We start from the raw sequence: 288,358 nt of genomic DNA on the forward strand, positions 1-288,358 counted from the left end.
CTAGTTGGTACATGTTTTTAAAGAAGGAATAAACAGCACAGATGCGAACTGAAGGTTTATTGAAAGGAACCAGAATATATACATGAAAACACGAAAAGGCATGAACAAAGATTCTGCAGTTTCAGCGCAGGCCTGGCGTTTTTTGCTAATTACATAGGCCTCAAGTATCTTTCTAGCACGCCTGTCACGATAGCGTTTAAGGAGGGTGACGTCAGACAGGCTTGGGGTGCATCCGTGCTTGGTGCAATGTACGGAAAGATTGCTTCCAATATTATTGGAAATTTTCACGCTGATGAAAACAAAGTTTTAGGGGCAAAGCACGTTAGGGTCTCGGCGTGTCTGCGGGCATCGTTGTGTCCTGTCGCTGCGTCCGTCGTGTACTGTCCATTTGCTTGAGTGCAAGAGAGAGCGAACGGGGCGCGTTGACTATGGAAACGCTCTTTCTGTAACGAATGCTGAACTACCAGCTCGCAAGGAACAAGAATGCACCCTCGCCCGCGAGAGAGAACACCAACGCAGGAAGCATCTGCTAGCGAGTTTCTTGAAAAAGCCAACTGCTCGCACTGCACAACCGTTCACCGACCACCCCGTATATCAGTAAGACAGATAACTGGGCAAGTTGGTATGTATCCATATTTAAACTTTTTTAGCATGCACAAAAGACAAGGACAAGAAAGAGCGCTCGTGTGTCTCTTTCTTGTCCTTGTCTTTTGTGCGTGCTAAAAAAGTTTAAATATGCGCCCCGTATATATAGGCACTGGATCTTGACCTGCAATGTAGTGCCGGTGAGAGATTTCTCTTGTGTGTAGTTGAACAATAAAGATTCGCAGTGTGCACATTAACTAAAAGCGGACTGCAGGTCTCTGTGTCTAATCTTTCTTCTGTCTCTCATTGCCCATTAGCAGTGATTTTGCTGTGGGAAACAGTGGCACACACTGCATGCTTCGCCCCTCCACAGGCTTCACGTTAGTGGAGCTGTTTCATTATAGCGCCAACGGTCCGGAATGATTTTTTGCACATGCTGTCAAGTAGGGCATTGAATTTGAAGCGCAATACAAGACATTCAGAAAAAATGAGCAAGGTGCATGTTTCAAAGTGCAGTGAGGATTTTGTTTGCACTTCACAATGATGGCTTTGCTTTGATGAGCTTCACCCATGTAGTGCAGTGAACTGTACAACCTCAGCCGGTGACGATTTTTTTTACAGGAATGAGGACGACCATGCTGTTTCGATAACTTGCAGGGCCTTCTGGTGTGTGCTTTACGCGAGAAGGTGTTGATGAAAAATATTAAGTAAACTTTCATGCGTCCATACACAACCTAGAAAGATCGGTAAAATGTTGCTTCTCATGATCTCAAGGGGCTGTCTGAGACATGCAGAATTTTCAAGCAAGCTTCAGATAGGCATATTTTATATTTCTAATTATTGATATATTGTACCGTTGCATGATTCCGATTGAGTTATAAATATATCTGGTTTTGACTGTGCGTCCCCATGTGCAGTCTATGAAAAAGTGTGAAGGCTGGCGCACACTTTGTGAGAACATAAACCAACTCTTGTATTTCAGAAATATGTGAGCCAGATTTTGTTGCAGAAAAGTTTCAGGCCAATTTTACTCTGTGTGTGCACCAGAGTCCAGCACCAACACAATTTAGTTTTAATAATTTGTTATCCCAGACAAGTGGCTTTTACACTTACGTAACCAGCTGTACATTGTGCAGTATGTGGGTATGTGGTGTAATGTATGTAGCGTAATAGAGAAACGATAACATGAAACAGTCCATGTTGCTTTCTACTGATAAGCTATGGCTGAAAGAAAAAGAGAACTTGGAAAAAAAAAACGGTTAATTTCATTTCTGATGATGTCCAATTTTTTTTGTCGCTTGTGATAGTATATATATATATATATATATATATATATATATATGTATGTATATATATATATATATATATATATGTATGTATGTATATATATATATATATATATATATATATATATATATATATATATATATATATATATATATATATATATATGTTGAAAGAAGAACGTAATTGAAGCTTCCAGGAGGCAGTTAATTAAATGCTGTAAGCCTCTTCATTCTATGTACAGTGCTTGCAGATCGAAGCGTGACAGCAGAACTTTTAATATAACGACTGGTATATGCAATTGCTCTGGATACCCACATCGTGTTCCTACAACTTTGGTCGATAAAGGTAATGTTGGCTTAGTGTACGAGTCAAAACAATGCCGATATGACACAATCTGAAGACAGTCAAAACGAAAGTTTTGACTGTCTTCTGACTGGCACCAAATTGTTGCACTAAACTTGGCGAGCACTGTACAGCCACATTTTGCAGCACAGTGATAGAATGCCCTTCTCGTGGAGACCCCCATGCAGCTGTGAATTACACTGGAATCAACCCACGTTCCTGCTGCATCGTTTTCAGTGTTGCCAGAGTGGGAAACCAGCCATTCAGATGTGCCAAATGCAGGGGAAGAAGGAATTGGGCAGTTGATGTATGTTGCCCTAAGGGTTACAATGTACTGGGAGCATGTTGAACGTAGTACATACCAACAGACACGCACAGAGGAATGGACACACACAAGTGCACAAGTGCATCTATCTATGTATAGCACCGCCTCTCTGTCGTAATTCTGTACCATTTGCTGCTTCACTATTAGATAAAAATATAGTTTTATACTTAGCCAAATAGATTAAAACGACATTCTTTCAGGAACAATACATTTTTTGTCAAGTTGTTTGACTATAATTATTCTCTATTATAGCATCTTCCACAGATCGCACCCTTGGGCCACAGGGGTGCCATTTTGTCCCATCATTGTAGCACCTGGGCACCCCAGTGTGCACTGGTGCGATTTGTCGAAGACGCCATTACCTACAGTGCACAAAGCAAGTGCATTGAATGGCTTTGCATCTGCAATGTGTGTTGATTGCCACAGTGTTCCACGAAGTATTATTTCAGGTTCTCTTCTTTTCAACATTTACGTCAACTATGTACTGCTTCATTCTCTCCCTCACGAGTTATGTTTAGTATCAGTACAGGTGACATGATTGCATGTTTTTTAACTAGTAGCAACATTGACCATTTAATTGAAGTACTAAACTGGGCATTTGAAACACTAGTATTGTCGATCCAAAGTAATGCTCCAAGTAGTATTACTGCCATTAAAGTAAGAGCAGGGTCTAAAAACAAACTAGTGAATATCTTTAAAATTTCAATTTCTTTCTGCATTTAAGACATAAGGTGCGATATTCCATCAGAGTTTAATCAGCATTTATCATGTGTCTAATTGTTTCCTCACATGTTGTATGTTTCTTGAGCTCCCTAACTATGTCAAACTTTAGAAAAAACGTAGATGCCTTAGCACGACCAGCAGAAAAAAGATGCACAAGAAAAGAGCGTATTCTTTCTGCTGCTGGTGGTGCTTATGCATCTAGGTTTTTTCTCGAAGTTGTGTACCAACTAGCCCGGCAACAAGTTCTGCTATGTCAAATTTAATCGGGATGATCACATAAGTCACAAGTCATTAAGCCTCATGCGATTACCAAAAATCAGATCCCTCAGTTCAACTTCCTTTGATGCACCACAATGTTTTGGTGTATCAGGCGATTTTAATCACTCACCACGTGTTGTGTCATTCATGTCTAAGCTATTGTGACCTGATGTGACATGCGATTGACGTTATTATAATGTAAATAAATTACATCTTTCATAAAATGTCCTTTTTTGAATTGTTTAAACCTTTTGTTTTTGCATCACATTTAATCATTCTTTTCAACATACAGAGTATCTGAAGGGCTTATGATATATACTTATTGCCTTTGTTGCATTTCTAGCTTGGCTAAGATGTTTCAGTGGATGAGTGCAGAAAGGTTAAGCTTCGTTCTAGACACTGCAACACTAGAAAAAGGAATTCCACAATCGTATTGGAGATATACAGGTGAATGTAAAGTATCTATGTTTTGCACCATGTACAGACTACATACATTAACTATAACATGCTGCCTAGAATAGTGAACAGCCTTATGGAAAGTGGACTTCTGTTACAGTGCACATGTTGTCAAGTACTGAACTACTAGTACTATATAAATACTTTCAAAACCATACCTTTCTTATCAATGGGAATGGAGTAACTTTTTTTTTCTTTTTGTAGTTTTATTCGGTGTTCTTTAATTGTGTGTGCATGTGTGTTTTAATGTTATGTTGTTGGCTTTTCTTTCTTGAGAAAGATTTTTACTTTTGCTCTAATTAAGTTTTCACTGCAGGATCTGTACTCCATATACGCTCGTGTCAGTAGCATATGGCAATGGCAATCGTGAGCTGTTTTGTTTCTCGTCAAACATTTCGTGCATGATTGGAAGAACATTTTATGTTCGCTACCTGAACAGGTGGCCGATCCGTCCTTTCTGTCTTCCACGAAGGACTCGCTACATTAATTGTCAAGCTGTCATTGTGACAGCATTTACTCCAGGCCCCATCAGTCATGTATGACACAGTGGAACTAATTGGTTATTTATTATCATCCAGACAGCGCCGGCCATTGGCATACACGTAGGGGTAGTGCAGATGGGGGCATCACACGAGCACTGCATAGGTCGGCAAAATAAATGGAGTGCACTCAAGCTTACTCAATGAATATGTTTTTCGCTTAGGACTCGCTTGGACTCAGATTCGCCAAAATTTTCCTCAAGCGGACTCACTCGGACTCCAGACACTTGAATATTTTCGACAACCAGACTCACTCGGACTGAGACTCACGAAAATATAACTCAGACTCACCAAAATTTTCCTGAAGCAGACTCACTCTGGACTCATCAGACTCACCAAACGTTTTCTCATACATTACATATCAAAGGAGTGTCATAAAAACTTATCTAGAACAACACATGTAAAGGGTTTGCAAGCGCCAGGCGACTTTGAAAAATATATATTATAGCTTTCAACGTACAAAAAAAAAGTTATTTTCCGTGCATCTCAATGTTTATAGTAAAGAGAAATTCAACATTACACGCAATATTGAGAAGGTTTCCTATAAGCATAAGATTAGGTCAGCAGAACGTCTAGGAAAATTAGGTTTTCATTCGTATTAACTTGTTCATGCGCAATGGCGCACACGCCATTTGTTTTCAGTGGGCGAATGCATGCGTGTGTTTTTGGCAGAACAAATAAAATGAAGTCCTTTCTTATGCTTTGCTGTTCGAAGGACTGATCACGCTGCTACTTGTGAATGAAGAAAGGTTCATGTTACGCTATGCCCGAATGACCGCATTACGTTATACCCAAATGACCGCTATGTGCTTGTCAACGATGCACTTACAGGAGGGCGCAGTGTTCTAGAAGGAGCTCTGATTGGACGCTATATAACCGCTTTGATGCAGCCATTCGGCAGCACACAAAACAACTTCGTCGAAGGAGCTGGGCCGCATTGTGTAGCTCGCTGCATACGGCGAACGGTTCTGGAAGTGTATGGCGCATACTCAAGGCCCTCTGAACTCCTGAGGTATGCAAGAGTCCAATGGCAGCATGTGCATAATGGCTAAACGGTCTCCGCAAATTCTTGCGGAAGAATTTGCCGATCTTTTTGTCTCTCCTATGTCAAGAGACAATGAAAATGGCGTCCTTAATTCGTTGACAAGTGATAGTTCGATAACAATTTTCTATGGTCCTCCCTGTGAGATGGATGAAGCAGACTTTACTTTCGTCAAGCTGTGCCATGCACTCAGCCTCTCGCATCGTCGCACTGCCTCAGGCGAAGATGGTGTCATGTAACATCGATGAGGCCTTTCATCAGGGTATCCTGGACGAATACAACAAGGTGTGGCTAACGTGTCTGATTCCTAGTGAATGGAAATCATCTGTGGTGATTTTAAAACCTGGGTGCCCTGCACAACACCTGAAAGCACTCGTTAATTGGCTGATTCGGCACCTGCACTGTCACATGGGGAAAATGCCGGCTTTGTTTATTGGCATTACTGGCAATTTAGACAAAACCATCTCAGTGACAACATCGAAAGAGCGCAGCAAATGCATTTTCCTAATTCATCTGTCAATTCCAAAAATTCGCCCCGCCATGGTGGTCTAGTGGTTATGGCGCTCGACTGCTGATCCGAAGGTCGCGGGATCGAATCCCAGCTGCGGCGGCTGCATTTTCGATGGAGGCGGAAATGTTTGAGGCCCGTGTACTTAGATTTAGGTGCACGTTAAAGAAGCCCAGGTGGTCGAAATTTCCGGAGCCCTCCACTACGGCGTCTCTCATAATCATATCGTGGTTTTTGGGACGTTAAACCCCAGATATTATTATTAATTCCAAAAATACGCAAAAAGCGTGGCCAACCTGTTTCGGCACTATTCCAATTAGACCAGTCGCACTTATTTGATGAATTTGGAGATTATGTTAAAGTATTTACGGACACATCTGTAAGCAGCGACGGCCTAGGTGCTTCTGCAGCTTTCTTTTGTCATTCGACAGACATCAGACGGGTGCTTAAAATACCTCACCCATCATCATCGATGACTGCGGAACTAGCAACGATTGATGTTGCTCTTAAGTACGTGCAAGAAGGATTACCTACATCGAAGGTCGTCATCCTTACTGACTCTCGTGGTGCCCTAACAGACTCACTGGAAAAGAGGCCGACAGTCCTATTCTATGCAGTATCATAGAATCCTGGAATGACGAGACAAGCCACGAACATGGGGAGGGAACGATCCGTTCGCGACATGCTGGTCTGGGGGCTGCTTTAGGAGGTGGTGGTGCATAAGCAGACGAGCATTGTCCATCGTAGATGAAATTTCCAGGCAGTCACAGTCACCATGATTACAAGATGAAGCGAGACGATCAGCCACCAGATCAAGCTCGCTCATAAGATGCTTTGCATCTCAAAAAAATTTTGCGGTGGTCGTTTCGTGATCGGGAGGCAATAAGCTCCTTTAATGAAGTCAATCGATGGTTACTTGGAAAAGTGTTGCAGGGCCCCTTTAAGACAGAAATGACAGAACAAGGCGCTGAACTGACCACTGAAAGGTTTACCTGCAAACCAGGAGCAAGCTTGCTCCTGGTTATGGTACAATATTTCTAAAATACTGTACCATAAGTAATCTTAAGTATTGTTGCATAATAACTAATTTATACTTTGTATTGTCTTTTACTTCGATGTAACTGTTGATCTCTTACGTATTCTCAGATGTACCATTCCCCTCTGTAACGCCTTCGGGATTTCAGGGTACTAATAAATAAATAAAAAATTCAGCAACCTTTGCTCGATCGCGCTAATGGGGGCAACCGGAGCTTGGAGTGGTCGTGCATGGCGCACTGCCTTTCTTTGCAGAATAACAGAGAAGTGGGCAAGTCAATTGGTTGACGTTCACAATGATATATAGTTATTTATGAAAGACAAGAGAAAAGCGCTAATTTGTCTCCCATAAAAGGACACGGGGGCATTGCCGATTCGATAAGAGCTTTCAACAAAGTGGTCTACACGGCTAGATGTAGGCGCGTAGGCCTGTGCCACCTTCAATTTGTGCCTCTTATTAAGCGTAATTACGGCACCTGCCACCCTGTTATGTTAACGGCACCAAAACATATTCTAGTACAGTGGTGCAGCACAACGCGATTGTGAGCTGCCGACTGCGCCGGCCTTACTTTTGTCCGCTTTATGTACGCCGTCCACGTAAATTTGAGAGGCGCGAACGCACCACACGTTGAACAGAAGCAGAAAATGCTGGTGCATCGCTTGTGGGGTTCCAACGACGCCTGTTGATGATGCGCTTGTCCGGCGTCCGCTCGCTGTGGCCCTGTGTGGCTCCAACCAACGCCACCAACGCCTCCAACTTTCCGTTCGTACTCTGCGCGCGGCAGTGAAACTTCCGGTCGCTGTCACGTGATCAGAGACGGAAGTCGCATGACCTAGACAAAACCGTCACTCATGACGTCACGTTACCGCCAAAATTTGAACCAAAGATCATGCTGTGCCTGGCGTAAGTATCGCTATTTTGCCAGTGTCGGTGGGTCTGCCCGTCTCACCGGGGGGGCCAGTAACCTATAGGTCGTGCCGCTCTACCAACGGTGGAATAAACGTGTGTGAACTGGCCTCCAAACGCTGTGGTCATCGCAACGTCACGTGGTTTTGTGTGAAATTAAGGTACAGATCACCACGAGTCGTTCGTGAAATCGATGCGCCCAGTGACGCAATTCTGATACCTCGTCTGCTGCAGTGCGCCTTGCTGTCATCAGAGCCTTGACAAACCGCGCAAATCAACATTCCTGACACAGATGCCGGAGAAATTTCCGATGCAGCCATCTGCATCGTTTTTGCTTACGGCCCCGGAATTTTCGCGTGTCCTCGTACATCTCGCTAAGAAAGTGCGTTGATTCTTGAAACAGCGTGTAATAGTAAAGAGAAGCAGTTCAGCGAGGATAAACAAACATTCAAAATTAAGGAGGAAGATCACGCCAATAAAACACGATACCGTTATCAAACGTTTTAAAGACGTTTATAGAGGTTTTTGTTTCATGGGTATGTGCCCTAGGAGAAACTTGTCCAACTTGTGTCGCAGGCAGCACATTATTTGATCACCTTATATGAAAAAGTGGCCCTTACCAGGCCAACGATCCGGTATACCCTTCTGTGAGTAAGAAAGAAAAAAAAAACCCTCTTGGATTAAACTTATTTGTTCAAGTGCAGCAATATTCGACATCATACATTCGAGTTCAATATTTTTTTTCTTTCACTGTGAAGAATCGTACAGCCAGAAACACTGGTCGCATTTCCAGTTAGAACATAACTGGGACCACTTGCTTCCACTTTAACTGGTTATGGTTTCCAAGTGGGACCATGCATGCTGCTTCCATTTCAACTGGTCATGGTTCCCATTGGTGGCCAGTTGAGATGTAACACAGTACCAGCTGCTAACTCAGCCACTTGTTTCTACTTGTAACTGGAACCAACTGTTCCCAGTTGGTTCCAGTTCACATATTCACCTGAGGGCTAAGCGCTTAATAATGATGGAAAGGCAGCACTAGAACGAATACGATAGGACGAGATGAAGACAGGACGTGGTTTTCTTTCTTGCTTGCTTCAAAGACTGCATCCTTGAAAGATGCGGGGGGGTGAGAGCAGTGTTCAAGTCTCCTTGGTATGTGAGACTGCTCCCTATCCTCATGCCAGCGCATACACCCCCCCTTATCATGAAGTCTAGCGCCTGATCGATTCCCCCCCCCCCCCTAAGAGCTATGAGCGTCCAGGAAGAGGGGGTGCCATCCCGTCGCAATCTTCGGGGGACGTGGAGGTAACGTATGGCTGGAAGTGGAGATCGTGGTAAAGGTTGCCGCAATGGAATCAGCTACACTTCGTTGGGCAAAGGACAGTTTTCTTTATCTTGCTATATCTCCGTGCCTTCTCGTGACCTTTGGCTAAGCTTTCTTTGTGCTTGCCAGCTGTGGTGACAAGGGTTTTAGGCTTCTAGCGAACCTCACCAGCTTCCCAATTTGATTACTGCAAGCTTGGCTCGAAAAACAACCACGTACGTGCATATCCATTGCCATTCCCACGTGCAGAAACGTTCGAGATCACCTTTCTCACACAAGAATGCAGATATTTGTGAGACAGATATTTGCGAATTATGGAACTGGAAAACTGTACTCACCTGCCTTTGATTAGGTACATAATTGTAGGTCACTTTGAATACTGATCACGTTGGCTGTGTAAAAAGCGGCCTGGTATTGCACATGTGTCATGACATGCTGCACAGCAATCTTCCATGCCTTCGTACAACCAATACTTGTTTACTTCGCATTATTGTGAATTAGACTAGAGACACATTAATGGAACAGCCGAGAATTGAATACATCTCGGGCGTTCCATTAATGCTGTTCCAAGTGTAATCTCGGCTGTTCCATTCTCTCCTATGGAGAAAGATCACGCTTGTATTTCGTCACACCATTATGCCGTCGTTTTGTAGCATGCATTAGCATATATTGCTGTTTCCACTTTGCCATAGTCCTGTGAATGGTGTACTCTATAAGCTCATCACCTAGCTAACATTATAGTTTGCAACCAGCACGATGCATAAAAATCACTATTACGTTGTCAATAATTATGCGTTTCATGGGAAGAAACTTTTAATGTCTCATTGCACATTCAAACTTAAAATTTTGAAATTGCGGTGCCACGAACGGGATTAACTCCGTGACTTAATGCACTGAAAAAATGCTACGAATAGCTTCGGGCTTTGGAAAGTGTGCAATAAAGATTGCATGAGAGTTTAGGTTGTGGTGCTGCCATATTTCAGATTACTTTGTGTTAGCGTGGGAATTAGCATTTCAGTCATGTTGCTGGCATATTTAATGTTGATATCTCACATAATCGGTGGCATTTTGCCGGCAGCATTTCATTTCGTACCTTCAAATAAGAGTTATCAATTGTCCAACGACCTCCCGTGGAAGAGTCCCAGGGTTGGGGCACTGGACAGTTTTACAATTTCAAAAAGAAATTCTGGAGCTTTACAGGCCGAAACATGTATATGATTACAAGGCACGCGATAGTATAGACTAGACATTATTTATACCATACGTCGACAAAATAAGTTGTGCTCACTCAGACTCTTTCAATAAATAGGTTTTTTGCTTAGAGCCTCACTCAGACTTAGACCTAAGCAAATATTTACTGGAGCGGACGCACTCGGACTCAGACTCGTGAAACTTTTCCTCAACTCGACTCACCAAAACTTCCTCGGATTCAAACTAAACAACATTTTTCTTCAACCAGACTCACTCAAGCTCAGACTCCTGAATAGTATTTTCATCAACCGGACTCACTCGGACTGACACTCACGAAATATAACTCAGCCATACTCACTCGGCCTCAGACTCACAAAATTATAACTAAGTTGGACTGACTCGGACTGAAACTCACGAAAATATAACTCAGCCGGACTCACCATCGGACTGAGACTCACGAAAATAATACTCATCCGGACTCAGACTCACCAAAATTTCCTGAAGCAGACTCCACTCGGGACTCATCAGACTCACCAAACATTTCTCGTACATTAAATATCAAAAAGAGTGTCGTAAAAACTTGTCTAGAGCAACACATGTAAAGGGTTTGCAAGCGCCAGGCAACTTTGAAAAATATATATGATAGCTTTCAACATATAAAAAAAGGTTATATTTCGTGCAGCTCAATGTTTATAGTAAGGAGAGATTCAACATTACACACAATTTTTGCAATATTGAGAATGTTTCCTTTAAAGATACACTCTAAGAATTGTGACTCTTTTTATACATGTGAGAGTCACATGTGTTGCACTCCCTTTAGAGATGCACGTTGACTCTCTTTAGGAGAGTCGTGGAACACACGACTTTCCCAAAGAGAGTCAATGCACGACTCTCCTAAAGAGCGTCAACTTTCCTCTCTAAAGGAGGTGCACACATGTGACTCTTACATGTATAAAAAGAGAGTCAAATGACACCTTTTTTCTTAGAGTGGTAATATTGGTCGCAGAACTTATAAAAAATTAGGTTGCATTCGTGTTACCTTGTTCGGCGCACGCGCCATAACCAGTCGGTGTGGTCGTATCTGCTTTATGTCGTGGATAGATGATGGAGAGATCGTATGATTCCACGACGGTTGAACATGAACACAAGCAAAAAGGAACGCACATAGTGTGTGCCGATGAGAGCCAGCCAGTAGATCCAAAGCTATGGTTGAAGCTGGTACAGACCACATTAAAATGAGGGTGGCAATATGCTGCTTTCAAAAGAACCCCAAGTGCTCAAATTGAAGCCAAATGCAATAATGCCGTGTTGAAAGGTGGGGCTCAGGCGTGGCTTTAGCCTGATCGTACTAGTGCCCAAAAAGGACAGGAATATCATTTTTAAAGGGGCCCTGCACAATTTTTAAGCATGGTCAGAAAACGCTGCTGATTGGTAATCGAGGCTCCTGAGAACCTCATAGTGCTGCATGCGGCCAGATCATTTTCAAAGTCAGCTAGAAATCATTCACTCTTTTTTCTACAAATGATGCGTTATACCCAAATGACCGCTACGTGCTTGTCGACGATTGCACTTACAGGAGGGCGCAGTGTTTCTAAAAGGAGCTCTGATTGGACGCTATATATATAACCGCTTTGATGCAGCCATACGGCAGCACATAAAACAACTTCGTCGAAGGAGCTGGGCCGCATTGTGTAGCTCGCTGCATACGGCGAACGGTTCTGGAAGTGTATGACGCATACTCAAGGGCCCTCTGAACTCCTGAGGTCTGCAAGAATCCAATGGCAGCCTCGTGAATAATGACTGGACGGTCTTTGCCAAATTCTTGTGGAGAATTTGCCGATCTTTTCGCCTCTCCTATGTCAAGAGACAATGCAAATGGCGTCCTTAATTCGTTGACGAGTGATAGTTCGATAACAATTTTCTATGGTCCTCCCTGTGAGATGGATGAAGCAGACTTTACTTTCGTCGAGCTGTGCCATGCACTCAGCCTCTCACATCGTCGCGCTGCCCCAGGTGAAGATGGTGTCACGTACCAGCTTTCCGAAACATCGATGAGGCCTATCGACCTATCTATCTATATCTATCTATCTGTCTATCTATATAGCAGCCTACGTGCTCTCGTGATCACCTCCTTAACTTGGTGTAGACCAAAATTGGCATGAGAAGGTAAGAGGATTTGACGAATATGACTGTCGGATCACGATATGAATAGCGTGAAAATCCTGTCACGTACATCATCAAACCCTTTCCTCCAGACATGGGCCGCGGTGTACAGGTTTATGCCCCAGAGGTGATTGACAGTTTATATCTACCCAGGAACGGCGAGAACAGACATTGGTAATTAAAATGCAAGAGCGTTAAGAAAAACCGACATCGGCAGCGTTGACCCGACAAATGAAAGAGTAATAACTAGGATCCCAGGGGGAATCGAACCCAAGCATTCTGCATGGCAATCGGGTATTCTACTACAGAGCAATGCCATGTCTATAAACTGGTTTGCATAAACAGCCTATGCAGGCGTAATGTCGGTGAAATGCGTAATGTCGGTGAAATGTCCATTTGTGGTTGTTGTATACTGGCTATCTAATTTTACAAGAAAGCAATAAACACTACATATGTACTCCTACGATACAGGCGTCATATCAGATTAACGCCTGGTGGTTCCAGTGTTGGCTCCGCTTTATAGCAGTCTAAAACATTGCATTTGTATTCCTATGACTCAGCAAGCTATATTGAAGCATTGCTCGACTCCGGAGGAATACATTAACGAAAGTTACGTATGATATTCACACGATTGCACCATAAAGTGCACTTTATTTCGATAATACTGGCATATATGTACCCTAACGTGAGGGCTGACGTTACGTACGTCGCACAAGTCACCCTTTAAACGCCAGTGTTGTCGACGTGCCTGGAAAGCCCACGATGTGCTACTGCAGTTACAAATAAAACACGTCGATCCACCTCGTAACGCTTGGCTCAAAGCCATAAAATACAGCATAGAAGTACTCGCTGACTGCTTCGCATGAAACCGATTCACACAGCGCGTGGGATCTGCCGAATTTTTTTTTGTCTAGTCCTTAACTGGAACCAGTTGCAACTTGAATGGACTGGGACCAGTTGAGTTGTAATTGGGACCAGCTGCTAACTGGAACCAGTTGCAACTGGAATCAACTGGGACCACTTGTTTCCCAAATGGGACCATTTGATCCCAGTTGGATTCCCAGTTGCACATTTTCACCTCTTTGTCAATTTTTTCTTTACTTTTCTATGTTCTTTCTCTCCTCGTATCTTCCTCTTTCCTCCTCCCGAAAGAGCAGGTAGGCGTTGTGCCCCTCTAGGTGGCAGTTGCCAGCTTGCTCTCTCCCTCTTTCCTCTGTGTCCTTGTGCTTGTATGTATACAAATCAAATAAATAAATAAAATATGCCCAAATTCACGGCCATTGGCTGATTCGAGCATCGTGAGCTGCGTAGCTAGCGAGACCGCCGCGGGTGGCCGGCACGTGCCCGTGCGCGATTACACTGAAAGTAAGCCGCGCGGTCGAAGAAAAAAGAAAGAAAGAAAAAGAGGTCATGAAGCGCACGTGACGTAATTTCTTTCCCCGAACCATCCCTCCCTGCTTAGCTTCAGCGTGCTCGTCGCGACGAGAGAAAGCAATTACGTACAGCGTGTACAAATCTCTGTAACTCCGTTGTACTTCACCGTTTCTAAAAATTGCACCATCTCCCACTAAAGGGAACCATGAGGGGATGCGAAGCAGCATTGGGGGTGCCCACCAAGTTTCCGTTTACGTTCACTCGGCGTTTCCGTTAGTGTGTGCGGTTTGTATTTAGTGTTTGTGTTATCATTACGTAGCGAGCCCTGCGCTGCTGCTGCTCCGCGACGATCTCGGCAGAGGTTGGAGTGCTGCTGCAACAGGGCCCGTTGACATTACAATTCATCTGAACGGGAGCAAAGTGAGAATGACACCGACGTTGACCGCAACTCATCTGAACGGGAGCGAAGCGAGAATGACGGAGGCCGACCGAGCAAACGCGCTTATATGAAATGGGGGAGGGAGAGGAGAGAGTGGGTTTACAGGCTGCAGCGCGGGGGGAGGAGAGGAGAGACGGCAACCGAACACCTGCGTAAAGGAGGAGAGTGGGAGAGAGAGTAGGCGCATGCGCAGTGGAGCGCGGACGCCACCGGATCAAGCTTGCTCATAAGATGCTTCGCATCTCAAAAAAATTTTGCGGTGGTCGTTTCGTGATCGGGAGGCAATAAGGTCCTTTAATGAAGCCATTGGATGGTATACTTGGATAAGTGTGCAGGGCCGCTTCAAGACAGAAAATGACCGAACAAGGCGCTGAACTGACCACTGAAAAGTTGACTTGCAAACCAGGAGCAAGAAATACACAATACTGTGCCATAAGTAATCTTAAGTATTATTGCATAATAACTTATTTATACTGTGTATTGTCTTTTACTTCGATCCTTTACTCGATCGCGTAAATAGGGGCAACCGGGGAGCTTGGAGTGGTCGTTCCTGGCGCACTGATTTTCTTTGCAGAATAACAGAGAGGTGGGCAAGTTGGTTGACGTTCACATTGATGACTCACTTGCTGAAAGCCTTGACTACTTGAGAAAAACGCCTATTTTCATGATTTATTTTCGATTAAACACCATGTGTCATCAAGATTTCGGGGGGGGGGGTGGGGGGCGTGCCCCTGGGACCCCCTGGCTACGGGCCTGTATATGTGATTTATGAAAGACAAGAGAAAAGCGCTAATTTGTCTCCCATAAGAGCTAGGACAAGGGCGCATTGCCGATTCGACTACTTCCTAAGAGCTTTCAACAAAGTGGTCTACATGGCTCGATGTAGGCGCGTAGGCCTGTGCCACCTTCAATTTGTGCCTCTTATTAAGCGTAATTACGGCACCTGCCACCCTGTTATGTTAACGGCACCAAAACATATTCTAGTACAGTGGTGCAGCACAACGCGATTGTGAGCTGCCGACTGCGCCGGCCTTACTTTTGTCCGCTTTATGTACGCCGTCCACGTAAATTTGAGAGGCGCGAACGCACCACACGTTGAACAGAAGCAGAAAATGCTGGTGCATCGCTTGTGGGGTTCCAACGACGCCTGTTGATGATGCGCTTGTCCGGCGTCCGCTCGCTGTGGCCCTGTGTGGCTCCAACCAACGCCACCAACGCCTCCAACTTTCCGTTCGTACTCTGCGCGCGGCAGTGAAACTTCCGGTCGCTGTCACGTGATCACAGACGGAAGTCGCGTGACCTAGACAAAACCGTCACTCATGACGTCACGTTACCGCCAAATTTGAACCAAAGATCATGCTGTGCCTGGCGTAAGTATCGCTATTTTGCCAGTGTCGGTGGGTCTGCCCGTCTCACCGGGGGGGCCAGTAACCTATAGGTCGTGCCGCTCTACCAACGGTGGAATAAACGTGTGTGAACTGGCCTCCAAACGCTGTGGTCATCGCAACGTCACGTGGTTTTGTGTGAAATTAAGGTACAGATCACCACGAGTCGTTCGTGAAATCGATGCGCCCAGTGACGCAATTCTGATACCTCGTCTGCTGCAGTGCGCCTTGCTGTCATCAGAGCCTTGACAAACCGCGCAAATCAACATTCCTGACACAGATGCCGGAGAAATTTCCGATGCAGCCATCTGCATCGTTTTTGCTTACGGCCCCGGAATTTTCGCGTGTCCTCGTACATCTCGCTAAGAAAGTGCGTTGATTCTTGAAACAGCGTGTAATAGTAAAGAGAAGCAGTTCAGCGAGGATAAACAAACATTCAAAATTAAGGAGGAAGATCACGCCAATAAAACACGATACCGTTATCAAACGTTTTAAAGACGTTTATAGAGGTTTTTGTTTCATGGGTATGTGCCCTAGGAGAAACTTGTCCAACTTGTGTCGCAGGCAGCACATTATTTGATCACCTTATATGAAAAAGTGGCCCTTACCAGGCCAACGATCCGGTATACCCTTCTGTGAGTAAGAAAGAAAAAAAAAAAACCCTCTTGGATTAAACTTATTTGTTCAAGTGCAGCAATATTCGACATCATACATTCGAGTTCAATATTTTTTTCTTTCACTGTGAAGAATCGTACAGCCAGAAACACTGGTCGCATTTCCAGTTAGAACATAACTGGGACCACTTGCTTCCACTTTAACTGGTTATGGTTTCCAAGTGGGACCATGCATGCTGCTTCCATTTCAACTGGTCATGGTTCCCATTGGTGGCCAGTTGAGATGTAACACAGTACCAGCTGCTAACTCAAGCCACTTGTTTCTACTTGTAACTGGAACCAACTGTTCCCAGTTGGTTCCAGTTCACATATTCACCTGAGGGCTAAGCGCTTAATAATGATGGAAAGCAGCACTAGAACGAATACGATAGGAACGAGATGAAGACAGGACGTGGTTTTCTTTCTTGCTTGCTTCAAAGACTGCATCCTTGAAAGATGCGGGGGGGTGAGAGCAGTGTTCAAGTCTCCTTGGTATGTGAGACTGCTCCCTATCCTCATGCCAGCGCATACACCCCCCCTTATCATGAAGTCTAGCGCCTGATCGATTCCCCCCCCCCCCTAAGAGCTATGAGCGTCCAGGAAGAGGGGGTGCCATCCCGTCGCAATCTTCGGGGGACGGGGAGGTAACGTATGGCTGGAAGTGGAGATCGTGGTAAAGGTTGCCGCAATGGAATCAGCTACACTTCGTTGGGCAAAGGACAGTTTTCTTTATCTTGCTATATCTCCGTGCCTTCTCGTGACCTTTGGCTAAGCTTTCTTTGTGCTTGCCAGCTGTGGGTGACAAGGGTTTTAGGCTTCTAGCGAACCTCACCAGCTTCCCAATTTGATTACTGCAAGCTTGGCTCGAAAAACAACCACGTACGTGCATATCCATTGCCATTCCCACGTGCAAAACGTTCGAGATCACCTTTCTCACACAAGAATGCAGATATTTGTGAGACAGATATTTGCGAATTATGGAACTGGAAAACTGTACTCACCTGCCGTTGATTAGGTACATAATTGTAGGTCACTTTGAATACTGATCACGTTGCTGTGTAAAAAAGCGGCCTGGTATTGCACATGTGTCATGACATGCTGCACAGCAATCTTCCATGCCTTCGTACAACAATACTTGTTTACTTCGCATTATTGTGAATTAGACTAGAGACACATTAATGGAACAGCCGAGAATTGAATACATCTCGGGCGTTCCATTAATGGCTGTTCCAAGTGTAAATCTCGGCTGTTCCATTCTCTCCTATGGAGAAAGATCACGCTTGTATTCGTCACACCATTATGCCGTCGTTTTGTAGCATGCATTAGCATATATTGCTGTTTCCACTTTGCCATAGTCTGTGAATGGTGTACTCTATAAGCTCATCACCTAGCTAACATTATAGTTGCAACCAGCACGATGCATAAAAATCACTATTACGTTGTCAATAATTATGCGTTTCATGGGAAGAAACTTTTAATGTCTCATTGCACATTCAAACTTAAAATTTTGAAATTGCGGTGCCACGAACGGGATTAACTCCGTGACTTAATGCACTGAAAAAATACTACGAATAGCTTCGGGCTTTGGAAGTGTGCAATAAAGATTGCATGAGAGTTTAGGTGTGGTGCTGCCAATATTTCAGATTACATTGTGTTAGCGTGGAATTAGCATTTCAGTCATGTTGCTGGCATATTTTAATGTTGATATCTCACATAATCGGTGCATTTTGTGGCAGCATTTCATTTCGTACCTTCAAATAAGAGTTATCAATTGTCAACGACCTCCCGTGGAAGAGTCCCAGGGTTGGGGGCACTGGACAGTTTTACAATTTCAAAAAGAAATTCTGGAGCTTTACAGGCCGAAACATGTATATGATTACAAGGCACGCGATAGTATAGACTAGACATTATTTATAACCATACGTCGACAAAATAAGTTGTGCTCACTCAGACTCTTTCAATAAATATGTTTTTGCTTAGAGCTCACTCAGACTTAGACTAAGCAATATTTTACTGGAGCGGACGCACTCGGACTCAGACTCGTGAAACTTTTCCTCAACTCGACTCACCAAAACTTTCCTCGGATTCAAACTAACAACATTTTTCTTCAACCAGACTCACTCAAGCTCAGACTCCTGAATAGTATTTTCATCAACCGGACTCACTCGGACTGACACTCACGAAAATATAACTCAGCCATACTCACTCGGCCTCAGACTCACAAAAATATAACTAAGTTGGACTGACTCGGACTTAAACTCACGAAAATATAACTCAGCCGGACTCACTCGGACTGAGACTCACGAAAATATAACTCATCCGGACTCAGACTCACCAAAATTTTCCTGAAGCAGACTCACTCGGGACTCATCAGACTCACCAAACATTTTCTCGTACATTAAATATCAAAAGAGTGTCGTAAAAACTTGTCTAGAGCAACACATGTAAAGGGTTTGCAAGCGCCAGGCAACTTTGAAAAATATATATGATAGCTTTCAACATATAAAAAAAAGTTATATTTCGTGCATCTCAATGTTTATAGTAAAGAGAGATTCAACATTACACACAATTTTTGCAATATTGAGAATGTTTCCTTTAAAGATACACTCTAAGAATTGTGACTCTTTTTATACATGTGAGAGTCACATGTGTTGCACTCCCTTTAGAGATGCACGTTGACTCTCTTTAGGAGAGTCGTGGAACACACGACTTTCCCAAAGAGAGTCAATGCACGACTCTCCTAAAGAGCGTCAACTTTCCTCTCTAAAGGGAGTGCAACACATGTGACTCTTACATGTATAAAAAGAGAGTCAAATGACACCTTTTTTCTTAGAGTGTAATATTAGGTCGCAGAACTTATAAGAAAATTAGGTTGCCATTCGTGTTACCTTGTTCGGCGCACGCGCCATAACCAGTCGGTGTGGTCAGTATCTGCTTTATGTCGTGGATAATGATGGAGAGTCGTATGAGTACCACGGTGAACATGAACACAAAGCAAAAAGGAACGCACATAAGTGTGTGCCGATGAGAGCCAGCCAGTATGTCCAAAGCTATGGTTGAAGCTTGGTACAGACCACTTAAAATGAGGTGGCAATATGCTGCTTTCAAAGAACCCCAAGTGCTCAAATTGAAGCCAAATGCAATAATGCCGTGTTGAAAGGTGGGGGCTCAGGCGTGGCTTTAGCCTGATCGTACTAGTGCCCAAAAAAGGACAGGAATATTCATTTTTAAAGGGGCCCTGCAACAATTTTTAAGCATGGTCAGAAAACGCTGCTGATTGGTAATCGAGGCTCCTGAGAACCTCATAGTGCTGCATGCGGCCAGATTCATTTTCAAAGTCAGCTAGAAATCATTCACTCTTTTTTCTACAAATGATGCGTTATACCCAAATGACCGCTACGTGCTTGTCGACGATGCACTTACAGGAGGGCGCAGTGTTCTAAAAGGAGCTCTGATTGGACGCTATATATATAACCGCTTTGATGCAGCCATACGGCAGCACATAAAACAACTTCGTCGAAGGAGCTGGGCCGCATTGTGTAGCTCGCTGCATACGGCGAACGGTTCTGGAAGTGTATGACGCATACTCAAGGCCCTCTGAACTCCTGAGGTCTGCAAGAATCCAATGGCAGCCTCGTGAATAATGACTGGACGGTCTTTGCAAATTCTTGTGGAAGAATTTGCCGATCTTTTCGCCTCTCCTATGTCAAGAGACAATGCAAATGGCGTCCTTAATTCGTTGACGAGTGATAGTTCGATAACAATTTTCTATGGTACTCCCTGTGAGATGGATGAAGCAGACTTTACTTTCGTCGAGCTGTGCCATGCACTCAGCCTCTCACATCGTCGCGCTGCCCCAGGTGAAGATGGTGTCACGTACCAAGCTTTCCGAAACATCGATGAGGCCTATCGACCTATCTATCTATATCTATCTATCTGTCTATCTATATAGCAGCCTACGTGCTCTCGTGATCACCTCCTTAACTTGGTGTAGACCAAAATTGGCATGAGAAGGTAAGAGGATTTGACGAATATGACTGTCGGATCACGATATGAATAGCGTGAAAATCCTGTCACGTACATCATCAAACCCTTTCCTCCAGACATGGGCCGCGGTGTACAGGTTATGCCCCAGAGGTGATTGACAGTTTATATCTACCCAGGAACGGCGAGAACAGACATTGGTAATTAAAATGCAAGAGCGTTAAGAAAAACCGACATCGGCAGCGTTGACCCGACAAATGGAAAGAGTAATAACTAGGATCCCAGGGGGAATCGAACCCAAGCATTCTGCATGGCAATCGGGTATTCTACTACAGAGCAATGCCATGTCTATAAACTGGTTTGCATAAACAGCCTATGCAGGCGTAATGTCGGTGAAATGCGTAATGTCGGTGAAATGTCCATTTGTGGTTGTTGTATACTGGCTATCTAATTTTACAAGAAAGCAATAAACACTACATATGTACTCCTACGATACAGGCGTCATATCAGATTAACGCCTGGTGGTTCCAGTGTTGGCTCCGCTTTATAGCAGTCTAAAACATTGCATTTGTATTCCTATGACTCAGCAAGCTATATTGAAGCATTGCTCGACTCCGGAGGAATACATTAACGAAAGTTACGTATGATATTCACACGATTGCACCATAAAGTGCACTTTATTTCGATAATACTGGCATATATGTACCCTAACGTGAGGGCTGACGTTACGTACGTCGCACAAGTCACCCTTTAAACGCCAGTGTTGTCGACGTGCCTGGAAAGCCCACGATGTGCTACTGCAGTTACAAATAAAACACGTCGATCCACCTCGTAACGCTTGGCTCAAAGCCATAAAATACAGCATAGAAGTACTCGCTGACTGCTTCGCATGAAACCGATTCACACAGCGCGTGGGATCTGCCGAATTTTTTTTGTCTAGTCCTTAACTGGAACCAGTTGCAACTTGAATGGACTGGGACCAGTTGAGTTGTAATTGGGACCAGCTGCTAACTGGAACCAGTTGCAACTGGAATCAACTGGGACCACTTGTTTCCCAAATGGGACCATTTGATCCCAGTTGGATTCCCAGTTGCACATTTTCACCTCTTTGTCAATTTTTTCTTTACTTTTCTATGTTCTTTCTCTCCTCGTATCTTCCTCTTTCCTCCTCCCGAAAGAGCAGGTAGGCGTTGTGCCCCTCTAGGTGGCAGTTGCCAGCTTGCTCTCTCCCTCTTTCCTCTGTGTCCTTGTGCTTGTATGTATACAAATCAAATAAATAAATAAAATATGCCCAAATTCACGGCCATTGGCTGATTCGAGCATCGTGAGCTGCGTAGCTAGCGAGACCGCCGCGGGTGGCCGGCACGTGCCCGTGCGCGATTACACTGAAAGTAAGCCGCGCGGTCGAAGAAAAAAGAAAGAAAGAAAAAGAGGTCATGAAGCGCACGTGACGTAATTTCTTTCCCCGAACCATCCCTCCCTGCTTAGCTTCCAGCGTGCTCGTCGCGACGAGAGAAAGCAATTACGTACAGCGTGTACAAATCTCTGTAACTCCGTTGTACTTCACCGTTTCTAAAAATTGCACCATCTCCCACTAAAGGGAACCATGAGGGGATGCGAAGCAGCATTGGGGGTGCCCACCAAGTTTCCGTTTACGTTCACTCGGCGTTTCCGTTAGTGTGTGCGGTTTGTATTTAGTGTTTGTGTTATCATTACGTAGCGAGCCCTGCGCTGCTGCTGCTCCGCGACGATCTCGGCAGAGGTTGGAGTGCTGCTGCAACAGGGCCCGTTGACATTACAATTCATCTGAACGGGAGCAAAGTGAGAATGACACCGACGTTGACGCAACTCATCTGAACGGGAGCGAAGCGAGAATGACGGAGGCCGACCGAGCAAACGCGCTTATATGAAATGGGGGAGGGAGAGGAGAGAGTGGGTTTACAGGCTGCAGCGCGGGGGGAGGAGAGGAGAGACGGCAACCGAACACCTGCGTAAAGGAGGAGAGTGGGAGAGAGAGTAGGCGCATGCGCAGTGGAGCGCGGACGCCACCGGATCAAGCTTGCTCATAAGATGCTTCGCATCTCAAAAAAATTTTGCGGTGGTCGTTTCGTGATCGGGAGGCAATAAGGTCCTTTAATGAAGCCATTGGATGGTATACTTGGATAAGTGTTGCAGGGCCGCTTCAAGACAGAAATGACCGAACAAGGCGCTGAACTGACCACTGAAAAGTTGACTTGCAAACCAGGAGCAAGAAATACACAATACTGTGCCATAAGTAATCTTAAGTATTATTGCATAATAACTTATTTATACTGTGTATTGTCTTTTACTTCGATCCTTTACTCGATCGCGTAAATAGGGGCAACCGGGGAGCTTGGAGTGGTCGTTCCTGGCGCACTGATTTTCTTTGCAGAATAACAGAGAGGTGGGCAAGTTGGTTGACGTTCACATTGATGACTCACTTGCTGAAAGCCTTGACTACTTGAGAAAACGCCTATTTCATGATTTATTTTCGATTAAACACCATGTGTCATCAAGATTTCGGGGGGGGGGGGGGCGTGCCCCCTGGGACCCCCTGGCTACGGGCCTGTATATGTGATTTATGAAAGACAAGAGAAAAGCGCTAATTTGTCTCCCATAAGAGCTAGGACAAGGGCGCATTGCCGATTCGACTACTTCCTAAGAGCTTTCACAAAGTGGTCTACATGGCTCGATGTAGGCGCGTAGGCCTGTGCCACCTTCAATTTGTGCCTCTTATTAAGCGTAATTACGGCACCTGCCACCCTGTTATGTTAACGGCACCAAAACATATTCTAGTACAGTGGTGCAGCACAACGCGATTGTGAGCTGCCGACTGCGCCGGCCTTACTTTTGTCCGCTTTATGTACGCCGTCCACGTAAATTTGAGAGGCGCGAACGCACCACACGTTGAACAGAAGCAGAAAATGCTGGTGCATCGCTTGTGGGGTTCCAACGACGCCTGTTGATGATGCGCTTGTCCGGCGTCCGCTCGCTGTGGCCCTGTGTGGCTCCAACCAACGCCACCAACGCCTCCAACTTTCCGTTCGTACTCTGCGCGCGGCAGTGAAACTTCCGGTCGCTGTCACGTGATCACAGACGGAAGTCGCGTGACCTAGACAAAACCGTCACTCATGACGTCACGTTACCGCCAAAATTTGAACCAAAGATCATGCTGTGCCTGGCGTAAGTATCGCTATTTTGCCAGTGTCGGTGGGTCTGCCCGTCTCACCGGGGGGGCCAGTAACCTATAGGTCGTGCCGCTCTACCAACGGTGGAATAAACGTGTGTGAACTGGCCTCCAAACGCTGTGGTCATCGCAACGTCACGTGGTTTTGTGTGAAATTAAGGTACAGATCACCACGAGTCGTTCGTGAAATCGATGCGCCCAGTGACGCAATTCTGATACCTCGTCTGCTGCAGTGCGCCTTGCTGTCATCAGAGCCTTGACAAACCGCGCAAATCAACATTCCTGACACAGATGCCGGAGAAATTTCCGATGCAGCCATCTGCATCGTTTTTGCTTACGGCCCCGGAATTTTCGCGTGTCCCTCGTACATCTCGCTAAGAAAGTGCGTTGATTCTTGAAACAGCGTGTAATAGTAAAGAGAAGCAGTTCAGCGAGGATAAACAAACATTCAAATTAAGGAGGAAGATCACGCCAATAAAACACGATACCGTTATCAAACGTTTTAAAGACGTTTATAGAGGTTTTTGTTTCATGGGTATGTGCCCTAGGAGAAACTTGTCCAACTTGTGTCGCAGGCAGCACATTATTTGATCACCTTATATGAAAAAGTGGCCCTTACCAGGCCAACGATCCGGTATACCCTTCTGTGAGTAAGAAAGAAAAAAAAAAACCCTCTTGGATTAAACTTATTTGTTCAAGTGCAGCAATATTCGACATCATACATTCGAGTTCAATATTTTTTTTCTTTCACTGTGAAGAATCGTACAGCCAGAAACACTGGTCGCATTTCCAGTTAGAACATAACTGGGACCACTTGCTTCCACTTTAACTGGTTATGGTTTCCAAGTGGGACCATGCATGCTGCTTCCATTTCAACTGGTCATGGTTCCCATTGGTGGCCAGTTGAGATGTAACACAGTACCAGCTGCTAACTCAAGCCACTTGTTTCTACTTGTAACTGGAACCAACTGTTCCCAGTTGGTTCCAGTTCACTATTCACCTGAGGGCTAAGCGCTTAATATGATGGAAAGGCAGCACTAGAACGAATACGATAGGAACGAGATGAAGACAGGACGTGGTTTTCTTTCTTGCTTGCTTCAAAGACTGCATCCTTGAAAGATGCGGGGGGGTGAGAGCAGTGTTCAAGTCTCCTTGGTATGTGAGACTGCTCCCTATCCTCATGCCAGCGCATACACCCCCCCTTATCATGAAGTCTAGCGCCTGATCGATTCCCCCCCCCCCCTAAGAGCTATGAGCGTCCAGGAAGAGGGGGTGCCATCCCGTCGCAATCTTCGGGGGACGGGGAGGTAAACGTATGGCTGGAAGTGGAGATCGTGGTAAAGGTTGCCGCAATGGAATCAGCTACACTTCGTTGGGCAAAGGACAGTTTTCTTTATCTTGCTATATCTCCGTGCCTTCTCGTGACCTTTGGCTAAGCTTTCTTTGTGCTTGCCAGCTGTGGGTGACCAGGGTTTTAGGCTTCTAGCGAACCTCACCAGCTTCCCAATTTGATTACTGCAAGCTTGGCTCGAAAAACAACCACGTACGTGCATATCCATTGCCATTCCCACGTGCAAAAAACGTTCGAGATACACCTTTCTCACACAAGAATGCAGATATTTGTGAGACAGATATTTGCGAATTATGGAACTGGAAAACTGTACTCACCTGCCGTTGATTAGGTACATAATTGTAGGTCACTTTGAATACTGATCACGTTGCTGTGTAAAAAAGCGGCCTGGTATTGCACATGTGTCATGACATGCTGCACAGCAATCTTCCATGCCTTCGTACAACAATACTTGTTTACTTCGCATTATTGTGAATTAGACTAGAGGACACATTAATGGAACAGCCGAGAATTGAATACATCTCGGGCGTTCCATTAATGGCTGTTCCAAGTGTAAATCTCGGCTGTTCCATTCTCTCCTATGGAGAAAGATCACGCTTGTATTCGTCACACCATTATGCCGTCGTTTTGTAGCATGCATTAGCATATATTGCTGTTTCCACTTTGCCATAGTCCTGTGAATGGTGTACTCTATAAGCTCATCACCTAGCTAACATTATAGTTGCAACCAGCACGATGCATAAAAATCACTATTACGTTGTCAATAATTATGCGTTTCATGGGAAGAAACTTTTAATGTCTCATTGCACATTCAAACTTAAAATTTTGAAATTGCGGTGCCACGAACGGGATTAACTCCGTGACTTAATGCACTGAAAAAATACTACGAATAGCTTCGGGCTTTGGAAGTGTGCAATAAAGATTGCATGAGAGTTTAGGTGTGTGCTGCCAATATTTCAGATTACATTGTGTTAGCGTGGAATTAGCATTTCAGTCATGTTGCTGGCATATTTTAATGTTGATATCTCACATAATCGGTGCATTTTGTGGCAGCATTTCATTTCGTACCTTCAAATAAGATTATCAATTGTCAACGACCTCCCGTGGAAGAGTCCAGGGTTGGGGGCACTGGACAGTTTTACAATTTCAAAAAGAAATTCTGGAGCTTTACAGGCCGAAACATGTATATGATTACAAGGCACGCGATAGTATAGACTAGACATTATTTATAACCATACGTCGACAAAATAAGTTGTGCTCACTCAGACTCTTTCAATAAATATGTTTTTTGCTTAGAGCTCACTCAGACTTAGACTAAGCAATATTTTACTGGAGCGGACGCACTCGGACTCAGACTCGTGAAACTTTTCCTCAACTCGACTCACCAAAACTTTCCTCGGATTCAAACTAACAACATTTTTCTTCAACCAGACTCACTCAAGCTCAGACTCCTGAATAGTATTTTCATCAACCGGACTCACTCGGACTGACACTCAACGAAAATATAACTCAGCCATACTCACTATCGGCCTCAGACTCACAAAAATATAACTAAGTTGGACTGACTCGACTTAAACTCACGAAAATATAACTCAGCCGGACTCACTCGGACTGAGACTCACGAAAATATAACTCATCCTACTCAGACTCACCAAAAATTTTCCTGAAGCAGACTCACTCGGGACTCATCAGACTCACCAAACATTTTCTCGTACATTAAATATCAAAAGAGTGTCGTAAAAAACTTGTCTAGAGCAACACATGTAAAGGTTTGCAAGCGCCAGGCAACTTTGAAAAATATATATGATAGCTTTCAACATATAAAAAAAGTTTATTTCGTGCATCTCAATGTTTATAGTAAAGAGAGATTCAACATTACACACAATTTTTGCAATATTGGAGAATGTTTCCTTTAAAGATACACTCTAAGAATTGTGACTCTTTTTATACATGTGAGAGTCACATGTGTTGCACTCCCTTTAGAGATGCAGCGTTGACTCTCTTTAGGAGAGTCGTGGAAACACGACGACTTTCCCAAAGAGAGTCAAATGCACGACTCTCCTAAAGAGCGTCAACTTTCCTCTCTAAAGGGAGTGCAAACACATGTGAACTCTTACATGTATAAAAAGAGAGTCAAATGACAACCTTTTTTCTTAGAGTGTATATTAGGTCGCAGAACTTATAAGAAAATTAGGTTGCCATTCGTGTTACCTTGTTCGGCGCACGCGCCATAACCAGTCGGTGTGTCAGTATCTGCTTTATGTCGTGGATAATGATGGAGAGTCGTATGAGTACCACGGTGAACATGAACACAAAGCAAAAGGAACGCACATAAGTGTGTGCCGATGAGAGCCAGCCAGTATGTCCAAAGCTATGGTTGAAGCTTGGTACAGACCACTTAAAATGAGGTGGCAATATGCTGCTTTCAAAGAACCCCAAGTGCTCAAATTGAAGCCAAATGCAATAATGCCGTGTTGAAAAGGTGGGGGCTCAGGCGTGGCTTTAGCCTGATCGTACTATGCCCAAAAAAGGACAGGAATATTCATTTGTTAAAGGGGCCCTGCAACAATTTTTAAGCATGGTCAGAAAACGCTGCTGATTGGTAATCGAGCTCCTGAGAACCTCATAGTGCTGCATGCGGCCAGATTCTTTTCAAAGTCACTAGAAATCAGTCACTCTTTTTTCTACAAATGATGCGTTATAACCCCAAATGACCGCTACGTGCTTGTCGACGATGCACTTACAGGAGGGGCGCAGTTTCTAAAAGGAGCTCTGATTGGACGCTATATATATACAACGCTTTGATGCAGCCATACGGCAGCACATAAAACACTTCGTCGAAGGAGCTGGGCCGCATTGTGTAGCTCGCTGCATACTGCGAAACGGTTTCTGGAAGTGTATTACGCATACTCAAGGCCCTCTGAACTCCTGAGGTCTGCAAGAATCCAATGGCAGCCTCGTGAATAATGACTGGACGGTCTTTGCAAATTCTTGTGGAAGAATTTGCCGATCTTTTCGCCTCTCCTATGTCAAGAGACAATGCAAATGGCGTCCTTAATTCGTTGACGAGTGATAGTTCGATAACAATTTTCTATGGTCCTCCCTGTGAGATGGATGAAGCAGACTTTACTTTCGTCGAGCTGTGCCATGCACTCAGCCTCTCACATCGTCGCGCTGCCCCAGGTGAAGATGGTGTCACGTACCAAGCTTTCCGAAACATCGATGAGGCCTATCGACCTATCTATCTATATCTATCTATCTGTCTATCTATATAGCAGCCTACGTGCTCTCGTGATCACCTCCTTAACTTGGTGTAGACCAAAATTGGCATGAGAAGGTAAGAGGATTTGACGAATATGACTGTCGGATCACGATATGAATAGCGTGAAAAATCCTGTCACGTACATCATCAAACCCTTTCCTCCAGACATGGGCCGCGGTGTACAGGTTATGCCCCAGAGGTGATTGACAGTTTATATCTACACCAGGAACGGCGAGAACAGACATTGGTAATTAAAATGCAAGAGCGTTAAGAAAAACCGACATCGGCAGCGTTGACCCGACAAATGGAAAGAGTAATAACTAGGATCCCAGGGGGAATCGAACCCAGCATTCTGCATGGCAATCGGGTATTCTACTACAGAGCAATGCCATGTCTATAAACTGGTTTGCATAAACAGCCTATGCAGGCGTAATGTCGGTGAAATGCGTAATGTCGGTGAAATGTCCATTGTGGTTGTTGTATACTGGCTATCTAATTTTACAAGAAGCAATAAACACTACATATGTACTCCCTACGATACAGGCGTCATATCAGATTAACGCCTGGTGGTTCCAGTGTTGGCTCCGCTTTATAGCAGTCTAAAACATTGCATTTGTATTGCCTATGACTCAGCAAGCTATATTGAAGCATTGCTCGACTCCGGAGGAATACATTAACGAAAGTTACGTATGATATTCCCACGATTGCACCATAAAGTGCACTTTATTTCGATAATACGGCATATATGTACCCTAACGTGAGGGCTGACGTACGTACGTCGCACAAGTCACCCTTTAAAAAAACGCCAGTGTTGTCGACGTGCCTGGAAAGCCCACGATGTGCTACTGCAGTACAAATAAACCACGTCGATCCACCTCGTAACGCTTGGCTCAAAGCCATAAAATACAGCATAGAATGACTCGCTGACTGCTTCGCATGAAACCGATTCACACAGCGCGTGGGATCTGCCGAATTTTTTTTGTCTAGTCCTTAACTGGAACCAGTTTGCAACTTGAATGGACTGGGACCAGTTGGAGTTTTAATTGGGACCAGCTGCTAACTGGAACCAGTTGCAACTGGAATCAACTGGGACCACTTGTTTCCCAAATGGGACCATTTGATCCCAGTTGGATTCCCAGTTGCAACATTTTCAACCTCTTTGTCAATTTTTCTTTACTTTTCTATGTTCTTTCTTCCTCGTATCTTCCCTCTTTCCCCTCCCGAAAGAGCAGGTAGGCGTTGTGCCCCTCTAGGTGGCAGTTGCCAGCTTGCTCTCTCCCTCTTCCTCTGTGTCCTTGTGCTTGTATGTATACAAATCAAATAAATAAATAAAATATGCCCAAATTCAACGGCCATTGGCTGATTCGAGCATCGTGAGCTGCGTAGCTAGCGAGACCGCCGCTGGTGGCCCGGCACGTGCCCGTGCGCGATTACACTGAAAGTAAGCCGCGCGGTCGAAGAAAAAAGAAAGAAAGAAAAAGAGGTCATGAAGCGCACGTGCGTAATTTCTTTCCCCGAACCATCCCTCCCTGCTTAGCTTCCAGCGTGCTCGTCGCGACGAGAGAAAGCAATTACGTACAGCGTGTACAAATCTCTGTAACTCCGTTGTACTTCACCGTTCTAAAAATTGCACCATCTCCCCCTAAAGGGAACCATGAGGGGATGCGAAGCAGCATTGGGGGTGCCCACCAAGTTTCCGTTTACGTTCACTCGGCGTTTCCGTTAGTGTGTGCGGTTTGTATTTAGTGTTTGTGTTATCATTACGTAGCGAGCCCTGCGCTGCTGCTGCTCGCGACGATCTCGGCAGAGGTTGGAGTGCTGCTGCAACAGGGCCCGTTGACATTACAATTCATCTGAACGGGAGCAAAGTGAGAATGACACCGACGTTGACGCAACTCATCTGAACGGGAGCGAAGCGAGAATGACGGAGGCCGACCGAGCAAACGCGCTTATATGAAATGGGGGAGGGAGAGGAGAGAGTGGGTTTACAGGCTGCAGCGCGGGGGGAGGAGAGGAGAGACGGCAACCGAACACCTGCGTAAGGAGGAGAGTGGGAGAGAGAGTAGGCGCATGCGCAGTGGAGCGCGGACGCCCGGATCAAGCTTGCTCATAAGATGCTTCGCATCTCAAAAAAATTTTGCGGTGGTCGTTTCGTGATCGGGAGGCAATAAGGTCCTTTAATGAAGCCATTGGATGGTATACTTGGATAAGTGTTGCAGGGCCGCTTCAAGACAGAATGACCGAACAAGGCGCTGAACTGACCACTGAAAAGTTGACTTGCAAACCAGGAGCAAGAAATACACAATACTGTGCCATAAGTAATCTTAAGTATTATTGCATAATATTATTTATACTGTTTTGTCTTTTACTTCGATCCTTTACTCGATCGCGTAAATAGGGGCAACCGGGGAGCTTGGAGTGGTCGTTCCTGGCGCACTGATTTTCTTTGCAGAATAACAGAGAGGTGGGCAAGTTGGTTGACGTTCACATTGATGACTCACTTGCTGAAAGCCTTGACTACTTGAGAAAAACGCCTATTTTCATGATTTATTTTCGATTAAACACCATGTGTCATCAAGATTTCGGGGGGGGGGGGGGGGGGGGGGGGGGGGGGGGGGGGGGGGGGGGGGGGGTGGGGGGTGGGGGGGGCGTGCCCCCTGGGACCCCCTGGCTACGGGCCTGTATAGTGATTTTGAAGACAAGAGAAAAGCGCTAATTTGTCTCCCATAAGAGCTAGGACAAGGGCGCATTGCCGATTCGACTACTTCCTAAGAGCTTTCAACAAGTGGTCTACATGGCTCGATGTAGGCGCGTAGGCCTGTGCCACCTTCAATTTGTGCCTCTTATTAAGCGTAATTACGGCACCTGCCACCCTGTTATGTTAACGGCACCAAAACATATTCTAGTACAGTGGTGCAGCACAACGCGATTGTGAGCTGCCGACTGCGCCGGCCTTACTTTTGTCCGCTTTATGTACGCCGTCCACGTAAATTTGAGAGGCGCGAACGCACCACACGTTGAACAGAAGCAGAAAATGCTGGTGCATCGCTTGTGGGGTTCCAACGACGCCTGTTGATGATGCGCTTGTCCGGCGTCCGCTCGCTGTGGCCCTGTGTGGCTCCAACCAACGCCACCAACGCCTCCAACTTTCCGTTCGTACTCTGCGCGCGGCAGTGAAACTTCCGGTCGCTGTCACGTGATCACAGACGGAAGTCGCGTGACCTAGACAAAACCGTCACTCATGACGTCACGTTACCGCCAAAATTTGAACCAAAGATCATGCTGTGCCTGGCGTAAGTATCGCTATTTTGCCAGTGTCGGTGGGTCTGCCCGTCTCACCGGGGGGGCCAGTAACCTATAGGTCGTGCCGCTCTACCAACGGTGGAATAAACGTGTGTGAACTGGCCTCCAAACGCTGTGGTCATCGCAACGTCACGTGGTTTTGTGTGAAATTAAGGTACAGATCACCACGAGTCGTTCGTGAAATCGATGCGCCCAGTGACGCAATTCTGATACCTCGTCTGCTGCAGTGCGCCTTGCTGTCATCAGAGCCTTGACAAACCGCGCAAATCAACATTCCTGACACAGATGCCGGAGAAATTTCCGATGCAGCCATCTGCATCGTTTTTGCTTACGGCCCCGGAATTTTCGCGTGTCCTCGTACATCTCGCTAAGAAAGTGCGTTGATTCTTGAAACAGCGTGTAATAGTAAAGAGCAGTTCAGCGAGGATAAACAAACATTCAAAATTAAGGAGGAAGATCACGCCAATAAAACACGATACCGTTATCAAACGTTTTAAAGACGTTTATAGAGGTTTTTGTTTCATGGGTATGTGCCCTAGGAGAAACTTGTCCAACTTGTGTCGCAGGCAGCACATTATTTGATCACCTTATATGAAAAAGTGGCCCTTTACCAGGCCAACGATCCGGTATACCCTTCTGTGAGTAAGAAAGAAAAAAAAAACCCTCTTGGATTAACTTATTTGTTCAGTGCAGCAGATATTCGACATCATACATTCGAGTTCAATAGTTGTTTTCTTTCACTGTGAAGAATCGTACAGCCAGAAACACTGGTCGCATTTCCAGTTAGACATAACTGGGACCACTTGCTTCCACTTTAACTGGTTATGGTTTCCAAGTGGGACATGCATGCTGCTTCCATTTCAACTGTCATGGTTCCCATTGTGCCAGTTGAGATGTAACACAGTACCACTGCTAACTCAGCCACTTGTTTCTACTTGTAACTGAACCAACTGTTCCCAGTTGTTTTCCAGTTCACATATTCACCTGAGGGCTAAGCGCTTAATGATGGAAAGGCAGCACTAGAACGAATACGATAGGAACGAGATGAAGACAGCGGTGTTTTCTTCTTGCTTGCTCAAAGACGCATCCTTGAAAGATGCGGGGGTGAGAGCAGTGTTCAAGTCTCTTGGTATGTGAGACTGCTCCCTACCTCATGCCAGCGCATACACCCCCCCTTATCTGAAGTCTAGCGCCTGATCGATTCCCCCCCCCCCTAAGAGCTATGAGCGTCCAGGAAGAGGGGGTGCCATCCCTCGCAATCTTCGGGGGACGGGAGGTAACGTATGGCTGGAAGTGGAGATCGTGGTAAAGGTTGCCGCAATGGAATCACTACACTTCGTTGGGCAAGGACAGTTTTCTTTATCTTGCTATATCTCCGTGCCTTCTCGACCTTTGGCTAACTTTCTTTGTGCTTGCCAGCTGTGGGTGACAGGGTTTTTAGGCTTCTACGAACCTCACCAGCTTCCCAATGTTGATTCTGCAATCCTTGGCTCGAAAACACCACTACGTGCATATCCATTGCCATTCCACGTGCAGAAACGTTCGAGATCACCTTCTCACACAAGAATGCAGATATTGTGAGACATATTTGCGAATTATGAACTGGAAAACTGTACTCACCTGCCGTTGATTAGGTACATAATTGTAGGTCACTTTGAATACTGACACGTTGCTGTGTAAAAAAGCGGCCTGGTATTGCAATGTGTCATGACATGCTGCACAGCAATCTCCATGCCTTCGTACAACCACTTGTTTACTTCGCATTATTGTGAATTAGACTAGAGACACATTAATGGAACAGCCGAGAATTGAATACTCGGGCGTTCCATTAATGGCTGTTCCAAGTGTAAATCTCGGCTGTTCCATTCTCTCCTATGGAGAAAGATCACGCTTGTATTCGTCCACCCATATGCCGTCGTTTTGTAGCATGCATTAGCATATATGCTGTTTCCACTTTGCCATAGTCTGTGAATGGTGTACTCTATAAGCTCATCACCTAGCTAACTTATAGTGCAACCAGCACGATGCATAAAAATCACTATACGTTGTCAATAATTATGCGTTTCATGGGAAGAAACTTTTAATGTCTCATTGCACATTCAAACTTAAAATTTTGAAATTGCGGTGCCACGAACGGGATTAACTCCGTGACTTAATGCACTGAAAAAATGCTACGAATAGCTTCGGCTTTGGAAGTGTGCAATAAAGATTGCATGAGAGTTTAGGTGTGGTGCTGCCAATATTTCAGATTACATTGTGTTAGCGTGGATTAGCATTTCAGTCATGTTGCTGGCATATTTAATGTTGATATCTCACATTCGGTGCATTTTGCGGCAGCATTTCATTTCGTACCTTCAAATAAGAGTTATCAATTGTCAACGACCTCCGTGGAAGAGTCCCAGGGTTGGGGGCACTGGACAGTTTTACAATTTCAAAAAGAAATTCTGGAGCTTTACAGGCCGAAACATGTATATGATTACAAGGCACGCGATAGTATAGACTAGACATTATTTTAACCATACGTCGACAAAATAAGTTGTGCTCACTCAGACTCTTCAATAAATATGTTTTTTGCTTAGAGCTCACTCAGACTTAGACTAAGCATATTTTACTGGAGACGGCGCTCACTCGGACTCAGCCGTGAAACTTTCCTCAACTCGACTCACCAAAACTTTCCTCGGATTCAAACTAACAACATTTTTCTTCAACCAGACTCACTCAAGCTCAGACTCCTGAATAGTATTTTCATCAACCGGACTCACTCGGACTGACACTCACGAAAATATAACTCAGCCATACTCCTCGGCCTCAGACTCACAAAAATATAACTAAGTTGGACTGACTCGGACTGAAACTCACGAAAATATAACTCAGCCGGACCTCACTCGGACTGAGACTCACGAAAATATAACTCATTCCGGACTCAGACTCACCAAAATTTCCTGAAGCAGACTCACTCGGGACTCATCAGACTCACCAAACATTTTCTCGTACATTAAATATCAAAAGAGTGTCGTAAAACTTGTCTAGAGCAACACATGTAAAGGGTTTGCAAGCGCCAGGCAACTTTGAAAATATATATGATAGCTTTCAACATATAAAAAAAGTTATATTTCGTGCATCTCAATGTTTATAGTAAAGAGAGATTCAACATTACACACAATTTTTGCAATATTGAGAATGTTTCCTTTAAAGATACACTCTAAGAATTGTGACTCTTTTTATACATGTGAGAGTCACATGTGTTGCACTCCCTTTAGAGATGCACGTTGACTCTCTTTAGGAGAGTCGTGGAACACACGACTTTCCCAAAGAGAGTCAATGCACGACTCTCCTAAAGAGCGTCAACTTTCCTCTCTAAAGGGAGTGCAACACATGTGACTCTTACATGTATAAAAAGAGAGTCAAATGACACCTTTTTTCTTAGAGTGTAATATTAGGTCGCAGAACTTATAAGAAAATTAGGTTGCCATTCGTGTTACCTTGTTCGGCGCACGCGCCATAACCAGTCGGTGTGGTCAGTATCTGCTTTATGTCGTGGATAATGATGGAGAGTCGTATGAGTACCACGGTGAACATGAACACAAAGCAAAAAGGAACGCACATAAGTGTGTGCCGATGAGAGCCAGCCAGTATGTCCAAAGCTATGGTTGAAGCTTGGTACAGACCACTTAAAATGAGGTGGCAATATGCTGCTTTCAAAGAACCCCAAGTGCTCAAATTGAAGCCAAATGCAATAATGCCGTGTTGAAAGGTGGGGGCTCAGGCGTGGCTTTAGCCTGATCGTACTAGTGCCCAAAAAAGGACAGGAATATTCATTTTTAAAGGGGCCCTGCAACAATTTTTAAGCATGGTCAGAAAACGCTGCTGATTGGTAATCGAGGCTCCTGAGAACCTCATAGTGCTGCATGCGGCCAGATTCATTTTCAAAGTCAGCTAGAAATCATTCACTCTTTTTCTACAAATGATGCGTTATACCCAAATGACCGCTACGTGCTTGTCGACGATGCACTTACAGGAGGGCGCAGTGTTCTAAAAGGAGCTCTGATTGGACGCTATATATATAACCGCTTTGATGCAGCCATACGGCAGCACATAAAACAACTTCGTCGAAGGAGCTGGGCCGCATTGTGTAGCTCGCTGCATACGGCGAACGGTTCTGGAAGTGTATGACGCATACTCAAGGCCCTCTGACTCCTGAGGTCTGCAAGAATCCAATGGCAGCCTCGTGAATAATGACTGGACGGTCTTTGCAAATTCTTGTGGAAGAATTTGCCGATCTTTTCGCCTCTCCTATGTCAAGAGACAATGCAAATGGCGTCCTTAATTCGTTGACGAGTGATAGTTCGATAACAATTTTCTATGGTACTCCCTGTGAGATGGATGAAGCAGACTTTACTTTCGTCGAGCTGTGCCATGCACTCAGCCTCTCACATCGTCGCGCTGCCCCAGGTGAAGATGGTGTCACGTACCAAGCTTTCCGAAACATCGATGAGGCCTATCGACCTATCTATCTATATCTATCTATCTGTCTATCTATATAGCAGCCTACGTGCTCTCGTGATCACCTCCTTAACTTGGTGTAGACCAAAATTGGCATGAGAAGGTAAGAGGATTTGACGAATATGACTGTCGGATCACGATATGAATAGCGTGAAAATCCTGTCACGTACATCATCAAACCCTTTCCTCCAGACATGGGCCGCGGTGTACAGGTTATGCCCCAGAGGTGATTGACAGTTTATATCTACCCAGGAACGGCGAGAACAGACATTGGTAATTAAAATGCAAGAGCGTTAAGAAAAACCGACATCGGCAGCGTTGACCCGACAAATGGAAAGAGTAATAACTAGGATCCCAGGGGGAATCGAACCCAAGCATTCTGCATGGCAATCGGGTATTCTACTACAGAGCAATGCCATGTCTATAAACTGGTTTGCATAAACAGCCTATGCAGGCGTAATGTCGGTGAAATGCGTAATGTCGGTGAAATGTCCATTTGTGGTTGTTGTATACTGGCTATCTAATTTTACAAGAAAGCAATAAACACTACATATGTACTCCTACGATACAGGCGTCATATCAGATTAACGCCTGGTGGTTCCAGTGTTGGCTCCGCTTTATAGCAGTCTAAAACATTGCATTTGTATTCCTATGACTCAGCAAGCTATATTGAAGCATTGCTCGACTCCGGAGGAATACATTAACGAAAGTTACGTATGATATTCACACGATTGCACCATAAAGTGCACTTTATTTCGATAATACTGGCATATATGTACCCTAACGTGAGGGCTGACGTTACGTACGTCGCACAAGTCACCCTTTAAACGCCAGTGTTGTCGACGTGCCTGGAAAGCCCACGATGTGCTACTGCAGTTACAAATAAAACACGTCGATCCACCTCGTAACGCTTGGCTCAAAGCCATAAAATACAGCATAGAAGTACTCGCTGACTGCTTCGCATGAAACCGATTCACACAGCGCGTGGGATCTGCCGAATTTTTTTTTGTCTAGTCCTTAACTGGAACCAGTTGCAACTTGAATGGACTGGGACCAGTTGAGTTGTAATTGGGACCAGCTGCTAACTGGAACCAGTTGCAACTGGAATCAACTGGACCACTTGTTTCCCAAATGGGACCATTTGATCCCAGTTGGATTCCCAGTTGCACATTTTCACCTCTTTGTCAATTTTTTCTTTACTTTTCTATGTTCTTTCTCTCCTCGTATCTTCCTCTTTCCTCCTCCCGAAAGAGCAGGTAGGCGTTGTGCCCCTCTAGGTGGCAGTTGCCAGCTTGCTCTCTCCCTCTTTCCTCTGTGTCCTTGTGCTTGTATGTATACAAATCAAATAAATAAATAAAATATGCCCAAATTCACGGCCATTGGCTGATTCGAGCATCGTGAGCTGCGTAGCTAGCGAGACCGCCGCGGGTGGCCGGCACGTGCCCGTGCGCGATTACACTGAAAGTAAGCCGCGCGGTCGAAGAAAAAAGAAAGAAAGAAAAAGAGGTCATGAAGCGCACGTGACGTAATTTCTTTCCCCGAACCATCCCTCCCTGCTTAGCTTCCAGCGTGCTCGTCGCGACGAGAGAAAGCAATTACGTACAGCGTGTACAAATCTCTGTAACTCCGTTGTACTTCACCGTTTCTAAAAATTGCACCATCTCCCACTAAAGGGAACCATGAGGGGATGCGAAGCAGCATTGGGGGTGCCCACCAAGTTTCCGTTTACGTTCACTCGGCGTTTCCGTTAGTGTGTGCGGTTTGTATTTAGTGTTTGTGTTATCATTACGTAGCGAGCCCTGCGCTGCTGCTGCTCCGCGACGATCTCGGCAGAGGTTGGAGTGCTGCTGCAACAGGGCCCGTTGACATTACAATTCATCTGAACGGGAGCAAAGTGAGAATGACACCGACGTTGACGCAACTCATCTGAACGGGAGCGAAGCGAGAATGACGGAGGCCGACCGAGCAAACGCGCTTATATGAAATGGGGGAGGGAGAGGAGAGAGTGGTTTACAGGCTGCAGCGCGGGGGGAGGAGAGGAGAGACGGCAACCGAACACCTGCGTAAAGGAGGAGAGTGGGAGAGAGAGTAGGCGCATGCGCAGTGGAGCGCGGACGCCACCGGATCAAGCTTGCTCATAAGATGCTTCGCATCTCAAAAAAATTTTGCGGTGGTCGTTTCGTGATCGGGAGGCAATAAGGTCCTTTAATGAAGCCATTGGATGGTATACTTGGATAAGTGTTGCAGGGCCGCTTCAAGACAGAAATGACCGAACAAGGCGCTGAACTGACCACTGAAAAGTTGACTTGCAAACCAGGAGCAAGAAATACACAATACTGTGCCATAAGTAATCTTAAGTATTATTGCATAATAACTTATTTATACTGTGTATTGTCTTTTACTTCGATCCTTTACTCGATCGCGTAAATAGGGGCAACCGGGGAGCTTGGAGTGGTCGTTCCTGGCGCACTGATTTTCTTTGCAGAATAACAGAGAGGTGGGCAAGTTGGTTGACGTTCACATTGATGACTCACTTGCTGAAAGCCTTGACTACTTGAGAAAAACGCCTATTTTCATGATTTATTTTCGATTAAACACCATGTGTCATCAAGATTTCGGGGGGGGGGGCGTGCCCCCTGGGACCCCCTGGCTACGGGCCTGTATATGTGATTTATGAAAGACAAGAGAAAAGCGCTAATTTGTCTCCCATAAGAGCTAGGACAAGGGCGCATTGCCGATTCGACTACTTCCTAAGAGCTTTCAACAAGTGGTCTACATGGCTCGATGTAGGCGCGTAGGCCTGTGCCACCTTCAATTTGTGCCTCTTATTAAGCGTAATTACGGCACCTGCCACCCTGTTATGTTAACGGCACCAAAACATATTCTAGTACAGTGGTGCAGCACAACGCGATTGTGAGCTGCCGACTGCGCCGGCCTTACTTTTGTCCGCTTTATGTACGCCGTCCACGTAAATTTGAGAGGCGCGAACGCACCACACGTTGAACAGAAGCAGAAAATGCTGGTGCATCGCTTGTGGGGTTCCAACGACGCCTGTTGATGATGCGCTTGTCCGGCGTCCGCTCGCTGTGGCCCTGTGTGGCTCCAACCAACGCCACCAACGCCTCCAACTTTCCGTTCGTACTCTGCGCGCGGCAGTGAAACTTCCGGTCGCTGTCACGTGATCACAGACGGAAGTCGCGTGACCTAGACAAAACCGTCACTCATGACGTCACGTTACCGCCAAAATTTGAACCAAAGATCATGCTGTGCCTGGCGTAAGTATCGCTATTTTGCCAGTGTCGGTGGGTCTGCCCGTCTCACCGGGGGGGCCAGTAACCTATAGGTCGTGCCGCTCTACCAACGGTGGAATAAACGTGTGTGAACTGGCCTCCAAACGCTGTGGTCATCGCAACGTCACGTGGTTTTGTGTGAAATTAAGGTACAGATCACCACGAGTCGTTCGTGAAATCGATGCGCCCAGTGACGCAATTCTGATACCTCGTCTGCTGCAGTGCGCCTTGCTGTCATCAGAGCCTTGACAAACCGCGCAAATCAACATTCCTGACACAGATGCCGGAGAAATTTCCGATGCAGCCATCTGCATCGTTTTTGCTTACGGCCCCGGAATTTTCGCGTGTCCTCGTACATCTCGCTAAGAAAGTGCGTTGATTCTTGAAACAGCGTGTAATAGTAAAGAGAAGCAGTTCAGCGAGGATAAACAAACATTCAAAATTAAGGAGGAAGATCACGCCAATAAAACACGATACCGTTATCAAACGTTTTAAAGACGTTTATAGAGGTTTTTGTTTCATGGGTATGTGCCCTAGGAGAAACTTGTCCAACTTGTGTCGCAGGCAGCACATTATTTGATCACCTTATATGAAAAAGTGGCCCTTACCAGGCCAACGATCCGGTATACCCTTCTGTGAGTAAGAAAGAAAAAAAAAAAACCCTCTTGGATTAAACTTATTTGTTCAAGTGCAGCAATATTCGACATCATACATTCGAGTTCAATATTTTTTTTCTTTCACTGTGAAGAATCGTACAGCCAGAAACACTGGTCGCATTTCCAGTTAGAACATAACTGGGACCACTTGCTTCCACTTTAACTGGTTATGGTTTCCAAGTGGGACCATGCATGCTGCTTCCATTTCAACTGGTCATGGTTCCCATTGGTGGCCAGTTGAGATGTAACACAGTACCAGCTGCTAACTCAAGCCACTTGTTTCTACTTGTAACTGGAACCAACTGTTCCCAGTTGGTTCCAGTTCACATATTCACCTGAGGGCTAAGCGCTTAATAATGATGGAAAGCAGCACTAGAACGAATACGATAGGAACGAGATGAAGACAGGACGTGGTTTTCTTTCTTGCTTGCTTCAAAGACTGCATCCTTGAAAGATGCGGGGGGGTGAGAGCAGTGTTCAAGTCTCCTTGGTATGTGAGACTGCTCCCTATCCTCATGCCAGCGCATACACCCCCCCTTATCATGAAGTCTAGCGCCTGATCGATTCCCCCCCCCCCTAAGAGCTATGAGCGTCCAGGAAGAGGGGGTGCCATCCCGTCGCAATCTTCGGGGGACGGGGAGGTAACGTATGGCTGGAAGTGGAGATCGTGGTAAAGGTTGCCGCAATGGAATCAGCTACACTTCGTTGGGCAAAGGACAGTTTTCTTTATCTTGCTATATCTCCGTGCCTTCTCGTGACCTTTGGCTAAGCTTTCTTTGTGCTTGCCAGCTGTGGGTGACAAGGGTTTTAGGCTTCTAGCGAACCTCACCAGCTTCCCAATTTGATTACTGCAAGCTTGGCTCGAAAAACAACCACGTACGTGCATATCCATTGCCATTCCCACGTGCAAAACGTTCGAGATCACCTTTCTCACACAAGAATGCAGATATTTGTGAGACAGATATTTGCGAATTATGGAACTGGAAAACTGTACTCACCTGCCGTTGATTAGGTACATAATTGTAGGTCACTTTGAATACTGATCACGTTGCTGTGTAAAAAAGCGGCCTGGTATTGCACATGTGTCATGACATGCTGCACAGCAATCTTCCATGCCTTCGTACAACAATACTTGTTTACTTCGCATTATTGTGAATTAGACTAGAGACACATTAATGGAACAGCCGAGAATTGAATACATCTCGGGCGTTCCATTAATGGCTGTTCCAAGTGTAAATCTCGGCTGTTCCATTCTCTCCTATGGAGAAAGATCACGCTTGTATTCGTCACACCATTATGCCGTCGTTTTGTAGCATGCATTAGCATATATTGCTGTTTCCACTTTGCCATAGTCTGTGAATGGTGTACTCTATAAGCTCATCACCTAGCTAACATTATAGTTGCAACCAGCACGATGCATAAAAATCACTATTACGTTGTCAATAATTATGCGTTTCATGGGAAGAAACTTTTAATGTCTCATTGCACATTCAACTTAAAATTTTGAAATTGCGGTGCCACGAACGGGATTAACTCCGTGACTTAATGCACTGAAAAAATACTACGAATAGCTTCGGGCTTTGGAAGTGTGCAATAAAGATTGCATGAGAGTTTAGGTGTGGTGCTGCCAATATTTCAGATTACATTGTGTTAGCGTGGAATTAGCATTTCAGTCATGTTGCTGGCATATTTTAATGTTGATATCTCACATAATCGGTGCATTTTGTGGCAGCATTTCATTTCGTACCTTCAAATAAGAGTTATCAATTGTCAACGACCTCCCGTGGAAGAGTCCCAGGGTTGGGGGCACTGGACAGTTTTACAATTTCAAAAAGAAATTCTGGAGCTTTACAGGCCGAAACATGTATATGATTACAAGGCACGCGATAGTATAGACTAGACATTATTTATAACCATACGTCGACAAAATAAGTTGTGCTCACTCAGACTCTTTCAATAAATATGTTTTTTGCTTAGAGCTCACTCAGACTTAGACTAAGCAATATTTTACTGGAGCGGACGCACTCGGACTCAGACTCGTGAAACTTTTCCTCAACTCGACTCACCAAAACTTTCCTCGGATTCAAACTAACAACATTTTTCTTCAACCAGACTCACTCAAGCTCAGACTCCTGAATAGTATTTTCATCAACCGGACTCACTCGGACTGACACTCACGAAAATATAACTCAGCCATACTCACTCGGCCTCAGACTCACAAAAATATAACTAAGTTGGACTGACTCGGACTTAAACTCACGAAAATATAACTCAGCCGGACTCACTCGGACTGAGACTCACGAAAATATAACTCATCCGGACTCAGACTCACCAAAATTTTCCTGAAGCAGACTCACTCGGGACTCATCAGACTCACCAAACATTTTCTCGTACATTAAATATCAAAAGAGTGTCGTAAAAACTTGTCTAGAGCAACACATGTAAAGGGTTTGCAAGCGCCAGGCAACTTTGAAAAATATATATGATAGCTTTCAACATATAAAAAAAAGTTATATTTCGTGCATCTCAATGTTTATAGTAAAGAGAGATTCAACATTACACACAATTTTTGCAATATTGAGAATGTTTCCTTTAAAGATACACTCTAAGAATTGTGACTCTTTTTATACATGTGAGAGTCACATGTGTTGCACTCCCTTTAGAGATGCACGTTGACTCTCTTTAGGAGAGTCGTGGAACACACGACTTTCCCAAAGAGAGTCAATGCACGACTCTCCTAAAGAGCGTCAACTTTCCTCTCTAAAGGGAGTGCAACACATGTGACTCTTACATGTATAAAAAGAGAGTCAAATGACACCTTTTTTCTTAGAGTGTAATATTAGGTCGCAGAACTTATAAGAAAATTAGGTTGCCATTCGTGTTACCTTGTTCGGCGCACGCGCCATAACCAGTCGGTGTGGTCAGTATCTGCTTTATGTCGTGGATAATGATGGAGAGTCGTATGAGTACCACGGTGAACATGAACACAAAGCAAAAAGGAACGCACATAAGTGTGTGCCGATGAGAGCCAGCCAGTATGTCCAAAGCTATGGTTGAAGCTTGGTACAGACCACTTAAAATGAGGTGGCAATATGCTGCTTTCAAAGAACCCCAAGTGCTCAAATTGAAGCCAAATGCAATAATGCCGTGTTGAAAGGTGGGGGCTCAGGCGTGGCTTTAGCCTGATCGTACTAGTGCCCAAAAAAGGACAGGAATATTCATTTTTAAAGGGGCCCTGCAACAATTTTTAAGCATGGTCAGAAAACGCTGCTGATTGGTAATCGAGGCTCCTGAGAACCTCATAGTGCTGCATGCGGCCAGATTCATTTTCAAAGTCAGCTAGAAATCATTCACTCTTTTTTCTACAAATGATGCGTTATACCCAAATGACCGCTACGTGCTTGTCGACGATGCACTTACAGGAGGGCGCAGTGTTCTAAAAGGAGCTCTGATTGGACGCTATATATATAACCGCTTTGATGCAGCCATACGGCAGCACATAAAACAACTTCGTCGAAGGAGCTGGGCCGCATTGTGTAGCTCGCTGCATACGGCGAACGGTTCTGGAAGTGTATGACGCATACTCAAGGCCCTCTGAACTCCTGAGGTCTGCAAGAATCCAATGGCAGCCTCGTGAATAATGACTGGACGGTCTTTGCAAATTCTTGTGGAAGAATTTGCCGATCTTTTCGCCTCTCCTATGTCAAGAGACAATGCAAATGGCGTCCTTAATTCGTTGACGAGTGATAGTTCGATAACAATTTTCTATGGTACTCCCTGTGAGATGGATGAAGCAGACTTTACTTTCGTCGAGCTGTGCCATGCACTCAGCCTCTCACATCGTCGCGCTGCCCCAGGTGAAGATGGTGTCACGTACCAAGCTTTCCGAAACATCGATGAGGCCTATCGACCTATCTATCTATATCTATCTATCTGTCTATCTATATAGCAGCCTACGTGCTCTCGTGATCACCTCCTTAACTTGGTGTAGACCAAAATTGGCATGAGAAGGTAAGAGGATTTGACGAATATGACTGTCGGATCACGATATGAATAGCGTGAAAATCCTGTCACGTACATCATCAAACCCTTTCCTCCAGACATGGGCCGCGGTGTACAGGTTATGCCCCAGAGGTGATTGACAGTTTATATCTACCCAGGAACGGCGAGAACAGACATTGGTAATTAAAATGCAAGAGCGTTAAGAAAAACCGACATCGGCAGCGTTGACCCGACAAATGGAAAGAGTAATAACTAGGATCCCAGGGGGAATCGAACCCAAGCATTCTGCATGGCAATCGGGTATTCTACTACAGAGCAATGCCATGTCTATAAACTGGTTTGCATAAACAGCCTATGCAGGCGTAATGTCGGTGAAATGCGTAATGTCGGTGAAATGTCCATTTGTGGTTGTTGTATACTGGCTATCTAATTTTACAAGAAAGCAATAAACACTACATATGTACTCCTACGATACAGGCGTCATATCAGATTAACGCCTGGTGGTTCCAGTGTTGGCTCCGCTTTATAGCAGTCTAAAACATTGCATTTGTATTCCTATGACTCAGCAAGCTATATTGAAGCATTGCTCGACTCCGGAGGAATACATTAACGAAAGTTACGTATGATATTCACACGATTGCACCATAAAGTGCACTTTATTTCGATAATACTGGCATATATGTACCCTAACGTGAGGGCTGACGTTACGTACGTCGCACAAGTCACCCTTTAAACGCCAGTGTTGTCGACGTGCCTGGAAAGCCCACGATGTGCTACTGCAGTTACAAATAAAACACGTCGATCCACCTCGTAACGCTTGGCTCAAAGCCATAAAATACAGCATAGAAGTACTCGCTGACTGCTTCGCATGAAACCGATTCACACAGCGCGTGGGATCTGCCGAATTTTTTTTTGTCTAGTCCTTAACTGGAACCAGTTGCAACTTGAATGGACTGGGACCAGTTGAGTTGTAATTGGGACCAGCTGCTAACTGGAACCAGTTGCAACTGGAATCAACTGGGACCACTTGTTTCCCAAATGGGACCATTTGATCCCAGTTGGATTCCCAGTTGCACATTTTCACCTCTTTGTCAATTTTTTCTTTACTTTTCTATGTTCTTTCTCTCCTCGTATCTTCCTCTTTCCTCCTCCCGAAAGAGCAGGTAGGCGTTGTGCCCCTCTAGGTGGCAGTTGCCAGCTTGCTCTCTCCCTCTTTCCTCTGTGTCCTTGTGCTTGTATGTATACAAATCAAATAAATAAATAAAATATGCCCAAATTCACGGCCATTGGCTGATTCGAGCATCGTGAGCTGCGTAGCTAGCGAGACCGCCGCGGGTGGCCGGCACGTGCCCGTGCGCGATTACACTGAAAGTAAGCCGCGCGGTCGAAGAAAAAAGAAAGAAAGAAAAAGAGGTCATGAAGCGCACGTGACGTAATTTCTTTCCCCGAACCATCCCTCCCTGCTTAGCTTCCAGCGTGCTCGTCGCGACGAGAGAAAGCAATTACGTACAGCGTGTACAAATCTCTGTAACTCCGTTGTACTTCACCGTTTCTAAAAATTGCACCATCTCCCACTAAAGGGAACCATGAGGGGATGCGAAGCAGCATTGGGGGTGCCCACCAAGTTTCCGTTTACGTTCACTCGGCGTTTCCGTTAGTGTGTGCGGTTTGTATTTAGTGTTTGTGTTATCATTACGTAGCGAGCCCTGCGCTGCTGCTGCTCCGCGACGATCTCGGCAGAGGTTGGAGTGCTGCTGCAACAGGGCCCGTTGACATTACAATTCATCTGAACGGGAGCAAAGTGAGAATGACACCGACGTTGACGCAACTCATCTGAACGGGAGCGAAGCGAGAATGACGGAGGCCGACCGAGCAAACGCGCTTATATGAAATGGGGGAGGGAGAGGAGAGAGTGGGTTTACAGGCTGCAGCGCGGGGGGAGGAGAGGAGAGACGGCAACCGAACACCTGCGTAAAGGAGGAGAGTGGGAGAGAGAGTAGGCGCATGCGCAGTGGAGCGCGGACGCCACCGGATCAAGCTTGCTCATAAGATGCTTCGCATCTCAAAAAAATTTGCGGTGGTCGTTTCGTGATCGGGAGGCAATAAGGTCCTTTAATGAAGCCATTGGATGGTATACTTGGATAAGTGTTGCAGGGCCGCTTCAAGACAGAAATGACCGAACAAGGCGCTGAACTGACCACTGAAAAGTTGACTTGCAAACCAGGAGCAAGAAATACACAATACTGTGCCATAAGTAATCTTAAGTATTATTGCATAATAACTTATTTATACTGTGTATTGTCTTTTACTTCGATCCTTTACTCGATCGCGTAAATAGGGGCAACCGGGGAGCTTGGAGTGGTCGTTCCTGGCGCACTGATTTTCTTTGCAGAATAACAGAGAGGTGGGCAAGTTGGTTGACGTTCACATTGATGACTCACTTGCTGAAAGCCTTGACTACTTGAGAAAAACGCCTATTTTCATGATTTATTTTCGATTAAACACCATGTGTCATCAAGATTTCGGGGGGGGGGGGGGGGGGGCGTGCCCCCTGGGACCCCCTGGCTACGGGCCTGTATATGTGATTTATGAAAGACAAGAGAAAAGCGCTAATTTGTCTCCCATAAGAGCTAGGACAAGGGCGCATTGCCGATTCGACTACTTCCTAAGAGCTTTCAACAAAGTGGTCTACATGGCTCGATGTAGGCGCGTAGGCCTGTGCCACCTTCAATTTGTGCCTCTTATTAAGCGTAATTACGGCACCTGCCACCCTGTTATGTTAACGGCACCAAAACATATTCTAGTACAGTGGTGCAGCACAACGCGATTGTGAGCTGCCGACTGCGCCGGCCTTACTTTTGTCCGCTTTATGTACGCCGTCCACGTAAATTTGAGAGGCGCGAACGCACCACACGTTGAACAGAAGCAGAAAATGCTGGTGCATCGCTTGTGGGGTTCCAACGACGCCTGTTGATGATGCGCTTGTCCGGCGTCCGCTCGCTGTGGCCCTGTGTGGCTCCAACCAACGCCACCAACGCCTCCAACTTTCCGTTCGTACTCTGCGCGCGGCAGTGAAACTTCCGGTCGCTGTCACGTGATCACAGACGGAAGTCGCGTGACCTAGACAAAACCGTCACTCATGACGTCACGTTACCGCCAAAATTTGAACCAAAGATCATGCTGTGCCTGGCGTAAGTATCGCTATTTTGCCAGTGTCGGTGGGTCTGCCCGTCTCACCGGGGGGGCCAGTAACCTATAGGTCGTGCCGCTCTACCAACGGTGGAATAAACGTGTGTGAACTGGCCTCCAAACGCTGTGGTCATCGCAACGTCACGTGGTTTTGTGTGAAATTAAGGTACAGATCACCACGAGTCGTTCGTGAAATCGATGCGCCCAGTGACGCAATTCTGATACCTCGTCTGCTGCAGTGCGCCTTGCTGTCATCAGAGCCTTGACAAACCGCGCAAATCAACATTCCTGACACAGATGCCGGAGAAATTTCCGATGCAGCCATCTGCATCGTTTTTGCTTACGGCCCCGGAATTTTCGCGTGTCCTCGTACATCTCGCTAAGAAAGTGCGTTGATTCTTGAAACAGCGTGTAATAGTAAAGAGAAGCAGTTCAGCGAGGATAAACAAACATTCAAAATTAAGGAGGAAGATCACGCCAATAAAACACGATACCGTTATCAAACGTTTTAAAGACGTTTATAGAGGTTTTTGTTTCATGGGTATGTGCCCTAGGAGAAACTTGTCCAACTTGTGTCGCAGGCAGCACATTATTTGATCACCTTATATGAAAAAGTGGCCCTTACCAGGCCAACGATCCGGTATACCCTTCTGTGAGTAAGAAAGAAAAAAAAAAAACCCTCTTGGATTAAACTTATTTGTTCAAGTGCAGCAATATTCGACATCATACATTCGAGTTCAATATTTTTTTTCTTTCACTGTGAAGAATCGTACAGCCAGAAACACTGGTCGCATTTCCAGTTAGAACATAACTGGGACCACTTGCTTCCACTTTAACTGGTTATGGTTTCCAAGTGGGACCATGCATGCTGCTTCCATTTCAACTGGTCATGGTTCCCATTGGTGGCCAGTTGAGATGTAACACAGTACCAGCTGCTAACTCAAGCCACTTGTTTCTACTTGTAACTGGAACCAACTGTTCCCAGTTGGTTCCAGTTCACATATTCACCTGAGGGCTAAGCGCTTAATAATGATGGAAAGGCAGCACTAGAACGAATACGATAGGAACGAGATGAAGACAGGACGTGGTTTTCTTTCTTGCTTGCTTCAAAGACTGCATCCTTGAAAGATGCGGGGGGGTGAGAGCAGTGTTCAAGTCTCCTTGGTATGTGAGACTGCTCCCTATCCTCATGCCAGCGCATACACCCCCCCTTATCATGAAGTCTAGCGCCTGATCGATTCCCCCCCCCCCCTAAGAGCTATGAGCGTCCAGGAAGAGGGGGTGCCATCCCGTCGCAATCTTCGGGGGACGGGGAGGTAACGTATGGCTGGAAGTGGAGATCGTGGTAAAGGTTGCCGCAATGGAATCAGCTACACTTCGTTGGGCAAAGGACAGTTTTCTTTATCTTGCTATATCTCCGTGCCTTCTCGTGACCTTTGGCTAAGCTTTCTTTGTGCTTGCCAGCTGTGGGTGACAAGGGTTTTAGGCTTCTAGCGAACCTCACCAGCTTCCCAATTTGATTACTGCAAGCTTGGCTCGAAAAACAACCACGTACGTGCATATCCATTGCCATTCCCACGTGCAGAAACGTTCGAGATCACCTTTCTCACACAAGAATGCAGATATTTGTGAGACAGATATTTGCGAATTATGGAACTGGAAAACTGTACTCACCTGCCGTTGATTAGGTACATAATTGTAGGTCACTTTGAATACTGATCACGTTGCTGTGTAAAAAAGCGGCCTGGTATTGCACATGTGTCATGACATGCTGCACAGCAATCTTCCATGCCTTCGTACAACAATACTTGTTTACTTCGCATTATTGTGAATTAGACTAGAGACACATTAATGGAACAGCCGAGAATTGAATACATCTCGGGCGTTCCATTAATGGCTGTTCCAAGTGTAAATCTCGGCTGTTCCATTCTCTCCTATGGAGAAAGATCACGCTTGTATTCGTCACACCATTATGCCGTCGTTTTGTAGCATGCATTAGCATATATTGCTGTTTCCACTTTGCCATAGTCTGTGAATGGTGTACTCTATAAGCTCATCACCTAGCTAACATTATAGTTGCAACCAGCACGATGCATAAAAATCACTATTACGTTGTCAATAATTATGCGTTTCATGGGAAGAAACTTTTAATGTCTCATTGCACATTCAAACTTAAAATTTTGAAATTGCGGTGCCACGAACGGGATTAACTCCGTGACTTAATGCACTGAAAAAATGCTACGAATAGCTTCGGGCTTTGGAAGTGTGCAATAAAGATTGCATGAGAGTTTAGGTGTGGTGCTGCCAATATTTCAGATTACATTGTGTTAGCGTGGAATTAGCATTTCAGTCATGTTGCTGGCATATTTTAATGTTGATATCTCACATAATCGGTGCATTTTGCGGCAGCATTTCATTTCGTACCTTCAAATAAGAGTTATCAATTGTCAACGACCTCCCGTGGAAGAGTCCCAGGGTTGGGGGCACTGGACAGTTTTACAATTTCAAAAAGAAATTCTGGAGCTTTACAGGCCGAAACATGTATATGATTACAAGGCACGCGATAGTATAGACTAGACATTATTTATAACCATACGTCGACAAAATAAGTTGTGCTCACTCAGACTCTTTCAATAAATATGTTTTTTGCTTAGAGCTCACTCAGACTTAGACTAAGCAATATTTTACTGGAGCGGACGCACTCGGACTCAGACTCGTGAAACTTTTCCTCAACTCGACTCACCAAAACTTTCCTCGGATTCAAACTAACAACATTTTTCTTCAACCAGACTCACTCAAGCTCAGACTCCTGAATAGTATTTTCATCAACCGGACTCACTCGGACTGACACTCACGAAAATATAACTCAGCCATACTCACTCGGCCTCAGACTCACAAAAATATAACTAAGTTGGACTGACTCGGACTGAAACTCACGAAAATATAACTCAGCCGGACTCACTCGGACTGAGACTCACGAAAATATAACTCATCCGGACTCAGACTCACCAAAATTTTCCTGAAGCAGACTCACTCGGGACTCATCAGACTCACCAAACATTTTCTCGTACATTAAATATCAAAAGAGTGTCGTAAAAACTTGTCTAGAGCAACACATGTAAAGGGTTTGCAAGCGCCAGGCAACTTTGAAAAATATATATGATAGCTTTCAACATATAAAAAAAAGGTTATATTTCGTGCAGCTCAATGTTTATAGTAAAGAGAGATTCAACATTACACACAATTTTTGCAATATTGAGAATGTTTCCTTTAAAGATACACTCTAAGAATTGTGACTCTTTTTATACATGTGAGAGTCACATGTGTTGCACTCCCTTTAGAGATGCACGTTGACTCTCTTTAGGAGAGTCGTGGAACACACGACTTTCCCAAAGAGAGTCAATGCACGACTCTCCTAAAGAGCGTCAACTTTCCTCTCTAAAGGGAGTGCAACACATGTGACTCTTACATGTATAAAAAGAGAGTCAAATGACACCTTTTTTCTTAGAGTGTAATATTAGGTCGCAGAACTTATAAGAAAATTAGGTTGCCATTCGTGTTACCTTGTTCGGCGCACGCGCCATAACCAGTCGGTGTGGTCAGTATCTGCTTTATGTCGTGGATAATGATGGAGAGTCGTATGAGTACCACGGTGAACATGAACACAAAGCAAAAAGGAACGCACATAAGTGTGTGCCGATGAGAGCCAGCCAGTATGTCCAAAGCTATGGTTGAAGCTTGGTACAGACCACTTAAAATGAGGTGGCAATATGCTGCTTTCAAAGAACCCCAAGTGCTCAAATTGAAGCCAAATGCAATAATGCCGTGTTGAAAGGTGGGGGCTCAGGCGTGGCTTTAGCCTGATCGTACTAGTGCCCAAAAAAGGACAGGAATATTCATTTTTAAAGGGGCCCTGCAACAATTTTTAAGCATGGTCAGAAAACGCTGCTGATTGGTAATCGAGGCTCCTGAGAACCTCATAGTGCTGCATGCGGCCAGATTCATTTTCAAAGTCAGCTAGAAATCATTCACTCTTTTTTCTACAAATGATGCGTTATACCCAAATGACCGCTACGTGCTTGTCGACGATGCACTTACAGGAGGGCGCAGTGTTCTAAAAGGAGCTCTGATTGGACGCTATATATATAACCGCTTTGATGCAGCCATACGGCAGCACATAAAACAACTTCGTCGAAGGAGCTGGGCCGCATTGTGTAGCTCGCTGCATACGGCGAACGGTTCTGGAAGTGTATGACGCATACTCAAGGCCCTCTGAACTCCTGAGGTCTGCAAGAATCCAATGGCAGCCTCGTGAATAATGACTGGACGGTCTTTGCAAATTCTTGTGGAAGAATTTGCCGATCTTTTCGCCTCTCCTATGTCAAGAGACAATGCAAATGGCGTCCTTAATTCGTTGACGAGTGATAGTTCGATAACAATTTTCTATGGTCCTCCCTGTGAGATGGATGAAGCAGACTTTACTTTCGTCGAGCTGTGCCATGCACTCAGCCTCTCACATCGTCGCGCTGCCCCAGGTGAAGATGGTGTCACGTACCAAGCTTTCCGAAACATCGATGAGGCCTATCGACCTATCTATCTATATCTATCTATCTGTCTATCTATATAGCAGCCTACGTGCTCTCGTGATCACCTCCTTAACTTGGTGTAGACCAAAATTGGCATGAGAAGGTAAGAGGATTTGACGAATATGACTGTCGGATCACGATATGAATAGCGTGAAAATCCTGTCACGTACATCATCAAACCCTTTCCTCCAGACATGGGCCGCGGTGTACAGGTTATGCCCCAGAGGTGATTGACAGTTTATATCTACCCAGGAACGGCGAGAACAGACATTGGTAATTAAAATGCAAGAGCGTTAAGAAAAACCGACATCGGCAGCGTTGACCCGACAAATGGAAAGAGTAATAACTAGGATCCCAGGGGGAATCGAACCCAAGCATTCTGCATGGCAATCGGGTATTCTACTACAGAGCAATGCCATGTCTATAAACTGGTTTGCATAAACAGCCTATGCAGGCGTAATGTCGGTGAAATGCGTAATGTCGGTGAAATGTCCATTTGTGGTTGTTGTATACTGGCTATCTAATTTTACAAGAAAGCAATAAACACTACATATGTACTCCTACGATACAGGCGTCATATCAGATTAACGCCTGGTGGTTCCAGTGTTGGCTCCGCTTTATAGCAGTCTAAAACATTGCATTTGTATTCCTATGACTCAGCAAGCTATATTGAAGCATTGCTCGACTCCGGAGGAATACATTAACGAAAGTTACGTATGATATTCACACGATTGCACCATAAAGTGCACTTTATTTCGATAATACTGGCATATATGTACCCTAACGTGAGGGCTGACGTTACGTACGTCGCACAAGTCACCCTTTAAACGCCAGTGTTGTCGACGTGCCTGGAAAGCCCACGATGTGCTACTGCAGTTACAAATAAAACACGTCGATCCACCTCGTAACGCTTGGCTCAAAGCCATAAAATACAGCATAGAAGTACTCGCTGACTGCTTCGCATGAAACCGATTCACACAGCGCGTGGGATCTGCCGAATTTTTTTTGTCTAGTCCTTAACTGGAACCAGTTGCAACTTGAATGGACTGGGACCAGTTGAGTTGTAATTGGGACCAGCTGCTAACTGGAACCAGTTGCAACTGGAATCAACTGGGACCACTTGTTTCCCAAATGGGACCATTTGATCCCAGTTGGATTCCCAGTTGCACATTTTCACCTCTTTGTCAATTTTTTCTTTACTTTTCTATGTTCTTTCTCTCCTCGTATCTTCCTCTTTCCTCCTCCCGAAAGAGCAGGTAGGCGTTGTGCCCCTCTAGGTGGCAGTTGCCAGCTTGCTCTCTCCCTCTTTCCTCTGTGTCCTTGTGCTTGTATGTATACAAATCAAATAAATAAATAAAATATGCCCAAATTCACGGCCATTGGCTGATTCGAGCATCGTGAGCTGCGTAGCTAGCGAGACCGCCGCGGGTGGCCGGCACGTGCCCGTGCGCGATTACACTGAAAGTAAGCCGCGCGTTCGAAGAAAAAAAAAGGAAGAAAAAGTGCTCAAGGTCATGAAGCGCGCGTGATGTACCTAATTTCTTTCCCTCGTGCCATCCCTCCCTGCTTAGCTTCCAGCGTGCTCGTCGCGACGAGAGAAAGCAATTACGTACAGCGTGTACAAATCTCTGTAACTCCGTTGTACTTCACCGTTTCTAAAAATTGCACCATCTCCCACTAAAGGGAACCATGAGGGGATGCGAAGCAGCATTGGGGGTGCCCACCAAGTTTCCGTTTACGTTCACTCGGCGTTTCCGTTAGTGTGTGCGGTTTGTATTTAGTGTTTGTGTTATCATTACGTAGCGAGCCCTGCGCTGCTGCTGCTCCGCGACGATCTCGGCAGAGGTTGGAGTGCTGCTGCAACAGGGCCCGTTGACATTACAATTCATCTGAACGGGAGCAAAGTGAGAATGACACCGACGTTGACGCAACTCATCTGAACGGGAGCGAAGCGAGAATGACGGAGGCCGACCGAGCAAACGCGCTTATATGAAATGGGGGAGGGAGAGGAGAGAGTGGGTTTACAGGCTGCAGCGCGGGGGGAGGAGAGGAGAGACGGCAACCGAACACCTGCGTAAAGGAGGAGAGTGGGAGAGAGAGTAGGCGCATGCGCAGTGGAGCGCGGACGCCACCGGATCAAGCTTGCTCATAAGATGCTTCGCATCTCAAAAAAATTTTGCGGTGGTCGTTTCGTGATCGGGAGGCAATAAGGTCCTTTAATGAAGCCATTGGATGGTATACTTGGATAAGTGTTGCAGGGCCGCTTCAAGACAGAAATGACCGAACAAGGCGCTGAACTGACCACTGAAAAGTTGACTTGCAAACCAGGAGCAAGAAATACACAATACTGTGCCATAAGTAATCTTAAGTATTATTGCATAATAACTTATTTATACTGTGTATTGTCTTTTACTTCGATCCTTTACTCGATCGCGTAAATAGGGGCAACCGGGGAGCTTGGAGTGGTCGTTCCTGGCGCACTGATTTTCTTTGCAGAATAACAGAGAGGTGGGCAAGTTGGTTGACGTTCACATTGATGACTCACTTGCTGAAAGCCTTGACTACTTGAGAAAAACGCCTATTTTCATGATTTATTTTCGATTAAACACCATGTGTCATCAAGATTTCGGGGGGGGGGGGGGGGGGCGTGCCCCCTGGGACCCCCTGGCTACGGGCCTGTATATGTGATTTATGAAAGACAAGAGAAAAGCGCTAATTTGTCTCCCATAAGAGCTAGGACAAGGGCGCATTGCCGATTCGACTACTTCCTAAGAGCTTTCAACAAAGTGGTCTACATGGCTCGATGTAGGCGCGTAGGCCTGTGCCACCTTCAATTTGTGCCTCTTATTAAGCGTAATTACGGCACCTGCCACCCTGTTATGTTAACGGCACCAAAACATATTCTAGTACAGTGGTGCAGCACAACGCGATTGTGAGCTGCCGACTGCGCCGGCCTTACTTTTGTCCGCTTTATGTACGCCGTCCACGTAAATTTGAGAGGCGCGAACGCACCACACGTTGAACAGAAGCAGAAAATGCTGGTGCATCGCTTGTGGGGTTCCAACGACGCCTGTTGATGATGCGCTTGTCCGGCGTCCGCTCGCTGTGGCCCTGTGTGGCTCCAACCAACGCCACCAACGCCTCCAACTTTCCGTTCGTACTCTGCGCGCGGCAGTGAAACTTCCGGTCGCTGTCACGTGATCAGAGACGGAAGTCGCGTGACCTAGACAAAACCGTCACTCATGACGTCACGTTACCGCCAAAATTTGAACCAAAGATCATGCTGTGCCTGGCGTAAGTATCGCTATTTTGCCAGTGTCGGTGGGTCTGCCCGTCTCACCGGGGGGGCCAGTAACCTATAGGTCGTGCCGCTCTACCAACGGTGGAATAAACGTGTGTGAACTGGCCTCCAAACGCTGTGGTCATCGCAACGTCACGTGGTTTTGTGTGAAATTAAGGTACAGATCACCACGAGTCGTTCGTGAAATCGATGCGCCCAGTGACGCAATTCTGATACCTCGTCTGCTGCAGTGCGCCTTGCTGTCATCAGAGCCTTGACAAACCGCGCAAATCAACATTCCTGACACAGATGCCGGAGAAATTTCCGATGCAGCCATCTGCATCGTTTTTGCTTACGGCCCCGGAATTTTCGCGTGTCCTCGTACATCTCGCTAAGAAAGTGCGTTGATTCTTGAAACAGCGTGTAATAGTAAAGAGAAGCAGTTCAGCGAGGATAAACAAACATTCAAAATTAAGGAGGAAGATCACGCCAATAAAACACGATACCGTTATCAAACGTTTTAAAGACGTTTATAGAGGTTTTTGTTTCATGGGTATGTGCCCTAGGAGAAACTTGTCCAACTTGTGTCGCAGGCAGCACATTATTTGATCACCTTATATGAAAAAGTGGCCCTTACCAGGCCAACGATCCGGTATACCCTTCTGTGAGTAAGAAAGAAAAAAAAAAACCCTCTTGGATTAAACTTATTTGTTCAAGTGCAGCAATATTCGACATCATACATTCGAGTTCAATATTTTTTTTCTTTCACTGTGAAGAATCGTACAGCCAGAAACACTGGTCGCATTTCCAGTTAGAACATAACTGGGACCACTTGCTTCCACTTTAACTGGTTATGGTTTCCAAGTGGGACCATGCATGCTGCTTCCATTTCAACTGGTCATGGTTCCCATTGGTGGCCAGTTGAGATGTAACACAGTACCAGCTGCTAACTCAAGCCACTTGTTTCTACTTGTAACTGGAACCAACTGTTCCCAGTTGGTTCCAGTTCACATATTCACCTGAGGGCTAAGCGCTTAATAATGATGGAAAGGCAGCACTAGAACGAATACGATAGGAACGAGATGAAGACAGGACGTGGTTTTCTTTCTTGCTTGCTTCAAAGACTGCATCCTTGAAAGATGCGGGGGGGTGAGAGCAGTGTTCAAGTCTCCTTGGTATGTGAGACTGCTCCCTATCCTCATGCCAGCGCATACACCCCCCCTTATCATGAAGTCTAGCGCCTGATCGATTCCCCCCCCCTAAGAGCTATGAGCGTCCAGGAAGAGGGGGTGCCATCCCGTCGCAATCTTCGGGGGACGGGGAGGTAACGTATGGCTGGAAGTGGAGATCGTGGTAAAGGTTGCCGCAATGGAATCAGCTACACTTCGTTGGGCAAAGGACAGTTTTCTTTATCTTGCTATATCTCCGTGCCTTCTCGTGACCTTTGGCTAAGCTTTCTTTGTGCTTGCCAGCTGTGGGTGACAAGGATTTTAGGCTTCTAGCGAACCTCACCAGCTTCCCAATTTGATTACTGCAAGCTTGGCTCGAAAAACAACCACGTACGTGCATATCCATTGCCATTCCCACGTGCAAAAACGTTCGAGATCACCTTTCTCACACAAGAATGCAGATATTTGTGAGACAGATATTTGCGAATTATGGAACTGGAAAACTGTACTCACCTGCCGTTGATTAGGTACATAATTGTAGGTCACTTTGAATACTGATCACGTTGCTGTGTAAAAAAGCGGCCTGGTATTGCACATGTGTCATGACATGCTGCACAGCAATCTTCCATGCCTTCGTACAACAATACTTGTTTACTTCGCATTATTGTGAATTAGACTAGAGACACATTAATGGAACAGCCGAGAATTGAATACATCTCGGGCGTTCCATTAATGGCTGTTCCAAGTGTAAATCTCGGCTGTTCCATTCTCTCCTATGGAGAAAGATCACGCTTCTATTCGTCACACCATTATGCCGTCGTTTTGTAGCATATATATTGCTGTTTCCACTTTGCCATAGTCTCTGAAAAATTCGTTGAATTTTTTTTCATTGCAACTCCTACTGGCACATCCCTCTTTTTGTACACTACACACAGGGGCGTAGCCAAGGGGGGTGTTGGGGGGGTTCAAACCCCCCCCCGAAATTTTTCAGTTTTGCTTGCGTATATATACACGCACACATACAAACGCACGCACGAACATACATAAAGTATGGTTGAACCCCCTCCCGAAAAAAATTTCTGGCTACGCCCCTGACTACACATATGGAAGCACGTGGCAGTGCCTTACATGTCTGTCACGAGGGCAGTGGCAATGACAGATGGGCATTATCAGGCTATTTGATTCTTGCATCTTCGGATGGCCAGAAGAAAAATGGCGCATGTGCATGCACTTTTGCATACCGTATCACATGTATGTGACTCGTGAGCCAATCATCTGGCTCATATAGTTGGTGTTGGCGTAATAGGTACATATCTGCTATATCTATGCAATATTTTGCGAATTTTTTTATAGATTCCATTGTGAACGGCATTTGCGCAAAAAACCAGGGACATGAAAGAAATAAAACACGAGACAAGCCCTGGTTGTTTGGGCAAATGCCCTTCACAGTGGAAGACCAGTTCGCTCTGTTCTTCTAAGTATATTCCATTGTACTTTCATTGACTGTCGGAGAGCTGCTAAAAGAACCTTGGGGTTTTCTCATAGGGTTTGCAGCTGTTTATTTTTTGAAGGTGCGATGTAAACTAGAACCTATTTTCAGTCCTTCATGTATAGCGATCTGACACATTTGTAAAATTACTTTATGCAGTTTCCCCTTATCATTAAACGTACATTCAATGTCGACACGAATATGTGCTTCATCGATTCTCACAAATGCGCAGTCTACGAGTCAAAAGCCTTTATTTATTTATTTAATTTGGAAACGCTGCCAGTTAAAAGTGTGGTTACAGGCAAGAAACTGTTTTGTCCTGTGGTTGGCTATTTGAGACCACTGTCTAAAAACTTATCACTGTTTGCTAGGTTGTTGCAATGCTTTGTTCATTTATGACATCCTACAGGCAACACTAAAACAAAAATGTACTCCTGGGCTAGTTGGTCGATCATTACGGCGTATGGCAATGCACGCACAATGGGTGAAAAGACGAACACGAAAACAAAAGGACAACACAGTGCGTGTGTAGTCCTCTTATTTTTGTGTTAATCTTTTCACCCAGTGCGCGCTGCCATACGAATAAAACAAAGACACAGAAATCACGTCACATCCATTTTGGTACATCTTCCAAACGAAAGTCCCAGTGACCTCTCATGAAACATTACTGTACATCCCAGCCGCTGTGTGACAATTCCTCTCTCCTTTCCTGACTGTTCGAGCACCTCTCCCACACGGCAGCAAAGAATGTCTCTGCTCCATGTACAGTGGCCACCTTTCCTCTTTCAAGAGCTCCACCCCTGTTTACACAGTTGCCCTCTCCCCCTCTTCTGCTTTGGTTGGGCGAGAGGGTACAAATACACGCGCCAAGGTAGGCTGTTGCTGCCTTGAATAAGACAAGACGGCTCGCCGAAAAGTCGGTTCCAGCGACACCCCGTGTCCAAGCATCTTTTGTGTAGTCGAGTCACAGTCACTCCACAGAATGCATTGGTAACTCTGACCTTCACTAATTCTTGTAAAGGAACCCTTGCATGGAGCCATGTTATCAACAAGGGTTTCATTGGGGAGCAAGTACTTCCTCTCGTACCCTTGATCTCATTCGCTATTCGCGACCCCCAATGAAAAAGCTCATTGATCAGGCATGTAGAATGAAATAGCTGAAAGTAATAATGTCCAAAAATAATGTCTTTGGTCGTGATAACAAAGTGACAGGGTAAGGGGCACCGCCGGCTCTCTTAGGAAATAGGCAGGCAAATATGGAATTAAACGCTGCCATGGAAAGCAGTTGCTTCTCCTTAACAAGTTCCCTTGCTGAAACAATGGCCCCAGCGGCATTCCGTGTCCCACCGCTGTTGACCGGTTCAGTTCAGTGTTACTGGTGATGGAAGCAAATGAAATAGCAAGCTGATTATGCAGTGTGCCTATACGTCTATGTCATAGCCAGGGTGAACACAGTATTTACATCACAGGTCCCACGTCAGCCTTTATGATACGAAGCGTTAGAACACCTGCAGGAAAAAAAGCCCGGCGGCATTCATCAGTTACTACATGGCACGTGAGAGGACAAAAGAGTGGAGAGGAGGAGGGACGTGTGTAACACCACAAGCACAAAGGAAGAGCCAATGAGGGAGAGGGTGGTGTGATGTCACACCTCAGGAGCCAATAAGAATAGGGGCGGTGCATGACGTTGCGCTTTGGAGCTCACAGCAGGCAGACCACTAGGGAAGACGAGGAAATCACACTGTGGCACCTTGCAGCAGGGGCGTAGCCAGAAATTTTTTTCGGGGGGGGGGGGGTGTTCAGTCATACTTTAAGTATGTTCGTGCATGCATTTGTATGTGTGCGTGTATATATACGCAGGCAAAATTGAAAAATTTCGGCGGGGGGGGGGGGGGGTTGACCCCCCCCCCTGGCTACGCCCCTGCCTTGCAGTGGTTATTTCAGATTGCCTGTGGCATTTTACAGTTTCAGACATGTCCTGTGAATGCATGTGTCTTTGAGCACAGTTTATAATAAATGCAGCAACATTAAGTAGCAGTACAGACCGTCATGTTAAGGAACATTGTCAAAGGAACGCTTAGGTAATATGACGGAATTAACAGATCAATGAGGAAGCCCGAAGGCTCGTTTGGCTCCAGCATTCAAAGCGAAATGCTGAAAGCATGGTGCATAGTCGGACGAATGCCCACATTAGCTAGCAGGGCAGGCTGAAGCCTAGTGGCATTCTTCAGTTATATTGTTGGTTACACGAGGCTTACAAACAATTAATGCTAACGCGATTCCATGGGATCAGCCAATTTAAATTTGCCATAGGCTCTTGTTTGCTTCTTCCTTAGATGCATCATGATGCATTTCTGGAAGGAGTACTACACACTCTGTACTTCCAGAAAATCTTTGGTTTACTGCCCAAGTTCATTGTCACAAAGTTGCGTCCAATACAAAAATACCTTTGGTAAGCGTGACTATTGTCATAAGCATACATTCGTTACATGCTGATATCAGCTATATTAAATTCAGGTTAAGCACAGCACATCAGGATATGGGAACAAGAAGGAGTGATGACAGAGTAAGTACTTTCAGTAACAAAATATTTATTTTGTGACCAGTTGTACTAACACTCTAATCATGTACACCACAAACTGATACACATTTTGAGCAAAGATACCACATACAAAGAAACAAAATCAAAAAGACTTACAAGGAGTGCAAATAAGTATGACCTATTGTGACCCACTGCATATGACAAACAGCTATCTAGGCAGAAATAGGCGTTCCTTAACCAGTGGCGATCGATGTGGAAGGTATGCTGTTGCGCTGGTCTCGGTGAAGCAGTAGATATGTTCCGTTTCTATAACTAACCTTTTAGAGTTGCTTTTACCTATAACCGTACGGCATATCTCCAAATTTGGCTAATCATTACCATTAGATTATTGTGTTCGTTATGTTCCTTTGTCCTGGTGTAGTGCTATACTTTATCCCAATTAAATATAATGACTAACATCCTGTTCCACACTGGCACTCTCATTATTGCAGACAAAAGTTTCTCGTTTACTCTATTATATGCGATAATATTCCTTTATATCTGTCTTTTTTGTAGAGAGGGTGACTGCATACATGTTGTTGGTGGCTGTTTGTGCCAGCAACATTGTGTCCTTATCTCTGAAGCTGGAAAATTAAGATGCGATGCAGTGTGCTTTACCTGTGAAGGTCATTTTTGATTAAGAGGAGACTGACTGCTGCCAGAATAAGGGCACTCAAGCTTACATTTAAAATTTAAACTCTTTTTGCAGCAGTTGCAATAGTATTGAGACAAAAAGGCAACTGTGTGATTTGGGCGTCAGGTATCTGCAATGAGGAAACCTGAAGGATGAAATGCCCCAGTCTGATACGAATAAGTGCACTGCTTTTTCCTTAAGTGCTCGAGTTCTATGCCACTGTAAGCTACTGTTCCAGTTGTGAGGTGGCATGCGAGATAGTGTGTTTGTAAGCTAGTGCTTTCGAAAGTAATATCCTGACATCCCTGGGTGGCAAAAATAAGTGCTGACCCAAGTTGCAAGTGTTGCCTCTTGAAGCAGAGGCATCAAACTCAGCAACCAACTGGCCTGCAGCGAGCAACAGAGCTCCATGCACGACCCCTGTCGCATTCACACTCTCTGCAGCCTCTTGCCTCCTTGCCAACTTTGGCGAAAATTTCCTGGGCGACCACGTTGAAGAACTCGGCAGGCAAGCCAGCTTCAACAAACTGGACCTGCAAGATGTGGCATCAATTTTACACATGGGCAGTATCACATTGAAAACAACGTGTTTATTTTTACAGTAAACTCTCGATAATTCAAACTCGAGGAGGACCTCAGGATTATCTTTGAATTATCAGAAGTTCTCATAGAGATGACGCAGGCCAACACACGTTGTGGTGATTACTGTTTCTCACGGCTGAAGCAACATCATAGACAGCTCTGCATGACTGCCAGTAAAGTTTTTAGATGTCAGTGATCATAGTGGTTCTCGTTATTATATTGTGTTTGCACACGCGTGTAATTAAGGGACGAAATGTGTTGTCCTGCGACAGCTGGAAGCCCCTTCCCTGTCTTAGGATGCTTTCCCGCATGACACTAAAGTATTCTGACGAAAGTGACTTTAAAAGCTCAGCACGTGATAGATTGAGGCCAGACCGTCTCGGTTTTTCTTTTCTTCCTTGGACAATATGTGGTAGTTGTTGAGCGTGGTTTGGCTAGTTTGACCATATCGTACGCAGGCAATCAGCTTTATTTGCGAGTGTTAGTGACATAAAAACGCAAATGTTCAACTAGAAGCAACAAAGGCAGCAGATATTTCCGGGTGTGGACAAGGAAAAAATTTGAAATAACCGAATTTGTGCGGTGGGGCATTTTGAATTAAGTGGCTTTAAAATACATTGCAAACACAGCAGGCCAACCAAAAATTTAAGGTGTGTTTGCCTTAACTAAAGTTTGAATTGTCGAGAGTCTACTGCATTGCGATAGCAATCATACGGACACTCCAGGTACGTTTATGCCGTTGCCATCACCGTGAGATTCTCTATCAAGGGCAATAACATCGCCCCGTGCCTTCTACATTCTATGAGAAGCCATGAAAGGGCTGCTGAATGTTGTGGAGAGGGAACACGATGACCATCTTCCATCATGTGAGAGATCCATGATGGTTCCTAGAGGGGGGAACCTATGTTGCTCTGGCAGGAACTGCATCCTGTGAGCAGCTGGGTGTGGTCGCCCTATCTTGGCTGGGATTAGAAGACGGCTCAGTCTGTGAGACAGCATGAATTTTGCTTCACTCGCAGCAGCGGTCATGTTTTCTTAACTGCGTTATGCCAGGTCAGACGCTACAGTCGTCTAAAACGCGTTCTTGGGCTAGTTGGTGCATGGACTGACAAAAACTTGGAGGCACAAAGGAACGAGGACAAGAAATGACACCAGTCCTGTCATTTCTTGTCCTCGTTCCTTTGTGCCTCCAAATTTTTGTCAGATGCTACAGGACTAGCTGCTAGGCTTACTTTGTACAGCATTGCAATTTGTTGCTGTCAGATTCATTGTGTCACCTTTACGGTGAAGCTGTGAATTTATTTTAAAGTTAAAGGCTAAATTATTCCCCCACAAGCACATAATGAACAAAACAGGGTGTGCACATACTGCCTTGAGAAAAAAGAAAGAAAAAATAACTGGGTGAATGATACTTGCATGAAATTGCTAACTGGTCGACTTTCTACAGGCAAAATCGGTTTCTTCTTCACAGTGCAAGACTGTCAGACGCAATGAAGGAAATAATTCATGTGCAAAACTGAAGTTTAACGACAATTAACCTAACACAGTGTTTTCGAAAAGCTGCAGGTTAATTCTGGCTGGTACTTTAGCTCACCATTTATCAATTAAATTTTTACTAAGAAAACACTTTTTTGCCACTTTTTCCCCACACAAATGCAGTCTACGAGAGCAGAACTAAAGGCAAACAAGTTCTCATAATTATCACTGGCATGAAGGCATTCTCAGCGTTCTAGGGTTAACTGCACTGGGACTGCAGATCTGCTATGAAGCGTCGAGCTTTTTTTTTTGCATGCTTAGATCCAGGGTGGACGTTGGGATGCCTACCATCTTGAAGTCCATGTCTGCAGCTACAGGGTACACTCCTTCAGTCCTTCTCTCCATCTGTTACCATGTTGGAAATGCTCTCTAAGACACAAGTAAATTTATTATTTATCGCAAACGTCCATGTGACCATCACCGTCGATGAACACATCAAAGGTGGATCCCCTTTCAGAAAGAACCAGAATCCATCCCTGGATCCACGTACACCCCAGAAAGCATCAGCATACTGGAATACAAAAGATGCTTAACCACCACAGGAAGGACATAAAACAGAAAAGGTCATCACTCACAACGAGTGACGCCCTTTGCTCGAGTTGCGTCACTTGAGTGGCGAGCAACACCCTTTTCTGTTTCATGTCCTTCCTGTGGTGGTTAAGCATCTTTCGTACTCTAGTAATCGTGAGCCAACCATCCGAGCAACAAGCGTGGCAAAGTTTTCTTCTGGCAAGCACCAGTTGAGGCAAGGGGGGCTGGCTGATAAGAGAGGAGAAGTTGACAGATGGAGTAGTTCAACCGAACGAACCTTTGAGGGGTCCAAATAAAGCCCCCAGTTTTCTTTTTACTGTGTTTGGTGTTTCCACACAAGCAACTGCAGTATTGTTTGGTAAATGTGCAGGTTCTAATAGTCTGCGAGTCTCACTGCTGCCACCGTGTTGCCAGAGCAATCGGTGCTGTCCCTGTGAGTGCTCACCTGGAAGGCCGATCCCTTGGTCGCAGCAGCCAGCTTAGCCAGCAGTCCTGCCCTGGACGGGTAGTCGAGGTACTCCTCGCCAGCCGTGCTCTCGGGAAAGACGAGCCCGTCGGCACGCAGTCCAAACACACGGCCTCGCTGGTCCACGGTTGGGTAGTGGGAGAAGGCGTACACGGTGATGCCCGAGGACAGCACCTTGTCGTGAAGCATGTCCAGCTCACTTCGAGAGCTCTGGTGGGACGACAAGAGCCGAGCATCAGAATGGTCCCAGTTAAATAAGGAGAAAGCCTCAGATGTCTCATCAAACACGAAAATTGACTGTCGGGGTCCTGTGGCATTGGCATCAATACGAGTGATGCGAAAAATCATAATCATGTGACGACGTGATCATGATGCATAGATGTCCAAAATTTCTGACATCATCATGACATCAGTTACATAATGACGTCATCACATGACATTAACACTTGGTCAAAGGTCAAAGGCGAAGGTCAAAGGCAATGCGAAATCAGGTGAGGTGTCGAAAGCTTTCAGAAGGGGGCAGGGGAGAATCAACACATCGACAAGGTAGCTTTCATCTTCGAGTCGTCTTAGGCAAATACATGAGAGACCCCATGAGCTATTTAGCTCAGTCATACTACAGGCTACGAAAGGTCACTGTGTAAGGCTTTATAATCAATGCGAAACACAGTCAAGGAATTTTGCGGAAGACTGGCCTCACCAGCTGCAGTGCTGCCAGAAATGTGACAGGGTGTTAAGCTCTTCCAGATCAAGTGCTGTTTTATGGTCTGCTGTGAAACATCAGTGGAGTCCTGCGGTTTTCGAGGAATTTCACCATCAGAAAAATAATCAAAACTTAATAGGTTGGGTTGGGCCCTAGGTTTTCTTAGAATCCAACATTGATTCGTTTATTAATAAATTATTTAACAGATTCGAGCCAGTGCCATTAAAACTTGTGACGTCAAGATGCAGAATTCGCACCTGTTTGTTTTTGCCTGTATACAGCAGAGCTGTTTGAGCTTGAGTTCCAGCCGTGCCCGGTGACTGCTCAAAACTCAGCACAGCTGTGCCAATGGAAGCATAGCGTAGCCATGTATAGTATAGTATAGCAAGTAGTGGGAAATTTGAGAAGTGAGGGTGACAAGAAAGGAGGAATGGGAGAGAGTAAAGCATAGCGCAGCCACATATAGTATAGTATAGCAAGGCGGTAAAAAGGGGAAGTGAGGAGGAGGGGAGAGCATAAAGCATAGCATAGCCATGTATGGTGTAGCACAGCAAGGGGTGGGAAAGAGAAGTGAAGGTGAGGAATATGGGAAGAAGGAGGAGAGTGGGTAAACAGCACATCCATGTATACATAGTGTAGCAAGGGTTGGGAAAGAAAAGCGAGGAGGATGGAAAGGAGGAAGCAGAGATGATAAAGAATAGCAATGTGTGCTATAGTACAGCAAGGGGGTGGCAAAGGCAAGTGAGGTTGAGGAGGGGACAGGGTAGAGCATAGCATAATGTATGGCATAGCAGGGTGGTGGGAAAGACAAGCGAGGGGTGATGTGAGCTTGAGGAGGAGGGTAGCGGGTAAAGAATAGCATAGCCACGTGTAGTACAGTACATCAAGCTGGGGGAAATGGAAGTGAGCTTGAGGATGAGGGAAAAGGGTAGATCATAGCATTGTATATACAGTATAGCATAGCAGGGGTGACTAAGTGAAGTGAATGTGAGGTGAAAAGGAGGAGCGGAGAAGGTAAAGCATAGCATAGCCATGTATAGTATAATACAGCAAGGGATGGTAAATGGAAGTGAGGGTGAGGAAGATGGAAAGGGTGAGAGGGTAAATCATAGTATAGCCATTTATAGTACTATAGCAAGTAGTGGGAAAGGGAAGTGAGGATGAAGAGGAGGGGAAGGGGCGGAAGGGTATAGCATAGTTTAGCGGAGGCAAGTGGACGAGTGAGGCAAGTTGGAGGTTGCACACATGCAGGTGGTCAAGTGGAGAGTAGGAAGGGGTGAGCAGCACAGGTTGTAGGGAAGTCGGGCGTGGAGAAGACAAAGTGCAGCTGCGGCGAGCGCAGGTGATAGGGTGTTAGTGATGACGTCCTAGCTTTGCATTACTTTGCACTCCATCGCTGAGGCTTCCTCTCAGCTCCACTGTCCCTTAGTGTTTACAATGTAAAGTTGGTTAAAGCCATGCATAACTTTTTTTTTCGGGTCACCGAGCTTTCTTCTATGGTAGCAGTGGCCGATTCATAACAGAGGCTTAATTTGCTCACAATGCTTACCTAAAGGAACATAACAATAATTTTCAAATCATTTTTTATCAATAAAGTACCCTATATACTTTCATTAGATGAGAAAATAAAGGTTGCAATTCCACTATTAAAAACTTGTGCTGGAATTCTGCTGCTAGTACACCAGTGTGACATCCAGAAATAACATTTTTTTTAACTGTATAATGGTAATCAGAAGGATAATTATAATAAGCAGAGTGTACTTGGACGTAGTGCATGTTAAGCAATTCCAGGTGGTCAAATTTAAGCTGGAGTCCTCCACTGCTGTGCTCCTGATAATTCACTGTGCAGCTTCAAGGTTAGGCAAACATTTTTTGTGCTCTGCTGCATTAACAGGTCACTGGTGACTTGGTCTATGGGTCACAAGTCTCATGTAGGTCTCTTTTAAAGGGAAGTGCGATGCAATTTCACTTTCATTATTTTGCTTATAATGGAGCGGCAGATATCAATGACCCAAAATCGGCATAGCTGGTGATTATCTTATTAGAAGTCTTCCAACAGCACTTGAGCAGACAATGCCCTGACTCGGTTGGCGTAAGTACCAGCATATTGGCTCTGAAATCTTTAAGCAGGCATAGACTAACCTCGGAGGGTATGCAAGGAGCCAAGCTAGTTTTTGTCACACATCACTCCTGGAAAGAAGTGATGGCCACGAATTTTTTTCAGTTATGCCATCAAAAATGTACTCTTGCAAGCTTTCTTGCAATACGTTCGTATGCCAAACACGAAATTTTGTGCGGAGGTTGACCTTTGCCACTAGGCTTTTTATTGAAACTTGGGGGAAGGTACGTGTAATGCTGCGCATGAAGCACAGACATAAGTGAGGAACGAAAACACACACGGTGCAAAACATAAACTATTTACAGCGAAACATTTGTGACCTTTCTTTTATATGTTGTCGTACATCACTGTGCATACCCTGAGGAATGTCATTCCACAGTGTCTCGTATGCACGACGTTACTCGTACTAATAGCACGCCAATGGACCCTGTTTAGTGTTGGAGGAGGGTACTCACGTTGAAGTCGCTCGCAGAAATGGCCAGGACCACCCTGGCTGCTTCAGCGCTGAAAGGCACAGTGTCCAGGGCGTAGTCCAGGGTCAAAGCAAGATCGGTGGCCATGGTCTCGCTGCTCTGACCGACACTCTTTAGAAGCTTGCCAGCAGCATCAATGTGCGACACAAAGACATCCCTGAAATCAAGCACAGGCACCTTCTTGTTACGGGCATTGCACAAAGTGTGGGTGATGAAAGTGAGTTCGCACATACTGTGACATACAGTGCAGGCGTCTTGCAGAGCACAACATGATTGCAATTATGGTGGTTTTTGTATTTCAGTTTTAATGTTTTTTTTTTCATTGTGCATTCATTAAAAAATCAGTTAGCCAGCTTCTGAAAAGAAAGCTAGGATGTGCAGTGTAATTGTTAACATTTGTCAAATCAAAAAAGTATTCCTACTACCATGAAGCTTGTTTTCTAGCTATGTGCCTAAAGCAAGATTTTGGTAAGTAGTTCTTGCTCCATTGTTCCCGCAAGCAATGCTAACTCATTTTGAGTTAACTTTGAAACTAATTGACATATTTTAAGAATAGCTGCATATTTGGAATCAGCAATAAAATAAATCTGAAGAAGGCTGTGCAGTTCCATTAAATGGGGCAAAGCAGGTCTTAATGAAGTCCAAGAAACGTAGTTACCGCCTTAAGCTGCACCGATTTCCAATCACAAGCCAGATGCAGCAGTGTCACAGGCCTCAAATATTCATTATCTTTGCCAACACTTAGAACTCACAGACAGCTCATTGACTAACCATTTTCTAAGTTGGGTTTCATTACTTACCAGCATGTTACAAACATGAAAATCACATACACTGAAACCTCAATATAACGAACACGGATATAACGAAATATCGGTTATAACGAAGTAAATGAAAAATAGTCTTGCTATACATACAGTGTTAGGAATATATGTTTATAGCGAATTTTCAGATATAACAAAGTTATTTTCGTGTAATATGTAACTTCGTTATAATGAGGTTTGTGTATATATTTTTGTTCAATGTTCAAATGCAGAGAGCAGCATAAAGACATACAATGCTGACTGAATGAAGCATGCCAATTCAGGGCTACCTAATGAGGTCATGTCACATTGGCGAAATGTTGGCCAGATTCATAGCAACATAGTGCGATGCCCTGGAGCATTTGCACATGGAGTTCACTCGCGTATATAAAGTCTGTTGGCCATGTTCCACTCCCTGAGAACTGTACGAGGATGAAAAGACTGGCGGGAAATTGAGAAAGTTCACGGGGATCCTCATATAATTGAAAGGTAGACATACAAACATGGACATGAGAAAGAATTAGATAAGCAAAACGCATGCTCGCATTTGTGCTGGCATTTCCAATGTCTTTTGTTCTTTTTTTCTCCTTCTTGTGTCCATGTTTGCATGCCTTTCAGTTACGTTGCTGAAGTCTGTGACGAAAAAAATGATTTTCTTTGCCTCAACGCAGGATGAAGATCCAAAGTAATACGGTGGGTGTTGGGATGTGGACGCTACATTATGAATCTTCATATCTTACAGTATTAAAAATGCACATCATGGGTGCTCTTCGTTGTCTATGGCAATGCAACAATCTATGCAAAAATAGTATAAATTTTCATGAGAGCTGACAACACAAGGGCCATATCACTGAATTGCTTTCACATAGTTCTGCATGCATTTGATGTTATGCTTGAGATGAATCCTTTATGTAATCTTAATGAAACTTCTTAGGCAACCAAATGAATCCAACAGACAGTCAGGCCAATAAAAGCATAAGAGACATTAATTATCGTCTTTCAACTGTAGTGTAGTAATTACGACATAAACTGAAATGAATTAAAATGGACAGAAAATCACCCTTTCCATCGGTGGAACCAATTTGAAGGTTGTGGGCTTGGATTTGCAGCTTTGCACCTGATAAACCCAAGATGGAATCCATAGTTAAAAACAGCGCGAAGTAGACACGGACAAGATGCACACAGGACTGGCGTGTGCATTTTGTCCGTCCCTACTTCATGCTATCTTTAACTATGGATACGTACCAACTGGCTTGCATTCACTCCCTTTTAAGGAATTTTAAATGCTCTAATGTATCTTATAATTAATGCCAAAATTGTTAAATGCGACCAATTTTAGTGTCACTCCCAAACACCCACCTAAAATCATAACTAGCAACCTCCCCCTGCTCCATGCAGAACGAAATGATGTGGGTGCTTCAGTATGAGTTAAGCCTGTTAAGCATTCACTAGAGTGTCAAGAGCGTGTCCCCTCAGGAAAAAGAAAAGCATTCCTTGCGTAAGCAGCCAGAACCACCTTGAGAGCAGCCTGACAATAGAGCGAGGGGGGGCGAGGAACATTAGCTGGTGCTAGTCGTGGTATTGCGTATGCTCCACAAATTTTCCGCGACGTCAACGACACTCGTTTTACTCGTTCAACGTCACAGAGGTACCCTATCCGCGTCACGCCAGTGGCAATGTCGCAAGGTGCTGCCAACTCAGATGAGCACTCACACTTACTCTAAAACCAAATTAAAATATCTTAAAGGCAACATTCGCCACTAATAATCGATCAGAAGCGCACACGTGTACAGGACAATCAAACGACACAAACATCTCGAGGGTTCAATTTTGGTGTCGGCGGTCCTTTCAACTCACTTGGCTGTAGTACGCAAGTGAGGATTCCGGTAGTGGTGACCGCTGCCACCCCCACTGAGCACGAAGGCGTACTTGGTGTCGTGGCCGCGTGCCTTGAAAGATGCGTCCACGGCATCCACCAGCTTCTGGGTGCCGACGAGCACGGAGGTTGCCACGTGGGGGTCAAACGAGCTCTCGGCCAACAGCACGACCACCTCGAGCAGAGGCCCAGACTTGACGCGGAAGCTCTTCTGGCCTTGCGCTTCTGGCGAGTTCAGGCAGTGGTCTGCACACAAAGCACTCAACGGGATCACTCGAGATTTCATTCGTATTCGTAAATCACCCTTCTACAATGAGTGGCGATGAGCCACTTGGTAGGCAAGAAAATTCGCATAAAGAAAGTACACGTGGCAAAACTGCCCTGCCATTCTCACACCAACTGACCATTATGGCATAAAGATTTTTACAACCTCCGTTACAGCCTACATAATTATTTAGCGATAAAAATACATTACGTCGTGCTTGAAAGGAGCCAGAGACTTAACACAGTAAGCTGTAGAACAAAATCTCATTGAACCAAGGTGGCTGAAATACGAAAGAAGAGCTTGAAATCCATGACATCACAATGACATGCAAGTGCTGACATTCAAAAGACGGGAATTTTTTACAAAGGGCTCATTTCTTTACGACACAAGACCAAATATATCAAACAGACAGTTAGACCAGAGAAAACACAGGGGTCAGTCATTGTTGTCTTTTTAAGTGTAGTGTAGTAATAATGATGTGAATTGAAATGAATTAAAGTGGATGAAAAATCACCCTTCCCATCAGTGGAATCACCAGTGAGCGCATTTGTTCAACTCACTTCACTGTTTCGAAAGGATATGTAGCTTCATTTGAAGTGCATCGGAAATACAAAAAATTGTTCAATACACGGTTCACAATAATCCTGAAAACATTTTTCTGTTGTCATCCTGCATGCTACAAGTGTCGCTGTGGCACCTGCAATGAAAAGGCAGTCTTTCTCTGCTTATATCAAATGCCACGCCGTCTTGTACTGGCTCATAATAACTGGTCATGTTAGCACAATTTGTCCACTTGCACAAAAAATTGTCCCACGTGCCGTTACTAACTATACCAATGCAATGTTGGTTTAAAAATGCTGCTTAAAGTAATGTGTGGATAACACTCGTGCTACTGACTGCAGGCATGCAAACATGGACACAGGCAGGAACAAAAAATGAAAACAGAAATGCATACACATAATAAGTACACATAATGAGTTACTACTCGCAATACATCACTATCCATTACAATCGACATAATTCTTTCCCACGTATAGCAGCATTCAGCTGAAGCAACGCTCACTCAATGTGCCACAAACAGCGTACTAAAACAGTCGCTTCCAGAACTTCATTAGCAAAACAAAGACGGGGTAAGAGAGCAACCAAGCATTAATACAAGCATAAGTAGGTTTCACTGATAGTAATGAGATTATTGCCATCATGGTGACCGTCTATCAGTCTTTGCTCTCATTTCCTGAAGAGTCAAGTACCCATCGATGGACCTGCATTCTTATAGTGACTTACGGGAAAATCCTTCCCACTTCTGAGAAAGCTAGTTCCCCTCGCCTTGGAATCGTAAGGCTTTGCTCTTGGTATCGAGGAAGCTCCCCTGACACTAAGATGCCTCTACAGTCAGTTGGCAGCACTGTTTTTTGCTTTTGAATAAACATAGGTCTAACCTCAAGCCATCAATGTGTTGATTCTTGCCTCTGCTAAACCAAGCTCCCAACACCACGATGACCAGCTTATTCTCAGAAGAGAGCATTACAGTCATCTTTCAAAAACTCCATACAAGTGGAAAAATAAAAATGAAATCATTCCAGAGTTTTCAAATAAATAAATAAATCATTCATTTCAAAACTAGCACACGACTGCGAGGCATGCCGTGGTGGAGGACTCCAGATTAGTTTAGACCATTTATGGCCCTTTAATGTGCATCTGGTGCACAGACAAACTTTCTGGAGTAATGACCACTTGAAGCATGTTTGCCTGTTAGGCCAGCTGAAAGGCTCTGAAGGACGAGAGGTGTCTCACCGCAGTGCAGGTTGTCCACCCAGTAGCCATGGTGAGTGCAGAAGGCCGCCATGGCGTTGATGCTGGTGCAGGCGCTCGTTCGGTGGCTGACATCCCAGGAGCAGGCCTCCTGGAACAGCTCCTCCATGTTGGTCTCCATGAGGCAGTGCTTGAGGCTCTGTGGCACCCGCTGCCGGCACTCCTCCCCGTTCTCCTGCACGTTCTTGACGGGGTTGAGCAGTGCCCGGCACTCGGCGTAGCCGCTCATTTCGTAGCCGGCAGCGAGCTGTGCGGCATCCTTTGCGACTTGCCCATTGGGTAGCTGCATTCGGAAAGAGCTGCACGTCTTAGACGTTCTGCCAAATCGCACAAAGCATTCCAGCTTCCAGAGTGGGTAGGACTACTAGATGTAACAATAAATGGGGATTATCTCATTGACCTGCACTCTACATGTGACCAACACATCATTATCATTGCAACTTATGCAGGGAAGAAGGTGATACAAATGATACATTGCGATGGGCTTGGTTTTTCACTACATGTCAGCACAAGGGGATGCAGCAAGACCTGATAAAGTCAAGTGCATTTATCATTTTAGTCGAGTGCATTTTGTCATTGCACTATGCCCAGTGTCAAGTCACCTTAGTTGGCACTACGAACCTGCAGACAGTGTCATAACAAAGTGAGCCAATCACGGATGTACAGCGTAATGCCACTAGAACTGTAGTGGACAAGGAACACCGAGATGCTCGGAGTGTTTCGATTTTGTCACGTACGCATCTGCCCCAGCAGTACGAGGTGTGCATCGCCCTCTTGTGGTGCAATGATTCATGCAATGCTTCGCACAAGGTAGATGTCAACTGCAGCTGAGTCTGCCAAGCTGAAACACACACACGTAAGTGTGTTTGTTGCCATGTACAATGCATTGGGCTTATGCATAACTGGCTCATGGCTATGGAGCAGCTAGGCTTTTGTTCAGTGCTGGTGTACGGTTCCATTGTGAAGTACCAATTGTACCATTGTGATTAATAAAAGAAATCGCTATGTGGATGCTATGTAATGTGGGATTTGTTTTAAGTAAAGCACCCGGTGGCACATGTGAGGAACATTGTGGCAACTTAGGTGAAATTTATGAGTATAGCCCATGCAACGAAATTTGGAATTGAAGATGTTTTCTCAATAAAATGTCTCCCCCAGTGTAATGCCCTAACCTTGCAGACATGGCCAATCAAAATGAGAGCCTATTGCCGACACTGAACTGAAGTCATCCCATACAAAGTGCATCTTTAGGTAGCACTTCCCAGCAGCTGTAAATAACATCTGCTGTGTCTCCCCAGTTAATGAAGAGCAAGTGTGCACTCTCGTTCCCAGCCATCAATGGGGCAATCTGGCCGCACGCTGCGCAAGCACCAAGGAGGAAAGAGAGACAGGCAAAGCCAGTGGCAAAGGTTTAGTGTAGTATTTGTCACTTGGTTATGTGGTAGTGAGCTTATGTCTAGTTGGTAAGACATACGAAGAGAAGAGTTTCAAAACACTTTTTTTTTAGGTGTAGGGCACAAGGCCCACCGCTGGAGACGCGGGTGCTGTAATATTTGTGATGTGCAGGGTTGGATCACGTGATCTTACCTTGCTCCAGCGAAGGGAAGCAAGCAGTTGAACGCATTGCTTTTAACCGCAATTTCCTGGCGTTTTTCCCCTTTGAACAGCATCGTTTTGCTCTATTTCATGTGAGTGGACACCTAGAGACTACACAATGTGGGAAAGTGTATTCAAAGTTATTGGCGGCATCATACCTTGCTGCTCTGTGCCACAGTGCGCTAAGAATGTGAAAGAGTCAAGCGTGAGCTTCCACTTTTGCTTTTACCCTGCTTTGCAAGAGCATGATGCCGCTGTCACCTCTCTTTCCTCTGTTGTCATTTCCAGCTCATGGGGTTCCTTGCAGATAGAGGACGTCTGCAGATTGAGCCCAGCCAGTGCCACTTCTTCTTTGTGTTGCTTTACGCCACCAGCAACGAGGCCAACTTCAAACAATGATTCACCTTCTAACAGCAGCCACACAGTGTCATACTGCCTGTAAGTGAAGCTGTAAATGCTGGACACTGGTATTTTCACTAGAATGTAAAAATGCCAGTTAGACCACAGTAAGCCACACCTTGGAGCACGAAGTAATAGGTCGGCATGCAGTGCATTTGCTATCACAATCGTGCCCTAACAGAACCATATTTTTTGATGCGAAGCATCTTATGGCGGAGTTCAAACCAGTGGTGTGCGGCGTGATTACCCTTACTGTGCCTGCGCATACCCTCTCCACACACCTCCTCTCCACTCGCCTCTCCCCTTTCCCCTCTCCCCTCACCACTCCACTCTCCCCCTTCCCCTCTCCCCCTCTCCACTCCCCCTCTGAAATGCGGGCTTGACATGCCGAACCGCTGCTTCGCATCGCCCCATGGTCCCCTTTAGTGGGAGATGGTGTGTTTTTTTTAATCGCAACTGGCCCCTTTGAGCAAGCTGCAAAATGGAGTAAATCAGCAGAAATTTTGATCCCAATGTGGCTCGATGGCAATTGAAAATGCACCGTGTGATAACCACAGAAAATTTGCGTAATAAGAAGTAACACATAAATATTAAAATCATGTGTGAGATAACTTTGTGCTCATGTGGGGTGTTATCTAGCTACAAATCTGAATGAGGCAGGTGCGTGCATATGGCTCTCGTGCATTTATCTCCAATAATTTGAGAAAAGTTGCGGTGCATGCAGCTAATGTTGGGTTGCTTCCTACAAAGCAGAGAGACCACTTGTGTCATGCTTTACAGGGCTATGTGCACTAAACAGGAATGTAAATTTGCGCGTGCCATTTCTTTGTCAAGTCAACCACGGCCTGTTTTTAGATGCAGACCTTCAATGAGTGAAGTTACACGGTGTTCACGTTGCACGCATTTCTAGTGGCAAAAATATGTTTCTTTGCTGCAAGCGCAGGCTAAAGCCCATTTGATGCCGAGTTCCAATTCAACACAAAATGGTTCTTTACCTTTTACCAAAGCAGCACGCTCGGCCCCCGTGGCCTCCACATCAGTCACCATAGCAGACGACGCCAGTAGTCGAGGCGATGTCTAAGGCATTATGAGGAACGTAATATTTTTTCAGAGCAGTTATTTAGCATTCCGTACAGTCAGTGACGAAGTGACGGCAGTATTTTACGGATTCTGTCGAAGCGAAGTACAACAGTAACAGTAAAACAGCAGATGCGAAAGCGGCCACAGGCTGAGTGGGAGAGGGCTGGCGGAGCAATCCAACCTCACACGTCACACGGATGTCTCCGCATGGCGGCACCACGATTTGTCATCACTCCCAGTAGTGACGTGAAAAAATGGAAGGTTTATGTCGATAGTGCTACTCAGGCTTGTGGCACAAATTATGAGTGAAGTGTGCAGAAAGTGTACCAGCTGCACATGCTCAGGGCATTGTGGAGAGGTCGACTGCAAGAAGTGCCATGTTCCAAGAACACTCAAGAGTAGAGGGTGACGGGACGAGCCGTGAGAGAACGGGAGGCTGCAATTTGTCAATGAGCTTCCCTCTAAAAGGCTATGAATCGTAGAAAGGGCTAAAGAGAAGTGCCTTCACGCACAGCACTAATACAAGGTATGACCACATGCACACTTAGAAAAGGACGTGCAAGAAACACAGGGATGATTTTTCAAAATACCTCTATTCTTCAATACCTAGACCCAAATTCAGGGCTGCAACCCTTACCAAAACTAAACATTTTCTGGCAGCCAGAATAACAAACAGTTATTTACACTATAGGTTTTAGTTACGGTACATTGTCTACAGTTAACAAAACGTGGAAAAAGATTTCACAGAAAAGTATGAAATGCAGGAAGAGCCATGCAACAGAAGCACTCACCTCGTATTCGTTGTCGGTGTTGCCATCCGCATTGCCGAGTGTGCCGAGAAGGTTGCTGTGGTGAGACTGGTCCAACACGAACGTGCAGAAGAACTTGCTGGTGTCGCAGTAAATGGTCAAGCCGTGTCCTCGAACTCTCACCAGATGACCCTCCCGGAACACGTCCACTTGGCTGCATGGGGCCACATCACACACTGTTCCACACTATCTGCTAAACAAAACTAGCGAATAATAGTTACATTGCATGGCTCATACAGCTGCCATTAGTTCTGTCCACTGAAAATATTTCTTGACAACATTTTTCAAACATTTGGAGTCATGAAAAAGGTGCAGTTAGATGAGCAAATTGGTATATAATCATTCTCTGGGTTGCATCAAGATTATCATGCGTGGACTACATGTGAGGGCTTCCTACATGAATGGCTCATAAGAGACCATCAAGTATTTTGTGCCTCGCACATTTGGAAGGCACCCGCATAAGACTGAAAAGTACAATACAATCAAAGAGCTGTGAAAGAAATTAGTTTGCACCAGCATTGACTTACCCTGATTTGAGCACCAGAGGAAGATGGACAAGCGCATCGCTTCCATTCACGAGAACTCTGCCTTCCTGTCCCGAGATGGTGAGGGTAATCTCGGGAAAGTCAATCAGCAGGTCGTCGGCACTGGTTGTCAGCGTGAACTGCCGACCAGCAACGTCGTGCGCGAGGAGGTACGTGCAGTACGAAGCCGGGTAGCTGGGAAATTCGAGGAACACGCCGTCGAAGGTCACCACGTGCCCGGTGCCAAAGATGGCCGCCACCTTCTGGCCTTTCTCGAGTCGAGGCAGCGACCACGCCTGTGTCGCCCGAGTCCTCAGAAAACCACTCGCCATTCGCTTAAAAGAAGAAAAAACAGAGAGAATTGAAGTTGCACGTATAGGTGGTGTCAAAAGAACAATAAGCACTCTGTCGGCCATAACTAGTGATGCTGCTCTCATTGTGAATGTCTCGGTAAGCTGATGAGTGTTTCTGACTATTCAAGACTTCGATGCTCTCGATTCAGGTGGAGAGTAGAAGGACTGTGAGGCAGACAAGTTCGAAGTTGGAAGAAGAAAAGTTGTAACAATAATTGCTGGGGTTTTTCGCGTCAAAACCACAATGTGATTATGAGGCAAGCCGTAGCTGGGGACTCTGGATTAACTTTGACCACCTGGGGTTCTTTAGTGTGCTCCTAAATCAAAGCACACGGGTGTTCTTTGCATATCGTCCCCCTCGAAATGCGGCTGCTGTGGCCGAAAATTGAACTCGTGCTTAGCAGAGCAGCACCTTACGTGCCAAGCTACCATGGCAGCTACAAACAGTGCACAGACAAACAAGAATGATCCAGATAGAACACAAAAATAGTGCTAGCTATCAAATGAGTTTTTCATAGAAATGTGCTATGAATATGTTAGCCTTGGGAAAAAATACCACGCAATGTTTTGTATATTATTTTACACCCTTGCCCACCTGCTTGTCTTGTTGTAGACCACCATATTAAAGTAAATAAATTAATAAATACATAAATAACATTACTTAAGGTCACGTGCACAAAAATACCACGAACCATTAACGAGCGCTATTTATAATCTTTTGACAGCATAGTGCCAGGATCGACCTGATGGAAACAATATTGCCTTCAGGTTTACAGTGTCAAGTACTTCAGCTATTTTAGGTGGGCATTGATGACGATGCCTACCTATATAATGCAGCTGCAGCAAAAGCGAGGCATCGCTGTGGTCATAGCAAGCAAAGACACATAGGCTTGAGCAGGTGCACAGCTGCCTAACCACGGATTACAATTGTGTACTACCACGTTCTAAACTATCCGTCCAGTTCCCACCAAAACAGGAAGAAAATGTTACACCCACCCCTCATCTGCCGTCTCTCAGAAGCTTCGAGTGGCAACACACGTTTTTGTGTGTGCCAGTCTGGCCATCGTAAGCCAGATCACGTGAGCTCTGTAGTAACGTCTTCATCTTTTGCATTGATGGATGTCCTGACGCCATTCCACTTGAACACTTCAGGACAGCATGTACTGACAACCCATGACTACAAACACCTTGTTCCACTGCAAGCCCACTATCTTAACCCCTGCACAAACAGTGCACACCACGGTGTGTTTTTCGCACTGTGACATGTGTCCATCGTTTGACAGTGCAGTCCACTGTAGCCGCTGCACCATGCCAAAGGCACCACCACAACCACAGTGGTGCTGAGGTTTCATCTCATCTGTCCACCTAGCTTTCTGCTTCCCCATCGTGCACTTGCCTTCTCTTGAAATCCAGTCTCATACTCTTAATGACCAGCGGTTATCTTGCCTACACGCTACATCCACTGCCCATGCCCATTTCTTCCTTTTGATTTCGACTAAGGTGCCTTTAACCTCCATTTGTTCTCGGACCATTTCTGCTTTCTTGTCCCTCAAGGTTGCACCTATCATTCTCCTTTCCGTGGCTCGCTGCATCAACCTCATTACGTTGAACCCTCTTCGTAAGCATTGTTCATAGCAGCTAAAAGAGAGAGAGAGAGTGGTTCGTGAAAGAAGAAATGAAAAAGGGTGCTATTTTCTGCCTCTTGTCATGGGGGAACGAGCAGCTGACAAAGAAATCAGTGCACTAAATTAATGTCGAGCACACATACTTCAAGCAGAGTTGCCAGATTCCCTCGAGGTGACAAACGAATAATCATCCCAAAAGAAGCCCCCAAAGAAGCAGTGCGGCTTTTGCAAAAAAGCTCAAAAGAAGCAGCAGTTTAATGAAGCTTCGCATTCTTGAAAATATTTTTAATCATAACAAAAAAGTCCCTCAGGTATGAAGTGAAGATAAAAAAATAACTTTAATTATTGTGTACAGGGGAAACATGTGCAACTATAAACAAAATTTTTTTATTTATTTATTTATAAAACCCTCAGGGTACATTACATTTGTACATTGTAGAGGGGAGGGGCGGAAATGCAGGTCAACAGCAAAATAAATACAGGATTACTTAAACATATTAAAGTGGAGATAACAATACTACACAATAGTAAATATTACAAACAAAGAGTATACTTTATTAACAGGCAATGGAAATCAATAGACAAAGAATACACTAAAGAGCCAATCTACACCAATAATAGTTATACACGTTGGTACAATTCACGATTGCAAGTTTACTGTTAGTGCATTCTTAAAACGAATAGAATCGGTGATGGTTACTAATGATGCAGGTAGATTATTCCAATCGATTGAGGTCTTAGGGAGGAATGACTGTGAACATGCTATGGTGTTGTTACGAGGCACGTTGACTTTATGCACGTGATCATGGCGAGTTGAATGGTACGGTGCCGGGTGGATCCATAGTGAGCGAAGGAATGCACTTAATAGATTTTATGAAATAATGAAATGCGCGATTCCTTTCTGTGAAGAGAGAGTAATGGGATATGGAGCATACTCTTCATTAATGTAACACTAGCAGTGCGATGATAGTTAGCCAGGATGAAGCGAGCAGTGCAATTCTGTACTGATTCGATTTCATTAATTAATGTGATATGATGAGGATCCCAAATGGACGAGGCGTATTCCAGTTTGGGGCGGACGTAGGTTATATATGGCAGTCGCTTTAAAGGGGTCATGAACCACTTTTCCAAGTAATGATCTAATGGCCTCAGTATCGGAGTGTACTGCCTCCCGAATCGATTGCCGCAAAAATTTCTCGAATCCGTCAAAAATCAGCGGAGTTACGGGGGTTTGGCGCACGCTCCCAGCGCTTTCTCTCTTTTCTCGTGCCGGCGAGCGCACTGGAAGCTAGACAGGGAGGGATGGCACGGGGGAAAGAAGTTACACCAGCGCGCATCATGAAACGCGATCGCTCTCCCGCTGTGATTCGCTTGCGCGAGTGCGGCTACCGTGTACTGAGGAGTGCGGCGCCGGCAAGTGGCGGCACCCCGCGGCAAGAAGCGCATCTGATCCGAACGCCGCTCTCGATTTACATCGGCTATCGGCCAATAAGCATGCTATGTCTCTTGCGACGTACAGCGGACAGCCCACCGACGAGAGTGAGAACCGGCCTCTGTTTGAAAAGAGGGTGCCTGGGGAAACAGCAACTTCGCGCTCCGCTTGTGGCCATTACGCGGCGCGCACGACTGTAATATTTGGCAGAGCAGTTCATAGCCGTGTCAGCTTTCCGCAGGATGTGTTTTTTCAATCAGCCCAAGGGGTGCTTCATGACCCCTTTAATGGGACAGGCGCAAGCGAAAAATTTATTTTCAAATATCCTAATGAGCGGTTAGCTTTTGATGTTACATATTGTATGTGCTGCTTCCAAGAGAGGTCGTTGGTTATATGAACGCCTAGATAACGGTAGCTTTGAACGGATTGAAGGGGGCAGTTATTTAATGCATAAGTAGGGCAGGTTGTGTTAGAACACAGTTTGCTTTTTGACACAGCCTCCTGGGTAGCGCCCACTCTGAGAACTGCACGTTTGCCATTGCGTAAATAATGATACTTGTTGACTGCCCCAATGTATGTTTGATTTCAAGGCTCAACTACACAAAGTCATCAACAAATGTGCTATTAGCGAACATGACAAGCACTAAAATAACTACATTTGCGGAAAAAATGCGAACAAGTTCAAAAACGCGACAAGTGACTGGAAAGTTCTACAGGCGACTCAATCATAATTGAAACCCAAAACCGCTTATTATAAGCACAAGTGGCAACTCTGGCGAATAGGTCATACTCACTTCAACAATGCTATGTGAAGGAGAGTGTGGTACGTTGGCAGAAATTTCCACCATGTGAGGCACTCTGGTTGGCCGCGTAAAGTACATCTTGGCCAGCTGTGCCGACAACTCGGGCACGTGATGCACAGTGTAATCAAGCACCCAGTCGAGGTTGAAGTAGTAGAAAGCCCAGCCTGGAAAGATAAGGTGATGCATCAGTTTTAATGCACTCAGTGAGGATAGCCTAGTGCTTTTTTAGAAGCTTTGTTGGAGAGCAAGGTTTCCTTCTTTCCTGAATTTTAATTGCAACCATCTCACAACGCCAATGACGGTGCCACGCATTTAGTCATCTTGCGATTTTAGGCTGTCTTCTTGTACGAAAAGCCAACGAAACGCTAGCAGCCTAAATTAGATATTATGTCAAAACTACAGTCAGTGTACAATCGTACACTGATTGCCATTAGGTTGCTGCACCTTACTTCACTTTTATAGACATGCTTCCACCATCTATCTCAATGAACAGGATAAGAAAGGAGTCTAATAATACTTGTGCTTTGATATTGCCTGCCCAGACAGGAAAATATTTTTTCCTCAGTTATTACCAACTGAATTTGAACATTTTGAGCAATTAACCTGAGCAATTCTATTGATCTTGATCTTCCTGTATATGCTAAATAAGCAATATTGCACAGCCTCGAATGAATTTACTGCAGCAGCTTCATGGTGCGCTCATTGCTGACACTGCTACCTTCTGGAGAACTTTCTTATCTGCCAGGATGCTGCCATCTGTTGTGGGTTCCAAACCACATACGCAAGCCTAAATAACGCTCAGAATCACTGGAACCAAGAGCGAGGGACAGAGTAGCGCTGAAGCTGCGTGGATGGTGTTCTAATTATACTACAAAGAGGCAACGCGGCGCAATTAAGCATGAGCAGAGAGGTCTGTTGCACAGCAGAAATGGCATCTGTTGGGTGACTTTGAATGCTAATATATTGAGGAGTGCCACCAGTGACATTGCAGGCATACACAGCTGCGCAGCACAAGGCTGCGTTAGCAGCCTGAATTTTACTCAAATTGGCAGCCTGAATTTTCAGTTGAGCGGAGTATTATGGCTTGCATTCCATACTGCATCATTTTAGAGCGCAGCTCTCAGGCACCCGTTTCTACATTGTCGGCATGCCTCGTCCGTCGTAACCCAGAGAATGAGCACAGCGAAAGATGAAAGCGAACACAAAGACAATGGCAAAATGCTGAGGATGAAAGCAAAGTGCCACATGAAGCGACAAGATGGTGCCATAGAATATGAAATCTGTGCCACTGAAGCAGGTGCATTTGTGCCATCAAGGCCGGAGCTCATTGCTGCCACCGCCAAGGGACCCGCGAAATGAAAACATGCTTACAGCTGTGCTCAGCTTTCACATAGTGCACAGGCGAATCTGACAGCGTGGCTTCGCTGGAGGCACGAACATGCTATGAATGTCCATATGTATATTCAATCACAACTAAATCTGCCACCATATATCCAACAAGTTTCATGCCATGGTTGTCATCTCTCATCGACAAGTTCTGATGGACCTTTTAAAGAGATCTGAACCGCCCCATGGGCTTGATGAGGAAATACATCCTGTGGATAGCAGACACTGCTATGGACATCTCAGCTAAATCTTGCAGTCGTGTGCAGAAGGAAGGGATAGGAACGTAATGCGAAGTTGCCATTTTCTCAGGCTCCCTCTTTTCATACAAAGGCCTGTGTTCACTCTCTTTGGAGCTGCCGGTGCCATCTATTTGCATCGAACAGCAGACAGGACGCTATTAGCCAATAGGCGGCATAAATCAAGAGTGACGTTTGGATCCCAAGCGCTTCTTGGCACGGGATTCTGCCATGTGCCTGCGCTGCGCTCCATAGTCTGCAAACATTACAAAGTGAGCCACACTCGCACGCAGGAATCACAACGGGAGAGAGCGACTTTCAGGGAGAGAGCGACTTTCATGACCTTCAGCGTTTCATCCCACACGCTGAAGGTCATGACACACATTAACGTAACTTCTTTTCCCCATGCAATCCCTACCCTGCGTAGCTTCCACCTTGCTTGTTGTGACGAGAGGAGAGAGAAAGTGCTCATGTGACAAACCCCTGTAACTCTGCCTCTTCTTGACGGATTTGAGAAATTTTTGTGGCTCGAAATGTAAGGCAATAAATTCTGATACTGAGGTCATTCGATGATTACTTGGAAAAGTGGTTCATGACCCCTTTGAACTTCATCTTTGTTCATAAAACTGGGATTGTTGAGCTTAATGTTCCTCCTCTCAAATATTTCTCCTTTTTTAAATATATGCAAACTGAATTTTTGCAGACTTGTGTAACCCAACGTTTAATTAACTTTTGAGCAGAATGGGACGAAGCACTTACACCTTTATCTTGACATATTTAGAGTGTTCTGATAACAAGGACATGCTTTGTGTCTTAACAAAAAAAAACTTTCAATAGAAGGCAAGCATATTAAAAAAAGTATCACACCAACCGGGAATTGTTTGCTTGAAGGCTTCATGAGTAGTATCCAAACCTCTAGATGCTTTTTTGACCAAACTAGAGCTGGTGTAGACGACAGGATCATAGATTGCATGGAATGTTTCCAGTACTTCGTGGGATGTTTTCCATGCTTCAGTGAGCATGCTGTGTACCTGGAAATAAATGCTGTCACTTTAACAACAGAATAAAATGAAACTACGATATGCTGAGAAATCAAAATTAGCTGTAACCACAATGCACAAAATTTGAATGCTAAGATGCAAAGTGGCAAGTAGGTACATTCTTGGAAACGAAAAATGCTAATGGGCATCACGACAACCAAGTTCAACTATCTTTGATTTCTTGGTTGTTGTGTTTAGGTTGGTTGTCAAGTGTACTGGAGGTCACGGTGCTGCAACTACAGCAGTCGAAGCAAAGCGCTCGACCCACCTATTGACTGGAGTGAATGTCATTTAACGTAAAGACGAAACCAAAAGATTGCACCAACAACACATTCAACAAAACAGTAACGCTTTCGTTTGGGCTAGTTGATGTATACTTGGTGCCTAATGCATGGCTGCGCTAAAAAACATGGACAAGGAAGAGATGTACCCGTCCTGTGTACATCTTTTCCTTGTCCATGTTTTTTAGCGCAGCCATGCATTATGTTCCACCAAAACAGACAATGAGATTTCAGTAGATCACACAGAGCACCAGCTGCCAACACATTTGCACCCTTGCCTTGTTCTCCAACCATGCCTTTATGATGGCACATGGGTATCCCAGGCTTCCTTGCAAAACAAAACTGTGGAAAAGCCCATTATCACGTGACGTATTTATAAAAAAAAAAAGGGGTCTACACTTAGACGGCCATGTCATTTGGCTCCGTTAAAGCCACGTAAACGAGTATTTTCGTGTCGCGTTTATATGTGAATGTGGTCACGACGGTCAGTGGTCAAGTGTGAAAGGCTGTACTTAGCTGCAGAACGACACAGCGCGTCTATGACTTTCGACACTGACATCACAATGAAGCACAGCGAACTCGAGTCATCATTCTGCAGAGCATGCTACAGAGTCCAAAACATCAGTACATAGCTGAAATACCTTCTCTCCTCCCTTGTCGAATGTTTCTCCTAAAGGAGCTCCAGTCAGCGGGTAGATCATCACGTTGGCAGGGTGCCCTGGGTCGTACAGGGAAGCAGCGACAGCGTGCACGTACTCTGCTGTGGCACGACTCGCAGAGCCAAGCAGCGCCTTGATTGCAGCCTCGTTTGCCAGAGCTCGAACTGCCTTCTCCGAATGGCGGGGCACAACCACTGCACGGAACACACTCACATCCTGGCCCTGTGGGTCCGAGTCCTGTGGCAGAGTGCAGGGTCATCCTTGTTAGTGGGTCTGGCAAATTTTACTCGGGGCATTTCAAACACCTCGGGACTCGCTCATTCATCTAGCTAGAGCACCAACTGCACACAGATGACCAGAAGCAACAACGAATGAAAATTCTTGCATTTAAGAGAGAAATCTGAATTTCATTGACTGTAGGAAACAAAACTTTCACTCAAGGTCTCACATTTTTTTTTTTTTTTACTGAAACAGCCGAGAATAGGTAAGTTACAAAAACAAACTAAAGCACGATGCTTAAGGTGCAGGTATACACTCAAACCTCGATATAGCGAACACGGATAAAACAAATTATCGGTTATAACGAAGTAAATGAGGAATAGTCTTGTCACAGATACGGTATTACAAATAAACGTTTATAACAAATTTTCGGATATAACGAAGTTATTATCGTGGCAGATGTGACTGTTATAATGAGGTGTGAGTGTACTCTCATGTAACGTAGGCACATGCATGTGTTGGGCTCCCCTATGTCAAGATGGCAAAAAACCGGCGTCTTCACTCCACTTACATGATGCAGCCAGCATGCCTGGCACCATCGAATGCGTTCCAACACAGCCAGCGCGTGCATGGCTGCGCTCCTATTTTTCGCTATGTGCACCATCATTACCACATTACCACTGTCCATGTGGGAGAAGCGAGAGCCCATGTTTGTGGCATGCATTCACTGCAGCAGCTCTGTGCACACGTGCCAGACGGTTGCTTTGCGACGCACATTGTTGGTGCTGTGCCAGTCGGCTGTAGTGTAGGGCATCCACTTTATTTCTCAGCTCAGCGTTGCTGACCCAACACAGCTAGCTTGACTGGCGTGGCGTGGTGTGCTTTTTGAAGACACTAGGCCTTTAGAAATCTATACAGAAACAGATATTCTAGTTATGTAAAATGCATCTAAATACAATGTAAGTCTACAACTCACATGGATATGGTGAAGTGGTTACAAGAACTTTGCCAGAGTTCTACTCGGAAGTCAGTGCTACAAATTTTTAGTTCAGTGCATAACTTTTTTCCACTTTAGACCTTTTAGCAGGTGCAGTTTACAGTAATCACATATTTTGATTAACTGAATTACAGTGTGGTAAACATCATTTCTTAGTTTTTCTTATTTTGCAATTTCCAGGAATTTCTATTAAATGGTCAAACTAAAGAAAAAAAGTTTCTCGTCTGAAGATTTTTTATTCGAATCTTAAATGCAGCAAAGTTTAAAAAAAAAATAGGACTGTGTAAAAGCCCAAAATAAACATTCTTTATCTGTGCACCCTCACTGTGGTAATCCTACATAATCATCCGATGTATTTGTTCCGCACACATTTCTTTGTTTTTTTACACGTATTGCGATTTCCTGCAGTTTTTTTTTTCTCTCCCTTTTGGAATCTTTAACGTATATATTTTGCCATTAATATATTGTGTAACATGCTGTGTTTATTTCTATTCATTTCTGTTAATTTTGTTCCTTTCAGTTTGTATTTCGTCCTATATTTATAATTTATTGCTAACATCGTATTAAGCCACATGTTTCATTTTGTTAATTTTCTCTTTATACATGACATCATCGCCCATTCCCCTTTGCAATGCCCTGGCAATTGAGGGCAATGAAAAATAAACAAAAATAAAATAAGTAAGTGAACTGTGCTACCATCAAGCTGATTTTAAAAAGGTTAGGCCAATCACTTCAACACTGTTACGTATTACAAATCAGAAGTATTCTTCCTTTTCGTTAATTACTACTGCAACAGGCTACAAGTGAAACAACAGCTTGCAGGACACGCATAGGCGATTTGACAATGCCTATTTTGAGAACACATGGAACACAATGTATTACAGCTCTGTGAGCACAAATATTCACGTGAAGCTTGTCGATGACCCTGGCATCGTAGACAATGGCTGCGCCTCTTCGCCTCAACCGTTTCGAGAGTTGCACCGTCTTGGAGGCCGCAGATTCCTTGTGAGGTGTCAACTTCACGTCGAAGATCCAGCCACCTTTCTCCTCATTGTAAACTATTTCCAATGGTGTCCAGTTCGAGTTCTGCATAATTATGCAATTTTGAGCAGACAATACATCAGAGCACTGAAAGGCTCAGCCATGGCGTAAAACTAATTTTACATGCTAATACAGCAGTAAAGTATTATAAAGTGAGCACATTAATTAATTAAAGAAATGCATGGCCAAAAACTTTAAATTCAAGAAAGTTAGATGAAACACTTCTCGAAGCATTAAAGTGCAGTTGTACCATTAAGAACACAAAACTTCAAATGGAAACTTGAACTGTCAATTCAGTAGGCGCATCACTTTGAGCAGTGGTGTCACTACACGTACGTAACACTATTTGCTAGGGGTGTGTGAATAGTTAAATTTCATCTCGAATCGAATTCGAATCAAATAGCGCCGAATAGTGGCCAAAAATATCGAATATCGAATCGAATATCGAATACCAAAGATTTTATTGAAAATTTAAAGAAAGAACAACGGTAATGTTGTGCTTCATCGTCATGAGTGCTTCGGGCCCAAAAATCTTGGGGTGCCCATTCACAGCAGCGTTTTAACTGCGCGCCGGAGCGATGGGAGTTTCTGAATGAGTGGTGTTGTGCGACAGCGATGCAGCGTGAACAAATGTTCGCATGTAAAGCCATTCACCGAAGGTTTCGCGGGCCAAAGTCGGGACGTTTTATGGCGTTTGCGGCATACGCGACCGCAGTATGCAAGAAGTCCGTGCTTTCGTTTCGGAAGCGAAGTTGCGACGGGCTTGACAGTTTTCCCGTGTGTGATTTTTACGTGCTAAAATGACATGATCTCTTTTAAAATAAACATGCGCCCGCCTTTGAACCGGGATGTCAGTCAAAGCTTTAACCAAAGGCCGACTGTAATGATGTTAGTGTTACTTTTAGCCACCTTACGCTAACCAAGTTGCACCACTGACCTTTGTCGCATTTAAATATTCATCCTGTCGAATTATTTGAAACTTCGAATGCTAGCCATTCAAAAGTTGAATCGAATTATTAGATTAGGTATTATTTGATTCGAATTCGAAACTCGAATATTCGCACACCTCTACTATTTGCACTATACAAAAAGTGCTGCTTTAGACAGGAAGCAAGGTCTTCTTGTCCGTGTTTCTCTGGCTGTCATAGTGGCTGTGGAATATCCTGCAAGACAGCGCATGCCATGCAGAATGTAGGTTAATTTCCTTTAAAAAAAACTGTTGTCTTCAAGCACTTATCCCGTTGTCTGACCTACAACGTGCAGAGTACAAAACACCCTTTTTCCTTTGAATAATGCTGGCAATAATTCAGGCAAGCATTCATGCAGTGCAAGAACACACAAAAGAGCTTTCAGAATCTGCTGAACCATTGAGCATAATTGAACCTTAGAAATACGTGGTGCGGACATGAGTTTGAGAACATTCATAGTACGATAACCATGAGCATGCATCAAAGCACTGCATTTGCATACACGTATGGCACTAGTATCATTGAGAAACAATTATCTAACACGTGATAGGGGCTCCCTTTTGATTCGTTACACATCTGCTGTGCATGCCATAAATAAAAAGAGTGGCCCTGGTATTTAGTGAAGAGCAATTTATGATATCATGTGCACATACAGTTGAACCCTTTATAAGAGATGTGCACTGGGGAGCAATTCTTGCATCTTACATGAGAGGTCTCGTATAAGCAGGGTACCACATTCTCGTTTTCTGATCAACCCCTATTTCGATTAAGCCATCCAACGACTAAAATAAGCACTAAAGAAAGTCTTGTTGCAAATGGCAAATTATAACTGCTATATACCCTTTGTTTCAAGGTTAGGCGATTAGCTTGGTGCATTGCTACACAGAGAACACAACCCGTGATTTCTCCAGCACAACATTTTCGCAATACTTGACTATCATGCTGCTCTCTTAGAAGCACATCCCTCTGCCCCTGTAAGTGATGCCTCTGGGTGATGTTTCATTTGTTACGACAATGAATTGTCTGCCGTCAGCTGCTAAGGGCACTATATATTTAAGCCCTAATGCCTGTTACAAGTGAGTTTGCTGACCACAATTCAACAAGAACTTGCCCTTTACAACATATTGTCTTTCAAATGCAGTGCCTGTTGTAAAAGAGTTTGAATTAATCGGGTAGGTAAGGTGGCCAACCATGTGGGCGATGTAGCAAAACAGCCATTTGGGCTAGCTGGTAACGATTCATCTCAAAAGCTATTCTCTTCTTTATGTTTTGCATTGCACCCTCTTTTTTTGCATTTAAGATGCATGTAAGTGAATCATCTGTTACATCAGTGCCTCTTATAAAGGTGTTCAGCTGTTGTGCATTTCGCTGTTGTGATCAAGGCACCGGTATGGGCCTTGAAGTACAACTGTAGGGTTTCTATGTACATTGGGAAATGTATGTTTTTTTAATATGGCATTCCTTGGCGAGATGACTTTTTTTCAAGCACCTGACAACAACTGAACATGCATGTCGTGCTCCTCTTGACATTGTGTGTTCCCAACCTACGGGCGACTTCCCAAACACAAGCAGCTGTGCTCCTCACCTTGTCAATAAATCTGGATTCTTTCACCATAGATTGTGCATCCCAATGACCATTCACGACCACTTGACCGTAGGGAGATGTCACATTCATGGATTCATGGCCAACTATGCCAAGTTCGAAGGCCTCTGTCAGCAAAGTCCGGTGGAAGAGAAAAAAAAGAAGGCATTTCTCATTCGACAGCATGCAATTCACATTAGCAGCACTGAAGGATCGCAAGAGGGCAAGATGAAATCGCACTTGCTTAAAGCAATGCTGAGCCACCACAGTGTGAGCATTATTGCTGTTGTCAGTTATTACAGCAATGAGCCACACTACAACAGTAGGCACACTTTAACATGGCTGTGAAGGTGCCTCAAAAACTTTATCTTTGTAAAGCTCAATTCAACGTTTGACCATAATCATCATCATTTATTGAACACTTAAATGCCTCTTGAGAGCATTACAAAAAGAGGGGGGGGTGACAGCAGTAACAACAGCAGTAAGTAAAATAAAACATGACCAGTGCAAAACGAATTGACAATTGGCATGGAAGTGATGACACAGGAAACATAATGCCACCATGTCACGAACTACGGCAACCATCCGGGGTACCATAACATTGTCCTGTCCACTTCCATTGTAAGTGCCTTCAGTACACTTCAGACAAATTTTTAATACATGGGCATCTACCAACTAGCCCAACATGTCACCTTGTTACCATAACAAGCACTTCACTCTGAGTACACGGCCGTTTTTGTGTTTCATTCCAATCAAAATCTGGCTGCATGGCTCAGAATCAAACTGGCAACATGGTGCTTTGCAGCCAAATGTCATTGAACCTAAGCCACCATATGGAGTGGGTGAGAGGCACATGTTGCAGGAGACACGTGTTACAAGAGGAAGGATTGAGAGATGGCACCACCATCTCATGCAGTGTTTCATGCTGCCCAATGCTATACAGTATTTTCTGGCTCCTAAATTTTAAACAAACATTCTCTTCTTATATGTGGACTTGTGAGCAGAGTGAATGTCAAGTCATGTCTGGGCCACTGAGTTCTCAGCACCCCTGACTTTCTGCCCACTCTGCGTTGATAGGCACGCATACCTTTATTGCAAATCATTTCTACGGATTCCTGCAAGGTGGAAGAAGGGTTAAGAAAGGGAAATTGACAACCACCTGTTTGTAGCACGAAGCCACAAGCAAATCCATGTGGATTTCTCCATACGGATTAATACAGAATCTCATAAAGAATATTCATGAAAATATACTGATGAGAAATTCGAATGGTATTTCTTGTGGCTTTGTGCTACAAACAGGTGGTTGTTAATTTGCCTTTCTCAAGCATCCATTTGTTGTGTTATTGGTTAACTCAGTTTCTCTTCAACAAAGGTAAATTGTTCATTCAACAATACATAATAAAAGTGAAAGGTTCGGGTCAATTTCCACAAAGTGCATGTACGAAAAGACCCTGGAGCAAAGGCCCCAGGTAACCAACTCTTTGCAGGCCTGTGAGCATCTCCCTGGTGCTCTTTGCACCAGGCAGAACAGGGCTCAAGTGGAGCGGGTGCCCGAGGGCCTTGACAGGAGCCTCAGGGCACACCCCGATGATGTGTGCAAGCACAGCGACTTGACGCCGGGAGAAGAAGCACAGTTTGCACAGGAAAGGCTGGCAAGGCGCCCGTGTCCATCATGTTGCCACTGGGCAGTCGTTCCTGGTAATCGAGCTGGCTCAGAGCCAGCACAAAGTGCAAGCTGGGCGATAAGGTGCGAAGGGGAGGCCCCTCGAACATCACAAATAATTAAAAATATTAGGTCATGTACATCTATAAACAGTCCATACCACGTGAAATTTCAAACATTAAACATCGACTTAAAAGTTAAAAGCAGACAACAGTCTCATAAGTATGGCATGACTCAACGATAAGCCTGTAGTAAAACCTGAAGGAACTCACCTTGCAGGTCTACGTTCAGTAGTTCCCAGAGAGGTGACTCGGAGAAAACTGTAAGGTTCATGTGTGCCTTAGCCGCATCGGTTCCATGTGTGAGGGGGTCACACGCGTAGGAGACATTTGAGGTGTACAGCCACGGCTCGGAGGTGATGTTGTGCCTGAGCTCCCACGTCAGGCAGGGCTCCATGGAACTCCTCACCTGCAGCCTGTATGCACCGAATGGCTTCTCCTTCTGGTGGATAATGGAGACATAGGTGACCTCGGCAGGGAGACTGGCACCCTTTGTTGGCCCAGCATATTTTGAGTACACCTCCCACTTGAGCTCACTGTTGGGTGAGCCTAGCAGCCAGCCAACTTCAGCCCTACATTGAGAAAAGAGAGGGGGCAGAAATTAGACCCCACAGAGTCCAATGTATTGAATGTGATAGACCGAGTCTGATACTTAGAGTTTCTGATTTAAGCACACAAAACCTAATGCAAAAATTGGTTGTTAATTCATGGCAATGTCAAAGCAGCACAACACACAGGAAAACAGATGGGTGTTCTAGATAAGATTAAACAATACTGTGCTGATGAGTTCAGCATGAAAATTGGTACCTGCGTCTGCAAAGAACATAAATGGCCTCCTGTATTTGTAGCGTGGGAGTCTGTGGCTGCAAGGTCCTACAATGCAACGAGCTATGCACAAGGAGCAGACTAAATGCTGATGATTGCATTATCCAGTGCTTGGACAAACTGTCACATGTACGTTGTTTTATTTTACAGCGTAAGCTGTTATCAGCTCATGACAATGGCCGATTTTGGTGGCAATGTCATCTGTGCCACTGCTGCCACCGCCACCGTCGCTGCCAGTTCTGCCTATGAGCTTCTGGATGCAAAGTGCAAAATGTCATGCAGAGCTGAGCAGGAAGACGAAGACTGCTGGATGGAGTGGAGAGCCATCACAGGAGCGCAAGTCAACACCAAACCTCACGAATGAAGTACAAGTTCGAATCTATCATTGCTCACTCCAAGGAAGATAGTTTTGTGATCAAGCCTTCAACGCTGTACCAAAAAGAAAGCAGGCCATGCCACTGGGAACAATTTTGTAATAGTGAAACATCGTGAAGCACTTGTAAAGTCAAAGTGGTGGTGTTGTGCAAGGACTGGAACTTGATAAGCTGGCTAGTGCAGGGGTGAGACGGCTGAAATCGATTTGGGAGCAGTTTTGGGAGCAGCAAAATTTCAATTTAGGAGCAGGAGAACCTTGTTTGGGAGCAGTTAGCGGCATTTATTATGTCGTTTTTGGAGCTTGAAAAAACAAATTTGTAGTAACTTGGAGGAACAAGCACATATTTTAATCGGCTTAGAATACACATAACATTCAAAGAGCCTTTGGAGAAAGCTTTTTTTAACAGATTATTGCCAGGTATGAACTACACTACCTTTTTACAAACCACGCAATTTATATAACCCTGGTAACAACATATGAAATAGATTAAAAAAAGTTTTTCCAAGTAGGTTCACTTTACATTTGAAAATAAGAAAAGAAAAAACATCACACTTCTCAAATAATAAAAAAAAATCCCGCTGTGATGGCTTTCGAGATAGCGCGCGCGCGCGCGCCAGTGATCGCGACCGCGCAAAGTTCAAAGTTGCTCCTCGCGCGACACTCCATCCCCCCCCCTCGCGTCTTCGTGTCTTTTAAGGCTTGTTAAAAACGGGCGGGGCGTTTCCTGTCTGCTTCGACGGCAGGCCTTCCGAGCGTGGTGATGTTATCGCATGCAGCCTCCGAGCGACGGCAATGGGCCGGCTCGTTTGCTTCGGCCGCGTACGTCGCCTCTGCTCGCGTGCTTTTACCCGCTGTATAACATACAATTCGCGGGGGGATCTTATCAATTTGGACTTCATACCGGAAGGACATGACGGCGACGGCAAGAACCCCTCGAGACTGTCCATATAATTGCTATCGCAATAAAAACTGATTGCACAAGAATTGTGTAGTCACATAGCAGTACGTCTTTGAACGGTCAATGAATGATTCCGACTAGCACGCGATTGCGGCGACGCCTTCGCGCGTAACATCAGGAAAGAACAAAAGCAGTATGGCCACCGACGAACGCGCCAGTATGACCACCCCCATAGGCGTGCGCACGAAAGGGGGGGGGGGGGCAAAGTCGATACCGCCCATACTTTGACTTAATCGGAAGGAGGGGCGCTGCGATTAATATTTGCCCTCCCTGAAGGGCGAACCCTCAGGAAGCTTTCGAATAGCGTACGCAAAGCTTTGCGTAGGCTTTTCGCACAACTGCGCATGCGTCGTACGCAAACGCTAACACTAACTTAGCGTACGCTATTCGAAAACTGCCTAAAATAAAGCGCCTTCAGCTATCTGCTCGGCTGCGCGGGTGGCGTAGCGTCAAGTGTACCGCACGCTTTTAATAGGTGATAATAAAAGCGCGCTGCGCCACCGTTTGCTGCCACCTCGTGAGGGACCGCCTTCAAAAATGCGTCGCGAGCGCCGAGAAACCTTACCCCTCGGACACTACGTCGTTACCGCTCGGACACTACACATATTTACAACCGCTCAGAGGCGATTATCACAGCACTATGGAAGCCTCTATTACAAAGGCGCGTAGAAGGACACGCTTGGGCGCGTTAACGTGTTCTGCGAACGTATCCCTGGCGCTGCTTCTAAAGTTACGTTTTCCCACGCTGAAAGTGACGCGGGCTTGAAAATTCTTGATTGTGGGGCCGTTTCGGCGCAGTTCGGCGCAATTTTTGCATTTTTTATGCTTTTGGAGCAGCTTGGCGCAGGAAAACGGAATCGTATCAAAAATGCGCAATATGCGCAGCTGTCTCACCCCTGCTAGTGTGAGCACCACTGTGTGGTGTGCCTACTTGGGCATTTCTCAATATAAGTCATTAGGCTGACCCAACTAGGCCCTTCAAGATATTCTGCAAGGTTATTAACCAGCACTTTACTAGTATTCGCCATATCAATCTTCAAAGCTACACTTAAACTCCTTAAGTTTAGATGCCCGATTGTTTGCTGTCAATAATGAATAGTCTTCAGCAATCTTTTGAATTGGCACTTAGAAAATGATAAATAGAAATAGTATGTGCTTCTGCAACTTTGGCTGGTGCATTATTAAGATGCTTTTTTTGTTTCAAAGCACAGCATATTTGTTGTAGAAATGTAATTGTAACCAGAGAGAAAATTAAGTTTTGGCTGGAGAAGAGTTATTACAAGAAACCAACACACAGAATATCGCAAAGTGCCTCATTCACTCGCTTATTCCTCCTGACGTAGTTTGTCGATGTTTTTTCAACCCCTTGTGGTATAATTTTTCTAGAAGCTTAACACCTGCAGAGTGTTTTCCACACTATTCGGGGGCTTGCTCGTTTATGCCAGGATTGCTGGACCTCGTGAAATGCACTTAACCCAGAGAGCAACGATGAAAATACACTCACCCAGATGGCGTAAGTGTGAGATTTCCATCAAGCTGCAGGGAAAGAGGATTACTGTCTGCATAATGGTGTTGCAGTGTAGCCTCCAGAAATGTGGCATGCAGACTCTTTTTGGAGTCCCTCCTTTGTAGAGGCCTGGTTATCCACAAAAGCCTGGTCTTCCCATGTATGGCCTCAAAAAGATGGCTGGTGCTGGGATGCCACCAAGTGCTCTGGGCAAAGAGAGAGAGAGAAAAAAGAAAAGAAAAAAAAAAAGGAGAACAACTGTGAAACACTGTTTGTTGTCAAAAGTCCATTTGGGTCTAGTCAGTGCTGGGCAGTATCGAAGATACATGTATCTTCGATACTATCTTAGATACTCTTTAGGTATCTTGTATCTGTATCCCGATACGTCTCGCAAAACAAGTATCCGTATCTATATTTCCGATACTTTGAAGAATGTATCGTGTATCTTAAGATACAAGATACTACTATCGCCTCACCACCGTGCGAAGTAATAAACGTTGGCTTCGCTTCTCAAGCTAATACTGCTGCCACTAGGTCACCAGAATAAAACTAAAGGCAGTGACATTAATTGATATTTCGCAAGAGTTTTCCAGCGATGATAGGCGATAAGCTCTGAGCGCCCCTACATATTGGTTGAGCCGAGTTACGAGGTGGCACTGCTGACGTCTCGACAGACGAGCGCGTGAACATCTGTGCCCAGCCGAATTTTTGTTTAATAATTTTTTTTTAGTTTTGTCAGGGCCATGACCACTTGGCACTTAGCCACTCTCCTGTACCGCGTACTACAATGCGTGCGGCACCTTTCGCACACATGCTGATGACGCTGTAGATTCATTATCGAAGTCCCTCTTGTGTGGTGCTTTGTTACGAAGACTGAAGAATGCAAGAATGGCGGGTTGCTTTGCGTCTCGTGGCTTTCACACATCGGCGATTTGAAGGATCTCGTGGATGTAAGTTTGCATTACATGTGATTAGATTGACTAATATGCAAATAAGATTCCAACAGCTATGGCACCAACGGTACCGATGCTGAATTTAACAAAACAAGCATTCACCTAACAGATGTTATCTTGGCGTACGTCTTTTTTTCTTTTATTCAAAGAGCTTTTAAAACCATAATTTGATTGTTAGCAGACGTTTTTTCTTAGCTGTCTATTCCATACATTACCTATGACTCTATTTTTTTTTCTGCTGGTCTGCTTACTGCAATGTGGCGTGCTGCCAAGGTAAGCTCTCTGCTTTATTTCCAGTTTTAACTGTCTGCGTGATTTCTGCAACTGTTTACATATTTATATTCCACTTGAATTTACTGCTATGTAACAGTGACGTTGAGAACAAATATATAATAATCTGGGCGCACTTTGAGTATATAGTAACGATAATTCAGCTTACTGCTAAGTAAAATAGCAAAATTGAGTTGGCGTCATAATAACGTAAATTATTAGGCGCCATCTTAAGTAGGTTCACAAAGGTACTCGAGAAACACTGTCATACCAAATGCTCCGTTTTTCTCATGAGCGTCCCAAAGAGTCGTTTTACGCCATTTCCCATAGGCACTGAATTTAATTGTCGTAGCTATGAGGGTGCACCCTCATACTAACCTCACCCTCAAGCACCCTAACCACTAGACAACCCGCCACGGTTGTCTAGTGGTTAGGGTGCATGACTGCTGGCGTCTTTCATAATAATATCGCGGTTTTTCGACGTAAAGCGCAACATTTATTATTAGCTCTTGGGGGTGCTTCGTGTATCGTGTTTCTGTAACTTTTTCGCTGTGTTTGATACGGAACCACTTTTCTATTTTACTTAGATATATTTGTTTTCGTTGTTTAGGCTTCCCTGAATTCTTTTATTGTTGTTAATCACCAGGTAATCGGATCTAGTATAATTGGCAATAGTGTGAATTGCGGCGGTGTCCTGCAGCACTTTGCGCAACTGTACAATACGCCTGAAATGTTTCTGGGCTGCACATGTTCTTGATGACGTACACCTGTCCGGGGATCCGTTATTGTGAAAATCGTAGTATGTTTACCGGCAAGGTAGAACTCCACAGCGGTATTTGTGCCATCGTGCGGAGGCTTCTTATTGGAGTTCATATGATTATTTAACAACCTGCTTACTGGTCAACAAGCAGAGCAGCGACTAGCTCCCATCAGTTACAAAAGCTACAAGCAAGAAGCACTATCAGCAAAGTGTATAAAGAGCAGTCACGTTAAGCAGCGAACACAACGCCAATAAGTTGTTTTGGAATGAAACAGATATACCTTGAGCAGGTACAAACCTTTTGAGATACTAACAGAATTTCCATTCAAGTGAAATACAATTGGTCGCAGTTAATAAATTTGCAAGCGAACGTTGATGCGCTAGGCGTTTAATGCTGGATTATATAGACATATAATAACAGATTTGAGAATGTATCGAAGTATCTTAAGATACAATTGGAATGTATCGTATCGGATACAATCAGTGTTGCAGTATCTTGTATCTGTATGTCAAATACTTCTTGCCTGAGTATCTTGTATTGTATCACGATACAATTTCAAGGTATCTTTGCCCAGCCCTGGGTCTAGTATACAATAGGCCATTCTCCATAAATGAAACTTATCAACAAGAAAACTAAATTTGTTTTCACTTGTACAATGCCATGGATGATTACGGTAGAAACACAAATGAAAATGGAATGTGAATTTGCAAATAAAGATAGGTCTTTCAGCTAGATTTTGAAATAAAATAACTTCTCCAGCTGGAAACTGTTAGTACTGGCAAATAATACTGCCAGTGCTAACATATGGGCCAGAAATCTAGAGGACAACGAAGAAACTTGAGCAGGAGTTAACAACTACACAGTGTGTGATATAGTACCAGTGGGCCAGAAAGTACCATGTGATATAGTACCATGGGCACTTTTGACTGCGATCAGGGCCTATCCGGATCAGATTTCTTTATTGCAATCAACAACGGTTGCTGCAACACGGTCCAAATAAATCATGATTGAGTTTTGCACAGGCGTCAACCAAAACGCAATCTGAGAGCCAGATCGCAATTTAGATCGTGATTAGGCTTGATCCGGATCAGACACAGCCACAAGGTCCCTTTTGTTCGTGACCAGGCCCGATCGGGTTCAAGATGATTGTGATCTGTGCATTGCGATTGCCTTGAACCCGATTAAAAGGGACCGTGTGGCGGCATCTGATCCGGATCAAGCCTAATCCAGATCGGTCCTGATCACGCTCCAAAGTGCCTGTGTGACACCGGTATAATACAACAGAAAATGATAGGTGTAACATCAAGACACAGGGAACAGAGGAGAATGAATTGGAGGATAAACAGGGGCAACTGATGTTGATACTGGGAATTGAGAAAGTCAACGTCTGCACTGTAGCGGCTTCACTACATTTAACTAACACTCCTCAATGATTAGTACTTGCTTAGTAGTCAAGATGGCACTGCAAAAAAGAGAGCAAGCTATATTTGGCTCTTTTTTAACGTAAAATTGTAAATTCCTTACTGCATTCAGTGCAATATTATTAGACTCACATGCTTACAGGAGCCTCGATTAGAGACCAGCAAAGCTTGCTGACTACGTTCAAAAGGTGCTGAAGGCGAGTTGTGCTTTAGACAAAAAGATTCCATTAGTGGGTGGTCTTTGCTGCTGACCAAGAGTAAAGCGTCTACTTGGTGCATAGAGTGCATCTCGCAGATATGCTTGCACCGCTGTTAACATTAGAGTGTCATATGTAGTTTTTTCAGTTGTGTTGTGTCCATACGTTGTCCTTTCATGCCTTACTCCTGGCGGTGTTTGACTCAAAAGCTTACGAATAAAAGAAGCTGACGATGTGGCCGTACTCTCCACTGCTGCAGCGTCGACACAGCCTGAAACAGCCTGAGACTTATTGCTTATTTTCATTGAGCCACCTACTGCATCACTTCTCATTACAAATTAAACTGCAACGTCTTCCTTCGTTTTTTGTAAGTGTCACACAGAACAGCATACGATTCTGCAAAAGATGTTGGTGAACAGTGACATAACCAGACGACACCAAATGATTTACATTTGATATTTAGCTGCAGTAAGTCATTCCTCTGTGCACTTTGTAGTGCATCTGTTTTTTTTTTCATCTACGACACATTCCACGAAACAGCTGTGCAACTTACTATCACAACTACGATTTTGTTCAACTCGCGTATGATTTATGCACACTGCTGTTTCCACTTTGCAGTGGAAACAGCAACCCACGTAATATCTTTGTTGTGAGCACACATTGTGCAATGTGCCTGCTGTTCACTGAATGGCAGGCACATTCTTTTATTATTATTTGATTATTCTTTTATTTATTGAACACTGCATCTTCAGTGCCAATAAGGCATTACGGTGGGGGCTACATACTAACATAATTTTGTAATAATGGCATACATGCAGGTATCAAATGCAATGAAAAAAACATCTTGTGATATCACATAATATGCTAGCAAAGATCAGACTCTAATTCACAGAACATGCAACAACAGTTCGGGAAGAAAAAATAATAACTATGACGTTACAAGCAAAACAGACCTGCTAGGAATAGAAGACACTGTTTGAGTTAAAGGTGGCAACATCGTCTGTTACGCGATTCCAGTGTGCAATTGTGTACAAAAAAAAAAGCTATTTCTGGGCATCTCAGTTCTGCACTTGTACTCTCTAACCTTGTTAGTAATTATCAATTCGTGATGAGATGTAGTGAAGCTGAAACTGAAACATGCAGTTATCCATGTCTATACCTGTTGTGAAAAACAATATATGAAACATCAATAATAATAATAATAATAATAATAATAATAATAATAATAATAATAATAATAATAATAATAATAATAATAATAATAATAATAATAATAATTTTGTTTGCACAACAGTGTGAGCCCTCGGGTGACGTGCAAGGCTAGACAGAAAGGAAATTCCCTTACGCGCGTGCATTTGCTACCTCTGTTTCCTCTGTATTTCAAGCATTTCCCACCCTAAATTTTTTTTTTTGCAAGGGCCATGCTAAATTGCCAGCTGTAATTATTAAGGACAAACTTTATCACTAGACTGCATACCTTCTCTGGTAATTTTATACGCTCTTTTAACCATGTCATACAAGTGTGCTCGAATATTGACCGGACATACTTTTGTGACATACATATTGTGACTCACTGCTTTTTTTAATAACAAACTCAAGCAATGACGCGACTCTTCCCAGCCGTCACACACTGTTGCTTGCCATCCATTAAAATGAGTTCAGCTGAGCAAGCCCATATAACAGCGACCACTGTAAACTGAAAAGGAGGACACACAAATATGGTATTGCGGAAAAATGTGCTCACAAAGAATCCCCAGTTGGACTGACGCGTCTGCATCTTCTCGCTGAGTAGTGCAAGCTCTCCCCTGACTTCAGCTGTGCTCTTCCGAGATTCCTCCTCGAACTTGAGAGCCCAGGAGTGGTGGGAGACGGTCAGGTTGTAGAGGGCGTTGCGCTTTGTCAAGTCTCCCTTCATGTGCATCCAATGCTCTTGAGTGTAGTTGGCAAAGGCCTGCAGCAGAAGAGGATGCAGCAAAGAACAACCACGAGGCTGTGAGCAAGTGAGCACCTTCATATTCTCAAGATGCTGAAAAATAGTTCTACTTAAGGGAAATTCGTCAGTTACCGTGCACAGATCCTACGCATTGTGGAAATTGATGCGATGCAAAACAGTCAGTGAGGCGCTGCATACAACGAATTGTTTGTCTTGAGACAAATCAAGTCAGCCGTGCCATGACATGGCGTTCACTATCGCATATTTGTCATGTATTTGTCATGTCAGATGTATGCATGTACATTCTGGCATACAGGGTGTTTTTTTTTTTTGGACAATACAGATCTTTTATAAAAGCTCTATGGCAGTCAGGTTCCTGTCGTTTTTGGACACAAGCTCTACGTTGAGGCGGAAAGACTTTCCCGCAGTTAAAATGACTTTGATGCGACTAACTAACAAAAAATCAGTAATTAAATTTTAATTATTGACTTGAGGGCAGTTGTTTTTATTAGAACGTTATAGTGTGTGCCAATATATGGCATACCCATTTTTTAGAAATAGCGAAAGTTGCATGTAATTCAGGATATTCATAATCAAATTTTAAGGCCGATACCGAAACTGACCGCGCCTGGCACACAGGAAACGTGGCCTCTCTGTTACGCAAGTCCGGAACTACCCACGACAAGGAAGTGACGAAATTTAAATTAAGGTGTGCCGAAGAAGAGTCCCTTCAGTAAAATCGGCAAGCATTCCGAAATACACAAGTAGACAGCTTATTCTTTCGGTGCGATGCGTGGTGCATATCTCTGTCTTTCTTAAACTATAAACAGGCACAAAAAACTGTTTTGCCTGTCTGCAAGAAGAAGCATCGCAGCGGCTGCTCCTGAGTTTTATGCTTCACAGGGAATGAAAAGGCTGATATTGTGGTTTCCTTGCACACAGCTCGAAAGAAACAGATAACCACCAAACACCACACGCAGAGGTAAGGTGATCCGCTGGTGCAACATAGATGACATGCCACTTGTCACAAAAAGATACGGCCAGGATGCGCCTTCGTTCAAATTTCGTCACTTCCTTGTCACATGTAGTCCCGGTCTGACATAACAGAGTGGTCTGCGTTTTTTATACGCCAGGCGTGGTCAGTTTTGATATTGGCCTTAAAATTCGATGACGAATATCTCTGATTACATGCAAGGTTTCTTGATTTTTAAAAGATGAGTATGCCATAAACTGGCATGCACTACAACTTTCTGATATAGACACCTGCCCGCAAGTGAATAATTCAAAAGTTAATTAACAAGTTTTTGTTAATAGTTGCATCAGTGTCATTTTCACTGTGGCAAAGCCTTTCTGCCTTGACGTGGAGTTGGTGTGGGAAAACAACACGAGCCTTACTGTCATAGGATATTGATAAAAAATCTGAATTGTCTAAAAAAAAACACCCTGTATATAATAATGAAATGTATATTGTGGCATATACCTTGCATGACCAAAAATAAACCAAATAATATACCAAACATAAATGACATGACCTGTCTTTAACCCTTGTCATGCTCGTGCCAGGCTAATTTTTGTATATACTACAAGTTAATGAAATAGCGAAGATAGTACTAAGGTCATTTCATGCCAATCATGACACACACGATATGCATGACATCATCTTCGTGTTATGACCTGTGGTTTATGTTCCTTATACACACATGTCGTGGCATGCCAATTTTTTGCACATAAAGTTAATGAAATGGGTGAAAGAGCACCATGAACATGTCATGTAAACCATGGCGTGCATGACATGCACATCATAATTTTCATGCGAGGACCTGCCACTTATGTTCGCCATATACTCGTGCATGCCACAGCAATTTTGGTATATATCAAATTAATGAAACATCCGCGAGAGCACCAAGGCCATTTCAGGTAAATCATAGCATACATGGCATGCATGATGTGATTTTCGTACTATGAACTGTCATTTACGTTTGTCGCATACTGATGTCACACCAATTTTGGTATATATCGTTAACGAAACGGCCACGCAAGCACAAAGTCATAGCTCATCGGTGGCTAGATAGAAAGTACCTTTGGTTTGCTAAGAAATGCTTTGCATGTAACAAAACTTTATTTCTGCCTCTTTGAGGAGAAAACAGCTCAAAATAATATGCGAGTAAAATCTTGATTAATATACTAAATAATTACTTAGTTCAAACTGTAACCTTAAGTTTCCTAGAATAAAATAATAATTTCAAGCTATCATATTACATCATATGAGCTATCATAGGAGGGCCCATTTACAGCTTTGCAAATAAGCCTGCATTACAAAACAAGTTCTGTGAAAGCCTACATGGCCTGCTTTACTGATGTGACATCTAAAAAGGGGCTCAGTAATACTCGTCCACTTTACAGCTTGTTACCAATTACTCCTTGCTAGACCAATTCGATTATAGCCAGAAGAGACTAATTAGTGTAAAACGAAGATGAAGACAAGGTTAAAAAGATGACAGCAAGATAAATACTGGAGAGAAAAGTATTTGTTTTATCTATGTTTCTCTCTCTAATGTCGTTTTCATCTTGATTTTGTGCTGAGTTTTCACCGCCCATTCTGTCATTGTTCTGAAAATAGCAAGCTGCAGATGTTGTTCATGGAACTAAGTTTATGGAACAGTCAAGCCTAAGCAGACGTCTGTTCCTGTGTGAACATGCTGTAAACAAAATTTTTTTGTGAGTAACAGGGAACATCCACATAAAGTGAGCGCTGGTCCCAGTCAGACTTAAAGGGGTCATGAACCACTTTTCCAAGTAATGATCTAATGACCTCAGTATCGGAGTTACCTGCCTCCCGAATCAATTGCTGCAAAAATTTCTCGAATCCGTCAAGAATGAGCGGAGTTACAGGGGTTTGGTGCACGCTCCCAGTGCTTTCTCTCTTTTCTCGTGCCGACGAGCGCACTGGAAGCTAGACAGGGAGGGATGGCACGGGGGAACGAAGTTACGTCAGCGCGCGTCATGAAAAGCGATCGCTCTCCCGCTGTGATTCGCGTGCTCGAGTGCGGCTACCGTGTACTGAGGAGTGCGGCGCCGGCAAGTGGCAGCACCCCGTGGCAAGAAGTGCATCTGATCCGAACACCACTCTCGATTTACGTCGGCTATCGGCCAATAAGCATGCTATGTCTCTTGCAACGTAAACAGGCAGATCTGCGACGTCAACGTGCAGACGCCCCGCCCACCGACGAGAGTGAGAACCGGCCTCTGTTTGAAAAGAGGGCGCCCGAGGAAACAGCAACTTCGCGCTCCGCTTGTGGCCTTTATGCGGCGCACACGACTGTAATATTTGGCAGAGCAGTTCATAGCCGTGTCAGCTTTCCGCAGGATGTGTTTTTTCAACAAGCCCAAGGGGTGCTTCGTGACTCCTTTAAAGGACCAATGACTGACACACAACACACATGAAAATATGCATTAAATGACTATGACAGGCACTACTCACCAACTGTAGTTGACATGTATACTTATATATACACTAAAACAGTGCACCGTGCATATTCATCAACCAATTGCACATTAAAAATTGTCCCAATGAATGACCCGAAACAGTCCCTCCATGAATGCTAGCACCACAACCATAGACCACATTCCTGAGAAGTTTAAATTGCCAAGATGTTGTGTGACACAAGATTGATCATGCCAACAAAGGAGTAGTTTAGAACAAGTTACGATTGGGACGTTATTTTGCTCATATTAGCATGTAACTAATGTACGATGGCTGTCACATCTTCATGTCCAATGCATCGCCATTATGATAAGATAGACCTCGTAGAATAAGAACTATACATAAGATACATCACAAAACAGACGAAAGAGCTTGTCGACGTCACCAACGCCACAGCAGCACGTGTGTTAAGAGACAAGCCGGCTCATTTTGCAAGAGCTGTGCTTCAAACTGAGAGGCCTTCAATGCCCTGTAAACTTACCAGGAGCCTCTGTGTTGCCTTCTCCATTTTGGTGAGGTTAACTTGGAGGAGATGTCGTGACCTGGACTCAAGTGAGTAAGTTGCGAGGTCAACTGATGTCTTGGGAGTTGACAGGTGACTGTGCGAGGAACGCACAACCTGTTGAAAGGAATGGTAGAGGGAAGCAGCAGAAAAAGATGTTCATCTCATTTGCTTCTCCTATCTCAGCAACTACTAAACTCTTTCAGGGCAATAGCAAATACAAAACCACTGTAGATGAATCATTACTGCTGCTGCTGTCACTGTGAGAATGATGTTCTACATAAGAGGGCTCTTGATAATTCAAACTTGAAGGGACCGCAGGATCTTGTTTGAATTAGAAGTTCTCATAAATATGACTCAGGGCAATGTGCCAACTTGTGTTCTAATTTTCATTATTTCTTAGGGCCGTAGCAACGTCATAGGCAGCTCTGCATGATTACCACTAAAGTTCTTAGCTGTTGCAGATCATAATGGTACTCGATATTACACAGTGCATACATGTTATATAATTCATAGACAAATAGACAAAATGTGCTGCATCCAGTGACAGGTGATAGCCCCCTCCCAACCTTAGTGCACTTTTTTCGCACAACACCAGTGTGACGTGGCAAAAGTGAATAAAGAAGCATTCGGCACGCTATTGGCCAAGGCCAGAGCGCCACGGTTTCTTTATAGCGCAGCTCTTCGGAGCCCTTCCTGCTAGAGCTGTGCGAATAGCAAAATTTTGGGTGCGAAGCAAATTCGAATATTGAAGTGCGAGTGCGAATCGAATAGAATATTTTTCGAATATTTCTCGAATATTTTTCGAATACTTCGAAGCGAAATTGCAGAAAGAAAAGTTAGAGAGGATTCCTAAGCATACTCTTATGAGATAGCAACATGAAAGTGTTTCTTTTCGCTAGGTTGATGAAGCACTGGTGGGGTGGTGTTTCATAGTTGTCTTATCAAGAATGAGGCAATGTAGAGGCCGAATTCTATTTATGTAAATGATTTGGGGCAACCAAAGTGTTGCTGACAACACTTTACACGTGATAGGCAAAGATGCCATTTCCTTAGCCTCTCAACCTCTTTCAACTTCTGTGGAAGACCAACTGATGTGGCGGACAAAGGTCTGCTCCCTTCAAGTCCGGAGTTCCAAATCTGCCTCGTAGATGTTGATATATATCTGAAATTTTGGATGCTAAGAAGCTTCGGCGTCCGATTTTTCGGACTTCCTGCCCAAATTTCAGGTCCAAAACAGCATTAATTGAGCCCCCAACTCTGCCAGATCTTTCATCTCGATGTTGGAACCAGCGTTTTCTCGAGTTAATAAATTTGCGACCACAGCGGAGCTCGAAAGGCAGCTTTGCCGCAATACCGAGGTGTGATGAGGTGAAGCATATTGAAAATTTAGGGACCTCTTCCAATCGGACGTTGACTGTGCCTTGGCAAAGTTCGACCGTAACGGAGCTTGAAAGACAGCTTTGCCGCAATACCGGGGTGTGATGAGGTGTAGCATATTGAAAATCTAGGGACCACTTCTAATTGGACGTTGACTGTGTCTTGGCTATGTTCGACCGTAACGGAGCTTAAAAGGCAGCTTTGCCGCAATACGAGAGTGTAGTGAGGTGAAGCATATTAAAAATCTGAAGGGGGCACTTTCAGTTGGACGTTGACTGTATTTGTTTTCGGGAAGTTCGAATAGTTTGAATAATAAAATTCCAGTGCGAATCGAATCGAATAGCAAACACTATTAGAAAAATATTCGAAATTTCGAAGATTCGCACACCCCTACTAACTGTATAAGCGCTTCTCTCACGTACCTCAAACCCCGCAATGCTCTTCTTCATCTGCCAAGGCAGGCTGGATGGTACTGATTAAACCTTTACCACCGAAACAGCAAATAAAAATAACAAAAACGAACAACAAAAAAACAGAAAGGAAAACAATAAAAAAATAAAATATATTAAGTAAAATAAAATGTTAAGAATAAAAAGGCTCCCCAGCCATGTTTAGTCTTTAGTTTTTAATTTGGCCCCACAATTCGAGACCCGTCCAGTCTCTTCTTCAGGGGGTGACTGTCTGGCCGGCTCCAAAGCTAGTGCTCCTTAGTGGTTGTCTCCTTCTCAGCTGTCGTTCTCCCCACTGCTCTTGTCAATGCATTATCTTCTCCATTGGTTCCGAAGGCCATGTACATACATGCTCGGCAGGGCCCCTGTTGACCAGTTGATGTTTCCTGGTGTCGTTTGAATATGCCAAGAGTCTAAGAATTGCCTTTTGGTGTGGCTACCTTCTGTTTTGATGACCCGGGCAGCGTCCAAGTTGATGCGATGGTCCAGTTGTTGCAGAACACAGTGAGAAGCTGAACCATGGCAGATTCTGCCATGGAGGCTCAGGAGCAAGAGTTGTTTGTGTGTTCCATGGGGATGGCTTTAAGGGGCCTGCCAGATAGCTCAAATGAGTCAGTGTTCATGTGACTGCTCCCAAGAATGGCTCAGACATTGGTACCCAGCGTGGGATGAACACATTCACTCAGTGCCTTTACATGGTGAAGGTAGAAAACCCGAGGCACTGCACCGACCAATGTAAAAATTTAATGCACACGCACAAAAGGACCATGTACCGTCCCGACCAGACGGACTTCCATCAAACTTTAAACTTCAAAGCCTTTACATGGTGACTCAACCTTTCTCAATTTCGCAGCACATTACACGCTGTTGCATATCAAATACCTCGAATTATTCCATAAAAAATGGGAAAAATTCCTGTCAGGTTCACACCACAGTGTGTTGTCATTCGTCTGTTACAAAGAGTACTTCAGATCCCACATGTGATGCATTACTTAGTTAAGGCCACATATTCGAGATGCATGGTGTCTGACAAAATAAGCACTCACATTCATCGTTATTTCATGCACGTTGATGTTATGACAGTGCGCTTCATTGACCGAACCATAAATAAGAAACTAGCTCTCCAGTATACTTGTTGAACTGAATAAATTAGTTGTGAAGACAGGCCGTTGGACTGGTCAATTGAGAAAAGCTTGGTTTTGAAGAAACAACGCCACTCTATACCCCCTTTTCACACATCTGGTGCAACTCTGTGGAAACTGTGCAAGAAGTTTGGTCAGCAAAATGAATAACTTCGCACATCTCGTGGTCAGCTTTTGTGGTAAAGACTCGCGCGAGCCAAGCACAGGTCCACCCGTGATGCGTCGGGACGGGTTGCAAACGAAATACCAAAAAGGAAAGCAACTAGATGTTAAGCGACCCAGCTGCACAATAACAGACATGTAATGGCATTTGTTTATCTGCAAGGCAGAAAACATCTTCAATGACTACTCACAGTGAAAATGAAAAAAAGATTCCATTCTGGGTGGTAAGAACATTGAACTATTTGTTAATGCAAACGCATCTACTGCAAGAAGCCTCGCTAGCCTCCACAGCATTGCACCTGATGTGTGGAACGAAGTATAGTGTCACTGCGATGTTCCTTGTCCTTAAGTGCCATTTGGATGCACTTTTGTGCCACGCTTCAGCTGCACGCACTCAGCATTAAATCAGTGGCTTCAAGATGCTAGCCTAATTAGTCACCTAAGCCTATCCATTGCCTATGGCATGTCCTTTTAGCTAGAGGATATAGAGAATTTATCTGGAGGTAATATGCTCTATATCAATGCACACCAACTGAAATGCCAGCGAACAGCCATGGAGAAGGCAATGGAGCTGCTACAGGCACAGGTGCTACGCCGCCGTGATGGTCAAGCAGACAACAGCTGCGTCATTGCATAGGATCTCTGTGATCAAGGTAGTACACATGCTGCAGTTGTAACTGTAAAATTCTGCCATGTGGACTATCCAGCTTCAAGCGGCTTTTGACGTGCGATACACCGCCGCCCAACACGCTAAGTACCTGCAATTACCCCTATCATTCTCTCCTGATGTTTTTAACTAGTGAGTGCAGTTACATTGCCATCACCATTCACCATGTAGGCAAAATGCACAATCATATCAAGGCAGTTGTTCTCACATGCAAAACTCCCTTCAAGTCACCTAAAAATGCTCAATGTTTCAACTACAACAACTGGTGCTCATCACAGCTCCTTCATGACATACAACAGCTCTTTGGAAACTACAAGAGAATCATCGACTGCCAAATCCTTCGCAACATGTTTCTGCAATGCACTCTTGTGCCGTGCATACCTCGCGGTAGGTTCGTGTTCTTGTGGCTGTGTAGAACCACTGGTATTTCAAAATCGTCACTTGGTCACTTCACTTGTCCAAGATTGTATGTACTACTGACCGTACCGCAGGAATCCCAATGAGTGCAGTACTTTGTCGTTGGCACTTGCCTTGTGTCTGCCAACAGTGGCAGGTGCCTTCCAGTGGAGCAGAAAATGAGCCCAGCCACCAGAACCGTCTTCGGTGAAGAACTCATCTGCTAGCAGTTCTCTGAGCCAGGCCACATCGCCATCGGGTCCTCTGAAAGATGACAAACGAGTCTGTTTGCATCTGGAGTTGCAACTTGTGCTTGAAAAACGTAGCAGCAACTTCTAAACAGTTTAAGTATGGGGTTGAATGTCTGAAGCTGAATAGTCTAGTATAATGGATGCCACTATGGGGAATGCCACTGGACAAGGACAGATGACACAGGTACGCATCAGAGCTGATACTTCTGACAACATAGAGTACAGTTTTGAATGTATGCAACAACCAGAGACAACTAAGATGACCTGATGTCCACTGATGACTTCCTTAAGTCTATGAGACAGCCAATGAAAATAGCTTGCAACCCGTAAACGAAATTTCTTGTCTAATGATGCTCAAGGTTAACCAAATTGCAAGAATCAAGTTGTTGCTACTCTGGTTTGCCCAACTCAGACTGGAATGGAACAGACAACCTTGTGATCAACAGATTTGCAAATTCTGCCACTCCTCATCAGATGCTCATTACCTATATGCCACTCAGATACTTAGAGAAGATGCAATGTACATATCTTACACGTATCTTACGTATCTTACATATCATACAAGTGATGTTGCGTGAACCCTTAGCTAGTGTGCCATGACAACATACACTTTAGTCCATTAAAGGAGGTATGAATGCATAGTTTGCCGCTGAAAACACGCACACAAAAGAAGACGAGAACTTGTGCATTAGCTTACTGTCATTAGCGAACTGTTATTGCAAATGTACTTCTTGGAGATTAGATTTCTTGAGCGTTAGTTACCCTGTGAGCTATGTTTGTGGTTTTAGGCGCATGCGTTGTATTTTCAGTATATGTTCTTCGTGTCCTGACACAAATAAATTTAGTTGGAAGTGTCGCCCGTGTCGTCGTCTTCATCTTCTTTTGTGTGCATGTTTTCAGCGGCAAACTACGCATTCAGTACCTCACCAGCTAGGCCAAGAACAAGTTCTCCTAAAGGAGGTCTCATGCCGCATAGCTCACCTTATGCTTATTCTACAGCGAAAGCTGTTATGAGATCACTACAACAGCAGATTTTGGTGGAATGCCGTTTCAGCTTTATGGCCTGGAGAGCAGTCATTACAATGAAGAATGGCACATATTAGGTTTGGAAGAAGAAATTAGGATCTATATATATATTTTTTTTGGCTGCTTTCGAGCGAGCTTTGTGTGTCAATGTTACGGGGCCAACCTTTCAAAGTTGAATCTCAGCTCCTGCTTGACCCCGGACGACTGTATGTTTACTGTCCATGACAGCCCGTAGATGTTGGCGCTTGTCTGCACATTGAGCGATCGCTGCCTCACACCAACTGTCACACTCTGCCCACCGAGGACGCGGTTGGTCTCCTTGGTCGTCTTCTGCCTCTGCTCCTGCTTGGAGCGGTCCTGCAAACGACTCACCGTTGATTGTGTCTCAACATGGCCTTTAGTCTAGTCACTGCCGAAAAAGATTAGCACGAGTGAGCGATGACCAGAGCAACAAAATTGTGAGTAGCATTGGAAGTTGGGGCTTTAGAATGGTCTGCTCGCGGTAATCCGGTAGTGGCCAGTAGAACACACAGTAGAACAAGTAGATCGTGCCTGCTACTCTCTCGTTGTCATGCTGAGGAAGATGATGCCCAGTGCCACGATTTTCCCACTGTGGCACTCGTCACTTGCGCTAACCTTTTCTTTCTTTTTTTTTATTTGCGACATAGACTTGCTCTTAAGGCATGATATTTCTGTCATGACTCCACATTCATGAACAAGTGTGAACGAAGCGCAACTTTTGTCTCAACGAAAATGACACACACCAGGGTGTTGAATTGGGCTGGTTGGTACTACATGGCTGAACTTCAAGAAAATGCACCACCACAAGAATGAGATGAAAATGAGAGTAGATAAACGCAGAGGCGCGTTTGCCTTTGCTTGTTTTCATCTCGTTTACAGTGCCGCTTCATTTTTGAAATTTAGAAATGACACAATTTCAAGCGTACATGACGACAATTTTTTACAGTTACCCAAAGTTCGAGAAAGTTTGCCCTAAAACCCTCATTTTAGCTAAGTGTTAGGCTGATGGTAAAGACAACTTGTCTAAATTTTTTTTAAAAGGCTTTAATTATTCTTGGACATATACTATTTTTTTTTTAAATTATAGCTTTAAGTCACCCTCTGCAGTGGTAAGTCAATGGTTGGAATATAAAGAGAAGCAACAATTGTAGACTTCTAAAAAGGTGTTAAATTTCAAGGTTATGCTTTTCCTAGAAAAGCAGCATTGATTACTCCAGATGCCTCCTTAATAATAAGCTGTTCAGTATTTTCTTAGAAGTAGCAGTAAATGTAGGGTGCATATATAGCCTTTAGAATAAAATATGGGTAAAGCCATAAAAATTTTCTGAGGTCCCTTAAAGGGCTCCTAAACCACCTCCGATAATTTTTAACACGAAAGTGTTTTATGCTGGCGTCCCCCAAGACTTCACTGACATATTTCCATCCCGTATATGACATTGTAAAATGCACACTAACAGATGACAAAGAAAAAGAAGAAAAAGTTCCGTCATCGGGAATTGAACCCACGACTTCTCACTCCGCAGCGCGAAATGACTCGGCCACAAAGCCTACGTTTTTCAGTGCACTAAGGGCGACCTATTTATATACAACATTTACTGCTGGTGGTATGCAGAGCTTGGAGGCACTTGTTTTTGTTATCATCAGCGAGATGGCGTGAAGGATGCGCTTTAAAGGTCATCGCCCTGCTCGTTGCGATGTGCGTACACCCTCACCTGTACTTTGCCCTATACGGCATGGTCACCCATGCGCGCGCGCTTTGAACATCATTAGCCATGCAGAAAAAACACGCATGAGGCGATCAGTCGTCTTGGAATGCTCGGCCTTCGCTCCCGCCACAAACTCCTAGCACGATTGGACCTTTTCACTCACGTGCTACAACTGCTGTAGCACGAAGCAGTGGGCCCTCCCAGGCTGACAGAGGCAGAAATGTATGCTTCAGCTTCACCAGAAAGTAATAACTTGCAAATCCTAACTTTGTTTTTACATCAATAATGCCATTCAAGATGTTTTTCAAGTAGCATTTGAAAAAAGGTTTAAAGGAACAAGCTTGAAAAACTCTGGTGACAAAATTGTGAGTGCAAACAACGGGTATTCTCACCTCATAGTTGAGTACGAGTTGCTGGCCTGGTGCGTATCCAAGGACGTATTCGGTCACCACGACATTGCTCCCATCTCGCACAGCCGAGTTTCTTTGCTTCATGGCTGCCCTCAGGAAAGGCACGTCAGGCGCAACCAGCTCAAAGACACCCTCGGTGTTTGTCTGGTACGTCAGCAGGTTTCTCGTCGTTGTGCCTGGACAAAAAAGTGTAAGAATGAAAATTACAACTGCTCTTCTTTAAAGTTCTGGACTAACAGAGATCCATGAAAATGGGTACCGTTGGCAGAACTGCGTAAGTGTATGCTTACAATGAAAAGTAACGAGAATATTTTTGCTCGAGCCATCCCTAAAAGCGTAAAAGAGCCAACACAACGGGTGAGCAGAACAATTGTTGTCAACAGTTAGCCCTTGTTGCTTATACTGTTCGAACGAATCACAATCTATTGTTACCGAGCGCAAAACAAGAAGAAATAGGTGGGACTAGCAAAGCGAGCACTAAACCTCGCATGTAGCTGCCCAAATTTTTCTTGGTTCTTGTCAACAATAAGACTGCAAAACTTGAGTATGCATCCACCACTACTGCTTACATTATCCACTACTAGCACTTTATTATATATCAGCGTCAAAGTGTGCCTCAACACATTTAGAGAAAATTGCTCAGGATGGCTTTAAAAAAATGCATTAGCGCTAGCTGTTGGGCCAGTTCGTGCATTATGAACTTGAAGACGGGGTACCAGCGAATACACAGAAGCACGCACACAAGACGAAGGCGTTACACATGGACAAACGCTGGACTTTCAACTGTGCTTTATTGGAAATTGCATTGCTGCACAAGGCTTGTCACGCATGCGCATTGCCGTCACTTCCCACGACACGTGACACTTCAAGGTTATTTTTCCGCTAGGTAGGCACGCTCTTTCGATGTCAGAAACAAGGACGTATCGCTGACACAGTTATCTTTATGATATGAACCCACGACCTTTGAGTTACACGTCTGACGCTCGACCAATTAAACTACGACAGAAGATGCTCTCTTGTCCACTTTGTTGGGCATTTCTGAATCCCTCGGAGTGTTAGCCAGCACTGCTCAAAGCCAGGACACTCCTTTTTTGCCAGAACCTGTCATGTGGCTCATGATCCTTGCTAATGATCTTTGGACAGGGAAGTGCCTTGCACTGGTGTTGATTTGGTACGGCATCGGATGTGTAATATGAAAGTTGTGGGTTCAGATACCACCGATGGAAAGAGTGATTTTTAGTCCACTTTAATTCATTTCAATATACATCGTTATTAATACAGTACAGTTAAGGACAACAATTAATGGCCCCTATGCTTTCCCAGGCATAATTGTCTGTTAGATTCATTTAGCTGTGTCTTACAAAAAAAACGAGCCCCTAGAAGGACTTCTACTTCTTTTGCTCATTCTTATATTGGCTTGTTTTCTGGCAACTGCAGATTGTGTTAGCTTCTATTTGAACTTTTGGAGGTGAAGCACTTCACTTTGCAAGCATTCCTGTTGCTCACAATCCCTTTGAAATGCACCTAGGTGTTTGTCAGTCTCAAATGCTGACACTCTCTGCCCTGCAATCTGGCATGGGCAGACATTAGCAGCTTCCACGGAACGTGGACAAGAAAATTAGTTGTTCGCAGGTGGATGCTTCGAAGTAATGCCTCAGCATCACATCAGTGCCGCTAGAGTACGCACTAAGCTTGCCTGCTTTGAATAATGTAGACAGAACATATGTGCGAGTTTTTTGTGCAAGCCGTCTCTCCCGATCGGCCGTAATCCTGTGCTCCTTCAAAAAACGATGTCTTCACATGCGAAAGTGCTGATCGCATAGGGCATGCTAATACTACACGGTAACGCCCAAGTGTCAAGCACTTTGTTGCAACCATTCTGACCACGAAAGAGGACATGAATTGCAGTCTTTAACTGTGGTGCAGTAATTATGATGTTAATGGAAATTAATTAAAGTGGACAAAAAAAACACCCTTTCTGTCGGTGGGATCCGAATGCACGACCTACGAATAACATGTCCAATGCTCTGGCAATTGAGGTAAGACAGAAGGCGCTTGCCCGTCCACTCAGTTCGGTATTTCTGTATGTGTAATGGTACAGAAATTCGTTTCAATTTATGCCATAATTACACACTACAGTTAAAGACAACAATTAATGCCCCTATGCCTTCCTTGGCCTAACTGCCTATTGAATTCATTTCGTCGGTAATTGAATGTCTCTTATAACCGTGTCTCTTGTAACAAGATTTTACTGTATCATTAAAGCTGAAATGTCCTCAAAACTGAACTTGTGAAAATGGTGTTGCCAATGTTCTCTTGGTAATGAATCAAACTTTACGATTACATTCCGAACTTCACAAGGTTGTTAGCGACGGCTCTGCCTACTGTTTGGAATTAAAGTGTGCAGTGAAACTTCTTGAGAATAATCTTCAAGTGGCACTTGACGGTCCTTGTAGTCCTCTGCATTGCACATGACGTTCATGTCTTTGAAGTGGGTGGAAACAGAAATGATTTCATTGAAGAACACGTCATGTTAGATGGCCTATTTCAATGATGTCAACAAATTAGAATTCATTTCAACAAAAGTTCCCCCCTTCTTAGGACACATGGTACTGAAAAAGAATCCAAACACGATCCAAGTAAAGTCAAGGATATTCAAGAGCTCACCAACTGATGTTCAAGGAGCAGACTGGTTTTGTGTAATCATCAGCTGCCTCTCCAGATTGTTGGCAGAGTTCACGAGTATTGGAGCCATTGAGGAAAAAATACACTGTCAAGAATACACTATGGCATTCGGAACATCCACAAGAAGAAGCATTTCAAAAGGCAGGAGATGCGGCAACAAGAGCTTTGCTTCAGGCCTACTTCAACTGATGGAAGCAGCTAGACATCTAGTGTGATGCGAGGAGTCTTAGACTAGCAGCAGCTCTTCTTCAAGATGGACTGGCAGACTTGTTCACCAACTCAGCACTTAGACTGAAAGAAATTAGCTATGTGAGAATCAAAGAGGAGATGCTCCAGTACACAGTCAAAAGAGAAGCAAGGCCACTTCAAGCTCATTATTCAGAATAGCATGCACGATTAAGTCGAGAGTCAGACAGAAGCCCATCTGGCTGGGAAAAGACATGGGGACAATTACAATGGACACCAACCATGAATATTCACGTAAAAACAAGATTTTTCAGCTCTCGCACGAGAGCTTCGTCCACAACAAAAGATGAGTGTGCAAACAGTCTGGTTATGTATGCACGATTATTCAGATACAAAGGTAGAACCTCGTCACTGAGCACAGACAAGGCACCAAATTACCTACTCTTGATTGGCCAAATATTTTGTGTTTTCATCACTATGAAAGTAATGAGGAGAAACCTCAGTGTGGTACAATCAGGCATGCAGTGGAGCAGCCCGAAACAAGACAAGGGGATGAGAAAAATGATGAGCGCTCGTGCTGGTCTCTTTTCTCGTTGACGTTAAAAGAAAAAAAAAGAAAGCCATTTGAGGTGTTACAAGCATGAGTCAAAAAATGAGGGGCTTGTCCCAAAACATAGTTTCGTGCAATATCCGAGTAACTTGCACTCTCCTTTGATCTGGAAAAGCAAGATTGTTTAAAGTGTTTTCACTGTTGAGAGTCCAAGATACCCATATGAGATACGTTTCAAGATAGAGGGTGAAAAATACATTGCATGGAGTTGACACTGTGATGGGAAAGAATTTCGACTTAGTCGATGTTTTACTATAGTACATCTGAAGCTCAACATAACAATAATGGATATAATGAACTATTGATTATAGCGAAATGAGTAGTAGTAGCCTTGTCATTAGTAGTGTTATGAATATAACTTATAACAAGTTTCTGGATATATATTTCAGATGTTAGATCTGACTGCTTTATAACAAGGTTTCACTTTATATCACAGTCCAAATTAATGAGCATTTACTGCACACAATGCCAGCCTGCTCTCTCCCTCTTTTCTCTGTGTCCTTGTGTATCTATGTATGCAAATCAAATAAATAAATAAATAAAGACCATATGCACATGCTTCACACACTAGAGGGCAATCATGTATGCATGTGTTATCTGCACTGACTGTTTTTCAGTAAAACAACAGTACTCTCATTTGTATGAAAACAATCACAAACATACCCTAGCCAATGCTGCTGGGAAGTGGCCTTGTTACATTTGGTACAAATACTCGCTGAACATGCGACACATCTTCAGTACATGCAATCATCCAAGTAAATAATAATCAGGAACGGGCACTATCACTAAATCGTAAATGTTTTCACTAAACTGCGATTGTACCTTTTGCGATGACGTTGATCCTGAGTTTGTTGTGTTTGGACGGAAGTGTGGCAGCAACAGCAAGTGACCTCACATCTCTATTTAAAAAAGAAAGAAAGAAAAAGAGAGAGATTAAGAAAGAGAGCATTAAACATCTGCATCAGCGACACTCGTGGCTTGGCACACAATTTTCACATTCATGCATTGATAGATGGTGAAATGTAACATAGTTCTAAGAAACACTGAAGAACAGTGTAGGTGGACAAACCTGAATTTGAAGTGTGCCAATAATAAGTGCTGAAACGTTGTGTGTAGGTCTGCACGCATTATCACCTGCACATGTACAGGGGTGTTCAAAAGTTCCTAGGCCACGCTGCTATAGGATTATATTGGATAGCGGCCTGGGAACCTTTGACCAGCACTGTACATGTAAGCAGTTCTTGCGTGTCATCGTCGTGCAGTCTCAAACGTGCAACTAAAAAAGACCATTGCACAGGTGTAAGATTATTTGAACTTTGTTTATAGAGCTGTTTCCTCCTGCAAGCTGCAACTGCTTAAAACCCGCTACTAGAATAATTTCAGAAGGTGCATAGCACATAGCTGAACCCCAACTGGAAATACTATGTTCTATGATTCAGTATAAATGGACCTAACAAGGATCCTTGTGGTACACTTGTGCTGGCTTCCATAATTATAATTGCATCATTATGATTAATAAAATACATGTCAACTACAACCACCGAAGTAAGAAATTAAATTCCGAGATTTTATGCGCCTAAGCCACGGCATGGATTTCTTCAATGTGCACGGAAATCCATAGCTGTTACTAAGACAAAGTTAGAAGAGTGTCCCTGCATGATGGAATGGCAGTCGAGTTCTCCGAGAAGTAGGGGATTGTTCTGTAAATAGAAGCCCTGGGATAACTTTATAAATGTGCCCATAGTTAAAAGCTCCTTACGGGTTCTGTTTCCCTCATTTATATAACAAAGGCAGCTTTGTTAGATCTTATACAAGGCCATAAAGCTTTTTGTGTAAATGCCCTAAATGACGGTTGGTATAACACATATTTTGATAGCACAATAACAGTGCGAAGGAACTGGTGCAAATTACCTATACAGTAATAGGTACATAATGTCAATGTCTCTTGGACTGAAAGAAAGCTAACAAAAAAGCATACTGGACCATTATAAACTCCAGGTCTTTGATCAGACTCACAAATATCCCATACATCAATAACAAGGGTCTGTATTAGATCATAACAAATGTATATTTGTATTTTTATAAGAAATGAATGAGAAATGATCAGTGAACTGGCAAAAAAAAATTTAGAGCCAGTTCCATGCCGTAAGAACTGTCAGCGAAGCTGTCAGTGCACGAGTGTATGTGATTGGCTAGAAAGATCGCGTGGTGTCATAAGTCCACCGATAGATCGATAGATGTCAAGTACATGTGATTACACTTGATTGGTGAAAGCGAGATCACGCGACCTGCTGGCTTAGGCAGTGGTGTTTTGGCAAACACCTCGCATCACGTGATTTGCTGCCAGTGCTGTTGAAATTTTGCCAAGTGTGCGCTCCCTGTTACTTAGGTGACACTCTTCCCTGCCCAGGTGCCTTGCTTTGGTTAACTGCAGTTAATGTAAATCTTGTGGAGATAGGTTTGCGAGACGCTTACCCTACGAGGCGACCGGCAAGGGACGCGACGTTCTCCACTGCCGCAGCGAACAGAGGCGCTACGGCCGGGTTCGTCGATTCTCCGGCACGGCGCAGAAAAGGCACTCGAGGCAGGAGGTCAACAAACAACACGGGTTTATTAACCCAAGATGCAGCACAGTACGACAGTCACGGGCTTGCAGGCCGTAAAGGGAACTCCGCAAGACCGATCGAGTACGCTTGCCAGCGGTGCTACGACTATCACACAAAGGGCAGCAGTCGAGCACACGCAGCGCGTCAACCTCTCGTCAAGGCCTGAGAGCATCTGACGCGGGCAAGCCCGCGCCAGACAGAAGCGAGCTCAAGGGGGAAGGGGGTTGTCACTGGCGGCCAATGAGGAACGGCGTTGCGCAGTGACGTAAGCTAGCTTGGTGGCGTGAGCCTGTGAGCATGGCGAGGCATGCCCGGACGCGTGCCCGCGCGCCGGGAAGCTGACGCATGGCTTGCACCAGACAAAGAGGCCTGGCGCTGCCGCCACGGTCGCCATACCGCCGATTAACGGCGGTTCCCGGCGCTCGAGCCGCGCGGGGCCAACACGCGCGCTAGCTGGGGAACGAGGCGCCAAAGGGAAGGGCGCGCTCGATTCCCACAATCTCTAAAGAAAGTGTGAATTGCTTTCCCAGTATTTTGTACCGAAAGTACCACTAGGTTTATGCCTTTCTCATAACTTTCGAGAAAATATTTAAGCAAAGCACCCATACCAAGTGTGCTGCTTTTCAATTGTGTTCGGCAGTACAACACACTCGTATGCTTCCCATAAATTCGTGTTCTGCAACTTGCCTGCAGACCGTGAGGGCCCGGGTTCAAACCCTACCTCGCCAAGAATACTTACTTTGTTTTATTTATTTATGCACTGTCCCTTCTGGTAACGTGACCAGCGTGACGCCTACTATGTACTACTACTACTACTGCTACTACTACTACTACTACTACACTCAAACCTCATTATAACAAAGTCGCATGTGACACGAAAAGAATTTCATTATATCCAAAAATTCGTCATAAACGTATATTTGTAGCACTGTATCTATGACAAGGCTAATCTTCATTTACGTCGTTATAACCGATAATTCGTTATATTGAGGTTTGAGTGTGTTATGATGGCACAGGGTAGACTAAGACAGCCTTGCTGTAAAACAGCTGTAAAGAAGTCAGCACAACAATTAAGAGAAATAATATAGGAGGACAAATGCAGTAGAACCTCACTGATGCATTCCCATTGTAAACAATTTCCCAGTGCCAATATTTACAATATCGTTAGCAAGCGATCGCACCTGCGTGATGTTTCTGTGAATTTGGATTGTGTGTTTTCCTGGATAGTGTGTTTTTTCGTGCGTTTTTTTTTTTTTTCCCAGATGTATTAATGCAGTCGTAGCAAACATACTATATTGCGACAAAAAGCCTAATGGCATATAGGCGAGTGGCCTTTTTATCCCAAGAAACCGTTCTGCCCGACAGAGCGCCAAGCGAACACGAACTTACTCGCTGTATGGCTTGAGCACGAATTGCCAGCTTGCTGGTGCAGCCATGAGGAACCACGGCCTCATCAGGTCAGTGACATTGGCATACGACCGGTCATGACAGAACTGCAGGCCGCTAGCACGCCCAAGGCCGTCCCCGGTGCACCAGTCAACACTGACACGTTGGACATTCCAGTCGCCCATTTCTTCAACACGATCATGTTTGATCATTTGATTAGTGCGCCTGAAATGAAAAGGTACATTGAGACGTTACCAGCAATGGCAGTCAACATGGATGTAAATCGAAGAGTAAGGAAAGAACTCCACACAGAACCTCCTTTAGTCATCCATGTGATGCGTAAACAAAGAGTTGTACTGCATAGTTGCACCTTCCCTAGGATGCTGTTTTCGAGCGGCATTGGCATTGTGTCTCTTCATTCTAGCATTCGTCAGCGTCTAATTGCCCCACAGAAGGCAGATGCTGCGATCAGTGGAACGCGTGTTTGGCATTAAATTTTCGCAAAGTCTAAATTTTCCTGATGTTTACAATCCTCCATGCCGGCTTGACGTCTCGTCCTAACAGGGATTTTATTCCACGACCATGAAATTCAACGAAGCCTTCACAGAAAGCGTTCTCATTTTACATTTGTTTTGCACCACAGGTGCAGCACATTCCTATGGTTCCGATACATTCACATTCTGCAGGCATGGCTGTTTAGCTGAGTAGCTATGACACTATCTTTCAAAGCGTGGGTTTGACAACGAGCACCACCGAGAAAGTATATTTTCTTTTAATACACTTATTTCTTTATGGCAATGATTGCCTTACATGACAGAGCACAGGAAGTTGCAGCAAAAGAAGATGTCAGGCTGCCTGTCTGCCCTCTTAGTGCCAATAAATAAACCACTGCTACTTGTCAACAGGTAGTACAGCATTCTTGAACAGCCTTCCAGAAAAATGAGCCTCGTTCATCTGTGTTCCGTGTCCATGGAAGGGTAATACTGTCGCACACTCTTTCGTAGCTTAAAGAAGAAAGCCTTCAAGTTGACGAAAAACACAACGTGGTCAGGGCTCAAGTGGGAGGCTTTCTTTCTGAGAAAGCTTCATGCCATAAACAGATGAATGACAGCATCTATCCTAGTACTATAATGAACCTTCTTTCCCTTTGTGCTCATCTGCACAATTGATCTGCCACATTCTGTTCAGTGTTGTGAGAAAGCTGCATACCTCGGCAGCTTAAATATGAATGAATGGAATGAAGAAATAACGTTTCCTGATGACAAGTACATCGACTTCAATGATTCCCATCATACTTAAATGAAGGAGTTAATATGTACCAACTGTAGAAAGTAAATTTTTAATTTCTTGCTATAAACATTTTCAAAATTCTTGAAAAATGCTGAATTATAATTTACAGCTCTCTGACATCGCAACAATGAACAATATATATTTACATTTCCGCAAACTGTACCTAATATCGACACATTTAGCACAAACAAAAATTTACATTCGCGGTGTTTACCTAATAAGTGCTAAAATATTGATAGCGCAATGTCTTGTTGACAGCCACGCCATTATAGAACAGAAAGAGTTGAGTGAGAACTCTGGCAAATTTGTAATGACCTAGTGGTGTAAACATGTGGTACGCGCAATTATCTCCTTCAAATGAAAAACATGCAAAATGGGTAGACATACGACGTGGTGAAGCTTCAACCTGAGTTTGTGCTATCGCGAAATATTTCTGTTTTACTGGAATAAAAACAATGGATCAAATAGTCAGTAGTAATGACTTCCTTCTATGGCTGTGTTCAACAGAACTGTACTGCCCACTGCGCAACTGTGTTTTCACTGCTTTCTCGTCCACCGCCAAAAGCGACTCCATAGCTGTTGTAATTTCTTTTTGTCTCCAGTTTTTAAAATCAAGCTTGCCACATAAAACATGCATGAAGTTGAGGGTTCGACGGAAGCCTGTTTGGTTGGGAATAAACATGAGCCAATAAAACGATGAACACCGACCAAAAGGAAAACTAAAAACGAATGAAGGAAGTTTGAGCTTCACCTTGTAAACTTTTTTGGAGTGAATTGAAGTTCATCTCATAAAGTTGCCTTCAACACATCAAAGTGAACAAAGTGATGCCGAAACATCTTTTCTTAATTTTTAGTTTGTCTTTTGGTCAGTGTTCGTCATTTTTTTTTTGCCTCATAAAACACTGATGTTTAATGTAGGCTCACAGGCATTGCAGAAGCATGCGGATCTGTCGAAAGAACAATTTATTGTATTCAACTGGTTCTTCAGTTTGCTTAATGGTTAATTAATCATTGAATAAATAAATGATTCACGTGTCCCCTTATCCTTGGCCAGTCCTTCAGAGTAGGTATGCGACAAGAGGTGATGCCAGCCAACATAAATAAGTCACAGTTCTGCCACAAGGGCTAAAAAATTAATGTGATAGCACCAAATTGGAATGTTACGCGATGTAGAGCTAGCAGCTCACTCTTTAGCATGTGTAATTCAACAAAAAGCTGGCGTAAGGTAACACGACCATCACAGTGAGCGAAGCAATCTTCAAAACGCAAACCGAGTGGTGAGGAGAGCACATACAAAGGTACGAGTCAGCTGGTGACCTCTGTCGAGATAAAGTGCTTTGGATCAACATAAACATCATGTGAGATTTTACGTTGCAGATAACGGAAAGTTAATGAAATTGCACGCAGCACCATCGTACAGTGTTTAGTTAACAGCTCCCCTAAAGGTATGTTTCACAGATAGATTCTAACATGTGTGCTGCATCAGCATTTTTAAAATTTTTTTTTCGGTGTAACGTAACATTCCAAAAAATTTTAGTGGGACAGAGCTTGCTCAGTGTAGCCACCCAGCACAGCTGCTACTGCCAGCGTTCTGACATTTTGGAGTTGTGAAAGACTAATTTACTAATACAGTTGAACCCGCATATATCGAACCCACATATAACAACAAATTGTTGTGTACATCCAACAGTTGTAAAATCCCCTTGAAATATTATCAATATATAAAGTATTTTATATATCGGATTACATATATATAGAACCTTTTTGAGATCCCCTTCAGGTTCGCCATATCCCGGTTCGACTATACGAGAAAAATCGCTTTTCTCTTTGGTGTCCCTTTGAAGCGTATGTACATTTCCAAGTTAACACAATTGCCTTTATTCTATGAGACACATCACCGTTTATTTTTCAGGATGCAGCACACTTTTCTGATTGGCTACAGCGTCTGTGTAAGGCAGCATAATGTTGCAACTGAAGGTACAGCAAACTTTATCTGTCGTAGTCTTTTCTGAGCAGACTCCTAGAGCAGAGGAAGGATACGAAATTCCATCAAGAGGACTCTTGGCCTCGAAGTAGAGCACGTCAATAGGTGACTAGAAACGTGAGAAACACTGCTATTTCGGCCTTTTTTTAATCTGCTGGATCAACAGAATACTACTAGGTTGAGAAGGTTGTAACAGTATGCGTATTTATTGTACTGATGTTCAAAAACTGCATATAGTGCCTATACGCTTTAACCCCATAAATACCAAACACCATTACACATCGAGAGAAAAATTACTTGTTCGTCTTTACATACCACACAAAATGCACTCTACTATAAAAAAAATTAAGTGGAACAGTTGAGCAAGAGCTAATCATTACAATATTTAATAATTACTAATTGCTTTGCAATACTAGCACAACAGAAAATGCCTTTCAGTGTAAAATGAAGCTTTCTGTTAAGTTGACCATGCTTATATCAGATGTTATGAAATTCCATATCAGAAAAATTGACACGTGGGACTTTGTGGAGTCAAAACAATGGCACATTTGGTTGACTCAATGCTTGTTCTACACAATATAAGTGCAGTGTTCAAGTGCAACTCACACAAGCTGAAGAATCTTCTGCTCTTTCCTTGGAACTTCAACTTCAAAGAGAACAGATTGCTGTTGCAGGTTGAGCAAAGCATTGAGTTGAGTGGTCGTATAGGCAGAGCTGTTGGCCTGCACTCCCATCCGTGTCTTGGTCGGGAAGTCAAGCACCATGCGGTTTAGGAAGGTCAGTGCTCCACTGTTAGAGGGAAAAGGAAAGCAAGCAAAAAAAAAGATTTGAAGTTCTAACAATTGAAAAAGTTGGTAGGGATCAATGTTATGGAAGACAGGCTTATTACCAGGAACATAAGAAGAAATGTAAAGAAAAACCACAAACAGATGGAGTTCCTCGTAATTTGTCCATATGGCAAAAACAATGAAATCAGATAGCTTTTGTAATATCAAATGCCAGGCAGGGTATCATCGATATCAACAGCATATGCTAAAAAAATTGCACACCTTGAAAAAGACTGACCTTGTCAGGAATATAGCAAGAGTGTAAAGACAGGATGCAATCACTGGCTGGCTGTGCATTGCAGAATGTCTTAGTGCAGCCACTACTTAAGAAATACATTGAAGTGTTTAAACAAAGAAACAATGCCTCTTGAACTAGCCAAAACTGCATGTTCTCATTCTGATTACACTCACAAGCAAGAGTGTATGCACAGTGCGAGAGCTTAGCCAATGGTCCCTTTGCAACACATTCAGTACGTCACTTGCCATTGACAGCAGCGCTATGCACAAGACACATCCCTTCCTTGATCTTTGGTTCGTCTATTTTCGTGCTCTGATATCTCTACTCATTGGCACGTCGTTTGAGGCATGCAGTCATTGACACGATAACTGCTATCAAGGTGCTCATGTGCCTTACTGAAAGTGAGTGCCTTGTTTGAGAACAACAAGGCGGCAAGGTGCAGCACAACAGCAGAAAACACTGGGAAAATTGACATGCCAGCATATACCCAAGCACTGCAGTTGATGGCAGGTGTCAAAGATAGGCATGAAGCGTGGAAACTTGGGCAAGTTGGTAGGACATAATTGATAATAAGAACAGCGCAAAAGACAAGGACCACGGTGTTTTCTTTATTGGTCCTTGTCTTTTGCGCTGTTCTTATAATCAAAGATAGGCAGTTTGGCATGAAATCTAGTGGTCTGCATACTCATGAGTGCATATGAACACCTCTTCATTAGGATAGTAAAAAGAAATAATATAGCCTTAATTTGCTATAGTAGTGTGCACATGGCATCTATTCTTTCACATCGATGTGATATGTACACATAAAAGTATGTGTGACTGCTCTCGATAAAAACCATTTCTTGATGTTCATGTTCACATCTGTCCATTTTTCTTGTCCCTGCATGTCACTGCACTTAATCTGAAATACGTTTTGCCTTGCAGACACCACGACCTGGCTGGAGTTTCAATATGCACAGAAAGAACTACAAGAGCCAAAAGAATAGCGCAGGATTGTTCTAAAAAAATAACAAGAAAATGGGTGGCTTCCTCACAGTGCATAGTTCAGCATCAAAGATAGGTAACCGTGCTCTGTACACAATGCTAAAGAAAGAATGCGAGTAGGGCCCATCGCATATAATTCATGATAGTAAACAAAACTTGGTGCTTACATAAGAAATGTATAAGCACACAATGTGCACATTTATCTATTGTGCATTCAAAATGTCATAGATGGTAACATAAGACCTTAAACAGCTCTTAGCTTCTCCTGCAGAGAATGCTGGGTGCCTAGAGTGCACCAAACTGATGGGGGTTGAGTGGGTGCAGGCACTTCTCACGACATCTAGCTCTGCGACCACCCCATTGCATTATCGTTCACAATAAATGCAGTGTGGAGCTCCAGGTGACAGTGCTTCTGGCACTGTGCCACAACAGCTCTCATTGGTCAATTTTAACACGACCGATGTACGATGTGAGACTGCCTCCAAGATCATGTGTCACTGGAGGTGATCACTCAGGTATACCACCCCTCACTGCAGCTTGCCTTTCCGCTTTGTTCGCCATTGCGAGTTTGAACCTTAAGGGCAAGTTACGAGACACATTGGTAGCTGAGAACAACTAAGCGCATGTTGTTGTGGTGCACTGTTTTGCTATCTAGTCTTATCAAAGCTTTGCTAACACAGGTTAAATTTCTTATGTTGTATTTGAAGCACATTTCATTTGCCAGTGACAGAACACGTGTTGTGATGCACCACATTTGAGTGATCACCAAGCTGCATGCAGGGAGCGTGCGGACCCTCGTCTCTTGCTACTTGAAGCAGCAAAGGGAATGCTGAGTAGGAAACCGATCAACTAGTCAACTGTTGAGACGGTCACGTGTGAGAAGACAAACCTGGGGTGCAGTTTGATGGCAAGATTGCTTGGCCTTGTCTGATGTGCCTCGGTTCTCAGCGAAGCCACCAGGGTAGCGCTGGTGGTCCAGTTGAGCGGCAGGCCCAGCATGGTCGGAACCTGGTGGTAGCCCTCAATCACACGGATGGTGCGCGTCACATCGAACGACCTAGGGTGCCTCAACATCTGGTGTAACGGCTCAGGTGGCACGAATGCATTCACGAGGGCTGCGATGATCTCACCATAGCTCGAGAATGTCAGGTCTGTGCCTGCAAGTCAAATACACCATCATCATAATTACCACGTTTTAAGTCTGCTGCAAGTCAAAGGACTTCTTGTCCAGTCTAACTGTGAATCTTTCCCCCTGCAGGCGTCCCACCCTTACCACGACACACATCTCATGCCCTCCCCTGCCATGTTACCCCACCTTGGGCACCCTATTCTGCTAATTGTAGGGCCTGGATAAGTTAGCACGTCCGACCAAGTGACGTTTACGCATTGCGTGATCACTTGCACAAATGCATGTGCCCAACCCTCTGGTCATATCCCCTTCAGGCTTGAATCACGATCGACTGTCAGCAAAAGTGTCAAATTCGCACAACATAATTCTAAGGCACTCGATATTACACTCCAAGAAATAAAATGAAGTAATATGTTGCTTTGTGGGAGCTTTAGTATTGAATGCAAATTAGCATTTTATTGAGTACGTATTTAAGTATACTGCAGTCAATCATGCTCTACTTTTATGTGAAAAGAATAAAATCGTATGCTAGAAACGCAAATGCAATTTGTTTTTAGTTGTATTCATTTAGAGCAAAGAAACCTAATACTTTTTACGTTGGTCCTGGAACGCGACATGTCGATCGAGTCGTCGAGCACCATAGTGCCTTGACCAAGATGGTCGGCTGCAGCCTAAGCACAATGTAATTAAGAGAAGGACGCAGTGGTTATGCTGAAGGTTCAATTCATCCCACGTGCGGTGTATCTCGCTGTGTCATGACCAATGGTCCAAGGAACAGGCAAGAACATGTCATGTTCCCATACGTGGATGTTGTGCCTTTAGGGAATATGCAAAAGTGGCCGACACAACGTTCCTGGAGGAGAATGCAGACAATGCAGACAAAGAGTGCGATTTTGTTTGCAAGTTCATAGTGAGTTGTTGTTAAAAAGGTTTTTCATTTTAGAAATGGCAAATGTTTTAAATCGGTGCGTAAATGGAGCCGCTATATGGCTGTTATTTCTGCTTGATGATCACTGCACGTGCCTGAACGTTTCTTGAAAACATGTTTGTTGTCCTCCAAGTTTCAGCTTCATATACTAGGACTAACAGTACACCAGAGGTGCAGCTCTGTGTTCAGATACTATAGCAGTCATTTGCCCTTCATGACTTGGAAATGCCTGGCCTATGGACTCTTACCTGCTATGTATTATTTGTCTGGAAGTTTCTTTGTCACAATGTGAATTTGTTGCATGTAGCTGCCTGAAACATATTTATTCAGTTACCACTCATGCATACCTACTCTCTTGCTGAGTTCCTGAATGTGAATCGCCTTAGCAGTTTGCATATTTATCCTCAAACCAGTGCTCTAACTCAGCTAACCAACGTGTTCAATCACTCGTTGCAAGCTTTCTCTAAAGAATTAAAGATATGTGAGGAGCATGCAGATGATGAAGTCGTCTCCAGTACATATTACAGGTCAGATCAAAGTCACCCCAAAACTACAGGTTGCCGAGATAATCCCCCCTGATCACAAACTTAATGCTTTGCAGCATAATTCAAGCATGCAGTGAATGATAATTTGAGAGATCGGGTCCCCTTATGTTATCTCTTTTTGAAAAGCAGCATTTCTTTACAGATGAAGAAATGTGGTCGCCATGAAATGATTTGGATTTATCCCGCAAGCTACCCACGAAACACAAAGCCTCTATAAAACGTCTTTAAAACGTTAAAAACCTCTATAAACCTCTACAAAACGTCTTTCAAACATTTAAAACCTCTATAAACCTCTATAAAATGTTTTACAGAGGTTTCGTGTTTTGTGGGTATTCAAGTACATTGGTTGCTTTATGAATATTCACAACACAATGGGACCATGTAGGTGTATTCCTTTCTGCGCAGGTCATGTGCAGAGCCTAATTATATTCGAAAAACTTCTGAAAATGCCTAACTCTCATTGAACAAAGAAAGAAAGAGGCACGTGCACTTCTATCACAGATGCATTCATCAGAGTAAAAACTGCTGGAACGCCCACCAAACATGTTCAAGTCCACGACAGGCGTGAGTGACATGCGTCCTGCGGGTGGCATCGCATCCAGGATCGTCTTGAGTCCCTGCTGTAGTTTTGGGAAATGCCTCAGCGGCTGCTTCAGCCTGGTTGCGCCTCCTTTTGGCAGAAGCAGGTTGAAGAAGGCCTCCCAGTCGGGCCGCCACTGGCCGTCTTTCAGCTGTGCTGTACTGAGCACAAACTGCTCTATCTCTGCGAGTGAGACAAGGACAACGTGCAAGCTCAGTTCATCTGCACACACTAACGAAAAATAAAGCAAGGCCATGTGTTCCTCTGAAAGGAACCTAAGTCAACATAAATGTCAAGTCTCTGTGCTTCAGGTGACACACACACATGCACATTAAAAGACCAGGCCTCAGTCGAAACATTGAGAACAAACCTTCGCAAACGTCTCTTTTTCTTTCTTGTCTTTTGCATATAATCTACCAAGGCAGGTAGTGCATTCTGCTTGCGTGTAATTCCCTGCAGAAACACCTATTTACTAGAGAATAATTTTTTCTTGACTTTTTATTATGTCACTTAGTAACATGGCAAGTAAACTACTTGCGGGAAAAATTTGAGACCAGCACCAGTCTCAAAATGTGTCTTCCTAATTGAGCAAATAAATGCATCAACGTTCCATTTAAAGTTAGTGCTGTCCAATTTAAGAATGTCATCCTGAGTTCAAGTATTGTGCCAATGCTGCAAAGTCAATCGGGTCAGTGTGACATCAACCTTTTTCAAATTTTTGCCTGCTGTTATGCCCAAAAGCTTCCCCAAAAGTTGGGAACATCTTTTGCCAGCACCAGATACGGGATAAACACCTATAAATGCACCGCCATGACAGTTGGTGCAAACCAATCTTAAGTGAATTCTGTGCATTGATGAGGAGTGGAAACAGACACAAAGAAAATCGTAGAAACGAGCTTGATTGCAAAAGACTGTGCTAGCCGCATCAGTTTCCTGAGTACTCGGCTACACATAAATGAAATTACTTACTAGTGCTTTGTAGAACTGCATATGCGGTGTTCTGCTTAGGTTTATTTTCATATAGCAGTTTGCAGTGTTGAGTTCAGTTAAAAATAGTTCAAGTTTTGAAATAACATTTTACTTAAGAGTAATGCCCACTCCAAACCAGTCAACCTTAGGCAGCCATTCTAAGATTGTCAATACACTTAACTAGTCATTGTCAGAGGCTAAGTCTATAACATTTCGTGCAGCTGGCCCATCCACCCGCCCGCCTGTCCATCAAGCAGTGTGTGTATCTACAGCTGGATACAACTTTACAAGGCAGCGGCATTTTTCCCTCAAAGGCGGATGCACACGTGCCTCCACCAATAGACGCGCACTTCAGGTGACGTCATGAGCCGGATGGCCGGTGACCCCGCCGACGGAGAACATGCCTAACATGGCCGCCTGCGACTATTTCTTTAGTCACGGAGGCAATTGGCTGCTGCGCTTCGGTGACCTGGGCGGGACCTCTCCTGTCTTCTAAAGTTGTACCCGACTATGTCTATCTGGCCGCCTACGTCTGGATGCTCTCATGATCGCCTCCTTAACTTGGTGTAGTAGACCGAAATTGGCATGGGAGGGTAAGAGGATTTGACGACTATGACTGTCCGGTCATGACATGAATAACGTGAAAATCCTGTCGCGTACGTCGTTAAACCCTTTCCTCCAGACATGTGTGGCACATACCCGTTTACCATGGGCCGCGGTGTACTCCCAAGCAGCCACAGGTGATTGACAGTTCATATCTACCCAGAAATGGCGAGAACGGACCTTGGTAATTTAAATGCGAGAGCGTTAGGAGAAACCAACATCTGCAGCATTGACCCAACATACGGAGAGAATAAAACTTAGGATCCCAGGAGGAATCGAACCCAAGCATTCTGTGTGGCAATCAGGTATTCTACCACAGAGCCACGCCAGGTCTATAAACTGGTTTGGAAAAATAACCTATGCAGGTGTAATGTCGACGCAACGTCAATTGTGGTTGTGGCGCTGGCAATCTAATTTTACAAGAAAGCAATAAACAGTACATATGTACTCTTACGATGCAGGCGTCATATCAGATTAATGTCTGTGGTTCCAGTGTTGGCTCCGCTTTAATACCAGTCTATTAAACATTACATTCGCAATACTATGATTCAGCAAGCTATATTGAAGCATTGCTCGACCCCGGAGGAATACATTAATGAAAATTACAAGTGATATTCACATGATCGCACGATAAAGCGCAATTAGTTTCGATAATACTGACGTATGTACTCTAACGTAAGGGCTGAAGTTACGTCGCACCATAAGTTACCCTCTAAACACCAATGTTGTCGACGTGCCTGGTAAGTCCACGATGTGCACACAGCTACTACACTTACAAAAACACGTCGATCCACCTCGTAACGCTTGGCTCAAAGCCATAAAATACAGCATAGCCAACTACTCGCTGACTGCTTCACATGAAATCGATTTCCACAACACGTGGGAACTGCCGAATTTTTTTGTCGTCTTTGCTTTGTAGCACTGCCCGAGCATTATCGTGAACCCAAACCAACTAACGCACCTGTCCCACAGCTCTGCACCACACTCCTTGTACAACGTCAAACGAGCCTTCCCACCTTTGAGAAAAACGGTGATGTCGGCAAAGTGAAACTTGGTGCCAAACAGCTGCAAGGTGACGTTTCGGGAGAGGTCCGACAGCAGGTTCTTCCAGCCACCGTACACTTCTTCCGAGCCAATCTTGACGGCAAACTCGCTCAGCTCGGCTGGCATGAAAGGCAGCCTGATACGGCGCTCGAATGTCCGACGGTTTGACTTGCGTGTTTTGCCGCTGCCGTAAAGACTCTCAGAGGTGTAGAACTTTTCCCCAGGACTAATGGTAACAGAACAAAAAAAAGAGAGAGAGAGAACAGAGAACGTGCAAGGTTGTACATCTGACTGTAGTATAGAGGAACCTTGATTTGAGATTGTTGGTGTAGGTTTATCATGAGAAAAGAGCGTGAAAAAACAAGGTAGAATAGACAGGACAGGGCACTAACTACCAACACTTGTGTTTATTTTTGCAATATATAAGCAACTTGGAAAGGGGAACTAAAATGCGCAAATGTGTTGGTAGCCACTGCCTTGCCGTGTCCTTCAGTTACTTTATTTTTGTGCTGTTCGTCAGAGCAAAACAGACTCAATCTTCGAAGGCAGACTGCAATAAAATTTCGCTTTCAGACTGAACTGTTAGGGACTTTCACAACTCCACCAGAGTGTTATGTGGCTTACAGAGTTGTCAGCCTAGTCTAGCTGATGTACTCCTCTCACATTTACCCTGAAAATGCCGCTGAATTTTTCTTCTTCGTGTGATTTAAAATGCTCCAAGCATTCGTGCTTATGGAAACAGCCGTTTTTCATCTAACGACAAAATTAGATCGCAATCAGGCCCAATCAGGATCAAGACAATTGTGATCTGCACATCATAATCTGTGCATCATAATCTGGCCCCCAGATCAGGTCTGTGCCAAACTCGAAGCAGATTATTTTGGAATGTGTAGCAGTGATCACTGTTGATCGCGGTTAAGAAATCCTATCCGTACTGGCCCTGATCACGATCGAAAGTGCCCTTGTGATGCCTGTACTAGGTGCTGATGCTTCAGCAGTGTGAAGTGTTTCATATCAGATAACACTGCATACAACATTTAAGCAGCACATATTGTGTTGCTTGAATGTTACAAGCAATGTTATCTGATCTTCATTAATGGCATTTGTGACCATGTTGCTTTGAAATTAATGCCTGAAATAACGAGTAAAGTGCTGATTGGTTAACATGTAGACACCACCATCAATTCCAAACAACACTTTACTTTTTTTGTTAAGCAGAATGGCATCTAAGTGACAACTGGCACGATGAAGCGAACTCACTCACTACATACAAGTGTCACTAATACATACCCCTGTCACACGAGCACACAAAAACTCTTTTACGTAAGCGGTCTTTTATGAAGTTGAAAGACTTTTTAATGATGACGTGTTGCCTCCCAGACACACAGCACCGACGATCTCTTTTTAGTGTTTTCTTCCGAACGCGCAACAGAATGCGTGGCGCTAGCTTTCAAAATGGAACCAGTGAAAATAAAATAATGTATCTTGATATATAAAGTCCAAGTGTCCCTCTCAAATTGTAGCTGTTGTTTTTTGTAAATGTCCGGGGCTGTTCGGTCACCGGCATTGTCCATACATATTAGATACCGCACATTTTGCGTACGCGCATGTGACGCACTGTCTCCATGTAATATCCCATGACCCATTCGGCCTTACGAGAGTACACAAGGAAATAAGCTTTAGAGGGTTTATTACGCCTTCTACGAAACATGAAGTTTATTTTTATGATGAGCGTAAGTGACTGAACAATAAGCACTTGCCAATTTTTTTTCACCAATTCATAATTCCTGGCACCCAGTGGTTTCGAGGCTACTCTTTTACAGCCGTGAAAGAGATCGACGAACTTGGTTTCCAGAAAAGACCGCTTCTGAAAAAGGGATCGCTCTCTGTCATGTGTCTGCTCATCAAACTCTTTTTGGGAAGAAATCTTCTTGTTTGAAAGACTTTCAAGTGCCTGTGTGACAGGGTTTGCTCATGTGACACAACTAGTATGGAACAGAGGCCAGGTTACAATAATCCACAGAAATCATAGCAGCACACAATTGCCCATTGTAACAGTACTATTATAAACCTGAATTCAGCAAAAGAAAAAAGTGAATTCAACGAAATGACAATGGTTTGAGCAACAACTCGAATTGAGCTAGATGGTGAAACAGTCCAAAAATTGACAGAGGCGAGACAGGAAGGAAACAGTTGCAATAAACAACATGCCTGTGCTGTTATAGCTGTTCAGGTGTACAATTTCTATGATAATGGGTCACACTTAAGCATTTCAAGACTTACATGACACTGTCGCTGTCAAGCTTGCCGTCCTCCAATGCCACCTTGATTTCTTCGGGAAGCGAGTCAAGAAAGTCGGACACAGCGTAGTCCACCAACTCAGAGTGTCGGGGCTCACCATCCAGCGCATTGCTAACCGCTTTGCCAAACTTCCAGCGGTCCGGTTCCTTGGTCAGAAACTTGTACACCGCTATGCGCAGCTCCCCAAGGTCTCGTGCGGTCACTGAGCAGGTTCCTTGCGGACGACAGGGTGTCGTACGTTGGCCAGAAGTCGTGCATTGCCTGCGAGTACATGATCCTCAAAAATAAAGGGTGGCACACAAACACAGCAAATGCAGGCAAGATAAGCGGTGTGTGTATGACTCCACACTCGCTGCTATGGTTACGAGTGGCACTGACTCCCCGGATTACGCTCGCATAAGTACCCAGTAAAGTGGACGGGGGAACAACCGCCAAGAAGCTCAATTGCTATAGCATCAGACGTGCAATTCTGAATCCACAATGGCTGTGGATTCAGTCCCCACCGACGGCAAGATGTTTTGCGTCCACTTTAATCCATTTCCATTTATGTCATAATGACTAACCTACAGTTAAAAAACTACATATAATGTCGCCTATGCTTACCTTGGCTTCCTTTGTCTGTTGGTCTCATTAGGTCGTGTGTAACAAAAAATGAGCCTCAGATTCATTCCCTCCTGTCTTATGGTTGTGTTACAGTGGGGAGCATGAAAAGTAACCCCTATTCCCCACTTGAGAAAGCCAAATGCCAAAGGAAAAAGCCATGTGGAAAAGCCACATGTCAACGGGCACGAAAGCTACGAGAACAAAATGATCCTGAGGGACACGAGGGAGTTCAGTGCCTCTGGAAGGGACAATACACACAAGCATTAAAGTAGTCTTGCCAATAAAGCACTCTTTCAAAACTCGTTTCTAATTTATGCAGTGGTAAATGGTTAACAGCAAGAAAATTAATGCTAAACTTTTGCTTCTTAAAATTTTGTGCTGAAAGCTCAGTGCCATGTAGGGACGTCGGTGTGCCATCACAGATTTCAATGTGCTTTCCTTGCGAGTGTGTGTGTGTTTGTGTGCCACTGTGACATGACAAAAGCTCTTCAAACTTGCCGAGTTCAATATTTGGCTCCTCTCTAATAACAGTGCAATTCATCTTTACCTGTAAATGCTTAAACAGACTCAAGCTGCCTCTGTCAAATATGCCACTGGTGCCGTGGGTATTCACGAGTTTTGGTGGTAATGGCCGATGACATGGACTGCTTGGCAAATTGTGATACATTGCCTTCTGCTACCTAATAGTGACAGCTCCGAGTCAGAAAGCTCTGGCACAAGTGATTCATTTGAGAGCAACGCTGAAACTGCTGCTTGCAAGCAGGAATTCAACAGCTGAATTCGACAGCAGAAGGAAATGACTACATGCAAGGTATCTTGGGTAACTCGACACCCGAAAGATAGAATTTCCTCTTCCGCCTTGAACTGGCAGCGCAGGTGGTGTTCCACTCATGGATTTGGAAGCGTTGCTCTGCACCAATGCCGAGCACTTGCTTGCGGAGTATGTCGACTGTTCCAACTCCGCCATCGTAGTTCAATGAGAGCTGCGAGTAGGCTTGATCACTGATAGTAGACCACTCGTAAAAAGCTTCGCAAAGTGCTATTGCCTGACTAGAAGAGTTGGCTACAACAGGATCGACACACAGTGGCATAGATTCATTCATTCATGCACGTAATAACCACACCTTGCTATGAGTTATATTAGACATCTAGTTGTGTATGCCTTAAAAAAAATCACAAATGTTAGTTTGGGCCAATTGAAAATTTGGTTTAAGAAGGTTTGAATTATCACATTAATTCTAATTTAGTCCTGTCTTGATCCTAAAATTATCTCGTAATTTCGCTAGGTCAGAAGGCTTGAGAAACATTTCTCTAATGTAAGCTGAACAGAAATGGTCCTCGACTACAAGACCATAAACTGTCACTGAGATGTGGCACTTTCAAAATGTTGCCATTGTTAGACTGACTGAAATTTCATACCATCGTACCATCATGATTCAGGTCACCATCTCTCTGAGTGATGTAAACGAACGCATGGCTTCTGAACTTGTTACCAGCAGTGTTTCAAACATTTCGAGATCTCCTTGGTCTGTGTGATCTCCATTGTTGCAAACATTCCTCATGCACAAACGAATTGCGCAACATCCCTTTTTGCCTTGTGGCATCCACATTTCTGCGATCAGTAGTGCCTGGTGGTCGTGGTCCCTAATCTCTTAGTTTACCCTCAAACTACAGTGCTACATTACTCCTAGCAAGAAAAGTAATAGGCCTAAACAGGAGTAACAATGACAGCAAGCTTTCTTTATACAAGGTGCTACTTGAAAGTTTGGGGATTTGAACAGCACACACAAGGTAGGTGTGGTAGTGTTGCTGCATGTGGCAGGTGGTATGCCTTACAGCACAGTTCAGTGAATTTCGTCTGATGTTTTGAACACAAGACTTATTTTTGCATAATCTGTGCCAAGACTGCTCAGCAAAGAACAGAAGCTCCACCATGTTTCTGTCTGTATGAAACTGAGGCAACAAGTCATGGGTTTACGGCTTCTAGGCTGGAAGCAAACAGCAATAGTCGCAGTGGAAGTCGCTGTATTCACCCCCACTGAAAAAGCACGATGAGTTTCTGACAATGTGAAATCGATGCAATTGTTTAATTTCACGGAATTCACCACAGCGAATTAGTACATCCTGGACAAACCGTGAATACCCAGTTATACTGCAATGTTTTGAAATGCTTAAAAAAGAATATTTGTAGCAAATTCCTGAAGAAGTGGAAGGGCCTAGAAAAGGTAGTGCTAAGTGCGAGTGCACCCAGAAAAGTAATTACAGTAGGTTTTTAAAAGCTAGTTTCGGTTCCTACTGTACCCTGACGTCACAACACGCTCTGAGCTTCTCATCACGTGCTCGCACAATATATACTAGTGACATTTCCACGGCCACTCCGCACCGTGCTATGGCACCGTGGCTCCGTTGGTGACGCACAAGCAGCCATTTTGAATGTTTTGGTGACGCACAAGCGGCCACCTTGGAAGTTTTGGTATCTGACGTCATCAGAACTATCCAGACTGCTACATAAAGTCACTAGAATTAGTACTGTAGCCTGACGTCAAGTTAGTGTTGATGTCGGTAGGTGTGGCATGGAAAAATTGACTTTAATGTTATCAGCATTTGCTGAGCTTCACACTTGCTGAGACCCGTCTCTGCGTACAGCAGATTTGTATGGCAGAGTAAACTCGCCTTCGAAAAAAGGTGTCGGTACCCTTTTAACCACAACAATGCGCTCATTCAAACATTATTCGTCTGGCAGTTCCAGACCTCCAAACACATCGGAGCACTTCTGCACCTTCCCTATCACCTGACCGTGCCTCCTGTGATTTAATTTCTTGTTTCTAAAAAAAAAGTAGACGCTGAAATGGCATTGGTTTCACACCGACAAGGCGATCCAGTCAGTATTGAACAAAGTCCTCAACACACTCCTACTTGGGGACTTCCACAGAAGCGTTGAATTGTGGCAGAAAAAGGAACTGGTGTTACATGCCCAAGGTGACTACTTCAAAGAAGAATGTGCTGATCAGGGATTATGGGAAGCAAATTTTTTTAAATGACCAAATTCTCCAACTTTTAAGTAGCACCTCGTATGTTTCACAAATGCACGATTCTTGTCGCAGTGCCATGGGAACCATCGAGTATTTCAGTGAATCACCTCTACTGCAAACACAGCAACTGGAATGGGCAGCTCTCGGTTTTGAGCACAGGCCATCAGTGTTGCCTCCAAATCACGATTGGCAACCTGGGCTATGGTACCGGCATTTCTCAGGGCCTGCATAAAAATAAAATCCAGAATTTGTTACTCATCACAAAACACTGCACTCTGTACGAATAACATAAGCGGAACAAATACAACGCATAAGCGTTTATATCCAGCAAAATGTCTGAATATGCTTACATCACTCCAGTTACTCCAGTCATATCACTCCAGTCAGACTAGATGTGCAATAGTAATAATAGTAGTTTATATTCTAAAGCTTGTGCAAACACCAGCGATTATTATGCTGAAATGTTCCATACAATGTATGCATAAAGGGCAGACATGTTTCACCTGCATATAAAACTTTTTAATTACCTATGAATATGCTTGCTACTATCATTGTACTGCGAGTGTTCTTGGTTTCACTGGGCATAAGTTGAACCAATAAACAGTCTTTTCATCAGCTTATGTTTCAGGTTCCCGTGTAACCATCACAACGAAGTGACAATATTATACTCTGACCGAGCAGACTCCTTGCGCTGTCTTAGCAGGGAAGGGGAACACCAAACATTTACAAAAAACCTGAGATGCACCTAAACATGATTGGTTCTTTGCCTGAAAAATGGACTGGAAATATTCTCAAATAATTAAGTAGCCAGAAAAGATTGTCATTTCACTGCTGCTTAAAATATCGCTGGCATGGAGTTTTTCTTAGCTTCATTGTACAGGCAAACCTCCATATAATGATGGTCGATTTAGCAAAACCATTGATATAACAAATTATTTTTATTTCCTTCTAGCAATTGCATAGAAAATCGTGTATTTTTCATTTTGCTATTTAAAAAAAAGTAATTATGTCCCACTCTCTCGAAGTTTACAGCTATTCCAAGCATGTAGTACTCAGGGACTCGGTAAGTGCAGTAACTTCAGCGCGCATCTAAAAAAAGAAAAACCTAAAGAATGTTGATGACCGATTCTCACCAAAATGGTGCTCGAATACTTGCTGGTCAGCTGTACTTCCTTAGTACAGCCACTAGGCCAAGAAATAAATTACAGTGCACAGCTCACAAGCGGGTCATCGAAAAAACGTTGCTTAACATGGAGATCAAAAGGAAACCCAAATTGGTGTGGCTCTTGAAGATTGAGCAGTCTTGGAAGACGACAAAGAGGGAAGTTGTCATCAATTGCATCAGGTTGGCAGGACTAGAATGAGTGAGAACAAGTGCCGTGGAAGAGGTCAACGACGAAGAGCGTTTGCATCCCATCACAGACATTGTGGACTCCTGGGAGCTGCTCTGCGAGCAAGGTGTGCTGGACAGCGTGACCCTAGAGGACCTCACGTCCAGCAATGCTCGGGCAGTCACAACTGAATAGTTTGACGATGACGAAATGGTAGAGAGTAAGAGAAGAACACATGGCAGTAGAGGATTCTGGCACCGAGGCTCAGCTCACAGACAGTAGAAGCACAGGCTCTGGATGCCCATGACGTCCTGTGGCGGTATGTGGGTGCACATTCAAAAGGGCAGGCATTCTGGCTGCACTGTTGGCTTTCGAGCAAGACATAACGCCAACACTCGTCAAGAAACGTCAGATGAAGCTGTCCGACTTCTTCGACATAACATGAACCAGAATACTCTTAATAAGAGTGTTGGCACCCGAGAGCCTGCTTTTTGGCACTTGAAAACCTTGATGTAACGAAATTCGCGATAAAAGGATCTTTTTGCTGCAAGTATGAGTTCGTTGTATCAAGGTTGGACTGTAATACCACTCAGTCAAAACGTGGACGTAAACACATTATCCTGACCCCATTTTGCTCAAGTCGCAGCACTGTGAAATAATGTTTTGCAAGTCAAACGCAGTTTATGAAAGTCGGGGACGCATCCAATTTATAATACAAAGCGAAGTGCTTTTGTAAAGATCAAGAATAAATGCACGCGCTACAGTGCCAGTGAACAGTGGCCCATCATCAGTCATTTCAGTCAGGCTGCTATATAACAAACGTGAGCAAAAGCATTCATGAATAAACACTACAGACATTATAATGTGGACACTCATAGCATCTATCATCCATCCACTCACTGGCAAAAAGGAGGGCAGATGTGGCCACCATAGGGGGTCACCACCATTAGCAGATTGTCGGCGCAGGCAGTGATGCTGTACATGCTCGTACTTATTTCACCTCAACACATCTCTCCATGTGCTGACATCGATGTGTATCAATTCATCATTAGCAGCAATACCTAAAACTTGCCGCATGTGAGGCTGCCGCTCTGAATATAAAGACACCGGCCTTCTGGGCAGCAGAAGCAATCGTGGAATCGGGTCATCCTGCCTCATACAACTTTCCAACCCAAGTCGGGACACTGTGCTGCAGTCAGGTCTTACAAGCAGGCAATTGAACATATGAGAAAAGCCATGGCACTCTTCAGGACTCTTAAATGGCTGAAGCTGCATTTAATGGGGTCTTTATGGATCACACTAAGTGCATCCTGCTTACGCGAGAGCGAGTGAAAGATACCTGAAGGTCCAGGTACCAGACCGTGTTGTCTTTGGCCATTTCTAAAGTGATGTTTGGGCATTTCTAAAGTGAAATCACTTCACAACATCCGTGACGCTGCATTCACAACATTCAAGCCTTGCAAGCCGAAATTCCCATGGGGGCACAGTGCTCGCTAGAAAATGGTGTTCGTGTCAGATTTACCTCAATGTGATATTTTAAGGACCTCTATGACACCTTGGAAGAGAGGCATGTCTTACACAGTGTCAGAGTTGCACTAAACTCCACCTACCTTCAGCATCATGATGAGGTGGTTTATCTTCTGTGGCTTGGTGTACAAGGGTGGATAAGACGCAATGCCGATGTCACAGTTTCTGCCCAGGAAAGTGGTGATGTGCCTGAAGATGGTGTCGAATACGGGCAACACCTGAAAGAGCAGATGCGGCACGCATGTGAGGCAGCCAAGGAGAGCAAAAAGAAAGATGAGGAAGGAAAGAAGCTAGATGCAGGCCAACACTTCTGTGCTTGGCTCAAATGAAAATAAAGAATGGAACTGCTTAAGAGACCCTATAACAAACAACTGAATGCATGGTCAGTACAGTGACCGCTTAATATAATGGAGCCAGACCCAACATGAAGGTGCCTTCATTACACCATATTTATTGATTTATTTATAACATTCACTCATGTTTACACTGTGCAGCACAATAACTGGTATGGCAGCAGTGCGCCTACAGAGGTAAATGTACACATAAAAAACAAAAACAATGCACACTGTTAACAAAGAAATCAACAAGTAAATAAGTCTTGTACAGTGCAGTACAGCAAAGGGTAAGAAGGGAAGTGAGGATGAAGAGGAGGAAAAGTTTCGAACTATTTTTGATATTGCAAATCAGCTCTGTGCAATCCTGCAAGGTGGCAGATGGGATAAAAAAGGGAAATCGACAACCTCCCATTTGTATAGCACAAAGCCACAAGGAAATTCACACGGATTTCTCAGAAAGAAAAGCTTTTTAGTTGCTGGAAAATGTGCCCTGGTCTGGGGATCGAACGCGGAACCAACGCCTTTCCGTGGCAGCCGCTCTACCCGTTGAGCTGACCAGAAACCTAGCAATTGGCAGAGCAAGGGCGAATTTATCGACAACTCAAAGCACATGGACACATATTAATGCAAATGAGTTCTGCGGAATCCCGCAGAAATCCGTATGGATCTTCTTGTGGCTTCACGATACAAATGAGTGGTTGTCTATTTTCCCTTTCTTATTTTTGATATTGTTCAAGTGAAACTGTATTTGTCTGCCACTTCTCAGTGCAGTTCTTTCTGTTTGATCCTTGACTTTTCCGAGCACGTACAAGAATCCAAGAGGGTACATTTCGAATGATCTTTCTTGGTAAACGGCCGTAGCTCACATTGTTGACAATGCCAACTGTACTAACTGACTGTTGCAGCATTTCCTTTGCCCCTATGCTGTTAAAGTGTCTACTAATACAAAACCCTTGTGCTTCCTAAACTTGAGTACACATCTGTACAAGATTCTTGTGCTCCAACTTTGTTATGCCTGCTGCTGAAGAAGTCTAGACTGCTCGACACATTTTAGAACCAGTATTAACCAGACAGCTGGCATAACACTCCCAAAGAAAACATCAGGTCTTCCTGACAAGTGCCTGCCACACAGTGCTTTTCATTTACACACATTTCAAAATGATTATTTCAACAAAATCCCCTAAAGGTTGGTGTTCCCTTGTTTAGAACTAACATGTATTCTTAATTTTATGTTCCCAAAACCAGCAAAACGTGGAGCCACCTGCCCACCTGCATTGTCACTGATGAGGATGCCTGACTGTCCAAGACAGCGTCTTATGTGTGATCATCTGTCCAAAGCTTAAGTCAATCCTTATTTTTTTTCTTTTAACGTACATACGTGTTGCATAATGCTCAACCAGCCATTGTCAATTTATCTCATACTTTGGTTATTGTCAGTAAATGTTAACCATTCCTTTCTGCAATGGGCACTGATAGAAAATAACTGAGATGAAATGGGTCCAAGCTTACAGTCACACCATATCTAAAAGCACAGGGAGCAAGATGGCATCATTTGGGTCACTGTAGCAAGGACATATCTGTCTGCAGTGCACTGCAGTGTACTGATTCTGCCTTTTTATGCCTGTTGCAGACACACACAAAAAAAATAAATAAATAAAAATGACCCACTCACGTGCCTGCTGATTTAAGGAAGGACACAAACACAGTTGGGTTGATCATAATGGCCGTCATTCTTTTTTTACACAAGAAAAATAAGTAACAACTTCAAAATGAGAGGTAACAACTCACAGCATTCTTGTCTTCGTTGTTGGCGTGATACTTTCGCACCATACGTCCCAACAGAAGCCAGCACATCCGATGCTCGGTAGACTTGCAGATTTCCTGCATGCACAACCAAGAGGAAAAAAAAGCATTTTATCCATATCCATGACAGGCTGGGCATTGTTTTACTTTTGCTCCTTTACTCATGATGCTGTCAGATTGGCTGATCGACGTTTACCAATGCAACACACCGTGGATTCCTTAGTGTTGCTTGCTAGCACAATGCAGCTGAAAGCCACACAAGGCCAATATTTTACACATAAGCAAACTTTACCAAACTGGCAACACACCCAACCATTAATGCTTCAAGATAGCTCGGCATCTTGCAAGGCAAGCAACAAGCAAACAAGAAACAACTATGACCAGATGGCCTGCTGTACGTGCAGTTAATAGCATAGTAGCATAGCAGCATAGTTAATATAAGCATACACTAAAACCTCAATATAACAAACACAGATATAACGAAATATCGGTTATAACGAAGTAAACGAAGAATAGTCTTGCAAGAGATACTGTGTTAGGAATATACAGTTTATAACGAATTTTCAGATATAACGAAGTTATTTTCATGTAAGATGTAACTTCGTTATAATGAGGTTTGAGTAGTAGCAAACAGGAAAAAAAGAGAGAGACATAATTTTTAGATGCAGTGCCCTCGTGCCGCCAAACTGAGGGCATCCCCCCTGGCAACTACAAAGATCATTCCGCCGAGCACCTGGCCAAATGTATGCTCACTTCCACTGTACCGGAAGGTCCCCGATGGCAGCAATTCCGTGTCTCCCGCAGAAGTGGTGGATGCTCAACTATTTCATTAAGGCTGCCATTTCCATCAAACTCAAAAAAGTACAATGCACGTAAACTTCAATGACGACTGAAGTTAGAGATGTGTGGCTGGAGAAACCCTACAGTCAGGCAGATATAATTGGCCTTTAGTCCCTCCAACCTAGACCATGTTTGTCAGAATAAACTGAAATTGAAAATTGAAATGCTGAATTACTGACATTCTATTGCACAAAAAATAGGCCGCGTATCTGCGTGCTACGCTGCAAATCCCGCCGAAAGACGATAGATGAGCGCTGCATGCGATATCAGCGCCATCTGGCATGCGTCAGGAAACATGAGCTTGTACAGAGGGTTTCCTTCTTCCATGGCAGAGGGCGTTCGTCGCTGTCTTGCATTTTCAACACAGTCGCAGTTTCAGCGTAGCCGCCATTTTAAGCGCAGCTTAAGAAACTAGGGTCTTTAGAATTATGTATCTATGTATTTTCTGGTAAAGGAACACGCTACCTAATACTTACGTAGTGATGTTGCGCCTCAGTTATGCGTAATGTTTGCTTTTTGATCGACAATGTACGCAAGTATGAACCTATAAACCAGTTCACGATGGCTGGCCCTTGGGCAAGTGGTTCAACTTTTGCCGGGTGGCTGAAACGGGTGACAGACAGACAGACGGACCAAAATTTCTGCGTTTAAGTTCCCCAAGAAAGACTATCGTCTTAAGTAAAGAGAGAGGCTATCTCAATACAAAACTATATTGTGTGAAGTTGCATTACAAAACCGCATTCATCGAAAATGACCTAGTTCCCGATGGGAAGGAAAAACTTTAGCCAGGTCTGTCAGGGCGTGAACTAGGACTCAGTTCCCAATGTGTACATTTTATTACAGTGGAGTGTTGATCGGTTTATTGATGAATAGATAAATTTTCAAATAGACTACAAGTAAATTAAACGAAAACATCAACCCCGTCACATAATGTTCCAATTGGAGCCTGTGATGTAAATGAAGAGATAAATAAATAAATAAATAAATAAATAAATACAATCTCATCTAGTACTGTCAAACTAAATGTGAATTATTTCCCTCTTTCCAAGAGAATGCAAAAAAGTAAACGGTAGGGCATAAAGGATCAATGAAAAATATTTATACATCCATTACATGGCACTCTCAGAATTTCTTCATTTTAGCGCTGCTCTAGCAACACAGTTACATATCATGCAGCATCAGTTACAGCAGTTACATCTCATGCTCCCCTACTATTAATTACACAGCACAATACCAATTGGCCAATATGGCCATTTATGCACCTTGGAAAACTAAACAACAGGCAGGAGGTATCGGCAGCATGTTGACCTTCGTGACTTGATACATTATGGTACCCTTATGTGCCTTAAAACTACTCACAAACACTTCTTCCAGGTAGCGCGTGTCATTGTTGCGCACAAAGCTCCAGCAATGGAATGCAAGCGGCAGGTAGGCCTGGTTCACGTGGCCATTGGTCACAAGATGACGAAATGCGCGCAAGGTCGGCACCGTGTTGCTCTGTATCAGGGCATCTTGCAAGAAGGACATGGCCAGCGTCTGCAAGGTTACAGTCATTAAATCATTGTCAGCCTGCTTTAGGTCGATTCCACGAAAGATCGAAAAAGGGTGTATATTTGATGTTTCCGATTTTCCTGATAATTTTGTATGTTGTGCACATATGACTGCACAGCACGAAATCGCAGTTCGTTTTCAAATAAAAATTTTTTTCAACACAGGAAAATTCCACAAGTGTTGCCGGTTGACGACGACCATTTTACGAAGAGTGCGTTTTCGTAATTTCGGAACCATGCTGGCAGCTACTCAAGCTATATATTACAAATATCTTTCTTTTTGGCGGAAGTAGAAGTAAAGAGGAAATAGCTCTTATCATTTCATGGAATTCTGAGTAAATTATATATTTTTAAAAATTCACGAAAAACGCTGCGTTTTTGAAAATCAGTCAAATTTGGGACGCTATGGCTACTTCTGTGAACATCCTAGCTTGTTCATATTTGCAGTATGAATAGGCCTTTATGTGAATAATAAACCTCTGCATTTGTATTTCTCTAATAATTTTCAATGTAGTAAATTTTCATGCTCGAAACACCAAAAAGAGAAAAGTGCTCCTCCATTCAAAAATCTATAATAAAAAAAACCCAATCTCAATTTTGTTCAAAGTCCCCCAAAATGTTCTCAAAGGACTGCAGAATGATATTATGAAAAAACATGTTGCATCATTTTTGCTAGAACAAAAGCAGAAAATGTCAAACATTGTGTTTCCAGAGCGTGGTGGCTACTGCGCAAAGGACATCTGTAGTAACAAGAAAATACTGTAACACGTCTTTTTTCTTTTCTGAGCTTCGCTAAACAACAGTAATGATCTATGGTCGGAAAGTGGGAACTGTTTTGTAAAGAAAAAGACCGTTGCAATTAAATGAATTCGCGTGGTTTGCGACTTCACGCCAGTGTTAGACATCCCTCAGTCCACAGTAGGCACTTTCAGTTGTAGCCTCCTTTTCTTTCATCTATTTCAGTTGAGTATAATTCATACCTTGAGTGCTAAAGAACGCATTCCCCCCATGTGTCTCTTATGATGATGTGCTGTGCCAGAATTGAGAGATTGGTATAAAAGCCAAGGTCTCTTCATGAATGGAAATGAATTTCTGGAGAGCGGTCGCCAAGAGGTGTGGTTTTTGTTGGCCCAAATGTGTACGTTGTCAAACCTTATGTGTTCAATGCAGAGTTTAAAAAGAATCGATTACGTGAAGATTGGTGGCAGCAGTTCTGGCCACGGACAAAACACGTTTTGTTTGCATTGCATCTGCTTTGTTTTGCATATCCTTCTTTCTCTTGAAGGAGTGCTGACAGATCTGGTTTCCCTCTTGAATTGAGCGCGCATCCTGCTTCATGACCCTCCGCAAAAGAGTCTCGATCCGATATCTTCTACGTAACGAAAATACTGCTGCAGCGGAATTTTCTTTTTCTGCACCATGAGGCAGTCTGTACAAAATCTCGGCCATGGCTATAACGCCTACCCATAGCCACCTTCAGAGCGTAGGATAGTGATTGCACCAAATTGAAGCCCAATTTGGATGCTTAACTTCTATCTCAGGTTGTGTTTGGCTGACTGGCACAGCCGTGCTCGTTGCTGTCGTCTGTTCAGGCGGGCGTCTATCGCGCCGCCCTCTGCACCTGTCCGCCTAATGCATGCTACTCCGTTTACACGAAGGCGTGTAGCGCGGGCCATTCGATCCGCCACACGATCCGCACGGTGCGGATCCAGAGACCGGGCGGGAGAGCGACGAGCGGTGAGAAATGTATCGTGTAACCAACGCAATCGACACCCCAGCTTTTTCTCGTGCATAGCGACAAAGCCTGGCAGACAATGTGTGGCTGCTGTGCTTAGGTTGCACTGCGGTACTCGCCGTTCACCACTGCCGCCATTTGCGATTTCTCACATTCTTACAATGCATGATCGACTCAGCTACACATATTTCGCGTTTAGCTTCGTTACTTTTATATAAGCGCATTTACTAAAAAAAAAAAAAATATCCAGAGGAATGAAAATGTCCGTGCTGCCTATCGACGAGGAATGTAAGTGGTGTCGCAAATGCATTTAATTGGAACGATCGTTTTTTTTTCTTCACAAAACAGTTCCCACTTTCCAACAATAGATCATTACTGCTGTTTAGCGAAGCTCAGAGAAGAAAAAAGACGTGTTACTGTAATTTCTTGTTACTAGAGACGTCCTTTACGCAGTGGCCACCACGCTCTGGAAACACAATGTTTGACATTTTCTGCTTTTGTTCTAACAAAAATGATGCAACATGTTTTTTCATAATATCATTCTGCAGTCCTTTGAGAACATTTTGGGGGACTTTGAACAAAATTGAGATTGGGTTTTTTTTATTATAGATTTTTGAATGGAGGAGCACTTTTCTCTTTTTAGTGTTTCGAGCATGAAAATTTACTACTTTGAAAATTATTAGAGAAATACAAATGCAGAGGTTTATTATTCACATAAAGGCCTATTCATACTGCAAATATGAACAAGCTAAGATGTTCACAGAAGTAGCCATAGCGTCCCAAATTTGACTGATTTTCAAAAACGCAGCGTTTTTCGTGAATTTTTAAAAATACATAATTTACTCAGAATTCCATGAAATGATAAGAGCTATTTCCTTTTTACTTCTACTTCCGCCAAAAAGAAAGATATTTGTAATATATAGCTTGAGTAGCTGCCAGCATGGTTCCGAAGTTACGAAAACGCATTCTTCGTAAAATGGTCGTCGTCAACCGGCGACACTTGTCGAATTTTGCTGTGTTTAAAAAAATTTTTATTTGAAAACGAACTGCGATTTCGTGCTGTGCAATCATATGTGCACAACATACAAAATTATCAGGAAAATCGGAAACATCAAATATACACAGTTTTTCGATCTTTCGTGGAATCGACCTTTAGTTTTACTTCACTGCAGGACAAAGGCCTCTCCCAAATGTTCATAAGCGGGTACGTGCAAAAGTGTGTGGTGTACTCTCTAATTACACAACCTACACTTGCTGGTCGTGAAATTCATTCATCAATTTCTTTCCTTCACAAATGAATTTATAGACACTTCAATCAATTATATATATGTGCATGCCTCATTGATTTCTTGCTATTATGCTTGATTTCATTCTATTACACAACTGCTATCCTCTCTATGCCAAACTTATGTACACAAAGTCAGCAATTTTATGTTGGCAAATATTCTTTGTGGTCTAAACGAACACAAGCCTTTCAGAGACACTAATGTGGCAGGAGCGCCGAAGAAGCAAAAACTTGTCGGGCACACTGCAATGTCCAAAATTACTGCAATGCACACAACTGCCCTAAGAAACTAACTCACCTTCCATTTCTCTGAGCACAAGTTCTCGCCAACACCGCTGTCATCTGGCCTACGGTTGCAGTTGGCAACAGAGTCAACAAAGTCCACTAGGTCGTCCATCTTTCTCAGCAGTTCAATGAACTCGTGGAAGAGTGGAATTGTGAAGAGCCTGACCTCTGTCTCGGCTGTAAACACGAGCTCAGACAGCTTGTTGCGTGCAGCGCTTTCCAGTCTTGCCTTCTCGCTTTCGTGGAGTCCCGTCTCTGTTGGATCTGGCGTGGGAAGGTGCTTGTAAGCGATTCCTGCCGGCACCAAGTCAAGGAGGTCACCGAGGTCGTTAGATGACGCCTCCATGGCTCCCCGAGACTTCAGCAACATTTTGTAGCTAGATAAAAAAGAAAGGACAAGATGAATCACATGTCTAGACTCATTGTTTACCACAAGTTAATGAAGATGAGTATTAAATGCCCGTAATGTATATAGAACACAAATCTTGCATGCATATACCAGCTAACTTGCTATTTAAATGTAATGGTGCACAGTATTACGGCTGGGTTATTGATTATGTATGTTTTTTATTAATATATTAATTGCAATTCTGATCACCTGGGGTCACATGGCCAAGATCAGGCAAATTGTTTCTGTTACTCTTGTTCAACACAAACACACGAGAACAGGAAGCACATACCAAGCATCATTTCCCAAAACGACAGTCATATTCAAGGACAACATTGGGTAAAAATTGTTTCAAAGGGCCTAACAATCGCTGACAACCCTTACAAGGCATGATGACCCTTACAAAAAATTAAGGACACAACGAAGATCCTGAAAAGATGGCGCAAGGAGACCGTGCTACATGAATAACCACATCCCATGTCACTCTAAACCATGCAGTCAAAGAAACCATCACAATAAATGCTGGAGGACTTATTTTCTCTAAGATTGGCATCTAGCCATACGAGTCTACTTTTCTTAAGCTATTAAACAGTTACCAGTTAATAATGCCACATGCGCTTATCTCTTCACGTTTGATGTGATTGGGTTTCACCCACGAAAACTGTTACCACCATTCGGCACAGGACGCGCTGCTATGTTTGAGAAACTTCTCGAGATTGGTTTAAGCTATTCTGATAACATTGCACGCATGACGCAAGTGGTCAAGTTAATTCTAGAACTAACACGAGCCCCAGAAATGCTGGGACTCGTGTTCCACCAATGCCTTCTGCCAACGGTCAGATTACGATGATCGAAGATTGTGCTCAATGTCATCGCTGCACTGTGAGCATTGCTTCTTTTTCTGGGCACAGGTTCACCCAATAAAGTGTTCCATCTTCACCTGCTCGGTTACTTCACCATCACAACCGACTGACAAAAGTACTTTCGCCTCAACCACGACACTAAAGCTGCGAAGCGCCTCCTTTATAGGGCACTGTGTTTCCACATCCCATGATGACCCACGACACCGAGAACGTGTCACAGACAGTCAGACTTACAAGACATTGGTCTGGACGGCCGTTGTGGTGTCATGTGTGGACTCTAATTTGATGGCGTGCCTCTCGTGGCAGCTGAGCGACTCCAAGTGGTCACCATGCTCAGCAGCGCGGTAGGTGCAGTCAACCGTAGAATTTATCACGTACTGAATGAAATGCTGCAGACAAAGAGAGGAGTATGTAACTTCACACTGTTCTACGTGTCGTGGTGACGTCGAGTAGAGGGGTTCGTGCACTGGAAGTTCTCAACTCGAATCCCACAACGACGCTCCACATCTCATACGTTTGAGCAGCATCTCAAGCTCGCAGAAATGAAAAGGAAAAGCCGGTGGTGGCCACTGAGATTACAGCACCACTAGAAAGGTCTGGTGAAGCAACAGAAAGTCGCATCCTCCACAGAACAAGATTCCAGTACCCTGGTGCACTAATACTAAGGAGAGCGAGCGTAACATTAAAGAGAAAAATTAGTTGTGCCAATATTGTAAATTCCCCTTCTACAATATTTAAAAACCTACTTAATACGGTGAATTAGTATTTATAAGCAAGGATGTGTGAAAAATAGAGGTGGGTGGCAAAGCCACCTCTAATGACCTCATATGTTTTCCAAAATGTATTATTATCTTTATGTTTGTGGTTGGAACATACATTGTTTTTTTCTCTGATCATCATGAATTTTCATGGTACCTGCTTGGCCATCAATAATTTTTCATCGGTAATGTTAAACTTCATGGTATTCTAAAGGAGCCCAATATTGAACTTACTGACTTGCGAGAGGTTTCACTGAGCCATGTTGATACAAACATCCATTTTTGCTCCTTCCTTACACTTTAAAAGTTTTGTTGTAAGTTGTCATCAGATCTGATTTAGTAGTAAGATGAAGTTTGAAAGACGGTTAATGCCAAGCAGTTCTGATAACATCTGCTCTGTTACCTTGGTTACTCAACAGAAATGTCGGTGTTGTTTTGTTACCCTCGAACTATGTTAGCTATATTAACTGTGTTCTAACTATGTTGTTAGCTTCAAACTATGAAGAATCCCAACCCCGTAATGTTTAGTGCAATTTTGTTGAACCGGTACTTGTAACGACTGACACCAACAAGAAAAAAGTGCATTGAAAACACATGAAGAAGCAATTTACGACTGCAGCTAAAACTCGATCTAATGAAACCAAATTTTACGAACTTCCTGATCTATGGAAGAGATTTCCGTTCCCCAGCAGGTACCCATAGAGTTCGATGTGGCCATCAGATCGAATTAACAAATCTGCCATGGCACTAACCCTGATTTAACGAAGCTTTTCTGTAAATAAATGAGTAAAAAATGCAGTGTTTTCTTTCTAGTTTTGACACAGACAGGTTGTTCTTCAGGCATGTGCTGTAATGTTATCACATTAGAAAGTCTAGCCACACTAGTCATGACCCTAGTTTTATTTTGACGAAGCTGCACGCCATGCCCATGCACAGAGCGACGGGACTTGACAGTTGGTACTAGTGCGTTTACGTACCAACTGGTGCTATGGGTGGTGGTGGTTTGTTGTCTCTGTAAATGCCCCCACAGGAGCACGGCAATTGCTTTCATCGCTTAATGGTTCATTCGAGAGATGGCACTGATCATCTCCTCACAATCTTCTTGCCCTGCCAGCTCGCACAGCCACTGCATTCGTTCTTCTCATCTTTCCAGAGCTTATCGTAGCTTCACATAAGCCATTTACCTCGCCTGTATCATCCACCATGGGAGGCTGCCCTCGGGGATTTCTCACACACTAGTGGCAAATAATGTGTTGCACTAGCTTTCGGGTGTTGCTATGTTCCAATTTAAAATTTTGAAGGATACCGAAACCTCCCTTTCTCTATTTTAGGAATTTCATTATTCAATGAACTAATTGGAGCGTCGTTATCACTTCGTTAAATAGAGGCACGACTGCATATGAAGTATGCTTCTGTGACTACTTAGCCAAATATTACGCTATTCTAAATCTTGGTTCAACCTGAATTTTGATATCAGAAGTTCTAAAGAGTATTTAAAAAAACATTTTTCCACATGAAATCTGCCCGTGTGTCTAAACTACGCCTCCAACTACAACACACCAGAAAGAACAAAAAAAGTAACTGCACGTACAACCTGCTAAAGTCACTGCATAAATGGTCTAATATTTGTATAAGCACTTCAACTACAGATGCACAAGTAATTTACGAAGGATCTTGGGCAGCGGCTCTATTTCTGACCTCTTTGTTGACGCTGATGATGGAATACTCTGAAGTTGTGGTTTCATGCCAGTGCTGGCTGTGCCAACCTAAACCACATCTCAAGGAGAAACTTGCATAACACACACTTCAATATTACTGATAATTAAAAAAAAATAACAGTACGGGTTAGACTTGCAAATTACAGCAGACCCTCGATAATTCAAAGTTCAGAAGGCTCCCCAATTTCGTTTGAATTATCATATGCAAACATATGCATGACTCGGTGGACACATATCAGGAAGGCAGAGATGGCTGATTATTACCTGCACTGCTGCCACCTCTGCATTTTCTTTTTCTTTTTTTCTGCTCTGAACTGCTGCGGTATGGTTACATTCCTGAGAAGACGACAACCACACTTGCTACAATGAATTGCTGAAAACCTTCTCTTTTATTTCGAATGCCATTAACGTGCTCCCGAAGATGATCGCTGAGGCATCTGCTTGTCTGAAGGGCATAGCAGCTGCCACAAGACAGAATGTGCAGATCTGCACATCTGGTGGCCATCAGGACTCATTGTGGCAATTGGATCTGTTCTGCTAATCTGTTTGTGCCATTTTCGTGGTTCTGCAAAGTTCTGTTATGTTTCGTCAGGGCACTAATATTGACCTTTCATATTGGTGCACCTCTTCCTGTATATGTCTTGCGTTTTTCGCACTAAGCTTCAGATTAAACTATAGGGTTCACGTAATCTGTTTTTTTTTTTAGATGCGAAGTATCTCTTGCTCGGGGGTACGTAACGCGGCGTGGTAATCCGCACGCAGCGTGGTGGTCCGCACTCACACTTCGCATGCGCGACTCTCCTCCTTTCCTCTCTCCAACAGCTGCGTGTTACTCTCTCCACTTCTCTACCAGCACCTGCTTGTGCTTCTCCTGCGTTCTCGCTTCTGCTCTGACGGCGGATGCGCTACTCTCCTCCTCTAGCCTCCTCTCCTTCAAATGGCAGAGCGCTGTGCGCGTTCAGTCCAGCGCTTGCCTCGGTTGGCTCCTCTGAAATGCGGGCTCGACATGCTGAAATTCTCTCCTGCGCAGCGCCGATGAGGGCCAGCGCATGCGCGTCCCCTCCCCTTTTCCACCCTCTCTCTCGCGCGCCTGTCGATGTTCCCCGCGCACCATGTGAGGATTAACAGCCAGGCTAGAGGGAAGACACAACGCGTGTAGTGTTCCTCTTCGCGTTCCACGACGCGAGGTCGGTAGCATGCCCAGCGAAAGCCAATGGAACGCGATCGTGCCAGTGCTCCGGCTTCGCATCGCCTCATGGTCCCCTTTAGCGGGAGATGGTGTAATTTTTTTTCACGCTTTACCATCGAGCCGAACAAGGCAGATTCAGCTGCCAAGAGCAGCAAGTTAACTTTTCACCCACTTTCTATTTCTTACTACACACTGCTACATTTCAATTTAACATAACCAATAATTTCCCCTCAAATTTCTCTAGCTTCGAGTCTGTCTTCTTAACATAGGTTTACTAAAACCCCAGCCCCTTGTTCTCGCTCGTGGTGAAGAAACGAGGACCCACCAGGTTCCACATGATGGCCCAAGGACTCAGGTTCCAATCGGGCCTCTCGGGGAAGGCACAGTAGAGCATGTCTTTGGAACTGTGCGCCACTCCCGGCTCAGTGCCAGGCCACATTTTCCAAGGGCAGGTACCATGAATGTCCACACGCTATAAGCAATCAACCGGGTGCAGCGGTGAGCACGAGTCGGATCGACATCACTAGGCACAAGAGTACGGTGATGCTACATTATTTAAGGAAAACATATTCGACAGAAATCTGTGTCGTTGGGTAAGATTATAAGAATAAAAAGACCCTCCAGCCATGTTTAGTATGTAGTTTTTTTACATTAAAAAAAAAAAAACTGATCTTACGTTTCAAGACCCGTTCGGTTCCTTCTTCAGGAGGTGACTGCCCAGCCAGCTCCGAAGCTAGCTCTCTTTAGTGGTTGTCTTCTCCAGTGGTTCCGGAGATTGTGTACATACGTGCTCGGCAGTGTTCCAGTTGACCAGTTAATGTTTCCAGGTGTCGTTTGAATATGCCAAGATTTTAAGAATTGTCTTGTAGTTCTTAGAATTCTTAGAATCTTGGCATATTCAAACGACACCTGGAAACATTACCTGGTCAACTGGAACACTGCCGAGCATGTATGTACACGATCTTCGGAACCACTGGAGAAGACAACCACAAAAGAGTGCTAGCTTCGGGGCCAGCCAGGCAGTCACCTCCTGAAGAAGGAACCGAACGGGTCTTGAAACGTAAGATCAGTTTTTTTTTTTAATGTAAAAAAACTACATACTAAACACGGCTGGAGGGTCTTTTTATTCTTATACATTAGTTGAGGAATTAAAGCATACAATGCTGAGCATCTTCAGAAGGACAGTAAGATTAGGCAGGATTTGCAGAGCAGTAGACAGGAAAGTCACAGGCAAGGAGCAAGGCAAGTGTCAAGCACTGGGTTAAAAAGGTAGAATGGGTCATTGGAGTGGCATACAACATTCGGCTTTTATGTGGAAAGCATTACGTAGCACATACCGGGTGGTGTATTGAGAACAAGATTTTAGATCACAAGGCTTTGCTAAAAGGGCAGCCATGTTCAAGCCTTTCTTTGCACTGTAGGGAGTGCAGCTGCACACCAATATTCGCTGACACCAAAGTGCTACCTGGGTTCGATGATAGGATAGCACATGAAATAGAAAAAGCTCATTTCATTATTAGACCGGGCAGGTCATGTGTCACCAAACCTTCAGTCATACTACTTGCCGCACAATAAGACTTCATGGAAGCACATTATTGAGGTGGTCTCTTTTCTTCTAATGCCCTGGTTTTCAGCACGTGATAATCTAACCATATGTATGTTTGTTGTTTCAATAAAATTATGAGTTGACAGTTTGCGCTGTATGCATGTTCTTTTCTCTGTCTAGTGTTACCACCCTTTTCACGCACCACCGTTTGAAGACGACCTCCCAGCTCGCCCAGCAGTTCGTTCTTTCGAACGTTGGGCCCTTTGTTTCAATTACGTTACTGCAGCATCTTCTCTTGAGAAATATTTCAGTGTTGAAACTTATTTTCACTTCGCCCTCACTTCAAAGGCCTTCCTCCCGGCTACACCACAGACATCTAAATATTAAACAGCCGTATGCAAGCACTGTCTTGTATGTTCTTTGTTGACGGTGGCACGACATACACAGTGAAGATAAGAAGGAAACATTGGCGAAATTGATCTCCGCTATTTCAGTAACTACGACATAAGCCAACAATTGTGCAAGGAATATTTCTCATTTAACACAAGAATGACTAAAATTCCAAGTCTAATTTGTGGGGGTGCTATCACCCCCTGTAAAGGCGACTGCCGTAACTTGGGCGCGGCCGCTGTGTTTGCAACGCTCGTGCTTGGCACATAAACAGAGACGATTGGCCAAGGTCAGGGATGCGCTGGCTGTAACTCGAGTTTAGCGCGGTGGCGCTGGCAGCGCCGCCGCGGAGAAGAGAGGCCGGCACATAGAAAACAGCAACGAGTCTCTTTTGGGGTGTGGCGGCGTGCATGGATGGATGTCTGCCGCGCTGGGTCCAGGGGGACGATACTGCGGCCCGCTTCCCTCGTTTCTCTAGCGTCATTCCGTAAAGTTTCACTCAATGTGAAAAATTACGCCACAGTCACCATCCCCTGCATGCTTCGCATAACATCGATTCCCACGGTACGTGGGATCTGCCGAATTTTTTGTGTCTTATGTTGTCTTATGTTATGGTGTACTGTATGTCTTACGTTGTCTTGAGTGTGTGTTATGTTTTCCCAGTATTCATTGTCGGCATATAAGGTTTAGTGTGTTACTAGTTTGTATAGGATTCGGCCAGCGAGCTCGCCGTATGTAAAGAAGTGTTTAATAAACGTCCACGTTGGTTGCACGACCGCGTGAACTGTCTTCGTGTGTTCCGAGAGCGACAGCTTTATCTCTCAGACCCATACGTCGGCAAACTCACTCATGAGTCAACTCACTCAGACTCACTCAGACTCAGATCGGTCTGCGAGTCTGAGTTTCAGTGAGTCCGGGTCAGTAATCTTTTGGTGAGTCTGAGTCCGAGTGAGTCCGGTTAAGGAAAATGTTGGTGAGTCCGAGTCCGAGTGAGCCCTAAGCGCGAAATATATATCTTGAGTGAGTCTGAATGAGCTCCACCTTTTATTGCTGACCTATGGTCCTATCTACCATCTTCAGCATTACTGTCACCCTCATATCGGCTTACGTTTATACTCAAGTCTATTCCCACATATCTCAACGCACTCACGTTCATACGCCACATCAATATTTATTGGTCAGAGACGTGAACTGGGAGGGGTGCCATGACCTCCCCATGCAAGCTCTTTCACGGAAAGTTCTTGACAAAATTATCTCGTTTGGACCGGGCATTTCATAAAAATGTCCTTATTGGATTACTGGATTAAACTTTTATTTGAAGGTATAAGATCAAAAGGCGTATCGAAGAGCCCCGATTATGTGAGATATTGGCATTAAAGAGCATAGCAATCTAGATGCGCTGAGTGAAGCACAAACGAGAAACGTAACAAGGGACAGAACTAGTGGTGCACAAACTTTCAACTGTTTATTTTCGCAAAAGCACGTCAAAGATATACACAAAAAACACTGAAGATAACAAGGACTATATTGCAACGTGTTGTTCATGGAATGAGGTCATTTTGGTGCTATCATGCTCCGCGTGTGTATTCCTAACTAATCTGGCGGTTGTCAATAAAGTTAAATGCTGCCTCAGTGAGGGCAATAGATGCACAGCTCACGTGATTGTGTGATTTAAACATGAAAAATGCCTCCATGATTTCGCGTGCTTTTTTAGACCTGCAATGCGCCAATGTCTGCGTTTGGTTAAAAATGGTATCACATCCGCATCTTGCACAATGAGTAGCCAAGTGCAGCATTTCTGTGGCGTACCTATGTTCTCTTAATCTTGTGTTTATGCAACGCCCAGTCTGCCCAATATAGCATTTTCCGCACGTGAACGGAATTTCGTAGACTATGCCCTCGTCACATTGTAAATATTTGTTTACATGTTTGATGGTGCATTTTTTCACGAGCGTAGTTTCGGGGGAATCATTAACTTGTTTGCAAAGGCCCTTAAGTTTCAAAGGGGCAGAGAAAACAACTTTAGTGCCATGCTTTTCCCCAACCTTTTTGAGAGCATGGGAAGTCTTGTGCATATATGGAACGACACATATGTTCCTAGTTTGCGCGCTTTCTTTTGGTGCCTTCTTACTGCCAAGCAAATTTTTTAGGGTCTTTTCAGTCCTGCCCCTTGTTACGTTTCTCGTTTGTGCTTCACTCAGCGCATCTACATTGCTATGCCGTACCAACTAGTAGCCCAAATTGAAGCTTTGCTGAACATTAAAGAGCATTGACACCAAGATTGAACAAAGGTAGTTTTACGCTCGCGGAATCATGAGTCAACTCATTCAGGCTCACTCAGACTCAAGTCAAACTGTGAGTCTGAGTGAGTCTGGCTGAGTAATATGTTTGTGAGTTTGAGTCCAAGTGAGTCCAGTTGAGAAAAATTTACTAAGTCTGAGTCCGATGTGAGTCCGGTTGGGGAAAATTTTGGTGAGTCTGGGTCCGAGTAAGCCCTCAGAGTAGAATATATTTGTTGAGTGAGTCTGAGTGAGCTCCAACTTTTTGCCGATCTGTGCTCAGATCCCACAAATTGTACAGGACTGCCAATGTATAAGCTTTTTTTTAATCGTGCCTAGGGGTTTTGAGATCAGGATTTCTTGAAACAAACAAAAGAAAAGGCTATTCATTGTCCTACTTTATTGACAAAGGGTCAATAACAAGAGCAGTCACCTGCCAGCCTAAAATTCCAAGGTTCACTGAATCTTGCAGTTGAGGGAGCATTTATTACTGTTTGCGTATTGTTGCTGCCATCAATATAAACATCACCCATACGCCTGAAAAAGAAAGTGCCATTGAATGTTCACTGGCTGACTAAAGCAATCCTGTCATATCATCACACTGACATTGACATGCCATTCAATGTCAATGTTTTGCCACTCAGTGTCATGTCAATGCAACAATGTCACATTGATGTGCCTCTCTCTTTCACATTGAGTGATGGTGAAGAATTCAGCAGCCAAGCCATTAACTAAAGACTGAGCTGTGTGTTGTGCAGACTTGTGCCTGGTAAAACAAGTAATGCTCGCAGTACTATAATAAAGAAGAGCTCACTTGTGACTCGTCAAAATGTGATACACATGTAAAACGTGTCGGTGCCTATAGATGTGTCATATACATTCCAGCATAATCACTGACGCTTGTGTATGTTCTAGAATGTACAAAGCTATCTGCATATCACAGTAAACATTCAACAAGCTTCCCATACATAAAGGTGTGCCTAGCACCAAGTGACAACACACGTAAAAGTTTTAGCCTGGCAACCTCAAGTTGATAAACTCAAAAAACAAACGCAAGTATGCATATTAATATTACGGACATTTTTTAGAAATAAGTTGCGCATTATAAAGCATCATTTCACGTGTTTCCTTAGATGTGCACTCACATCCACACCTGCCTGTTTCCCACATCCTTGATTCGTTGTCTTTCGGTGCTGAAGTTTGCACAAGTTCCATTCATTTGCTATTTATGTGGAAATCTGTTCACTTACAAGTTCATCGACCACCATATTTAAAACCTCGTTCACAGGTAAGTACCTGGGTAAATGCTAATTGACAAAACACTGCTTACTGATGTCTCGGCTCCTTGCGTAATATGTGACTTCTTCAACACGAAGGCTGAAATCATGGCACGCTTGATGTTGAGAATGTGCTCTGGCTCAGAGGGTGAAACTTCCAGTCCAGTCACCACACCATCAGAGAGAGACACCACCACAGGGAACCTGATTTTTAAAGAAAGGCAGCGCACCTAAATTATGAATTGGATCCATAACTTTCTGATAATGCACATCATTTTTGTTAACTCTAACAAGTGCACGAAAGGAAATACCTAAATTTTGTATGTTAGACACAAAAACCCACATATATACAGAACTCACAAAAAAATGGGCATCAGTTTGACATATCGCATAGTTCGTTCTAAAACTTTTAAAGTTTATCCGAGTTTACCATATTTTCAATGCGCAAGTTAGCTTCACTGAGCTGCTTCACGATAATGCAAGGAAGGCAGCTTCACGGCAATGTGTGGGAATGTTGTTCTTTTTTCTTTAGTTTTTAATTTTCTGCGGTTTGTAGTTAGGGGTGGAGTATACACGAAAAAATGCGGTATCGATGTAAACAGTGCCTCACATCGTCACACACCGCTGTACATACTCATCGGGCATCGGAAGCCTCTAGTTCACTTGGCCCTAAAATCGGCCTTGTTTTTGTGGTCAGCATGCTTCTTGAGAAGGCGTATGCAGTGGTGACGTCAGACTTTTTATTCTCTGTGTTTGAGTGTGTGAATTATTGCCAGTTTTGTGGCAAACAGCAGGTTCTTCCATTTCAGGGCAGTCATTGCGTTAACAAAGGGAGAATCACGGCGAAGCGATTGGCGATGGGTGTGCCAACAATGGCAGTCGTCGCCCACGTCTCTCAAACCGCTCAGCTCCCACCATAGGCGCACGCAGGGTTCCCCTTCAGGGGGGGGCGAAAGTTCGTCACGGCGCCCCTCTCCCAATGTATGGGGCAGACTTTGCGGCCCCTCTTCTTAGGTGACTAGGGGGGGCGCCCCCCCCTGCCCCCCCCCCCCCTTCATGCGCACGCATATGGCTCCCACTACAGTTCATAGAATCGCTACGAACAGCACAGGCGGCAAATACTGCTCGCGGGTGGGTAAAGCCCCTAAAGGGTGAGGCAAATGTCAGCGCCTTTGTGGAAGAGGGTGAGGGGGATTTAAAGGAGAGGTTGAGAAAGGAAAGTAGCAGGACAGCCACACGTGCACCCTGCATCTGCCGTGTTGACCTTGACGCAGTGTTGACGATAACACGTTACAAGTAACGTCGTTACCGGTAACGCATTACTTTTTTTTGGTAATTTAGTAACGCACTCATTACCATTTCGTAACTGCAACAGGTAACATATTTACGTTAACATTTTTTGGTAACATGAGGTGTCACATTATCCATTATCTTTTATTCAAGTTATCCCGGAAGTCTTACACACAACTCCTTCGTCTCGTAGGCGCCATATTCCCAGAGCTATCCTTATGTCGCAGCAGCAGACTGCTATCGGCTTGCCAGGCGTTGACAATATAGCAATAATGCGTCCGTCGAGTGCCTATTTGCCGTAGCTGCGGACGTAATCACTAAGAAGCGAGGCATGCTTTCCAACGACAGCTTAGAAATCTAGCTTTTGCTTAAATTCTACAAGTTGTAGTTGTCAGCAAGTTGTCCCTGCAATACTAATGCGCTGTTTATCAGTTCTGTTCTCAATATAAAATTTGCTTCTATGTGCTTCTAACTGTGGGTACACATTTCTCATTGTTGAATTCCTGAGCGAGCTAGGCTGACCTTGAACCGCCCCTTTGCATAAACACATGCAATTTTTGCGCCAATTATATAGGTTAAAGGGGGCAAAAATAATTTATGCTGCAAGTATTTTTTTCGGGACTATGTAATTTAGGGATTTCTTTATTCAGACAAGATCTGCGCATATGTTTTTACACTAATAGAAGCACGCCATCAGAATTACTGTAAATGTGTTGAGAGATCGGTGGTGTTCCCTTTCCAGAGAGCATTGATGATGAAATCTCATTTTCTGCTCACTTTGAGAAATGGCTACCATGTGCCACAAAGTTATAAGCCATCACATGCAACTCCACAGTAAACATTAGGCCACCATAACATTGCTAAAGTCTGGCACACTTGTGCAAATTTTTCTAGTTATATCAGCTGTAATTCACCTAAAATCGTTATTTTGGTTAGAGCTTTCATGTGAAATATAAATATGAGGTTTATTAAACTGTTATTCTGGTTCCTGCAGCCAGGGTGCACTGATTCAAATTTCTGACTACAGAGTGACGGCAGAAGTAACGTGTGTTACTTTTTTCAGGTAACGGTAATGGTAACATGTTACCTTTTTTTGTAGGTAACGTGGGGTGGTAACGCGTTCCTTTTTTGTTAGCGTAACGAGTAACGTATTCAGTTACTTATTTTCGATAACGCGTACAACACTGCTTTGATGTCACAGCTCGCGACAATCCTCCAAAAATACAGCCAATTGTTGAAAAATATGTGAAATAAACTCTGTTTATGGGAACAGTTGCATCTTCACAGTAGAATTTCGTCATTTTTTCCAGATTTTATTCAGTATCCCTTTAAGTTATTTGTTATCTTTTATGAAGCTGCGTTTACATTATCATCTTTTTACCAAAAGAAAGCTATATAAAGAGGAAAGAAAATGGGGGGAAAGAACTGAAGAGTACTTGACAAGCGCGTGTCGCTGTGAATTCCTGTTTTACAGTGCAACTCAAGGCCCAGCATATGGCACTGCCTCTAGCACTACACTTGCGCAAATGTAGGCTCACTTTGTTATCTCTGAGAGGTTGTCCCGCTCTATCCACAGTTCCTTGTCACTGGGAGGGCCCCCTCCAGAGGAGAACGCACACTCTTGCACCTGGGGAAAAACAAAAAAGACAAAAAGAGGATGGTTTCGGTATCTCGTCTTACAAGGTCATTGAAAGAACAAGGAGATGAAGAATACGTCTGTTTGCGGCTGCACGTATAGTCATGTTTACCAACAAATCTATCTGAGCACAAGCCTAATGTTTTCCACAGCAATGATCGTGCTCATACACGAGGTCACTCCTTCACAACAACATGGTATTTGTATGCAGGTTGTGTTGTTATCATTAACACTATGAACGCCTTAAGAATGCATGGTTTGAAAACACTAGGGGAATATTTCTCGCTAAACATAGCTTGCATGAAAGTGACGACACTTTGTGACAATGTTATAAAAGTACACATTCACAGAATCAAAATTTCACGCTGCATCATAGAGCTTCAAATGCACATATTACCGCTCGCAAGGGCACATGATCGTCACCTAATGCACTCCTTGCTCTTCGACTGAGCCAGCATGTGCATAACAGTGCCAGTAACAGAACCAGTAAGCAGAGTGTATTGTAGGTGAGCTCAAACAAACATGTTTAAGAATTACTTGGTGACCTCGAACATTTGGTAAAACCTCAAGGTGGCATGTCATAGGTCCCACTCAAAACATAACCAGGTGCAGCCGATTAAGCATAGAAGGAGCTCGCTATCTTGACCTCTAGAACAAACTGCATGCTGGATAAAAACAAAGCCGTACTTGCAGAGCGTAGAAGCTCACAACACACTGGACATGACAGTGAAAAAGTCAAGCAGTAAAATCGCTGTCCTAAGCCATGCGCTTCTCTACTCTGCAAGCGTGAACAGCTACATGCCCTACTAGTGATTAAACCACTGGCCGATAAGAAGATCGGGGTGCTATTCTTTCTGCAGGCATCTTAGCCTCCGTACCACCAGGAAATGGGAGCCTCTGGCAAGTTGCACTAATTTCAACAGATAGGCTCTTTTGACCATGCGAGTTTAATTGCTCAGGCCAACAAAGAAATGCATCTAACAAATGAGGCAAAAAGAAGTCGTCCTAAATGTTTCCTACTTTATCGTCAAGAGAAGTGTCTACGTGATTCAAAGGGGATGATTTGGATGAGTTGGTCAGGCATTGCAAAAATGTTTTGTGCCAGACACGGACAAAGAAAGATGCCGCAGCCCACAAGAAGCTAACGCAAAACTTTTTGATCTACATGGGAACATAATACTGCATGTTACACCAGTTTGAAGTTAAAGTAAAACTTTTTCAACTCGAAATTGTAAGAACAGGAAAAAATTTCAAGATAAATGAAGTTTCAGGGAATGCAAAATCACAAAAAATGAAGCCTGCTGCCCTTGCCCAGACAACATGGAGTCTTCCTAAGGTGCCGTCAGTAATAGCTGCACCAGTATCACGTGCCTCGGTGCCAGATTTGGCTAATAGTGTTCCTGGCATCCTACCAGGACAACGTGCCAAAAAGCACACTGTAGTGCTTTTTGCAGACTCCCCATATTATACCATGAAGTGAGCATCCTTCCTGAGCCACAATACCGCTTCACTGTAGAATACTCAGGCCACCTAGTGGCAGCTTTTTTCTCACATGCTCCATCTGTGTAATTGCACATGATGGAAATAAAGATACGACTCGATTTCATTCAACGTATCTCACAAAATGATTAATTGTGATGCATCAATAGCTCGTCATGGTTTTTGCAGGTCTACCGATGCTTCCGACACCAACGACTTCAAAAGGCGTTTCGCACCACTGCTCAAGAGTCAGACGAGGGCGGCTTGAGGGACTGACACATTGTGGAGGACCCATGACTCGTTTACAAGGCATCACACATGGTGGAGCGTGTTTTGCCACCAAAAATGTTCTGAAAAAAGAACTAATATTTTGGTGTGTCCCAAATGTCCCGAGCTGGGCGTACTGTGTCGTGTTTATAAAACATTAAAAATCCTTGAACACGGGGTGTCACTGAAGTCAACATTTTGACGGGTTGTTTTGTCTTCTTGTAGGCAGCAACTTCAATGCAGTAGCTGCCTTGAAGAGGAGCCCACTTGTCGAAATGCTGGCTCAAGTGGCACCCCACGTTTGAGTGATTTTTCATCGCTTTAAGCTTGAATCTTCCCCTTAACTTTGGCCTTATTTTTATAAAACAGAACAAAAGTATTTATAGAGAACGCAGAATGACTGGTCAGTCATAGAACCTTTGTTATGGTGCAGCAATTCATTGTCCACCTTGTTTAAAAATACCAACTACCAGTTGTTGGAGCCAATAGTTGGTGCCCATTTTGTTGCGATTGTTTCCAAGTCCATGCCTATTTAGTGCCGTTTACTTTTTTTTTTTTTGCGAAGTATGAAGATTCTTAATTCATATGGTAGAAGTAAGCTTTAATTGCTTAAACTAAAAGTTCATGAAATGTGGTGAGGCAATATTTTCAAATGACGACACCAACTGGCCCATGCTATGCCCTGTGGAGCCACCAACAACAGTAGGTGTGCCTTTAATGGGCAGCAAGCCAACGAACTGTTCAAAGCCTCATACCTCGAATGCATACTTGCAGGTGCCAATGTGGGATACCTTGACCTGGCATGCCAAGTTCATCTCGCTGACGTCGTCTGTGCTGCCCACCGATGCAGCTTCCGCCTTGATGAGGAACTCGTACTGGTACCAGTGTCCCGGTACCAGCATGTTTTCTGGAAGCATGGCACTGCGAGTTAGTGGTCTTCTCCAAACAGAACTGGATGCTTGCGATAGGATGAATAAGTGGGTCAGTAACAATGGCGCATGAGGCCACCCTTTACTGAAGGATTTCTCATCCTGCCACAACACCACCAAGCAAATACAGTCATGCATCGATATAACGAATCATCAGACATATCGAAGTAAAGTACAAAAATGTTCCTTGAAAATTGTGGCAATAATGCTTATAATTAGGGGTGTGCAAATATTCGAATTTCGAATTGAATAATACCTAACCAAATAATTCGATTTGATTTTCGAATAGATAGTATTCGAAGTTTCAAATAATTCGACAGGACGAATATCTAAAACGCTACAAAGGCCAATGGTGCAACTTGCCTAGGGTGGGGTGGCTAAAACTAACGCTAACATTGGTATAGTAGGTCTTTCATTAAAACTTTCACCAATAACCTGGTACAAAAGCAAGTGCGTGTTTATTTTAAAGGCGGTTATGTAATTTCCACACGTAAAAAAACATGAGAGAACTATCAAGCTCTTCACAACTTGGCCTCTGAAACGAAGGCACGGACTTTTCTTGCCTAGTTTGGTCGCGCATGCCGTAGGCGCCGTAAAACATTGCGACTTCGGCCCGCGAAACCCTCGGTGATTGGATTCACATACGAAAATTTGTTCACACTGTACAGTCGTCACTGGCACACCGCATGACTCGTTCAAAAACTCCCATCGTTCCGGCGCGTAGTTAAAACGTTGCTGTGAACTGGCGCCCGAAGATTTTTGGGCCCCGAGTACCCATGGAGATAAAGCAGAATTGCACGACCATAGATGAAGCACAATAGGTGGATAGCAAAACGGCGCGTCGTCTGCTACAGCACTTCCGGTTCTAGGAACCGTCAAGGCTCAGCTCTTCGCTGCTTCAAGTTGTGTGCGGTTCAGTGTAATCCGGGAGGAGGCAAGATAACTGGTAACAACCGCATCGCAGAAAGGACGCGTTTTCTCCCCGATTACACTGAACGGCACACACCTTGAAACAGCGAAGAGCTAGGCATCGAACCGGAAGACGTCCTTTTGCTATCCACCTATTGAAGCCGTATTCCGCGACCATAGGGGAAAAAAAACTAGCTACCGTACCCCCTTATTTTAGCCGTTAGGAGGTTAGGAGTACCCCTGCTAAATGGAGTGATGGCTTTTCGATCAGCATGCCTGCGTGCCCCATAAAAGCAGAAGAAAAATACCCTTCCGAACAAGAGCGTAATATAGCTGCCACCAAGCCGCAGCGTCCCTGATTTTTCCTTTGTTTTGCTTTAACTGGCGGTACGCGTTTCGTGTAAATATACGTACTATTCGATATTCGATTCGTTATTCGATATTTTTGGCCACTATTCGGCACTATTCGATTCAAATTTGATTCGAGATAAAATTTCACTATTCGCACACCCCTACTTATATAATGAACATCAGACATAATAAAGGTACTTTTACGTAATTTGTGACTTCACTATTATGAAGTACAGCAGTACGAACTGGAGCTTTCTAGCCTGTAGAAAAAAGAATGAATAAGTAATGATGATTATACTGGCGACAACAATGATGATGATGACAATAGTAACAATAGTTGAAGAAAGGAAGTGGTGCTTGAACATTTTATCAACACGACTGGTCTGGCTCCCCGTGTGCCCTTCCTGTGGGAGCAGTGAGAAAATAGACAATTTATTCTTGTTCAGTCACTGGTTTCTTCTAACTAGAGTTAAAACATACTAGAGTGAATTTTTCAATTTTCGATTGTTGCCTTTGAAAACACTTGGCCATTGTAAAAGGGACAATTGTTGCCAAGAGCTCACCCTGTTTGCCTTTGTGTGTTGTATCTTGTAGTATTTTGTCACAACTTGGCAGTGCATTGGGCATAGTGCCACCAACTAGCCCCTGTAGAAGCTTTACTGGTGGCAGTTAATTTAAACTTTCACATTATAATATTTTTTTTTTCAATTGCTTTGTATTAGGACTAAATGACACATAATTTCATCTGGATGTTGGGTAATCCAACACAGTGGGAATGAGCCATTTGCACTGAGAAAACAAACAAATGAACACAAACACAGAACTGCGCTGTCAACATTTACAGACTTTTGGATGCAGCTGTGCCTTTTGTTTTCAAACTCCTGTAATTGTGCACTACTAATCAACATCAGCGGTACGGGCAGTGAAAAATCCCCTATAGTGAGGTATCACTGAAATAGAAGTCCCAGTTGTATACGAATGATTCTTTGAGCTAAACCAACAACTGATTTCTACTCAAATTTCATACTACTGGGACACTGTCCTGTGTGTTCGTGCTACTCCTTTGCGGTCTATTGTGCAGCTGTTCCACTGTTCTTGGAATGTACCACTGAACTGCCGTCCATTCCTAGTAATACCATGAGCATATGAATGCCAGTGAGTGCTGCTTCACACGTTCCCATGTGGCCCAAAGAATCTGATCTAACCATCTCGTCTCATGTAAATAATTTTACAGTTAGCTTAACATAAAGCCATGCTTTCTGGTACTTACACCACCCATCTTGCCCCAAATTCTGTCAGCTCCCCTATGCCACCTGACCTTTCTAGGAAACTAGCCCTTAGATGAGTGTGCTACTGCCAATTACACACAACTTCAAATGTTCATCACACAAGTGTAAAAAAAAAAGTATATAAAGAAGTTGTTAAGAGTCCTGAAGTCGCTGCAACTCCTAGGGCATGATCTTGTACGCATTCTATAACAGAATGTTCATCCTCAATGCACGATTGGTTGACGATTGTGCGTATGTCCCCCATTAGTAACGTTTACACGGGCCTCGACCAATTGCGTGCGGTGACCATGAAGATTCTATTATAGAGCACGTATACAAAACCACACGACCAGTTAGACCTATTTAATACGAGTTTGTTAAGCTCCGCTAGACATTGACCTGCAGCTTCCAGAATACCATCTAATTAGCGTGTGCATGGATGGCCTTGTTTTAATGTATGGGCAGCCACCTTCCGCTGATTTGTTGGCTCGCACGGCATAAGACTGTTCTAGTTTAATTACCTTTGCTTCAAGGGAACATTGGGGAATAACCTTTCTTATAACCAAAATATTTGCTCATTTGGCATTCTGTGGTATTCTCAAAACTATATGCCAGCAACACAGCTCAAAGTAACTTGTGTTTTCTTTCATAGTTTTGCTAGGTTGATGACTCACACGTATACATTGCCACGGGAAAGACCACACTGTTTACGAAAAAATTTTGGTTTTCAGGCTCGCATCGTAGTCTTTCACAGTCTTTGAAAGTTCACCCATTGCTGGCTTTCTAACATTGTATTTTTTTTTTGTATAGCTTGCATAAATATCTACTCTGGATTTAAGAGAAATGTAGTGTAAAAAACACCTATTACTTCCTTCTTTATCAGATTGTTCTGAGCTTCACTTGGTAGTGGTAACGTTAGTCTTTCTTGTGTTTAGAAAAAGTCAGTTTCACCGCAAGGGCGAAGCAATGAATGTGATAGCAACAAATTGTAGTGTTACATGTAGTGAGGCTGGCAGCTAACTCTTTTGTATCCGATCTCGCGTAACTACAAAACGCTGGTGTACAGGGAGACATGCTCTTTCCGCATAGTCGCTTCGCGTTGAGAGCGCAGCACGTAGAAGGGGTGTACGAGCCACCAGCTGATGCCTCCTGAGATAGCATGCACACCAGCGATCGCGACCGTGCCCTTAGAATCAAAGTTTAAGGTTGCTGCTCGAGCGACACCCCCTCCTCCTTGCGTCTTTTCATGCTCCTTGAAGACGGGCGGGGCGTTTCCTGTCTGCTTCGGCGTCAGGCTTCCCAAGCGGGGTAATGTTATTGCATGCGCCCTCCGAGCGACGGAAATGGGCCAGCTTGTTTGATCTCTGCTTCGGCCGCGTTTGTCGCCCCCGCTCGCCCGCTTTTACCCGCGGTAGAACATACGATGCGCGGGGGGATCTTATCAATTTGGACTTTATACGGGACATGATGGCAACGGCAAAAACTCATCGAGACTGTCCATATAATTGCTATCGCAATAAAAACACCAGCTTTCTTTTACCTCTGGAACAACATTTTTCAAGTCTCGTGTGCTTCCTGCTATAAATACAGTGTCGTGCGCATATCGTTGGTTGGTGACCTTTATTCCACCAATTTTCACTTGTATATCCCAGTTTTCAAGGTCGCATTTTCAGGGAGCGTTAAGTTAAATAAGTATGGTGAAAGGATACAGCTTTGCCCGACTTTCCTTCAGTCATAATTTATATCAATCCGTGTTACCAACATCTGCCTGAATTAACATGCACATCATGTGCGGTATAGGTCTATTAGAGGGCTCACAAGATGTTCAGGAGCACACACTTTTCGGAGCCCAGAGCTTGGGAGTGGTGAACAGAGTCAAAAGCCTTGCTATCAACGATGAAACACAAGCACAAGGCCTTTTGGTATTATTTACAAGTTTCCTCTCTAGAACCTACTTTCTCTGTCGCCATCTCTCTTTCCACGTAATGCCCTTTCTGTTATACTTTGAGGAGTAGTTTCCTAATATGAGATATTCAGCCAAGAGTTTGAGCATTCTTTGGTGTCACCTTTTTTAATATGCAGTGGGATAAAAAAGAGAGATCTCTGGCAGTCGATTGGCCATTCTGCTATTATCCAAATTTGTCGACACGTTTTAGTGATGAACTTCATGAAGTCCAAGTGCAGAGGCATTACCTGGCCTATGTCGTTTACGGTGAGGCAGTCGCTGTACGGCCCATCTTAATTCACCTTCTCTGAAGGGTGCAGGTTTGGGCATGTTGGTAGGACATACTAAATGTAAGATCAGCACAAGAAAAAAAGACTAGCAAAGTAGAACACACACAGTGCTCAGTTCTTCACTAGTCCTTGCTTCTTATGCTGTTCTCACGTTTAGTATCTTCTATGTTGATTCTTGTTGACACTCAAAGTCAAAGTATGGCTCTCCCTCAGTTTCAGTTTTCTTGAAACAAGATTTTCAGTGTATTTCTTTGACCTTTCTTCATGCCTTCCTTCATCGTGAGATGCTTTCTGCCGAGTGATGCTCTGACCCGATGTTATGAATTGTAGAAGCTCCGTCAAACATTCCCTGCCGTCAACAAATGAAAATCTCGTGGGAGTGCTACATTGGTACGGGGACAGATTACCAGCAAAGCTGTATCTATTACTGCATTCAGATTTCTGCTGTCAACTTCTTTCTGCTTGTTCCTTCGACGTGAGCGATTTCAGATCGCAATGTTCTCCCTCAGACTCTGGCCGCATTCTCTGTCTTTGCACGGTCCCACTTTTGCTGCCTGTACGTATTTGAGGTACTGTAGCCGACACCTCTCTGCTTGTTCCTCTAGCATTCATGTTGTGCTCCTCACCATCTCTGCTTTCTCACAGTGCTCTACGTCATACTGCAGCAGCGATGCAGCCTTCTTTCCCTTTGAGCCCTGTCGATGGTATGAGCACGAGACACCAAGAGTGTGGGCTAAACGCATGGGATAAAGCTAAATAGCGTTTGCTGTAAAAGGGCAACAATGCAAGTACGATGATTGGGAAGCATAAGCTACCATAAACAGGGTACTCAGAAGCAGCTTTTGGGCCAGCATTAAACAAGAAACACTTTATTTGCTAAAACAAGGGGAAAAAAATCTATCGTGACTCAAGGTTGAAGCTATAATGAGGGCAAAATATATGTTGTGACATTAATCTGAAAAAAAAAAAAGAAAAGTTTTGTGAAGCCACCTAACGTTGGCTACCATTGGCTACTTCTGGCTAATGTTGGTCATGTGCTCTTATGACAACATAATAAAATTATACATGTGCACTACTATTCACTGCCCAACTCAAGTAAATATTTTGCACATTATGAAAGTCTCTTTAATAAAGAAACGCCAGGCCTGCGCTGATACCGCAGCACAGTCACAGCGAAAGCTGAAAGAGCGGCGTTTCTAGTGCCCGTTGTAAGCTCTCTTGGGGCTACAATACAAGTACACTAGAACGGTACCCACTACGCCATAAATCACAATTTTTGTGAAGATGGGAAGCACCTACTAAGCCATTATTCGTCATCCGGCGGAGAAGCGAGGCACCAGCTACAGGTCTGTAAGGCATTATGTGCACTTTGTTGACGCGACGACTGACAACGATGAATTATGGCTCAGCCCTGTGTAATGGGTTGGAAGGTTTAAACGGCCCACCAGTTATGTAATTTGCATTCGGTGACGCCCGGTCGCTATTTCCCTCGCCCGTCATGCTGTATAACATACGTTGACGTGGGAGAGAGACGGAGGGGGGGGGGGGAAGAACTTTACTGAGACCCCGAGGAAATGGATCATGCGCTTATGGGCTTCCTTGGCAACCAATACAAGTGCACTTGCGAAGAACCCACTACGCTATAAATCATTGCAATTTTACGAAGACCCCGAGGAAATGGATCATGCGCTTCTGGGCTTCCTTGGCAACCAATACAAGTGCACTTGCGAGGAACCCACTACGCTATAAATCATTGTAATTTTTTAGAAGTAGGGCACCAGGCACTGTGCCATTTTTCGTCATTCTACAGAGAGCCGTGGTACCTGCTAAACGCATGTAAGGCATTATGCGCACTTTGTTGATGCTGTGCCTGATGACGATGAAGAATTATGGCAGAGCTCTTTGTAATGGGTTAGAAGCATTCAACAACCTACTCGTTGCGCAATTCGCATTGTTTGACGCCTGGTTACAGAATTCGTGTTGTGCGACGCTTGGTGCTTATTTTACTCTTCTACCACGCCATATTGCATATGCTAATGTGGTTCCTTCCCGACATGAAGCCTGTATAGGACCTTTATGCAAAGCAGTTTCAAGCACCGGCATGGCTCAGAGGTTGAATACTGGGCTCCCACGCAGAGGGCCCAGGTTCGAACCTCGTTCCATCCTGGAATTTTTTCTTATTTCGCTTTTTTTCTTATTTTGAGCGATACTGGTTACGGACACCGGCGGTGGCGGCGGCGGCAGCGGCGGCGGCGGACAACTACGGCACCAAAAACTGCTGGTGAAATGATCTCATAACAGCTTTCGCTGCAAATTTTAAAATTCTACGCTATGCTTATTGCCAATGTGCCCGATCAGCCATCATTAACTTTGTGACACCATGACGTGGCATTAAAGCTGCTGACATCACTTATTGGCTATGTAAGATGGCACTGATCAGGAAAAGAAACAGTCTAAGGCTGCTGTACATGTATCTGCCAACATTGACGGCTTGTGGCAGCTTCCCTCAGATATTGTATGAATCGAGTGAGCTTGTGTGCATCACAATGACACCTCTACTTTCCGATTACTAAATTACATTGTTGAAACAATTGCTTATGGGTGCCCATGAACTGGCGAATAATTTTTCTAGGGCCCATGGGGCAAATTTGCACCCAATACAAAAACCGAGAGACCAAATAATATCATGTTAATACCCCTTAATTTTACGGTATATGATGAATCGGTGAACAAAGCTGCCCTATCACGTTCACGTTTAGACTCAAGGAAGATGTTACAAGTCTCATAAAACTACACTCTGCTTTGTTGCCAAGCATGTAATGACAATAACTTTTATACAGGTATGCCATTAAGCACACTAACAAAATGTTACGAAACAATTGCATTTCATAGAAACATGAAGAGGACATGTTACCTCTGCAGGGTACAGCTTACCATTTTGGTTGCATTCATTGGCATCGGTAAAAAGCCTGCCTGCAAAGCACATTAAAAAAATGAGCACAGATGATTCTATCATAAGTGGTCTATCATATATCTTTCATATGATATCTATCATATATCATAAGTGGTCTATCATATATAAGTCTATCATAACGAGTCTATCAAAGTGGTGGCTGCATATGCTACTTCAGTTTGCTTCAGCTACCACAAACACCTTGGGAAACTTGGAAGCGCTGGTGATTGCCAAAGATTCTTAAAAGCTAACTGGATTTAACTTTTCTTTTTTCGTAAATGTGGGATATTACATGAAATTATCGTAGGATTGCACCATGTACTGAAAAATTTGCGTGGAAAAGCATTGCCTCACCCGCGTTTTGCTGTAACCAAAATTAGCACTAAACATTGCAAGCTCTACACAATTTTTTGGGGAGGAGGTAAATCGTCAGCAGGAAAATTAATGCAATTAGGAGGCAACGAACTCTCATTACTTCATAATTACGTTTTAAAGTTATAGGACCTCTTTACTCTAGATATGGTATCACACATATTTTTAAAACAAATATGCAAGAAGGCAAACACATCAACAGGCGCGATGTATGATGGGAAGCCGCTAGTCAATGCACACTTACGGTGACTTCCAAGATCCCTTGCCAAGTGTCGAAAAAAAAAAGAATTCAAGCCGCATCACTCAGTTTCAAAATAATGTTTCACTAACACTTTGCAATGGTTCAGTCTCACTTCTCTCCAAGTGTGCATTAAAAGGAAAAAGCCATTAACACTGAGAGATGTTGCAACACTTTGTGTGATAACAGCAGTGCAAGTAACCTTTCTGACACAAACTAACGTGGCCACATATCAAGATATAATGTCAGACTCTTAGCCTAGTATGTGAAGGTTAAGCCAAACTTGCAGCTCATCCAGATGGGATAAGATGAGCGCATGAAGTTCATTAGATTTACGCGATCACCCTTGCTGCCACGCCAGTGTACACAGTTGCAGAAGCAGCAGATTAGAGTTACTTTCCGAGAAATAGGCTAATAAAGGAACCATGCGAGATTTCTGACTGCCTCATTTTTTGGTGGGGACACGTGGCTGAGGAGTGCAGAGAGAGTGAAGGTCGCAGAAAGAGGTGTGGACACAGGCACCACTCACCATCTGCAAAGACCAGCAGCAGAGCGACAAAGCACGCGGAAGACTTCATGCCTACAGAGGAGGTGTGGCTTCAAATAACTCGGACCAACATCAGAGGCTCATTTCAAGTGCTTGCTTTGCATGTCCCAGGCTACGCAAAGGGCCTTCACCCAGTGTCGCCAAGAGACGACAGCAAATGCTCCTTGTCGTTTCTCGTCTCAGGAGAGCGTACTAGGCAGTTGCCCAACACCAGGGGGGAGGGGGGGGGGGTTATGCCCAACACTCCAAACTCTAGTCCTGAGCAAACTATGACCCACAAGATGTGTTGCTACAAAGTGAGAGGAGCTCAAGAAAGGGCAATCAGATTCCCAAATCAGCAGCGCTGAGCCTTGTGAGTGATAACGCACTTGGGCACAGGCAGGAGCAGGGAGAGATAGTGGGTCCCCTTCAAAAACACGCTTTTCCTCGGCCGATATTTCGGTGGCGGTAAGGACCGTGGGCCGAGATAGCCAGCAGGCGTTCTCGTGTGCTTCGAGTGCACGATACCGACGAGCAGGAGTTGGCACTAGCACTCTCCTTTGCCCTGTAGAAACGACTAGAGTGAAAAGAAACATTGGTGCAAGTTCATCAAGTCACACCAAGAGGAGAAAATGCCACGCTAGCTTTTATGTCGCAATGTTTCACAACATTGACAGAATTCAAGCGCGGATTAAGGCAACAACAATGACTCTCAACCATGGGCTCGTCCCAGTTCTGCATTTTTATGCGCATTATGTCCTTCACGGTAGAACACCGAAAAAATGGTCATTGTCCAATGCCAAGAACTTCAAATCGAGGTCAAAATAGCAGAAATTGCATTTTAGTGATTGTGTCCAGCATCTTAACGCAACTCGCACGTCATGTACGTGCTGCACTGTTCAAAATGTAACTGCCCCTGCTGCATGTCAAACACCTGACCTACCTTACAGCAGCGGAATGCCATTTGTACTGTGTCAAATAGCACCTTGAAGACTGCACCGCCAATCTAAAAAAAATGCCCTTTCCCTTCAAGATATTTCATTGGCCAATTTCAACTGCCATAAATGCTCACACTGTGTTTCAATACAAATAATACATTTATTCAGCAATGTGCAAGGCCGTCTGCTTACAAGTTGCAGAGCTGGAGTGCATTTGGAAAGTTTCAAGACACTATAAACAGTTTGCAAATCATTTGTCCACGAAGCCCTACAAGGGTGCCTGGCCGAAGGATCTCCTAGGAATGAATCAAATGCGTGGCTGCATTGAAAAACACTGAGCAGGTAAATGGATGTTTGGCAAAAAGCACACAGTTCACAGCGATTACGATATTCGAGACAAGAACCCAGAAATGGTGCACAGCTTCGTTTAAAAGTTTGAAGGTCAGTTCACGCATTACCACTTCTGTTCCAGGACACTGCACTCATTCTGGCATATTGAGGGCATAATTGCAGCCACTACAGAAAAGCACCAGCCCCTTACACTCGAGCACCATTCAGACACTTGTCCAGATATAATCGTGACAAATGAACAGGCAATCACAATTGTAGAAACTCGCAAACACTCACTATTACCACTGCGAAACATGCTACCTGGTGATGCATTACACTATGCCCCTGTTTACCCATTTCTTAACAGCATCCAAAATTTGAATTTTGTATGGGAGTGTTCTATGCAGTGCCACCAGTACTGCATATTACTGCCTCCCTTCGCACTGCTATCGGTTGCAGAATGGCCTTTAACCCCTTAGTGCCGATTAAATTACAAAAAATTGTTCCAGAATTGCCAAATTTTTTAAAGACGTGAAATGCTTCAGTAACATGTTCAAACCAGAAGAAAACTTGTCAAAATGGTGCGTGGCTTATAAAAATGCTTTATTCATCATAATTTCCACCGTCATGCAATACCGAGGCCCGTAGCCAGGAATTTTTTTCGGGAGGGGGGGGCACTTGCTGAAGGCCTTGATAAGCACACATATTTTTGTTATTTATTTTCAGTAAAACACCCCCCTCCATCAAAATTTTGGGAGTGGGGAGGGGGGCTAGACAATCCCCCTGGCTGAGGGCTTGGTAATACCCCATACCTGGGGCATTTGGTGGGTATTCCGAAAGAAATTTTGGCAACTCCAGCAAGTATGGGTTCCATTTGACTTCCCATGGACAAAATGTACTATTCCTCGACAGTTCAATACAAACTAGATGAGGCTACCATCCTTGTGGTAGCGTTCAAAGCATGGCACTGCGCTGTGTTCATTTATAATGTGTGGGAGACGCAAGGCACGCATTTCGTCGTTTAGTCAGCAAACTCTCCTTCAATAAAAGCGCCAATCACAGAACCCATGCTGCCATCTGTGTTTGAAATAGAAAAACACCATTTCACGAGCTGGGCTCGTCAAAAGCCTCTTGAAACATTGCTGACGAGCCATGACGAGCTCAGCTCATCACAAGTAAAAAAATTTTGGGCCTTGTAAAAGTTTCAGACAATGATACACATAGAGAAAGGCTTGTGTAAAATTATATGTTTATAATACTAGAGCAAAAGTCACAAACTAGCAGATGTACACATTTGTGACAATAAAAAAAATAAGGAAATAAGGTCACCACCACCACTCACCAGGTATAAAGTAGAACCCATGATATTAGGCACCAGCAACTGTCTAAAATTTTTTTATATTAAAGACCCCCTATAAAACCTTTCTAAGTTATCGTAGAACAACTCCGTTGGCTCGCAAATATCCTGCCACAAAAACATTTCAAATTCATTAAGTACAAACAAGAAAAAGCACGCTTCCTTTCTCCTTTTGTCATCATGAGCCTAGTTTCCAGTGTGCTCATGATGACGAAAAGAGAGAAGCGGCATGCACAGAACTAAGGAAAAGGAAGGGATGCGCAGCCCAAATGTTATGTCTCCATGTGTCATGGCCTTCATCATTTTAACGCAATAGCGTTAAAGAGCTCGTTTCGCAGAAATTCTGGTGTCGGTGTTGTTGGTTGTGAGTGAAAATCAGCGTCGTCCGTGAGCAAACAATCGAGGAAGATGCGAATAAAATAAATAATAAAAATCTTCGGCTCAAGTGAGAATCGATCCAGGCCTTCTGCGTGGCAAGCAGGTGTTCCAACACAGAGCCACGCCAGTGCTTGAAACAGCTTAAAAAAATAAACACTATATGAATGTTTTGTAGTGGGAGGAGTCTTTGATGTATGTAATATTGCATGGAAGAAGTGTAGAACTGCACCAGGCATCAAGACATGTGAATTGCGCAACGAGTGAGTGTTTTGAAGGCTCACCCATTACAAATCGCTCAGACATATTTAATCATCAACATCAGTGAAAGCATTGACAAAGTGAGCAGCTGCGTAGGTTCGCGCGCTGCCTTGCGGACACGTAGTGGGCTCTTCGCTGATTTACAAAAGGAAGAATTATGGCGTAGTGGACACTTCGCAACTGTGCTTGCAATAGGCATTCTAGGATAATATGAAACGGCCAATGTTATGCACACAGATGTTTGTTTCCTTGCAGCACGGTTGAGGCGTCCACCAAGAACTGAAGCTAGGCTAGCAATTGAGAAGGCGATGCACATGGGGCCAGATTACGCTATCACATTGTACTCTTCAAGGCGAAGCTCAAGCCTCCTCCAAGTTTTAAAGCGAAAGCTTTACTGACCTAGTCGAGCGAGTTTTGCCATGTACCTCTGCATAGCCTTGAAGCAAGAAGAGATGCCCCGTGATAAGCCGCGCACAATTTAGTAGTGGCATTGCAGTTGTGCACGAGCGTACTGCAAATGCGTTCGTCGGCTCGTCTGTGTATACCTCTCCTAATGCCTTTCCTCAGCGTCCGAGGTTGAAACGCAAGGAGTGCACGCATCTGCTATAGCAGAGGAGCACGCGAGCGCGAGCATCTGTTGGTGGTTTAGGGGACTGGCGTTTCGTATTAAAGCTTTCGCTTGCGTAAGCGGGCCTAGCCGAGCTAAACCGCAGCCATTTTTTTCACTTCTATTTTGCTCAACACTGTCGGCTGGTGATTCTGGATCAGGTATGCGTGGTGCTAGCCCGTGGTGGCACTCCTCGAGTCCCCGAAACGGTTTGTTGGCAGAAGGGGCCTTGTATGTGGCTGCCTTGAAGAAACTAGAAAACACCATGTTATATTATGCTTCGAGGAAGATTTTTTAAAGAAATCATGCCGTCCTTAAATACATTTTTATTTTTGACACTAATTAAGTAAGTACACTTACTACAAACTTCGGTTATAACAACAGCCATCAGCATGACCACCATTTGTTTTAAGTGGGCTCGAATACATGTACAACTCATCCAAAGCAAAATATTGTAGTTAGCCTTCAAACGTTTGACAGGAATCGCATGCTGAAAATGCACCGAACAGTGTATACGATGTATACCAACATACGTATAAAGGAAAACGCAAAATGAGTACCATCTTGAAAGCAAGCTGCGTGAGAAGCCAAGTCAATAGCTGTGCTCATGAAGTGCACAGTAGTTGTACGGCTGTGACATGCAGGGTTGCCAGGTGCTAACAAAGGCCGTAGAATAGACAGCAGCAATCCATGATGATAGAAGCCAAAGACAGAGTTCAAGAGGAAAAATTCTTGAACTAATAGTTGGCAACAGATTCAAGCGTGGTGATCATACACTCGTATACATTTCGGGATCAATGGCCGAGCGTAGGAGTATGCCTCAACAGCACAGTACGAAAGAAAGGGAATAGTCTGAGGGGCTCGTTTTTCTGTATTACACACAACTAATGAAACCAACAGACAGTGAAGCCAAGGGGGGTGCAGAAGCATTTGAGACAAACAAATACATGAAACGTCACAGCACTGTTCAAACAACGTGGCTATTTGGTCAAGGAAGAATGTTTTATCTCCGTCCTTCATTACACTGTCGCCATCGCAGCCTCCATCGTGTTTTTTCATTGGTCCAAAAGAAAAGAAAAAATGCCTACGTTGCATGAAACACTGCCTTCCGTGCTATATGGCATTTGTCCATAGCTGCCCGTATTTCATTGAACAATCTGTTTTCTTAAAATGGTATGCCTCTACCGTTGCTCGACATCCATGCCACAGTTACCCGTTCAATCAACCTCCGTGCATGACTTCGACAGTTCATTCAACTTACATTTGAGGGCACTAAAAGTGCCACGTGTTAGGCGGGTGCCGCATGGTAGTTTTTAAATTTTGCGCACTTTAAAGAAGGGCTGAAAAAAAAAAAAAACAGAACAGGGCAGTTGTTTCAGCATAGATGAAAAAATTCAAAAAGTGCTCCAACTTTTGCATTACGTAACTAGAGTTCCTACTATTTAAAAAGTTCATTAAGCAATCTCTGTTAATTATTGAGCTCGGCAGATTAGAAAAAATATCATGACATGACCTATGTGGCCCAAAACAATACTCTACCAATTTGAAACGTGTATCATCTATGTTAGTTTTTTTTTTTTATCCCTTGCCACGAGTTAGCTGAAAGACCTTTTACAGTCCAGCCAGGCAACACTCACCGACACAACATAGGCATGCAACAATATTAACACAAACGCGAAGCTACTTCAACCGAGTGAGAAATCAAATGTGACCTGAATTCTGAATACGCAAGCAACATAAAGACCAAGGTGGGTCATGCACAAACAAGGTTGTTCATTCTGCTGCATATACACCAGGTGAAATTGAAATTATACCACCACTGTTTGAAGTTAGAACTGCAATCGTGTTTCTTCTCCATCCCCATTACAGAGTTAGTACAACAGTATGTCCTTCAGGCATTTCTACACCTCGGCGTATGTAACTTGTTTTTACCAGTTGTGACCAGCAGTCATGGCAAAAAAATTTAAATTAAAACAACATTCAACTCCACATTAATTAGATCCCCCCGAGCACTCGATTTTTGTTTGCTTGAACAGTAGTGTGCTGTACATCAAAAATAATCACATTGGCAGAGGCACTACCACACTTGACAAGATGTGTCACTATTTACACTAATGGCAAAATAACTTCTCCATTTCTCACAATGCTCGTAGCAAATAATTAACTCCTGAATGTACACGAAGCTAGCGGTTGAACATCACCGTAGAAGAAAAGTCCGGCAGACTACACTCACGCATTGTGGGAATCGATTTCATACGCAGCAGTCAGCGAGTGGCAGCCTATGCCAGATCTCTTGCTTTGAGCGAAGTGTTACAAGATATATCGACGTCTTCGTGTGAACTGAGTCATGTGGATATGGTGGATTTACCAGACATGCAGAGTACACTGGCGTGTAAAGGATAGCTCATGGTCTGACGTAATTTCAGCACGCACGTTAGAGCAGAGATGTCGGTTTTATTGCAACAAAGTGCACGCTAAGGTGTGATGATGTGTGTGTCAGAAGTAGCTGTCATAAGCGTACTTGCACATTGCTTGACTATGGCTTGCGGAGTTATAGGTGTGCATATAGAATGTTTATTACATTAGAATAACAGAGAGCTGAGCTAGTTGGTAAGTATTCATTCTAAAAAGACAGGGTGTGCAAACACGGACACAAGAAAGAAGTCAGGACACCACAAACGCCGGCATTTGTGGTGTCCTGACTTCTTTCTTGCGTCCGTATTTGCACGCCCTGTCTTTTTAGAATGAATTTATTACATTGATATAAAAACAGATAGCCAATACTACAACCACAACTGGCGTTGCCCTGACATGACACTTGCATTGGGTCTTTTTCAGAGGCAGTTTGGATCACTGGTGTGGCTCTGTGGTAGAATATCTGACTGCCATGCAGAATGCCTGGGTTCGATTTTGGCTTGAGCAGTGATTTTTACTCCTTGCTTCCGTCAGGATATTTCACCCATCGACAATGCCACCGATACCGGCACCACATTTTCTGGGACACGGGCTCCTTCATGCTGTGGCGAGTTTGGTTTGTCATACACTCACATCTTCCTATGCCAATTTTGGTATGTACACATTAAGGAGATGACCATGAGAGCACCAAGACGTAGGCAGCTAGATAGATAGACAGAAATGGTCAAAGTGCCTTCGGTTCACTATGAAATGCTTCGCATTTAAAAAGCATTATGATGAACTGCGACAAGCAGATGTACAAAGCTACATCCAACCACCTTAAGTTTTCTACAAACATCAGCGTTTGAGAGCCCTGTAAAATAATTCTTGAAAATGTGACGCATTAATCAATAGTGCTGGTGCCTTAAGGAGATGCAGTTTCGCCAACAGGCCATAATGCTGCCGACCTTTTGCACCATGATGCCTACTCTTTAATTAATACAAAATAAAACTAAGGTGTGAAGACAACTGCATAAAAGAGCAGCCTCCATGGAAAAAGCTAGCATAAAGAATAATAAATATGCCATGCTGCTACGTGCATGTATTTCATGTTAGGTACACAACATGCCTTCTTGAATGCCATTTGGTGACAAGATGCACCACACTGGAGCATATGCACAATGCAATGGCAAACATGCACTGCCTTAGAGCTGGCATTACAGTGACAAAAGCTGATTAAAGGGACACTAAAGGCAGACATCGGCTTAGAATGGAAAATTGGGCTAGCTGCAATACTTGCATGATTGATGCAGCACTGAAACACAATTGATGCAGTGCTCGTCCCGTGCACTCTGTTTTACGTCTTTGTGTTTTAAAGCCGCATCAATCGAGCAAACATCGGTTTAAGCTACACTCTCAAAAGTCAATATTAATGACAACAGTGCTTTAGTAATTTCAACATTAAAGTAAATAAAGGACATAAATGGAACACCAGCCGGACATTTTAGTACTAGCCCAATGACGTAGCCCGTGCTTGGCATAATCCTATTACCAGCACGCCATCACTTGTAATATGAAGGTAATCCACCATTTTCATTTTCCTGAGCTGCCCCTGACGTTTTGGTAGGGGCTGCAACTACTGGTATTGCCAGAACAAAAGCCTCCGAGATGAAGGGGCGATTTTTCTGCTAGGAGAAGAGCGCATACACCCTGGCATTGTGAAAGAGGTAGATTGCATCACATTGCAAGACTGCACAAAACGCTAGCTATGCACTTCTTGTTGATTCCTGGAGAAACTACCATTTGGAAATTAAGCTAGGTGTTCAAAAATTGCATCTCAGCAAAGATTTGCTCTGAATAACAGCCACCAATCTCGAAGGCTTTAAGGGGCTTTTTGAGCATTGAGAGCACCACATTTGATGGTAGGAGCAAGCAAGGCTGTGTACTTCAATTTGAGCATTAAACAAACACTGTGTGGTTTCTGGATTTTAATATTTTTCTGTGAGGTTTCCTGGAGTTGAAGTCGACTCTAACAATCCACTTCAACTTAATATTTGCCTTTAGTGTCCCTTTAAGCACTGCTGAGGATGCTGCAAAACTGTGCATATAAATGTTATACAATACTTATATGAAATGCGAGATGAAGATCTATGACCATGACGGTAACTCACACAGATACATTCTTCCGGAGGTTTTTCGCAGGAATGTAGTGAACTGCTGCAGAACATGTTACAGTTGAGACCACAGGCAGGGCAACAAGTCTTGTAGTTCACTCGAGTAATGAACCAAGACGTCACAACAAACCTTGCGTGCTTGCCAAGGTAATCAAGGAAGCCTGCGGAATGGCCGACATGTTTCCACTTGTCCAATGAAACAATCGGGCCTTTTGGTCACGGTGGGTCAGGAATGCAAACTAAAATGCCTCGAGCTGGAAGACGCGCCTGCACGGTTGGGCAAATTGTAAAATGTCACAGAGCTGTCATGTTGACAGTTACTGTACGGTGCTCGTAATGCAGGAAATGGCAGTGACTATGCCCACAAGCTAGGACACAACACATCCTGGGGCATCTTCCATCCTGGTGGCGTGCAGATCACCGCAACGGGTAGGATGACTGGTTCAGGAAGGCAGAACGTGTATCTTTGGCTTTCAGCAACCTGCCGCGCCGGGCAGCCGACAGCAGCAAAGTGCTCGTTGGTCATCTCGTAGCGACCCCGTGTACTTAAGTGTCACATTTAGAGCAATAAGCTTGCGTAAGGCTGCTTTTCAAAGTAGCGATACAGTTTCGACGAGAACAGTAGGCTTCGGAAGTTCGTCATGTGCATGTCTGGAACGTAGTGCTCCCGCGTGTTCCTGACCCGGAAGAGTGGACTGCACTTGCCGTACACGTTGACCACAGCCGACCGCTCGGGCACCAGGACATTGTCCTCGATTGGATGGTTCGGGCTTCTCAGAGTGGCCACTGCATCTTTGGCGAACCCAGTGGCGACGAGGTACACCTTGTGCTTCTCCGAGAGTCGATGATACTTGACCTTACGCTGCGTCACGAAACGTATTTGGAGCGAGCTCGCCACGATGTCGTCCGAGAACTCGTCGCAGAAGTAGTGCGTATGAAAGAGCACCAGCGGAGCCTTCGTCTCGTTGCTACGCGAGCTCAAGAAGTTAAGCTCGCGTGCCAGCTGGTTGAGGTCTTTGGCTGCGGCCAGCGAAAGGAACTGGTTGGTCTGCAGGAACAAGGCGTTGCGGGCTCGCTTCTTGCTTCGCAACAGGCAGTCGGCGATGCGCGCCGACTCGGACACGTTCGAGAAGCGTCGGGGCAAGTTCCACGGGAGGAGCTTGACGCTGGCCAAGGTGCGTCCGGGCACCGCTGCCAGTAGCCTCTTGACGTCGGGCAGCGAGTCGGCGTCGTAGAAGACGAAGTCGTCGACCCCGATGTGGCGATGGTAGACGACGAACTCAACCAGCGTCAGCGGAGTCGACGACGAGACGAGCGGAGGCACGCAGACGCTGAAGTTTCGCGTCTCGTTCGCCGGGGACGTCGACTCCAAGGGCACCAGCTGCGACGTGTCCACGCGGCCGGAGGCGGTCGTCCACGAGAAGGAGACCGCGACGGGCTCGATCGAGACGTCGCGGACGGCACACTCCAGGAGGACCGCCGACGTCGAGTCGCCCTTGCTGTCAGCAGTTGCGCTCAGTGTGGTGACCGCGAAGCTGTCCGACCGGACGTGGTGCACGCCGTCGAACCACAGTAGGCAGCCGAGGTCGGCCGGGAGGTCTCGTTCGACGACGGCGACGATTCGCGACACGTTCGCGCCGTCCGCGGCGACGTCCCAATACGCCGAGTAGACGAAGAGCGACCAACTCTGCGAGGCGAAGACCTCTCGCCATACGGGGAACACGACGGACGTCAGGGCGCCGCCGGAGTCGAGCTGGGAGCGTCGCAGCAGCTCGATCTGCCGGTCGCACTTGACGGCCGCCTCCTTCGTCTCGAACACGTCCATCACCTCGAGGATCACTTTCATGTTGGCGTATCGGCGCTCACAAATGAGCAACGCCAGGACGGAGAGAATGCATATGACAATGAGGGCCAGCTGCGTGTACTTCTTCATTTTGCCGCTACTTCGACAGGAACAGCGGGATGCTTGTCTCGAGAAAGGGCTCAACTTCTACGGGCTGTCTCAGCAGGTCCGGGCCGGCGTCGTTTGTTCCCACCGTGAGGCGCCATGCGCTCCGACACGTTCACGCAATCCAACAGACAAATATCTGCACATTTAGCGGTCAGCCTTGCGTATCAGACAACTAACTCAAGTACGCGTTGGGTGAAACAAAAACACTCGCGAAACTGGCGAAACTAATAAACCGCAGTGCCCATTTGCCTATTCTGTGGTCCAGACCACAGGATAAATTTCAGCTTTATTTGGTAGACCAGACCACAAAATAAAATGCAGCTTTTTTTTTAAAGGCGACAGTACAGTGTACTGCAAATTTTCACCGTTTTTAACTGTGGAGTTAAGTACAGTTGTAGTAAACACCAGCTAGAATGTACTAGAAGCGTTTTTTCTATAGTACACTGCACAGAAATTATCATCATCACGAACCGGCACGCGTTCTTTTCGTCTTCATCTTCTGCTTCGCTTCGCTCCCAGATTTTTTCCGGCGCGGGATGAAACAACTCTGATGGGCAAGAGAACGAAGAGAGAGACAGAAGAAAAGAAATTCTTGGCGAAAAAAAAAATTATTGACGCGCTGGGATCGTACCCGCGATCCGAAGTCGAGCATCGTAACCACTAGCCGGAGGGAAAGGAGGAGGGGAGAGAGTAAAGCTAAGCATAGAAAGAAAGAGAAATACAGAAAGAGGGAGTGATAGAGAGAAAGAAGTAGAAAACAGACAAAGAAGGCATAGAAAGAAATATATAGAAGAGAGAAAAAGATGAAGGAGGAAAGAGAGAAATTCTTGGCGAGGCGGGATTGGAGCCCGCGTACCCACGGTCAGAAGGCGAGCGTCGTAACCACTAACCGGAGGGAAAGGAGGAGGGGTGAGAGTAAAGCATAGCATACAAAGAAAGGGAAGAAAGAGAAATACAGAAAGAGGGAGTGATAGAGAGAAAGAAGTAGAAAACAGAGACAAAGAAGGCATAGAAAGAAATATATAGAAGAGAGAAAAAAATCACAGCATATCCACGGAGTGAATAATGATGAGTGGGCGAAGCTGCGGAGGTTCATCGGTAAACCGTGAATCTTCCGTGAATTCTGCCCAGTACATCATTACCGACGTGAGATCGGGCGCGTTTATACTAAAGGTTCGATGAGAGTTATGACGACTTGCAGCTCACTTTAATTATACATGTACGCTGTGAATTTTCATTGTTTATTCACAGGAGAAATCGCACACACGCACTACCTTGGAGGTCAAAATCCAGTGCCTATATATATACGGGGTGGTCATGTGAACGGCTGTGCAGCGCGAGCGGTCGGTTTTAGGGGCGAAGCGGCACCCGTTCGTCCCTCGTAGTCGTAGTGGTCGTAGTAATCGTAGTGCGTAACCAGTCTTACGCTTTGACCTCCAAGGTGGTGCCGGTGGGAGATTTTTCCTGTGCGTTGTTGAACAATAAAAAATTCGCAGCGTGCGCGTTAACTAAAAGCCGAATTCTTCTGTCTCTCATTCTCCATTAGCAGCCATTGGCGTGTTCCAGTAGGAAACGTTAGTAGAAGTAGAAGTGTAAGTGTTAGCTAAAAGCCGACTTCTTCTCTCTCATTCCCATTAGCAGCCATTGTTTACCTCCAAGGTAGTGCCTGGTGAGCTTTCTCCTGTGCGTGATTAAACAATAAAAATTTTGTTCAAAACGCCGTTGATTGATGAAATAAACCAACGAAAGACGCCAGATGTTTTGTAAAGCAAAACGAAAGAACGCCAGATGTTTCTAAAGCAAAACGAAAAGACGCCAGCTGCTTAACGAAAGACGCCAGATGTTTTCTAAAGCAATGGTTTTCTAAACAATGAAAATTCACAGCGTACATGTAAAATTAAAGTGAGCTGCAAGTCGTCATAACTCATCGAACCTTTAGTATAAACGCGCCCGATCTCACGTCGGTGATGATGTACTGGGCAGAATTCACGGAAGATTCACGGTTTACCGATGAACCTCCGCAGCTTCGCCCACTCATCATCATTCACTCCGTGGATATGCTGTGATTTTTTCAATCAAGACGCTGCCGCGACGCTGCCTCGCGACGCTGCCTGCGTCGGCGCCGCTGCGCCGCGAGGCAAGATAGGGGGGGGGGGGACCGTAGGAGAGGAGAAAGAGGGGGAAGCGTAGGAGAGGAGAGGGCGATACATATCACGTACTGTCGCAGCGCGTTGTCTTTAGGGAGCCTTCATGTGTGCACGCCCCCTCCGTTTTTAAGACTGGTTATGGGAGAGGTGAAGTGGAGAGGGGTTTGGGAGAGGGGAAGGGGAGAGGGTGGGTGGAGAGGAACAGGGGTAGATGACATGGGGAATGGTGAGGGGGAGTGGAGAGGAGGTGTGTGGAGAGGGTATGCGCGTGCGCAGTAAGGGTGGTCATGACGCACACCACCACCACCACCACCGGACAGATACTGCCGTTTACTGCCGGCTGCCGGGAGATACGCCGGACAACGGAGACGTGACAAGGTTAGACTAAGAGGAGCTACGCCCCTAAAAGATGAAGGGGGAAAGAGAGAAATTCTTGGCGAGGCGGGATTGGAGCCCGCGTACCCACGGTCAGAAGGCGAGCGTCGTAACCACTAACCGGAGGGAAAGGAGGAGGGGTGAGAGTAAAGCATAGCATAGAAAGAAAGGGAAGAAAGAGAAATACAGAAAGAGGGAGTGATAGAGAGAAATAAGTAGAAAACAGAGACAAAGAAGGCATAGAAAGAAATATATAGAAGAGAGAAAAAGATGAAGGAGGAAAGAGAGAAATTCTTGGCGAGGCGGGATTGGAGCCCGCGTACCCACGGTCAGAAGGCGAGCGTCGTAACCACTAACCGGAGGGAAAGGAGGAGGGGTGAGAGTAAAGCATAGCATACAAGAAAGGGAAGAAAGAGAAATACAGAAAGAGGGAGTGATAGAGAGAAAGAAGTAGAAAACAGAGACAAAGAAGGCATAGAAAGAAATATATAGAAGAGAGAAAAGATGAAGGAGGAAAGAGAGAAATTCTTGGCGGGGCGGGATTGGAGCCCGCGTACCCACGGTCAGAAGGCGAGCGTCGTAACCACTAACCGGAGGGAAAGGAGGAGGGGTGAGAGTAAAGCATAGCATACAAAGAAAGGGAAGAAAGAGAAATACAGAAAGAGGGAGTGATAGAGAGAAAGAAGTAGAAAACAGAGACAAAGAAGGCATAGAAAGAAATATATAGAAGAGAGAAAAAGATGAAGGAGGAAAGAGAGAAATTCTTGGCGAGGCGGGATTGGAGCCCGCGTACCCACGGTCAGAAGGCGAGCGTCGTAACCACTAACCGGAGGGAAAGGAGGAGGGGTGAGAGTAAAGCATAGCATACAAAGAAAGGGAAGAAAGAGAAATACAGAAAGAGGGAGTGATAGAGAGAAAGAAGTAGAAAACAGAGACAAAGAAGGCATAGAAAGAAATATATAGAAGAGAGAAAAAGATGAAGGAGGAAAGAGAGAAATTCTTGGCGAGGCGGGATTGGAGCCCGCGTACCCACGGTCAGAAGGCGAGCGTCGTAACCACTAACCGGAGGGAAAGGAGGAGGGGTGAGAGTAAAGCATAGCATAGAAAGAAAGGGAAGAAAGAGAAATACAGAAAGAGGGAGTGATAGAGAGAAAGAAGTAGAAAACAGAGACAAAGAAGGCATAGAAAGAAATATATAGAAGAGAGAAAAAGATGAAGGAGGAAAGAGAGAAATTCTTGGCGAGGCGGGATTGGAGCCCGCGTACCCACGGTCAGAAGGCGAGCGTCGTAACCACTAACCGGAGGGAAAGGAGGAGGGTGAGAGTAAAGCATAGCATACAAAGAAAGGGAAGAAAGAGAAATACAGAAAGAGGGAGTGATAGAGAGAAAGAAGTAGAAAACAGAGACAAAGAAGGCATAGAAAGAAATATATAGAAGAGAGAAAAAGATGAAGGAGGAAAGAGAGAAATTCTTGGCGAGGCGGGATTGGAGCCCGCGTACCCACGGTCAGAAGGCGAGCGTCGTAACCACTAACCGGAGGGAAAGGAGGAGGGTGAGAGTAAAGCATAGCATACAAAGAAGGGAAGAAAGAGAAATACAGAAAGAGGGAGTGATAGAGAGAAAGAAGTAGAAAACAGAGACAAGAAGGCATAGAAAGAATATATAGAAGAGAGAAAAAGATGAAGGAGGAAAGAGAGAAATTCTTGGCGAGGCGGGATTGGAGCCCGCGTACCCACGGTCAGAAGGCGAGCGTCGTAACCACTACCGGAGGGAAAGGAGGAGGGGTGAGAGTAAAGCATAGCATACGAAGAAAGGGAAGAAAGAGAAATACAGAAAGAGGGAGTGATAGAGAGAAATAAGTAGAAAACAGAGACAAAGAAGGCATAGAAAGAAATATATAGAAGAGAGAAAAAGATGAAGGAGGAAAGAGAGAAATTCTTGGCGAGGCGGGATTGGAGCCCGCGTACCCACGGTCAGAAGGCGAGCGTCGTAACCACTAACCGGAGGGAAAGGAGGAGGGGTAGAGTAAAGCATAGCATACGAAAGAAAGGGAAGAAAGAGAAATACAGAAAGAGGGAGTGATAGAGAGAAAGAAGTAGAAAACAGAGACAAAGAAGGCATAGAAAGAAATATATAGAAGAGAGAAAAAGATGAAGGAGGAAAGAGAGAAATTCTTGGCGAGGCGGGATTGGAGCCCGCGTACCCACGGTCAGAAGGCGAGCGTCGTAACCACTAACCGGAGGGAAAGGAGGAGGGGTGAGAGTAAAGCATAGCATACAAAGAAAGGGAAGAAAGAGAAATACAGAAAGAGGGAGTGATAGAGAGAAAGAAGTAGAAAACAGAGACAAAGAAGGCATAGAAAGAAATATATAGAAGAGAGAAAAAGATGAAGGAGGAAAGAGAGAAATTCTTGGCGAGGCGGGATTGGAGCCCGCGTACCCACGGTCAGAAGGCGAGCGTCGTAACCACTAACCGGAGGGAAAGGAGGAGGGGTGAGAGTAAAGCATAGCATACAAAGAAAGGGAAGAAAGAGAAATACAGAAAGAGGGAGTGATAGAGAGAAAGAAGTAGAAAACAGAGACAAAGAAGGCATAGAAAGAAATATATAGAAGAGAGAAAAAGATGAAGGAGGAAAGAGAGAAATTCTTGGCGAGGCGGGATTGGAGCCCGCGTACCCACGGTCAGAAGGCGAGCGTCGTAACCACTAACCGGAGGGAAAGGAGGAGGGGTGAGAGTAAAGCATAGCATACAAAGAAAGGGAAGAAAGAGAAATACAGAAAGAGGGAGTGATAGAGAGAAAGAAGTAGAAAACAGAGACAAAGAAGGCATAGAAAGAAATATATAGAAGAGAGAAAAAGATGAAGGAGGAAAGAGAGAAATTCTTGGCGAGGCGGGATTGGAGCCCGCGTACCCACGGTCAGAAGGCGAGCGTCGTAACCACTAACCGGAGGGAAAGGAGGAGGGGTGAGAGTAAAGCATAGCATAGAAAGAAAGGGAAGAAAGAGAAATACAGAAAGAGGGAGTGATAGAGAGAAAGAAGTAGAAAACAGAGACAAAGAAGGCATAGAAAGAAATATATAGAAGAGAGAAAAAGATGAAGGAGGAAAGAGAGAAATTCTTGGCGAGGCGGGATTGGAGCCCGCGTACCCACGGTCAGAAGGCGAGCGTCGTAACCACTAACCGGAGGGAAAGGAGGAGGGGTGCAGAGTAAAGCATAGCATAGCAAAGAAAGGGAAGAAAGATAAATACAGAAAGAGGGAGTGATAGAGAGAAAGAAGTAGAAAACAGAGACAAGAAGGCATAGAAAGAAATATATAGAAGAGAGAAAAAGATGAAGGAGGAAAGAGAGAAATTCTTGGCGAGGCGGGATTGGAGCCCGCGTACCCACGGTCAGAAGGCGAGCGTCGTAACCACTAACCGGAGGGAAAGGAGGAGGGGTGAGAGTAAAGCATAGCATACAAAGAAAGGGAAGAAAGAGAAATACAGAAAGAGGGAGTGATAGAGAGAAAGAAGTAGGAAACAGAGACAAAGAAGGCATAGAAAGAAATATATAGAAGAGAGAAAAAGATGAAGGAGGAAAGAGAGAAATTCTTGGCGAGGCGGGATTGGAGCCCGCGTACCCACGGTCAGAAGGCGAGCGTCGTAACCACTAACCGGAGGGAAAGGAGGAGGGGTGAGAGGTAAAGCATAGCATAGAAAGAAAGGGAAGAAAGAGAAATACAGAAAGAGGGAGTGATAGAGAGAAATAAGTAGAAAACAGAGACAAAGAAGGCATAGAAGAAATATATAGAAGAGAGAAAAAGATGAAGGAGGAAAGAGAGAAATTCTTGGCGAGGCGGGATTGGAGCCCGCGTACCCACGGTCAGAAGGCGAGCGTCGTAACCACTAACCGGAGGGAAAGGAGGAGGGGTGAGAGTAAAGCATAGCATACAAGAAAGGGAAGAAAGAGAAATACAGAAAGAGGGAGTGATAGAGAGAAAGAAGTAGAAAACAGAGACAAAGAAGGCATAGAAAGAAATATATAGAAGAGAGAAAAAGATGAAGAGGAAAGAGAGAAATTCTTGGCGAGGCGGGATTGGAGCCCGCGTACCCACGGTCAGAAGGCGAGCGTCGTAACCACTAACCGGAGGGAAAGGAGGAGGGGTTGAGAGTAAAGCATAGCATACAAAGAAAGGGAAGAAAGAGAAATACAGAAAGAGGGAGTGATAGAGAGAAAGAAGTAGAAAACAGAGACAAAGAAGGCATAGAAAGAAATATATAGAAGAGAGAAAAAGATGAAGGAGGAAAGAGAGAAATTCTTGGCGAGGCGGGATTGGAGCCCGCGTACCCACGGTCAGAAGGCGAGCGTCGTAACCACTAACCGGAGGGAAAGGAGGAGGGGTGAGAGTAAAGCATAGCATAGAAAGAAAGGGAAGAAAGAGAAATACAGAAAGAGGGAGTGATAGAGAGAAAGAAGTAGAAAACAGAGACAAAGAAGGCATAGAAAGAAATATATAGAAGAGAGAAAAAGATGAAGGAGGAAAGAGAGAAATTCTTGGCGAGGCGGGATTGGAGCCGCGTACCCACGGTCAGAAGGCGAGCGTCGTAACCACTAACCGGAGGGAAAGGAGGAGGGGTGAGAGTAAAGCATAGCATAGAAAGAAAGGGAAGAAAGAGAAATACAGAAAGAGGGAGTGATAGAGAGAAATAAGTAGAAACAGAGACAAAGAAGGCATAGAAAGAAATATATAGAAGAGAGAAAAAGATGAAGGAGGAAAGAGAGAAATTCTTGGCGAGGCGGGATTGGAGCCCGCGTACCCACGGTCAGAAGGCGAGCGTCGTAACCACTAACCGGAGGGAAAGGAGGAGGGGTCAGAGTAAAGCATAGCATAGAAAGAAAGGGAAGAAAGATAAATACAGAAAGAGGGAGTGATAGAGAGAAAGAAGTAGAAAACAGAGACAAAGAAGGCATAGAAAGAAATATATAGAAGAGAGAAAAAGATGAAGGAGGAAAGAGAGAAATTCTTGGCGAGGCGGGATTGGAGCCCGCGTACCCACGGTCAGAAGGCGAGCGTCGTAACCACTAACCGGAGGGAAAGGAGGAGGGGTGAGAGTAAAGCATAGCATACAAAGAAAGGGAAGAAAGAGAAATACAGAAAGAGGGAGTGATAGAGAGAAAGAAGTAGAAAACAGAGACAAAGAAGGCATAGAAAGAAATATATAGAAGAGAGAAAAAGATGAAGGAGGAAAGAGAGAAATTCTTGGCGAGGCGGGATTGGAGCCCGCGTACCCACGGTCAGAAGGCGAGCGTCGTAACCACTAACCGGAGGGAAAGGAGGAGGGGTGAGAGTAAAGCATAGCATAGAAAGAAAGGGAAGAAAGAGAAATACAGAAAGAGGGAGTGATAGAGAGAAATAAGTAGAAACAGAGACAAAGAAGGCATAGAAAGAAATATATAGAAGAGAGAAAAAGATGAAGGAGGAAAGAGAGAAATTCTTGGCGAGGCGGGATTGGAGCCCGCGTACCCACGGTCAGAAGGCGAGCGTCGTAACCACTAACCGGAGGGAAAGGAGGAGGGGTGAGAGTAAAGCATAGCATACAAAGAAAGGGAAGAAAGAGAAATACAGAAAGAGGGAGTGATAGAGAGAAAGAAGTAGAAAACAGAGACAAAGAAGGCATAGAAAGAAATATATAGAAGAGAGAAAAAGATGAAGGAGGAAAGAGAGAAATTCTTGGCGAGGCGGGATTGGAGCCCGCGTACCCACGGTCAGAAGGCGAGCGTCGTAACCACTAACCGGAGGGAAAGGAGGAGGGGTGAGAGTAAAGCATAGCATACAAAGAAAGGGAAGAAAGAGAAATACAGAAAGAGGGAGTGATAGAGAGAAAGAAGTAGAAAACAGAGACAAAGAAGGCATAGAAAGAAATATATAGAAGAGAGAAAAAGATGAAGGAGGAAAGAGAGAAATTCTTGGCGAGGCGGGATTGGAGCCCGCGTACCACGGTCAGAAGGCGAGCGTCGTAACCACTAACCGGAGGGAAAGGAGGAGGGGTCAGAGTAAAGCATAGCATAGAAAGAAAGGGAAGAAAGATAAATACAGAAAGAGGGAGTGATAGAGAGAAAGAAGTAGAAAACAGAGACAAAGAAGGCATAGAAAGAAATATATAGAAGAGAGAAAAAGATGAAGGAGGAAAGAGAGAAATTCTTGGCGAGGCGGGATTGGAGCCCGCGTACCCACGGTCAGAAGGCGAGCGTCGTAACCACTAACCGGAGGGAAAGGAGGAGGGGTGAGAGTAAAGCATAGCATACAAAGAAAGGGAAGAAAGAGAAATACAGAAAGAGGGAGTGATAGAGAGAAAGAAGTAGAAAACAGAGACAAAGAAGGCATAGAAAGAAATATATAGAAGAGAGAAAAAGATGAAGGAGGAAAGAGAGAAATTCTTGGCGAGGCGGGATTGGAGCCCGCGTACCCACGGTCAGAAGGCGAGCGTCGTAACCACTAACCGGAGGGAAAGGAGGAGGGGTGAGAGTAAAGCATAGCATACAAAGAAAGGGAAGAAAGAGAAATACAGAAAGAGGGAGTGATAGAGAGAAAGAAGTAGAAAACAGAGACAAAGAAGGCATAGAAAGAAATATATAGAAGAGAGAAAAAAATGAAGGAGGAAAGAGAGAAATTCTTGGCGAGGCGGGATTGGAGCCCGCGTACCCACGGTCAGAAGGCGAGCGTCGTAACCACTAACCGGAGGGAAAGGAGGAGGGGTGAGAGTAAAGCATAGCATACAAAGAAAGGGAAGAAAGAGAAATACAGAAAGAGGGAGTGATAGAGAGAAATAAGTAGAAGACAGAGACAAAGAAGGCATAGAAAGAAATATATAGAAGAGAGAAAAAGATGAAGGAGGAAAGAGAGAAATTCTTGGCGAGGCGGGATTGGAGCCCGCGTACCCACGGTCAGAAGGCGAGCGTCGTAACCACTAACCGGAGGGAAAGGAGGAGGGGTCAGAGTAAAGCATAGCATAGAAAGAAAGGGAAGAAAGAGAAATACAGAAAGAGGGAGTGATAGAGAGAAAGAAGTAGAAAACAGAGACAAAGAAGGCATAGAAAGAAATATATAGAAGAGAGAAAAAGATGAAGGAGGAAAGAGAGAAATTCTTGGCGGGGCGGGATTGGAGCCCGCGTACCCACGGTCAGAAGGCGAGCGTCGTAACCACTAACCGGAGGGAAAGGAGGAGGGGTGAGAGTAAAGCATAGCATACAAAGAAAGGGAAGAAAGAGAAATACAGAAAGAGGGAGTGATAGAGAGAAAGAAGTAGAAAACAGAGACAAAGAAGGCATAGAAAGAAATATATAGAAGAGAGAAAAGATGAAGGAGGAAAGAGAGAATTCTTGGCGAGGCGGGATTGGAGCCCGCGTACCCACGGTCAGAAGGCGAGCGTCGTAACCACTAACCGGAGGGAAAGGAGGAGGGGTGAGAGTAAAGCATAGCATACAAAGAAAGGGAAGAAAGAGAAATACAGAAAGAGGGAGTGATAGAGAGAAAGAAGTAGAAAACAGAGACAAAGAAGGCATAGAAAGAAATATATAGAAGAGAGAAAAAGATGAAGGAGGAAAGAGAGAAATTCTTGGCGAGGCGGGATTGGAGCCCGCGTACCCACGGTCAGAAGGCGAGCGTCGTAACCACTAACCGGAGGGAAAGGAGGAGGGGTGACAGTAAAGCATAGCATACAAAGAAAGGGAAGAAAGAGAAATACAGAAAGAGGGAGTGATAGAGAGAAAGAAGTAGAAAACAGAGACAAAGAAGGCATAGAAAGAAATATATAGAAGAGAGAAAAAGATGAAGGAGGAAAGAGAGAAATTCTTGGCGAGGCGGGATTGGAGCCCGCGTACCCACGGTCAGAAGGCGAGCGTCGTAACCACTAACCGGAGGGAAAGGAGGAGGGGTGAGAGTAAAGCATAGCATACAAAGAAAGGGAAGAAAGAGAAATACAGAAAGAGGGAGTGATAGAGAGAAAGAAGTAGAAAACAGAGACAAAGAAGGCATAGAAAGAAATATATAGAAGAGAGAAAAAGATGAAGGAGGAAAGAGAGAAATTCTTGGCGAGGCGGGATTGGAGCCCGCGTACCCACGGTCAGAAGGCGAGCGTCGTAACCACTAACCGGAGGGAAAGGAGGAGGGGTGACAGTAAAGCATAGCATACAAAGAAAGGGAAGAAAGAGAAATACAGAAAGAGGGAGTGATAGAGAGAAAGAAGTAGAAAACAGAGACAAAGAAGGCATAGAAAGAAATATATAGAAGAGAGAAAAAGATGAAGGAGGAAAGAGAGAAATTCTTGGCGAGGCGGGATTGGAGCCCGCGTACCCACGGTCAGAAGGCGAGCGTCGTAACCACTAACCGGAGGGAAAGGAGGAGGGGTGAGAGTAAAGCATAGCATACAAAGAAAGGGAAGAAAGAGAAATACAGAAAGAGGGAGTGATAGAGAGAAAGAAGTAGAAAACAGAGACAAAGAAGGCATAGAAAGAAATATATAGAAGAGAGAAAAAAATGAAGGAGGAAAGAGAGAAATTCTTGGCGAGGCGGGATTGGAGCCCGCGTACCCACGGTCAGAAGGCGAGCGTCGTAACCACTAACCGGAGGGAAAGGAGGAGGGGTGAGAGTAAAGCATAGCATAGAAAGAAAGGGAAGAAAGAGAAATACAGAAAGAGGGAGTGATAGAGAGAAATAAGTAGAAACAGAGACAAAGAAGGCATAGAAAGAAATATATAGAAGAGAGAAAAAAATGAAGGAGGAAAGAGAGAAATTCTTGGCGAGGCGGGATTGGAGCCCGCGTACCCACGGTCAGAAGGCGAGCGTCGTAACCACTAACCGGAGGGAAAGGAGGAGGGGTCAGAGTAAAGCATAGCATAGAAAGAAAGGGAAGAAAGAGAAATACAGAAAGAGGGAGTGATAGAGAGAAAGAAGTAGAAAACAGAGACAAAGAAGGCATAGAAAGAAATATATAGAAGAGAGAAAAAGATGAAGGAGGAAAGAGAGAAATTCTTGGCGAGGCGGGATTGGAGCCCGCGTACCCACGGTCAGAAGGCGAGCGTCGTAACCACTAACCGGAGGGAAAGGAGGAGGGGTGACAGTAAAGCATAGCATACAAAGAAAGGGAAGAAAGAGAAATACAGAAAGAGGGAGTGATAGAGAGAAAGAAGTAGAAAACAGAGACAAAGAAGGCATAGAAAGAAATATATAGAAGAGAGAAAAAGATGAAGGAGGAAAGAGAGAAATTCTTGGCGAGGCGGGATTGGAGCCCGCGTACCCACGGTCAGAAGGCGAGCGTCGTAACCACTAACCGGAGGGAAAGGAGGAGGGGTGAGAGTAAAGCATAGCATACAAAGAAAGGGAAGAAAGAGAAATACAGAAGAGGGAGTGATAGAGAGAAAGAAGTAGAAAACAGAGACAAAGAAGGCATAGAAAGAAATATATAGAAGAGAGAAAAAATGAAGGAGGAAAGAGAGAAATTCTTGGCGAGGCGGGATTGGAGCCCGCGTACCCACGGTCAGAAGGCGAGCGTCGTAACCACTAACCGGAGGGAAAGGAGGAGGGGTGAGAGTAAAGCATAGCATAGAAAGAAAGGGAAGAAAGAGAAATACAGAAAGAGGGAGTGATAGAGAGAAATAAGTAGAAAACAGAGACAAAGAAGGCATAGAAAGAAATATATAGAAGAGAGAAAAAGATGAAGGAGGAAAGAGAGAAATTCTTGGCGAGGCGGGATTGGAGCCCGCGTACCCACGGTCAGAAGGCGAGCGTCGTAACCACTAACCGGAGGGAAAGGAGGAGGGGTCAGAGTAAAGCATAGCATAGAAAGAAAGGGAAGAAAGAGAAATACAGAAAGAGGGAGTGATAGAGAGAAAGAAGTAGAAAACAGAGACAAAGAAGGCATAGAAAGAAATATATAGAAGAGAGAAAAAGATGAAGGAGGAAAGAGAGAAATTCTTGGCGAGGCGGGATTGGAGCCTGCGTACCCACGGTCAGAAGGCGAGCGTCGTAACCACTAACCGGAGGGAAAGGAGGAGGGGTCAGAGTAAAGCATAGCATAGAAAGAAAGGGAAGAAAGATAAATACAGAAAGAGGGAGTGATAGAGAGAAAGAAGTAGAAAACAGAGACAAAGAAGGCATAGAAAGAAATATATAGAAGAGAGAAAAAGATGAAGGAGGAAAGAGAGAAATTCTTGGCGAGGCGGGATTGGAGCCCGCGTACCCACGGTCAGAAGGCGAGCGTCGTAACCACTAACCGGAGGGAAAGGAGGAGGGGTGAGAGTAAAGCATAGCATACAAAGAAAGGGAAGAAAGAGAAATACAGAAAGAGGGAGTGATAGAGAGAAAGAAGTAGGAAACAGAGACAAAGAAGGCATAGAAAGAAATATATAGAAGAGAGAAAAGATGAAGGAGGAAAGAGAGAAATTCTTGGCGAGGCGGGATTGGAGCCCGCGTACCCACGGTCAGAAGGCGAGCGTCGTAACCACTAACCGGAGGGAAAGGAGGAGGGGTGAGAGTAAAGCATAGCATAGAAAGAAAGGGAAGAAAGAGAAATACAGAAAGAGGGAGTGATAGAGAGAAATAAGTAGAAAACAGAGACAAAGAAGGCATAGAAAGAAATATATAGAAGAGAGAAAAAGATGAAGGAGGAAAGAGAGAAATTCTTGGCGAGGCGGGATTGGAGCCCGCGTACCCACGGTCAGAAGGCGAGCGTCGTAACCACTAACCGGAGGGAAAGGAGGAGGGGTGAGAGTAAAGCATAGCATACAAAGAAAGGGAAGAAAGAGAAATACAGAAAGAGGGAGTGATAGAGAGAAAGAAGTAGAAAACAGAGACAAAGAAGGCATAGAAAGAAATATATAGAAGAGAGAAAAAGATGAAGGAGGAAAGAGAGAAATTCTTGGCGAGGCGGGATTGGAGCCCGCGTACCCACGGTCAGAAGGCGAGCGTCGTAACCACTAACCGGAGGGAAAGGAGGAGGGGTGAGAGTAAAGCATAGCATACAAAGAAAGGGAAGAAAGAGAAATACAGAAAGAGGGAGTGATAGAGAGAAAGAAGTAGAAAACAGAGACAAAGAAGGCATAGAAAGAAATATATAGAAGAGAGAAAAGATGAAGGAGGAAAGAGAGAAATTCTTGGCGAGGCGGGATTGGAGCCCGCGTACCCACGGTCAGAAGGCGAGCGTCGTAACCACTAACCGGAGGGAAAGGAGGAGGGGTGAGAGTAAAGCATAGCATACAAAGAAAGGGAAGAAAGAGAAATACAGAAAGAGGGAGTGATAGAGAGAAAGAAGTAGAAAACAGAGACAAAGAAGGCATAGAAAGAAATATATAGAAGAGAGAAAAAGATGAAGGAGGAAAGAGAGAAATTCTTGGCGAGGCGGGATTGGAGCCCGCGTACCCACGGTCAGAAGGCGAGCGTCGTAACCACTAACCGGAGGGAAAGGAGGAGGGGTGAGAGTAAAGCATAGCATAGAAAGAAAGGGAAGAAAGAGAAATACAGAAAGAGGGAGTGATAGAGAGAAATAAGTAGAAAACAGAGACAAAGAAGGCATAGAAAGAAATATATAGAAGAGAGAAAAAGATGAAGGAGGAAAGAGAGAAATTCTTGGCGAGGCGGGATTGGAGCCCGCGTACCCACGGTCAGAAGGCGCAGCGTCGTAACCACTAACCGGAGGGAAAGGAGGAGGGGTCAGAGTAAAGCATAGCATAGAAAGAAAGGGAAGAAAGATAAATACAGAAAGAGGGAGTGATAGAGAGAAAGAAGTAGAAAACAGAGACAAAGAAGGCATAGAAAGAAATATATAGAAGAGAGAAAAAGATGAAGGAGGAAAGAGAGAAATTCTTGGCGAGGCGGGATTGGAGCCCGCGTACCCACGGTCAGAAGGCGAGCGTCGTAACCACTAACCGGAGGGAAAGGAGGAGGGGTGAGAGTAAAGCATAGCATACAAAGAAAGGGAAGAAAGAGAAATACAGAAAGAGGGAGTGATAGAGAGAAAGAAGTAGAAAACAGAGACAAAGAAGGCATAGAAAGAAATATATAGAAGAGAGAAAAAGATGAAGGAGGAAAGAGAGAAATTCTTGGCGAGGCGGGATTGGAGCCCGCGTACCCACGGTCAGAAGGCGAGCGTCGTAACCACTAACCGGAGGGAAAGGAGGAGGGGTGAGAGTAAAGCATAGCATACAAAGAAAGGGAAGAAAGAGAAATACAGAAAGAGGGAGTGATAGAGAGAAAGAAGTAGAAAACAGAGACAAAGAAGGCATAGAAAGAAATATATAGAAGAGAGAAAAAGATGAAGGAGGAAAGAGAGAAATTCTTGGCGAGGCGGGATTGGAGCCCGCGTACCCACGGTCAGAAGGCGAGCGTCGTAACCACTAACCGGAGGGAAAGGAGGAGGGGTGAGAGTAAAGCATAGCATAGAAAGAAAGGGAAGAAAGAGAAATACAGAAAGAGGGAGTGATAGAGAGAAATAAGTAGAAAACAGAGACAAAGAAGGCATAGAAAGAAATATATAGAAGAGAGAAAAAGATGAAGGAGGAAAGAGAGAAATTCTTGGCGAGGCGGGATTGGAGCCCGCGTACCCACGGTCAGAAGGCGCAGCGTCGTAACCACTAACCGGAGGGAAAGGAGGAGGGGTCAGAGTAAAGCATAGCATAGAAAGAAAGGGAAGAAAGATAAATACAGAAAGAGGGAGTGATAGAGAGAAAGAAGTAGAAAACAGAGACAAAGAAGGCATAGAAAGAAATATATAGAAGAGAGAAAAAGATGAAGGAGGAAAGAGAGAAATTCTTGGCGAGGCGGGATTGGAGCCCGCGTACCCACGGTCAGAAGGCGAGCGTCGTAACCACTAACCGGAGGGAAAGGAGGAGGGGTGAGAGTAAAGCATAGCATACAAAGAAAGGGAAGAAAGAGAAATACAGAAAGAGAGAGAGAGAAATAGAAAACAGAGACAAATAAGGCATACAAAAAATATACAGAATAGAGAAATTCTAGGCGAGGTGGGATTCGAGCTCACCCACGATCCGAAGTCGAGCATCGTAACCACTAGCCGGAGGGAAAGGAGGAGGGGAGAGAGTAAAGAAGAAAGGGAAGAAAGAGAAATACAGAAAGAAAGGCATGAAAGAGAAAGAAAGTGAGAGAGAGAAAGAAATAGAAATTCATTTTGTTGCAGTAGTATTAGCAGTAGGGCTGACTTAAATTTGTGAGACAGGCATAGAAAAAATATACAGAAGAGAGAAAAAGATGAAGGAAGAAAGAGAGAAATTCTTGGCGAGGCGGGATTCGAGCCCGCGTACCGACGATCCAAGGCGAGCGTCGTAATCACGTGCTCGGCTATCCAGGCACGCTAGCAGAATATGTCTTTGTAGAGCAAGGGGGCGGGAAAGGGAAGTGAGGAGGATAGATGTGAGGGGGTCAGGAGGAAAAGAAGGAGAGATGGAGAAGAATAGCATATATATCCATAGCAAGAAATGGGAAGTGATCTTTGAGGGTCAGGAGGAGGGGAGCGCCACTAGCTCCGCTGATTCGTCAGTCTTCGCACCACTGCCCCATTTTTTTTCCCCTTCAAGGCCAACTCCGGCGATTTTTCGAGGTCGATGGATCTCAGTGAAATTCGCTGGGTACGTTCCTTTGCACGTTTCCGTCATTTATGCCAAATTACAGGCTTGAGACATGCGCAGATTGTTTGCAAATTAATTTTAAAGATTGTCTGCAAACGCCCTCCTGGCTTCCCACAATTATTGGCAACATTGCGTCTGTGACGTCAGTATTGGCAAGGCGGCGGAAGTGACGCAGCCGAGGGCACCGCTAACTTCGACGCTTAGGCCGCTACTGTTAAGGGTGTAATGGATTGTCACCAGATGGTATTACGTGCCCGGAAGTTCGCCGCTGCCGTTCTTTTTCTTTTTTGTTTTATCTCTCTCTGACGTAATAAAGAAATGGCGCTTGTCAGCGTTGTGTCGCGTCCGTGATCTTGAGCGGAGAAATCCACTCAATCAGCGTTTTTATGAGTTCGGTCGCGCTGCGTTTGCAACAAAAACCAACAGGTTATGGGCCCAGGACGACGCATCGACCGTTATTTTGAAGAAACGTGAGTGGATTGCGTGGAAGAGACGCGACTACGACGAAAGTGAGAGGTGCGTTTCGTCTTTTTCCTCGTCAAGATGGGCCAAGGACGCGTCGGGCGTGTGTGCGGCGAAACTTTCGGGAAGAAGTGACTGAAATCTGTGCTAGAAGTGGTGTGTTTGCCGTTCGAAGCACGAGACGTAGTATATCTGCGATTGTCGGAAAGAAGTGACTGGCAAATCGTTTCTCGTGTCAACGCTGCTCGTGCGTTCTAGTGACAGAAGTGTTTTGAAGAAGTGCAACTGACGTACCGGTCTCGGTGGACGTTAGCGACGAACTTGTCAGGTGAGAAGTGACTGACAAATTTTTGTGTGTGCGCGCTAGTTGAAAAGCAGCTGGGAGTGCGTTCGAGCATGTCGGCGTCAGACGAGTTCAGACTGCCCAAGTTGTCGTCCGACAATTACCACACATGGTCGATAAGGACAAGAGCAGCTCTCGTACAGAAAGGATGCTGGGAGGCGATCGACCCTGGTTTCTCGGTGGGAGCTGTGAACGAGCGAGAGAAGGCGATCGACAACAAGGCACTGACTTTTCTTTTCCTTGTCGTGGAAGACAACTACTTGGACGACATTGGGACATGTACGACTGCCAGAGACGCTTGGAATACGCTACAGGACATGCACACCAAGTTTGGACTCTTGCATATACTCCAGCTGATGCGTGATTTTTTCAACGTGAAAATGAAGAGAGACGAGTCAATGCAAGATTACCTCGGAAGATTGATGGATCTACACAGGAAGTTGTCAAGTGCAGGCTATGCATTTACAGACAGAGAAGTTGCTTTAGTGATGTTGATGGGACTTCCTGAGACGTACGAGCAACTCATTCTGAATTTAGAGCAAGATGAAGAAACGCTCACGACCAGAACAGTGAAGACAAGATTGCTGATCGAGGAGAAGAGAAAGCTGCGTCGTAGCGAAGAGTGCACGAGCGATGAAGAGAGTCGGACAATGGCCCTGATCTCAAAAGCTCGGTCAAAGATTGAGAGTAAGCAACACAACGAGAAAGTGCATCCACCCAACGTCAAAAAGGATGAGAAGAAAAATCGTCAGTGTACTTCAAGTACACAGAAGAAGAAAGTACGATGTTTTGCCTGCGGCAAAATTGGTCATATAGCGAAAGATTGTGACCAATTTTCAGACGAAGAATTGCTACTCAAGAATTGCTACTCAGGTAGCTTTGTGTGCCAAAAATTTGGCAACAGCACATCCTTACGTGTGGCATCTGGATAGCGGTGCAACAGACCACATGACGTCGCACAGGACAAAGGTCAAAGACTTCAAGCCATGTGAGTCAGCAGTGGAGACTGCAAACAGAGAATCGATGAGTGTGATGGGGAGAGGAAAAGTTGAAATTCAATTGTCTGAGGAGTGCGGTGGAACATACGTCACACTTGAAGATGTCCTTTATGTGCCCGATTTGAATGGAAACCTACTGTCGGTTGGAAGAATTGAAGAGCGGGGGTTCCATGTGACGTTCGCTGAGGGCAAAGCCGAAGTCACAAAGGACACTGGTGAGCTGATCCTTACCGCAACTCGAGAAGGACGACTGTATTCTGTCAAAGAAGCAACAAAGTCGACGATGCTGGCACAGACCAAAAACACTGCCTTATGGCACAGACGACTAGGACACCTTCACTATGATGCTGTTCGTCGCCTCTGTGGAGCCAGTGAAAGTCCTGTGAAGGACAAGTGTGGCACATGTTGTCTGGGAAAGTTAAGACGAAACAGTTTCCCGAAGGGTGAGGCAACACGGGCCAAGGTTCCACTGGAGATTGTCCATTCAGATGTGGTTGGAAAAGTCACACCAAAATCCAGAGGGGGCTCCTGTTACTTTGTAACCTTCATAGATGACTACTCAAGATACACTGTGGTGTATCCCATGAAGGCTAAAAATGAAGTGCTTCAGAACTTTGACAAGTACAGACGCATGGTGGAAAACATCCACAACACGAAGGTGAAGACGTTGCGTAGTGACAATGGAGGCGAGTACACAAGCAAGGAGTTCAACATGTACCTGGCTAACCACGGCATAAAAGACCAGCTGACCATTCCTGGTACACCTGAGCAAAATGGAGTTGCTGAAAGAATGAACCAAACACTGCTTGACATGACGAGGTGCCTCCTCATCGAATCTGGTGTCACCAAGGAACTTTGGGCTGATGCCATTGTCACTGCAAGCTACATTAGAAACAAGTGCCCGTCAAAGGCAGTAGGAGGAGAGTCGCCAGAAGCTCTGTGGACAGGGGGAGAAGTGAAACTGGACCACTTAAGAGTGTTCGGGTGCAAAGCATGGAGCGTGCGAAACAGACTGCGCAAGGGAGACAAGCTAGACCCGAAAGCGGAGGAATGCATACTGGTCGGCTACCCAGATGGAGTAAAGGGGTACAAGTTGTGGAACCGAAAAGAAGATCGTTTTTTAGCGAGTCGTAATGTCGTTTTTGAAGAAGACTCCTTTCCATGCAAACATGCAAAACCTGCAAGTGGAAACATTGAAGCAGATAACAACATTAGTGGCACAATCTTGTTTCAAGTGGAAGACAGCTTGAGCGGGCCACATGATGTTTGCGATTCAAATCATGATGACACTGAGAACAACAATCCTGAAGAGGTTGGTTCATCTGCTGATGAAGACGAGACAGCGACACAGGACGAAACAGCTGTACAACACCTGTCCAGCGCTCCAGATCAAGGCGCACAGGCATTAAGGCGGTCAGAAAGACTGGCAAATAAGAGACGACCTCAAGGTGACTGCCTAGGCTGCTGTATAGCTAAGCAAACCAACCAGGCTGACCCAGAGACGCTGCATGAAGCTTTATCTGCACCAGACAAGGAGGAATGGAAGGCAGCTATACAGAGTGAACTGGATAGCCTCGAAGCGTCTAAAACGTGGGAATTGGTGCCACGACCAAAAGACAGAAAAGTCATTAAATGCAAGTGGGTGTTCCGCAAGAAGTACGACGAAAATGGTCACCTACAGCGTTACAAGGCTCGGCTGGTTGCATGCGGGTACTCTCAAGTGGAAGGTACCTACTACAAAGAAACCTTCTCTCCTGTGGTGAAGTTAAAATCTATCAGAACACTGTTAGCCATAGCGGTTGAGAGAAATTGGAAGATTCACCAGGTTGACATCACGGCAGCGTACTTAAACGGTACGCTTAAAGAGACTATATACATGGAACAACCGTCACCCTTCGGTGACTATGAGAAGAATGAAGTTTGCCTTCTGAAGAGGAGCCTCTATGGGCTACGGCAGTCTGGAAGAGAGTGGAACTTCACTTTGGACAAAGTGCTGAAGTCGGAGGGGATGACAAGGTCAAAAGCAGACCCCTGCGTTTATATCAGTAAGAAGAAGCTCATTGTAGGCATCTACGTGGATGACTTGCTGATCATCGCAGAAGATGAAAAGGAGATTGCCAGTTTCAAGAGCCGCTTGGGTGAAAAGTTTGATGCAAAGGACTTAGGTGAAGCCAGACACATCCTTTCCATACGACTGAAAAAAGGAAAGAGACGGAAGGCTGACGCTTGACCAGACGGCCTATGCTGAGGATATACTGGAAACGTTTGGCATGGCAGACGCAAAAACAGCGTCATCTCCTTTAGATCCTGGACACAAGTACCAGAGAGGCAACAATGATAATCCAACAAGAGAGGACCTCCCAAGGAATTACAGGAAGGCAATCGGTGCATTGCTTTACCTCGTCGGAGGTACAAGGCCCGACTTGGCCTTTGCCACCACCTACATGAGCCAGTTCAGTGAGCACCCCACGGAAGAACATTGGAGTGGCGTGAAGCACATTTTCCGCTATGTAAAGCAGACGAAGAGTTACGCACTCACTTACAAAAGAACCGGGAAGTGCGTGCAGGCATATTGCGACGCAGACTGGGCCAGTGACAGAAATGACAGAAAGTCATTCAGTGGGTACGTATTCACACTGGCTGGTGCGGCGATCTCTTGGAGCAGCAAGAAGCAGCAAAGTACCGCATTGTCGACTGTCGAAGCAGATTATGTAGCCATGTGCCACGCTGCTAAAGAAGCGCTGTGGCTCCAAAATTTTATGAAAGAGCTGCACGCGCAGGAATTTATGCACGAGCCACAGGTTTGCTGGTGGACAACCAGGGTGCCGTTGCGCTAGCGAAAAATCAGATCACATCTGACAGAAGCAAGCACATTGATCTGAAATATCATTTCCTTCGAGAGAAAGTTGAAGAGGAAAAGCTGCAACTTCGGTATGTTGAGTCGTCAAGCAACTCCGCCGACCTCTTCACCAAGCCCTTGAGTGGAAAAATGACTTTGAAGCACTGCGAGAACTTGGGCGTCAAAAATGCCGACAAAATGACAGTCCATTAAGGGGGAGTGTTAAGGGTGTAATGGATTGTCACCAGATGGTACTACGTGCCCGGAAGTACGCCGCTGCCGTTCTTTTTTTTTGTTTTATCTCTCTCTGACGTAATAAAGAAATGGCGCTTGTCAGCGTTGTGTCGCGTCCGTGATCTTGAGCGGAGAAATCCACTCAATCAGCGTTTTTATGAGTTCGGTCGCGCTGCGTTTGCAACAAAAACCAACAGCTACAGCGAGCTTCTGCTGTGCACAAGGCGACAGACAGCGTTGGTTTGGCCGGCGCTTCGCTGGTCGTACCGGCTGTCACAGTTTTCATACTCCGCACCAGCGTGACCGGCAAGGAGGTTAAAATAAAATTTGCTGGAGTGGAGGAGGCGCCTCTCAGCTGAAGCCGCGTGCCGCCATCTTGCCATAGGCAGAAAGCGCGCCTTCCGCAACGCATGCTGCAGCGGCCGCATAGATGTTCTAGCTGTTCTCTGGCGTTGTGGCGTCCGGACGTTGTTGGATACATTGTGCGTTGCGTACGGCTGTATAAATCGAGCAAAAAGGTACTCTGGGACGAAGTTTCAGTTGTAAGCAGAACATTTCGAGCTCGATGAAAACTTCTCTATATGCCGGAACATATGCTGACAGCTCGCAATCTGTCTCTAATTTCACATCTGACGGTCATTCTTTTTTCCTAACCGGTTTCGTAAGGACTCAAATGTTCTAAGCACGTCGGGGCAGGCTGTTTGACGGGAAGTCTGTAAGCCAAAAGACGGCGATCGCATATGTTAGAGGCACTTTTCGCCAAATTGTTTCGACCGGACTAGGCTGCGACCTGGGAGTTCTTCGGCTAGCTGTGCTTGACGCATTTGTAAAACACTTGCAAAACCCAGTGATACACATTCTTGTGCTTGTTGATACCACTGGTGCGGAGCGCGAATAGGAAAATAACGCACCGCTTGCTATTCATTGAAATTATATAAATAGGTGAGATTTCGTTATCGGTTGCCCTGTTCGTGCTATAAAAGGGTAGCTCGCAACTACGAGGTTAAGTAACATCATTTGGGCAATATACAAGGACCTTTTTTTTTCTTACATTCGTGCATTTTTTCGTTATATTTGTGTTTGCTTTATGCAGTGCAGCGATCGAGTAAAACCAGCAGGTCTGAACTGTGCAGTGCTCTTTCCAGCTGCAAATAAAGCGACCTAACCGATCGTCCAGGGGTACTCCGGCCGTTAGATGTGTTCAAATTGAAAAAAGTTGTTGAAGATGTGACAGTTGCATTACGATGAAATGCTTCATCTTTTCCAAGAAGAGATAAAACAGCTCAAGATGAAAATTGTGCAGCAGAAAAATTGCACAGTAACCAAAAAGAGCGAGGCTCGATCCTCAAGCGATAATAAAGGAGATCAAGGATCAAAAGCTCATGTCTGAGTAGGGCAGGGCGATGTTCACTGCAGCCTTCCCCCATACATACAGCAACCCCTAGGGCACGAAAAGACCAGAAAGGCACGTATTCCATCCGAGCTGCGGGCGGTTGCGTTAACGCTGCACTTCTATTCTCCATCAGCTTACGAGTATATGTACGCACGAAGTTTAATCGTGCACTGTCAGCAGAGCGCTCTATACGAGAACGGTGTACAGAATTCCATCAAAGCAAATGCTGGCTTCACAGATATGAGTCACTGTCTCAAAAAAGCTAGCCCAATGCCGCACAAAAACTCTACTGTACTTTGATTGTTGATGACAAATGAGAAAATATGTTGAGATTGTGGGCGACTAAACGGTTAGATATGCGGACTTTGGGACTGGAATACATGATGACAGACTATGCTCGTTGGCTTAAACTTATGACTTATGCCACTTGGGCGTTTTTAATTGATTCATTGACAGGGTAAGAGAGAGCGGCCGAGCCTACGAAATAGTATCGAAAAAGCTGTATCTATTGAAATAGTGTCGACTGCAAGCTGAATGCCCTTGAAGCACGTCCATGCAAAGCCAAAACTATTCTTTTTGGAGATTTTGAGCTTGTCTTGAGAAAAGAGATGGCTTTCAAGCCACGAATATATATCCTTCTTGATGAGCATATCGAGTGTGGTGCTTTGGACCCACATTTATATTCCGCTCAAAGAAAGTGCCCGAACTCCATATATGCATAAGACTCCAACACATGACGAACGAAATAAACAGGAAAATGAATGCCGAGAAGTGAGGTCTGCTCTTACGAGGATAATTATTTAAAAAAAAAAAAAAACAGTGATACAGGCCCTTCGGTGTGCATGCTTGCAAGGAAAACGCCAAAAGAAACAGAATAAAACTGACCGCATTCTTATCTGCGATTTCGCTTCTTATTCTTGACAACTTCTCCCTTAATGTTCGCCATTATAACCATTAAAAACCACGGCGGAAAGACGCGGTCAGCGCGGCGGGCGCGCTTTGGCTCCCGTTTCTTGCCTATGGCAAGATGGCCGCCGCGCGCGCGGCGCGGCTTCACTGCGGCCCATTGGTAAGTATAGGCGGCCTCCACTCCAGCAAGTTTTATTTAAACCTCCTTGGTGACCGGCATGCCTTGCACGACATCCGGTTCGTTCGTAACAACGTCTACGTCATACGTAGACAGTACACTCGGTTGGGTTTCGGTTTCGGTGTTGCGCTTTTTTTGCTTATTTAAAATTATGCTCCAATTTGCCGAGTATTTCTGCTGTCGGGCCCGTAACAGGAGCGTCTCAGGAACATAAAAGCACCATTACTTTGACATGGCCAAAAAATCGCCGGAGTTGACCTTTCACCAGAAATATTTTTCGAGGGGGGGGGGGGGGTTCAACCATACCTTATGTATGTTCGTGCGTGCGTTTGTATGTGTGCCTGTATATATACGCAAGCAAATAAACTGAAAAATTTCGGGGGGGGGGGAACCCCCCCCCCCCCCCCCCGGCTACACCCCTGACCCTCGCCTTTTGCCAGCCGTTTCAGTGGACTCACTCACTCACTCCCCCATTCTACTACTTGTCTAAAAAACTCAATATGCCGATTCTATCATAAAGTGCCGCCACCGTAGACTTTTCACTAGGGAGCTATGACCGCACGGCCGTTCATGTAGGCTCCCTGCTTTTCACGCTCATTCTACTGAGTAGGTATATTAACTCTATGTTCTGCAGGCACTAAATTACAGTGTTCTGTATACTAAATGTATCAAACTTAGTTTACGACAAGCCAGATGAACTGGCGAGCAACAAACTCTGATTAAAGCGGATTTCGAAAAATCGTCGGTTTGGCCGCTTTTAGTGGGCCTAGCTGCGAGCGAAGTCTGCGAAGCGACAACACTGTGCTTCCCCCCAGCGGACAATCTCCGCGTCGAAGAAGAGCGTTCGGCAGCCTTCGAAGAAAGGAACCGAGCTCGGGTCGCCGTCGGCCCCACGAAGAACGAGCCTAGGCGGCGAAAGAGCGCGCACAGAACCCGAGACGATGGACGTGTTCCTGATGGTGCGACGGAAAAAGACCACCGTCTTCCTGGACGCCAAGGAGACGACCTCGGTGCGCGAGCTGAAGAAGATGATCGCCGGGATCACCAAGGTCGCGCCCGAGAACCAGGTGCTCTACAAAGACGACCAGTGCATGGACGACAACAAGGTGCTCACCGAGTACGGGCTGAACAGCAGCACGGCCAAGGCCCAGGCGCCGGCCACCGTGGGGCTCGCCTTCCGAGACCCCGACACGGGAAAGTTCGAACCGCTCGAAGTGACGCCGCTCTCGAGCCCGCCCGAGCTGCCGGACGTCATGAAACCGCCCGAGTCGCAGACCCACGAACAAACGGTGGCCTGAGATACACACAGCTGCGTTCGTTACCGCCGCCACTTATTTGCCCGAACAGCGCTCGCTGCTCACCCCGACGCCTATCTTCTTTTTGTCTCTCCTCGACCACGGTTGAAGCTTTTCCTCGTTCCCTGGGCCACCTTCCGTGCCTCTTCGGGGACTCCGCTTTTGCCTTTGGTTCAGTGTGTGTTTCTCTCAGCGCCGGACTGTCATCGATTCGGAACAGAAAATGGTGGGTCACTACTAACGAACTGCTGTGACGTGCGAGATAAAAGTGTTTTATTATTATTTTTTTAGTTTTCTTGTCAGCCTTCGAAGAAGCGATTTGCCTGTTGTCCAACCTCGGCTGTCACGTGGTTGCTGTTGCTAGACCCCCCAACCCGCCTTGTCTCTCAACTGGACGCGCCGCGAAAGGACGGGGGAAAAGTTCGTTTTTTTTTAAGGCTTTTATTTTTTTTCCCCCCTAGACCTAACCGTGACACTGCACGTTTTCTACCCACCATGCCTCGTTTGCAGTTCATTCTCTCGGGTTCATCGCAGAACTTGCGTCAAGCGCGCGCCTCGGAAAAATACATTTTGTTTCACCAGTTGAGTGTGCTTATGCCGATGACTGCACAGTTCTTGTCGACGCACCTTCACACCGGATAGCGGCACGCTCGTCTCGTTGTTGTTCGTATTCGAGCTCTTTGCGACAGTTGCCCAGTTTGTTTTTTCTTTTGTTTTTGTTCTCACGAAGTCGGTGAAGCTGTCCGGTGTGTCACTAGTGCAGAAACACCTCCTCCCCCACCTGGGCTTGCGTGAAATCTAAATATAAACCATTCTTGGCACTGCTCGTGCTTGGCGAGACGAGGTGCAGCTTGTAGATTTTTCGCTTCTCGAAACATCCGTGTTTACGTAGAATCTGCAATAATGACACACCATTTCTCTTCTTTCACTTTGCAGCTTCTGCAGCGTGTTAGCAAACTTGCTTCATTCTTACAGCAGTCGCTGGTTGTCTGTGTGGTACGAGGACCCCGCAGCATAAGCCTCGACAGAGGCTTGCTTGGAAGATGCATTGTGAAACTGCGATGCCGCATCACTGTCGAGATTGTGCTCTGTCCCGATTCAAGCACATTATGACAGCGCCACGGGTCTCACTGGGCACTTGCTGAAAACCTCCCATTCGTAACAATGTCTAGCTTTTCACGTTAGCCTTAACGATGCACTGTGCTGCACAAATTAGTGGCAACCGCTTCGTGCAGAACAGTGCCGTGTGTGCAGTCGTCGTGACAGCTCCTGTGAATTCCTTTCACTGAGGGCTCTGCTGGCCTTTAAGCACACCGGTGGAGAGGTATTCTCAATTGGTTGTTTGCATATGTAGCAACTACGCTGCTCATCACGTTTAATTTATTTTAACAAAAAAAAAAATTAGCTAGGAGCTTTTTGTAACACCGAGACAATTGTGTGTGTGGAACGAATGTGAATACACGGTCGGGTGCAATTTTCTTTGCTTTTAAAAGAAATTTGTGGCCTACTAGGTGAGATATTGCTTTTGTTATATATAAAAAAAATAGTCAAGTATTTAATAGTGTCCAGGCACATGCATTGTTCCAAACGGTGAAAAAAAAATTGTACTTAAGAATTCACTGTGTAGCAGATCCATTTGGCGCATTAAAGCAGTTTGTTTTAAGGTTGTGCATACATACATTGTGTAGCTCCTTGTGGTGGTGTTTGTCCAATTTCTCCTAAATGCGAGGGCGCTTTTGAAAGCTGTGCCTGCGATAACTTTTGTAAAAATCAAGCGTGCCAGCAAGAGTGCCTCCTGGGATCATACAACTCGTGTTGACACTTCACAATGGCTGATAAGATGCAGTTGGAGTGATGTAAAAATCAAGCGTGCCAGCAAGAGTGCCTCCTGGGATCATACAACTCGTGTTGACACTTCACAATGGCTGATAAGATGCAGTTGGAGTGATCTTACACAGCATATTAAGGCCTGAAGCGCCACATCAAAAGAAAAACTTGGCGTACAGTATAGGATTTTTGAATTAAGAAACGGCGCTAGAACAGGACGAAGACAAGAGGACACAAACACAGATGAGAGGACACGAACAGGTCTTCATACTGTTCTAGTGCCGTTTCTTCATTCAAAAACCAGTATGTACCAACCAGCCCAATTCAATACACTAGTACAGTACAGGAATTCGGCAAATTCCACGCATTGTGGGAATTGGTTTCATGGGAAGCAATCGGCAAGTGGCTGTCTATACTGCATTTTTTGGCTTTGAGCCAAGCATTACTAGGTAAATCGATGTGTTTTTGTACACGGAGCAGTTGTGTGCACATCATGGGCTTACCATGCACATCGACTGCACTGGTGTTTAAGGGTAACTTATGGCCTGACGTAGCGTCGGCACTCACGTTAGTGCACAGACGTCAGTTTTATTGAAACGAAGTGCACTTTACGGTGCGATGATGTGAATATCATGCGTGGCATCAGTTCGTGTAATCTTCCGGGGTCAAACAACACTTGAATGTAGCTTGCTGAGTCATAGGAGTCGGTGCAACCCCACTTGACGTTGCACTGACATGAAGACTGCATAGGATCTTTCTCCAAAGACCTGGCGTAGCTCTGTGATAGAATACTTGACTGCCGTGCGGAATGCCTGGGTTCAATTCCTGCTGGGATCCCGATTTTATTCTTGACGTTCACCGGGTCAATGCTGCTGATGCCGATTTCCTTTACACTCTCACATTTAAATTGCCAATGTCTGTTCTCACCGTTCCTGGATAGATATAAACTGTGAATCACCTGTGGGGCATGCCATGGCATGTGGTATATGGGTATGTGCCACGCGTGGCTGGAGGAAAGGGGTTCATGACATACACGACAGGATTTTCGTGTTATTCATGTCATGACCAGACAGTTATGTTCGTCATGCCCTCCTATGCCAATTTTGGTCTGTACCAAGTTAAGGAGGCGACCATCAGAGCGCCATAACGTAGGTGGCTAGATAGATAGATAAACAGATAGAGAGAAACGCTCAAACTGCCTTTGGTTTGCTAAGAAATACTTCATGTTTTTAATAAAAAGCCACGTGCCCTTAACAAAAATGAGGTAGAAATCGGCATTCGAGCCTTAATCAAACTTGGGGGTATTTTACGTGGCAGTCGAGTATTCTGCCACAGAGCCATTCCAGTGCTTGACACCACTTTGAAAAAAGGCTCTTACATAGGTCGGCAAACTCACTCATGAGTTGACTCACTCAGACTCAGTTTGAGCCGTGAGTCCGGGTGAGTAATATTTTGGTGAGCTTGAGTTGAGTGAGTCCGGCTGAGAAAAATTTAAGTGAGTCTGAGTCTGAGTGAGTCCGGTTGAGGAAAATTTTGGCGAGTTTGAGTCCTAGTGAGCTCTAAGGACAAAATATATTGCATGAGTGAGCTCCACGTTTTTTGCAGACCTATGGGCTCTATGCAGACGTTGTGTAGGGCAAGGAGTCGCGTAAACAGATGTAATATTGCATGGCAGAAACAAGAGTCGCACCAAGCATCACGCAGTGTCAATTACGTAGTGAATGACTGGTGTAAAGCTTCCCACCCATTTCAGAGGGCTCAGCCTTCACCATCAACCACAGCTCCAACATAGTGTGCAGTCAAGACTTGCAAGCTACTCACGTGGCCTCTCAAGCTCCGGCGATGACGATTAGCCACAGTGGATGGCTTTTGCCTTCGAGGGACCCTGTGCGTTTTTGTTTCGCCCACCTAAGAGAGCCACAAGGTCTTTGCAGTCAAAGAACAATACACCTGTGTGAATGACTGTGCTCCCATTGGCCAAGAGAAAAACCAGCAAGATTGTCTGTGTTTAGAAATTGGCAAATTGTAAACATTATAAATATTTCCGAGTAGCAAGTAAACTACTACCATGCTCATCGGGTTAGGTTAGGAAAAAGCCATTTGCAAGTCTTGCTATGCAGATGTTAAGTGTGCTTGTGCAGAATGAAAAAAAAAGGCAGTACCCTGGGGAGACTGGTGCAAAAAATAATTTCGGCTCTGTTAAGAAGCACGAGAAAAGCCGCTTTTGCAATGAGAGCAGGCGTGGTAAGATATAAGAATCACTGCGCAAGCACTCCGTATGGATGGTTAACCGGCAAAGCTAAAATGTGCAGCCCTGGGCCCATTAAAGGGACACTAGAGGCAAATAATAAGTCGACGTAAATCGTTCAAATAGCATTCCTGAAATCTCATAGTGCTTGTTTCGTGCCACAGAAATGCTTAGTTTGAAAGAAATTCGCATTTTAGTGGTCTGCACACCGTAAGAGCAATCCAAACTGCTAGCATCCGAGAACGGCCTTCCGACGTAGACTTTTACTCACTTTACTGGCCAACAGCCGGCGCAGTGGAGCAAGCAGCTTTTGCAGAGCACAGCCTGGTGCAAACAGAACTTTAGTCATTCTCTTGGGTGACATAAAGAAGTTCTTTTTTTGTATGAACAAGACTGCAATGCACTAGTTGCATTCTATTCTGTCTTGTAATGCACTGAAATGTTGTTTTATGTCACGGGTAGTTTGAGAACTTGCGATTAATTGTACTGAGGTCCTACTACGTCATCAAGCCTTGTGTTCCACAAAGTCCCACCAGTGGTGCTAATAGTGTCCTACATTTACCTTAATTTCTCAATTGCTAAAGCACTGCTGTGTATAATATTGATGCTTGAGACGTTCTCAAGCATTGACCTTTCACTGGGGCATGAACTATTTGCCTTTAGTGCCCTTTTAGAGTATTTCTCAATTATTAGTGATGAAAAGCACTCGTGGCGTGCATTTTGGATACGGTGAGCCGATGAGAAAATTCAGGACATAGCTTTAACATGCCAATGTGCCATGCAATTTCGCATGCAAGAAAAGATGCCTTTTACTGCAAGGAACCTGTGGAGCCACTTCGCATACACAGATGTGCTACCTTCCACATGCAGCCATTGTTATAAAAAAAAAAAGGTTTTCCACGGGGGAGCCGCCTGTGCCAACCTAAGGGTCGATCTTCAGGACCCGAGTAAGGTTCGTCATACCATTCCACATTCGGGACATGTCAGTTGGTTACGTAGCACCGACTAGAAAAATGAATACATTCTTGGGTTTGACAAGGAGGTGTTTAGCAAATGCACAGGACGCGACACAGTGACAATGCACTGGTCTTAGCGTCTACAACACAGCCGGTCATCCTTGCTCTGTGGTGCGGGGAAAAAAATGTGCTTGCAGTGCACAGTACTCACGGATTGAAACAGGACAGTTTAGGGCTAAGGAATGCACATTCTTTTGTTTTCACCATCTGCAGTTTGGGTCGTATCGGCGTAATTTCGACTCGAACGCGTAGATCAGATGCAACATTATCTTTAGAGACCAGATTTGTCGCGACATGACGTGGTTATCTTGAGTAATTGCACATGCACTTGGTTATATTAAAAAAAATTGATGTCGCGTTTGAATCCGTGAGTACCGTACTTCCTTGAATTGCAGTAGACCACAGGTGAGATACAAGTTTCCATAAAGCCTACTGGGAGTGAAGGCCTACTTCTAGAGTGTTCCACTTATGATGCGCCTGCTGATGCACAGTCTGCAGTGGTGTGCACTTGTGCTGCTGCTGAATGACTGTGTCTGATCTGTAGGGATACAATAGCAAAGAAGGTTGGATGTGTTGACTCCTTGTTTTGCCTGCACCTAAACAGTGTTAATTATTATTAATGGTACCATCTGGTTGCCCTTGGTGGTGGTCAATCACAAAGGTAAGTGCCCTAGCAGAGGTTGGAGGATCTACTGTCGTGGCTACGACATTCTGCTGCCGAGTACACAGTCTGTTCTCGGTGTGTTATTGTAAAGGAAAGTGGAGGGACCAGATATTATGTGCACATAAAACGGGGCTTTTTGCACACATTTTACTTGGAAAATTTCCATCTGAAATCACTGCCTCTTAGCCCCTGACAGCTGCTGCCATTTTGGTACAATGTCTGGAGGTGTGGGCCACAGCTGTGTTGACTTCTTCAAGACAGTGTTAACAGACAGTGTTTTGCACACTGCCCGGGACTGGAATGACCTTCCAGACGATGCAGCAGTCATCAGCAATTTTGCACACTTCAAAAATGCCATCCAGGAAGCAGACTCAACCACATCCTAATAAACACCTTCATCGATACCGCCATTTTTATGTCGCCAACCCCTCATGTTAAGTCTCATATGGGACCTTTGGGGATATAATAAATAAATAAATAAATAAATAAATAAATAAATAAATAAATAAATAAAGTCTTAAAAAACATCACTTTGCTTGGCATGCCCTGGCACCCAGTGGTGCAGCAAGGGTTCATTGTTTCTTCACGTCTTGTATTTGCGTGTTAGGAGCAGCAGAAGCTAAAGCCCACCGAGACTGCTGTACATTTTATTTCATTGAGGACCACTGACAGCCTTTATTTAGGCTCGTAAGATAAGGGCAGTAGATGCACGCTTTAGAATAAAGAGCACATAAATTCGTCATCATTGTCGGCCTATTTTATGTCCACTGCAGGACAAGTCTCCAGTTTATCCCGTCTCATGTGAGTCGATCCATTTTATGTCTGCAAATGTTGAAAATTTTACCACCTCACCTAACACTGTTGCGTCACTCATTTCTTGGTATCTGTTCTGTTGAACTGTCCATCATTTATCTGTTGTAAGTTCATGCGTTCAAATGAGAAAAAATTGAGGTGCGATACAGCAGCCCCATGGTTGCAGTGTCCAAAAGAGCAGTGAACATGAAACTTGGCCCATGCATCGAAACATGTGCCACTTTATTAAACAAGATATAAACAATGTATTCAAATAGAAGAGGCCCTGGTCTTTGCAGAATTTCAGGAGAACACCACTTTTCCAGGGATATTATCTAAATGCAAATGCGATTCGACAATTATGACAAACCTGCCTGTGGCCTGGGATGTGTTTGAATGCACCTTCTAATGCAAGCCTGGAAGTTCATATAATTTCTGGGGTTTTGCATGATATGATTATGACCACGATATGATTATGACGCATGCTGACGCAGAGGGCTCTGGAAATTTCAACCACCTGCGACTCCTAATCGGGAACTTAAATATAAGCACATGAGCCTCTAGAATTCTGTCTCTATCGAAATGTGACCGCTGCAACCTTGGTGCCAGCACTCAAGCACCACAACTACTGCACCCCTGTGGCAAGCCTGGAATTTTGTGTCTTGGCTCATTCGAAGTTGCAGGTTTGGCACCTGTGGTTCTTCCTTCATTCAGATGCAGGAAGATAGCAAAGCTTTTGTTTGGTGTGTGGACTTACAACCTTCTTTTTTTTTTACGGTGCAGTTGTTGAGCTTTTCGTAACGCCGCAATGGCATGACCTGAAAACTCATCATCGTGAAACGGCACGTGTTCTTCACTCCCAGAACACGTGAGCCAATTTGTCCGGTGTGGGATGCAATAACTCTGATGGGCGAGACAATGAGTACAGAGAAGACAGAGACACAAAGAAAAACATAGAAAGTAAGGCAAAAAAGATAGAGCAAGCATATGCATAGGCGTGTTCACAGGGGGGGTGGCCGCCCCCCCTATTCACTTAAGAAGGGGGCCGCAAGGTCAGCCCCACACATTGACATAATAGGGAGGGGGGGTTGCTGCGACACAGGAGGTGGCGCAATGTCAGCGCCATACATTGACATAATTGGGAGGGGGGGGGCGCTGCGACTAACCTTCGGCCCCCCCTGAAGGGGAACCCTGCACATGCCTATGAGCATAGGCATGTATAGCGTAGTATAGCAAGGAGTGGGAAAGGGAAGTGTTGGTAAGGAGGAGGGCAATGCCACCATGGTGGTACAGTGGTTACGGTGCTCGACTGCTGACCATGGTCACGGGTTCAATCTGGGCTGCAGCGGTTGTACTTACCATGAAGGCGAAAATGCTAGAGGCCTGTGCACTTAGATTCAGGGACACATTACAGAACTCCAGGTGGTCGAAATTTCCCGCAGCCTTCCACTACGACGTCCCTCATAATTGCATCATGATTTTGACACACAAAACCCTAGCAATTATTATTAATTAAACCAATTTTTATGGTGCCTGTTTTCTGTACTGAAGAAGAAAGCTTACGGGTCAGAGTGTTTAATTGTGGAGTGGTAATGCTGAAAACACTGCGAATCATTTTTTCTTGGAATTGTTGTATCTGCAGCGCTGGTGCAGTTGTACATGCGACACATGCTGCGAACAGTGGTAGGCAAGTGCAATAGTGATTACATGCCAGCAAACAAGCGAGGCCCTGTCAATCAAACCTGTGTTGTGGTGGTTCGTATTTGAGCACTGCAATACTGCCCATGCATGCACAGCACGGCTCTGTGTTGTTTCCCAGTTGCACTAGTTGTCGTGATGGCAGTGCCGCTCCTCAGCACGAACTCTCTTTTTGTGACAAACATGGAATGAAGTGGGGATGTCCAGTAATATACACACTGTAAGCACTGATGGTACACGTTAAGTGTAGAGCCCGTGACAAGTTTATGAAGAGAATTATCACAGGTGAAGCGATCAGCAGTCAAAACAGAGCAAGCGTGAGCATCAACAACAACCATCCTCATCTTCGTCTTTTGCTGGCGCTCCTGTTTACGCCCTATCCACGCTACAAATCATTCCCCCGTAGAAAAGGAGCCACCCTGGTGACCTAAGGACCAGCACGAATCATGGTGCGCCTACAAAACAGCAGACTACACTCGGCAATCCAAACAACTTGTTCGTGCGGTACCAAGGCTTGGCCGCCAGGCAGCGTGATGCACCGATTTTTGAAGCTTTCAAGTGAAATTTAACAATCCAAATACTATTCAAACCGCGAAAAGAATGCTCGATTCTGTCGCTATAATTCGCGGTTTTTCAATTTCCACTAGGATGTAATCGAACATTCTGACCAGTTGTCAGTCCCTTTAAATACCCCAGGTGGTCATAATTAGATGAAATGACAGAATGACAGAAGAACTGTCGTTCACAGCCGCATGAGCACAAAGCTACAAGGGGCTTCGCACAGAACTTTGAACTTCATAGAAGCTTGGATGCGTTGCTTTTTCAGGGTGGTTGCTTCACCATACAAGCCAGGCAGATTGTGAATGGCTCGAAGCACATCCTTCTGCTGTGAAGTCTCACGGGTTGCTTTGGCACATTAGGCCCTAATGGCCCTCTTTAGTCATTGTGGAACCTTATCGTAAAGAAACGACAACGGACAAACAGGACAGAAGAGATCAGTCATCTGCTACGAGTCGTTTCCTTGCACTAAGTTGGAACTTCACCTACTGGTTGAAGCATAGAGCTACTTTCTTGCTCTCATAAATACACAGAAAAGAAAAAAAGGGGCTGCAAGGTTATTGCGGCAAGTTTGCGAGGTGTGTATTGTATGATGCAAAAACCAGTGCAACCAACAGGAGCTGGCTATTGCAATGTGCAAATGGTATACATCAAATGGCTGTTGTCTGCAACAGTCCAGCGCTGTTACTTTAAAGCGAAGCAAGCACTTGTTGGTGCACTAGCCATCCCACTACTCATTTGTCTGTGCGCTTGACACTTGCTCAACATGAAAAGGACATTGGCATGCGAGGTCATTTTGTTACGTCTGCATCTGCTTGCCTTGCCAAGGCGAGAGATGCAGCAGGCTTTAGCACTGGCATGTGGTCCAAACTACAGTAGCATTCCCATAGTCGGTGAAGATGGCAGCCTCGTGGATGCACAAGTGTTGGCGGGCAAACCTGAGGGCTCTGTATTTTTTTCCTCGTCTTAACGGCAGGTCACGTGGCCTGCAATGTTAGCACTGCATTTGGGATCTCGCTATGGGTTTGTTTTCGCATAGTCATTCAACAGCTCCCGACTGCTGTTCAACACATTTGCCGTCCGTGCACCGGCAATTACTACATTAGTGAGAATCCACTGCCGCACGGAAGGATGCGGTGCGGAGACTATGCACATGCAACTGCACTTTTGACTCTGTTCACGAGTGCCTCATGAACACGGCCGAGGTTTTTGTGTGCTTCAAAGGCCTGCAGGCACAACATAATACTAGTTGCAAAGCTCAGCTCTCGTACTCAACGTTCCTGGAACAGTATATGCCAAGCCGCGATCTCCTACCACGTGGAAGTCATTCGACTTCAGGTAAGGTCGTGTCAGCATCGCAGCCGCAAGTTGGCAAAGAATGTATGCACATGCCCAGCACATGAAACTGGAAGAAGAGTCATATAAAAACGCTCAATAACTTTTTAGTTATTCATCGGTTGCTTTCATGAGAGAGTAAGCGGTAATTGTAATAAATTTTCTCTAGTGTGTACATGTCTGGCCCAAGTATGTGACTGCAATATTGCTTCCTACAAACCAGTTTCTATGTCATAATAACGCCCTGTCAAGCATAGTGAGGCAAGTTGCTTATTAAGATCATTGATAAGCATTAATGAACCCTCTTACTGACTTAGCATGATTATTTCATACGTAATAAGCATGTGGTCGAGTTTATACAACTCTGAAAATAAAAGTTGCGCTCCTTTGACACCATGGAGCTTGATGCATCATTTTCAATGAACCAAGGTTTGATACCTCAATGTTACGGCTTGGGCGTCTGAAAATTCCCTGTAAATGCACATTTTGAACGCTGGAATTAAATTTTAGTCGTGGGTAGCTCACCTCTTGCACACATTGACGATTATAACCCACCACTCATTGATTAAAAAAGTTAGTTTGAAAAATTTCTTCTACAAGGTCAGCCACCGCCAACAAAGCCATGTTGGATGTTTTTGGTATCACAAAAAAAATTGCCGACACTACAGGTCAATCCAGAGAAGTGCTTAGTCTACGTGCTGCGATTATTTAGTAACCCATTGTTAAGTGCAGAATGTTCAACAGGTAATGAACTCTATGGAGGTCCATAGCAGCTCAGAAAGTGACACAACACAGTAACGTTAAAAATTGCATTTATACAGATGTAGATAAGTACGTGTACATACATAAAATACATGTGTTATCAATGGCTCCAGAAAAGCTGGTCCAGCATAATACAAAAATACATCTCTAACAATAACACTGGGAACGAAGCCAAGCGCACGACTACAGCTAAGGTACGCGCATCAGACATTTTCGATCATCACTGCGATGCCTTGACCGCCGCCAATGCAAGCAGAACCAACAGCATACTTTCCCTTGCGGTGCCTGCAGACACAGAAAAGAAAAACAAAAATTGTTAACATGGATCGGCACATTCGAACTTCCAGGAAAATAAGAAAGGGAAACCACTGGAGGACAAGTCCGCGTATCTGCCGAACTACTGTGGCGTTCAGTGCTTGGCTCTGTCAGCGCACTTAGTTGGTTCTGCACGTGGACGATGTGGAGAGAGAGACAGGACACACACACAGCGCAACTTTCAACTTGTTTATTAGAAAAAGAGGGGAGCATCACATATATACGCTGAAGCACGGGACACAGGCCTGCGCATCACAAATTACTGAGCACTCAAAAACTGTCTCTTTCTTAGATAATGACAATGATGAAGCTATGCTAACACGTGATTCTGCACGTTCCTAAATCGATTTTGCTTCAACTAGTCAGTCTCGCCGAGTTGATTACGGTTGTGGGATATGACGGTGCACTGATCAAATTTCAGGGTGCACGAGCACCTTAGGCAGTGAGTTGCGAGATGACCGTTTGAATCGTTCTTGACATTATTATAGTGCTCCCTTAGGCGCTCGTTAAGGCACCACCCACTCAGCACAGCCGGCCCCCTCCTTCTCCCCCGCTTTCGCAGTTTGCCCTCTCCTCATTCTCCTTTGTTGGATTGGAGGAGAGGGCACAATGCATATATACGCATATACTAAGGAAAGCTAGTTGCAGCCTTGAAGAAGACAAGAAGCTTGTTGAAAACGTTGGCTCCAGCATGTCCCCCGTTTACAAATGTTTCATCATTACAGCAGCTCATGTAACTCACAGATGATGCATCGCCAATTCTAAGGATGTTTATTAGGGGTGTGCGAATATTCGAAATTTCGAATATTTTTCGAATAATGTTTGCTATTCGATTCGATTCGCACTGGAATTTTACTATTCGAACTATTCGAACTTCCCAAAAACAATACAGTCAACATCCGATGGAAAATGACCCCTTCAGATTTTTAGTATGCTTCACCTCATCACACCCTCGTACTGCGGCAAAGCTGCCTTTCAAGCTCCGTTACGGTCGAACTTTGCCAAGAGACAGTCAACGTCCGATTGGAAGTGGTCCCTAGATTGTCAATATGCTTCACCTCACCACACCCCCGTATTGCGGCAAAGCTGCCTTTCAAGCTCCGTTACGGTCGAACTTTGCCAAGACAGTCGACGTCAGATTGAAAGTGGTCCCTAGATTTTCTATATGCTTCACCTCATCACACCCCCGTATTGCGGCAAAGCTGCCTTTCAAGCTCCGCTACGGTCGCAAATGTATTTAACTCAAGAAACGCTGGTTCCAAGATGGGAGATGAAAGATGTGGCAGAGTTGGGGACTCAATTAATGCTGCTTTTGGCCTGAAATTTGGGCAGGAAGTCCAAAAATTGGACGCCGAAGCTTTTTAGCATCCAAAATTTCAGAGATGTTCTTATATATCCGACGTCTACGAGGCAGATTTGGAACTCCGGACTTGAAGAAAGCACACACCCTGTCCGCCAGATCAGTTGGGCTTCCACAGAAGTTGAAAGAGGAGAACAGGCTGAGGAATGGCAACCTTTGCCTATCACGTGTAAAGTGTTGTCGGCAATGCTTTGGTTGCACCAAATCATGTACATAAATAGAATCGGCCTCTACATTGCTCATTCTTGACAAGGACAACTATGAAACACCACCCACCAGTGCTTCATCAACCTAGCGAAAAAGAAACAACTTTCATGTTGCTATCTCATAATAATTGCTTAGAATCCTCTCTAACTTTTTTTTCTGCAATTTCGCTTCGAAGTATCGACGATATTCGAGAAATATTCGAGAAATATTCGAAAAATATTCTATTCGATTCGCACTCACACTTCAATATTTGAATTGCGCTTCGCACCCAAAAATTTGGCTATTCACACAGCTCTAATGTTTATACATCGCTCATCACGTGCACGGAAGAAAGACATCTATAGGTGCATGGCCCAAGCAGCTACTGGTTGGTGCTTCAAATCAGATCGTCACGCACTTTGGAAGTATTTTTCTTCAGGACTGTATTCCCTTGTGTGTGTATGTATGTATGTATGTATGTATGTATTTATGTATGTGTGTGTGTGTACACACACATACGTACTATACACATAAGGAACATGACAGCACAGCAAAAACCTGCCATGAGTGTCCATATAAATTGCTACCGCAATAAAATTAAGCAATTTGCAGGCCTTAAGTGGAATTGGTTCACACAAGGCAGTGTCAGTTGGAGATCATTGGTCCTGCAGTTAATGTAGGACACGATAAAAAATGATAAGGGAAAAGACAAGCTACACTGCAGCATGCCAGCGTGTCTTGTTACAAAGAGACAGAGCACGTGTTGTACCTCAGCTTTTTACAGTGTAAGCTGCAGGGGCGTAGCCAAGGGGAGGTTGGGGGGTTCAAACCCCCCCGAAATTTTTCAGTTTTGCTTGCGTATATAAGCACGCACACATACAAACGCACGCACGAACATACATAAAGTATGGTTGAACCCCCCCGAAAAAATTTCTGGCTACGCCCCTGGTAAGCTGTTATAACCTCACAACAGCCGACATCGGTGGTAGTTGTCCGCTGCTGCCGTTGCAGCCGCTGGTGTCTGTCGCAGCAGCTACTGCCCACAACGAGAAAATAAAAACGGGATTTGAGTGGGAATCGAACACATGCACTCTACGTGGCAGTCGAGTATTCTGTCATAGAGCCACACAGATGCTTGAAACTTCTTCGCAAGAAGGCCCTATACAGGTGCAGTGTTGGCCCAGGAATCACGTTAATAGATGTAATATCGCGTGGCGGAAGAGTAAGATCCCACCCCGCGTCACACAGTGCAAAATGGATAACACGTAGGTGGTTTAAAACTTCCCACCGGTTACGAAGGGCTCAGCCATAATTCTTCATCGTCATCAGCCGCAGCACCAACAAAGTGAGCAGCTACGTAGGTGCACACATTGCCTTACAGATGCATAGCGGGTACTTCCCTACTTGGTAAAATGATGATGATTATGGCAGAGTCGGTACTTCGCAACTGTACTTGCAGTAGTTTCCCTAACTGAGTTTACAACAGGCTTTAAATGGACAATAAAAGAAAAAATTATTTTGCGTGTACTATTAGTACTAATTACAATTTCACAATACCGAAAGCACCACTCTTACTGCAAGAAGACACTTGGTAAGTAAGAAAATGCACGAAAAGAATATACGGGTGGTCGCCACATTGAAATTCCCGCACCAAACACCGTGACGTCACAGATTTTGGTGGCATCTGCTAGCTCATACGTAGTTGCTAACCGGTAAAAATGAAGCACACTGTCCCCTGAGGGGGTCATGGACTTAACATACCAAGTTTCTGGACATTTCGTTGAGCCAATGTCACCGAAATACGAGAAATACACTTTGAAATTCATGACGAAACGCGTGGAGATTTTGCCGCGAAACTTAAACCCTGATTTTCTCTCTATTAATAAACCTATGACGGTGAAATTCACGACGTCAGTTCTGAGAGCACAATTGATCAATCTAAGCCGGTTCATTGGTCCACTTCAGTGTCCCTTTAAGAAGGCCACCCGTCCAGCTTACGCTGTGCTGCACATTCCGTGCAGGCCTGGTGTTTGGCAGTGCATTCTCACGAGAGCTTTGTTGCCATTCTTGAAGTTAGTACCTGAGCTCGTAGGTGATATTGGCCAAAATGCGGGCACCACTGGCACCGACGGGATGGCCGAGCGCTATAGCCCCTCCGTTAACATTGGTCTTCTCCGGGTCCGAACCGAGTTCTTTCTCGACAGCAAGGAACTGAGATGAAAACGCCTCATTCACCTGTCACAGAAAAAAAGAAATACATGTTATGGCCTCTATCGTACCAACTTAGAAAGTCACTAAATTTAGGTGGTCTTTGGAATGGTCTTTGGCCACCTGTTTTGAATTGTCACCAACACTTTCAGGGACACTTATAACGTTATTTTATAGTTTTATGTAGCATAACATGTATCGTTTTAATGCTTCCACTTATGTGATCTTATACACTGTATAATCCCCCCTCACACAATACTCCTGCTGGAGCCTGTGGGGTGTTGCGAATAAATAAATAAATAACTAAATAAATAAGTAAATAAATAAACAAACAGTCAATAAACTGCACTGGTAAAATTCCTTGAGAACCAAGTTCAATGCCTCACCCCATTTTACCAAAAGAACCATGTGCACCTACAGGGCGTTTTTTTAGACAATACAGATTTTTAATACAAATGCTGCGACAGTCAGGCACCAGATGTGTTTGCACACAAACTCTACGTCGAGGCGAAAATACTTTGCCGCACCTAAAGTTATGCTGAAATTAAAAATTAACAGACCTGTGAATTACCTTGTTAATTATTAACTTGAGGGCTGTTATATGAAAAGGTTGTAGGACATGACATAGATGGCATATCCATTTTTAAGAAATCCCCAAAAAGCACATACTTTGAGATATTTATAATAGAAATTGCAGGCCCCGATAGGGGCAATATCGAAATGAGTGCACTGGGCGCGCTGGAAATGTCACTTCTGCGTTACGTCAGAACGGAACTCCACGTGAGAAACTTGAAGAAAAGGTGCATTGCACCGGATTTTGGTCAGGGAAAACTGCATGCTGTCAGAAATATACACAAGGACCGCTTATTCATTGCGTGCATTATCTGATTCTTTCTTAAACTTTAAATACATTAAGTGCAAAAGGACTGCTTCGCTTGTGTGAGAAGAAGTGCCACAGTGGCTGCTTTAGGGGCCTAGCTGCGAGCGAAGTCTGCGAAGCGACAAACTGTGCTTTCCCCCCAGCGGACAATCTCCGCGTCGAAGAAGAGCGTTCGGCAGCCTTCGAAGAAAGGAACCGAGCTAGGGTCGCCGTCGGCCCCACGAAGAACGAGCCTAGGCGGCGAAAGAGCGCGCACAGAACCCGAGACGATGGACGTGTTCCTGATGGTGCGACGGAAAAAGACCACCGTCTTCCTGGACGCCAAGGAGACGACCTCGGTGCGCGAGCTGAAGAAGATGATCGCCGGGATCACCCAAGGTCGCGCCCGAGAACCAGGTGCTCTACAAGACGACCAGTGCATGGACGACAACAAGGTGCTCACCGAGTACGGGCCTGAACAGCAGCACGGCCAAGGCCCAGGCGCCGGCCACCGTGGGGCTCGCCTTCCGAGACCCCGACACGGGAAAGTTCGAACCGCTCGAAGTGACGCCGCTCTCGAGCCCGCCCGAGCTGCCGGACGTCATGAAACCGCCCGAGTCGCAGACCCACGAACAAACGGTGGCCTGAGATACACACAGCTGCGTTCGTTACCGCCGCCACTTATTTGCCCGAAACAGCGCTCGCTGCTCACCCCGACGCCTATCTTCTTTTGTCTCTCCTCGACCACGGTTGAAGCTTTTCCTCGTTCCCTGGGCCACCTTCCGTGCCTCTTCGGGGACTCCGCTTTTGCCTTTGGTTCAGTGTGTGTTTCTCTCAGCGCCGGACTGTCATCGATTCGGAACAGAAAATGGTGGGTCACTACTAACGAACTGCTGTGACGTGCGAGATAAAAGTGTTTTTATATTATTTTTTTAGTTTTTCTTGTCAGCCTTCGAGAAGCGATTTGCCTGTTGTCCAACCCGGCTGTCACGTGTTGCTGTTGCTAGACCCCCAACCCGCCTTGTCTCTCAACTGGACGCGCCGCGAAAGGACGGGGGAAAAGTTCGTTTTTGTTTTTAAGCTTTTATTTTTTTTACCCCCTAGACCTAACCGTGACCACTGCACGTTTTCTACCACCATGCTCGTTTGCAGTTCATTCTCTCGGTTCATCGCATAACTTGCGTCAAGCGCGCGCCTCGGAAAAATAATTTTGTTTCACAGTTGAGTGTGCTTATGCGATGACTGCACAGTTCTTGTCGACGCACCTTCACACCGGATAGCGGCACGCTCGTCTCGTTGTTGTTCGTATTCGAGCTCTTTGCGACAGTTGCCCAGTTTGTTTTTTCTTTGTGTTTTGTTCTCACGAAGTCGGTGAAGCTGTCCGGTGTGTCACTAGTGCAGAAACACCTCCTCCCCCACCTGGGCTTGCGTGAAATCTAAATATAAACCATTCTTGGCACTGCTCGTGCTTGGCGAGACGAGGTGCAGCTTGTAGATTTTTCGCTTTCTCGAAACATCCGTGTTTACGTAGAATCTGCATAATGACACCCATTTCTCTTCTTTCACTTTGCAGCTTCTGCAGCGTGTTAGCAAACTTGCTTCATTCTTACAGCAGTCGCTGGTTGTCTGTGTGGTACGAGGACCCCGCAGCATAAGCCTCGACAGAGGCTTGCTTGGAAGATGCATTGTGAAACTGCGATGCCGCATCACTGTCGAGATTGTGCTCTGTCCCGATTCAAGCACATTATGACAGCGCCACGGGTCTCACTGGGCACTTGCTGAAAACCTCCCATTCGTAACAATGTCTAGCTTTTCACGTTAGCCTTAACGATGCACTGTGCTGCACAAATTAGTGGCAACCGCTTCGTGCAGAACAGTGCCGTGTGTGCAGTCGTCGTGACAGCTCCTGTGAATTCCTTTCACTGAGGGCTCTGCTGGCCTTTAAGCACACCGGTGGAGAGGTATTCTCAATTGGTTGTTTGCATATGTAGCAACTACGCTGCTCATCACGTTTAATTTATTTTAACAAAAAAAAAAAATTAGCTAGGAGCTTTTGTAACACCGAGACAATTGTGTGTGTGGAACGAATGTGACATACACGGTCGGGTGCAATTTTCTTTGCTTTTAAAAGAAATTTGTGGCCCTACTAGGTGAGAATATTGCTTTTGTTATATATAAAAAAAATAGTCAAGTATTTAATAGTGGTCCAGGCACATGCATTGTTCCAAACGGTGAAAAAAAATTGTACTTAAGAATTCACTGTGTAGCAGATCCATTTGGCGCATTAAAGCAGTTTGTTTTAAGGTTGTGCATACATACATTGTGTAGCTCCTTGTGGTGGTGTTGTCCAATTTCTCCTAAATGCTGAAGGGCGCTTTTGAAAGCTGTGCCTGCGATAACTTTTGTAAAATCAAGCGTTGCCAGCAAGAGTGCCTCCTGGGATCATACAAACTCGTGTTGACACTTCACAATGGCTGATAAGATGCAGTTGGAGTGATGTAAAAATCAAGCGTGCCAGCAAGAGTGCCTCCTGGGATCATACAACTCGTGTTGACACTTCACAATGGCTGATAAGATGCAGTTGGAGTGATCCTTACACAGCATATAAGGCCTGAAGCGCCACATCAAAAGAAAAACTTGGCGTACAGTATAGGATTTTTGAATTAAGAAACGGCGCTAGAACAGGACGAAGACAAGAGGACACAAACACAGATGAGAGGACACGAACAGGTCTTCATACTGTATCTAGTGCCGTTTCTTCATTCAAAAACCAGTATGTACCAACCAGCCAATTCAATACACTAGTACAGTACAGGAATTCGGCAAATTCCACGCATTGTGGGAATTGGTTTCATGGGAAGCAATCGGCAAGTGGCTGTCTATACTGCATTTTTTGGCTTTGAGCCAAGCATTACTAGGTAAATCGATGTGTTTTTGTACACGGAGCAGTTGTGTGCACATCATGGGCTTACCATGCACATCGACTGCACTGGTGTTTAAGGGTAACTTATGGCCTGACGTAGCGTCGGCACTCACGTAGTGCACAGACGTCAGTTTTATTGAAACGAAGTGCACTTTACGGTGCGATGATGTGAATATCATGCGTGGCATCAGTTCGTGTAATCTTTCCGGGGTCAAACCACACTTGAATGTAGCTTGCTGAGTCATAGGAGTCGGTGCAACCCCACTTGACGTGCACTGACATGAAGACTGCATAGGATCTTTCTCCAAAGACCTGGCGTAGCTCTGTGATAGAATACTTGACTGCCGTGCGGAATGCCTGGGTTCAATTCCTGCTGGGATCCCGATTTTATTCTTGACGTTCACCGGGTCAATGCTGCTGATGCCGATTTCCTTTACACTCTCACATTTAAATTGCCAATGTCTGTTCTCACCGTTCCTGGATAGATATAAACTGTGAATCACCTGTGGGCATGCCATGGCATGTGGTATATGGGTATGTGCACGCGTGGCTGGAGGAAAGGGGTTCATGACATACACGACAGGATTTTCGTGTTATTCATGTCATGACCAGGACAGTTATGTTCGTCATGCCCTCCTATGCCAATTTGGTCTGTACCAAGTTAAGGAGGCGACCATCAGAGCGCCATAACGTAGGTGGCTAGATAGATAGATAAACAGATAGAGAGAAACGCTCAAACTGCCTTTGGTTTGCTAAGAAATACTTCATGTTTTAATAAAAAGCCACGTGCCCTTAACAAAAATGAGGTAGAAATCGGCATTCGAGCCTTAATCAAACTTGGGGGTATTTTACGTGGCAGTCGAGTATTCTGCCACAGAGCCATTCCAGTGCTTGACACCACTTTGAAAAAAGGCTCTTACATAGGTCGGCAAACTCACCTCATGAGTTGACTCACTCAGACTCAGTTTGAGCCGTGAGTCCGGGTGAGTAATATTTTGGTGAGCTTGAGTTGAGTGAGTCCGGCTGAGAAAAATTTAAGTGAGTCTGAGTCTGAGTGAGTCCGGTTGAGGAAAATTTTGGCGAGTTTGAGTCCTAGTGAGCTCTAAGGACAAAATATATTGCATGAGTGAGCTCCACGTTTTTTGCAGACCTATGGGCTCTATGCAGACGTTGTGTAGGGCAAGGAGTCGCGTAAACAGATGTAATATTGCATGGCAGAAACAAGAGTCGCACCAAGCATCACGCAGTGTCAATTACGTAGTGAATGACTGGTGTAAAGCTTCCCACCCATTTCAGAGGGCTCAGCCTTCACCATCAACCACAGCTCCAACATAGTGTGCAGCCAAGACTTGCAAGCTACTCACGTGGCCTCTCAAGCTCCGGCGATGACGATTAGCCACAGTGGATGGCTTTTGCCTTCGAGGGACCCTGTGCGTTTTTGTTTCGCCCACCTAAGAGAGCCACAAGGTCTTTGCAGTCAAAGAACAATACACCTGTGTGAATGACTGTGCTCCCATTGGCCAAGAGAAAAACCAGCAAGATTGTCTGTGTTTAGAAATTGGCAAATTGTAAACATTATAAATATTTCCGAGTAGCAAGTAAACTACTACCATGCTCATCGGGTTAGGTTAGGAAAAAGCCATTTGCAAGTCTTGCTATGCAGATGTTAAGTGTGCTTGTGCAGAATGAAAAAAAAGGCAGTACCCTGGGGAGACTGGTGCAAAAATAATTTCGGCTCTGTTAAGAAGCACGAGAAAAGCCGCTTTTGCAATGAGAGCAGGCGTGGTAAGATAAGAATCACTGCGCAAGCACTCCGTATGGATGGTTAACCGGCAAAGCTAAAATGTGCAGCCCTGGGCCCATTAAAGGGACACTAGAGGCAAATAATAAGTCGACGTAAATCGTTCAAATAGCATTCCTGAAATCTCATAGTGCTTGTTTCGTGCCACAGAAATGCTTAGTTTGAAAGAAATTCGCATTTTAGTGGTCTGCACACCGTAAGAGCAATCCAAACTGCTAGCATCCGAGAACGGCCTTCCGACGTAGACTTTTACTCACTTTACTGGCCAACAGCCGGCGCAGTGGAGCAAGCAGCTTTTGCAGAGCACAGCCTGGTGCAAACAGAACTTTAGTCATTCTCTTGGGTGACATAAGAAGTTCTTTTTTTGTATGAACAAGACTGCAATGCACTAGTTGCATTCTATTCTGTCTTGTAATGCACTGAAATGTTGTTTTATGTCACGGGTAGTTTGAGAACTTGCGATTAATTGTACTGAGGTCCTACTACGTCATCAAGCCTTGTGTTCCACAAAGTCCCACCAGTGGTGCTAATAGTGTCCTACATTTACCTTAATTTCTCAATTGCTAAAGCACTGCTGTGTATAATATTGATGCTTGAGACGTTCTCAAGCATTGACCTTTCACTGGGGCATGAAACTATTTGCCTTTAGTGCCCTTTTAGAGTATTTCTCAATATTAGTGATGAAAGCACTCGTGGCGTGCATTTTGGATACGGTGAGCCGATGAGAAAATTCAGGACATAGCTTTAACATGCCAATGTGCATGCAATTTCGCATGCAAGAAAAGATGCCTTTTACTGCAAGGAACCTGTGGAGCCACTTCGCATACACAGATGTGCTACCTTCCACATGCAGCCATTGTTATAAAAAAAAAAGGTTTTCCACGGGGGAGCCGCCTGTGCCAACCTAAGGGTCGATCTTCAGGACCCGAGTAAGGTTCGTCATACCATTCCACATTCGGGACATGTCAGTTGGTTACGTAGCACCGACTAGAAAAATGAATACATTCTTGGGTTTGACAAGGAGGTGTTTAGCAAATGCACAGGACGCGACACAGTGACAATGCACTGGTCTTAGCGTCTACAACACCAGCCGGTCATCCTTGCTCTGTGGTGCGGGGAAAAAAATGTGCTTGCAGTGCACAGTACTCACGGATTGAAACAGGACAGTTTAGGGCTAAGGAATGCACATTCTTTTGTTTTCACCATCTGCAGTTTGGGTCGTATCGGCGTAATTTCGACTCGAACGCGTAGATCAGATGCAACATTATCTTTAGAGACCAGATTTGTCGCGACATGACGTGGTTATCTTGAGTAATTGCACATGCACTTGGTTATATTAAAAAAAATTGATGTCGCGTTTGAATCCGTGAGTACCGTACTTCCTTGAATTGCAGTAGACCACAGGTGAGATACAAGTTTCCATAAAGCCTACTGGGAGTGAAGGCCTACTTCTAGAGTGTTCCACTTATGATGCGCCTGCTGATGCACAGTCTGCAGTGGTGTGCACTTGTGCTGCTGCTGAATGACTGTGTCTGATCTGTAGGGATACAATAGCAAAGAAGGTTGGATGTGTTGACTCCTTGTTTTGCCTGCACCTAAACAGTGTTAATTATTATTAATGGTACCATCTGGTTGCCCTTGGTGGTGGTCAATCACAAAGGTAAGTGCCCTAGCAGAGGTTGGAGGATCTACTGTCGTGGCTACGACATTCTGCTGCCGAGTACACAGTCTGTTCTCGGTGTGTTATTGTAAAGGAAAGTGGAGGGACCAGATATTATGTGCACATAAAACGGGGCTTTTTGCACACATTTTACTTGGAAAATTTCCATCTGAAATCACTGCCTCTTAGCCCCTGACAGCTGCTGCCATTTTGGTACAATGTCTGGAGGTGTGGGCCACAGCTGTGTTGACTTCTTCAAGACAGTGTTAACAGACAGTGTTTTGCACACTGCCCGGGACTGGAATGACCTTCCAGACGATGCAGCAGTCATCAGCAATTTTGCACACTTCAAAAATGCCATCCAGGAAGCAGACTCAACCACATCCTAATAAACACCTTCATCGATACCGCCATTTTTATGTCGCCAACCCCTCATGTTAAGTCTCATATGGGACCTTTGGGGATATAATAAATAAATAAATAAATAAATAAATAAATAAATAAATAAATAAATAAAGTCTTAAAAAACATCACTTTGCTTGGCATGCCCTGGCACCCAGTGGTGCAGCAAGGGTTCATTGTTTCTTCACGTCTTGTATTTGCGTGTTAGGAGCAGCAGAAGCTAAAGCCCACCGAGACTGCTGTACATTTTATTTCATTGAGGACCACTGACAGCCTTATTTAGGCTCGTAAGATAAGGGCAGTAGATGCACGCTTTAGAATAAAGAGCACATAATTCGTCATCATTGTCGGCCTATTTTATGTCCACTGCAGGACAAGTCTCCAGTTTATCCCGTCTCATGTGAGTCGATCCATTTTATGTCTGCAAATGTTGAAAATTTTACCACCTCACCTAACACTGTTGCGTCACTCATTTCTTGGTATCTGTTCTGTTGAACTGTCCATCATTTATCTGTTGTAAGTTCATGCGTTCAAATGAGAAAAATTGAGGTGCGATACAGCAGCCCCATGGTTGCAGTGTCCAAAAGAGCAGTGAACATGAAACTTGGCCCATGCATCGAAACATGTGCCACTTTATTAAACAAGATATAAACAATGTATTCAAATAGAAGAGGCCCTGGTCTTTGCAGAATTTCAGGAGAACACCACTTTTCCAGGGATATTATCTAAATGCAAATGCGATTCGACAATTATGACAAACCTGCCTGTGGCCTGGGATGTGTTTGAATGCACCTTCTAATGCAAGCCTGGAAGTTCATATAATTTCTGGGGTTTTGCATGATATGATTATGACCACGATATGATTATGACGCATGCTGACGCAGAGGGCTCTGGAAATTTCAACCACCTGCGACTCCTAATCGGGAACTTAAATATAAGCACATGAGCCTCTAGAATTCTGTCTCTATCGAAATGTGACCGCTGCAACCTTGGTGCCAGCACTCAAGCACCACAACTACTGCACCCCTGTGGCAAGCCTGGAATTTTGTGTCTTGGCTCATTCGAAGTTGCAGGTTTGGCACCTGTGGTTCTTCCTTCATTCAGATGCAGGAAGATAGCAAAGCTTTTGTTTGGTGTGTGGACTTACAACCTTCTTTTTTTTTTACGGTGCAGTTGTTGAGCTTTTCGTAACGCCGCAATGGCATGACCTGAAAACTCATCATCGTGAAACGGCACGTGTTCTTCACTCCCAGAACACGTGAGCCAATTTGTCCGGTGTGGGATGCAATAACTCTGATGGGCGAGACAATGAGTACAGAGAAGACAGAGACACAAGAAAAACATAGAAAGTAAGGCAAAAAGATAGAGCAAGCATATGCATAGGCGTGTTCACAGGGGGGGTGGCCGCCCCCCCTATTCACTTAAGAAGGGGGCCGCAAGGTCAGCCCCACACATTGACATAATAGGGAGGGGGGTTGCTGCGACACAGGGGGTGGCGCAATGTCAGCGCCATACATTGACATAATTGGGAGGGGGGGGGGCGCTGCGACTAACCTTCGGCCCCCCCTGAAGGGGAACCCTGCACATGCCTATGAGCATAGGCATGTATAGCGTAGTATAGCAAGGAGTGGGAAAGGGAAGTGTTGGTAAGGAGGAGGGCAATGCCACCATGGTGGTACAGTGGTTACGGTGCTCGACTGCTGACCATGGTCACGGGTTCAATCTGGGCTGCAGCGGTTGTACTTACCATGAAGGCGAAAATGCTAGAGGCCTGTGCACTTAGATTCAGGGACACATTACAGAACTCCAGGTGGTCGAAATTTCCCGCAGCCTTCCACTACGACGTCCCTCATAATTGCATCATGATTTTGACACACAAAACCCTAGCAATTATTATTAATTAAACCAATTTTTATGGTGCCTGTTTTCTGTACTGAAGAAGAAAGCTTACGGGTCAGAGTGTTTAATTGTGGAGTGGTAATGCTGAAAACACTGCGAATCATTTTTTCTTGGAATTGTGTATCTGCAGCGCTGGTGCAGTTGTACATGCGACACATGCTGCGAACAGTGGTAGGCAAGTGCAATAGTGATTACATGCCAGCAAACAAGCGAGGCCCTGTCAATCAAACCTGTGTTGTGGTGGTTCGTATTTGAGCACTGCAATACTGCCCATGCATGCACAGCACGGCTCTGTGTTGTTTCCCAGTTGCACTAGTTGTCGTGATGGCAGTGCCGCTCCTCAGCACGAACTCTCTTTTTGTGACAAACATGGAATGAAGTGGGGATGTCCAGTAATATACACACTGTAAGCACTGATGGTACACGTTAAGTGTAGAGCCCGTGACAAGTTTATGAAGAGAATTATCACAGGTGAAGCGATCAGCAGTCAAAACAGAGCAAGCGTGAGCATCAACAACAACCATCCTCATCTTCGTCTTTTGCTGGCGCTCCTGTTTACGCCCTATCCACGCTACAAATCATTCCCCCGTAGAAAAGGAGCCACCCTGGTGACCTAAGGACCAGCACGAATCATGGTGCGCCTACAAAACAGCAGACTACACTCGGCAATCCAAACAACTTGTTCGTGCGGTACCAAGGCTTGGCCGCCAGGCAGCGTGATGCACCGATTTTTGAAGCTTTCAAGTGAAATTTAACAATCCAAATACTATTCAAACCGCGAAAAGAATGCTCGATTCTGTCGCTATAATTCGCGGTTTTTCAATTTCCACTAGGATGTAATCGAACATTCTGACCAGTTGTCAGTCCCTTTAAATACCCCAGGTGGTCATAATTAGATGAAATGACAGAATGACAGAAGAACTGTCGTTCACCCGGCATGAGCACAAAGCTACAAGGGGCTTCGCACAGAACTTTGAACTTCATAGAAGCTTGGATGCGTTGCTTTTTCAGGGTGGTTGCTTCACCATACAAGCCAGGCAGATTGTGAATGGCTCGAAGCACATCCTTCTGCTGTGAAGTCTCACGGGTTGCTTTGGCACATTAGGCCCTAATGGCCCTCTTTAGTCATTGTGGAACCTTATCGTAAAGAAACGACAACGGACAAACAGGACAGAAGAGATCAGTCATCTGCTACGAGTCGTTTCCTTGCACTAAGTTGGAACTTCACCTACTGGTTGAAGCATAGAGCTACTTTCTTGCTCTCATAAATACACAGAAAAGAAAAAAAGGGGCTGCAAGGTTATTGCGGCAAGTTTTGCGAGGTGTGTATTGTATGATGCAAAAACCAGTGCAACCAACAGGAGCTGGCTATTGCAATGTGCAAATGGTATACATCAAATGGCTGTTGTCTGCAACAGTCCAGCGCTGTTACTTTAAAGCGAAGCAAGCACTTGTTGGTGCACTAGCCATCCCACTACTCATTTTGTCTGTGCGCTTGACACTTGCTCAACATGAAAAGGACATTGGCATGCGAGGTCATTTTGTTACGTCTGCATCTGCTTGCCTTGCCAAGGCGAGAGATGCAGCAGGCTTTAGCACTGGCATGTGGTCCAAACTACAGTAGCATTCCCATAGTCGGTGAAGATGGCAGCCTCGTGGATGCACAAGTGTTGGCGGGCAAACCTGAGGGCTCTGTATTTTTTTCCTCGTCTTAACGGCAGGTCACGTGGCCTGCAATGTTAGCACTGCATTTGGGATCTCGCTATGGGTTTGTTTTCGCATAGTCATTCAACAGCTCCCGACTGCTGTTCAACACATTTGCCGTCCGTGCACCGGCAATTACTACATTAGTGAGAATCCACTGCCGCACGGAAGGATGCGGTGCGGAGACTATGCACATGCAACTGCACTTTTGACTCTGTTCACGAGTGCCTCATGAACACGGCCGAGGTTTTGTGTGCTTCAAAGGCCTGCAGGCACAACATAATACTAGTTGCAAAGCTCAGCTCTCGTACTCAACGTTCCTGGAACAGTATATGCCAAGCCGCGATCTCCTACCACGTGGAAGTCATTCGACTTCAGGTAAGGTCGTGTCAGCATCGCAGCCGCAAGTTGGCAAAGAATGTATGCACATGCCCAGCACATGAAACTGGAAGAAGAGTCATATAAAAACGCTCAATAACTTTTTAGTTATTCATCGGTTGCTTTCATGAGAGAGTAAGCGGTAATTGTAATAAATTTTCTCTAGTGTGTACATGTCTGGCCCCAAGTATGTGACTGCAATATTGCTTCCTACAAACCAGTTTCTATGTCATAATAACGCCCTGTCAAGCATAGTGAGGCAAGTTGCTTATTAAGATCATTGATAAGCATTAATGAACCCTCTTACTGACTTAGCATGATTATTTCATACGTAATAAGCATGTGGTCGAGTTTATACAACTCTGAAAATAAAAGTTTGCGCTCCTTTGACACCATGGAGCTTGATGCATCATTTTCAATGAACCAAGGTTTGATACCTCAATGTTACGGCTTGGGCGTCTGAAAATTCCCTGTAAATGCACATTTTGAACGCTGGAATTAAATTTTAGTCGTGGGTAGCTCACCTCTTGCACACATTGACGATTATAACCCACCACTCATTGATTAAAAAAGTTAGTTTGAAAAATTTCTTCTACAAGGTCAGCCACCGCCAACAAAGCCATGTTGGATGTTTTTGGTATCACAAAAAAAATTGCCGACACTACAGGTCAATCCAGAGAAGTGCTTAGTCTACGTGCTGCGATTATTTAGTAACCCATTGTTAAGTGCAGAATGTTCAACAGGTAATGAACTCTATGGAGGTCCATAGCAGCTCAGAAAGTGACACAACACAGTAACGTTAAAAATTGCATTTATACAGATGTAGATAAGTACGTGTACATACATAAAATACATGTGTTATCAATGGCTCCAGAAAAGCTGGTCCAGCATAATACAAAAATACATCTCTAACAATAACACTGGGAACGAAGCCAAGCGCACGACTACAGCTAAGGTACCGCGCATCAGACATTTTCGATCATCACTGCGATGCCTTGACCGCCGCCAATGCAAGCAGAACCAACAGCATACTTTCCCTTGCGGTGCCTGCAGACACAGAAAAGAAAAACAAAAATTGTTAACATGGATCGGCACATTCGACTTCCAGGAAAATAAGAAAGGGAAACCACTGGAGGACAAGTCCGCGTATCTGCCGAACTACTGTGGCGTTCAGTGCTTGGCTCTGTCAGCGCACTTAGTTGGTTCTGCACGTGGACGATGTGGAGAGAAGAGACAGGACACACACACAGCGCAACTTTCAACTTGTTTATTAGAAAAAGAGGGGAGCATCACATATATACGCTGAAGCACGGGACACAGGCCTGCGCATCACAAATTACTGAGCACTCAAAAACTGTCTCTTTCTTAGATAATGACAATGAAGCTATGCTAACACGTGATTCTGCACGTTCCTAAATCGATTTTGCTTCAACTAGTCAGTCTCGCCGATTGATTACGGTTGTGGGATATGACGGTGCACTGATCAAATTTCAGGGTGCACGAGCACCTTAGGCAGTGAGTTGCGAGATGACCGTTTGAATCGTTCTTGACATTATTATAGTGCTCCCTTAGGCGCTCGTTAAGGCACCACCCACTTCAGCACACCGGCCCCTCCTTCTCCCCCGCTTTCGCAGTTGCCCTCTCCTCATTCTCCTTTGTTTGGATTGGAGGAGAGGGCACAATGCATATATACGCATATACTAAGGAAAGCAGTTGCAGCCTTGAAGAAGACAAGAAGCTTGTTGAAACGTTGGCTCCAGCATGTCCCCCGTTTACAAATGTTTCATCATTACAGCAGCTCATGTAACTCACAGATGATGCATCGCCAATTCTAAAGGATGTTTATTAGGGGTGTGCGAATATTCGAAATTTCGAATATTTTTCGAATAATGTTTGCTATTCGATTCGATTCGCACTGGAATTTTACTATTCGAACTATTCGAACTTCCCAAAAACAAATACAGTCAACATCCGATGGAAAATGACCCCTTCAGATTTTTAGTATGCTTCACCTCATCACACCCTCGTACTGCGGCAAAGCTGCCTTTCAAGCTCCGTTACGGTCGAACTTTGCCAAGAGACAGTCAACGTCCGATTGGAAGTGGTCCCTAGATTGTCAATATGCTTCACCTCACCACACCCCCGTATTGCGGCAAAGCTGCCTTTCAAGCTCCGTTACGGTCGAACTTTGCCAAGACAGTCGACGTCAGATTGAAAGTGGTCCCTAGATTTTCTATATGCTTCACCTCATCACACCCCCGTATTGCGGCAAAGCTGCCTTTCAAGCTCCGCTACGGTCGCAAATGTATTAACTCAAGAAAACGCTGGTTCCAAGATGGAGATGAAAGATGTGGCAGAGTTGGGGACTCAATTAATGCTGCTTTTGGCCTGAAATTTGGGCAGGAAGTCCAAAAAATTGGACGCCGAAGCTTTTTAGCATCCAAAATTTCAGATGTTCTTATATATCGACGTCTACGAGGCAGATTTGGAACTCCGGACTTGAAGAAAGCACACACCCTTGTCCGCCAGATCAGTTGGGCTTCCACAGAAGTTGAAAGAGGAGAACAGGCTGAGGAAATGGCACCTTTGCCTATCACGTGTAAAGTGTTGTCGGCAATGCTTTGGTTGCACCAAATCATGTACATAAATAGAATTCGGCCTCTACATTGCCTCATTCTTGACAAGACAACTATGAAACACCACCCACCAGTGCTTCATCAACCTAGCGAAAAGAAACACTTTCATGTTGCTATCTCATAATAATATGCTTAGGAATCCTCTCTAACTTTTTTTTCTGCAATTTCGCTTCGAAGTATTCGAACGATATTCGAGAAATATTCGAGAAATATTCGAAAAATATTCTATTCGATTCGCACTCACACTTCAATATTTGAATTCGCTTCGCACCCAAAATTTGGCTATTCACACAGCTCTAATGTTTATACATCGCTCATCACGTGCACGGAAGAGCATCTATAGGTGCATGGCCAAGCAGTCTAATGGTTGGTGCTTCAAATCAGTCGTCACGCACTTTGGAAGTATTTTCTTCAGGACTGTATTTCCTTGTGTGTGTATGTATGTATGTATGTATGTATGTATTTATGTATGTGTGTGTGTGTACACACACATACGTACTATACACATAAGGAACATGACAGCAACAGCAAAAACCTGCCATGAGTGTCCATATAAATTGCTACCGCAATAAAATTAAGCAATTTGCAGGCCTTAAGTGGAATTGGTTCACACAAGGCAGTGTCAGTTGGAGATCATTGGTCCTGCAGTTAATGTAGGACACGATAAAAAATGATGATAAGGGAAAAGACAAGCTACACTGCAGCATGCCAGCGTGTCTTGTTACAAAGAGACAGAGCACGTGTGTTACCTCAGCTTTTTACAGTGTAAGCTGCAGGGGCGTAGCCAAGGGGGAGGTTGGGGGGGTTCAAACCCCCCCCGAAATTTTTCAGTTTTGCTTGCGTATATAAGCACGCACACATACAAACGCACGCACGAACATACATAAAGTATGGTTGAACCCCCCCCGAAAAAAATTTCTGGCTACGCCCCTGGTAAGCTGTTATAACCTCACAACAGCCGACATCGGTGGTGTAGTTGTCCGCTGCTGCCGTTGCAGCCGCTGGTGTCTGTCGCAGCAGCTACTGCCCACAACGAGAAAATAAAAACGGGATTTGAGTGGGAATCGAACACATGCACTCTACGTGGCAGTCGAGTATTCTGTCATAGAGCCACACAGATGCTTGAAACTTCTTCGCAAGAAGGCCCTATACAGGTGCAGTGTTGGCCCAGGAATCACGTTAATAGATGTAATATCGCGTGGCGGAAGAGTAAGATCCCACCCCGCGTCACACAGTGCAAAATGGATAACACGTAGGTGGTTTAAAACTTCCCACCGGTTACGAAGGGCTCAGCCATAATTCTTCATCGTCATCAGCCGCAGCACCAACAAAGTGAGCAGCTACGTAGGTGCACACATTGCCTTACAGATGCATAGCGGGTACTTCCCTACTTGGTAAAATGATGATGATTATGGCAGAGTCGGTACTTCGCAACTGTACTTGCAGTAGTTTCCCTAACTGAGTTTACAACAGGCTTTAAATGGACAATAAAAGAAAAAATTATTTTGCGTGTACTATTAGTACTAATTACAATTTCACAATACCGAAAGCACCACTCTTACTGCAAGAAGACACTTGGTAAGTAAGAAAATGCACGAAAAGAATATACGGGTGGTGGCGCCACATTGAAATTCCCGCACCAAACACCGTGACGTCACAGATTTTGGTGGCATCTGCTAGCTCATACGTAGTTGCTAACCGGTAAAAATGAAGCACACTGTCCCCTGAGGGGGTCATGGACTTAACATACCAAGTTTCTGGACATTTCGTTGAGCCAATGTCACCGAAATACGAGAAATACACTTTGAAATTCATGACGAAACGCGTGGAGATTTTGCCGCGAAACTTAAACCCTGATTTTCTCTTCTATTAATAAACCTATGACGGTGAAATTCACGACGTCAGAGTTCTGAGAGCACAATTGATCAATCTAAGCCGGTTCATTGGTCCACTTCAGTGTCCCTTTAAGAAGGCCACCCGTCCAGCTTACGCTGTGCTGCACATTCCGTGCAGGCCTGGTGTTTCTTTATTGGCTGACTGCACAGTTTGGCAGTGCATTCTCACGAGAGCTTTGTTGCCATTCCTGAAGTACGCACCTGAGCTCGTAGGTGATATTGGCCAAAATGCGGGCACCACTGGCACCGACGGGATGGCCGAGCGCTATAGCCCCTCCGTTAACATTGGTCTTCTCCGGGTCCGAACCGAGTTCTTTCTCGACAGCAAGGAACTGAGATGAAAACGCCTCATTCACCTGTCACAGAAAAAAAGAAATACATGTTATGGCCTCTATCGTACCAACTTAGAAAGTCACTAAATTTAGGTGGTCTTTGGAATGGTCTTTGGCCACCTGTTTTGAATTGTCACCAACACTTTCAGGGACACTTATATAACGTTATTTTATAGTTTTATGTAGCATAACATGTATCGTTTTAATGCTTCCACTTATGTGATCTTATACACTGTATAATCCCCCCCCCCCTCACACAATACTCCTGCTGGAGCCTGTGGGGGTGTTGCGAATAAATAAATAAATAACTAAATAAATAAGTAAATAAATAAACAAACAGTCAATAAACTGCACTGGTAAAATTCCTTGAGAACCAAGTTCAATGCCTCACCCCATTTTACCAAAAGAACCATGTGCACCTACAGGGCGTTTTTTTAGACAATACAGATTTTTAATACAAAATGCTGCGACAGTCAGGCACCAGATGTGTTTGCACACAAACTCTACGTCGAGGCGAAAATACTTTGCCGCACCTAAAGTTATGCTGAAATTAAAAATTAACAGACCTGTGAATTACCTTGTTAATTATTAACTTGAGGGCTGTTATATGAAAAGGTTGTAGGACATGACATAGATGGCATATCCATTTTTAAGAAATCCCCAAAAAGCACATACTTTGAGATATTTATAATAGAAATTGCAGGCCCCGATAGGGGCAATATCGAAACTGAGTGCACTGGGCGCGCTGGAAATGTCACTTCTGCGTTACGTCAGAACGGAACTCCACGTGAGAAACTTGAAGAAAAGGTGCATTGCACCGGATTTTGGTCAGGGAAAACTGCATGCTGTCAGAAATATACACAACTGGACCGCTTATTCATTGCGTGCATTATCTGATTCTTTCTTAAACTTTAAATACATTAAGTGCAAAAGGACTGCTTCGCTTGTATGTGAGAAGAAGTGCCACAGTGGCTGCCTCCTAGTTTTACGTTGTACAGTAAAAGAAGAAGTGGAGATTGCAGTTTTCTTGGGTACAGTACGAACGAAACATCACATGCAATGTATGAGCAGTCCACTTGTGTATTTCAGATGACAAAAAGGGCAACTTAGACGAAGGTTATGGTTAAAGCATTAGAAAAAAAATTGTGAGCCACTCTACTCCGTGAAGGGGCATGACTAGCAAAGCTGTTTAGCACACAACACAGAGGTGACACAGAATTTTGAACCATACCCAATCACACACTCGCAACTAAATTCAAAATCTATGTCCAGAAAGTTCCTTGAATACAGTGTATGCTAAGCTTTCCATTTGAGCAGCATGATTACAGGCCTTAACTTTCTGCGATTCCGCAAAAAATTGCAGAATTAACGTCCTCTTGTGGAAATGTGGGAAAACTAGGGGTGTGCATATAGGTATTCACGTTCAAATTTGGATCGAATAGTACCTGATCGTGGAATCGCAGAAAGCTAGGGCTTCTAGTCATTGTCAAGCCAGCACCCTCTTCACAAAGTGCCTTCACGCCAGCAGGGCCAGGCCCTGCTGGCGTCAAGGTGCGGCCCTGATATTTCCATTGCAAGAACGTCGGCAGGTTGGCACCACATGTAAAAATTAGCTTGTGCTACAGCTACACTGCCAAACTACGAGTTCAGAAACTATGAACTTGCATTCCACCACGCAGTTGTTAGCTTTTTTGGCGTGAAGAGTAACAGTTCTCTTGAACACTGCTAGTGACCGGGGCTTATTGCCATTTCATTCCAAACAAGAAAAGCCAGGTGTAGATTTCGATGTCCTGGCTTTCTGAACAGATACCCACCTCCAACGCTTTCTTCCACTGCCCTTAAATACCTGTCAATGCCAATCCACTCTGCTGACACGGAAAGATAATTCAGTCATCACACTGACACCGTGTCCCACAAGCATTATTCTCATAGCGAAGAAATCGCAGTGAAGAAATAGCGAAGGCATGCTCACCCACAACAGCTTCCTTGAGTGTTAAAATGCATGATGTAAGCATGTTTGCAAGGCTGAAAGTGTTTAATAAATAAACCGTTACATGTACTTGATATCCATTCAGTGTTGCTACCGAATTTTGCACATTCCTCTATCTGGGTTTGCAGAATTTCAAATTTTGCACTGCATACACTTTGGTGCTCCAAGCATGGCACTTACGTCATTTTGGCCCACTCAGTTTTGTGGCATGTGTTGTGTCTGGCTTGGCATTTTGTGCACGGTCTTAATTACTGTTTGATGCCTGTACATTTCCTTCTTAATTTTTACTGGATGGGTAGCAAGTGGTGGGGTTTGCCCAATTTGTGTGGCACATACGTTTTCGTTGACACACAGGGAAAGCACAAGGAACCCTAGCCATACACAAGTTTGCTGCAAGACACAACTGCAGGCAAGTCACTAGTACAATCTTTACCTATGACCTAGAGGTGCGCAAATATTAGAAATTTCTAATATTTTTCGAATAGTGTTTGCGATTCAATTCACACTGGAATTTTACTATTCGAACTATTCGAACTTCCCAAGAGCAAATACAGTCGACGTCCAACTAAAAGTGCACCCTTCAAATTTTCAATATGCTTCATCTCATCACACCCCCGCATTGCGGCAAAGCTGCCTTTTGAGCTCCGCTACGGTCACAAGTGTATTAACTCAAGAAAACGCTGGTTCCAACATGGAGATGAAAAATGTGGCAGAGGTGGGGGTTCAATTAATGTTGTTTTGGATCTGAAATTTGGGCAGGAAGTCTGAAAAATCGGACGCCGAAGCTTTTTAGCATCCAAAATTTCAGATGTTCTTATATATCGACGTCTACGAGGCAGATTTGGAACTCCGGACTTGAATGGAGCACACTGTTGTCCGCCACATCAGTTGGGCTTCCACAGAAGTTGAAAGAGGAGGAGAGGCTGAGGAAATGGCATCTTAGCCTATCACGTGTAAAGTGTTGTCGGCAACACTTTGGTTGCACCAAATCATGCACATAAATACAATTCGGCCTCTACAGTGCGCTTCAACCTAGCAAAAAGAAATACTTTCATTTTGCTATCTCATAAGAATATGCTTAGGAATCCTCTCCAACTTTTTTTTCTGCAATTTCGCTTCGAAGTATTAAAAAATTTTCTAGAAATATTCGAGAAATATTCGAAAAATATTCTATTCGATTCGCACTCACACTTCAATATTCGAATTCGCTTCGCACCCAAAATTTTGCTATTCGCACAGCTCTACTATAAACCATTTACTGAAAATGAAGTTTTCTAGATGAGCAGGAAGCAGGGCAAGCTGGTCTATATTTGTATATTTATTACCTCATCCCTAATAGACTCAGCTGATAGCGCAGTGCCTGTCCAGACTAGTTTTTTCGCCCTTGCATGCATTTCTTTCTTCTGCTTTTTAAAGCATGTGTCACTGTCAAAGAATCAACTGCCAGCCGTATTTTGACAGTGCCCAGGAGGAACGCTGCACAATGAATCATCTCATCTGTGCCCAAGTTGAGCTACGGGGAGTGACAAGATGGAGGCCTGTGAATTAATTTCCTTGATCAGACTACATTGATGTGGTGGGGACTGCCTAAAGTCTAAATAACCACGAATCTGAATTAAACAGATTCACTGAAAACATTTCTCACAAGAATGGGTTAGTTGGAACTTAATACAACAGACTCCCAAAAATTCAAACTTTTGGTTATTTAAGACAAACTGTAAATTTTTGGTTGGCTAGCTATCTTTTCAATGTAGTATTTTAAGGTAATTTAATTCGAGTGTGATAGGGCACACATTCAGCTAATTCATACTTTGTGTTTGTCCACACCTGAAGATGTTTGCTGTTTTTGTTACTCCTAAATGAATATTTGCATTCTTATATCACTAACAGCCACAAGTAAAGCCGACTGCCTGTCTATACCGTGTGAAAGCTGCCAAGCTAGCCAAACTACACCACCCACCAACAATTACGTGTTGTTTGAGGAAGTAAAGAAGAAAGTCACAATTTCGCCGCAAGGGCGAAGCAATGAATGCGATAGCAAGAAACTAATGCTATACGAAGTGAGGCTCGCCAATGGATACTCTCAGTTTGAACAGCGCTTCTGTTGCAAAGGCGGCCGAAGCAGCGAAGGAAACTAGCGTGCTTCAAGTGTCGAGCTGTGACACTTGATAGTTCGCGCTCATCTTCTGTTTGTTCTTTTAGCGGCGTCCCTTGAGTTCGAGTGGCTTTCGTACGCTCCGTAACATGAGCGCGGACATCACGGTGAAAGCGTGAAACATCCTTCTTCCCCTCAGCACGAGAAAACCGCGTGAGCATGACAGCACAAGGGCAAGGTTCTCCCTGCGCAAGTATAAGAAGAAGCGAGCGAGCTCGCCGACGACTTTTAAATGCGCCCGTCGGGCTCCTAGCGCCATCTCACTAGTAATGAAGAAACGCTTATTATCACCTGCTGTCTCCGAGTCCGTCCAGCGCTAAAGGGTGTATATATAATGCTCGCCGTTAGCTACGTGGAGGATCTGCATTTCGTGGCGTAGTGGATAGCGCCGCTCGCTGCGGAACAAGAGGTCCCTGGTTCGATTCCGCGCTTCGGAAGCATTTTTCTGAATTATTTTTCTTTGGGGCTTTTAAATATATATAGATACTTATACATATACGGTGCATGACGGCGGCGACGGCAAAATCCAGCCGAGACTGTCCATATAATTGCTATCGCAATAAAAGGGGGGAGAAAATGACAGCCTTGCCTCGTTCTATTGCATGCGGAATGCTTAAGTCACTTGCGCCGCAGCACACTGGTGTTATGCGGAAAAGTGTGCTAAGTTTTGGAAGGGGTTATTAATTGTCATGGGACACAGCACATTATGTCCCTTAATTAGATACACATGCATAAGCTGCATAGCAACGAGTACCTGTATGCGTCTAAAAGCTTTTAGTGGCAGCCATTCAGAGCTGTTCATGACCTTGCTGCAGCCCTGAGAGAAGTGGTTTGTTGAGGAAAGAAGTGGCACTATGTTGCGCAACCTTTGAGGAAGTACAGCTCAGTGCCTTGAGAAAGGATTAAACATGCACGCCAGTTTTGTTTTGTTTTGAGGTCCCCAGGTTGGAAGGTATGTATATGTGAGTGTTTCATGATGGAAAAAAGAAGGTTTACTCCTACTTAACTAAAAGACAGGACGTGCAAACATGGACACAAGAAAGAAGTCAAGACACCACAGTCTTTTTCTGCCTGCTGGTGTCACGGCCTGCTGGCATGACACCAGCCAGCAGAAAAAGTGTTTCGCTGGCATGGCTACGAATGGCGCTGATTAACACTGCCAGGTTTAAATGCACCCGCTAAAGTAGATGGGAGGATAACCGCTTCCGTAGCTCAGGTTGCAGGTTCAGTCCCTGCCGGCAGCAAGTTGTCCTTTCGTTCAGTTTAATTTCTTCACATTTATATCACAATTACTACAAATAACATCCCCTCCACTTTCCTTGGCTTGACTGTCTGTTAGTTCTCATTAACATCGTTATGAGAGACATTTGAAAAATGTTTGGTTGGTTTTTTTTGTTTGTGATGTTCAACATGTACAGTCGGCCACAAAATAATATGGACCACGGGAGCACAAGGCCTAATTGCCGTCTGCGCCGTCTAGTGGCAAGCCGTCTGCTGTAGAGAGCACAGCTCAGGTCACCAGAGCAATGCTCTCGACAGCAGATGGCACAGACGGCAGTTTCGGCAAGCATTCACGTGGTCCATGTTATTCGGTGGCCAACTGTCCAATAAGTGGACAAAAGTAAAGCATGTACATCGCCAATTGTTAGGCGTTGTTACGCCGTGCCTGCACTATTAAACTCGAGCTGCACAATTTCTGAACTTCTCGTGCACCACTGTGAGCTGGTTCAGATTAGTGCAGGCAAATGAAACAGGCCTCATGCTTCCCATGGTCTTTTTGAGCTGTCTGGTTGTCCTGGTCGTGCAAGCATGCTGCGTGTGCTCACATCTTTCACACTTACAACTATGGTGGAAACGGAATTGCATACAACAAATACGTCTCTATGGATAACGCTGTTCTTGCTTCTGCAGTTCTATCTGTCGATGAGATCGTGGCTGAGCGTTGAGTGCCGATGCGTGCAGCAGCAAACAAAGTTGAGGAGGAAGGACCGTATTCTCGGACGACTGTTTTTGGAGTTCCTTTCACTTTTGTAACGTGTTGAGCAATCTACAAGCCTTACCAATCTGGCACTATGCTAACCGTGACAAGAGAGCGGACCAAAAATGTTATAAGCTCGCAGATTTCGGCGGATTTTTGCAAAAGCGAAGGTATGGCTGCGTGTGCTCACTCGAGAATACCGCCCCAGGTGCCGGAGCCGACGTTTTTAATTGGTCGTTAATAGCACCGGATTTATTTAGAAGAAATGCGGTCATGGTGAGAGCCACACAACACTACAGGTGTCAATGAGTGCAAAGATGCCAGTCTCAAGTCAGTAGTTCATACCCTGGCTCTCATCTCTAGCATTATGGTTGCTCGCTTTGGGCCGACTGGTCACGAAAAAAATGTACCAGCCAATGCTGCACGACTTTTTTTTTTGCATGCAACAAAGTTGTGTGCACTTCACTCAGGCAACCATTTTTCAATTTTTCCCGTTTCTCAGCTTTTCCATTTCCCGGTTCCTGTGTTTCTTTTTATACTGTCCCCTGAAAAGCACATCAACAGGGTTTGTCTATAGAAGTGTGGCGATCTTACTGGAGATGAGTGCCATGCACGAAAGCAACAATGCACGACAGCAGAAAATTGACATGCCAGAGAAAGAGACCAATTTCTGGCCTTGCACTACAGTAGACGGTAGGTGGCGCACCGCTAGGTGACAAGCAGACAGTTTAGCATGCACTCAAACAGCCCGTAAGAGTTTGCGGTTGACTGTCTACCAACAAAGGACAGTTTCGAATTCTGTAATGAGGCTTATTATCATTCTTTTACATTGCAGTGTTACAGGCTACCAATGTGTTGCCGTGGTAGTGCAATATATGAAGTGGCGGCGTCGAGATTTGGGCTAGTTGGTACTATACGTTCACTTTTACAGCGTAAAAAAGAACGGGACAAAAGAAACTATACGTTCACTTTTACAGCGTAAAAAAGGACGGGACAAAAGAAAAGAAGCTACAGCACCAGCGCCAAAGTGCTGGTCACAGCTGGTTCCAGGCGCACCAGTGTGGCTTAACTTGTGAAACCCATAAATGTTCATAGTGAAGGTACTTAGTGCAACTTGGTGTGTAGAGTGTGTCCTTGAGTGGAAGTGTGCGTGAATGTGAGTGTGTTTTTTGAGTGAATGCCAAAGTTGCGCTAAGTATCTTCAATATGACAACTAACCAACTAGCCCAACAAAAAGTTCTAATAAGTCATAAATGTTAAACTCGTTCCTACTGTTTGCGGTGTCTCTTTTTAATGTTAAACACGGTCTCGATTCAATTCTGCTCATGTGGCAGAGCAACGAACGAGGTGTTCCACCACTCACATCAATCAAGTCCAGGTCCTGGAGCTTGACCCCGGTCTTTTCACACAGCTGCCGAATGGCTGGCACTGGACCGATGCCCATGATTGTTGGGTCCACACCTGTCATGAAGTTTGACAAGTTGTAAGCTCACAAAGTGCACGCTGAACCTTTCCAAATTTGCAGCAGAGTGTGATGTGTCCCCATGCATGCTTTTTTTGCTTTTGAAGGATTCTGTAAATCAGTTAGTTATGTTGGTTTTTATGACGCAAAATCAGCAATGGCTATGATGTGCCAGAATTACATGCTCAATCCTGATGGGGCAGTGAGTTATGCCACAAACCATGAAGACATTACACTGACCTGGAATTCCTTAAGCGAGGTCCCAGCAACCTCAGAAGGCTTCCCAAAAGAGCGACAGCTTTTATGCAAGTCAGTTTTGGTTTTGCTTTCTAGCACTTTATCTTTAAAAGACTACACGATACATTAATGAAGACAATGGTTAACATATATAGCACATAGGAGGTAACGATGCAAAAGGTGAGCAAGACACCTCATATGTTACACCACTGCAATGAATCAATGAAGGAAGAGAATTTGGAGGGCTTGTTTCTTAGACACAATGTTAACGAAATTACCGCAGCATTCGAGATACACAAGTACCGTATTTACTCGAATCTAGGCCGGCCCCGATTCTAAGCCGACCCTCGAAATTCGCAAGGCCAGAAAAGTAAAAAACCTATTCATTGTACTCGAATCTAAGCCGACCCCCCCACTTTCGCACACCGTTTTTTCGAAAAAAACATCGGCTTAGATTCGAGTAAATACGGTAGAAGCCATGCAGATGGCCACACTTTTATGGTTATCTGAGGCTTTCTCAAGAGCACCCAGGTACAGATAGAATGCACAGATTGTACAGTGCTCAATTAATGAAATTATTAAGAGAGGTAAAGAATTCATGCAAATGTGGCTTTTAACCTAAGCTTCATGCAAAAAGGTACCAAATGTGCACGAACTTCGAGTGGAGATGAGTGAGCAGCTCATCAGGAAGAATCATGCATAGACAAGAGCGAATGTTGTTGACGCAACATTAAGTACGCGTTTCATATTAGTGGTGCCCTGCCAAGGCAAAGTTTGAACGGTTTTGTATTGCAGAGTTTCACGTCATCGCGAACACCTAATGAGGGTTTGTCATCACAAGTGCTAGGTAGCTAAACCCTTGTCAGTAACTATTTTAGGGTACATAAGTAAAGCTTTGTAGGCAGTTCGATTGGTAAGCTTTGTGACCATGCAGTGGCTTTGCTTTTGAACGATACGAACAGAAGTGGTCGTGCGGAGCTATGCGCAGAACAACCATGTGAGCCAAGCCTGGCCACCACCACCATAGCGGTGATCACTTCACTGACAGTTAGCACTAAGCTTACATCTTACCTTAAAAGAGTGAAGTGAAATTCAGTATTCTGCCTTACAAGTTCCCATTAATATCCGAGGCCACTGAGTACACTGCAGAGAACGAACAAAAACATCCCCTTGCATCTTCAGAGAGAATTTACGGACTCATTCATCCAGTTAATTATTTCATTTTTGAAATGACAAGGTTTGCCCGCAAGGCAAGGCGATAGTAGGACAGAGTTCTTTTGTTGACTAAAGCCTCCACCTATCCAAAGCAACTTTCACATAATTCACAAACACAACGACGATCAAATTATACATCACAAAGCAAATAAATACAGTTAAAAACCCTAAAATGCTAGACACGGAACAAACAATCGCAATATTGTTGATATACATACAGATACACAGGCACAATTACAAAGAAGTAAAAACAATAAAAGGCTGAGATGCTTCATAGTGTTACCCTCGGTAAAAATTGTTTTATGACACACTCAGCAAAAAATTTTAGCCAATTAGCTTTTTTTAATGAGTAATCTTTGACACAGTCAGTTTCTTTCCTGGCATTTGCAGCCTCTGTGTAATCAACATACAGAAGCATAGTGCAAGCAATAAACGTGGGACGAACAGATTATGCAGTGGTGGAGCAATTCCTAAGCTGCCTAGCAAACGGAAGAGAGAAGAGAGGGGTACTCACCCACGTAGCTGTAGCCCACAATCCTCGCTAATGGCTTCAAGTTGTGTTTCTTGACAGCATCCTCACTGGCAATAACAACGGCACCGGCTCCATCGCAGATCCCCTGCGAGCGATTACATAGTGTCAATTACTTTGAATGAAGAACGTCAAAATCATCCTTCCCTGCGTCTGGAATCAACTGTTCATACCACCTATAGTGCACACAATGAAGCCGCATGCACAGAATCAGTATTACACGTGAACCTGTCGTGGGTTCAGTTGGTTATACACAGCCATCAACCCTTTGCAGTCTACTGTCGGGAGGCACACACCAAGGCGTTTTAAACTGCGCACATTCTTGTTAAGAAAATATTTCTAGGGTCATATTTTGTATATCGACGTAAGTCCTTACAACAGCTATCTTACATCAGCGATCCTTACGTCAGCGATCTCTATGATGACGCAACCACATGTATGTTACTGAATTTTGTATGCAGTAAGTCACACTATTTTTTGTGTTCTGCTTAATTAGGCAAGATAAATTAACCAACTAACTTTTGAAGCAACAAAGCTGGGCAAAATATTCCACTTATAAAGTTGTAGACTGGTTTGCGAAATGTCCGATTAGACAGTTTCAATAATAATTGTTGGGGTTCAACGTCCCAAAACCATGATATGATTATGAGGGACGCCGTAGTGGAGGGCTCCGGAAGTTTTGACCACCTGGGGTACTTTAATGTGCACCTAAATCTAAATTGATATTGCCTAATTAAAGTAATTAAGGCAAACACAAAAATGGTGTGACCGACTTACTCCATGCAATATTCAGCAACATGCATTTGGTCACGTCATCATAGAGTGCGTTGGCGTATTTTTAACTAATGGCTCGAGTTAAGTGGCACATCCTGTATGGCGGAGCAAATCAAGCAGACGAGTATATATTTCAAGCAGTTCTTGTTAATACTACACAAGTACCCACTCAGAGTTAGACACATACAAGCACTGAATACTGAGTGAGTTAAAAATTTGTACTCCCACCAAAGGGCATAAGAAACAAAGGGCGAGAAGTGTCGTCCACTTCCCATCCTTCAGTTTGTGTACTAAATGGGGAGCAACACAAGACAAGATGTACAAAGGCGTCTACCTGCAATTAATTTACATAAGCCTGAAGCAGAATGCATCACGTGCATTCAACTGAAATTTTACTGCTCACTGTCAAAAGCAGCAACTTTTCATCCATACAGTGCTAAATAGTGACATGGCATTTTCCACAACACAGGCACTTGCTCCCTCTTTAACATGGCATGCATGCAACATTTACACCAAGAGATGTCTGCTTTAACAATACCACCATGCCAGTGCTGAACTCTTGAGCAACAAGTTGAAGAATCTTGTATTTTGCCGGGAACAAACAACTGGTTGTGGTTGTTTAGTTCCACTGTCCTGTCTATAGTGATGTTTGTTCCCGTCAAAATGGTTAGGCGCACTTCTGAAGGAACTTCAAGAACAGTGCTGCAAAGTAGAAACACACACAGAGGGACAAAATGGCAAAGACAAAGCTCAGCTATCAACTCTTGATAGATGTGCGGTTTCATCCCCGTGTTATTCCGACTGGTCCCAATGCAAGCACTAATAAATTTCAAGGAAATTGTGCCACCAACCGAGGCATTGCCGGCTGTGACTGTGCCATCCTTCTTGAACAGGGCAGGCAGTTTGGCGAGGGTTTCGATGGTCGTATCGGGTCTGGGATGCTCGTCAGTGTCAAACAGCACGTCCTTCCCTTTCACTCGCACCGGAACCGGCACGATTTCCTCTTTGAACCGACCGGCCTTGTTCGCTGCACACGCACGCACAACACCACGTCATCATCCAGCATTTACTCGGCAAACCGCACTCTGTTTGAAAAAAAAAAACATAAATAATGTGAAGAATGGTAACTGTATCAGCAGTTTATTACATATGGAGTTACCCTTCAAGATGTGCTAAAGCTAACACCTGATCGAAGTATACTGCGCGGTGTACAACATGGACAACAAGAAGACGGGGACAAGTGCAGACGGGGACAAGCGAATCACCAACTGGCCCAATCTTCCACTAACACCTGAGGTAGCATAAGCAGTCATGATTCTACCTCAATTTGGTGGGGAAAAAAAAAACCGCAGTACCCTCACTACTCATATGCAAGAAACTGAACACAATCCAACGCCTAGCTGCAAATTTTCATGGCAAACATAAATTAATAAGATGTCATGAGGCCATGACGTTCATATGGGGATGGATTACCAACGAAGCTGTATTGGTGTTTCTAGTGTCCACGCCTGTTTCCTCATTTCTGGTGTGAGCAACTGCAGACAGTGACTTTTTTCCTTGGACCCAAGGTCTTTAGGTGCGTTCTCTGTTTTTGCACGACCCTGCTGTTGCTGTTTTATTTGCATAAATGCGCTGCACCATCTCAGTGTCTGCCTTCAGTTTCTCACAATCACGTACGTCGTAGCACAGGATTGCCACAACACCAACACGCGGCAAATATCAACATGTGAGTGCACTCAGTCAGCTGAGCTCTCTGCATCTTTTTTTTTTGCTATACAGTAATAATAATAATAATATCTGGGGTTTAACGTCCCAAAACCACGATATGATTATGAGACGCCGTAGTGGAGGGCTCCGGAAATTTCGACCATCTGGTGTTCTTTAACGTGCACCTAAATCTAAGTACACGGGCCTCTACCATTTCGCCTCCATTGAAATGCGACCGCCGCGGCCGGGATCGAACCCGCGACCTTCGGGTCAGCAGCCGAGCACCGTAACCACTATACCACCGCGGCGGACTTTTGCTATACAGTAGTAGATAATTAAAACTCCAGGGGACCTCAGGATTTTGTTTGAATTATCGAAAGTCTGAACTATTGGAATTTCCCATTAATATGACTCAGGGCAACACGCCAAGTATTGTCATGATGTTTATTGTTTCTCAGTGCTGCAGCAATGTCATAGACAGCTTCAGACATCAGCGATCATACTGTTGCTCATTATTAAACAAAACGTGCACGCGTGTGCAATTAAGGGACAAAATGCGTCCCGTGACAGCTGGTAGCCCCTTCCCATTTTTTTTTAATGCCTTCCCGCATGACACTAGTGTACTGCGGCTAAAGTGACGTCAAAAAGTGTTCGGCACGTGATATACTAGGGGCCAAGGTCTCAGTTTTTTTTCTCTTCCTCAGACAGTATACGATTGCCAGTGAATGCAGTTTGTCTACTTTGGTCATTTTGTAGGCAGGAAATCAGCTTTATTTGCAAATGTTAGTGACGTAAGAATGTGAATGTTGAGCAAAGGAAGGCACCAGGTATTTTTCAGGTATGGACAAGAAAAAGTCTGAGTTAACCGAACTTGTGCAATGGGAAAGTTTGAAATAAGCGGCTTTAAAATACATTAAAAACATAGTGGGCCGACCTAAATTTCAAGATTTGTTTGAATTAACCGAGACTCTGAATTGTTAGAGTTTGAATTATTGAGAATCTACTGTATTTTTTGTCGTCCATTTTGTCTACACAGGGTTGTGAGCTGGCCAAGATACCACCGTGGGAAGGTATAGGCTAGAGGCAAACAGCCTTGCTGCAAAAGGAAGGAAACATGCCAACATAGCTCCTCATCAAATGGCGGTCTGTTCAGATCGCCTGCCATTTAGAAACTCCAAGTGCTGCTGCCACCTTTTCTTTGAGAACTTGTTACAGGCGTCTTATGCAATACGTGCGGGGATGTTGCATGTGAGAGCAAGGCGTTCTAGTGTTTGCCTTTTCAAGGGCTGCTTACAAGTGTCATCTAGTTGTCTGACTACTGTTGCAGGCACCTGGCTGTTTCTCTAAGGCCAGATCCCAGGTAAGCCACTACAGAGGGGAACATGCTAAAGATCCTCATTTATCATGTGTGAAATGATTTATGAATGTCAGATATCCATAGCCTAGCAGTGTCATCTTCTCATAATCTGGCTATAGTGGAAATCACTGTGCATACAGATGGTTGAACACAGAAAAAGCTATGTGGACAGAAAGAGTGCAAACTATCCCCTGATAGTTTGCGCTGATCACTGTGTGCTTGCGTGCGCGCTGGTTTGAAATGAAACATTTGGAGGTCAGTGCTTGTGTTGTGCCCCTCCTCTTTGTCTCCACTTTTTCTCCTAACTTTGCACTCAACCGGTGCAACGCAATAGGAACAAAGCAGAATGCCAACACCTGTCTAATTGAACGAAGCCTTGTGTAGTGTAGTTACAAATACAGCAGAAAGTTTAGACATGCGGCAGTGCAGTGCAAACAAGGCTTATATGTAATTTCGAAGACAACTGCAAAACATAGCTTGCAACCACGTCACACCACGGAACTCTGGAATATGATCTTGGAAGGCGCCACCATTACCGAGCACATTGCGGCAGCCAACACAGCATCGACCTGTGTGACTTCTGCATATCCTATCAGCGCCATAAGTTGCAATGGCGACAGGGGCAATATTTGGCCGCCTTAAGAGAAGTGTAAGTCAAATAAAAGGCACCAGACTCACGGACGTACTCTTTGACGAAGCTAATAAAAACCAGTGTGACCACGCAAAGGAGCTGTCCAAAAAGCAGAGTTTGTGGCTTGCCTCTGTCAACATGAAGGACCTCAAAACACTAATCAACGTTCGTGTATGTGGGTGTCATTTCATAACCGGATTGTGTTTGCAAATCTCCCCATCTTTGCTTTCAGCATATTACCACAGAGTTGATAAGTCCTCCCACCGTCGTATACGAGGCAAATTTTTGTAGAAATGACACCGAGAGCGTGCCTTGCTCTTCAGGGAGGCCCACTAAGCACTTCAACGAAACAAATCCTGAATACAATGCATGGATGCTGACCCGAAAGGCGCATTTTGATGGAGGCGGAATGTTAGAGGTCCATATACTGTGCGGTGTGAGAGTAACTTAAAAGCACCGCAGGTAGTCATAATTACCTGGAGCCCTCCTATATGGCGTCTCTCATAGCTTGGGTCACATTAAGATGCGAAATTCAATACACCAAACCGAAACAAACCCTGACTGGATGCCAAACAAGTTATTCAGCCGTGGATGCAAGCAGCAGTCAGCTGTGTCAGCTTCGTAAAATGCGCCCGGCAAAGAACGGCTGTGTTTCTCCAATGGGTGCCTTCTTAGGTGAATTGTGGGAAGTCGTTGCATCCAGTATATAGACACCATTATTGTCTCGGACGTTGCCCACCTGGAGAAACAGAGTTCACCTGTCTACACTAGTTCACTGGCACGACGACACAGTTAGACTTCTTGGCACTTAGTTTCCGGGCGCATCCACTCATAAGGTACTTGTGGCCAAAGTGATTTGTAAGCCGTCGTCCGGTCTAATGAAGCATAACCTTTTGACAACACGAGATAATTTAAGTGTCAATGTGGTTAACCACTGGTAGCAGGCTTGCATCGGCATGCGCATCAATCGGCAGCTGACATCAATCCACTCCGTCACACCGGGTGAGTTCTTCTTTGTATCTGGTCCTACAAGTTCATCAAAGTATGTGGGAGAAAGTCATGAACAATTTTCCTCCGCAATATGCCCCAGCCAAAAGATTAAGGCATACGCACAAGGCAAAACAACCTGCCGCGCGGACATTGCTCACGCCATGACATATGAGCTCGGTGATGGCAGATGCGAGACCCTAAAACAGGAAGTGATGTCACATGCCAGCTATGTATTAGGAGATAACCCCCCCCCCCCCTTTTTTTTTACTGGACATGCGCCTGTGCACAACAAAATAAATTGCAAACTACTGTGAACAGTGGACAACAACAACTTTTGTGAAAGATTATGCGGACGTGCGTACCTTCGGCCCATCGCTTCTGCGACCGCAGTGCGAACTGGTCCACCTCCTGACGACCAATCTTGTACTTATCGGCCAAGTTTTCGGCGGTGATTGCCATGGGCAACTTACAGTACATGTCCGTCAGTGTGGCCAGCAAGGAACACTCCATCTGCACCGACAAAGACATAACACGTGGTCAGGTAAGCTGGCTCGACTGGCACCAAAGCCACGTACAGTCTCTGCAAGAAGAAAAGAAACCACATAGAGTGTGAGCGTTTCTCCAAATTTCACGTGCATTAAGCTGCACCTGTAGAATTGCTGGTGTGAAAAATACGAGGCAGTTGAGGTCTGTCCTTCTCTCCAAAGCTTTGAATGCAAGCGCATCTGTTTGGCTTGCTCTATCCACTTTGGTCTGGCTGCATTTACAGTCAACGTCTGACTTTTCGGACTCCTTAGAGGCCGCGTAATCGTGCGAAAAAACGAATTCATGCTTTTTTATTCTGCTCAAGCGGTCACGCCTTGAATAGCTTTAATGCCCCCCAGTGCACTTACCAGGCATTTCGGTGCACGCCCAGGCTCTCACAAATACATTCGGTACTAGCCGCGAACCGAGCTTAACTACGTGCCAACCGCCACTTGCAAATCTGCATCTCGTGATGAGTGCCGCTGATACCAGCAAAGCGCAGAATAGATTACAGCTCTCTCGCATGAAAACGATGACCCAGAACACAAAGACTGTGGTGGAAGAGCGGACTCCGCCGATATCGCCGAATCTCCGCCGATACACAGCATTTGCTGCCGTGTGAACCCGACCGTTTCTAGTTGTGTGCAGCACATCGCCAACTAAGCTGACACCGTCACTGTACTAAAGCTGTACCATACGCACGCATTTGTCATGAAAGGGTTCATCATGCCCACTCCGTCCCTGACCGCACACGAGCACAACTATGCGGAGCTGGTTTCGTTCGTGAAGGCAATGCGTCTGTGCGGCTCACTTAGCGGTCTCGCACAAAGAGGCAGCATGAACAGCGGCGCGGCACGTTTGGGTTCTCGCCTATTAAATGCATGCAGTACGCATGCAACTGCGTTAGGCCACATGCACTACCGACAGAGCAGTTAACTGAAGAAGCTTACCGTAAGGGTTGTAAGCGATTAAACCTTACTGGCGCATTTGCCACCTGCCGCCATCACGCCTCCGTGCATTTCCATTGCTTATCCGTAAAGACACTGCCGCATGGCACCGTGATAGCGGCCCCTTTGAATTTCTGGTCTGCTTCACTCCTTAACATTTCGGCATTGCGGCAAAGCTGACTTTCAGACTCTGCTACTGTTGCAAACAGATCGACTCGCGAAAGCACTGGTTCGCAAAGCACTGGTACGAGATGATAGACGCGGCAGAGGTGAAGGCTTAATGCCTTTCGGACCTGCAATTTGGGCAGAAAGTCCGACAAATTAGATGCCGCAGAGTTTCAGCGTCCGAAATTTCGGACATTTTCATACATAGATGTTTATGAAGCTGGTGACGGTGCCGCGAAAGCGTCAGAATTTTTGAGCATGTCCGTAAAATCGGGCGCCTGAAAAATCAGTAGTTTACTGTACATAACCGGCCTCAAGATGATGACTCGGCAGCCATTGTCAAACAAGAGTTATTCGGAGACAAATGGTCAGTCAAGCATTGAAAAGTGTGCCTGCAGTGTGGTAAGCGAGTGTTGCACCATGCCAACAATGAGAAGGGGTGCGTAATATGTGCGCGTAAGCAGGTTGTCCGATATACTCGCGTTCCCTTGGTGTGACTTCTATGATGCTATTGATAACAATCGGAAACCACGTGTCAAAGCTGTTCAAGATGGCTCCCAGGAAGAGTGTGTCATCCACTGAGAAGGTTGAAAACATGGTGCAACGACTCGATGCAGCACAACTTCACCGCTATTCTGCCATGACTGTGACAGCCAGGGAACATTGGCTGTCGCATTAGCTCGATCATCGTGAGACGGGTTCAGCCAAGTTTTTCTAACATTGTGTGGATAACAGGCGGAGTGAGCAGCAGAGCTTCATGCCATCAACTCCTGCCTTCTATACTGTTCCTCTACAGGTCCTCGACAAAAGAATTTGCACAATTCATCTAGTTGCTCAGCTATAATCACGCTCAATGGGGACTCTATAAAGAGAAAGTTTTGTCATTCAGACATTAAAGCGCTGGAGTGAACAGTACATTTTCAAACTTCTTTTTAAACTCAGTGGCTACTTCACCTGTGTAGCAGAACATAGACAAATGCAGGCGGGATTACCTACTGTATAGAAAATTTTGCTATTGAATTAGCTGTAGGAGTAATGCGTACTACACACACCATTCTACATTTTGGTGTAGCTTCAATTAAGAAAGTGAATTGTGGCTGCCATTGTAGCTACTTGTGGATTAATTCTTTGGTGAGTTACCTCCAAGGCATCTTTAGAACTTGCTCCACAAATGACTCACCACGTCGCTTTAACAAGAAGGAAGGCCAGTGATCTAAAAAGATGAGCAGTGGCTAAACAAAGGACTCTGAAGCCATTAATGCAATGAGGGTCTCTCTTGGCACCCTACTTTAAATGCTGGTTCAAGTGGGATCTTTTTTAAAACAGATGCTGATCATTTCATGCTGAAATTACCACTGGGCCATTTAGTGCCAAATGTCTCAGCCATTTTAACAACAATACAAAATGTCCAAACAGATAACTGCTAGAACATTTTGGAGAGAAAAATTTTTTGGTCACGTGGGAGCCTTCTGAATTTCTCAGGATGCCATCCGAGAGATGTTTATCATAAAGTTTATTCTGAGAATATCGTTTGCAGTGTCACTACCAAATTTTGTTTACAGATTATACAAAGCCACTTGTGCTAGGCGTTCGAAGCCCATTAACATTAGTGCAATTTTTCTGCCACACATGCTTCCAGAAATATTGCCAAAATGTTCTATGTTTCCATGTTTTTTCCCCTGTAAAGTTGTGCTAAGTATGAATATCTAAGCAATGAGTACTTACTCTACAGAAGGCATATTTTGCGTGAGAAATATTTTCCGCCCAGTGAAGTTTGTAAATCTTACGAGAAAAAATGACAAATTTGAGAAAATTTTCATTTTTGTCCACACTGAGATGCGTGCTTCAAATAAAAATCAGCTTTATACCTCAACAGAAAGAAAATGAATACCGTATTTAGTCTATTGTAACACGACCACAATTGCAACGCGAGGGGTGACTTTACGTTGCGTCCAGGAAGAAAAAATAGTATACAGTATTTCCGTATTCAACTGTAACGCGAGGGTCAACTTTAGGTAGCAAAAATCTGAAAAAAAAAACTCGCATTACAACCAAGTAAATATGGTAGTTTTTCTTATATGGCAAGTTTTATCATAATGTTATTGGTTTATGAATGGAAATAAGTTTTGAAATTCGCCATTGATGGCGATAGGGAACTTCTATGAGGAAGCTGCAGTACGAAAAAAAGGGAAGATAGCTGTCAATGGCAGAAAATTAGGAGCTGTAACGAGATTAGAGTTGCCAGTTCTGATTATAATAAACTGAGGAGGGCTTCTTTTTTTGCTGAGTCACTTGCAAAAATGTCCAGCTGCTTGTCACGTTTTTTGGGCTTATTCACATTTTTTCTCCAAATATACTTACTTTAGAACTCGTCCCGGTTACTATAGAGCGTTTGTCCATGACTGTGTTGCGCATTTAAATCAAACAGACGCTGGGAGAAAAGTAACATTCTTCGTGCACCTGCAAAGGTGCTTAGAATAGAGCGGATACCACGTGGAATACGATTTCAAAACGTAAATATGTGTTTTCATTCATAGCTGCGTATATTTTTGCTGTGAAAAATTAATTTTTTACATTCGCTTCCTATTTGGGTGACTTTTTCATTATATTTGAAAGATATCTCAAAGAATAAAAAAAAAAAGTTAAATTCCTGCTTCTTTTGGGCTTATATTCGGGACGATTATTAGCTTGTTAGCTCGGTAGCACTTGACAACTCTGAATGAGATTACGAAATATCCAGGCATTGGGAGTAGTCAGCAGATGCAATAAACGAATTAGATATTGATAGGCTAATAATAAAAAAAAGCAAAAGGTAACTCAGCAGGAGTAGTAAATTACTATAATTAATTCACCTGACACACAAGGTTGAGAAGTAGACAGATGTGGATGTATGCATACATGTATTAAGGTATAGGTTAATGAACTCAAATAATGCATCGAAAATCACTTACATAGTACATTAATGGTGTATGGTACAGTAAATGGACAGTGTTGGTTTCAGTTTTATGTCTCCGTACTGTTCCATATTTTATTGTGAAATTGTGCACGTTCATAAAGAAAGCTTTCTGGCCTGCACTTTGTGCAATTTTTACCCGATAGATTACTTTACTTTTTTTGTATTTGAGCATGAAATTTTAGACTGGGGCATATAATTAAATGTACCTTTTCGAAGAAACAAAAAAACAGTACGGCCAAGAAAATATTGTCCTTATTTGTCACATGCCGTAAGAGGAACATTCCAATCAATCTTTTTTTTCTCCTAATTATACCTCACATAACATTTTAAAGTTTTAGGTTCAGACTATTTGAAAGAGATTAAAATATAATCTGAGAAAATTTCAGGTCGGATAGTTGCAGAAAAGGTACGTCAAGTTTGGAAAATTTTCAAAAAAATTAATCGAGAGAAAGATGCACTTTCATGTTAAAAAACAGTCGTGGAAAGTTTGCTATCAATACTTACGAAAATGGCAGGAAATGAATAGAATGAACCAGCCTAGCCATATTTGTTATAAAAAATACATACACGCAGAAACAATGATGGAAAACAACATGTCAACAAACCCTCGAAACCATCAGGAGGTGCGGTGTTTGGTGCGGTTTCAAAAGGGCTTCAAGCGCTCCTATGTGCTTGTCAATGCACAGTTTTGCTCCTCTGAGTGAGTATTATTTTCTAGTAAAGCAATAAAAAAAGAAATCGTGTTTTTGCTCGATTTACCATACCATACCTCTTTAACACATGAAGAATAAAGGCACTGCACAGGGTATTTTCACAAATAACCGAAGTGGTCCTTTCTACCACTGTCACTTCATACCATGAGTTTCTTGAAGTTTCCTTCTGTGGGCTTTCTGACTCCACTTTTGTACTGTTAATCACATATTGTCCGCCCAGCCGACTAATTTTTTTATTATTATTTTATTATACTTGTGATTATGAAGGTTGTGTAGACAAAAAAATTGAATTCGCAATAGTGGTTTCAACCCCGCAATTTAGCTGACAAAAGTTGCTTTTTGCTTTGAGTTATGCAAGCCGTGAGAGATGGCCCCATGTACATAAGAGTCATCACGTGCACGATAAGCAGAATCTTTCTGCACCATAAAAATGTACCAATGAACAAGGCGAGAACCTTCTATACTACACGCTCTAATCTACTTGAATGACTCGTGATTAGCACATGATCGGACTCGTATATCAAAATCTGTGGCCCCCATTACAGTGACTAGACTGCAGTTTCTTTCATGCTTCATTAGCAAGGATGAATAACCAAACAGACAAACAAACCTAGAAGACGTGACGGCATTCTTACTGTTACTAACAGCGCAAAAAAGGACGAAGGACCAGGAAGAAACACAGACAAGCGCTGACAAGCGCTTCAAACACAGACAAACACAGACAAGCGCTTCTTCCTGGTCCTTCGTCCTTTCTTGCGCTGTTAGTAACATTATGGATCACCAACTTACCCAATGAATCGCTCTCTTAAGGCATTCTTACCTCAGGTTGCAGTCCAAACTTGATGCCGAACCTGGCACCCCTGACAACGAAGGGACTCAAGCTCATGTTCTCACTGCCAAACGTGAGCGCAATCTCCGCATTTCCAAGGAGGATTTCCTGCGTGCAGCAAAGCCAAAGTTCCTTCTACCAACTCTTCGCACGCAAAGCAAAATTGAAAATAGATAGTGCACAAGAAGAGAAACAAGGATAAGTTCATGACAACTCATCACTGGCTACTTACAGCGCTAATTAGACAAGGACTGAGGAGGTAAGATCGCTATACGATAGCCATTGCGACGGTGTCGCGATGTTTTTTTCTTCTTCGTCATCTAATTAGCGCTTTAAGTTGTCCAAAAATAGCTAATGCATTCTGCATTTATTTTGTATTCCATGAAGGTTTCTTATGTGAGAGATATCAAACATCAAAGTTGTGCCAGCTATTCTAGAGTGCAGTATGTCTACTTGACATCTTGACTGCTAACAAAAAGATGAGGACATTGAAAGGAACGACAACACGGGCGGTAATCTGAAACCAGAAGTTTCGCTGTTCCATCTTTTTCCACCAAAGTTTCGCCTTTCACTGTCCTTGGTTATTTGTTAGCAGTCAAGATGCCAAGCAGTGACCACCAAATAGGCCAGATTCAAGTTCTTTTGCAGTACATCTGGTGTGATGTTGCTGCTGGCTGATTCACAGAGTGTGGCACTGAAAATGGTCAAGTTCAGATTACACCAACTCATTTGTGGGACCTTTGGCAGCGCCGTTGCATGCAACCATGATAAAATAATAAAGGGTGTGGCGCTTCAGAGGCCGAACCATTGTACATCTCCTGTAAATATTAAAGCAATTTCTTCGTAACAGTTTTGGTAACAAGTTATGGGCAGTCAGCACCAAAATATGCAGGCTGAACCATGAGTTCTTTAAGTTGCTGTCTTGCTGAACTTGCATTAAGATACTTTATCCACAGTACAAAAGAAAGCTTCAGGTCTAAAATTATAAAAAATTATGTTTCATTTTTGGGAAAAAGCTGGCCCTGCATGTCAATGTCAGGATCAGGGTGCAGGCCTCTCTTTCTAGAGTATAGGACACAGGTGCATTTCTGTGAATTCATTTTGAACCCATTATCGTCTGCCCCGTCCAAAAACCTTGTTCAGGCCAAGCTGAACGTGTCACTGACAAATTGTGAGATTACACAATTTGATTACATAAAGGACAGCTGAGGTGTTCTTAGAATTCGGTAAAATTTTGTGATTAACAAGGACAAACACTGTTGCCAACGATGTTGCAATTTTTTCTGTGGCTATTGCAGCAGGAGCTTCTCAATACAAGGCAGGAAAGTTTGTCTTGCTCCGCCCATACGAGTGCACTGAACGTGTGAGCGTGGAAACGAGCCAAATGGAACTGTGTCCTCTTCAGTTCCATTGGCAGAGCCGTGCTGAGCTCCTAAGAAAGGTTGCCATCACTCACTGACCTGAACTAACTTTATCTACTGGAGGCTCAAGTGAGTATTGATACACTGAAACTGTTGCGGCTGGATTAAAAAACTCGCCATAACGACAAACAGTCGAGCGCAATGCGAATGAGCATCTCTTGTATCTTCAACTGTGACCCTCGTGGTTAGCTCCGACTGAGCGCCATTGCTGGAGCTAATCGCGGAGGCCACATTTTAACAGTGCTGCTGTTGCAGACACGGCATACCAATGATGACATCACCGCATTCGCTCCGTCTCAAGGTGTGTGGCTACCAAAAAATGCTATTTGAGTTCACACTTTTGAGAACTCTGACATCGATATTTGAACTCAGCAGTTAGCAAACTGTGATAACACACTCCAAGATCATTAAAAAGAAGTGCTTGAGCTTCAGTTTAAATCACCGGGCATCAGCTCAACCCTCAAGGGCACCCTCTTTTCCCCAGACACCTCAACCACTGACCCCTAAGGTCACGGGATTGAACCCCTGCCATGGCGGCTGCATTTCAATGGAGGCGAAATGCTAGAGGCCCTTGAACTTAGATTTGGTGCACGTGAAAGAACCCCAGTTAATTGAAATTTCCGGAACCCTCCACTACGACATCCCTCATAATAATATCGTGTTTTTGGGACGTAAAACCCCAACAATTACTATTCCCTGAACATGGCGAAGCCATGCACGGTAAAGCGTGGGAGGGGTTTGAACACCCCCAATTAGTTCGAGTATGTGGTGACACTACTCCCCAAAACCTGCTCATGCATATGACTTTGCGGTGTGTTTGCGCCCCTATGGTATGTCAAGTAAATGTGTAGTTGTGAGCTATAAGAGATGGAACACTGAAGTTACCTTTTGAAGGTCACAGCGACTAAAGGCAGTTGGCAAGCACAAAAGTGTTCATGACACCAAATGCTCAAACAGAAAGGCATCTCTTGCAATTCCATATGTCACATTCATATCAGTACATTACAAATAAGCGCTGAATAAGCACGAATATGGCGTTCCAGCCCATATTGCTCTCGATAATACCTGTGGGGCACACCATCCTAATACACTACAATGCTGTTCCTATTAGCGCCTATGAAAGCTGTCAACAAGAAATCGTACATCATAGGTAAAAAGTAAGGAATGAGGACACAAGAGAAGAGAAGCAGATGCCGTGAAAGGTGCACTGTGGTGGAATTAAACACAAGCTGAGAAATAGCCATGCCACCCACCAATCAGGCGGGTCTATGCGGGAGGCACTTCATTCCTTCTTTGTTCAAGTTAATCGAAGGCTGGTTCATGCATTGCACTTGCACTGGTATGCCAAGGCTCAACCGTAAGACATATTTCTCTCTTCTTGCGCCTGTACAAAACTGAGCATTCATGAAATTTTGGCCTGCACTTAAAATCATAACAATGCAAGAAAAGATCAGATGCTGATCCTATGGTTAATGACCTTTTACGCTCACTTCAGCTACAAGTGATGCAACAGTTTGTGTGTCATATGCTGAAGTGACCAAAGCTGAGAGGAACTTGACAAACAACACCAGAATGGCAGTCTGAACATATTGCCATGCAAAACTACACAGTAGACAAATCCACGCCTCGCCTAGTTGTTTATGGTTCTTAAAAATCTTGAAATTCAGTGCAAGAATCACACGGACACACAAAGGTGTTGACTCGTAATTTCTTCTCGTGTCAGTGTCATTTTCACACTGAGTTTTAGATGTTCGAAAACACACAGCCGCTTCGTTCTGCAGAGACCAGGAATGGCGGTAGAGCCACGTTTGAGCAGGGCTTGCCTCAACGCCGCTTTACCTGAACACCATTGACTGCCGCCTGGAAACCAGAGCCACAGAGCCGGTTGACGTTGAGCGATGGTGTTTTCTGCGGCAGACCGCAGTGCAGGGCCACGTGCCTCGAGCAGTAGGGAGTGTCTTTCGCGGCAACCTTAGAAAAAAAGAGTGGCACGAAAAATTCCCTAAGGCCTGGTTGCCAATTCCTGTGACCCATTGCCCCTACACAGAAGCTCAGAATCAGATACCAACACTAAACTTCATTCCTCCCTTTTGGGACAGGAATGAAAAGCTGCTGCAGTGAGCATCTTAATTAAGAACCATTCTTTTTTTAAAAATTCTTCATTGCTGAAACTTGCCGAGTTTATGTATATCTGCGAGCTGTTTTCAAGTATGCAATCACTTTTCCGGTGAAATATGTACATCTTAAAGTCTCGAGCAATTTATGGGCCTTTTCCAGTGCAAGATTTTCCCTAAACTGAGAAAAAAATGAATTAGACCGGTATACCACGATAATATAGAAATAGAACTGTATGCAAGAATACAAGAATGGAAGGTCTAAACCCATTTGAACAAAAGTTAAGGTATGTTGAACACATGTGACCGAAATCCCAGTTGGCAAATGTTCAGCATTCCACAAATTTTGTTCAGATAGGTTTAGAACGTCCATATTTTTTTTCTTATTGCATACAGTTCCCATTCCAGACCACTGTGATGTGCTGAATTACTTTGTAATACTCCCCAGTTTAGAAAACACTTTTCCTGGAAAAGGCACACGAAATGTTTGACATTTTAAAAACTACATATTCTACAAGAAATATGATCACGCATTTGAAACCAGCTCACAATTATGCATAATGTCAGCCAGTTTCATGAAAATTGATCGGGAATTTAAAATAGCGTTAAACAGCAGCCCTTAAAGAGGGCTTACTGTCCACTTGACAGCACCCAACAGTCAAACTAGTCAGAGCGATCAAAGTTCACATGAATACAACATACTGTACATCAAAGAAAAAAAAAAGAATTTTTGGCAGAGAAACACTTCTACACAGAAGACAACATGTACAGTAGGAACAATATAATAAGATCCTATTATGAAAATATACCAGAACACGAATGCTGTTTGCCTTTATGCAATGAGGTCTGCTACATTTAAAAGACAAAATTTATAATGTGCCTGTCACAGAGAGGGATTCGGGGCTTGTATTAAAGAAAAATAGTTTTATAAATTGCAACATAAAAAAATGACACCGAATCGCCAACTTCGCAGACTATTTTTAATTGGCCATAAAAAGCAACGCACCACACGCTAGACATTTAATTGAAGTGGATGGTATTAACTTATCGCATGACTATAAAATATGCCACAAGCCAGTGAGTGGCACATTCCAAAATCCATACGAATACAGTAACGCTCTCACAGAAGCTGCAAATTCCCTTAGCATTACATTTGTCCTGTTCAAATGCTACAGTGGCTAACTTGAAGAAGTAGGACATCTCTAATTGTGCAGCCAGATATTTGTATGATTTGTGACAAAACTTTTTAGAGACCCAATTCTCAGCACTTTTTCTAAAGTCTACTAGACCTTACATCATACTTCTATTTCTTATAGATACTACAGTAGACCTTTTTTCCTTATATACCACGAAACTGTTATGAATTGGTCAAGCAGTTGGTTCAATGAGAGGATTTGTGAGTCTTATGTGTGTAAGAATACTATGTAAGCTTAAGTTATCCCCAAGCTTTCCAAGACACCCAGAGAAATGAGAGCACCTGTTTACAGCAAACACAGTGGACAGCAGAACGGGGCTTGCCATTTTACTAAGCTCAAACGTTTCTAAGGTGTAGCATTGGCACCTTAGAAACATAGAATGTCATTACTATTGGGTTCTGTTGCCTCATGAATCAAGAAAAATCCTGTTCCCTAAACAGACAGGGGTTCACATGTGATCCTGCCACTGAACCGTAGCGTATCTTTGACAGTGGTAGGCAACCTTGGAGTGCACTCTGCGCTGCTGATATTCTGCAGAAAGTGGGTTGCAGGAAATCCGATGGTGATGGGTGAACAGAATTTTATTACATATTCAGGCTCGACAAAAAGGGTGTCAGCTGTACTTCACTTTAAAACCCACACATACCTGCAACCATGCGAACTCAAAAATCTAGAGAATCACAAAACAAGTTGGAGGCATGGGGACACAATAAAAAAAGAAAGAAATGTAAAGTGAAGCTTTTAGTGACCTTGATGCAAGAATGTAAGAAAATTATGCCAACGGAACAATAAATATGGACATCTGTACGCAAATGTATTGAAACGGTAGAAATTTGACCCGATGAAGCATACATTTTGATGCATTAGCATCTGTATAACATAAAACACACGTCCATGTATTAGACACACAGCGCACATCTTTGTCTCTTAAGCCACATGCCAGTACCACCACTCACAGGAATTTTTTTTTTTTTATGTTATGCATCGTCATTAATGTTACTGTTCTGAACTGAAGAATCGAATTCAACTAGCACCACTTTAAATTGTTGCGTGAGCATCGTGGCATAACTGGTTTGGAATGAATGTGTGTGTCGCATCTCTTTAAGTGTTACTGTGCTTGGTGTAGTTGTTGATATTGCATAACAGTGAGCAGTAGGGATTGCGTCAAGAAGTACGAGACGTAATGAGAGATAATGAACATCTCAATCGCCCTCACAAAAACGTGGTCAATCGCACCGCAAGTTCTTCACGTGTGCAGTGATCAGTGCGAAAAGTGACAGCTAACAAGATGCACGCGATAGACATCTTCCTTGAACCACCGGTCTGCCCGTTTTCGAAGGTTGACGTTCTAATCTCCAGTGAAAACCAACCACGTTATCTTGTCCTGGCTGTCGTCGGAGCAAGGAAGCCCCTTGTGTGCACTGAATGAAGTAAGGCAAGGAACTCTTTCATTTGCGTTGCCGATAGAATGGTGTGGCCAGCACAGCATATCTCCACTTGTCTCCACTGTTGATAAGCTCAACCTCTACGTTCACTGGATTGACAAGGGGGGAGGGGACCACAGATGAGGTCAGTGCGTCTTATTCCTTTAGAGGCCAGTGCCCTCAACTTTCCTTTTGCTGTCCCTGGACAACCAGTATAGCACAGCAGTGGCTCGAGGAGAGACGCTTGTTTCTGGAGCCCATTAGGGATCGTGAGACAGCATTGTCGGAGGGAGGTGAAAGCGGAGTGAAAAGAGAGAGCCGCCATATTTCTTCTTCACGACTGGCGCCACTGCTGTCGTGGAACCCAGCGGCACGCACGTCCCAAGCCACAGCAAAGCAAGCGAGAGCAACTTGGAGGCAAAGAAAGCTACGCTCTAAAAACCAAACATCTTGATTTATTGCCTACCAGGGCCACAGAACCGTCATACACAGCTGTGAATGATTGCAGTAGTGCTTTTAGATGCCGCCAATCATATCGGTGCTTGTAATTATAGCACACATGTGTAATTAATTACACACGCGGGCAGGAAAGACGTGCTATGACTCGAGAAATTTTATAGCCCCCTCTAACACTTATCACGCTTCACCGCATAACATGGCACGATGGCGAGGCTAACTTTGCATGCACTGCAATATGACGTTATCCCGAGTTCCTCGTCGAGATGAAGATAACATGCTGCACCTTAAATAATGAAGGCCACACATAAACGCAGTGGCCTGCCCTCCCTGGGTAGCAGGGAAGGTCTTGCAGCAAGCTGTTGGGGCTCCTCAAGGCTGGAAAACTTTTAGAACCGCCGTCATTTGTTATTTTCAAGTCAGGTGGGGGTTAGGGATCTTTATTGGGAGATTTATGGTTGTGCCCATACAACTGGGAGGACAGGTCAGAAATTGGGAGTCTCCCGGGATAATCTGGAGAGTTGGCAGGTATGCACACACCAAACACTCGCGTAGGTGTCGTCAAAGCCAAGTTGGAGTTGAAGCTGCACTTTTAACTACGCTTACCTGGTTCACGATACCACCAACACAGACGTCCACATTTTCCGGCTTCACTCCTGCACTCTCCAGAGCTGCCTTCCCAGCGACCACAGCCATTTGTGTCGGTGTGTGGTCCTTTAGCTTGCCTCCCATGGCACCAAACGGAGTGCGCTTGGCACCTACAATGTACACTCCTGTAATTCAGAAAACACTTGATACAGCACACAGACCACACGTGCCTCTTTTCAGGCTCAGCGCCACTCACTTGGCATCTCGTCGTCATGCAGCGACAGGGGGGCTAAGGAAGTACAGTACTTACGGATTGAAACGGGACAATTTAGGGCTAAGTAACGCACATTCATTCGTTTACACCGTCTTCAATTTGGATCATATTGGCGTAATTTCGACTTGAACGCGAACATCAGAGCCAGCCTGTCTTTAGAGACCTGATTCATCGCGACACGACGTGGTTATCTCGAGCAATTTTGTATAGCAGTAATTATACTAAAAAAATCCGTGAGTACTGTACATTGACAATTTGAATGTGAAAAAGTTATTGTGGGTATCTCCCCTTTCTGCTTTTGCTGATACATACATGTAATATCAATATAATTATGACTAGTATCAACATAATTACATAATTACGGCAACCGATAAGTAGCACATTGAGATCACACTTCTGATATATTGCTAGTGAAAGGTATTCTACTTTTTCATATAATGTTTGTTTCATCAAGCAAACTCAAGCAGTTGAGGAGCAAGGTGAGATAATCCATGCCAAGAAGGCTGCAGGGAATGCAGAGGACAATAAAGAAGAAGCTGGAAATGGCAATGTGAAAAGTACTTTGCCCATTTATTGTGTGCAGTTATGTTACATTTCATATGTCTGTGACTAAAATAGAACTACACTCTAAGCCAAAATCGAGTATTTTGGGAGTGTTTCTGCCACACAACAACAATCGTCATCCACCTCGCGTGCTTTCCTCGCGTTATCACCGCGGTCGCGGCACTTCCGGTCACGAACGGCGCGCGCGTTATCAGCGCGACATAGCATTCTTGACAGGAAAGTGACGAGAGCTGGGTTTTCAAGAAAGGAAACGCGAGTGAGCCAGATGACGATTATTGTTGTGTGGCAGAAATACTCCCCAAATACTCGATTTTGGCTTAGAGTGTACAGTCTACATAGCGCCTAAGAGAGGAGGCGGGGAGACAATGACAAAGAAGGATGAGGGGACATACAAAACTACGTCAACACACAAGTTCTTTGTTGTCATTCGCCCTGCAGCAAAACATCACAAACCAATAAACTCATGCTTCCAATGCCTTGCACAACCAGAACCAATGAGGATGGAATGAAGATGACACAAAGAACACTGTGCTTTCCACCCTCTTTCTAATCTCATTAGTCTATAGGATATAAACAACGAATGTCCTCAAGTGAGTCCAGTTCATTGCTTTGCTAAATGTCGTCATTCCTTCGTTCATAAAGTATATTGGACAACCATACTTGAATGTGAGTTGCACTGTGTAATCTTGATGAAACCGACCAACAATGAAGCCAAGAAAGCCACAGGAGACATTAATTGTAGTGTAGTAATTATGACATAAACGAAAAAACAACTTTGCGCCGGTAGGGACCAAACCTACAACCTTTGGTCCCTGTCCACACACCCCGTCATGGCTACGAGTGGTGCTGGCTAACACTCGCGGCATTACGTGGACAGAAATACCCAATGAACTGGACGGGAGAACGACCGCTGCCATTGCTCAATCGGTAGAGCATTGAATGTGTGGTCCCAAGGTTTGGTCCCTATTAGTGGCAATGTTTTCTTCATTTTAATTCCTTTCCACTTATGTCACAATTTAATAAACTACAGTTGACGACAACAAATAGTGTCCCCAATACCTTCACTGGCTTCTAGTCAGTCGTTTTCATTAAGTTGTGTCCAACAAAGGAACAAGCCCTTGACCCATTCCCCTTCTTTCCTTGTACAGGTCCCACATATAAAGCCCGTGTTCTTTGCTGCCAAACAGTCACTGGTTCGTTTCTGTATTGCCAAGAACTAACACAGAAGACAACAACCTTCCCCATCTATCACGTGCATAGAAGACAATTTCTTTTAGGCACCTCACATGGTAAATCAGTGGCTGTGGTATTATGCTACACAGCATCAGGTTGCAGGTTCAGTTACTGGCTGCGCCAGTCGCACTTTCACGAGCTTATATGGAGCCAGATAAGCCCGTGAAATGTGCACCTTAAACAACACCATGTGATGAAAATTGACTCAAAGCTGTCCACTATGCATCTCTCAGAAACCCACGCTATGGTTTCATAACGTTAATATCGCAAAGCCCAACCCCACTGTACACTGAGGAAAACAATTATTCGCTGTCACTTTAAACTTATAACCTGCCGCTTTAAGCGTTTTGTTGCATCACCTTGTGCATTAGCATCCTCTTCGTCAAATATTTACCCCAGTATTCTCGAATCACCAAACACTGCACCTCGATTTGTGAGAAATGGCAGAAGTGAACACCAAGCTTCCGTGACAGTAGGTGGATATTCTTGACAAGCATAGCACCTTCTTCAGTATAGGGGTTGCATTGCGCTCAAGCCAGTGGTGTGGAGCTTTCAGTTGAGGACTCTTTGAGAATGTGTTTGAGAATGTGGGCGCAGAGTTGAAGCTGACCCCAAGCCATAAGGTATGCAGCATAGTCAATTCAGTCAGTATTGCCCAGCAAAAAGTGTTATCTTGCTCGAAGTAATTGCTGGCTACTTGACAGAGTACAACATGCAAGATGTGGTAACAGAGAAAGCTATTATACTGCATGAATTATTTAACTTCAAACTTGTAGCTGGTATCAAAGAAAAGCTATCAAACGAGATTTTGCCGTTTCTATTTTTGAAATATCAGTAGTTCCGGCCACTGATGCTTCCTGACATGCTAAATATTCCATAGTCTTGTGCCGAGTACGCCATGACAAGGAGTTGAGACAAATGCGCAATGATCACTGGAATACAACGGAAGCACATTTTCTGTGCCGTTATCAGCCACTGTAAAATGTGGCCATAGCGTTATTGCTACAACAAGCCATGCAAGTCAACTTGTAGGTGCCATAGAATTTCCTACAATATTTACTAGAGGCAACTCCGGTGCTGCGATCGCTCAGCCACCATGGGAATGATGGGTAGTACACGGATTTGCCTAACCTTCGTGCTTGCGGCTTCGAACGCACTTATGGCTTTGTTTATTGTTATGTATTGCATTTGTTTCGGATAAAAAGACTGGATCGTTGTGAACTCTGTGACCCAATTTGAAATGGTGAGCCTAAAAGGTCAAGGTGGTGACGTGGAACTGTTGAACTTTTGCTGAATTTGGTCTTGCAACAGAGTGGCTACAGGCGAAGCGGAGCCAAACGGAGCCGAAAGAATGAAGTTTAGACAAATCCGTGTACTACCCATCATTCCCCTGCTGGCTGAGGCGCCGTGGTTTGCAGCTCCCATAGACACTAGCAGCAGATTTCCCTGTAATGTATTATTAGGAAACTCTATGGTCGGTGTGCCTATTTTCAATTCTGGACGAAACTGTCTATTATCCTCTCGATGTAGAGTGATAGCACAGTGATTAATACGGTTTTGCCAGTAGTAGTAGTGAGTAACTTAATGGCCATATTGGGAACTAGGCAATCCTGTGATCCTTGAAGCAACGTTTTAGCTGCAGAATGGTAGCAGCATGGCCAAACCCAGAAGTGCGATCGTGTAGGTGCAGATGTCCGTACACCCTGCTCCTGCCACCTAGAGCACACCATGCCACCTGTCACGTTCTGCTATTGGGATTCAGCCAGCAAAGCAATTATCCTGAAGAGTCACTTTCATTCTCACCATATATGCTTGAACCTGCAACCATTGTTTCTTTAGGCTCAGGTTTGGCTCGATACGCTGCTTTAGGTACGGACTTGACCAAAGGCATTATGTAGACTGGCGGAGAGATAGTCAAAATGCAATACAACGTAAGTGTTGCCAGTTTAGGTTTGGTATTGTTTTCAATTTCGAATGCTGTCTACCAGTGCACTGATAGCACTAGCAGACTCCTGTCACTGCTAACTCAAGTCCCCTTCACCTGTCCTGTTCCTTTCGCAACACCAGCTCACACAGCAGGAATTAACAGTGCAAATACGGGACACTGAAAAACAAGCACGAGGAAGGGTGCTGACAGCCAAGTGATTATTTATTGGAAGAAACCAAGATATATACATACGAAATAAATAAATAAACATAATTATAATAAATAATAATAACAAAATAACAATAACGAGGTGCTATGTGTTGCCTTGTGAACGAAAGGGAAGAGGCAGTGCCACTTGTTCCAAGAAACACACCAAGCCCTTCACCAAGTGTGCAACATGCATTGTCTATGAAATTCAATGTCCATGCGGCAAGGTGTATATGCGACAGGCTGGGAGGTGTATCAATGAATGACTTCTAGAACATGCTAATTCATTAAAAACTGGTGCCTGGGACTATCTTGCAACATACTGTGCCAAGCATGGATGCAGCCCCAGCTTGTCAGATGCTACCCTCCTAAAACGCTACCGTGACAGGTGCGCTAAGGAGGTTTTTAAAGCGTCTATCAGCCAAAGGGTCAAGCAGTGTGCAAGTGTGCCATCTCTGAAAGTACTAGAAAGGGGAGTCCGCTGATGTCCCTTACTGGATGGAAATGTCACCTAGTCTTTGTGCATGCTAGTTTTGTTATTTATTATTTTTCTTAAGTTTACTTTCTCGGCTTCTTCCAATAAATAATCAGTCGGCACTCACTGCCCATCCCTGTGTTTTCTTTTGTACGTCTCGTGTTTGCGTTGTTAATTCCTCCTTTGAGACATGTACCAACTAGCCTGCCTCTGGCCATTTATCTAACTCAAAATATGACATGCACAAAAAAAGGTATCAAGTCAAGCACAATGAGGAAAACAGTAAAGAAAAAAAGGAGGCATATTTTCAAAGTGTTATGACAATGAGCAAAACAGGTAAGGTAATCCATGTGTCCAAAGGTGTGGGCAATACTCTCTCCACTTGACAGACAGCTTTGGCAGGAGCACGTTTACTGACGACCTGCTATAGAGTGATCGGTGCCGTAGCCAGAAATATTTTTGGGGGGGGGGGACTGACACACACGCATATGTTTGTGTGTGCATATAAACGCTCAAATCGCAACTCACCAACAGTTTCAAAGCATATGCTTGACAGTGGCTAACTATACAAAAGTTCAAATGTAAAAGCTGGCATACGAATGAGCAGGCGACGTTGGTATGTCCCGAGAGCTAAGGAGTCGAGCAGTCCCGCAGAATGCTGCCGAGTCTTCTTGTGTCAGATGGAATTGTAGAGCAGTTATTCCCAGGGAGTCTAGTTTCACCCCCTTGGCAGGTGGCATTCTCTATACACTGGCAACAAATGAGTGGGGTTTGACCAGCATTTGTTGTAAGCCGATGGTTTGAGACGGATGAGCCACGATTACAGGAGTTTTCTTCTGTCCCACTCTCGTGCCAGAGCCAACGTCGTGGCATCGTTTAGGTCGAAGCTATGTCCTGTGCAGGGGTGTGCATGGGTGCTGTTGTGACTTGGGTAGCGTGGCCGGTGTGGACACGAGTGGGCATTGTGCCCAGAGCAGTCAGCAGGACAAGTTGATAGAAGAAAATGCTTTTATGTACAAGTATTTACATCATTCAATCGCAGTGAACAGGCATCCACACTCTTCAGTGCGCCGGATTAAATAACATGGGTGGGGTCCACCTACCCTTTTTCCTCTCCATGCGGTGACCAGGATTCCAACAACCCTGCAGCACCGGTAGGTGCATAATAAAAAAGCACACCTGCACCTCAAAAGTTATGTCCAGTTGACGACGTAGGGTTTAGAGGTTGAAGATCGACACCTCAAATGACCGTTTGTGGGGAATTGGCGGCTCGTTGACCCCACTTAGTCGCACCTGGATGGGACAAGGCCAGACTGGTGAGAGGATCTGCACGGCATCGGAGAGGTGACACCGCAAGTGCGCAGAGTGCTATTGTTTTGCCCTTCCATCCCGCTCAGAAATGTTGTTTTCAGTAGCTATAAAGCATGGGAGGAATGGCGGCTGGGGCCGGCAAGGCAATGGCACAACAGTGCATAGGTGGTGAAATGTCTATGTCATTTTGTTAATAATTGTTGTGTCAAATCGGAGTAAACCTTTTACAATCCTGAATTCACCTGTCTTTGGAACATTCTTGTGTGTATAAACATAATGGAAAAAATCTACAGCGGATCCACAGCCACTATAGTCCTCCATAAAGAAAGCGACAGAATCCCAATAAAGAAGGGCGTACGGCAGGGAGACACGATCTCTCCAATGTTATTCACCGCGTGTTTACAGGAGGTTTTCAGGGCCCTAGATTGGGAAGAGCTAGGGATAAGAGTTAATGGAGAGTATCTCAGTAACCTACGATTCGCTGATGACATTGCATTGATGAGTAACGCGGGAGACGAATTGCAGCTCATGATTACTGAACTGGATACGGAAAGTAGAAGAGTAGGTCTGAAAATTAATATGCATAAAACTAAAGTAATGTGGAACAATCTTGGTAGAGAACAGCGCTTTGCGATAGGTGGCGAGACACTGGAAGTTGTAAAGGAGTACGTCTACTTAGGACAGGTAGTAACCGTGGAGCCGAACCATGAGAGTGAAATAACTAGAAGAATAAGGATGGGTTGGGGCTCATTCGGCAAGCATTATCAAATCATGAATGGTAATCTACCACTATCCCTCAAGAGGAAGGTATATAACAGCTGCATCTTACCGGTACTTACCTACGGAGCAGAAACCTGGAGATACAAAGAGGGTTCAACTTAAATTGAGGACGACGCAGCGAGCGATGGAAAGGAAAATGATAGGTGTAACCTTAAGAGACAGGAAGAGAGCAGAGTGGGTCAGGGAACAAACGGAGGTTAATGACATCATAGTTGAAATCAAGAAGAAGAAATGGATATGGGCTGGGCACGTAGCACGTCGGCAGGACAACCGGTGGTCATTAAGGGTAACTGACTGGATTCCAAGAGATGGCAAACGCGTGAGGGGGAGACAGAAAATCAGGTGGGTAGATGAGATTAAGTTTGCAGGTATTACGTGGCAGCAGAAAGCACAGGACCGGGTTGATTGGCGGAACATGGGAGAGGCCTTTGCCCTGCAGTGGGCGTAGACAGGCTGATGATGATGATGATGATGTGTCTAAAGAGATGTCGCATGCATCCTGCACCTACGATTTTCTCACGGAAACTGAGTGATGTCTTCGTTCCCAGCGCGTGCAGCACATGGTCACTTCATCGTTTTATAGCCTGACACAAGGGCACTCTAAGGTCCTTTACGTCAGTGCACATCTTCTGAAAAGGCGTTCATGTGCAGTGATACATGACAAAAAAGGTATCTCCCTCCTAGCAATGTTCCTTTTCTGGAAAGCAGATCCTACATCGACTTTTCGAATGTAGAGGGTGCTCTCGCCCACAGCGTGCACAAGTCAACAATGCAGCCTTTCAGCGAAGTCTTCGTGGGTGCCACCTAATCCCCTCCGTGATCTTATATGCACTGCTGTGGCAGAGACGTTCCCCTTTGTACGCCCGCATCAAGTCGCTAGCGCTGCCATGTTGAATCCTGGCAGTGCCATTTGCTTTGTAAATAGTGTGGTGCATTGTAGTATGCACTGTGGGCACCATCAACAAATGCCCTGTATAAGAGTGCGGTTTTTAATGTTTTCTGTCCCGCTCATTCAACGAGCAGTGCCTCTTCTTTATTTTCACTCCCTCTCCTTTTTTGTGGAGCTCATCTGAGAAACCACAGCTAATCGCAGAGGCCAGAAATTACCTAAGGAACTTAGTGCGGTATCATGTGTTATCATCACAGCTTTTCTGCAAAGGGTCCTTCAGAGCAATGAAATGGTCTTACTGCGAAGCATTGTACTGTATTTTGCCCATGTGTGAGGGGTATTAGGGGGGGGGGAGGGGCTGCAGCCCCAGTCAGCCCTCCCCTGGCTACGCCACTGAGAGTCATGTGGCACTGCCAGTTGTGAGTCTAATATGTCATAGTACACTGGGGGCCAACAAGAGAGGTGAGGCGCAAATCCGGGTAGGCTGCCCACTGTTGATTGATGTGGCCCCCTTAGCAGCATTTTACATTCTGTCTGTTGCCCCATCCTTGAGAGTGCAGCAGTTAAAGCCCTTATAAAATTATGCCAACCCTCGTCGAGGGTTAACTGAAAAGGTGCATACTGCACTTCAGCGCTACGTATAGAGGAATCGTTCTCATTTTCTGATAGGCTTGCAGAAGCTTCACATTGCCGAGTTTTGCCCATCTTGTGAGACGACGTCAGGTACGACGGAACGATTGTTGTATTTACAGCAAAGGCGCGCGAACCAAAAACCGAACACCGGCGATCCAACACAATGATGATGATCGCGATGATGTGTATGCACAAGTGAAGATGATGACCGACACAGTCAGCGCTCACACTATTTTCCCCCTTCACGAAAGCGGTCAGCAAGACGTCCATTTAGTAAGGGTACGAACGCCGGATATAGGGCTTCAGGCGAGACACATGGGTGATCTCGGTACCGCGACGGCGGCGGTCCGAAGCCGAACTAACAGGAGTGACGCGGTAATTCACCGCAGACGTTCGTTCAAGCACGGTGTAAGGACCCAGGTATCTGTGAACGAATTTTTTCACAGAGCCCCGGTGTGCGAACAGGTGTCCAGAGGAGCACTTCGTCGCCTGGGTGGAAGGACACAACTCTACGTGTCTCATCACAGCGAACTTTCCTCTTGGCCTGAATGGCAGAGGTGTTGGCGCGGGCAATTTCACGGCAGCGGGCGACGCGGGCAGCGAACTCTTCTGGAAGGGACGCTGATGGGACAGAGGGCGCGGAGAAGAAGCTGGTGTCCAGAACAAAAGACGGTGCACGGCCATACATGAGGAAAAATGGGCTGTAGCTTGTAGTGCGCTGTATGGCAGTATTGTAGGCAAACGTGACGAAAGGCAGTATTGTGTCCCAGTTCTTGTGATCGGGCTGAACATACATAGAGATCATGTCGGACAAAGTTCGGTGAAAGCGCTCGATGAGACCATTTGTCTGCGGGTGATATGCCGAGGTGGTCTTATGGATGGTGTCAGAGGCCTGTAGGACTTCAGCGAGGACATGAGAAAGAAACGTCTTGCCACGGTCACTAAGGAGAACTCGAGGGGCGCCGTGGCGTAAGATAATGGCACGCAGGACAAAGTCTGCGACTTCGGAGGCAGCACCAGAAGGAAGAGCTGCCGTCTCAGCGTAGCGAGTTAGGTGATCTACGGCAGTAACGATCCAGCGATGACCGGCGGGTGTAAGCGGAAGAGGTCCGTATAAATCTATGCCCACGAACTCGAAGGGAGCGGACGGGCACGGTAGAGGTTGTAAAGGGCCGGCGGGAAGAGATGTCGAACGTTTTCGGTGCTGGCATGACGAACAGGACTCGACGTACTTGGAAACACTAGTGGAAAGGCCAGGCCAGAAGCAGCGAGCCTTGATGCGATCGTAGGTTTTGTGAAAACCTAAGTGGCCAGCCGTCGGGTCGTCGTGAAAGGCTTCTAAAACTTGGAGTCGAAGTGAGCGAGGGATGACTGGGACCCATCGGTTACCGAGAGGATGGTAAATGTACCGAAGGAGCGCTCCATCGTGAAGCTTGAAACGCGCGAGCTGTCGTCGTAAGCGGCTGTTGGGAGCACGGGATGAGCCAGTGAGCCGATCGATGATTGTACGGCAGTATGTGTCTGCACGTTGGAGCGCGGCGATGTCTGCGGACTGAAGCAAGTCAGCCGGCGCAGTGGGACTTGATCAGACTAAGGCTGGTCATCGGCCTGGTCGCTTCGCTGAGAGGTGGCCACACAGGAGGTAGGTGCGTCATGGTTATTTTGCGACAGCGGACAACGCGACAAAGCGTCGGCATCTTGGTGTTTCTTACCCGACCTGTATGTGACAATGTAGTCATACTCCTGGAGTCGGAGCACCCAACGGCTGAGGCGTCCTGACAAGTTCTTCAGAGAGGACAACCAACAGAGCGCATGATGGTCTGTCACGATCGTAAAACGGCAGCCGTACAAATAGGGCGAAACTTTGCACAGACCACACGATGGCCAGACATTCTTGTTCAGTGATGGTGTAATTCCGTTCAGCTGGAGAGAGAGTGCGACTCGCGTAAGCCAGTACTTGCTCTTGCGAAGTCTGGTCAAGCTGCAGCAGGACAGCGCCGATTCCATGCCCACTTGCGTCAGTGTGTAAGATAGTAGGTGCTGTGGGATCGAAATGGCGAAGAACTGGCCCGGACGTGAGGCATCGCTTGAGGGTCTGGAAAGCAGCTTCACAGTCATCCGTCCAAACGAAGGATGCACTTGTGGTCAGAAGTTTGTGAAGAGGTGCTGCGATAGTGGCGAAATCACGGACAAACCGGCGGAAGTACGACGCTAAGCCGAGGAAGCTGCGAAGGTCCTTTAGCGTAGTGGGTTTAGGAAAGTGCAAGACAGCGGCCACCTTGTCAGGATCAGGTTCAATACCAAGCTTGCTGACGACGTGACCCAACACTTTGATGCTGCGGCTCGCAAACCGACACTTCTTGGTATTGAGCTGGAGACCGGCTTTGGCTAGACATGTTAGTACCTCGTCTAGACGTTCCAGGTGTTGTGAGAAGCTAGAGGAAAAGATGACGATGTCGTCCAGGTAACAAAGACAGGTCTTCCATTTTAAGCCCCGCAGTACCGTGTCGATCATTCGCTCAAATGTGGCTGGGGCATTGCAGAGCCCAAAAGGCATCACATTAAATTCGAAGAGGCCATCAGGTGTAGCAAATGCGGTCTTCTCTTTATCAGACTCGTGCATCGGGATCTGCCAATAGCCAGATCGCAAGTCGAGGCTTGAAAAGTATTCAGCGCCCTGTAAGGTGTCAAGGGCATCGTCAATCCGAGGCATAGCTGGATATACATCCTTCCGGGTAATTTTGTTTAGTGCCCTGTAATCAACGCAAAATCGTACGGACCCGTCCTTTTTCTTAACTAGGACAACAGGAGAAGACCAAGGGCTTGCAAATGGTCAAAGAGAATACATATTTCCAATATTTGACAGACGGCGTGCATATATAAACAGAATATATGCAGAAGGTGAAAAGCTGTCCGATACTCACAAACAAGATTAAGACAACACAAAACAACTCTCCGACGCCTTTCTCTCAGGTAACGGAATATTGTACACACAGAAAGATGCTGCCTTGTTATTTTCGTTCGTTAAGAGTTAGACGGCGGCCACACCTGCCGCCTAACCCTCCTGCTTTTGCGGGCACTCTTTCTTGGTCCGCTTTCGAACTGCAAATGACTTTCACTGGAAACTTTTAAAGAACATTGGACAAGCAAGTGCCTAGGACTCTTTCCGACGCTTCAGGGGGGATATCACGCACAGAGGAATTGCACGGTATCCAAATCAACAAACATTTTATTCATCAGGAAGCAGCAACGAGGAAAAACTTGCGATGTCCTTCGCTAGTACCGCGACGTTCTTCATTGCCCACAGCTGCCTCCCAACGTATCTTATCGCTTTGCATCCGGGTCGGCGGGACACGCTACAGCGATACACTTGACTAAATAACACACATCACAGTCACAAAGTGAAATTTAGCGACTAACATGCGGCGGATGTCGATCGATGCAGGAGAAAAAAGCACTCTCAAGTTTACCTCGCAGTAGCGATGTCATCTCGTTGCGGCGATGTTTTTCAGTCAAACAGCAAACAAGACGCTTTCGTATAACATTGGAGGTCAGCACTACGCAGAGTTCACTCGGTGGGCTGGGTCGCACTTCGAGAAAGAGAGGAATCGAAAGCAAGCACGGAGTGTGACAACTGCTGTGACCGGCGAACAATCCGCCTGGTGCGCCACCGATGGCGGCGCTGCGAACGGCGCTCCGAGGACGCAAAGGCGGGGATTCGGCTTTTGTCGTCTGCTAGGTTCTGGCTAGAACACATTCTCGTTATAGTTCGCTCGCGTCACGCGGCGTTCCTCGACTACTAGCTGTATTTTATTCTACTGATAATTCTTTAGATGGCTGCTAGCATTACAGGAGGTTAAGAAACGTGAACATTTAACGTATCTTCTATATACCCACACCCACGGCGGTCAGGATCATGCCCCCGAGTACGTGTGCGTTACTCACTGGGCTGGATGGCGTTGAAATAGCTTAGGTTAAAGCGCGAACGTCCCGCCAAGCGAGCTCAATAGAGTCTGCGCTGCTTTGGAAGCGAAGTGTGATCAATTTTACGGCTTATTCGCAAAAGTCAGCGTTATGTAAACAGACTTGAACGAAAGTCCACACACGTACAAAAAACGTTTGCCGACAAAATAAAATTGATAACTTAATTCATCAGCGGGTTATTGCGGACAACTAGAGTAGATTGGGCGAGTTGGATGCACATTAAAACTTGTTACATGCACTATCGGCTCCGAACGAAACGCCAGCAGTGGTGCACGTGGTGCAGTTCGCACAGATGGTTAGAGATAGATACGCTCTTGCGGTTTGCCACTCGTGAGCCAGATTCATGCTTTGGATTGCGCAGTGCTGCCTAACCAGTTGTGCGCATGCATGTCAATGGTGATGACAGGACGGCGCGCAATATACACGTATATGCAGATTGCAGTTCTGAACGCGCCCAGCTGTTCGTGTTTCATTTGTCACCGATAGTAGGTACAGCTTAATGGTATACCGTAGGAAAAATAGGCGAATATGTACAGGAAGAGGAGAAAGAGAGCTCATTCCCACCATTCTTTTGGCCCCTTTGGCTGGTTATATTTTCTATTCTTTACCGCGCGCTACTCAACAAGACTGAATAATTAAAAGGTGAAAGCAAGCTTACATGCTTCATGAAACGCGAAAATTGACCATCGCCGTCCCGCGTCGGCAGCGTCAGCACGAGTGATGCAGAAACTATGACATGTGATGACGTCATCATGGCATCACAGGCCGCCAAAATTTGTGACGTAACGTCATGTAACATGATGACATGACATCGTCGCTTTGCATTGCCTTCGTGATTGGCCCACCAATCACGGTGGCAATGCAAAACCAGGTGATGTGTGTAGAGTGTACTACTTGAGCGGCGCTTCATGGATGGATGGATGGATGCTATGAACGTCCCCTTTATAACGGCGCGGTGACATGTCTGCCACCAGGCTCGAAGAAAAAAAAAAAAAAAAACCTTCCTTGTTTTATGTTGGCCTAATACCTTATCTCCATTGATTAAATCTATGTTATTATACCAAAAAATATAAATTCACGGTCCATCTCAAGGCAGAATGACCTTATTTCCCCCCATTATTTATTTTTGTACTTTCTCTAACCGTCTCTTACTTATTTCTATCGCGGACGTGTTCAGCTTTCCATTGTTGTCCCTAAAACCCAAGGCTTCCTGTAGACTCGTGCCCACACGTATGCCTGGGTGAATATCGCCACATTCAATCAGTACATGTTCCATCGTTTCCTTAGTTCCCCCGCAGCATGTATTGTTGTTCTTCGTTACTGAATCTCGCTTTATAACTACGCGTTCTAAGGCAGCCCGACCTTGTTTCAAACAGTAAAGCGCTTCCCCTTGAATTATCATAAAACCTTTCCCTCCTTATTTCGTTTTTTCCCTTTCGGTCAGGGGCGTAGCCAGAAATTTTTTTCGGGGGGGGGGGGGGGTTCAACCATACTATGTATGTTCGTGCGTGCGCTCGTATGTGTGCGTGCGCTCGTATGCGCTCGTAACCCCCCCAACCCCCCCCCCCCCCCCCCTTGGCTACGCCCCTGCTTTCGGTAGTTACTCAGAGCCGGCTTCTTTTCCATCGCTGTCATCCAATAAGTCCTCTCCGCCTCTCTGACCTTCCGCTTAATGCTCCTTGTTGCCATATCGCCCGCCCTGCTAGCCGTATATTTACTGGTGAGCCTCCTAGTTCTTTTTTCCACTGCGTGTCAACGCTTTTTCTATACAAATACCTATATACAAAAGCCACCATGGGAACGGCGCTTCAACCACCCAAGCAACATTTCATCCTTGGCAAGTGTCGGCCTGACGTAGCTGGCCAACTGCACTGTCGTTGGCCCAACCTTGGCACCCAATGTAAGGCCGGTCTCGGGGATTGACATCCTCACGTGGGCCTGCGTCGGCACCCAATGTAGGCCCGTCCACCGTGGCCGACGAGGCCGAGTGCATGCCGCTCGCGGGTTGACCACGGTTGCGGACGTTTCTCGCAAGTATTGCTCTGTTTTTTTTTGTTCGTGTTTTAAGGAACGCATCAATTGTTTTTGTGGTGTGTTGGTGCACGCCGTATTTAATGTCAACGGGCAAATTATGCACATGTAAGACGCTTTCTCTCTTTAGATGTTTATTTCGCAATTGTATATATAGATGCACTAATTTTACATGCAACATTGTTTGCACGGAGCGTTCGCATCAGCCCTTGTACAACGCAACCTTACAGTCTCGCTGCATGACAGCGCTGACATACATATAAGACGGACGGCATTCCTGTTGCATCGGCTCCCTTCTTTCGGCCAGTTCTCGTGCTCTTGGCCCTGAAAGGGACCGACAACTGATTTTTCTCGACCCAGTTTTTTACGGCGCGACAGGAAGCTCGCCCTTCGTAGCGTTTGTAGCTGCAGTGGTTTATCCGAAAAACACGTAGTTATTTTATAAGGACTATTTTTCGATCTGAAAGGCTCCAAACACGCATGAAGGCTTGCTCCAGCAACGCTGAGAATTGATAGCGATGCCACCAGCCCTTGTGAAAGCTGTCGTTGTTCTGCTTTCGCAGGAGTTACTGTAACTATGCTTAAAGGACCCCTGACAGCAAAATTTTTGTTGGTGACTTTTTTACTGTAATTTATAGCTTTGGGTCTGGTAATCCCTAAGTTAAATCGTAAATGCTCTAGCGTATCGTATAACTAATTCTAGCGTAGTTAATTGTGACCATTTTAGCGTCACTTCAAAACGCCCGCCTAAAAACCACAAGAAACTAGCGACCCATGCGGGGAGCGTCAAAGACCACGTGCACTCAAGCTGTGGTGACGTAGAAAGCGCGGTTTTCAAATCGGGGCCCCGCGCGCGGTAGAGATTGAAAGTATGTGGGTGCCTCGGTATGGGTTAAACCTGTTAAGCGCGTGACCCCTCACAAAAACTACCTCGAGAGCAGCCCGACAACAAAGCGAGAGGGGTGCGGAACAATAGGCCTCGCGCCCCGCAAACGCACGCCGCACGCTTCGACACAGCAAAGAGAGTGAAAGCATGGCTGGCAGTCGGCTCCAAACACACTCAGAGATCGTCGACGTCATTGTTACTAGCGTATCGTCACTCAGGGTGATTTTTGTGCAATGTATCACACCGAACACGTAGCACTAGTGTCGATGTTGCAGGGCAGCCGATTTTTTGTTTTTTCTCCTACGCTGTTTGACATCGAATTAAAATAACTTCCACGCGACGGATGCCGTTCAAATTTGACCAGGAAGACCTATGCATACCAAGCGATCGAATGATGGGCACATCTCGATCTTGAAATTTGATGTCAGTGCTCCTTTAACCACCTTTATTTTGAGCTTTCCAACCATTTTTGAAAATAGCAAGCTGTTACAATGAGATGTGTGGCTTTATACACCTTCCCGGTATTTGTACAGCGTTGTGTGCGCCTGCGCCCAAGGTTGCCTGCGCCTGTGTCATGGATGGCTTGTCCCGGCGTCGTTACTCTCTCGATACACGAGCCAAGCCAAGTAATCGAAAACGTAACTGCGCATATGCACGGCCGCACCGAGTCGCAGCGCGCGTCATTTCTGAGACGAAGTGTAGGTAGCAAAACTATGTCGCTCCAAAATCTTAGCGACCTGGAAACTGCGTGCACGGTTGCATGAGCACGCTGAAAAGTTGCTCAAGACGCGCTGACGAACATGGGATCATTACGTCACGCGAAGGCAGCGCCACTTTAATGCATACTACTAACGCAGATGGAGTAATACCTTTGAATATAAAGAAACGAACAATATTTCAAACTAACAAAAAGAGTCGTCGACCGCGTACAGCAATCAACGGTCACGTGGCCCTCTTCATCGGATCATTCATGTTTTTGCAGCCAGAGGCGCCACAGGTCATTTTCGCTACTTTCAATTAAGAAATAAAAATATAAATCCATCTCTCACGAAAAAAAAGAACAGGGTTGGTTTAATTCAGTGCAACGGACAATCTTTACATCAGTGGAGTCAACTCATTTCATATTCTGGGCAGTTGTCGGTGTGAACACGTACGCAGATGCGACGTTTTAGCGTCATTGTTTAAACAGCGCAAAAAGACGAAGACACGAGAATGAGGACCACACAGGACAGGCGCTGGACCTGTGTGGTCCTCGCCAGCGCCTGTCCTGTGTGGTCCTCATTCTCGTGTCTTCGTCTTTTTGCGCTGTTTAAACAATGAAGTTAAACCAACTAGCCCAATTTTACACACTGTTTTAGCGTCGATCGAGATGTTTGACTTGCATTGTTCTTCTGTCGGGAAAAACTGAAAGAAACAACAATGAATAATACTGTGAGAAAGGTAGACTATACTTGACTAGTTGCACAGTCATGTCGCGTTTAGAAAGTCTATTCACACAACTAAACAAAATAATTTTGTCGCTGCACAAATAAGAAAAACACTGCACTTACAATAAGTGCGATTGTGCTGAAATTCCGAGAAGTACTTCAAGCTCCACAGCGCACAAACTAGAAAATATGTGGGGACAAGATGGACCGAGGTTTTCGTTGTTAATTGGCTCGTAATGGCACTGGAAAACAAATGGTACAACAAATAGATTAATGAGAACACAATCTTACCTTCAAAGCGGCCGCGGCCGGGCCAGTCACATATTGTGCAGTCGGCATTTGCAGTACACCTGCGAACAAATTCAATGTGAAAAGAGATTGCGTGAGACTTTTGTAACCAAACATGCATCTTACCAGAGTTCTTTTCAGTTGGCAAGATCAGCGCAGCACGCTATCCACACAGTACAGTCCTTGTTGCAGTCTTTTCCCTAGAGAAAAGGGCAAAATATGTCACGGTCTTACAATAAGATGCGACAAATCAAAAACAAGAAAAATCTTCCATATTTGCCCGTCAACGAAGTCTTGGGTCCACGGACAAATATAACCGCCCAGATAGCACACATGGTCTAGAAAACGTTTTTTAGGGATAAATGGGATTAAATTTAAGTCCCTAGATTTTTCCCTGTTCTTTCTTAAGTACCGACAACTATTGAAGCGCCGTCGACGAATCTCATTGGCTAACACTCGTTTTCGGTAGCCATGTTTTTAGCCATGTTCTTCCTAACGCTTTTCCAGCACCCGGTGAAACGCGATCCCCCCTTCACTAATGACAGGGGGTTGACGGGAGGAGAAAGGCGCGTCGCGCTAGCATATTGTCCGCTGAAAGATGCGTGGCTAATGTACTTGGACCACGACCTACTTGGACGCGCATGGCTTTGTAAATCTTCCACGTTAGGAAGAAAATGGCGTCGGACGCCAGCTGCGTGTGAGAGAGGGCCGGGAAAGGAGGCAGTTGTCGGTACTTAAGTAAAAAAGAAAGATCTAGGGACTTTAAATGGGATAAAACGTATTCTAAAGCAATTTCGACGTCGTGTTGGATAACGTCTAGAAAACGTATTTTTTAAGACCATTTTGGTTTGAAACGTATATTTCAAGACGTTTGTTCGATTCTAAACCAATTTCGACGTTTTAAAAATGTCATAGAAAATCCGTATTATATCCGTTTTTGATAACGTCTAGAAAACGCATTTTTTAAAGACCATTTTGGTTTGGAACGTACATTTCAAGACGTTTGTTCGATCCTAAACCAATTTCGACGCTTTAAAAATGTCTTGTTCGTGACGTCTAGAAGACGCACTTTATAAGACGTTTTGTCGCCTAGCAGCGGACAGCGCGCCACTTGGCCCATGCAGGCATGGGCATGCATGAACCACCGCAAATTGAAATTTGAACTCGAGCCTGCGGACGCCATCTCTCATTGCGATAAGGAAAGTAACGCGCAAAAGGATGAAGGCGTATCAGGGGCGTAGCCAGAAATTTTTTTCTGGGGAGGGGGGTTCAACCATACTTTATGTATGTTCGTGCGTGCGTTTGTATGTGTGCGTGTATATATGTGCAAGGAAAACTGAAAAATTTCGGGGGGGGGGTTTAAACGCCCCCCCCCCCCCCCCCCTGGCTACGCCCCTGAGGCGTATGGTGTCTATATTGCATCAGCAATAATGAAGACTTCAAAGTTCGTTAACCAGTAAATTTTACGTAATTTACTGCAATTTACTCGCAGCGATAACCGTCTAACTTCCGCACGAAGGCCTTAGCGCTGACTGTATCCATCCGCGCGGCTGTTGCTTCTGCAATGTCAGTTAAGCTCGCCGATTTCGCATGGGCGGTCGAGCTCACCGGTCATGCACTCTTTTGCTATATTTCGCGCTTGTGTCGTGGTTCATGGAGGCTATAAACGCAGCTGTGAAGAAACTATACTTCGCTGCGTGTTAAACTTGTGGACCCGAATGCAAGTATGTCTCTGTGGAGGGACTGTTACGCTGACTGACGGTTAGAGTCCCGTAAGATTCTCTGCGGAAGAATTCCCTCATCAGCTTGCGCGCGGGACGCTCTCGTAACTTCCTTTCTTCTATGCTCGAGGGACGGGCGTGGTTACTTTGATGTGCGATTAGTTTTCTGTGGATTTGCGGATACTGTAAACCACGGGCTTCTGTCATTTTTGAAGGTAAGTTCATTTTTACTGCATTTGCGCTCAGCATTTGAGAACTATGGCAAATGAAAAAGTGTGTTCCATTGCATCACGGGCTGCACGTGCGACATGTTTCAGCAGCACGTGACTGCGGAATTTATTGAGCATACATGATAAAGCTGTCGAAACGTAAATGCAGGTCATGGTTTCCGTTCATGTTCGAACGAACATGAGCGAAAACCGTATTAAATGCGAAGAATTTCTTAGCGAAACTCTCGCACTTTGAGCGTCTCTATCTACGTATCTATCTATCTATCTATCTATCTAGCCGCCTACGTCTGGGTGCTCTCGTGATCGCCTCCTTAACTTGGTGTAGACCAAAATTAGCGTGGGAGGTTAAGAGGACTTGACGAATATGACTGTGTGGTCATGACATGAATAACGTGAAAATCCTGTCGCGTGCGTCGTGAAACCCTTTCCTCCAGACACGTGTGGCACATACCCGTTTACCACCGGCCGCGGTGTATGGGTATGCGCCACAGGTGACTAACAGTTTACATCTACCCAGGAACGGCGAGAACAGACGAATAGAAAGAATAAAAATCAGCATCCAAGCAGGAATCGAACCCAAGCATTCTGCGTGGCATTCAGGTATTCTACCCCAAAGCCACGCTAGGTCTACAAACTGCTTTAGAAAAACAGCCTACGCAGGTGTAATAATGGTGCAACGTCAGTTGTTGTGGTGCTGGGTATCTAGTTTTACAAGAAAGCAATAAACACTACATATATAGTCCTACAATACAGGCGTCATTGATTAACGTCCGTGATTCCAGTGTTGGCTGTTGGCTCCGCTTTTATAGCAGTCTAATAAGCATTACATTTGTATTCCTATGATTCAGCAAGCTATATTGAAGCATTGCTCGACCCCGGAGGAATACATTAACGAAAGTTACGTATGATATTCACATCATCGCAGCGTAAAGTGCATTTAGTCCGCCAGAACGACGCAGCGTCCTCTTCATTACTTGCGAGGCTGGGCAATGGCGTCATGCTGACCGAGGATGATGACAGATTGATGGACAGCCGCTTTGTAGACTAGGCTACGTAGGTCACATGCGCCCAGGCAGCCTACGAATCCGACAAGCGCCATCCACTGATGTTGGTCTACGTAGCCCTATCCAGGCCTGGCAGCCTCAACGGCCTAAACATCACCAACGCGATGGGTGACTTCAGATTCCGGCATGTCGCCGGCTCTATATACAATCGATTTGTCGATGAAATGACCGAGGCATCCACCATTTCTAACAGCTGTACTGTAACTCATACTTCACTACACATGGACACCTCGCCACCGCGATCGCGACCGGATCCGATAAGTCATGACCAGCGTCTAGTGCTCACTCCTGGCGACAACTTTCTGTGGCAGCACAGCTAAAGCTACGTGGGCGGAGCTTCTGCACATGTGTTACTACGCCAAGTAGTCCGCTCGCGGGCGATTTCGGTTTTGGTTTCGCGAGCGCATAAAACATGTGCGTTTCCGCACGAGTATTCATGACTCATGATGTTATTTGTGAATTTATGCAGATAGTTTATTCACAGATGTAGTCGAAATCTACCACATGACTTTATATACATAAGCATGCAGCACAAATACCTGGAATCGTTGCTGAGCTCTTCTGCAAATCAAATTATATAACGCTTAATGTGCTAGCGGTTCAAGTCCACGTGCAAAGCGAGCACCATTTAGTATTGTTTACATTTATTTTATGGGAAAGCGATAGAATATTTTGTATTGCGAAGGAACGCAGGAATCAGCTTTATTAAAGCGGTCGGTTTTACTTTTCAAGGAAAAAAGAAAAGCCACGGCCCAGCAGTAACTGCGCAGTTGGAAATCTTACGCAAAGGTAACGAGCCATTTTCTGAATTTCGGTGCACACAGGGTCGACATCGTCGTTTTCCTACATTTGGAGACGCTAAAAATAGTCATGAACGCGTCCGTTGCCGAGGCAAAGCTGTGCATGGGTGATTTTGTCACCGTAAATCGCTCTCATTCAAAACGCCAAAACGCCTCCCGCCGTAGACCCCGACGGGCACGGCGTTAGACGCAATCTACGGTGCGACTGTATCAGTAATATTAGGCAACCGAAATACCGACCATGTATGCAACGCATTTTATGAAATGGGCCATTTATTTTACGTACTGTTTCCAATCGCAGTTTTGCTTTCAAGCGGCTCTTCTTGCTGAAGACTTGCAGGTCGCCGTCGTCAACGTCAAGGAAGCTATCGCGATGAGAGACCCACTTGCGATGGTGCTATCACTTGCACACTTCTTTCTCGGTGATAGTACTGGCAAATCAACGAAATAATTCACAACGAACCGCTGTCTTCGTTTCTTTCTGGTCGATGAACACATATCACCTAACGAACACGCGCTTACGCTCACTTGCAAGCTTCGATGTGCACCTGCTGCAGCCGAGCGACGCCATCGTTGTTTAGTGGGGACGGAAAACGTGACACGGACACCAGAAAACCTGAAAACTCGAAAGAGAAAAAATCGCAAATCCTTTACGGGATTATCACCCTTACTTTCAACGCAAGCAATCTTGAACGTAATACCTATTCTTTTCTTTTTATGTTTTATTTTATGCTACGTATTCTACAAAAGCTAGCGTTCGCGGACTACATACAGAAGCGGAGTAAAAAATTGCGTGGTTCGGTTGCGTAGCCTTGGCTGTGC

General features: G+C 44.7%; 4 protein-coding genes, 1 long non-coding RNA gene and 1 pseudogene across 9 annotated transcripts; 2 read left to right on the forward strand and 4 right to left on the reverse strand.

Moving 5' to 3' along the window:
- Positions 1–17,539: 17,539 nt before the first annotated feature.
- LOC119406078 (uncharacterized) lies at positions 17,540–56,890 on the reverse strand. 2 transcript variants are annotated; one of them, XR_007417571.1, is made up of 5 exons: positions 56,836–56,890; positions 48,962–49,014; positions 41,095–41,147; positions 25,400–25,452; positions 17,540–17,593 (listed from the first exon to the last, which is right to left on the reverse strand). It is a non-coding gene; the product is annotated as an uncharacterized LOC119406078 (long non-coding RNA). The 2 variants fall into 2 exon arrangements; XR_007417570.1 differs by lacking the exon at positions 56,836–56,890 and adding an exon at positions 54,833–55,016.
- A 3,492-nt stretch (positions 56,891–60,382) lies between these two features.
- LOC119406079 (uncharacterized) lies at positions 60,383–172,032 on the reverse strand. The gene is given in 39 exon segments (XM_037672937.1): positions 60,383–61,559; positions 64,121–64,351; positions 67,419–67,593; positions 70,094–70,358; positions 72,172–72,472; positions 76,056–76,227; positions 76,601–76,932; positions 80,802–80,974; positions 83,304–83,463; positions 84,395–84,649; positions 86,535–86,714; positions 89,223–89,347; positions 91,155–91,513; positions 94,605–94,813; positions 99,954–100,160; positions 104,108–104,245; positions 108,459–108,588; positions 109,765–109,958; positions 111,721–111,914; positions 116,042–116,118; positions 119,215–119,436; positions 123,092–123,274; positions 125,424–125,691; positions 127,675–127,899; positions 130,305–130,558; positions 132,616–132,815; positions 132,817–132,894; positions 136,376–136,492; positions 139,210–139,344; positions 141,250–141,342; positions 143,464–143,640; positions 146,973–147,336; positions 148,445–148,599; positions 152,201–152,347; positions 157,421–157,571; positions 160,196–160,284; positions 162,795–162,946; positions 170,666–170,704; positions 171,824–172,032. Coding segments are annotated over 39 exon segments (7,137 nt in total). The 5' UTR covers positions 171,873–172,032; the 3' UTR covers positions 60,383–61,397.
- A 6,367-nt stretch (positions 172,033–178,399) lies between these two features.
- On the reverse strand, positions 178,400–182,407 carry LOC119406080 (uncharacterized). The gene has a single exon (XM_037672938.2). The coding sequence runs from the start codon at positions 182,187–182,189 to the stop codon at positions 180,816–180,818; it is 1,374 nt and encodes a 457-aa protein (XP_037528866.1). The 5' UTR covers positions 182,190–182,407; the 3' UTR covers positions 178,400–180,815.
- Positions 182,408–206,500: 24,093 nt separating this feature from the next.
- On the forward strand, positions 206,501–208,658 carry LOC119406081 (elongin-B-like). The gene has a single exon (XM_037672940.2). It carries the CDS (start codon positions 206,642–206,644, stop codon positions 206,996–206,998), a length of 357 nt encoding a protein of 118 aa, XP_037528868.1. The 5' UTR covers positions 206,501–206,641; the 3' UTR covers positions 206,999–208,658.
- Positions 208,659–217,928: 9,270 nt separating this feature from the next.
- LOC119406082 (3-ketoacyl-CoA thiolase, mitochondrial) lies at positions 217,929–278,771 on the reverse strand. Of its 4 annotated transcripts, XM_049419300.1 has the most exons (11): positions 278,576–278,733; positions 266,831–266,997; positions 262,874–263,005; positions 259,605–259,721; positions 253,841–253,988; positions 249,645–249,820; positions 248,005–248,107; positions 245,940–246,037; positions 238,323–238,477; positions 234,550–234,637; positions 217,929–218,084 (listed from the first exon to the last, which is right to left on the reverse strand). In XM_049419300.1, the coding sequence occupies exons 1-10, from the start codon at positions 278,592–278,594 to the stop codon at positions 234,556–234,558; spliced, it is 1,197 nt and encodes a 398-aa protein (XP_049275257.1). In that variant the 5' UTR covers positions 278,595–278,733; the 3' UTR covers positions 217,929–218,084; positions 234,550–234,555. The 4 variants fall into 4 exon arrangements, with proteins under 4 accessions (XP_049275257.1, XP_049275255.1, XP_049275256.1 ...); XM_049419298.1 differs by lacking the exons at positions 234,550–234,637; positions 238,323–238,477 and adding an exon at positions 221,837–221,991 and having other exon boundaries at positions 217,929–218,180; XM_049419299.1 differs by lacking the exon at positions 234,550–234,637 and having other exon boundaries at positions 217,929–218,180.
- Positions 222,998–223,752, forward strand: LOC119406083 (elongin-B-like; annotated as a pseudogene).
- Positions 278,772–288,358: the final 9,587 nt, after the last annotated feature.

Source organism: Rhipicephalus sanguineus, chromosome 9 (assembly GCF_013339695.2).
Source record: "Rhipicephalus sanguineus isolate Rsan-2018 chromosome 9, BIME_Rsan_1.4, whole genome shotgun sequence".
Taxonomy (NCBI): domain Eukaryota; kingdom Metazoa; phylum Arthropoda; class Arachnida; order Ixodida; family Ixodidae; genus Rhipicephalus; species Rhipicephalus sanguineus.

Coding starts and splice junctions, on each gene's coding strand:
- LOC119406081 (XM_037672940.2), top strand. CDS start 206,642: ATGGACGTGTTCCTGATGGTGCGACGGAAAAAGACCACCGTCTTCCTG.
- LOC119406080 (XM_037672938.2), bottom strand. CDS start 182,189: ATGAAGAAGTACACGCAGCTGGCCCTCATTGTCATATGCATTCTCTCC.
- LOC119406082 (XM_049419298.1), bottom strand. Junction 259,722..262,873: donor CGGCAGTCAATGGTGTTCAG/GTAAAGCGGCGT, acceptor TGCTGCACGCAG/GAAATCCTCCTTGGAAATGC. Junction 246,038..248,004: donor TGTGGGCTACAGCTACGTGG/GTGAGTACCCCT, acceptor ACTTCATGACAG/GTGTGGACCCAACAATCATG.